Source organism: Chlorocebus sabaeus, chromosome 20, assembly GCF_047675955.1.
Source record: "Chlorocebus sabaeus isolate Y175 chromosome 20, mChlSab1.0.hap1, whole genome shotgun sequence".
Taxonomy (NCBI): domain Eukaryota; kingdom Metazoa; phylum Chordata; class Mammalia; order Primates; family Cercopithecidae; genus Chlorocebus; species Chlorocebus sabaeus.
Genome location: NC_132923.1, coordinates 115,553,329 through 115,769,510, shown reverse-complemented (window position 1 = coordinate 115,769,510; position 216,182 = coordinate 115,553,329). Strand labels below are relative to the sequence as shown.

The window sequence follows — 216,182 nt, the reverse complement described above, 5'->3', positions numbered from 1 at the left end:
TGAGTTTCCTGATACTGACTGGGAGGTTAGGAAGGGCTTCCTAGAGGAAGAGATGCTGAGCTGGGGTTTCAAGGATGGGTAGTTTATCAGGCAAGAACATTCCAGGCAGAGTGAAGAACATATGCAAACCCCAGGAGGTACAGTGACCATCAGAGACTCTTCCTTGAACTTTTCTTTCCTTTTTTTTTTTGAGACAGAGTCTTGCTCTGTTGCCCAGGCTGGAGTGTAGTGGCACGATCTTGGCTCATTGCAACCTCTGCCTTCCAGGTTCAAGTGATTCTCCTGCCTCAGCCTCCTGAGTAGCTGGGACTACAGGCGTGCACCGCTGTGCCCAGCTAATTTTTGTATTTTTAGTAGAGACGGGGTTTCCCCATGGTCACCAGGCTGGTCTCGAACTCCTGACCTCAAGTGATCCACCCGTCTCAGCCTCCCAAAGTGCTGGGATTACAGGCGTGAGCCACTGTGCCTGGATTTTTCTTTTTTTTTTTTTTTGAGATGGAGTCTCGCTCTGCTGCCCAGGCTGGAGTACAGTGGTGTGATCTCAGCTCACTGTAACCTCTGCCTCCCAGGTTCAAGTGATTATCTCACTTCAGCCTCCCGAGTAGCTACGATTACAGGTGTGCACCATCACACCTGATTAATTTTTGTATTTTTAGTAGAGCTGGGGTTTCACCACATTGGTCAGTCTGGTCTCAAACTCCTGACCTCAAGTGATCCACCTGCCTCGGCCTCCCAAAGTGCTGGGATTGCAGGCATGAGTCACCGCACCCGGCCCTCCTTGAACCTTTCTTTGATTTTCCCTACTGCCTGCCCTGCCCCAGCATCTGAGACCTGGAAACTCCCTTGCTCGAAGATAACAGAAAAATTATTTTTACCAGGAGACCTCTTGGATCCAGGTGGTGATGTGCATCATTCTCACCAGCAGGGGGTGATCACACAATTGTAGGTGAAGGAAGGGCAGCTGGGGGCACAGGTACTGACCAACCTTCTGGCATTTGTCAGGGTCCAAGGTCCCTGCTCTCAGGGGCAAGTGCGCCCAGCCCTGGAGAAGCTAGGGTGGCCAGCCCTGTGCCGGCCTCAGGACACACAGCACCCTGGGAGGACAGACACCCAGACACATGGCCCTCCTTACAAGTACTTTATTTCCATTACAATAGTGCCACACCAAAACTACAGTAGCACAAAACATAATACAAAAAATAGATTCCCAGCTCCCAACTCCATGTCCACACACCCACAGAGAAGCCAGCCGTATGGCTCCCCAGGCCTAAGGGGAGGGGTCTCACTTCATCTTCCTTAAAGCTTTGGAGGGGGTAGTAGCAGTGGCAGGGGCTTCCACCCCTGTTGGGCCTGAGCCCTCTTCTTCCCCAACCCACCGCCGGCCCCGGCAGACCTGAGCCAGGAGTGTGGTCTCCATTCCCTCGGGCTGCACCCCCAGCCCTAGGACACCTGCCTCAGTCCAGGGGGTCCAGGCCCATGGTGCTGGTGCTGACACTGCAGGACCATCTCCACGTGGAAGGCAGGAGGGTCAGGGGAGGGGAGGCAGAGGGGACACCGTGGCTGGGAGAAGCCCACCTCTATGTGGTAAGGGGACTACGGCCGCCTCCTACCCTAGTTCCTTCTCGGGTTCCTGTCTCCTCTGCAGAGCTACCAGGATTGCTGCGTGCTGGGACCAGGGCCTCCCTCTGGAATCCACTCTCGACACCCTGCACCAGCTCGGAGGCTGACCCCGAGGTGGCAGGCGTGTCCCTGTGCTGTCTGCTTCCTCTCAGGCAGGAGGATTCCGGCTTCCCGGGTGAGGGGAGCCCACTGTCCGGGCAGGGCTGGGTCAGGAGGCCTGGGCTGCTGAGGTGGAAAAGCGGTGGCTGTGGAGGGCACGTGCTGCCCCCGCCTCTGTCTTGGGGCCTGGCTTCCTCACTGGACGGCAGAGACCGCTCCAGGTGCTTCCACTTGGTGGAGCCTGTCAATCTGCTATTGGAGAAGCTGTGGTCTCAGGCAAGGGACAGACACCACCGGTCAGACTGGGTTGAGGAACCTTCCTCTCAGTGTCCCCTGGCTAAAAGCATCCCTCAAAGGGGAGTCCATCCATCTAGCTACAAGTACTATTTGATTCAACCCAGGGGCCAACAATGGACAGCCACCCAGGGTAAATCCAGCAGTTCTGCAGTCTTCCGATGCCCCCTGCCGCGGGCCTGCAGGCCAGAGCTCCTGGGCTGCCGTGGGGGTTAGCCCTGCAGGCACCGGGGAAATGGGGCTACAGCCTGTGCTTCCGTCAGGACACCTGGGGGCTGCACTGAGGAGGCCAAGGAGCATCTAGGGGCAGGGGCTGTCTCCTTGGGGTGGAGACTGGTGGCTGCAGCCTCAGATAAGGCACTAGAGGACTGGACTGGTCCTGGGAGCCAGGCCCAGCCATGTGGTGGATGTCGGTGCTTAGAGAGAGAGAGGATTTGGGTCCTGCGGGAGGTGAGAGCTGTTTTCTCTTTTCTTTTTTTTTTTTTGAGACAGAGTCTCCCTCTGTCACCCAGGCTGGAGTGCAGTGGCGCAATCTCAGCTCACTGCAACTTCTGCCTCCTTGAGTTCAAGCGATTCTCTTGCCTCAGCCTCCCGAGTAACTGAGATTACAGGTGCCCGTCACCACACCCGGCTTATTTTTGTATTTTTTTTTAGTAGAGGCGGGGTTTCACCACATTGGCCAGGCTGGTCTCGAACTCCTGACCTCCAGTGATCCACCCACCTCGACCTCCCAAAGTGCTGGGATTACAGGAGTGAGCCACTGTACCCGGCCTATTTTCTCTTTTCTCCTTTCCCTGGGGAAGAGGTTGGCCAGACAGACCCTGGTGTGGCTGGGATGGGGGACTGCTGCAGAGAGGTAATGGGCCCCTGAGATAGACATGGGACAGCCTGAAAAGGTGGGACCGAGAGGGGACACCTGTGGCCAGCAGTGTATCTCTGATAGAGTCTCACCCTGCAGGGCTCCTGCAGTCTGGCTTCAGGGTGCTTGGTATGCCCAGATGATGTTTGAGGGTCCTGACCTGGCCTCATTCTGCCATAGCCATCAGTCCCCTGCTGTGGCTTTGGGGATCAGAACTTCCCTGCTAGGGCTCCCACTGTTGGACTCAGGGGACAGAGGCAGGCTAGCTGAAGGGGCAGTGCCCATGAGCTGGGACCTCCCAGAGCCGGCTCCTCCCTCTGCCTGGCCTCCACACCTCTACTGGTCTCCACGCCTCTGCACGAGGTGACAGGAGCTGAAATCACACATCCCAAGAGCGGAGGCAGCTGTCTGATTTGGAGACTTGCTCTGTGGCCCAGGGATCCCTGCCTCAGCCCAGCTCCACAGGGAGTGGGGAAGAAAGGGGGTAAATCAGTGGGGCTTCCCTTGTCCACAGGTTATTTAGAAAAACAGAACATAATAAATATACCAATTCTTTCCTTAAAAAAAAAAAGTGTTTAAATGCGTTTTTCCCTGAAGATTTCCAGTGTATTCCACAATGTTTAAAAAATAGTTTCCCCAAAAATATATCTTGAAAGCATTTGACACAGTGGTATTTGTGGCATATGTGGTGCTTGTCAGCATGGGGCCCAGGCCTGAGGAGCCACCCGCCCGACACCCGAATGCCCGCTGAAGGTGGCGCACGCGTGTGCCCGGATGTCCGGCTCTTCACAAGGGTCAGATGGTGGGTTCTGTTGAGAGCCGACACCATGGGCTCGGTTCCAGCCGAAAACCCTTCAGTGCGGGGAAGTAGGGCCCCAGGGGGCCAGGCGGGCTGAGCAATGCCCTGGAGGCTGGACGGGGGGCTCGTCCTCAGCCCCTTCCCCTCCTCCGTCTTGGCTCTCTCCGCTTCGTCCTTACCAGACTTCGCATTTGTGAGGCGGGTTCATGGGTGAGCCAGGTGAGCAGTGGAAGTGTTCTGAGAACTCCTTGGAATTGGAGAGGGAGCCGATGACCCGGAAGCGAGAGGGGCTGTGGGGGTCGGTGATGAGGCCTTCGTGGGAGCTCTCAGGTGTGCGGACGGAGCACCAGACCTTTGAAGGGACAACAGAGAGAGGTCAGGGTCACTGCGGGGCCCTGGGGCTGCCAGACTGTCCCCATTACAACAGTAGGGGAGGCCAGGTGCAGTGGCTCACACCTGTAATCCCAGCACTCTGGGTGCCAAGGTGGGAGGGCTGCTTGAGCCCAGGAGTTCATGACCAGCTTGAGTAACATGGCAAGACCCCATCTCTACAAAAAATTAAAAAAAAAAAAATTAACCAGGCATGGTGGTGTGCACTACAGTCCCAGCTCCTGGGAGGCTAAGGCAGGAGGATCACTGGAGCTGGGGAAGTCAAGGCCGCAGTGAGCTGAGATTGTGCCACTGCATTCCAGCCTGGGTGACAGAGTGAGATCCTGTCTCAAAAAACAAAATAAGGCTGGGTGTGGTGGCTCATGCCTATAATCCCAGCACTCTGAGAGGCCAAGGGGGGGTGAATCGTTTGAGGCCAGGAATTTGAGACCAGCCTGGCAAACATGGTGAAACCCTGGCTGTGCTAGAAATACAAAAATTAGCTGGGTGTGGTGATGCATCCTATAATCCCAGCTACACGGGAGGATGAGGCAGGAGAATCACTTGAACCCGGGAGGTTGACGTTACAGTGAGCTGAGATCATGCCATCGCACTCCAGGCTGGGCGACCGAGGGAGACTCCGGCTCCAAAAACACAAAATTCAGAAAAACACCACCAGGGGGATGAGCCCCCGAACTGATCCTGAGATCCCGGTGAGTCAGGAGGACCCCCTGAGTGGGTCAGGAAGAGAAAGTGGGCTGGTGTAGGGCTGGTGTGTGCCACTCCCCAGGCCAGCAGCCTCTAACGCAGTTGTCTCCAAACTGTTCACCTTCAGCCAGCGCGGCATCTCTGTCTGAGGCACGCGCATTCGATTCCATCTGAACACAGGACTGCGTCCAAACACCAGTTGGAAAAGCTTGGATTTAGTCCAGATCTCTCGTTTCCTGGGCAGAACAAATTGTCTAATGGCCTGGTAGCTCTGAGTGCCAGCAGAAGGCTACCAGATGAATGCTGAGTGAAGGCATGATCTGGGGCATTTTTTTTTTTTTTTTTTGGAGACAGAATCTTGCTATGTTGCCCAGGCTGGAGTGCAGTGGCATAAACTTAGTTCACTGCAACCTCTGCCTCCCAGGTTCAAGTGATTCTCATGCCTCAGACTCCTGAGTAGCTGGAACTATAGGCAGCCACCGCCACGTCTGGCTATTTTTTTGGTATTTTTTCATAGAGACAGGGTTTCACTATGTTGACCAGGCTGGTCTCAAACTCCTGACCTCAGGTGATCCGCTTGCCTCAGCTGCCCAAAGTGCTGCGATTACAGGCGTGGGCTGCCATGCCTGGCTGGGCATCTTATGTTTAAGAAATCTCTAGAACCCTAGAACCAGAAGGGTCCTGAGTGATCAGCTCGTCCTCTCATTGACCAGATCCAGGAATCCCTTCACTGGTACTTTTGGCTCTTCTGTGCATCTCTCTAATGACAGGGCACATGTGCTGTGCATGGTCCAGTGACTTGGGAAGTCCTCAATCTGTGGGGAACTTGCCTTTCGGCTCTCTGGGCTCTTCAAACATCAAGATGGCAGAATGTACCATGTGTGGCATGTTTTCCTAATGGACTCACCTGTGCAAAGCCCAGGAAGAAGAGCTGGTTATTGGTGAGGCCCAGGGTGGGCAGCGTCTGCTCAGCCCCGTTCTTCTTCACCCAGTTCTGGTAAGCCTGGGAGGAGAGAAAACCAAAGCTCAGGGGTTCCCATGGCAGGTGGTGAAGGAGGGGACTGGTATGGAGGTCTCAGGGAGCTCCCCCATGTCAGGGCAGGTACTAGTTTCCGGGGATCTGGGCCTGAGCTCAGCCTAGGGGAGCCCTCTTCTTGATGTGCACTCATTTAGCCCTATGGCTTAAAATACCTTCTACGCACTGATGGCTCTCACATTTACGCCTTCTGCTCCAGCCTCTTCCCTGATGTGTATATTTAACTATGCCAGCTGGACAGTCAAGATGCATCTCAAACTTAACATGGTACAAACAGAATGGCAGCACGTGTGCACACACACACACACTTTCCCCATCATGGTCAAAGGTACCACCATCCATCATCTCAGGCCCCAAACCCAGAACGCTTCTTCAATTCTTCTCTTTCTCTCAGATCAAACACTGACCACTGCTCTGCTCCCGCTTCTCAGTGCTCTACTCTGTCTCCTGGCTGGACAACCTCACAACAGCTTTCTCATCAGTCTTCTGACTCAGGCTGATCCAATTCCATTCCCTTCCTGACAAAGTAACTTCAGTGAACCTTAGGAAGCAGGTGCTGGCAACCCTTCTCTGTGGACTGCCAGAGAGTGAGTACGTTGGGATTTGTGGGCTAAGGGTCGCCGTTGCAATGACTCAATTCTGCTACTACAGCAGTAAGGTCAGCCACATGGCTGGGCGCGGTGGCTCACGCCTGTAATCCCAGCACTTTGGGAGGCCGAGGCGGGTGGATCACTTGAGGTCTGGAGTTTGAGACCAGCCTGGGCAACATGGTGAAATCCCATCTCTACTAAAAATACAAAAATTAGCCGAGGCGCGGTGGCGTGTGCCTGTAATCCCAGCTACTCGGAAGGCTGAGGCAGGTGAATCACTTGAACCCAGAAGGCGGAGGTTGCAGTGAGCTGAGATCATGCCCCTGCACTCCAGCCTGGGTGACAGACTGAGACTCTGTCTCCAAAAAAAAAAAAAAAAAAAAAAAAAGCTACAGACATGGAAACAAATGGAGCCAGCTGTGACCCCCAAGAAGCTTCATCTACAAAAACAGCCTCATAGCTAGATTTGGCCCATGGGCTGCAGTTATACTGACTTGTTTTTGTTTTTAGTTTTTTTTTTTTTTGGAGACAGGGTATCACTGTCGCCCAGGCTGGAGTGCGTTGGCATAATCTTGGTTCTCTGCAACCTCCACCCCTCAGGCTCAAGCGATCCTCCCACCTCAGCCTCCTGAATAACTGGAATCACAGATGCACACCACCATGCTCAGCCAATTTTTTTGTATTTTTGGTAGAGACGGGGTTTCACCATGTTGCCCAGGCTGGTCTTGAAGTCGAGTTTGTGATCCACCTACCTCGGCCTCCCAAAGTGCTGGGATTACAGGTGTGAGCCATGGTGCCCAGCTGACTCTTGCTTAATTTTTATTTATTAATTTTTTTGAGACAGAGTCTCCCTTTGTCACCCAGGCTGGAGTGCAGTGGTACAATCTCGGCTCATTGCAACCTCCACCTCCCAGGCTCAAGCAATCCTCCTACCTCAGCCTCCTGAGTAACTGGAACCACAGATGCACACCACCATGCCACGCTAATTTTTTTGGATTTTTGGTAGAGACGGGGTTTGACCATGTTGCCCAGGCTGGTCTTGAAGTTGAGCTTGCGATCCACCTACCTCGGCCTCCCAAAGTGCTGGGATTACAGGTGTGAGCCACGGCGCCCAGCTGACTCTTGTTTTATTTTTATTTATTTATTTTTTTGAGATGGAGTCTTGGTCTCTCGCTCTGTTACCCAGGCTGGAGTGCAGTAGCACAATCTTGGCTCACTGCACCCTCTGCCTCCCGTGATTAAGTGATTCTCATGCCTCAGCCTCTCAAGTAGTTGGGATTACAGGCATGCGCCACCACACTTGGCTAATTTTTTTATATAAATATATACATATTTTTGAGATGGAGTCTTGCTCTGTCACCCAGGCTGGAGTGCAGTGGCGCGATCTTGGCTCACTGCAACCTCCGCCTCCAGGGTTCAAGCAATTGCCTGCTTTGGCCTCCTGAGTAGCTGGGATTACAGGCGCCCGCCACCACGGCTGGCTAATTTTTGTACTTTTAGTAGAGACGGGGTTTCACTACCTTGGGCAGGCTGGTCTTGAACTCCTGACATTGTAATCCACCCACCAAGGCCTCCCAAAGTGCTGGGATTACAGGCATGAGCCACCGTGCCCAGCCATTTTTATATTTTTAGTAGAGACAAGGTTTCACCATGTTGGCCAGGCCGGACTTGAACTCCTGGCCTCAAGTGATCCGCCCACCTCGGCCTCCCAAAGTGCTGGTATTACAGGCATGAGCCACTGCACCCAGCCGACCCCTGTTTTAAAGGATAAGTTGAGTCATGTCATTCCTCTATTTTAAAACCCTATTGTGTCTCTCTATCATAACTAGGACAAAACCCAAGCTCCTTCCTCAGCCACAGCCAACAAGCCCAGAGTGGTCTGGTCCCTGCATTCCCTGCGCTCTGCCCCGCCCATCTTCCCATCCTTGGACGTGCCAGGCTTGTGTCTAGTTCGTGGCCTCTGCACTTGCTCTTCCTTTTGCTGAGACCATTTTCCCCAGCTTCTCCCAGGCTCTTCCTCATCATGTAGGTCTCAATGCAAATGTCATAACCCCAGAGAAGGCCTGCCGTGGCCAGCGTCCCCCCGTTATTTCTCTTACCCCGTTATTGCTTATTACTTCGCTCCAGTTTATATTCATCGCCTTATCAATAGCTGACACTATCTTACAGATTTATTATGTATTTATTTGCCTTTCTTCCCCTTCCAGCCTCCACTAAGGGTACAAGCTTTTTGAGAGCAGGATGAGCTTCAGACACAGCCCCTGCTGGGTAGATTCTCAATACCTTTCATTGACTCATGGACTTTAAGCAACCTAATATCCAGTATTTCTGGGCTCAGTTTGCTTATCTGCAAAATGGGGATTATAATACGTAACAGCAAAGCTGCTAGGAATACTCCAAGGCTGGCACTTAAGAAGGCTCAATAAATGACAGCTCTACGGATTTCTGCTCTTCCTGCTGCAGTTGGGAGGAAGCCCTGTCTTACTCTCTCTGACAGACACCTACTGTTTTTCTCTCGTGGCCTCTGTTACCTCTCCCATCTGACTCGGGGAGCATCTCTGAGTATCTCTCTGGGGTCAGCCTGTGTCTAAATCATCTTGCTTTATCTTCCCAACAACCCAATAATGCAGGTAGTAGCTAATCAGAGCCAAGTCAAGTGAGGCTCAAGGAGGTTCAGCAACTTACTCCAGAACCAGGACTTGAACTCAGAACTGGCTCCATGACCAGTGTCCCTTGCCTTGGCTGCTTAGTCCCCAGGGGCCTCCCAGACCCACAGGGGGCTGACTTGGTGGTGGCCTCCCCTGCAAAGGTGAGAACAGGCAGGCTCTTCAGGTGGATCCAGCCCGAGCCCCTTCCTGTGTCTCTGTCAGGCCAGACTCAGAAGGCACAAAGCCGTCTGGTGCCAAGCCCTTTGGCGGGGGCCTCCACAGTCAGCCTCATGATTGGTCCTCACCACCCCCCATTTCGCAGAAGAGGAAAGAGAAGCTTGCATGGCTGCTGCGCCTGCCCCGGTTGTCCGTGATGATCCTCTATGGACAGGCATCTGGATGGAGCCAGCACTGGGCCCAGGCGTGTGTGGGGAGCGGGGCTCTCACCCGATAGGCCGCCTTGAGGCCCCCGTTATCAGCGATGTTCTCCCCCAGGGTGTGCCGCCCGTTCACTGGCTCCCCGTTCACGCTGTAGTTGCTGTACTGTTCAACCATGCACTCGGTCTGACGCTTGAAGGCCTCCACGGATGAGTTCTTCCACCACGGTCGGAGGTTCCCATCCTTGTCATACTCCCGTCCTGTGGGTCAGAGGGAGGCATCATGTCAAGGGAGAGAGTGGCAGAGCGGGGACCTGCTACTCCTCCCTGCTCCTGGTGAGAAGTGGTTCATCCGTCCACCCCCATCCTCCAGCCAGCATGGGGAGACGAGGTCCCTGTGAGTGCCGAGGCACATGGATGGGGGGGGCCGGTCAGAGGCAGGAGAGGATGGAGGAGAGAGATCCAGGGAAAGCCCCAGCGTGGCCCGAGGCTCAGTGGGGCTTGCTTTGTTTTCTTTTTCTTTTTTTTTTTTTTTGAGACAGAGTCTCACTCTGCCACCCAGGCTGGAGTGCAATGGCGCAATCTCAGCTCACTGCAACCTCTGCCTCCTGGGTTCAAGTGATTCTCGTGCCTCAGCCTCTGGAGTAGCTAGGATTACAGGCATATGCCACCATGTCTAGCTGATTTCTGTATTTTTTTTTAGTAGAGACGGGGGGGTCTCACCATGTTGGCCAGGCTGGTCTCAAACTCCTGACCTCAGGTGATCTGCCTGCCTTGGCCTCCCACAGCTCTGGGATTACAGGCATGAGCCACCATGCCCAGCCTAATTTTTTTTTTAGTAGAGATGGAGGTCCTGCTATGTTGCCCAGGCTGGTCTCAAACTCCTACCCTCAAGCAATTCTCCTCTTAAAGCACTGAGATTACAGGCATGAGCCATCGTGCCCAGCTGGAAGTGGTACCTTGATCATCAAAAGCATGAGTCAGTTCATGGCCCACGACGACACCGATGCCACCAAAGTTTAAGGCCCTGGAGGGAAGGAGACAAAGGTGGAGGTGATGCTTTGACAGGAGGGCCTCTCCCTCTTGCCCAGGTATGGGAACCTCACTTCCTGGGCTTGGAGACATAACAAAATTCCACAGGGCTCTGTGTGGATAAGGGTGTGGTCATGGCCTGAGTCTCCAGTGAGGCCCGTGAAGCCAGACAGAGGCTGGGCACAGTCTGTGTGGTCGGCTGTGCCCACTGGGCACCATGCACTGTGCTAGATGCTCTACAGACCGAACTGTCCTCTTCAGTCATTGCAAAAGAGTTAGCCATGGTCACCACTGACCAGCTCTATTCATGAGTAGACCAAGGCTGGGAATGGGTCAATTGCTTTGCCCAAGGGCCACACAGTCAACAAAGAGCAGACATGGGATTCAAACGGAGACAGCAGCCTTAACCCTCCCCACTCCCCAGCTCTGACTGTGCTATAACATTGTCAGGGGGGCGCTTCCCTTAGGTACAGCTCTTGATTCCATGAGATGCTCCCAATACCCACTGTGCAGGGCTTCCAGATCTCACTGGAGGGAAGGAAAGTGGGTGAGGATGTTGCTTCCTCTGCAACATCTCTGACCGCCCAAGCCACCTGGACCACTGGGGCAGAGATCACACGGTGAGACTGGCTTGGTCATATGGGCCATGGGACTGGGCTGCGGGTTCACTGAGGGCTGGGGAAAAGAATTGGGGTAGGGGCCCCAGAGGCAGCCTACTTGGGCGAGGAACGCGTGTAGAATGGTGCCTGCAGGATCCCGGCTGGAAACACAATCTCATTCTTGGTGGGCGAGTAGTAGGCGTTCACCATGGGCGGGGTCATGCTCCACCTACAAGCAACACACACGCGGGAGGCCTCAGCACAGGGTGGGAGGCAGGCGGGGACAGCCTGCCTGGAGCGCTGCTTAGGGATGGGGATCGAGGGCGTTAAAAATGCAGACTATCCTTGACCCCAGGCCCAAGTGCACACAAGTACAAGGACATCTAGAGAAGGACTGTTTGTTTTGAGACAGGGTCTAGTTCTGTCACCTAGGCTGGAGTGCAGTTGTGTGATCATGGCTGACTGCAGCCTCAACTTCTGAGCCTCAAGTCATCCTCCTGCCTCGGACTCCCAAAGTGCTGGGATTACAGGCGTGAGCCATTGTGCCCGGGTGCAGGACTGTTTTTTAGGAGAAAACTAGAAAACACCTGACTGTCTCTGACTGTCTATAAATAAGGGACCAGTTAATCAATGATGTCACATCACACGGTGGAATACTGAGGTTCTTACAAAGAGCAGGAAGGACCATTAGATTTTGAAATGTCAGTGCACGGTGGCTCATGCTTGTAATCCCAGGACTTTGGGAGGCTGAGGTGGGTGGATCACTTGAGGCCAGGAGTTCAGGACCAGCCTGGCCAACATGGCAAAACCCCGTCTCTACTAAAAATACAAAAAAATTAACAAGGTGTGATGGCGCACACTTGTAATCCCAGCTACGTGGGTGGCTGAGGCATGAGAATCGCTTAAACCTGGGAGGTGGAGGTTGCAGTCAGTTGCGATTGCGCCACTGCACTCCAACCTGGATGACAGAGCGAGACTGTCTCAAGAAAAAAAAGAAAAAAAGAAAAGAAAAGAAAAAGATTTTGAAAAGTCACCATTGTCTAGGCTTGAAGAGTATCTATTAGCAGTTTTCAAAGTGTGGTCTGTAGACACCTGGCGGGGAGGGTCCTCAAGACCCTTTTAGGGGATCTATGAAATCAAAACTATCTTATTTATTTATTTTTTGAGACAGAGTTTTGCTCTTGTCACCCAGGCTGGTGTGCAGTGGCACGATCTTGGCTCACTGCAACCTCCGCCTCCTGGGTTCAAGCGATTCTCCTGCCTCAGCCTCCCAAGTAGCTGAGATTACAGGCCCCCACCACCACGTCTGACTAATTTTTGTATTTTTAGTAGAGATGGGGTTTCACTGCATTGGCAAACTCAGGTGATCCGCCCGCCTTGGCCTCCCAAAGTGCTGGGATTACAGGCGTGAGCCACTGCACCCGGCTGAAATCAAAACTATTTTCATAATATTAAGATGTGATTTCCCTTTTCCATTGTGTCACTTGCATGGATGGTACAAAAGCAACAGTAGGTAAAACTGCTGGAGCCTGACATGAATCAAGGAAGTTCTGGTGGTCACTGAGCCCCGAGTTCCTCATTAGCATGGGCTCACAGCCAAAATAAAAAGCCAATTAGCCATTTTCACTTAGAACATCCTTGATGAAGTAGTTTGCTTGCTTTCCCTCTCTCCCTCCCTTCCTTCTTTTCTTTCCTTTCTATTTATTTATTTTGAGGCAGAATCTCACTCTGTCACCCACGCTGGAGTGCAGTGGTGTGACCTCAGCTCATTGCAACCTACACCTCCCAGGTTCAAGTGATTCTCCTGCCTTAGCTGGGATTACAGGTGTTCACCACCACCCATGGTTAATTTTTTTGTATTTTTAGCAGAGACAGGTTTTCGTCATGTTGTTCAGGCTGAACTCCTGGCCTCAAGTAACCCGCCCACCTTGGCCTCCCAAAGTGTTGGGATTACAGGCGTGAGCCACTGTACCCGGTCATGATGATTAATTTCATTACATCTCAACCCCTGAATACAAGACTTCTTTTTTTTTTTTCAAAGCTACAAGATCTTGTTGTGACACCCAGGTTAGAGTGCAGTGGCATGATCATGGCTCATTATAGCCTCGAACTCCTGGGCTCAAGCTGTCCTCCCACCTCAGCCTCTCAGGTAGCTGGGACTACAGGCACTCGTGACTATGCCTGACGATTTTTTTTTTTAATGTTATAGAGGCGGAGTCTTGCTGTGTTGCCCAGGCTGGTTTTGAACTCCTCAAGCAATCCTCCTGCCTCAGCCTCCTGAAGTGCTGGGATTGCAGGTGTGAGCCACTGCACCTGGCAGAAGACGTTTTCATATTCCATGTGACCAGTGGGAAATCCACATATAAAGCATTCTGCTTTTTTCATGGAACTCTGTTGGTACTTTTAGGGTGACTGGTAAACTATGGAATTTCAGACTTGGATATCTGGCATTTTCTTTAAAATGAATAAAGTGAGCTTATCACCTCAAGGAAAACAACTCAAGCCATCTGTTGCCAATGATAAAAATATGAGATTTAAAAAAAATGTTGAAGTTTCAGGCAAAAATTAAAATTTTGAAAAACTTATATTGGCCACCACAAGTTTGACACCTTACCAATAATAATTAAAGGCTTTGCTCACGAAGTCAGCAGTGATATTAACAAATGTGGATTTGTTTTGCTATTGTATAGTGAAAGTATCACCATTTGGAAGATCTGTAAAACTTAGTGAACCATTGTTTTCCAAATGACTAATGCATGTTACAAAATCACACCTGGGTAAAAGATCTATTCAAAGTACAGGACAGACCAATGGAATTTAGTGTAACGGAGTATGAAAAGTTCATGAAGGTTGGGCGCGGTGGCTCATGCCTGTAATCCTAGCACTTTGGGAGGCTGAGGTGGGAAGATTGCTTGAGCCCAGGAGTTTGAGACCAGCCTGGGCAACATGGTGAAACTCTATCTCTACAAAAAATTACAAAAATTCCAGCCTGGGTGACATGGTGAAACCTGTCTCTACAAAAAATACAAAAATTAGCCAGATGTGGTGGTGTGCACCTGTAATCCCAGCTACTCAGGGGGCTGAGGCAGGAGGATCACCTGAGCCTGGGAAGGTTGAGGCTGTCGTGAGCTGAGATTACACACTCCAGCCTGCGTGATACAGTGAAAATAAGAAAAAAGAAAAAAAAAGTTCATGGATGTGGTTTCAGATTCCATATTGCAATTAACCTTTAAAAAATTATCACTTTTCAAGTGTTGGTGTAGTATCAGTAGAATGTACACAAGTACCAGAAAAGACTATTAAAATATCCCTCATCCCTCCCTTTCCCTTGCCTCACACTAAATTCCTATGTGAGGCAAGAATTCTTTTTTTTTTTTTTTTTTTTTTTTTTTTTGAAACAAAGTCTTGTTCTGTCACCCAGGCTGGAGTGCAGCTAGAGTGCAGTGGCACGATCTTGGCTCACTGCAACCTCTGCCTCCCGGGTTCAAGCAATTCTCTGCTTCAGCCTCCTGAGTAGCTGGGACTATAGGTGCCTGCCACCACGCCCGGCTAATTTTTTGTATTTTTAGTAGAGGTGGGGTTTCACCATCTTGGTCATGCTGGTCTTCAACTCCTGACCTCGTGATCCACCCACCTCGGCCTCCCAAAGTGTTGGGATTACAGGCGTGAGTCACTGCGCCTGGCCAAGAATTCTTTCTATATATCAAAACAACATATGGTAACAGATTGACTGTGGAATCAGACATGAGAATCTAGTTGTCTTTGATTAAGCCAGACATAAAGAAATTTGCAAAAAGTAAAATGATACCTCTCTTCTCATTAATTTTTTGAAAATAGTTATTTTCCATAAAATTTTAATAACAATCAGGGCCGGGCATGGTGGCAATGGTGCAATCTTCGCTCACCACAACCTCTGCCTCCCGGGTTCAAGTGATTCTCCTGCTTCAGCCTCCTGAGTAACTGGGATTACAGGAATGTGCTACCACACCTGGGTAATTTTGTATTTTTTGTAGAGACGAGGTTTCTCCATGTTGGTCAGGCTGGTCTTGAACTCCCGACCTCAGGTGATCCACGTGCCTTGGCCTCCCAAAGTGCTGGGATTACAGACATGAGCCACCACACCCCGCAATAATTTTTTTAAGAGTGTAGAAAGATCCTGAGACCAAAAAAGATTTTGAAAGTAATGGGATATAGTCACGAGGTATTTGGCATTTCAATGACTTCTCTGGTGCAGAGGGGAAGGGTGAGTAAGGAGTGCAGTGAGATGGATACCACATTTCCCCTAAGAGCCTAGACAGTCACTCTGCTTCCTCCAGGTGAGCCCCACAGCCATGGAAAGATACTGAGAACTTTATTTATTTTGAAATGGGGTCTCACTCTGTTGCTCAGGCTGGAGTGCAGTGGTGTAATCTCTGTTCACTACAACCTCTGCCTCCCAGGTTCAAATGATTCTCTTGCTTCAGGCTCCCAAGTAGGTAGGATTACAGGTGTGTGCCACGACGCCTGGCTAATTTTTGTATTTTTATTAGAGATAGGATTTCACCATGTTGGCCAGATTGGTCTTGAACTCCTGACCTCAGGTGATCCACCCGCCTTGGCCTACCAAAGTACTGGGATTACTGGTGTAAGCCACCGTGCCTGGCCGAGAACTTTATTTATGTATTTATTTATTTTAGAGACAGGGTCTTGCTCTGTAGCCCAGGCTGGAGTGCAGTGGTACAACCGTAGCTCACTGTAACCTCAGCCTCCTGGGCTCAAGCGCACACTACCACGTCCAGCTAATGTTTTAAATTTTTTGTAGAGGTGGGGTTTTGCCATGTTGCCCAGGCTGGTCTCAAACTCCTGGGGTCAAGAGATCTTCCCACCTTGGTCTCTCAAGGCATTCGAATTACAGGCGTGAACCGCATATCTGGCCAAATGGAGGAATTTAAAATATCGTATTTACATTCAAATAACCACAAATACTTCAATGGGTAGGCAAGGAAATTTAAATACAAAAATTCAAGCTAAGTTAAAATACTTCAGATAAATAGGCAACAGAGCCTATGTCATGTTCTGAAGGTAAAAGCCCACCTTCTTGTACATTGGGGGTGCCCTGGTTGGAGGCTGGAAATGAATGAAATAGAGATGTTTGAACCCCTAGAGTCCACCAGGGGGCACCAGAGGCAAAGAGAAGTTGATAGCACCCTTCCCTAAGATTTATCCCAAATGTTTGCACTGAGGAATGGAAGGAACTTGGACTGAAGACTAGAACTGGGCTGACTACATTTAATTTTTTTGAGGAGACAGTATTTTTTTTTTTTCCAGGCAGGGTCTCGCTCTGTTGCCCAGGCTGGAGTACAGTGGCATGATCTTGGCTCACTGCAGCCTCGACCTCCTGGGCTCAAGTGATCCTCCCACCTCTGCCTCCCCAGTAGCTGGGACTACAGGTTCGTGCCACCACGCGCAGCTAATTTTTAAAATTTTTTGTAGAGACCACGTCTCCCTCTGTCACCCAACCTGGTCTTGAAGTCTTAGGCTCAAGCGATCTGCCCACCTTGGCCTCCCAAAGTGCTGGGATTGCAGGCGTGAGCTACTGTGCTTGGCCTGAGGAGACAGTAATAAAAAGGACAAAGACCAGGTCTCATTCTAGGTTATCCTGATTTAACGTCAGGAAGCTGTGTTTTTTTGAGATGGAGTCACTCTGTCACCCAGACTGGAATGCAGTGGCATGATCTTGGCTCACTGCAACCTCTGCCTCCCGGGTTCAAGTGATTCTCATGCCTCAGCTACTCACTCCTGAGTAGCTGGGACTACAGCTGTGCGCCACACACCCGGTTAATTTTTGTATTTGTAGTAGAGACAGGGTTTTGCCTTGTTGACCATGGCTGGTCTCAAACTCCTGGGTTCGGGTGATCCACCTGCCTTGGCCTCCCAAAGTGTTGGGATTATAGGCGTGAGCCACCACGGCTGGCCAGGAAGCTGTATCTTTGAAAAAGTTCCCCAGAGGACTCTGATGTGCAGTGAGCTTTGGGAAGCACAGCTGTCAGGCCCATCCAGAACCTTCCCCAGGCCTCTGTGGGCACCCTGTCCTGAGACTCCACCACTCGTGCTAGTGAGGAACTATGGGAAAGCTGCTCTTGCTGGGGTCTCCTTGGGGTCTGGCGCTCCCCAGAGTTCTTCACATTTGACTGCTATGAGGACCCAAGAGCCAGCTCCTCCCATCCTATTCTGCAGATAATGAAAGGCAGGCTCCAAATCCCAAAGCAGTGGAGCGGGGACACGGCGCCAGATCAGCTCCACTCCAGAGGCCGGGCTCACCCTGCCTACAGGCTGGGCAGACTCAAGCCCACCCCAGCTCCTAGCTGGGCCGCACTTCTTTTGTCCTTGGTTTCTTCCTCTGAAAAGTGGGATAACAAGGGCATCCACTCTTCAGACGGCTCTCATGATAGCTGATCGGGTACACAGTAAGGGTGCAATGAAAGCCAGTTCGTCCCAAGGCTTGCCCACAGGTGGGCAGCTGGCACCTTCCCGGCAGGGCCTGGGGGAACTCACTGATCTCTGTTGGGGGCTTTCCTGAGCTGGTCGGCAGTGACCCTCCACGAGAAGTTGAAAAACCGCATGGCATTCTCGAAGTAGAGGTCTGGAACTGCGGTGTACTGGAAAAGAGGAAGCGGAGTCACAATCACAGTGTGCCCTCGGTGAGAGGCATCTTCCAAGACAGGAAGCCAAGGGCTGCCATGGTTAGGGGATTAATCTGCAGGCTGGAGACTGGAATGCAGGGTTTGGGGCTGTAGGGTCAGTTCTTCTCTTGGCCTTCACCCTGGGACACCAGATGGAATGACACTGTTGCAGGATGTCCCTACAGCAGCACCTGGGCCCAGGTAAGAAATATCTCCCATGTTGTCCAATAGAACCTCCTGCGATGATGGATGTCCTATGCTCTACGCCTGCACTGTCCAGTATGGCAGATGACTAAGGCTTTTTTTTTTTTTTTTTTTTTTGAGACAGAGTCTTGCTGTATCGTCCAGGCTGGAGTGCAATGGCATGATCTTGGCTCACTGCAACCTCCACCTCCTGGTTTAAGTGATTCTTGTGCCCCAGCCTCCCTGAGTAGCTGGGATTACAGGCGCATGCCACCACGTTTGGCTAATTTTTGTATTTTTGGTAAAGATGGAGTTTTATCATGTTGGCCAGGCTGGTTTCAAACTCCTGACCTCAGGTGATCTGCCCACCTTGGCCTCCCAAAGTGCTGGGATTACAGGCGTGAGCCACCGTGCCTGGCTGCTACTAAGCATTTCAAATGTGGCGAGTGTGGCTTTTAAATTTAATGGAAACTAATTTAAGTTTTAATTATTTAAATAGCTACCTGTAGCTACTAGCTACCATACTAGATCTCATAAGTCAAGTAGAAATCTATCTGAAATGTCAAGGGCATGACTGTACCCCCTTTTCACTACTCGGCCCAGCCTTCCAGCTGTTTTTCTGTTTTTTGAGACAGGGTCTTACTCTGTCGCCCACACAGGAGTGCAGTGGTGCAATCACAGCTTGCTGCAGCCTTGACTTCTTGAGCATAAGTGATCTTCCCATCTCAGCCTCCTGTGTAGCTGGGACTTTAGGCACATGCCAACATGCCCGGCTAATTTTTTATTTTTTGTAGAGATGAGGTCTCACTATGTTGCCCAGGCTGGTCTTAAACTCCTGAGCTCAAGCGATCCCCCCTCCTCGGCCACCCAAAGTGTTGGTATTACAAGCATGAGTCACTGTGCCTGGCTCAGCTCTTGCCAGGTGCAAAATTCTCCCTGGCTCTGGTAAAACGCTGGAGCCTCAGGGACAGGACATGGATCCTGGGCTCTGCCCAGGATGCCTCCAGAGGCCCAAGGATTCTGCATCATGACACCCTGGAGCACCTTAAATGATTCTCAAGGAAAAGACTGCAGAATGAGTCTCATGATCTCAGCAGGAGTTTTTTAGTCTTAGGTTCTAAATATAACCATGATGAGAGATTATTAGATTTTTAAACGCCTGGATTCAGGCTGGGCATGGTGGCTCATGCCTGTAATCCCAGCACTTTGGGAGGCCGAGGCGGGCGGATCATTTGAGGTCAGGAGTTCAAGACCAGCCTGGCCAGCAAGGTGAAACCCTCTGTCTCTACTAAAATTACAAAAATCAGCTGGATGGTGGTGGCACGCGCCTGTAATCCCAGCTACTCGGGAGCCTGAGGCAGGAGAATCACTTGAGCCTGGGAGGCTGAGGTTGCAGTGAGCTGAGATAGCACCACCACACTCTAGTCTGGGCGACAGAATGAGACCCTGTCTCAAAAAAAAAAGATTTTTTTAAAGCCTGAATTCAAGTATTTCAATCACAAGAAAATATAAAACTTTATAATTTGAGGCAGAAGCACAATCCACCTAACGGAGTGATTTGTCAAAAGTTCTAACAAGCAGGGATGTATCCACCACTTCTGCTGCCCAAACCAAGCTGGAAAATGCACCTGGGTTTATGATGCTTCCTTCCCATTAGCATTTCAAAGTCAAAATCAGAGGCCTGGCTTTCTGGGGAGGTGGGGGAGGACCATGGGGACAGGAGGCAACTGGAAGCACGACCAGGGAGGGAGGAGATGGTGTGAGGGTTTTTCCACTTCATACCCCACCCCTGATGTCCGAGGGCCACCAATTCTCCCTGCACCTTCTGGGGTCTGTTTCCTCCATTATTTCCTATACATTAAATGGAGCTGACCACTTCCAGGGGGCACACAGCATGGGTTCCGTACTGACCGGTGGGCACTGCCTGATTGATGGTGGCTACGGGGAGGCAGGGCCTCCAGCTGACCTGGGAGCCAAATTAAGAAGAAGAAGAGGCTTCCTCATGCCTGACCCATCCCCAAACCCCACACCACATCATCCCTCTGTGCTCTGACAAGCATGCTGCCTCCAGCACCCCGTCTGCACCCAGCCCTGCCTCGGCCCTTTTCCGAGGGGGCATTTGGGAACGCGAGGGGGCAGGACAGCAGTTACTCACGTCATTAAACACTTTGTCCAGCTCCTTGGGGTCCATGATGAAGTTGGGGTATCCTATCATGTTATAGATGGCATCGGCCTGGACAGGACAGATAGAGGAAGTGAGTGCCTGGTAACACCGACCAGGCCAGCCTGAGCTCCTTGGGTGCTGGGCTCACAGTCTGGTGGGCCAAGGGGAACCAGAGCCAGGCCCTGCCTGCCTTGGGCTTTCACAACTTTTTCTGGTTCTGGTTTTCTGGTTTCACAACTTTGGCAAGGTTTCCCCCTTGCCAAACTTCTACTTATCCCTTAGGTCTCTGTTTAAATGTCACTTTCCCAAGGGAAGTGTTTGCTGATTCCCACCCCACTGAGGGTGCCAGAGCCTTCCCGCCCCACGGGACGTGCTGCATCTTCCTGCACCTTTTCCCCGTACACTCAGCGAGGTTTGTCTTCTACAGACCTCCATGCAATCATGTGCTTGAGGCCTACCCCGAATCCTGCTAGGCCTAGACCGCTCACCCCCTGAAGGCAAGACAGCATCCAGGCTGTGCTCCCGGATAGAACTGGCCTCTCTGGGCGCGGTGGCTCACGCATGTAATGCCAGCACTTTGGGAGGCCAAGGCGGGTGGATCACCTGAGGTCAGGAGTTCGAGACCAACCTGACCAACATGGAGAAACCCCATCTCTACTAAAAATACAAAATTAGCCGGGTGTAGTGGTGCATGCCTGCAATCCCAGCTACTTGGGAGGCTGAGGCAGAAGAATCGCTTGAACCCGGCAGGCAGAGGTTGCGGTGAGCCAAGATCACGTCATAGCACTCCAGCCTGGGCAACAAGAACGAAACTCTGCCTCAAAAAAAAAAAAAAAAAAAAGAGAGAACTGGCCTCTCCTTCCCCCACCCGCCTCCATCTGTGCTGGACGCCACAGCACTCCCTCTCCACGCGCCTGGCCAGCCTCACCTTTTCCTTGGCTGATTTTCGGGTTTCCTCGTCCATCCACTTCAGGGTGCTCAGACTTTCCTCAAACGCCTTCTTGATCTCCAGGATTATCTCAGTGGCCTGAGGAGATACACATCACAGCAGTAAGGTCTGGGCACTGGTCTCAAGTAAATGCAACGGGCAACCTGTGCAGAAGAATGATGCAGGGGCCAGAGATTAAACTCAATTTTCCAAGCGTCAGGCTGGGTGAGAAGGGGAGCCACAGCTGTGCTTCCAAACCACGCTCCTAATGTGAACGCCCTGCAAGGCAGGACTGGCCTTCCACACACAGGGCTCCATGCTCCAGTAAGCTTAGGCCAAGCTTCAGGAATGTTGGAAAAGTCTCTGCTACGGGCGTTTTCAGAGCCTTTAATGTGGTAATAGGCACTGCAATTCTTCCAGAGAGGGGAGAACACACAGCCTCTCCCAGCCTTATTGGACCACAGCATTCCTTTTTGATGGATCAGGCTTTAAGATCTAGAGTACTCATGTTCCGAGGAGCAGCTTCAGAAATGCCATGTCACGCTGGAGATGGACAGGTGCTCTCGAGGGTGACAATGTCATGAGCAGACGAGCTTGAAGATGGAAGGTTGAAGGTTCTAGAGAAGGGGAAGGCAGAGCTGTGCAGCAACAAGAGCAGACGGGCCAGCAGACCCCAACTCAGACCCTGCCAGCTGCTCACAGGCCAGTCACTGTAATGGATGTGAACCGTGGTTGGCTCACCTCCAGCTGCAGATGACATCGACATAATGAATGCTATTTGTCATCAAGATTGTAACAATAAAATGACCGCTCCCATTGCTTGAACCCTTATTTTGTGGTGGTGCTCAGTGTGTGACATCTCATTTAATCTCTCTCTGTGGGAGGAATGCCCCCGTCTCCATATTGCAAATGATGTAAGAACTGTCCCAGGCTACCCAGCCAGTGGTGAGGCCAGGATCTGAGCTTAGGCCGGGCTGTGTCCACAGCGCTCTGCCATGGCACTCCTCTGCCTGTCTAGAACAAACCTATCACCCACAGAATAAGAAAAATATCACCCTCTGGGCCAGAGCTGCTCTGCCAACATTCTCTCTGGGTCCTTTACAGCCCTTGGAAGTCGGGATGGCTGTCACAGCCTTGCAGGCTCCCGGGAGGCTCACGTGAGCTTGTGTAGATGAAGGGCCTGGCACTGAAGAGCTGCCGTTATGAGACTCCCATCACCCAGGGCTCAAGGAAGTGGGGCCTCTGCATTGAGGCTGTGGCCCCAGGGCCCTTTGCCCGGGAACAGGAAAGGCCCAGGCTGGGCTGGAGTGTGAACTGACAGGTCTGCGCAGGGCCATAACAACTATGACCTCACAGCCAATGTCCACGGGGGAGGCACTTACTATGCTCTTGCTGTCCTCGGCGAAGGTTGCTTTGACGAACATGGGGCCCAACGCAAAGCCCAAGTTGTTTTCTGTGTCACTCACGCAAAACTTCCAGCGAGGAAGACAGGTCTGGAAAACACAAGTCGGGGAGCTCATTGGGCCCCAGCCCTTCGTTTCCCGTTCTTTCCGGGAGGTGGTACCATGTGGGGCCCATGTTTCGTTCTGGAAGTTCAGGGAGAGCTTTCTGGCCCAGTAAAGCTATTTTAGTTACCAGACCAAGAAGCCACTGATACCCGTCACTGCCACCCCCTGCCATTTCTTGAATGCCAGGCTCTGTGCTGGGACTTCACAAGCGATGTCCCATTGAGCCAATCAGTGACCCTCGGGTCTTACAAACCGTTTGAAAGATGGGGAAACACACTCAGCACGGAGCAGCTGCTGGCCCAGGGTGCCCCACGAGTGACAAGTGTCACTGCAACAAGATGCGCCCGACCCCACATCCCATGCTCCTACCTACACCCAGCTCGTCCTGCCTCCTGGGGAGACCAGGAGTCCTGGAGGCAAAGAGTCGTGGGGAGTGACTGGTCTATCTGAGCCACAGAAAAAACTTTACCAGGGCCAGGGCTCCAGTGCCATTGAAGATCTCCTCAAATGAGAACACTACAGCAATGCCGCAGGACTTTTTTTTTTGGCAGGGTCTCGCTCTGTCACCTAGGCTGGAGTGCAGTGGTGTGATCACAGCTCACTGCAGCCTCGACCTCCCAGGCTCAAGTGATCTTCCCACCTTAGCCTCCTGCGTAGCTGGGACGACAGGTACTTGCCACCATGCCTGGCTCATTTTTTCTATTAAAAAGTTTTTTTTTTTTTGTAAAGACATGGTCTCACTATGTTGCCTAGGCTGGTCTAGAACTCTTGGGCTCAAGTGATCCTCCTGCCTTGACCTCCCAGAGTGCTGAGATTACAGGCGTGCGTGAGCACCACGCCCGGCTCACCGTGGGACTGCAATGCCTTGATTGTTTCTTGGTCTCGCCTACAAGCCCCACAGTCCATACGACACCTCTGTGCAAACTGGAAATAGGCGTCTGTGGGCTGCAACCTCCTGGGCATGGCCCAGGGACGTGTGCCCGGCTAATGTCAGCCCCAGTCATTCCCCAGCCAGGCATCCCTCTGTGGGCAGTATATATGACCACATGTGGTGGCCCTGCTCCCATAAATCCCTCATGCGACAGAGGAAGTGATGTCCTCTTAACCCCAAAGAACAGGTGGTGAACAACCACCCACGCTCAGAGAAGCCTGATTCATAATGGCCCTAAACTGACAACAGCCCAAATGCCCATCAGCAGGCAGATGGATCAACAAAATGTGGTATTTTTATACAGCAACATACTACTTGGCAACAGAAAGGAATGAACTAGCTACCGATACATACGACAGCATGGATGAATTCCACAGACTTAAGCAGAGCAAAAGCAGCCAGGCACATCGTGTATAATTCCACCCGCACCCAGCTGCACCAGCCTTGGGGGCTGGGGGCTGACGGGAAAGAGGCATGAGGGCACCTGCTGCTCAGAAGGTGCTGAACTAATGGGTGATGGGAATGTTCTCTATCTTTCTAAAATTTTTATACTTTTTTTTTCTTTTTTCTCTCTCTCTTTTTTTTTTTTTTAGCATGCTATGCCCAAGGCAGAAGGGGATATTCTCTATCTTGATTGTGGTGATGATGGTTACATGGGTGACTTCATTGGTCAAACTCATTGAGGCCAGGTGCAGTGGCTCGTGCCTGTAATCCCAGCACTTTGGGAGGTCAAGGTGAATGGATCACTTGAGGTCAGGAGTTTGAGACCAGTCTGGCCAATATGGTAAAACCTCGTCTCTACTAAAGATACAAAACTTAGCCAGGCGTGGTGGCATGCACCTGTAATCCCAGCACACAGAAGGCTGAGGCAGTAGAACTGCTTGAACCCAGGAGGTGGAGGTTGCAGTGAGCCAAGATCAGGTCACTGTACTCCAGCCTGGCTGACAGAGGGAGGCTCTGGCTCAATTAAAAACAAAAACAAACGAACAAACAAACAAAAAAGGCTGGGATAGAGGCTCACACCTGCAATCCCAGCGCTTTGGGTGGCTGAGGTGGGTGGATCCCCTGAGGTCAGGAGTTCAAGACCAGCCTGGTCAACATGGTGCAACTCCGTCTCTACTAAAAATACAAAAATTAGCCGGGTGTGGTGGTGGGCACCTATAACCCCAGCTACTCGGGAGGCTGAGGCACGAGAATCGCTTCAACCCTGGGAGTGGAGGCTGCAGTGAGCTGAGATCGCGTCACTGCACTCCAGCCTGGGTGACAGAGTGAGACTCCGTCTCAAAACCAAACCAAACCAAAAACTCACTGAACTGTATACTTAATGTACACTGCATTTTTCATTGTATGTAAATTATGCCTTAGCTACAAAAATTTCTTTTAGGCAAGAAAGAAGGAAGGAAGGGCCCCTCTTCTCATCTCACCCACGTTGTTTTTAGTTTTCCCAACTACATGTCCATTTGGATGCCTTGCCCTCAGCCTCTCCCTCCCTCCCCGCACTGCCCTCCTTCGGCTGAGAAGCCCAAAGCTAGACACGTGGTCTGTGTCTGGCTGAGGCCGATCACACAGGAGGTCAGGACTAGGGGGACTCTAATTTGAGGCTCCGTGGAGGCTCCAGGCTGTGAGGGCTGAATCACAGACAGACTTTCTTATGCGTCGTCTTCTCTGGAGATTCTCTGGATAAACCCATTCGTTCACACGAGCTTTCATTCATTTACGCATCCAGTGTTCTACAAGCAGTTCCCCTGCAACCTGACTGTGCTGGGTCTTTGGAAGCTAGAGATCAATCAACAGTGAGCCTGCACTCCCGGGTCTCAACTGAAATGCCCAGAACACCCAGTGAGAGAAACAGACATGTAATAGCACCATCCAAGCAGTAATCGCAGTAAAGTGAAGCAGTGGAGTGAGTGCTTACTGTGTGCCGGGCCCTACCGCATATACTGCTTACAGTAAGATTCTCCTGCCTCAGCCTCCCGAGTAGCTGGGATTACAGGTGCCCACCGCTACGCCTGGCTAATTTTTGTATGTTTAGTAGACACAGGGTTTCACCATGTTGGCCAGTCTGGTCTCAAACTCCTGACATCAGGTGATCTGCCCGCCTCAGCCTCCCAAAGTGCTAGGATTATAGGTGTGAACCACCACGGCCAGTCTCTTTGTTTCTTTTTGCAGATAAAAAACTGTGGCACAGAGAAGTTAAATCACTTGGCCAAAGAGATCACCCAAGGAGTAAGTGGTTGAGGTGGATTTTTTTTTTTTTTGAGATGGAGTCTTGCTCTGTCTTCCAGGTTGGAGTGCAGTGGTGTGATATCGGCTCACTGCAACCTCTGCTTCCTAGGTTCAAGCAATTCTCCTGCCACAGGCTCCCGTGTAGCTAGGATCACAGACGTGTGCCACTACACCCGGCGATTTTTTGTAGTTTTAGTAGAGGTGGGCTTTCACCATGTTGGCCATGAACTCCTGGCCTCAGGTGATCCACCAGCCTTGGCCTCCCAAAAGTGCTGGGATTACAGGCATGAGCCACTGTACCCAGCCTGAGGTAGAATTTGAACTCAGAAAGTCCAGCTCCAATGTCTTCCTTCAGAGCCACGCTCTCTGCCTACAGGTCACGAAGTCCTGGAAGTCCTACAGGATGGTGAGAAAAATCTCCAAAAGGAGCAAGGGTCAGATCGATCTGACTGGTCAGGAAGCCTGCATCTTGGAGGTGATCTATGAGTCAAGTCTGGGAAGATAAGGAGCAGCCAGGCAGCCTCCTCCACTCTGACCTGGCTGCATTTTTTTAAAAACCTTTTCCTCACTGTAATACAAGGAGCCCTCAGCAAGGGGTTCCTTCCTCCCTGCTGGAAGTCTCAATTCACAAATGGGTGGCAGCTGATGGGAAACAGCTGCGTGCAGTGCTTCAGCAGTCAGAACATACTTCACAGGGATCCCCCGTGTAATCTTAGGCGGCCCTTGGCTATGCAAGGCAGGGATCTGTTACCCCTTTTTATAGATGGGAGACTGAGCCCCTGCCCCAACGAAGCAATCTGCCTAAGGTGTGGTTAGAAGAACCAATTCAAACATGGATCTTCTGACTCCAAATTCCATGCTGTTTCCTCACGGCAGGCTCCCTCCCTGCCAGGATGAACAAACGCACACACCACGCTGCTTTCCACGTTCTACACTTTTTCCCAAATGGAGGCCATTCACAAAGGTCCTGTGAGGTGAGGTCAGGAATGATCTCCAATTGCAGATTAAAAAAACTGAGGCTCAGAGATGTGTAAGGACTACCCAAGGTCACACAGCTAGGAGGTGGCTTTGAGTTGGGCTGAACACAAGCAGGAGGGACCTGGCCTGGGCCCAGACACTGTCACAGCTGGGGAGTAGGGAGGGTTGGAGATTAAGAAACAGGCAAGCAGTAGCCTTCACCCATCAGCTCTGGGGTATCCAGAGATCCCTGCTCAGAGCCTCCCACTTCAGGGTTCCCACTTGCCCGTGCCTCTCCTGAGGTCTCCCTGTGTCCCACCTGCTCCAAGTGCCACATTTGAGCAGCACCCTGTGCTTTGAAGGTAGCCCAGGGAAGCTCACTCCATAACTGACTAATTAATTATTTTTAAAAAAGTGATGGGGTCTCACTCTGTTGCCTAGGCTGGAGTGCAGTGGTGTAGTCAGTGATAGCTCGCTGCAGCCTTAAACTCGTGGGATCAAACAGTCCTCCTGCCTCAGCCTCCAGAGTAGCTGGGACTACAGGCATGCACCATGTGCCTGGCTCAGAACTTTTTTATCTTGCAAATCTGAAACTCTATATTCATTAAATAATAATTCCTCATCCCTCTTCCTCCATATCAGCCCTTGGCAACCACAGGGAAGCTTGACCTTAACTTTTGTTTCCTGCAGAGCAGAGGCGGAGTGGTACAGAGCTCAGGGCTATGGAATCAGATATGTTGGGTTTGATAGCCTCCTCTCCACTTATAAGTGACTTTGAACAAGTCCCTTTCCCTCACTGAGCCTTGGTTTCCTCATCTGTAAAATGGAAGAGGATAATAGCTGTTGTAGGAATTTATAATGCCTATAAAAGGGAGATATCCAATAATGCTATCTTTGGTTATTATTATCATATGGTAAGTGAGTAGCTGAAAGTGTCTCAAAGTTGTAAACATCAGATCTGGGATTTTCATTCAAGCTTGCTGCTTTCTTTTCTTTAAAAAACAGAGACAGGGTCTTGCTATGTTTTCCAGGCTGGGCTCACATGATCCACCTGTCTTGGCCTCTCAAAGTGTTGGCATTACAAACGTGAGCCACCATACCAGGCCCCTGCTGCTTTCTTGCTGGGTGACTAAGAAAGTCCCTTCACCTCCCTGAGCCTGTTTCATCATCTGTAACCTGGGAAGGTGAGAGATGATGTGGGTGTATGTTCCACAGACAGAACAATCTCTGGAACCATCATCCTGGGTCCTGATCAAACCTCTCTGTAGAAAGTTCCCTGGGAGGCCAAGTTCTGCAGGGAACAGAATCCCGGCTTTGGCCACATCTCTAACCCAGGGCCAGTCCAAGGTAGACGCACGATGAGCAGGAAGGCGAGATGGTCGGGCAGGGCAGCAAACCCATGTTCCTACTTTGCCCTCCGCAGGACAGCATGGCTCTTGTGGCCAAGGTCTGGTGATGCCCTCGGAAGCGCCTCTGGTTAAAATGGGGCTTGTTCCCAGCTACCCTCTCCCTCAGTCCCCTTGCTGCCAGAGGTAGGTTTGCATGGGGATGGGAGAGAGGACGTGTGGGATGCAATCCAGGGCTCAAAGCAGGAGCCCACATCCTGCCATTCTCTGCCAATCCTCACCTGGATTGGACTCTGGGAAGGGTTGCAGGGGTGGGGTCCAGCTGGAGTCAGCTCTGCCTGCTCTCTGGGGAGGATTGCTAGGGTCTTGCTAGCTGCTATCTGGGTTGGGGAAGGTGTGCCAGGTGAGCTGGGCATACCAGCCTCTACTGCTCTGCAGCTGGGGCCTCTTCCAGTCACTCTCTGGGGCCCAGGCTTGATGTACCCCATCAGCACATATGAGAACTGGTCAGTTCCTATCACCTCCCTCAGATGGTGTGGGCTCTTGGGGTACAGACCCCAGCTCACCTGTCTCAGTATTCCTATACTGGGCTCAGAGCCTGGCATATGGCGGCAGAAGTTCAATGAGTAACTATTAGTTGGCTGCATGAGAGGGTGACAGATACTTCCTTGGGGAGAAGGTAGAAGTGACTGTGAAACTTTCCACTGGGGCTAGGTTCCCCTGTGAGAGGGCAGGGAAGGTCCCTGAAGCCTCTGGAAGAATGGACCCTCAGGGGTCCTGGTGGGGGGGCATTTGACGGCAGGTAGAGCCCACCTGGCCTGGGGTTTCCCAGACTACAAACTGGAAGGAAAACAGAAACACTGAACAGTCGCGTGGTGCTTCCAAGAACCAGGCACTGTTCTGTGTTTTACGTTTCTGGGGAAAAAGTAATACTATTGGGGGTCCCCTGTGCAAAGTGGGGATAATAATAGTACCCACCGCACAGGCATTGTGAGGATCACAAGTTGTTCAAGGAGAGCATCTATCATCACTACTGGCAACTACTTTTGGCTGTAAATTGGCTAAGTGGCTAGGACTCCTCTTTACCCTTTACTTGGCATAATCACTCCTTCTGGAAGCTTCTGCCCACGCCCAGCTGGCTAAGGTCCCTTCCCGTGCTCCCACAAACGCCTTGGCATCAGGTAGGCGCTCAGCCCATATTCAGGCATACACAGTAGCAGGCTCACCTTCTTGGTCCCGTACATGACTTCCATGAACTTCTCATCGGCGTCCTGAAATCGCTGGTCGAGGAAGGAGCTTGTTTTCCGCACTAGGTTCCAAATCATGTAGTTGTTGAGCAGGCTGCGGGGAGAGGAGGCCAGAGAGACTCAGGGACGCCTAGGCAGGGAGCATCGTGGCCCTTCCCCCGCTGGCCCCTAGGGGGCTCTCAAACTCGGCCTGTGACCCCAGGCCCCTTCCAGCCTGCCCAGGCTTGGTGGGTTACTGCTCCCTAACACGTGCAACGTAAGCTCTTCAAGGGAAAGGCCTGGGTCTTCTACCATAGGAAACGCCTCAGTGTTTAGTGCAATCACTTATATACCACAGGTACTCAATAAATGCTTGCTGCCTAGCTGCTCTGTCTGGAAGCTATGAAGCCCCCGCATGGAGACCCACCCCAATGGTGTATGCTACAGGGCTGGGATGGAGAGGTGACGACTACTTCTACAGCTTGGAGGTGCCCCAGCCAGAAGGCCAGACAGGCTAAGGATAGGAGGGGTAGGAAAAGAAACACAGCCCAGCCAGGCCAAGGTTCCCATGATGACAGCTCCCACTGCCCCACCCCCAGCGCACAGGGAACCTATCTGTGGCTGCTGCCACCATTGCCAAGAAGTCACCTTGGGACTGTAGTGAATATCTAACCTCTAATCAGAATCAAACAAAATGCCCGACAATGAGAAGGAGGAAGTAAAGAACTGTATTTGTACATGACAGAATACTATGCAACCATGAACAATGATGGTTGCAGAGGTTTTGAGATGACAAAGGGGAAAATGTTCAGGATACAGGTCGAGGGAAAAGGGGACTAGACATTTAGTGATGATAATGGGAAAAAAAGACCACATATTAGAAAATCCATCTCTCTTTCCCTCCTCTCTCCTGCCCTCCCCCATGCTTTCTCTCTACACATACACACACACACCCCACAAGATCAACAGCAGTCATTTAAAATTTTTTCAGAGCCTGGTGAGGTGGCTCACGCCTGTAATCTTAGCACTTTGAGAGGCCAAGGTGGGAGGATTGCCTGAGCCCAGGAGTTTGAGACCAGCCTAGGGAACATGATGAGAACCCCATCTCATTAAAAAAATTTTAACAAGTTTGAGGAGTTAGGAAAAAAAAAGTTAAATAAAATAATTTTTTCCCCTATTTTTTTGGTAGTTTTCAAAAAATTTTTTAAAAATTCTAAGTACTGCTGGGTGGTGGTGGCTTATGCCTGCAATCCCAGCACTTTGGGAGGCTGAGGCAGACAGATTACTTGAGGTCAGGAGTTAGGGACCACCCTGGCCAATATGGTGAAACCCCATCTCTACTAAAAATACAAACATTAGCTGGCGTGGTGGCAGGCACCTCTAATTCCAGCTGTTTGGGAGGCCGAGGCAGGAGAATCATTTACACCTGGGAGGCGGAGGTTGCAGTGAGCAGAGATTGCGCCACTGCACTCCAGCCTGGCTGACAGAGTGAGACCCCATCTCAAAAAAAAAAAAAAAAGAAAAAAGAAAAAAAGAAAATCATAAGTATTAACTAAAAATAATAGCCAACATTTACTGAGTCCCATTACATGCTAGGGACTGTATTAAATCACCTCATATGGATTGTTTCACTTGATTCTCACATCACCCCTAAATTGTAGGTGCTAGGTTTCTCTGTTTGAGACAGGGTTTTACTCTGTCTCACATGCGGGAGTGCAACAGTGCAATCACAGCTACTACAACCTCTGCCTCCTGAGCTCAAGTGATCCTTCCCCTTCAGCCTCCCTCTCGAGTAGCTGGGATGACAGGCACGCGACACCATGTCTGGCTAATTTTTTATTTTTTATAGAGACACCGTCTCGCCATGTTGCTCACGCTGGTCTTGAACTCCGGGACTCAAGTGATCCTCCTGCCTTGGTCTCCCAAAGTCCCGCAATTACGGGTGTTCGTGCCTGGCCACAGGTGCTATTTGTATCCCCATTTTATGGAGGAGGAGAATGAATTTAAGAAAGAAAAAGAAATTTGCCCAAAGCTACAAAGCTGGTAGTTGGAAAGAGGCTGGGATTTAAACCTGCACCCGTAACCAGGATGTCCTGCTGCCTCTCATAAAAGCCCGCCCAGGTCCCACTCTCCTGAGTCAGACTGTCATCCCTACCCCTGCCCAGCCTGCCCAAGAAGAGGGCTGCCTGTGAGAGGCATGCCCCAGGCCACTGGGGGTTCCCTTACCATTTGTCGGTGTTGTTGATGAGAGTGGAGACCTGCTCAAGGTATTCCTTGTCATAGACCACAATAGGCTCGGATTCGTTGATCTCCACGGGGTAGAAGATGGTGTTGAGAAAAGGTAACCAGTTGATGGCGGGTGCCAAGGTCTGCAAGGGAAAAGGACAATGTGACCCTGTGGGGCTGCTTCTCCTCATAGCCCAGGTCTCCAGAACGGGCTTCTACAGGAAGCAAAGGGAACAGCTTGGGCTTGGCGCCATCTGACAGTGCACTGGGCAGAGAGTCAAGCAGAGCCTGGCGGACTTTTATCAGAGATGCTGTAGGTAGAATTCTAAGGAGTCCAACACCAAAATTTAACTCGAAATGGAACGAGGATGGAATGAGAAGATGCAGCAGCTACCGCTACCATTCAGCAAGTGTCTCCTGTGTGCCATGGATGAAGAGACTGAGCTTCAGACAGGCCTGAAACAGTTGAGCATGTAGAATCTGCAGCCAAACTGCCTGGGCTCATCTTCTAGCTCTCTTCCTTGCTAGCTGTGTAACCCTGGGTAAGTTAATGAACCTTTCTGGGCCTCAGTATCTTGTCTGAAAAGTGGGGATCACCATAATAACAGAACCCACTTCACTGGGTCATTTGTGAGGACCGAACAAGCTTATGCTGTCTGTTCTATTCAACATGGGCTTCTGTAACATCAGTGAGCTTCCACATGATTGGTAAATTCAGGATGACGGCAGGATAACGTGTGAGCTGCATTGGTCTGAAGGTGATGTTTCTCAGGCATGGGATTGGGAAGGGTTGAACGCCAACCTTCAGTAAGAAAGGAAAAGCCCTCAGCTCAGCTGATGCACACAGCAGGCTGGTCAGCTCTACCTTTTCTTTTCTTTTTTTTTGAGACAGAGTCTCACTCTGTCGCCCAGGCTGGAGTGCAGTGGCACGATCTCGGCTCACTGCAAGCTCCACCTCCCGGGTTCACGCCATTCTCCTGCCTCAGCCTCCTGAGTAGCTGAGACTACAGGTGCCCACCACCATGCCCGGCTAATTTTTTAATATTTTTAGTAGAGATGGGGTTTCACCATGTTAGCCAGGACAGTCTCAATCTCCTGACCTCGTGATCTGCCCGTCTCAGCCTCCCAAAGTGCTGGGAGCTGGGATTACAGGTGTGAGTCACTGCGCCCAGCCTACCTTTTTTTTTTTTTCTTTGAGACAGAGTCTGTCTCTTTCGTCAGGCTGGAGTGCTGTGGTGTCATCTCAGCTCACTGTAACCTCTGCCTCCAGGGTTCAAATGATTCTCCTGTTTCAGCTTCCTAAGTAGCTGGAATTACAATAGGCACCCACCACCATGCCTGCTTAATTTTTGTATTGTTAGTAGAGACAGGGATTTGCCATGTTGGCCAGGCTGGTCTTGAACTACTGACCTCAAGTGACCTGCCTGCCTTAGCCTCCCAAAGTGCTGGGATTACAGGCATGAGCCACCGCGCCCAGCCTGGTCCGCTCTTTTAAGATGACTGAAAATAAGCCCTTGCGCCTGGGGCTGCTTCTCCTCACAGAAGCTCCTTCCAGCCCTGTAACTCTCAGCCTCCAGCAGGTTGCACTTTCTCTGTGACCCTAAAGGCGCTTGCTCAGAGCTCCCTGTCTTTTTTTTTTGAGACGGAGTCTCACTCTGACACCCAGGCTGGAGCGCAGTGGCACAATCTCAGCTCACCGCAACCTCTGCCTCCTGGGTTCAAGAGATTCTCCTGCCTCAGCCTCCTGAGTAGCTGGGATTACAGGCACGTGCCACCATGCCTGGCTAATTTTTGTATTTTTAGTAGAGACGGGGTTTCATCATGTTGGTCAAGCTGGTCTCAAACTCCTGACTTCATGTTCCACCTGCCTTGGCCTTCCAAAGTGCTGGGATTACCAGCACTTTGAGCCACTGTGCTAGGCCAGAGCTCCCTGTCTTATCTGCAGGGTCTTGGTGTCCACAGCTAGCACTTCCCAGCTGGCACTTTCCCCAAGGCAGCCTCCAGCCACGCTGAGGTACTCCTTAAGGTTCCAATTATTGTTTTGTTAGGATTCTGGTTACAAAGTTGCACAACTTAAAAAAAAAAAAATTGTGGTACACTTTGGAAGGCGGAGGCCAGTGGATCACCTGTGTGAATGGACTCAATGCCCCTGAACTGTGTTTGTTTTTTTTTTCTGAGGCAGGGTTTCACTCTGTCAACCAGGCTGAAGTGTAGTGGTGTAATTTCAGCTCACTGCAGCCTTGACCTCCCAGGCTCAAGCAATTCTCCCACCTGGGACTGCAGGCACAGGCCCCCATGCCTAGCTGATTTTTAATTTTTTTTTTGTAAAGATGGAGTCTTGCCATGTTGTCCATGCTGGTCTTGAACTCCTGGGCTCAAGCGATCTGCCCACCTCAGTCTCCCAAAGTGCTGAGGTTATAGGCATGAACCAATGCATCTGGCCTTGAACTGTGCTCTTAAACATGGTGAAGATGGTGAATTTTATGTTATATGTGTTTTAACACAATTTTTTTTTTTTTGAGATGGAATCTCACTCTGTTGCCCAGCTGGAGTGCAGTGGCGTGATCTGGGCTCACTGCAACCTCCTCCTCCTGGGTTCAAGCGATTCTCCTGTCCCAGCCTCCCAAGTAGCTGGGACTACAGGCACACGCCACCACCCTTGGCTAATTTTTTTCTTTAATTTTATTTTTAGTAGAGATGGGGTTTCACCATATTGTTCTCAGGCTGGTCTCAAACTCCTGAACTCTGGTGATCCACCTGTCTGGGCCTCCCAAAGTGAGGGGATTACAGGCGTGAGCCACCATGTCTGGCCCCACAGATTTCATCTTGCAAATGTGAGACTCTACCCATTAGGCAATAACTTCCCACTGGCTCCAACCCCCACCCCTGGAAAGTACCATTCTACTTTCTGTCTCTGTGAACTTGCCTACTCTAGGTACCTCACAGAAGTAGAATCAGGTAGCATTTGTCCTTTTGTGATTGGCTTATTTCGCTTAGCACAATATCCTCAAGTAAAGTTGCCTAACTTTTGTTCTGCTCTTGTTCTATTTTCTCCACCTGTACTGCTATTTCTAGTGTATGATTTTACAGAACACAAGGAACTACACATACTGCTATAGCAAAAATGCCTGTACATGTCAATCACTTAGAAGGGTATGTCTGGCATTTGGCAAGCAATCCATCAATGTTGGCCATTACTCTTTGCTCAGGGTCTCCCATGTATGTTCCTTGGCCTGTCCAATTCCAAATTCTCTTTTATTTTCTTGAAAAAGGACAAAATGCAAGACAAAGGAGGTGAGAGAGGCTCCACATATGGCCTTCATGCAGAAAAATCAATCAATAAAGTAAAACTGATCTGCAACTTAAGGCCAGTCTATAGCCCGTTGGTAAATACCGATGACACCCCCTGTGAGAGAGGTAGCCATAAACCCCCACTTAACAGATGCTGAATTTGTAGATGGGGTAAGGTGACTGTCCTGAGGTCACACAGTTAATTAGCCACTGTGGAGGTCTAAAACCCAGGCTCACTCATCTCTTTGGGTTTAAAAGGGTAACTCAGCTCCTGGGGAACAAGGACCTCAAAGGACAGGTGAATTTGTGAGGAAGGCAGGTCCTGAAGGCAGTGGTGTGCTGGTAACGCGGTTAATAACTGCACCGGGCACGGTGGCTCTTGCCTGTAATCCCAGCACTTTGGGTGGCTGAGGCAGGAGAATCACCTGAGGCCAGGAGTTCAAGACCAGCCTGGCCAGCATGGCAAAACCCAGTCTCTACTAAAAATATAAAAAAATTAGCCACCAGGTGTTGGGGTGCACACCTGTAATCCCAGCTATTTGGGAGGCTGAGGCATGAGAATTACTTGAGCCTGGGAGGCAGAGGTTGCAGTGAGCCAACATTACTCCACTGTACTCCAGCCTGGGCAACAGGGCGAAGCTGTCTCAAAACAAAAACAAAAACAAAAACAAAACAGTTAACAACTGGCTCTCAAGTTTCTGGGTAACTCTTCCCCCCATGGCTGATGGTAAAATACCTGCGGAGCTGGGAAGAAAATACCTGCGGTGCAGCGGACTTGGGGTTCAGGAGGTCCCGGTGCATCCCTGCCTGCCTGGCAGCTAGGTGAGCTGGGAAGAGCCCTGGGCTAAGAATGAACAGTCCTGGATCAGCGTCCCCAGGAGGCACCAACTCTGGGACCTCCAGTCTTTTTCCATTCTTTCTCTAAAATGCAGACAACAGCCTCCCCTCCCAGAGCTGATGGATCTGTGCCTCTTGTACCTGCTTGCCCAATAACCCTGAGTTTCTTTTCTTTTTACCTTGTGCTGTCTGCCGTCCTCCTGTCAGGAGGCCCTTAGGCAGGTAACCTCTGAGGCTAATCTTTTACATTTCTATGACTACAAAAATTGGAGCTGTGCTTGTGAGATCTTCAAACAGGGCTCCACCATTAGAGCCACCTGACTGCATGACCTGCTGGCAAAGTCCTTGGGAAAATCGACAAGTTTACAAACTGTCAGTGTTTACACAGTGAACAAGAGCTTCATAAACTGCAGACAACTGGAACTCTCTGACCAAGGTACAGATATAAGATGGTGAGAAATCCCTGTGTACTCCTCAACACAACCCTGGCCCTTTAGGGAATGCAGGTGTTCTGTGCAGGGAAGTTCCCATGACTGTGAGATAAGATGTGTTGACGACCAGGATTTTCACATTTTCCATCCTGACTGCTTTAGCGAACTCCTATCTTAAACACATGTGCCTAGCTCCATCTCCATGGAGATGGCTTTTTTAACCGACTAGGACATTCCACTTGTGACTCACACCCTCTGGGGCACACCAATGAGCTCCATTTTCCACACCTGCAGCCAAGGAGTACTGTGGGTCACAAACCAACCAAATCAAATAGGTTTGAAACTGGGAGAGAAGAACGCTTCTCAGCTTCATCTCAGCGGGAGAAACAGGTAGAAAATGCGGCTCAGGCCCAAACAGCCTTTGGCGTGAGGGTCCTAGAAAGGAAGGGGAAGGTCCTCAGGCCCCCAGAAGTAATGGAAGTGTCTGATTCACAGCTCTGAGTTCAGATTCTGCTGGGGACTAGCCTGGAACCGTCCTGTACCCCAGTAGGGCTAGCCTAGAACCTCAATGTGAAGCCTGGCATGCTTTACCCTAAGCTACCTGGAGTATGGGAAGAAAACCACATTTCCAGACACCAGGGAACAAGACATTCTCTGTCCCAGAGTAGAATGAATCAAATTTAGTGCTGGGGACCTGAGTGACATTGCTAATAACAAAGGAATAATAACAATAATAATGAATATAACATGTTATGCTTGTGCTGGGCTGTGCAAACAAGTTTACTGAATGAAATCTCATCCTTTGCCTCAACTTATTCTCCCACAACCCTGTGGCAGGCCAGGAAGAGATCCTTACTTAGAACACAGGCTTCGGGGGCCAGGACTTCTTTATTTTTTATTTTCTTTTTTTGAGACAGAGTCTCACTCTGTCACTCAGGCTAGAGTGCAGTGGTGTGATCCTGGCTCAATGCAACCTCCACCTTCCGGGTTCAAGTGATTCTCCTGCCTCAACCTCCGAGTAGCTGGGACTACTGGCGCACACCGCCACCCCTGGCTAATTTTTGTATTTTTAGTAGAGATGAAGTTTTACTATATTAGTCAGGCTGGTCTTGAACTCCTGACCTCAGGTGATCCACCTGCCTCGGACTCCCAAAGTGCTGGGATTACAGGCCTGAGCCACCATGCCCGGCCAGGGCGTCTTTAAATGTCAGACATAATTTTAAACACATGAACATATGCCCATTTTTTCTGGGAGACAGTCCATGGTTTTTTTATCTGTTCTCAAAGGACTCCGTGACTTAAAGTTAAGAACCACAGGCCGAGTGCAGTGGCTCATGCCTGTAATCCCCGTACTTTGGGAGGCCAAGGCGGGAGGATCATGAGGTCAGGAGTTCGAGACCAGTCTGACCAACATGGTGAAACCCTGTCTCTACTAAAAATACAAAAATTAGCCGGGCACGGTGGTGCCTGCCTATAATTCCAGCTACTCGGGAGGCTGAGACAGGAGAATGGCGTGAGCCCGGGAGGCAGGGGTTGCAGTGAGCTGAGATCATGCCACTGCACTCCATCCTGGGCGACAGAGCGAGACTTTGTCTCAAAAAAAAAAAAAAGAACCACAGTCCCTTGTGAGGACAAGGGCTATGTCTCATTTGTGTTCTGGCACACAGCAGGGGTGAATGGATGAGCCAAGCCCATTTTACAAGGAAGGCAGCCAAATTCACATTAGAATTTAATCAGAAATATCTGTAAAAACATAAGAAGAGAAACCATATATTTCCTAAAAATCTTAATTGAACTTTAGGTACTTAGAACACAGAGGCTGTTTGGCCAGGCGTGGTGGTTCATGCCTATACTCCCAGCACTTACAGCTCCAAGGGGCTTACAGTCCTCTGAATCTAAGCCCAGGGCTTGTGTACTGCAAGCTGCTGCGTCTGCTAAACTCCCCCAACTTGGCAGCTGTGCAGCTGGGAGGGAAGAAAGGCCTTTCTTCCTTTGCTTGGAAGAAGGGAGCAGAAGCAATGGTGAGAGGAAGCCTGGGGGGAACCTGGTGGTCATGCTGGGCTGATGTGTTCAGGGCTCCTGTGCCTTCTCCACTATTCCTGGCACAGACAGCTGGCATCATGGCCACAGTAGGGGGCTGAGGCACTGGGGGGCCCCTCAGGCTGAGAACCGGGCTGGAACAAACCAAATTATAATGCACAAACAACATCACCTGCAGCCTCCTGGCCTCAGAGCAGGAAAATAATGCCAGATGGTATCTAACAGCAGCTGCTGATCTCCATCCGGGCCCATGCAGCACCACTCAGCCTCAGGCCAGTTTCTCTGGGAGCTGAAGGGCAGTCAGCACCAGCAGGCCAGGCTCCCCTGACCCTCACTGCAGGCCCTAGCATGGCTTGCATCTCTGCCTGGGACACCCAGTGGCCTGGAAATGCTCACCCATCATTAGACTCGCCTTCCCTGACTTCCCACCCCTGGCTCCCACGGCCCGCTGCTTTTGCCCAAAGCACTCAGCAATGAGACGGGGTTGTTTCTAGCTGGTGTCCCCCACTAGCCTGGAAGCACATGAAGTGCAAGGTCCCAAGGCGGCCCCATATACACCTGTCAGATGGAGGAGGGAAAAGGGCAGGGACCTAGTGTTCTTCCTGAAAGTAGAAGGAATGGACAGGTCGGATTTGGCTGGTCAGAAGGTAAGGAAGGAGGGAGAAGACACTCTGGGGGAGCCCCCCCGCCAGCAGGGAAGCAAGACCTAGCCACGCATTCCTGGGTGATGTCAAGAAACGGGAAGATCAGTGGTGGCCACTCTGCTGATCCCTCTGCAATGCCAGCTGATGCTCTGGAAAGAAGGAACCAGCAGCCTATTCCCTCCAGACCCTCAAGGACCAAGCAGCTGCCAGAGGGCAGCCTTTGGCAGAGGCTGAGCCCCTGGACGTCGGGCTTCTCCAGTGGACGTCCGGCTTCTCCAATGGGTGACAGAGAGCATCGCAGATCTAATGCCCTGTTGTACAGTGAGCCAATCTGAGTCATTTGGCTGGCTCTTCTGCCACTTAGGAGCCTCTGGACCTTGATCTGGCTCAGGAAAGGGAAGAGTAATGACGGAATTCACACCACACATTTAGTAAGTGCTCACTGTAACCAGGTTCGAGGCTTTTGGTGCTGGAGAGACTGGAAAGGCGCTGTCGATGTAAGCTGGTGTGGTCATGACCCCGAGTCTCCCAGTAAACACTATTAATTACAGAGAAGCAGCCTGGTGTCGGCCAGGCACCTATTTTGGAGTCACTTACTACCTGTGTGCCCTTCAGCAGGTAACTTGACCTCTCTGAGCATCAGTTTTCCCATCTGTGGACTGGGCATAACCACCATCCTTCCTTTGTCACGTAGTTTCAAGGACTAGATGAAATGAGTATAAAAGCCGCCAGCCCAGGGCCCTGACTGAAGCCTGGTGGCCATCCCAGCCTCCCTAGCAGCCACTGCTCAAGTTACCTGCAGCTCGGCCGCCGTCACTTTGTGGTAGATGAGCTCCTCGTCGCGGCGCTTCTCCTGTGGGATGGTGATGTTGGCCAGTGCCGTCTCAAAGTCCAAGATCTGCTGCATCTGGGGCCGGATGGCCTCCTCGTCCCCGCCGCCCAGCAGCTTCCCCAGCTGGACCATGTAGTTCAGATATCCGGTCAGCACCTGCAGGGCCCATACCCCAAACTGTCAGTGGCTGCCCCCCACTATCCACTGGACAAGGGTTGGGGGGGCTTGGCCAACTGAGTCTGGCACAGGGAGCCAGGGGACTGCATAGTGCCCCCAAGACACCCGTGGGGCCAGGTGTGGTGGCTCACACCTGTAATCCCAGCACTTTGGGAGGCTGAGGTGGGTGGATCACCTGAGGTCAGGAGTTTGAGACCAACCTGGCCAACATGGCGAAACCCCATCTCTACTAAAAATACAAAAATTAGCTGGGCATAGTGGTGGGCGCCTATAATCCCAGCTACTCAGGAGGCTGAGGCAGGAGAATCAATCGCTTGAACCCAGGAGGAGGAGGTTGCAGTGAGCCCAGATCATGCCACGGCACTCCAGCCTGGGCGGCAGAAACTTCGTCTCAAAAAAAAAAAAAAAAAAGGAATAAAGACACCGTGGGAGACACAGCGTTCAGAATGATCTTGGGACCGTGTCTCTCCGCTGCTTCCCTACAGCCTCCAGGAGAAAGCCCAAAGTCTTGGCTAATCTCACAGGTCCCCACCTGGGCTGGTCCCTGCCTTAAAGGGCTTGTCCTGGGGCTGTCATTCCATTCTTAGAATGTACCTTTTCTGACCACCCTCCACCCGTGTTCCAGGATCTGAATTAGGTCCCCACGGTAGACTTTCTCAGCTCCCCTTTCCCTTAGTTAAATAATACCTGCCTCCCCGACCAAACCACAGGCCCCACGGGACGAAGGCTATGGTGGTCTTGTCTGCCACCATCTCCCCAGCATCAGGCACTCTGTGGGTGCTTGATCAAGTACATGCAGGCAGAAGAATGAAAGGACAGATGAGTGAGTTCCAGGCGAGATCGCCCCAAGAGCACCACAAGAGGCAGGCCAGGGCAGGGAGAGCCGTGGGCTTCGGAGCACGTGGATCCGGATGTGAATCTCAAGCTCGTCATTTACTGGCTATGTGACCTTGAGCAGATCACTTAGCGTCTCTGAGCCTGATTCCCTCTTCTGTAAAAGGCCAGACAAAACTAATTCCTGTTGGACAGATGAGGCAAATGAAGCTCAGGATCCGCAGGATTAGTGGGAGGGTCACAGGTGATGTACAAAGGACCAGGCGCCCACAATGCGGGCAGCTGTTATTGCTGCCTCTGCCTCTCTCTAGAACCAGGACAAATGATACCTGTCTCTTGCCCCTTGTGTCCACAATGCCTGAGTGACAGCCAGCCTAGGGGTGTTCCTCCCCTGCCAGGGTCTGCCTGTTTCACCCATCACATCACTGACACCCCGGGCTCCCCTAGACACTGAGCAGGAAGGACCATCCTGGGAGGCGGGCTGGGGAGGGGAGAGGTACGCTTACCTTCTCATTTTCAGTTTTGTTCAGGTAATAGTCTCTCGAGGGCAAGCCCAGGCCAGACTGGTCCACCTGATGGGAGAAGCAAGCATGAGAGGGAATTCGTGTTGCAATGCGTGTCTCCACTGCATGGCCTCCTGCCCTGAGAATGGCTGGTACATGGCAGCAGAGACCCAGCTCAGGCCCCTGCAGAAGCAGGACTGCTGGCTACAGTCACTGAGAAGCCCACTCAGGGATGGGATGACACATTCCTCCCTGTACACGCGGCCCCCCACAGGGCTCCTGGGCTCCTCAGAAGGGCTGGACAGAGCCACCCTCCCTTTTTAAACACCTCCTCGCCTCAGCAAAGTGCCTCTACCTCCCCAACACTTTCCAAGTGGTTAAGGGTCACTTAAAAGCTGTGTGATCTTGGCCAAGTTACTGAACCCTTCTGATTCTCAGGTTCCTTATCAGGAAAATAGGGAAAATAAAACCTAACCTTCAGAGCTGGAATGGGGATTCAAGAAGACAGTGCTCGTCAAGTGCCTGCCAAGCAGGACGGGAGGGTCGATTTCTGCTTGCTACTATTGGCGCCCATGGCCACATCTTGGCATACCTAGGATGGGTGTTTCTGCAATCCATTTGATTTATAGGGTAACTGTAGCTGTGAGAGGTTAAGGCACTTGCCCATGGTCACCCAGTGAGTGAATGGTAGAGATGGGCTGGGAACTCAGTCTTTAGGATCCCCAGCCTGGGTTTCTCACTTCTGCATCGGAGGTTGGGGCAGACCAGTGTTGGAGCTCCCCTGGGCAAGCTAACCCTCTGTCTGGGGCATGCTCTGACAGGGAGAGATGGATTCAAAACCATTCCAAGAAGAGTCACAAACAGCAGACGCTAAGGAGGGGGAAACCAGGATGTGTGTTCAGCTGTGTCCAGGAGTTGACAATCGCCCTTGGGGTCCACGGAAACTCATCAGCACCCGAAGGTTCACCTCTATGCAGTGCCCATCTACGCAAAGCCAGCAGCCTGCAAAGATCTCACCAATGAGGCTGGGCGTGGTGGCTCACGCCTGTAATCCCAGCACTTTGGGAGGCCGAGGCACGTGGATCATGAGGTCAGGAGATCGAGACCATCCTTGCTAACACAGTGAAACCCCGTCTCTACTAAAAAATACAAAAAAAATTAGCCGGGTGTGGTGGCGGGTACCTGTAGTCCCAGCTACCCAGCTACTCAGAGGCTGAGGCAGGAGAATAGCATGAACCCAGGAGGCAGACCTTGCAGTGAGCAGAGATCGTGCCACTGTACTCCAGCCTGGACGACAGAGCGAGACTCTGTCTCAAAAAAAAAAAAAAAGAGATCTCACCAATGGGGCCTCTGGAAATAACCCAGGCTCAGAAACTAGAAGACTGCCCTCCCACCCAGTGCAAGTCTCTCTCCTACGCCAGGGCCCACTAAACTCAAAACAGGAAGAGGTCGTGCTCACACCCCCAACCGCCGTTTCAAGCTAGCTCACCTGGATCACGTTGCTGTTGGAGTTCTTGGAATCGGCACTGACGTAGACAGAGAAGAAGGGTGAGGTGCGGTAGTGGGCAGTGACCACCTGCAGGGTGTCCTGGAAGTTGTCCTTGGCCCAGGGACCTGTGATGTTCCAGCCCCCAAGCTGTGGGGAGGGAGAGCAGGCAGGGAGGTGATGAGGTGGCGGGGACACCCAGACGTGAATTCTGGTTCTGCAGCTGACTTGCTCTGTGGCCCTGCAGCAGTCACCTGACCTCTCTGAGCCTCAAGAGCAAAGGAAAGGATTGGTCTTCACTGGGGGTTTCCGACCCATGGGCTGGAGACCCACGGATGGAGCAAAGGCTTATCCTAGACAAGCCAGGCATGAATCCAGCCGCTCCCTAGGTGGCTGGGAAGAGAATGGGAAAGAGACTTTTCCTGGTTCACAGTTTATATTTTGGATAATGAATTGTGTGAATGTGATGATATCAAAACATAAATTCAACCGTGCCTCTGGGGGAAAAAAAAGGCTCCACATGTTTAAGAAGGTTGGTAAACTATGGTCTACTTTAGTCTCAAAGTTGGGATTTAAAAAAATTTTTTTTTGAGATGGAGTCTCACTGTTTCCCAGGCTGGAGTGCAGTGGGGCCATCACAGCTCACTGCAGCCTCCACCTCCTGGGCTCAGGCCATCCTCTCACCTCAGCCTCCCAAGTAGCTATGACTACAGGTGTGTATCACCACACCTGGCTAATTTTTAACTTTTTTTGGAGAGATGGGGTCTTGCTATGTTGCCCAACTGGTCTTAAACTCCTGGCTTCAAGTGATCCTCCCACCTCAGCCTCCCGAGAAAGTTGGGATTTTAAAAAAATCTCCCTGGTCTTCCCTGGTTTGGCCCATGGGACCTGTCCAGAAAGGAGGGGACTAGTACAGTCCCCAGCGTGTGCAGCCACCAACCCTGCTGCAATGCTTTCCTGGAGCCAAGCTAAGAGGCGAGGTCCAGGGAACACGAGGCAGGCAGAAAACATCCACGGACACCTTCTGTCTGCACCGGGGAGTCTCGGAGTCCGGGAGGTGCCCAAGAAAGCAGGAAAGATGTCTTCGCCTGCTCAGGAGTAAGCAGGTATAGGAGAGTGGCCTGGGTCCCTGCTCACAGCGAGGGCTCTGGTTCTGGGCCAAGACTCTCTGTGGGTCTTTCTGGAACAGGCACACACCCCTCCACACACACACACATAACCCCTGAGGAAAAAGCAGCAGCAACGTGGAGGAATATTTTCCCTCTAAACATGGCCCCTGTCCCACACACAGATGCACAGAGAGACACAAAGACAGATGACAGACATCCACAACAGATGCTGACACACACCCTCACACAGACACATGCACAGACATCCCACCCACGCACCTACGCAATGTGCTCACACTCACACGCGCTCTCTCTGTCTTTCTCTCGGTGCTACCGGCTGGAGGTATGAGGTGGGCCAGTGGTACCAGAGGACTGGAGTGGAAGCCAGGGGGCGGGTAGGTGGCATGGGCCAGGGCTGGGGAGGGAGAGCCCGAGGGACTCACCCTCTCAATCAACTCCATTAGAGGTTTGGCCCTGAGCTCCTCGATCCTGGTCTCGTTCATGCACGCACGGTAGTACACTTGCGCCTTTCTCTCTGCCTCGCTCACGCTGGCCGTGGAGTTTTCTGGAACAACACACAGTGGAGTTTACAATGTGGCCCCACTTGCCCACTGGGTGGCTTCAGGGCAGTCCCTCTTTTCAGAGCCTTGGTGTTCTCAGCTGCAAAGGAGCTCTGACATCCTCCTGTCGGGGTGGTGGTGAGGAATGCCGTCACCACGGGTACATGAGGGCCCCTGGGCACAGCCTGGCAAGCTGGAGGTGCTCCCGAAATTTTGCTGACTGTAAAGAAAAAGAGTCTACCGTGTTTCTCTCCCTCTGCCGGTCGGGTTCACAGATGTGTCCCCGCGTTGACCGCACGTGCCCACCAGCAGGACAGTGTGCTTCCCCTGCGGATAATGTGTGGTACAAACACCCCTGCCCGGTGCATGGGACAGAGGCCAATCCTGGTTTTCTGATACCAGATGACCTTTCTTGTGATAAAGACTGAAGTTGGATGGAAACTCAAAAGGCTCATTCATTTTGAATTTACTTTTCGCTTCCTCCTTGGAGGGGCTGGGCACGTTCACCAGGCTTACAGCCAAGTCCTGGGGCCGTTTTCCACCACCCTTGCCAACTCCAGCAAGCAGCATCTCCCTTCTGCAGTGGCTTCTCAGACCTTACCCCAGACACCCCGGAGATTCCGTTCCCTTCTCCCTCACCTCAGTGTCCTGGTCCAGATGCCACCTGCTGAAGGCAACGCTCTGGTGGGTGCACCTGGTGAAGATGACCACTTCCTGCTGCTCAAGTCCACCAGAGACACACTAAACACTGGGGCTCTGTGCCCGAGCCTTCTTCTCAGAGCCCTGCTCCAGACCATGCTGGATTCTCCAACCCCCTCAATTCCATCTGTCCCTCTTGCCTCCTCTGGGACACTCTTCACTGCTCCCTCATTTCATGTTCATTTCTCTCTGACCCTGAAGCCCCTTCCTTTGCCTCCTTCAAGGATCCCTCAAAGCCCAGCTCCTTCACAAAGACTTTCCTGGCAGAACTGTCTCCATCCACCCGCTGCCCAGATACTAGATGTTTACTCTATGTTAGACCCTGTGCAAGCTGTGAGACACAAGAGAAACCATCTCTGTCCCCAAAGAGCTTCTGTATGGCACCCTGTTAAATTCCTACTCAACCTCAAGGCCTCCATGGGGACATCTTTTCAATGAGGCCTCTCCTAAGATGTTCATTCCCAGAGGCCCTCACCGCTCTGCGTACCTGTGTCCACCATTAGACTGTGAGCTCCCTGGGGCAGAAAGTAGGTCTTATTTATGCCTGTAAAATTGAGAGCCCAGCCCTGTGCCTGGCACCCAGCAGAAACTCAAAGAAATGACCACAAGACACAACAGTGCTGTGAACAACGCACATGGCTATGGAACACAGAGGAAAGTCACTCCCTTCGGAGGGGTGGGGAGAAGGGGGTCTCCAGAGGGCGTTCCATTTGAGCTGGCTCTGAAAGTTGAAGTGGTTCACCAGGTGGAAGGCAGGGGAGAGGGCACTGGGTTGCGCAGAGCAGGACAGGACAGTGTGGGGACAAGTAGGGATGCCTAAAAGGGCAGGCGGGCTGCTTGGAGAAAAGAAATCTGTCTGGCGCAGCCACTTGGAGCAAAGGACATGAGTCACTTCCTGGCCAGTCTTTCATCAGCTTTCCCAGCCTCACCCCGAGAGCTCCCTGCCCCCCGATTCCCACCATGAATAGTACCACGGCTTTCACTGGTCAGAGCATCAAGCCCCGGTCTTGCTGACCGGAGTGATGGCTCTGAAAGGGGGACGGGACCAGTTTGGGGCCAGTCTGAAGGAAGACACAGAGACAAGAGAGCCCCTTGAGAGACAGGGTCAGGGGCCTGAAAGAGGGGCTATGGAGGGTTCACACGGCCCTGGAGACCACAGGCTACTGTGTTGCCAAGTGCTGGAAACATCTGCATGTCCCCCAGGCTCAGCTCGGAGAAGAGGACTCTGTGAGGGGAGGGCGGAAATGGGGAAGCTGGGATACAGAGGATCAGGGAGAGCAAAAGGGGAGTGCCTCGCCCCTCCCAGGGCCTCGTTCCTATGGCAACGCTCCCAGTGACGCTGTTGGAAGAAAAAGCAGGAGAATTGTCATTGCTCACCAGGCCTCAGATGCAGCGTCTCACCCTCTACATCTGGCTCCGGCCACAGCCCTGAAATGCCAGGGTCAGCGCTGGGGAAGGCACGCTGTGTGCTCTGGCCCATGAGCGAGCCTGGCATCTCCCTCCCCCAAGGCCACCAAGATAAGAGGCCTAAAGAAAGGCTCCCAGGAGCAGCCTGGCTGTGCTAATCACAGCGAGTTCCGAGGCTCTCTTCCTAACACCTGTCCTCAAGCCACGAATCATCACCGGGAGGGAGAAGGAGTGCCTCCCTCAGTCACAGCCTCCCTTGCTCCTTTGCTGAGAGGCTGCCCCAGGCCAGGTTCAAACTCCATTCCTTTGGCTCCCCACCACCTGGGTGCCAAGCTCACTTGCTTTCCCCCATTGTTTACAAAGTTTCTTTTGCCTGGCAGCCGCCAGGCTAGGTGTGGGGGACAGTGGCCAACGTAACTGGAGGCCGGTCCACGTGAGGCACGCAGCGTGGGGAGTGAGGCAGATGGCAGCCGAGGACTCACAGCAGCATCTGATTATGCACGGGGCGAATGCTGTGAGAATATCCCAGAGGCCTTGAGCGGGAGGAGACCAGGACCGCCAAGCAAGGCCCCGAGGAAGCTTCGCTTGAGCTTCGGGCTGAAGGATGAACTCAATGTGGAGTAGAAGGAGGGGCTGTGTGTGGGCTGCCCCTCTGCCATTCCATGTCCCTGCAGCCCCAGAACAAGCCCTGGACAGGCCCCTAGCAGGCCCCTAGCAACAGGTGGTGGCTGCAAGAACAGAGCCCAGTGTCCCTTTCTGGAGAGGAAGGACACCATACCTGGAGGACGAGATGGTAATGAGGCCGGGTGCCCACCTAAGATTTCCTTTCTTTTTTCTTTCTTTCTTTTCTTTTTTTTTTTGAGACACAGTCTCCCTCTGTCACTAGGCTGGAGTGCAGGGGCGCAATCTCGGCTCACTGCAACCTCCGCCTCCTGGGTTCAAGCGATTCTCCTGCCTCAGCCTCCCGAGTAGCTGGAACTACAGGTGCGTGCCACCATGGCTGGCTAACTTTTGTATTTTTAGTAGAGACATGGTTTCACCATGTTGGCCAGGATGGTCTTGATCTCTTGACCTCGTGATCCGCCCACCTCAGCCTCCCAAAATGTTGGGATTACAAGTGTGAGCCACCACGCCCGGCCAAGATTTCCTTTTTTTAAAAGGATATCAGGCCGGTGGGGCAGGAGTGGACGGGATGAGGGGGCCCCGCCAGGAGTTGGCGTTCACACCCGCTCTGTGTGTGTCATCAGTATCCCCACTGCCGATGCTGGCTAGGGCATGGGCCCTGGTAGAAGGTACGGTTCCTCTTCCTCCTCCTGGTTCCAGGAACCCACGGGGACAACCCACAGCACACTCTCCTACCTCTTCTTTTTCCTCCTCACTCAGGGGGCACCCACTATCCTGCAGGCTCCAGGGGACAAGGCCCCAAGGGAGGCTGCCAGGCAGGAGGCTGCTGCAGGGGACCAGGTGAACGAAGGTGGGTGCTTGGCCAGGATGGTGGCAGAGAAGGGGGTGAGAAGTGTTTGGAGCATGAGAGAAAGGAGAGCCAAGAATGGAGCCAAGTTTCCTTGGCCTGAGTGAGAAGCTGCTGACACTGGGGAACTGCAGCCTGAGAATGAGGGGTAGGCTTAGGAAGGAGCTTCAGTGCACACAGCTACTGCCTAAAGCTCAGCTCCAGACACTCGAAGTTTGAGGCCTCTATGAGACACCTAAGGGGAGCCCTGGTCTGCGGAGTCTGTAGAGTGAGTTGTCTTGAACTCCTTTTAGTCCAAATTAGTCACTGGAATATACCAATTCCTTTCTTTTTTTTTTTGACACGGAGTCTCGCTCTGTCACCCAGGCTGGAGTGCAATGGCACGATCTCGGCTCACCGCAACCTCTGCCTCCTGGGTTCCAGTGATTCTCCTGCCTCAGCCTCCCGAGTAGCTGGGATGACAGGCAACCTCCACCATGCCTGGCTAATTTTTGTATTTTTAGTAGAGACAGGGTTTCACTGTGTTGACCAGGCTGGTCTCAAACTCCCAACCTCAGGTGATCCGCCTGTCTCGGCCTCCCAAAGTGCTGGGATTACAGGTGTGAGCTGTCACACCTAGACCCAATTCCTCAAATTGGTCAGAGGGCTCTATATCATGCATCCCCAACGGGGGCAATATTGCCCCCAGGAATTTATTCTTGCAGAACAAAGCATCTTACTCTTTTTACTCTGTGTATATAGACCAAGAGCAGCAACAGACATTCAGAGTGCCTGTGGCATTAACATTTCATGGAGGGATAAAATGATAACTGCAGGTTGAGAAATGAATGCCACCCTGGGTGACAGGATCTGTGCTCCCACCTGTCTGCAGCTCCTGCCCCACACTCTTCTCCCCATGGCTGGATGGCCTCTTCTCTCCTTAACTCAAGTGTCTCCTGAGAAAACCCAACCCTTCCTGATTGCTGCAGCTACAATGGCCTCTTCCCTCTCTGGCTCCCCGCCCTACTTGATGTTTTTGAGTCCTTCTCTTTACAATCCTATCATGTATTTAGTCATTCATTTGTTTACTGTCTGTCTTCCCTGTTGGAATGTAACTTCCACAAGAAAAGCCTGTCTTATTCCTACATAATCCCCAGCCCCGAGCAATGCCTGGCACACAGAAAGTGTCTGACGCATATAATCGGTGAGTGAGTAAAGGAACGAATGACACAGAAAGATAGCACTACAGCCTGCAGGAGTGGCTGGGTTTCAAAGTGAAATGAGTGGCTCATGCCTGTAATCCTAGTACTTTGGGAGGCCAAGGTGGGCAGATCACTTGAGGTCAGGAGTTTGAGACCAACCTGGCCAACATGGTGAAACCCTGTCTCTACTGAAAGTACAAAAATTATCCGGGCGTGGTGGCGGGTGCTTGTAATTCCAGCTACTTGGCAGGCTGAGGCACAAGAATCGCTTGAACCCAGATGGCAGAGGTTGCAGCGAGCTGAGATCGTGCCACTGTACTCCAACCTGGGCGACAGATCGAGACTTGGCCTCGAAACAAACAAAACAAAACAAAACAAAAAACACAAAAAACAAAGTGAAATCAGGCACAGACCTTTTTCTGAATAAGACAAAGGTCTCCAGGACTGTGCCAACCCTCCATAGCCCCTCGTTCAGGTCCCCAACCCTGCCTCTCACAGGGTGCTCTTGTCTCGGTATCTTTTTTCAGACTAGCCCCAGGCTGGCCCCGTCCCCTTTCGGGGCTGTCACTCTGAGTTCAACAAGACTGGGGCTTGATGCTCTCTGGTCTCCTTTAAGACACCCCTTGCTCATGTTTACTTCCCAGAAGATTTCATGGAGGCAGAGAAGCAGCCAACCCCCAACAGTGTGGCTCCCGGCACGTGCTGGGAACACATTTTGGAGATGGTGGCACTTCCGCAGCCCCAGTGGTATGAAGACCTTTTGGCAGCCTAGGGCCAGACAACAGAGCTCCACAATGCCTAGGTACTTCCTTCCAGGGACCCTGAGTTCCAGAAGCTTCCTCAGTTCCTACCCCAAAGTCCCAGAGAGGAAGACAGAGCACCATTTCATCGGCTGCCTCTTCCTCTGGGAGTTTTCATTGGAACGCCCTCTCCACATCACTCCTCAGGGAGGAAACGAATGCCCAGGCAGGCAGAGCCGTGGGCTATGATAGGGGTGTCTGGGAATCCCCCACATGCTGCGGGAATAGGGGTGTCTGGGATTCGTGTGGCCTCCCTTGATGCAGTGGGACCATCTGGCCAGGAGCCTGTGGGGCCCTGACTCCACACCAGGGCAGGACCTGTGTTTGTTTTAGATAAAACCAGAACCCGTTCAGTCACAGGCCTCAGGAGCCCCATCCTGTGCTGGGGGGAAGGGGTGCTGATAAATGAGACGCCTTGCTCTGCAAAACAAAAAGAATTCCACCACCACCACCGCTCACAGCGTCTACAGCAGACCCTGTGCTGCTGTCACAACCTCACCCTGGTCCCCTGAGGGAGATATCACCATCCCATTTCAGAGACAAGGAAAATGAGGCCCAGGTGGGTGAAAAAACTGGCCTATCAAGGCAGAGCTTGATGCTGGACTTCTAAGCCTTCCTGAGAAAGTGAACTGCTTCCTCTGTAGATGGGCATAGGCATGGCTGTGTGTGCATCTTGTCCTGACGATTTCCACAGTGGCTGTTATCACACTCCATTTACAAGTAAGAGGTTGAGTAACTCGTCCAAGGTCGCAAAAGTGGCTGCAGTCAGGACTGGAGCCTAAGCCTTTTCTGCTTCCCTGTCCTTTCCTGCAGGTTGGCTCAGAAAACCAGAGGTGAACCTGAAGCAGCCCAGCTGCCCCTAAGAAGCCCTGGACACTGCCTCCCATCCTCACATTGTTGAGTCGATGCTATAATTTGAATGTGTCCCCTCCAAAATTCAAGTTGAAACTTAATCCTTAAGGAGCAGTTTTAAGAGGTGAGGCCTTTAGGAAGTGATAAGGCCCTGAGGGCTCTGCCCTATGAATGGATTAGTGTCTTATAAAGGGGCTTGAGGGGGCCAGTTCCCCCCTCTTTGGTCCCTTATGCCATGTGAAGACACAGTTCATGGTGCCATCTTGGAAACAGAGAGCAACCCTTAACAGAGACACTGAACGAGCCTGTGCCTTGATCTTGGACTTCACAGCATCCAGAACAGTGAGAAATAAGTTTCTGTTGTTTATATATTATCCAGTGTATTAGTCTGTTTTCACGCTGCTGATACAGACATACCCAAGACTGGGCAATTTACAAAATAAAGAGGTTTAATGGACTTACACTTCCACGTGGCTGGGGAGGCCTCACCATCATGGTGGAAGGCAAGGAGGAGCAAGTCACGTCTTACATGGATGGCAACAGGCAGAGACAGAGGCTGTGCAGGGGAACTCCGTTTTTAAAACCATCAGATCTTGTGAGACTTATTCACTATCACAAGAACAGCATGGGAAAAAGCCTCCCCCATGAGTCAATGACCTCCCACTGGGTTCTTGCCATAAAATGTGGGAATTGAAGGAGCTACAATTCAAGATGAGATTTGGGTGGGGACAAAACCAAACCATATCATCCAGTCTGTGGTATTTTGTTACAATAGCACAAACAGACTAAGAATCAATCAATTCACATAACCATTCCCCAAACAGGAAGGCAGCACCCACTCCTGTAGACACCATACGGGATAGAAAGCACTCATGATGCAGATCCTGTCCATAGATGGCTTCCTTCCAATATGCACAGGAAGATCAAACTCAATTAGACAGCAGGTATTGGGAAAACATGTCAAAATAAAAATACAAGAGATGTCACAGGGTGACATCATTAACTGCCATATCACCGACATGGACACATGTAATGCTATTGGAATACTGTGTGTGTATCTCCCAGGGAGACCAGAAGGCAGACTGCTAGTTTTTTCTTTATGGAATCTGTGTTGCTTGAATTGTCACAATGAGCATCCATTGATTTTTTTTTTGTATGCATTCATCTTACAGTATAAAATACAGTAAAGCAAACACGACAGGTGCACACAGTGTAATTGTAGCTCAAGCCTAGAAAGGCCGTTTGGTAGCCACAGAAGACAATGGGGGCAGCCGGTTTGAGAAAAGTCTTGGAGGCTTTGGAGGGGGTGGTGTAGGCACTCTAGCTGGTGGAATAATCCGAGCTACAAGCACAGTTGGAAAGCCCAAGGCAGGGCCAAGTCTAAGGGCTGAAGGGGCTGGCTGTTTCCTTCCTCTGATGAGGTGAGGCCACCACTCTCATTTCCCCAAAACCTAGGAGGATAGCCCATGCTGGCCACTTTGGGGAGTGGCAGAGTGAAGTGCGAGGCATCTGTGTGTCCTGCAGCTGAGGTCACCATCCCCAGCTGGCAGACTACCAGGTCATGCCAAGGTGGCACCTGGCCTAGTTCAGCCCACCTGCTACAGATCTGCCTGGATTGCCTTTGAGGAGGCTAGCATGAATTCACCTGGCAGAGAAATGCATGGCTTGCCCAGGGTCACACAAGCAGATGGTAACAGCTATCCTGCCGGACCGGCTGACACAATCCACACTGGCAATCTAAATGTCCCTTCTCCCCTCTCTGCCTAGAGGGAAGCCCTCCCCTCAGCAGGTCGGAGTGGCCTGGGCACCTCCGGCTTGTTCCCATGCCCATCAGCTCTGGCTCCTTTCCGAGGCCTGCTGGCTGACCCCTTTGTCTTGGAGAGGCTGAACCCAGCCTGGCCTTAAGCCCAAGAATGCACTGGCCCACACTCCTGCATTTTTTTGCCACCCACTCACCTGCCATCTGCCTTTTCAGGAGTTTCCATGTATCAAAATCCCCAGGTATCAAGCCCAAAGTTGAGGGGCCGTTTCCAGACTAGTTCCGAGAAGTGAGCCTTTGGGGAGCGGACCCCAGGATATGCCTTCTGGGGAAGCCCCTAGTCAATATGACATGGGGGTGACCCCAGCTCCTGTGTTCATTGGACCTGGGCTGGGGCTTGGCTGGCCTGGGCTGAGAGCTCAGTGAAGCAGCCGCTGGGGAAAGGAGGCAGGCAAACCACACTTCTTGGCTGCTCTCCCCGCCAGCAGTGCCGACCCGGGGCTCTCCCTACTGAATCTGACAGTGGAGTGAGTAGAGAAAGAATACAAGCTTTGAGGCCCCACAAGTCTGGGTCTAATCCCAGCCTCACCATTTCCTAGGAAATACATTTCCTTCATATTTATGAGTCTCATCTGTAAAATGGGCAAATATAGCCTACTCCATGAGTTTACTATGAGAGTTCAATGAAACAATACAAGTGAGATACTCAGTGTGTCACAGCTTCCTGATAACACAGCTTCCTGCACCTCCTTCCTGATAACTGGGTCTACACACCAGTGCTTCTCTAATAAATAAGCAATAATGACTCTGTTCTTTGCCCATCCCATTAACCCTTAGAGCATCCCTACTAATGATCTGTGTTTCAGTTAGTTACCACTTTATAGGTGATGAGCCGAGGACCTAAAAATCTGGGTGACCTCTCTGCAGTCATACAGCTTGTTTGTAAGAAGTCTTGGTTGGAACTCATCTAACACCACCAAGGAGGGCAGCTGTGATTTGCTGAGCACCTACTAGGTGCCAGGCTAGTATTCCGGTGTATTCCGGGGCTGAGCACTTTGAATCATCCCAGGCAAGTCAACACTCACAGTAAATGCACGTGTGAGGAAGCAACATTATCCCGATCGCACAGATAATCAAACCAAGTGGGAGAGAAGCCAGGTCACTTGTCCAAGGCCACACGGGTGATAAGCAGCTAGCACACCAGGGCTGCTTGACTTCAAAACTCTGCAGTCTGGCCTCCTGGTATCACTGGACCCTGGACTCGGGGTCAGGGTTGAAAGCATGATTCTGGGTTGTTCCATGGCCCATTTGATGCAGCTCCCCACCCACGGCTTAATCCTCAGGAACGGTGGGGATGGACTCAATCTTGGCCCAGACCTAAGGTTCTCCCAATGAGAACCAGCCCCAGAACCAGTCAGATCAGAACCCCTAAGATGCACAAGAGCCCGTTCTGGGCCTCACTGGCCTAGCCGCTGTCCTGCCCCATCCCCTCTAAACGCTAACTGCTCCCCAGAGAGTGAGCCCCTCACCATTTTGGACTGGTGGTATGTCCTTGACAAAGTCACTTAACTTCTGGGAGCCTCAGTTTCTGCATCTACAAAATGGGAACAACAATTCTGAAGTCTGGGGTTGTGAGGATTAAGGAGGCAGTGGCTGTAAAGAGCCTGGAACAGTGCACAGCACACAGTGGACATCCATGTCTTTCCTTCCTTCAGGCCCTCAGGCTCTGCGCTCCCTGCAAGTTCTTGCAGGCACTGCCGAAAGGGAGCTATGTCTGTCCTTTGTACCTGAAGGAAGTGGTGTGGGACAGGGGAAAGGGCACACCAGGCATCAGACAAGTCTCAGCTCTGCCACTCACTAGCCTATCATGAGGACCTCTCCAGATCTCGCTTTCCTCATCTACCAATGGAGCGAACACCACCTTCCCAGATCCCACCCTGCAGGATCAAATGGGATGGCATCTCTCTGTAACCAGTCAAATGCTGTGCAAAGGTCAAGGATGAATAATAACAGTTACATCAATACAAACAGCAGCCACCACGACATGCCAGGCCTAGGCATGGTTTAAATACATTTAAATGTATTTCCCATTTAATTTTCAAAATTCAGAGGCGGCATGGTTCCCACTGTACTAATGAGAAAACAAGCCAGGGAGGTGATGTAATTGACCCAAGACCTCATAGTAAGTGGCAGAGTCCGGATTTGAACCCAGGTCCTGGTGACTCTGAAGCAGAGGAACCGACCCACCTTGTTATACTACCTGGACTAGGGGCCCTGCCAAGCCCCTGGCTGTGATGTTAGGCACTGGACAAGGGACGTCCTTGAGTTCCAGTCTTGCAATGACAGACATATTTGCCTTTTAAGCATCTGGTTCTAAAATGAAAAGTTACACCCTCTTTCGAAGGCACTTTGGTGGCATAAAGCAGGCAGGGGGACATCTCAGGCTGGGGCTTTGCTGCTTCAGACACACTGAGCTTCAACCCCAGATCCATACGCACCACCCTGCTCATCCTCGGGGAGTTAGGCGGAAGGTGGCTGCTGCTGCTGCCTGGGGAGCTGCGGGAGGCCAGGAGAAAGGGTGCGTGTGTTTTACCTAGCTGCAGCTCTGCCCTGTGGGGCTAGGGCAGGAAAGAAAGAAAAGGTCTCCTTCACCCGGTTTGCCTACTTTCCCTGTAATATAAAAGACTCAGTTGCCTTAAATTGATAAATATCCATTTAGAATTATTTCCCGTCTCTTAAGATTTCTGTCCCTTTAAGAAGATCTGTCCCCTTTTGGGTATCTTCTATTGTACCTATCTACCTTTGAATAGCTTAAAGATTTTTAAAACAGTAAGTATTTGTGTGATTCAGGTTCTCTTGTTGATGGCTAAATTGACTGGCTTTTCAGAATCCAGCCTCTCCTAGCATTTAGGGTCCCAGGATGGAGCAGGGGACAGCAGGAGAGGGAGACAGCCATGGTCCCAGCTGTGCAGGGGTTCAGGTGAGTAGCTTTGTGATACAGCACAGGTGTCATGATTTCACACCAGAGGAGGAGCCCAGTGGGCAGCGGGAATTCAACAAACATTAACTAAGGATACAGCTGCAAACAGGACAACGTGGAGCTCTAATCTGAGGATAAAACCATCAACACGGGGGTGAACTAGAGGTGCCCAAGGCCTAGTGAAGTGCAAAGAGAACTCTGACCAGATGGCTTACCATGCAAGCCCGATCACCATGAGGCTAAGGATGATTCCCGCCTACACTGAATAACTAACTCTCTGATAAGCTGTTGTTAGAACTTTCATTGGATCACAACCTTAGAATCTGATCTAGTGTGTTCAGTCCCGATCCCTTTTACTCACAACTTTCAAAACTCGCAGTCAATACTGGTCAAAAGCTATGACAAGCTTGAAGCCACAAAAGTAACGATCACAGCCACCAGTTCTTATGTACACCCTACACGCCACACACACCATGCTAATGCTTTACACATGAGAGCTCTAGTTCTCAAACCTCTGTGGCTTGGATCTTATTAGTCTCATTTTACAGATGAAGAAACTGAGGTTCAGAGATACATGACTTACTCAGGATCATACAATGAGTGAGGGCAGATATTCTAACCCAGATTCACCTACTCCCAAGTCTATGGTCTTCCATTCTGCCAGGCGCCTCTTTTCTTATTTTTTTAGACAGAATCTCACTCTGTTGCCCAGGCTGGAGTACAGTGGTGTGGTCTCGGCTCACTGCAACCTCTGCCTCCCAGTTTCAAGCACTTCTTCTGCCTCAGCCTCCCAAGTACTATAGGCACACGCCACCATACCTAGCTAATTTTTGTATTTTTAGTAGAGACAGGGTTTTGCCATGTTGGCCAGGCTGGTCTGGAACTCCAGGTCTCAAGTGATCCACCCACCTCTGCCCCTCAAAGCGCTGGGATTATAGGTGTGAGCCACCACACACGGCCCATCCTGCCAAGCTCCTCCTTTAAGCAGGTGTGGTTGGGAAGCCGGCTGGACCAGCTGACAGCTCCCTGCTGTGGACCATTCATTGGTCTCCATGCTAGATGCTTACCGAGGAGGTGCTTGATGATCGCCTGGTTGTGTTCCCAGAGGTTGCTGAAGGTCCCCCAGCGTGAGTGGCCATCAGGGACCGGGTTGGCTTTGATCCAGCCCCCACAGGCATAGCTGAAGAAGTCATGGCAGGGGTCCACGGTGGGGTCCATGGAGCTCAAGATGGAGCTGGTCACTGAGACACAAGCTTCGCTCAGGCACACAGAAGGGGATCCTGCAAGGGGTCAAGGACAAGAGGCCAGTGAAGGGCAAGCAGAGAAGAAGCAGGGAGGGCAGAGAAGGCGGCTTGGGGCCCAGGGTCACACGTCCCACCCCAGCCCTGACCACACAGATTTGGAACTGAACGGTCACTAGAGCCCTACAGAGAAATGATTTCCGCCCATTTAAAATTTGCTGGCTTATAACACAAGACTTCTATTCAGCTGTCTAAAATCCTTCTTACGGCTAACAGGTACCCAGAACCCAGGTGTTTCTCTTAATCAACCTTTTCCTCCATAAATATTCATTGACTCTTTATTTTTTTATTTTTTTATTTTTTTTTGAGACGGAGTCTCGCTCTGTCGCCCAAGCTGGAGTGCAGTGGCACGATCCCGCCTCCCGGGTTCACGCCATTCTCCTGCCTCAGCCTCCCGAGTAGCTGGGACTACAGGCGCCCGCCACCGCGCCCGGCTCATTTTTTGTATTTTTTAGTAGAGACGGGGTTTCACCTCATTGACTCTTTATTATTCCTTGATGCTCAACAAATTTATTCATTTATGCATGCATTCATTTATTCAGCAAGCTAATGACTATCTTCCAGGTTCTCTGCTGTGTCTAGAGTGCATGTGTGTGCGTGTGTGCGTTCTCCTGCATGAAAGTGTGCGCCCATGCCCGTGTGTGCGTGTGTAGGGTACTGGGGTACTAGGCATAAAAAGGCAGAGTCCTTTAATCCAGGAGCTAACAATTCAGTTGGGGATATACACATAAATCAAAAGGGAACAGTAGGAGAAATGTCTGTCCTTTCTGCAAAAATAAACTGAACATTTACTATGTGCCAAAAGGGTGATGTAGACAGTATGGATGACAGGACATAGGCAGGAGGAAAGCCTATTAGGAATAGAAGGAGGAAACAGGAAAAATCACTCCTGCGTACAAGCAGGAGAGTGCATACAAGTAGGGAAGTGCGTGACTTCAAGGAATCCTCAAAAACCCAAAGGCTAAACAACCCTGAGAGACTGGTTTGCCAGAGGCAAGAGGAAAAAGCCAGAGCCCAACCTCAATGTTGGCGGCTGAGCTCTCCCAAAGGACCCAAAGCCTGGGTGGCCTGCGCAGAGGCGTGGCCTGAGGCAGCAACACGAAACTGACTGTGCAGGACCGAGAATCACAGGCCCAGTCCCATCATCCATCCACCCAGGCTGTGCTGATGACCAAAGGGACTTTACTGAACGTGGTCATGTACTGGGCACTTTGCACACACTCAGGATCTCATTTAACTCATTACAAGCCATCAGCTGCAGGCATCATGTCCCCGGTTAAGATGAGGAAACTCAGGGAGTGAATGAAACACGGTCGCCCAGCTATGCGGGAGGTAGGAGAGCTGAGAGCTGGGCCCAGGCCTGTCTCAGTCCAGCCATGCCAAGGCTGTGTTTTTCTGCTTTCCTTCCCCACCTCTTTGCCAGTCACACCAGGGGCTGGTGCAGCCTGACTGCTGAGATCTGTTTCCCCACCACACAGGGAGGCAGTGAGGCAGGGTAGGCTTTGGAGGCCACCAGACCTGGGTTCAAATCCAGCTTTCTACTTTTGCCAGTGAGGCTTTGGGCAAGTGACCTCATCTCTCCATGCCTCAGTTTCTCTATCTAAAAGTTAGGAAGAAATGTAGGACCAATTTCACAGATTTCACAGTGATGACGGCCATGGCTGGGCATGGGGTTTCAGCTTCCTCAAGTCTCAGGGTCTGAAGTTTCAGGCCAGTCTTTAGAGAGCAGCAAAGAACGCACGGGCTAGTAGGGCAGTGTTCACTTCACTCAGGAACATAAGGCCAGTGGGCAGAGGTTCACTTGTGGGCTTATTAACATCTGATGACAAACACAAAGTCCTTCAGATGGGTGGCTGACGAAGGGCTCAGAGCAGCCACACAACAGCAGGAAAATCAGGGTGATTTGACTTTGAGATAATCACACAACAATTAAAAATTATTGTTCACAGTTCAGAGGTGTGTCATAAAAAATTATGGAGCCATTACGCACGAAAACAGAGAAAGGAAATGGTGGGGGTGATAGTGCCATTTTAAGTATCTTTAAATCAAATCATCTTAATCACAGTTGAATGCTCCACTTTAAACTCCAGGGAAGCACCAAAATCTTCATGGGGCAGGGAGAGAATTTCTATGTAGGTTGAAAGAGCCTGTTGAGTATTACGATGTAACTCCATACTTAGAGAAGGAAAAGAATACCTATTGTTTTCATACATCAAACCACAGGAAGGAAAATTTTACAATATCTTGGCTGGTGGAGATGCCCAGGAGACAGGCTGAGAGTGAGCCTAACGCGGGAAGACGCATCAGCATCTGTGTGAATGTGTCTGTGTGTGTGAGAGAGGCAGACCGATTAATTAACTGATTAAGGTTTTTGCTGTTATCATATGGGGACTTGGGTTTAAAAACAAAACCAGAAACTAGTCCCAGAAGTCAGTCTCAGAGGCTGGGCTCGGTGGCTCATGCCTGTAATCCTAGCACTTTGGGAGGCTGAGGCGGGCAGATCACCTGAGGTCAGGAGTTCGAGACCAGCCTGGCCAACATGGTGAAACCCCATCACCACTAAAAATACAAAAATTAGTCAGGCATGATGGTGGGCACCTGTAATCCCAGCTACTTGGGAGGCTGAGGCAGGAGAATCTTTTGAACCCGGGAGGCGGAGGTTGCAGTGAGTCGAGACTGTGCCACTGCACTCCAGCCTGGGTGACAAGAAAAAGACTCTGTCTCAAAAAAAAAAGCAGTCTTAGAGGTTTGAGTTCTTCACTAAGTGTCTATTTTGTTGGACACTGGGCTAGGGACCAAGGAGGTGCTTAAGGAGCAATGGCTTGATTATTCAACTATTCAATGGTTTGCAGAAACTTCATGAAATATTCCTGGCCCAGGAGGTGCTTCATGCATTTTGATGACTTTATGGTTTCCAGGACCCCTCATCTAAGGCCGCATCTTCCTAGGGAAACCTTCCCAGACCCCCTTCCCTCTCTGGGTCCCTCAGCGGCCTGGGTGCCTGCTGTGCTACCGTGCTATGTCATGGCCATCTCCTTGTCCACCTGTCCTACTAGAATGTGAACTTCAGGGCAGGCCAGTATCCTATGTGTTTTTATATTTCCATTGCCTAGCATTGTATTTGGCAACTAGCAGTTGTTTAATACGTGCTTTTTTTTTTTTTCTTTTGAGACAGTTTTTGCTCTGTCGCCCAGGCTGGAATGCAGTGGCACAATCTCGACTCACTGCAACCTCTGCCTCCTGAGCTCAAGCAATTCTCTTGCCTCAGCCTCCTGAGTAGCTGGGATTACAAGCGTCCACCACCACGCCTGGCTAATTTTTTGTATTTTTAGTAGACACAAGGTTTCACCACACTGGCCAGGCTGGTCTTGAACTCTTGACGTCAGTTGATCCACCCGCCTTGGCCTCCCAAAGGGCTAGGATTATAGGAGTGAGCCACTGTGCCCAGCCTCAATATGTGTTTTTGAATGAACAACCAAATGAATGAAAGGCCTTATTCAGCACTTGTTCACCACCTGCAGAGGCAGCAAACGTCTTTCCTTTGGGACACGCATGATCAACTGAGAAGGCAGAAACAGATCTTAGATTTAATTTACAGACATTCATCTCCACAGAGCCTGGCCTCAAAACTGTGTAGAATGCTTTCTTAAAAATATGTTCTTGGAGCCGGGCGCAGTGGCTCACGCCTGTAATCCCAGCACTTTGGGAGCCCAAGGCGGGCGGATCATGAGGTCAGGAGATCGAGACCATTCTGGCCAACACGGTGAAACCCCGTCTCTACCAAAAATACAAAAAACTAGCTGGGCGTGGCGGCGGGCACCTGTAGTCCCAGCTACTCGGGAGGCTGAGGCAGAAGAATGGCATGAACCCAGGAGGCAAAGATTGCAGTGAGCCGACATCGCGCCACTGCACTCCAGCCTGGGTGACAGAGCAAGACTCCATCTCAAAAAAAAAAAAAAAAAGAAAAAATATATATATATATGTTCTTGGAGAATGTATTGTTTGTTTTGCTGCCTCTGTTTGCAAAGCACCAATGTTTCTGGAAAGGAAGCATAGCAGGAAGGTAAGTAAAAAATGTAAATATGTGCCCAGACATTCCCAGAGGCTGGTCTTCAGAATCATCAGAAGATTTGCCTTTTTTTTTTTTTTTTTTTTTTTGAGACAGACTTTTGCTCTGTCCCCCAGGCTGGAGTGCAGTGGTGCCATCCTGGCTCACTGCAACCTCCGCCTCCCAAGTTCAAGCGACTCTCCTGCCTCAGCCTCTCAAGTAGCTGGGACTACAGGTGTGCACCACGACAGCCACCAGAGTAGCTGGACTACAGGTGTGTGCCGACATGCCTGGCTAATTTTTGTACTTTTTAATAGAGGCGGGATTTCACCATGTTGGTCATGCTTGGCGAACATCTTGACCCCAGGTGATCCGTCCACCTTGGCCTCCCAAAGTGCTGGGATTACAGGTGTGAGAGCCACTGTGCCTGGCCAGATTTGCTTTGACTGGCCTGGTGTTTGCTCAGATGTGGCCAGCACCAGCACCTGGGTAATGAGGTTACTGTTAATATCTGGGGTGGCCACTGCTTTCCCAGGTGGCTCAGGGGTCACCTGATCCTCTGCCCAGCTCCATTCCAGGGGAAGAATGTTCCTCTCCCAGGTCCAGGCTGGAGAAAACCCTTCTGAGACCCAGAAAGGGACACAACAGAGGCAGAAGCAGGATTCCTCCCAAGGGACCCCACTGGGCAATAACAACAGAAATGTTTTGGGTCTGATCATTAGGAGCTGGCCCGTGGGGACTCCCTCCTGGTTTCTGGCAAAGACATATCTTGGGAGCTCCGAGGGGCGGTCTCAGGGCAACACTGGCTGCCGGAGTCTGGCCAGCTCCCGCTGCTCCAAGCCAAGAGCTGTGCAGACGCGCTGGCCAGGGTCCACACTGACCAGCAGGGGGTTCTGAACTAGAGTGGATTCAGGATGAAACGACATGGCAGTGGCAGGAGACGATGACGAGCTTGTGTCCTGTGAGTAGAGGAGGCACGCACACACACAAACACGCACCAGGACAGAATCACACAATATACACACACTCAGCAGAGAAAGGCTGTTCTCAGCTTGATCTTCCTTCTTACCCCTTTGTTCATTCAAACATTAATTTATTCATTTTACTATCTGCATACCTGTGGCATAGGCACTCTGCTAAACACATCGGGCTAAAGGCCTGAAAGCTAGTCATTAGTTAGTCACACATGCATTAAGCACCTGCTGAGCCAGGCACATTTCGTAAAACACCATAAACCATTAGACAGTCAGTTAACTAATCAAGCAATTATTTCTTAAGTACAACCTATGTTTGTGGAGTGAATGGATACCTTTGTGCCTAATCCAGGAGGGATGGAAGAACGCTCAGATGAAGTCCCTGCTCTTTTCTAGGCCCCGAGTCCCCTCCCCACCCCGGTGCAGCGTGGCCACCCTCGCAGGCCAGCAACTTCACAGAGGGAAGGCTCCACACAGCCTGGAGTGGACGTTCCCAGATCCCGAGAAAGCTCATAGTTTCTCTCATGGGGTGAGAGACTGAGTCAGTGGGTGGGATGCTGAGCAGAGCCCCCAGAGGCTACTCAACCAGGTGAACCATGTGCCATCAGAAGAATAAATGTTGGGGCAACAGGGGACTAAGAGGTCCTGGCATTGGCTAATTCCCCATCCTTATTTCTAACTTGGATCCACCCTTTCCCACTTCGTAAGTGTTTACTGAGCATTAACTCTGTGTGAGGCACCTGGCTAGATCCACTCAGTCGGAAACAGAGAACCAGTCTCAGACCCCTACAGCAGGATCAGAGGGGCCCAATTGTATCACCATTCAAAATGGGACAGACAAAAGCACCGACCAAGGAACACGACAGGCAGCTGGATCCCGGAAGGGCAGCTCTCCTGGGGGTGCTAATGTGCTCTGGAGCATACTTGGATTACAAAGGGAGGTGGAGCCTGGGCTTGAGCCCAGTAGCCTGTGGGTGAATTCCAACCTCCGCATTCAAGCGCCCCACTCGATCCCCCATTAGCCACGTAACCTTGGGCAAGTCACTCCATCTGAGTGCCTCAGTTTCCTAATATGGAAAAGGGGCCAAAAGTAACCACACCTCACAGGGCTGCCCCAGGAGGAAATGAGATTGCATCTGAAGCGGGTGCGGTATTTGGGGTATTTGGTCGGAGGAAAGAATTTAGTAAACAGAGGGCATTATTGTTATTTTATTGGAACTAGAGATAGCAGACAATGTCAGCCTATGTGTGTAATTACCCCACATCCTAGCAACAACACAAGGCACCAGCTATGTGACATATGTTATCTCTAGTCCGCAGAGCCACCCCCCAACTGGGCACTGTTTTCCCATTTAAATTAGGGTTGAGAGACACAGGCTGAGAGAGTAAGAGGTTTGTCCAAGGTCACACAGCCAGTAAGTTGCTGGGACAGGATGTGGACTCAAGTGCGAGATCTTTATACCACCCACGCTGCCCACTTCCCAGGTCTTGGTCCATCTCAGCACCCAGATCCCCCTGGGCCTGGCTCCCTCCTTGGCCTTAGAGGCCTGCCCCGGCTTAAGCAGGGAAGCCTCCCTTGCCCAAGCCGACAGAGCCAGGGACAGGAGTGAGTCGAGCCCACCATGCAACACGGAGGCACCTACTTGTCTGGTACTGGATGCCCAGCGCTGCCAAGCAGGCCACCAGTCCTGCCACCAGAAGTGCCACCAGTACCACCAGCCGCTTCTCCACCTGGGTCCGCGCAGCCCAGCACCTCTGGCCACTCCGGGGGCTGTGGAAGTTCACCTGTAGGGAAGGAGGCAGGAGGGGCGGGGAAGACGTGAGCCCCAGGTCCCGCTTCCCTCGGAGGAAGGGGCTCTGCTGCAGGCCCAGGCCCTGGGGAGGCATCAGGGCTGCCTCCTGTCTCAGGGGTGGTCTGCTTCCCACAGATTCAACCCTAATCCAAGAAAGGAACAGCCACCCTGCTCAGCTGCTCAGATCTGCTCGCAAACATCAGAGAGTCAAGCAGCTCGGCCCCGACAGGCTTGTTTTTTTATGTCACTTGATATGAGTGGAAGGAAAAAACTACAGCTTTTCCCTGTTTCTCCAGTGAGGAGTTCAAAAAGAACAGGATGTTTGGACTTGCAGGCATCCAGTGAGTACCCAGCTGGGCTCTCCGCAGAACTCCCACATCAGCGGGTCAGGGACAAGGGTGACACGGCCACGGCTCACACTTCCCAGAAGCACAGACCTCCTCAGCTCATTAAACCCTCATAATCCCACGCGAAAACACATGAGCCACCTCGTTACTTTTCTTTTTACGAGGAAACTGAGGTCCACAGAGGTCAGACCCTGGCTTCTCACTACCCAGCTAAATGGGGACAGCTGGGATTGGAACCCAAAGCTGGTGATGCCTGAGCCCACCAGTGGATCAGAGGTGGGTCCCAGGAGATGTTGGCAGAGATGCAAGGAGAAATAGCTCCATTCAGGTCCTGAAAGGGAGGAAAAATCCCTCCAGCCTAACAGTCTAGCTAAACAGGAAGGGAGGCACAATGAGAGGAAGTGCAGGGTGTGGCAGGGCCCTCCCTGCCCAAGGAGGGACACACCAGCCAGCAGCAATGGGAGCCGTCAGCCCAGACCTCTCACACCCAAGGCAGCTTGGGGCTCCCCTCTGTTCCAAGAGGTGCTTCCTGCAAAACCCACGGCCACAGGACAGGAAGGGTCTCCTGAAGGTGGGGTGACATGTGTTCAGTGACACTGTGTCAAGTGCTAACAGCTGAGCACCAACTCAGGGCCATGTTGGAAATACACAGCCCAGCAGGGAGGCAGATAAAGAAACAGACTGGGGCTGGCAGGGGTTCAATCAGGGAGGGCTTCCTGGAAGGGAGATGTCTGGCCTGGGTCGGTGAGAATAAGTAGGAACTGGCCAGATAAGAGGGAATGGGAGTGGAGAGGAGAGGAGGGCCTAGATGCTAAGGGGCACAGAAAGCCAAGTTAAGAGCCTGGACTTCCTCTTGAGGACTGAAGTGACATGATTAGACTTGCCCTTTGGGAAGGGCAGGGTGGAGGGAGCAAGGCTTTCCAGGAAGAGGGAGAGCTGTCAGGGAAGATGAAGAGACTGAGACTCTGACCTGCAAGTGCCCCACCAATAGCCTGAGGGGTGCCCCTGGTGCCCAGTCACAGTCCTGAGGGAGTCCCACCCTGGCACTCGGGGATCTGAAGTGGGTCACTTGAGGGAAGGGTACTGAGAAGCCACGTGGCCATGGTTAGGTATTTACTGGGCAGGAAACGACTGGGATTTGCTGCACCAGAGACGGAGGAACACAAGCACTTTCTGTGGAAAAAAAAATTGGGTTCCAAAACTAAGAAAAGGGACCAGGCGTGGGGGCTCACACCTGTAGTCCCAACACTTTGGGAGGCTGAGGTGGGAGGATCACCTGAGGTCAGGAGTTCAAGACCAGCCTGGCCAACATAATGAAACCCCATCTCTACTAAAAAACACAAAAATTAGCTGGGTGTGGTGGCGGGCGCCTGTAGTCCCAGCTACTCGGGAGGCTGAGGCAGGAGAATCGCTTGAACCCGGGAGGCAGAGGTTGCAGTAAGCTGAGATTGTGCCACTGCATTCCAGCCTGGGCGACAGAGCCAGACTCCATCTTGGAAACAAAACATAACAAAACTGAGCAAAGGATCTTGGGGCTTAGAGACACTTCTGTGCAGGCCCAGGAGGCTGAGACACTGAAGCAGCTGGGTCAGTTAGTGGGAGGGATGCCGCCTGCTCAAATCCTTCAAGAATCTCTTCTAAAACAGTGAGCAACGGAAGTTTCAGACCATGCTATGTTCATGAACGAAAACTTCAGGCTGTGAGGGCCTGGCGCAGAGACAGACAGCCTGGTATGATGCTAACATGTACACTGTACTCACAAGTTTATCAAGTGCTTTTTCAGAGTAATCACACACACTTTACCTTGGTCACTGGTATTCAGAAGGGCCCCAAGGACTTGAAGCAGGCACTGCCTTGTCTAAGGACACTGACGTATGTGTCCTGCCGCCCCTGAGTTTGTTTCATCCTTCCTCCTTTAGGCCTCTCATGCCCTCATTATCATGGCTCAGCTCACAGGGCACAAGGAGGCCGTGAGATCGTTTTTTTTGTTTTGTTTTGTTTTTTGAGACGGAATCTCCCTCTGTCACCCAGGCTGGAGTGCAATGGCACAATCTCGGCTCACTGCAACCTCTGCTTCAAGCGATTCTCCTGCCTCAGCCTCCTGAGTAGCTAAGATTACAGGCATGTGCTACTACACCTGGCTAATTTTTGTATTTTTAATAGAGATGGGGTTTCACCATGTTGGTCAGGCTGATTTCGAACTTCTGACCTCGTGATCCGCCTGCCTCAGCCTCCCAGAGTGGTGGGATTACAGGTGTGAGCCACCACGCCTGGATGAGACCTTGGTTTAAGAGGTACCCATCAGCCAGGCTTAGTGGTTCATGCCTATAATCCCAACACTTTGGGAGGCTGAGGCAGGAGGATGGCTTAAGCCCAGGAGTTCAAGACCAGCCTGGACAACATAGTCAGACCCCATCTCTAAGAAATAAAAAAAATTAAATTAAATTAGTAGGCATGGTGGCACACACCTGTAGTCCCAGCTACTTGGGAAGCTGAGGCAGGAGGATTGCTTGAGCCTGGAAGGTCGAGGCTGCAGTGAGCCATGATTGTGTCTCTGCACTCCAGCCCGGGCAACAGAGCAAGACCCTATCTCAAAAAAGAAGAAAAAAAAAGAGGACAGGCGCAGTGGCTCACGACTGTAATCCCAGCACCTTGGGAGGGTGAGGTGGGTGGATCACCTGAGGTTGGGAGTTTGAGATCAGCCTGGCCAACATGGTGAAATCGCGTCTCTACTAAAAATATTAAAATTAGCTGGGCATGGTGGCACACACCTGTAATCCCAGCTACTGGGGAGGCTGAGGTGGGAGAATTGCTTGAAACTGGGACCTGGAAGCTGCAGTGAGCAGAGATCACGCCACTGCACTCTAACCTGCATGACAGAGCGAGACCCTGTCTTGAAAACAAAAAAAACAGAAAGAAAAGAAAAGCCAGCACCCTATGCCTGGTGCTGGCTCCAGGGAGCCAAAGGACACAGCCACTAGGCTTGGGATGCAGGGAAACCTCACCTTATCTGGACAGGAGATAGCTAGGAGCAAGGAGCAAAGTCATCTGTGGAGAGAAGGGAGAGAAGAAAGCAACAGAACGGGGAAGATGAAAGAAACAGAGGGAGAGGAAAGGAAAAAAAGAATAATGGCAGCAAATAAACACTTGAGGGCTAAGTGCCTGGGATCATATTAATTCGATTTTGATGGTGCAATTCTATCTTCATAACATTCTTTTTTTTTATTTTGAGACAGAGTCTTGCTCTGTCGCCCAGGCTGGAGTGTAGTGGTGCCATCTCGGCTCACCACAACCTTGGCCTCCCGGGTTCAAGAGATTCTCCTGCCTCAGCCTCCCGAGTAACTGGGACTACAGGGACGTGCCACCATGCCTGGCTAATTTTTTGTATTTTTAGTGGAGATGGGTTTTCACCGTGTTAGCCAGGATGGTCTCAATCAATCTCCTGACCTCGTGATCTGCCCGCCACAGCCTCCCAAAATGCTGGGATTACAGGCGTGAGCCACAGTGCCTGGACCATAACATTCCTTTTTTAATTTTTTTTTTTTTTTTGAGACGGAGTCTCACTGTATCACCCAGGCTGGAGTGCAGTGGGGAGGTCTCTGTTCATTGGAACCTCTGTCTCCCAGGTTCAAACAATTCTCCTGCCTCAGCCTCCCAAGTAGCTGGGATTACAGGTGTGCGCCACCACGCCCAGCTAATTTCTGTCTTTTTAGTAGAGACAGTTTCACCATGTTGGCCAGGCTGGTCTCAAACTCCTGACCTCAGGTGATCTGCCCACCTCAGTTTCCCAAAGTGCTGGGATTACAGGCATGAGCCACTGCGCGGGGCCTATCTTCACAACATTTCTAAGAATAGGTATTAGCGTTAGCACCAGAAGAAACACAGGAAGTTGGGGCATGAAGGCAAAGAGAGAGGAGAGAGAACAGGGAGGCAACTCACGTCTCCAGGACTGGCAGCTGCAGGCCTACCAGGATGTGCTACCCTCCTGCAGGGGCAGGAGGTGGAGCTGGCCTTCACTGTTTGATGAAAAGTGCTAAATCAAAACAGATGGTGTTCACTGCAAAATTAAATTAAAATTAAGCCAGAATTGAATTAAAAATTCACAGTTTCAGGCAAGAATAGCAAGCGGAGTTTGAAAATGGGGTTTTTAACCTTTGTCTTGTTCTTCGCTTGACTTGTACTATAGGCTATGGGCCTCATGGTTTCTGGATGAGCCTTGTCTCTGAAGGCAGAAGGAATCCAGATGCCTCTTCCTGGGGCGGGAGAAGTCACCTAGAGGTACTAGACCAGGATCAGGAAGCCTCTCCAGGGCAGGTTGGCCAATTCCTAGGTGCAATGGAAAGGGCTGGGCCGTGAGTCAGGGCATCGATCTGCTTCCAATGGCTGCTGGCCTCAGCTGAGTCTCTTTCCTTTGCATCCCTGTTACACCTGCCCAGCCTCCTTCATGGGACTGTGGAGGGGATCCGTGAGATGAGGTCACAGCATGGGGAGATGTGAGTGGTTTCTCAGTTTTCTTTTGGAAATGAGGTCCTGTCAATCATGGTAGAACTGGCCTGAGCAGCTTGGAGGGTAGGAGGATTGGTGGCGGGCAGCCCGGTCCCTCTCAGGAGAGGGTACTGTGAAGTGGCCATCAGCTAAGAGGCAGCGCTGACGCCTGGAAGACGCAGAACTGCTGTAGATGCTCAGCTGACTGGTGGGCTTAATTTCCTATTTATTGTCATGGGAACAGAAAGAGAATGAGAGGGAGGTGGTGCCCTCAAAACAGAGAGGTGGAGAACAAGACAAAGAAATGAGAGAGCCAGAGAAACAGAGAGAGTGAGAGAGCTAGAGTAAGGGAAATAGAGCAGCGCTATCCAGCCAGGAGTTCCCAGGGTTTCCACAGCGAAGGGAACAAAGCCCTAATCCGGGACACATATTTGGTTACAGAAGTGAGTGCTTGGCTCACCTAGGCTTACAGCAAGAACAAGTTCTGCAGGTGAGGACGGGGCCCACTGCCTGGGGCCCAGGAGACAAGCCAGGAGCAGAAAGGGTGGGGAGCCAGGCAAAGCCAGGTTTTCAGAGTCAGGTCGGGAGGGAAGGCAGAACCCAGCAACCTGGGCTGCAGGAAGCAGCAATGGGAGTGGGCTGCAGGAAGCAGCAATGGGAGTGGGCTGCAGGAAGCAGCAATCGGAATGGTTTGCCAAAGGGTCTAGCAGGGATCCCATCCATCTGCAGCCCAGAAGCAGCCACCCAGGAGCGCTGGCAGTGGCACCAGGCTCCGCTCCCTGGAGTAAATAAGCCTTTGAGAGCAAGTTGACTGTGACAGCCCAGCCTGCAAGGAACCCTGCCTCCGGAAGTGCCACAAAGTCAGTTTGGGGAAGTTTCTTCCAGTAAAGTTTCCATGAGGTGGCCTTCTGGCTGAGACACTGGGGTCAGTCCAGAGCAAAACTCATGTCCTGTGTCCTCTTGTCTCCGCCTGAGCCCTGTCTGCCACCCCACCCAGATGCCTGACTTTAAATGACTGGTAACAGCTTAAAGTATGACCTGCTGTAGGTAGGGGAGGGCTCCTCACATCTTAGCAAGAATCAAAGGCTGATCAAGTACTTTCTAGCTTTCCTTGCCTCCCAGAAGGAACACCCAGCTCCCCACAGCATGGGAGAAAGACGGTAACCCTGAGAAGTCAAATATCCCACTGCATGTTGCTGGGCAGTCTCTGGGCCTCAGTCTCCCATCTCTAAAATGAGGAGGGTGGATGAGGTTCCAGGTATGACTTCTCAGACTCTAGAACCTCAAGGCTCTAACAGGCAAACAGAGTTGATAACTCCAGGTAAACAGACATGTCTTTTTAAAGCATTGAGTGGGCCTGTCCCTGAAATCACCCTCGAAAGACAGCTTTGGCCAGGCATGATGGCTCACATCTGTAATCCCAGCACTTTGGGAGGCCAAGGTGAGAGGATCGCTTGAGCCCAGGAATTCAAGCCTGCAGTAAGCCATGATCATGCCAATGCACTCAAGCCCGGACAAGAGAGCAAACAAAGAAACTGGCTCTATAAAATACATATAAAAATTAGGGGCTGGGGGCCAGGCAAAGTGGCTCATGCCTGTAATCCCAGCACTTTGGGAGGCCAAGGCAGGTGGATCACCTGAGGTTGGGAGTTTGAGGCCAGGCTGGCTAAGATGGTAAAACTCTGCCTCTACTAAAAACACAAAAATTAGCCAGGCATGGTGGTGTGCGCCTGTAATCCCAGCTACTGGGGAGGCTGAGGTGGGAGAATTGCTTGAACCCAGGAGGTGGAGGTTGCGGTGAGCTGAGATTGTGCCACTGCACTCTGGTCTGGGCAACAATGCAAGACTCTGTCTCAAAAAGAAAAAAAAAAGAAAGAAAGAAGAGGGAAGAAGAAGAAAGAAGGGGAAAGAAGGCAAAGGGGAGGGGAGGGGAGCCCTGTGCAAGGTGGGAAAAAAATGAGAAAACCATAACTAAGAATTTAATATCTCACCTTTCCTTTTTTCTTAACAAAAACAAAAAAAGATCATTAGAAGTAACTGAATGAATTTCAAAGGTTTTGGTAGACATGGCCATCTGCTCCTCAGTTCAGGCTGCAGGTGTAACTTCAGCTATTTCCCTTCCTGCCACCGAAATGGTGTATGTTCAGGTGTGGGAAGATCAGGCAGCTGGCTTTGGCAGAGCAGAGGCTTCAGAGAGAAAGCTAACATATTTAGATGTGTATTATTATATCATGTCACCCATAGTGAGTTTCTATAATAATCCTCATAATAACCAAATCCTTTTTCTAAGCATTATCGAAAATGCTTTCCCTCATACTGTCCCATTTGAGCCTTTACAACAGCTCCCAGAGGTGGGTAATAACATTAACCCCATTTTACAAAGGAAGATGTGGAAGTGAATTGCTTCCAGGTCTCACAGCTCAGAAGAGCCAGAGCTGGGCTCCAAGTTAGAGCTAACTGCCTCTGAATTCTGTGCTTGGTCCAGAGTAACTCACTTTAGTAGACTGCAAGTAATTTGTGCCTAAAATATGGGATAAAGAAAAAGAAAAGGTTAGGCACGGTGGCTGTAATCCCAGTCCTTTGGGAGGCTGAGGCAGGAGGATCACTTGAGGCCAGGAGTTCGAGACCAGCCTGGGCAACATGGCAAAACCCTATCTCTACCAAAAATACAAAAATTAGCCAGGCATGGCGGCATGTGCCTGTAGTTCCAGCTATTTGGGAGGCTGAGGTGAGAGAATCACAAGTCAAGGCTGCAGTAAGCCCAGATTGCGCCACTGCACTCTAGCCTGGGCAGCAGAGTGAGACCTTGTCTCAAAAAAAAAAAAAAAAAAAAGAAAAAGAAAAATGCTTTCATGTGAGGTACAGGTAGAATTTTGCTCTGGTTAAATTCAACACTGGCCAGTAGGTCCAATAATAATAAATAAATGTGGCAAGTAATAAAGTAACGAATGTGGCAAGTTTGGCTGAAACACGGAAGTTTCCATTTATTAGTTTTTGGTGTTGATCACCTGGGACTTCCTAAGACTAATGGACTTCAAAATCTTGAAAAATCAAATAGCTTATTTTTTAGCTGTCCATCAAGAGAAGGATTTGGGGTGAAGGATCTATTTTTAAAAGTCTAAAATTGAGAGCACAGGCTAGACGTGGTGGTTCATGCCTATAATCCCAGCACTTTGGAAGGCCGAGGCAGGCAGATCACCTGAGGGCAGGAGTTCGAGACCAGCCTGGCCAACATGGCAAAGCCTCATCTCTACTGAAAATACAAATATTAGCCGAGTGTGGTGGTGTGCGCCTGTAATCCCAGCTACTCCAGAGGCTGAGGCAGGAGAATCGCTTGAACCTGGGAGGCAGAGGTTGCAGTGAGCTGAGATCGCGCCACTGCACTCCAGCCTCTACAACAGAGAGAGATTCTGTCTCAAAATAAACAAATAAATATAAATAAAGTTGAGGAAGAAGTTGTGTTGCTAGCAACCGGCCCAAAGGAAATAATCTGAAAAGCTAAAAAACGGGTCACCCATAGAGTGACAGCAATTGAGCCTAAGGGTCCAACTACAGTGGAGTAAATAAATATAGTTTTATATGTTGGTACCATGAGGTGTTACGATTTTTAATGGCAGCATGTTTCGGGAGTTTCTGACAATGTAGAAGATGCTTATGAAGTGGCACTGAATGAAAAATGAGGGACATAACACTGTATATTTAGAGTGAGTTCAATTATGTTTAAAAATATATACATACAAGTGTGAAAAACTAGAAACCGTTATCTCCAAGTGGCAGGATTACTGCTCCGTTTTTAATTCCTTTTTATACTTGACTATCTTTTTTTCTCCCCCCAGTGAGCATATAAAGCTTTTACACTGCGGGCAAAACAAAAACAATGATTGAAAACATTAAATTAATAGAATACTCTGCCTCATAAATGGAGATGAATGAGTTCTTGACTCAGAAAAGCAAGCACTAGCTAATTTATGTTCACTTTGGGGAAGTTGTGGCGGTGCCACGCAAGCCAAGCTGGGTACCCACAAAAATGCCCCAAATCCTTGGGTAACCTCTTTGCCTTTTCCTACAAGGAAAGTGGAAAATGTATCCATTTGGGGATACCGACACTAACTCCAACCATAGACAACAGCGATGTGACCCCAGGAACGTCTCTAACCTCTCTCTGTACCTCACCTTTATCATCAATAACGTGGCCATAAAACAATAATCCTAGCAGGCCCTGTATAATATGCATGACATCCACTTTCCCTAACACCCATTTCACAGTAAGGCATCACCACTGAAAGAGATTAAGCCGCTTGCCCAAGGTCATGAGTGGAGTACGAATTCAAACCTGGGTCATTGGCTTCAGAGACGGGGCTCCCCCTGCTTGGCCGGGGACCCTCCCCAGACAAATGTGCTATTTCATCTTAAAAAGGCTATACCCCAAACAGGTTGCTGTGAGCGTAACAGCAACACGACATATTACTTTGCTGAATTCCGAAATGCTTTCATGTTGATATATTTAGACCCTTCTGTGGAAGATGAGACTGAAAAACATTGCTGATTAGATTCTGTTTTGATTTGTGAAGGGAAAAGCACCTGCCCCAGAAATCTAATTTCCTGCTAGCTTCAGCCTTTTATGAAGAGTCCAGTGGGAAGGGGTTTGAGACAGACGGGGTTTGACGTGTCGCTCCCGGATTTTTAGCTCTGTGACCGAAGGCCAGTGGTTGCCCCTCTCAGAGCCTCAGTTTCCACATCTGTAAGTGGGGACAGTAATCCCTACAGCTCTCAGGGGTGTTCCTGAGGGTTAAGCATGGGTGCCACATCCCAGTGGGTAGAGCACTTGGGACCGTGAGTTTGGGTCCCCTGGGCCTGACTCCTGGATGAGGAACTCCATCAATGGTGTCTCCCTGCACTGGGAGGATTATTCACTTCTAAGAGGCGTGTCTGAGTGGAGAGGGCCTGGCAACCTAAGTGTCCACTCATCCTAAGCTCGCCTTTGGGAAGAGTTGTGTGCCAGTTCACCAAGCGCCCCCAAGATTCTCCCGAATACCTCCCTTGGTCTACCTGGCAGAAGTCCTCTGGGAACTGGGGTGCCCCAGCTCCTCTTTCTACACTGGTTTCTGAAGAGCCAGATCACTGGGTCTCCTAGGATGTCTGCATGGTTTCCAACACCTTCCCATGCACCTGGCTGGCTCCAAACCCCTCCAGCACTGAGGTCTTGGCCACAACTGTCCCAGTGCAGCCCCCCAGGGAGGGGAGGGCAGAAAGCAGCCTTGCTCAGTGTCCTGTCACAAGGCAGGGACAGGGGTGGGGCCCTCCCCTGGAGTGGGCAGATGAGATGCCCACAGGTGCAGACCCTGGGGAGGAGAGGAATTGGACTTCCTCAGTAGGATGAAAAGTGGCAGGGAGAGGGGGCAGAGGACAGGTTCCTGGCCCCAGGAAACTCAGGTATTGGGAGGGAAAGAGGAAGAGGGTGGTACTGCCTCCTGGATAAGGTGACCAACTTTCCCAGTTTGCCCACAACTGGGGGAGTGGGTTCCAGGGATGCAGGGCTTTCCACGCTAAAACAGAAAAGCTGTAGACTGCCGGTAATGAGCCTGGGCAAGTCCCGGGACATTCACAAACTGTGCCTTCTGTGGAAAGGGAACTGGGCCAGTTCGGGTCTCAGGGGAGCTTTTAACTCTGCCACCTGGGCTGTGGCCCCAGAAGCAGGTGGCCGGGAGGATCTGGGGGTGGCGGGGGCAGGTGAGGGGAAACTGGTGGGCTCTGGAAGGCTTCTCCGCGCGGAGCTCCAGCTGCGGGGAGGCGCGGCCCCTCCCGGACGGCGGGACGGGGGAGGGGAAGAGGCGGGGTAGGTAGGGACTGGGGGCGCGGCAGCAGCAGCGCGCATGCCCGGACCCCGGACCCCGGGCGCCGGGGCACCGGTTGGGAGCGGAGGGCGCCTACCTGCAGGCCGTTGGGATACGCGTCGCCCTCGGAGAGTGAGTCCACCAGGTCCTCCTCGTCCAACGTGGCCCGCTTGTAGGTCGACATCTGCAAGGCCAAATGCAGCACGGACTCCCTCAGCGCCTCCATGGCTCTCGCGCCCGAATGGGGAAGCGGCCCCGACCCCCGCGCCGCCGCCGCCGCCGCCGCGCCCCGCCCCAGCTAGGACACCCGAGACCGAGACCGGCCCACGGAGCGGCCCGCACGGGGAGGGGTCCCGCCCGCCTCCCGCCCCCGCCCTCCGGGCCGCACCCGCCTCACCCCCAGCGCCGACAGCAGGGCGGACACCGGGGGCGGCGGCCACAAGCCCCGCATGCTGCGCCCCAGACGCCTGGTCCCGCTGCCCGGGTGGCCGGGATGGGATGGGCCGGACCAGGAGTTGCACCACCTTCGTGGGCGGGGCCTGATCAGTGCGTCGGCGCCCGGTTCCCAACCTCCGGCCTCCCGGGGAGACCCCAAGTCCCGAGAGGCCTGGGGGAGATGGGGACCCCTCCCTTCCCCGGAGGTCGGGAGAGGAGGCCCCCAAACTGAAGCCCCTAGCAGGCAGGAAAGGCCCTCACAGTGAGTTCTCCTTCGAGAAAATCTTAAGTCCCCCTTCAACAATGGGGTCCCCAGTGGCAGATAACAAAAGTCTCAGGAAGGTGCCCTCGATTTGGCCCAGAGCAATCAAGACAGGTTCCCCTCAGCATCAGCACTTAGGTGTGTCTAGGGGGTTAATGCTAGAAAGACCAGACAAAAAAGGTGGAGTAAAAAGGTAGGTGTCCCCTTTCAGTTCCCCTTTCTAGCTCAGAGGCCTTTAAGCCAGAGTTTGTGAATGAGTTTCAGAAAATTTCATGTAACTCCTTGACACGGGATGAAAGAGCTGTGTGTGCGCATTTGGATGGCTGCAGGGTGGTCCGGTGGTCACCCCCGTGCTCAAAGGTATCGCCCTCCCTGCAACACAAGAGAACCACTGCTCCAGGGACGTCAGAAGCCAGGAAGGGGACCCTTCTTTCCCATCTTCCCCATCAAGAGTCTGAGCCTCAGCCAGGTGCCCCCTCCCCCCAGCCCCTGAGCCCTCTCCTATAACCCTAAGCAGGGAAAGGGGGCTCTCTCAGATATGAGGTGTTCAGTTAGGGACTCAGCCCCAGCATTGTCCCAACCAAGAACCCCAGAGAGGTCTAACCCAGCAGATTTCCAAAGGACTCTCCACTTCTAGCAAGATGGGAATCCCTGCATTAATGAGTACCTTTCAACTTTGCAAAGTACATTTCTGTTCATTCCAAATGTGATTCTCACAGTCACACATATGTGTGAATAAACAGGTTTAGAGGAGTGAGGGGCCTGACATCACAGGGACAGTGAGGGCAGTGGCTCCTAATGGTCTCCTGGCTTCCACTCCTGCCCTCTGACAGCCCCCTCGGCAGCCAGGGTGAGTCTTTAAAATGAAATCTGGCTGAAACCAGGCGCTGTGGCTCGCTCACGCATATAATCCCAACACTTTGGGAGGCCAGGGTAGGTGCATCACTTGAAGTCAGGAGTTCAAGACCAGCCTGGCCAACATGGTGAAACTCTGTCTCTACTAAAAATACAAAAAATCAGCTGGGCCTGGTGGCATGCGCCTGTAATCCCAGCTACTCAGGAGGCTGAGGCAGGAGAATTGCTTGAACCTAGGAGGTAGAGGTTGCAGTGAGCTGAGATTGTGCCACTGTACTCCAGCCTGGGTGACAGAGTGAGACTCGATCTCAAACCAACAAACAAAAAAACCCCACAGAAATCTAGCTGGGTGCAGTGGCTCACATCTGTAATCCCAGCACTTTGGGAGGCTGAGGCAGGAGGATCACTTGAGTCTAATTCTAGGTCAGCCTAGGCAACACAGACCCCATTTTTTTTTTTTTTAACAGGCGTGGTGGTACGTGCCTGTAGTCCCAGCTACTTGGGAGGCTGAGGTGGGAGAATCGCTTGAAGCCAGGAGGTGGCAGCTACAGTGAGCTATGATTGCATCACTGCACTCCAGCCTGGACGACACAACAAGATCTTGTCTGAGTAAATAAATAAAATAAAAATAAAATTCTGATATTACCACTCCCTTGCTTAAAACCCCTCCACTGTCCCTGGAATCAAATCCAAACCCTTCATTGGGCCCCATGGCCCCTGCCCACTCTGGGCCCTCATCTTGTGCTACCTGCCCCCCCACCTCCTCATGCAGTTCCTCAGTTTCTACAGTTTTCCCCCTTCCCATAAGACCTTTGTAGCTAGGCCGGGCGCGGTGGCTCAAGCCTGTAATCCCAGCACTTTGGGAGGCCGAGACGGGCGGATCACGAGGTCAGGAGATCGAGACCATCCTGGCTAACACGGTGAAACCCCGTCTCTACTAAAAATACAAAAAACTAGCCGGGCGAGGCGGCGGGCGCCTGTAGTCCCAGCTACTCGGGAGGCTGAGACAGGAGAATGGCGGGAACCCGGGAGGCGGTGCTTGCAGTGAGCTGAGATCCGGCCACTGTACTCCAGCCTGGGCGGCAGACCGAGACTCCGTCTCAAAAAAAAAAAAAAAAAAAAAAAAAAAAAGACCTTTGTAGCTGCTGTTGTCTCTGTCTGGAACATTTTTTCCTCCTCTCTACTCCTCCCATGGTCAGCTCCAACTTCACATCTCAGCCTAGTACCTCCTCAAATGTCCCAGGAACCCTAAGCAGTCCCCCAAATTCTCCATTATAGCATCCTGTTCGTTTTCCTTTATAGTACTTGTTGCAGGCTGTTTTGTTTTGTTTTCATGTCTTTATCATCACTCTCTCTGCCCGTCCCCGGAATCCACAGCTTTACTGGGGCTGGGACCTTGTCTGGCCTGTCCAAAACAGACTTTCCATCACCCGGCACAGAGTAGGTGCTCAACAAACAGTTGTTAAAATCAAAGGGGGCACAAGTAGAGGGGAAGTGCCTTTAAGTTCTCAAGAATTCTCCTGCATCTAACTTCATAATACCTACAGAAATAGGGAACACATGTAAAGGTCACAGGCCCTGGGGAGGCAGGGTGCAAGAGTTTCCATTACCCATCCCAGAGAGAGGGGGGACTCTGAGGCTGCTTCACTTACTGCTGGGTTGCAGATGGGCTTTTTCTAGAATAGGACACTTGGTTATACTACATACCAGGTGTCGATCGCCAGAGGAAAAGACTTGAAAAGGAAGTTCAGTTCACCGAACATCTCCCCTGGGCACTTGGGTGGTGTAAGGGATTCACCCGGGTGGTGTAAGGGATTTGTCAGTTCTTTTACACCCACCATCTCTTTTAAGCTTCTCACCCTTCCCTGGGAAGCAGGTATCACTGGTTCCTTTTACAGAGAATGAAACTGAGGTTCAGGGAAGTAACTTGCCCAGGTGCGGTTAAGCGATGGCTCCTCCTCCTTCTGTCTCATTTCAGAGATTTCCCCTTCTGGCAAGCTCTCCTGACCACCCTCCAGGGACCCCAGACAGCATTTGGTCCCTGGCTCTGTGTCCCCATACAGCCACCCTACCCCATGCTGCCTTTTACTGCACACAGCATTTTAGACAGAATCCTGATGGCAGAGGCTCGGTCTCGTGGGACCCTGTCTCCTTAAGGGCTTAGTCTGGGACTGGAACCTCTACAGATGTTTGAGCGAAGGCGGGAGGCAAGGGAGGGAGGCCGGAAGCCACCCCAGGGACTCTGATGTCTACCCTGCAGCAGCCTGTCTGTGGACAGATGATGCAGGAAGCTCACGGAACTCCCAAGCAGAAATCAGCAGAGATGGAGCACTGGTTATTTTTCAGCACACAAAAGCCAAGGGCCCCTTCCTGAGATGCCTGCCTCAGCACGGTAATGAAACTGAACCCACCTCAGATGGGAAAGGCTTGGCAGGCTCTGCTTGGTGGGAAGTCTACAGTGGGTAAGTAACATTTCAATAGCTGCCTGGGGCCCTTCACCCAGGGCCTTCCATTCACTACCTCAATGGCTCCCCACACCCACCTAGAGCCTCAGGCTCACAGGTATCACTTCCAGCTTACAGAACGGGGGAGGGGCCTGGACAGACCAAAAACCGACCATGCCACTTGACAAATTCTCTCCTAACCCCACAGTGCCTCGTCCGTGAGATGGGAATCATCACCTCTGCTTTACAAATGAGATGACCAAGGGTTGGGGAGGAGAAAGGACTTACCCCTCAGCCCCGAGTCACCTGCCTGGAGACTGAGGGAGCAAGGATGTGAATCTTCCCCCTGCCAAAGCCACTGACTCCATTATGCTGCCTCCAGAGAACCTGAGCCCTGCGGTGAGAAAGCGGCAGAGCTGGGCCTCGAACCTGGGTCCTGGACTCTTGGTCCCGTGTTCCTTGTGGAAGGTGGAACTGCTTCTTCAGGTGGGAACCTCACAGAGTCTGGGTGCCCTGGGCAGACAGGCTCTGGGCTGGCAGGGCAGCCACCACTTATTCTCCCTAATTGTCTCATTTGCGGTTGTGGGTGCCACACCTGGCCCCGAGAGCGTCGGGGAAGGAAAAGAACCTCTGCTTTGGTCTTCTCAGTTCCCTTCCTGGCACTGTGCAGTCATGGAGGAGAAATCTGGGTTGAACCTGGGTCTGTGTTGATGAGAAGGGCCTGGCAGAAACCAAGAGTGGAGGGGTGGAACCACAGCTCCCTGTGGACTGCCCCGTCCTCAGTCCCCAGTGCCCCAGCCGCACAAAGGAAGTGACGACAGCCAGATGAAGGTGCGACGGTCCCCAGCTCTGGAAACTCCACCCTGGGAAATCAAAGGCCTGGGGTGAGCAGAAACGAGAAATATAAACACGCACAGGTTTCTGGTAACAAAAGCCTCCTGGTCTGGTGGCACCTGGGCATGACCCCCTTTGCCCAGACGACATTAGTCACTCATTTGGCTCTTGTGTTTGGATGGCCAAAGGCAGGTGATCGTTAAGGCATCTTGGGGTGTGAGGTGGAAAACGGAAGCCCCACAAGTGAAATTCTGAGGCCTGGGACTGAGCCACACCCTCCACAGCTGTTTTCACATTGTCTCTAAGCCTCAGCTCCTTAGAGACTCTGCCCTTTGTGGCCAAAGTGCCCATCAGTTACTACTTTTGGTGCTGGTAATTGGCTGGGATCTGTGAAATCTTCACATGTCATCTAAAACACACTCATATTATCTGGTAGCTAAACACTTATATTTGAGAGATGCTATAATATAGCGGGTAAAAGCTCTGGATCTAAACCTTATTTCAGATCCCCAATCTGAACTTCCCAGCTGTGTGACTCTTAGCAAGTGACTCAGCCTCTCTGTGCCTCAGTACTCATCTGTCAAATGAGGATGATGATGATAATAATAGTACTTCCCTCATAGGACTGTGGTGACACTTAAATGAGGTAATACAGATAAAGGGCTTGGCTGGGCATGGTGACTCATGCCTGCAATCCCAGCACTTTGGGAGACCGAGGCGGGAGGATTGCCTGAGGCTAAGAGTTCAAGACCAGCCTGGGAAACACAGCGAAACCCTGTCTCAAAAAAAAAAAAAAACTCCAAGTAAGACAACTTTGGGCAAGGGGTAAGATATAAAAATATGGCTATCACTTCTAAAGATATGCCACTTGACATTTATTATTATTACATTATCCATTATATTTCCCAGTATTTTTCACCAGAGAAATTTCCATGTGATTAACTCATTTTTAAATTTACTATGAAGTTCCTGAAAGTGTAAACTGCTTCTTTACTTTTTGATAACAGGAATCGGCTTGTATCTCTCTTTTCTTTGGCTGCCAGGAAACTCATAGCCAAATCAGAAACTCGCCTATGGGCACTTTCTTGGCCTTTATGTTCAGCTTTTTCCTTGTCCACATTTTCCACTCTGTTTTCCGTGATTCTGATTTTCCATTTGGTATTGCATGTTGTTTTACTGAATGTATTTTATTTATAACCTATCAAGAATCCTTTGTGGAACAGAGTTAGAAACAACATTTATCAGGCAGTTAAGACAGACCTGAGCCCAATCACAGGTTTCCTGGCTCATGTGACTTTGGACATGTTGTTTTCACCCTCAGGTCTCAGTTTCCTCATCCATAAAAGGGCCATTGTGAATACCGAGTAAGCCAGAACGTGAACTGCCTGGCATCCAGCAGTCTGGCCCTGCGGGAACCACACCAGAGGGACACGCTGCGCAGGCCACCTCTTTCTGCTTGCTTCTCCTTGTCTTCCTCACCACCCCTCCCATTTGCTTCTGCCCTCATCCAGATTTTCCAGTCTTGACCTTATTCAGCCAACATTTGTTGTTACTCTAGCCCTGCTGTAAACTCAGTGAAAATAACAGACTGCCCAGGTGATGGAGGTTAATATCAACAGCAAGAAGTCAAATATGAGTTATTAATAGAAATCATGTACCCTTCGGCCGGGCGCTCATGCTTGTAATCCCAGCACTTTGGGAGGCAAGGCGAGCAGACTGCTTGAGCCCAGGAGTTTGTGACTAGCCTGGGTAACATAGTGAGACTTTGTCTCTACAAAAAATTAAAAAAAAAAAAAAATTAGCTAGGTGTGGTGATATCCACCTGTGGCCCCACTACTTGGGAGGCTGAGGTGGAAGGATTCCTTGAGCCTAGAAGGTTGAGGCTACAGTGAGCTGAGATCACGCCACTGCACTCTAGCTTGGGTGACAGAGCAAGACCCTGTCTCAACTACAAAAAAAAAAAAAAAAAACAGAAATAAAACAAAACAAAATAGTCATTGACCTTGACATTGCTCAGTTCTCAAGGCTCTTTGTGTCTTACAATCACCTTGTGTCCTTTTTTTTTTTTTTTTTTTTTTTTTTTGAGACGGAGTCTCGCTCTGTCGCCCAGGCTGGAGTGCAGTGGCCAGATCTCAGCTCACTGCAAGCTCCGCCTCCCGGGTTTACGCCATTCTCCTGCCTCAGCCTCCCGAGAGCTGGGACTACAGGTGCCTGCCACCTCACTGGCTAGTTTTTTTTATATTTTTTAGTAGAGACGGGGTTTCACCGTGTTAGCCAGGATGGTCTCGATCTCCTGACCTCGTGATCTGTCCGTCTTGGCCTCCCAAAGTGCTGGGATTACAGCACCTTGTGTCTTACAATCACCTTGTGGGATAAGTCCTGGGATCCCCATTTTACAGATGCAGAGACTGAGACTCAGAGAAAGGAAGCAGCTTAGCTTGCCAGAGCTGGAGCCCAAACCCAGATCTTCCTGGTCATCTCGGGGCCTCACTCCCTTTTTTTGTGCCTCCTACCCGGAGCCTGGCTCTCTAGGCTAACTTCCTTCAGAGGCTACAGGCCACCCATCTGGGATGTGGGAGAGAGAGACAGATATAACTGCTGGGGGCTGGAGAGGGAGACTCCCCTTTGTACCATCAAAGGCTTAGATGGAACTGAGGGCCTGTGCATGGGAAGGCAGCAGGTGGGCAGGGGCTGGGGAGGCCTCAAGGTGAGACTCAGGGAGACACTCCAAGGCCAAGGGCACAGGGCAGAGGTAGGAGGTCAAGGTTGCTAACTGCCCCTTGGAGAAGGCAGCAGCCCTGCCAGCCTGTGAGTCAACCACTCTGGCGTGGCCCGGAGTCCCAGGGCTGGGCTCCCGTGAATGTGCTGGCAGCAGGAGACTTGCCTCCACACACACAGCGCTGGGAAGCACTCATCCACGTGGCCCGGTGTTAACTCAACTGCCAGAGGCCCTGGGGGCATGGTAACTCTTACCTAGTGTTACTGGCCCATTCCTCAGTGCCTGCTGTGGAGGCCACCCCAGGCCCAAGCCCCAAACCTGGTCAGCAGCCTCTTGCTCCTACCTGATACAGGCCACTGACCTGCCCACCCTGTCTACCTGCCTGACAGCCTCCATCAGTCATCTCCCGTCCCCTGTCCAGGGGGCTCTGTCCCCTCGGGATGCCTTCCCTGATGATCCCCTGACCCCCTTGATCTCCTACTGTAGCTCCCTTTAGTCCTTCAGCTCCTGGCTAACTCCTGGCAGAACTTTCTTTTTTTTCTTTTTCTTTTTTTTTTTTTTTTTTTTTTGAGACGGAGTCTCGCTCTGTCACCCAGGCTGGAGTGCAGTGGCACAATCTTGGCTCACTGTAACCTCTGCCTCTCGGGTTCAAGCGATTCAATTCTGCCTCAGCCTCCTGAGTAGTAGGGACTACAGGAACCCACCACTATGCCTGGCTAATTTTTGTATTTTGTTTGTTTGTTTGTTTTGAGACGGAGTCACTCTATCGCCCAGGCTGGAGTGTGGTGGAGCACCTCGGCTCACTGCAAGCTCCGCCTCCTGGGTTCACAGCATTCTCCTGCCTCAGCCTCCCGAGTACCTGGGACTACAGGCGCCCGCCACCACACCCGGCTAATTTTTTGTATTTTTAGTAGAGACAGGGTTTCACCGTGTTAGCCAGGATGGTCTCAATCTGCTGACCTTGTGATCCGCCAGCCTCAGCCTCCCAAAGTGCTGGGATTACAGGTGTGAGCCACCGCGCCTGACCTAATTTTTGTATTTTTAGTAGAGATGGGATTTTACCACATTGGCCAGGCTGGTCTCGAACTCCTGACTTCAGATGATCCGCCCACCTCGGCCTCCCAAAGTGCTGGGATTACAAGCGTGAGCCATGGCTCTTGTTGTTGTTGTTTTTTTAAGAGACTAGGTGTCACTCTGTCACCCAGGCTGGAGTGGAGTGGTATGATCATGGCTCACTGCAGCCTCCAAACTCATGGGATCAAGTGATGCTCTTGCCTCAGCTTCCTAAGTAGCTGGGACCACAGGTGGGTAGCACCATGCCTAGCTAATTTTAAACATTTTTTGTGTAGAGACAAGGTCTCATTATATTGCCCAGGCTGGTCTCTCGAACTCCTGGGCTCAAGCGATCCTCCAGCCTCAGTCTCTTAAAGTGATGGGATCACAGGCATGAGTCACCACGCTCGGCCTGGGCAGGACTTTCTAAAGAGGGACTGCATCACACACCGACTCCCTGGAGCCGGCAGGATGAAGCCCACGAACCTTGGCCTGGCTTGCTAAATCCTCCCTCCCAGCTCGCTCAGGAGTCTGAGTCTGCCTTCTTTCTCCGGCTGGCTCCTCAGCTTACGCGCTTTCCTCCAGGCAGCTCTCTCGGGCTTCGCAGTGACCCTTCCTCGGTGTTCCTCAGCAGCATGCTTCTAGCATCTCATCCCAACAGACTGACCAGCAGCCGTGTGCGGCTGTGTAGCCCTGACCAAGTCATTTCACTTCGTTTTTATGCTTTGGCTTTCACATCTTTCCACGGATGTGAACGGAGATGACCATGGTGCCGACCCCAAAGGACCCTTACACGTCTTAAAAAAGTGAGCCACGGAAAGGCCTCAGCCCAGTGCCTAGCAGAGAAGCAGCACATGGGAGGGAAGGAACGACTAGAGAAGACCCGTGGTGTGCCAGGCACTAGACCTGGGGCTCGGCGGCACGTGTCAGCTCCTTGCAAGTGTGAAACGACTGGAGTGCAGCGAGGGTCAGTAACTCGCCTTAAGTCACACATTTGGTAAACAGCAAAGCCTGGATTTTAACCCAGGTTTTCCCATTACATCGGACAGGATGGCAGTCACTACCTCCTTCTAACCCACCCTGCCTCACCTGCTCCATCCTTACGACTTCAGGTGTCACCTCCCAGCTGGATTTAAGGGGCTGAGTTGTCCACTCTGATCTTTTCCAGGCACAAACTGCAAAGCAGACCAGAAAGCAGCTGGCCCTGACTCCAGGGCTACCCACAGATGCCCATGTACCTCCTCATGCTCCTGTGCTCCTGTGTGATGTCCTGGGCTGTGCAGGATGACAAGGTTGAGGAAGTCAAAAGCTGAAGAGACCAAGTGATCCCTGACAATTTGCCGATCTAATCACGTACAACTTAAGACAAAGTTAACCCATCTCACTGAATGATATGGTATAATGGTGATCACTGAGCTGCCCGCTAATTGTGCTCAACCAAGAAGCAGCTCATGGAGTTGGTTGTAATTAGTATTTGTGTTACACAGGTGGGTGTGTGGGTGGGTGAGGGCTGGGCAGAGGCAGGAGGAGGAAGTAGGTGTGGCAGGAAGCTGTGGGGACTCCTTGGGTCCATGAACCCCATGCCAGCCAACTCATGTGGTTGATCCTGTCTAACCTTCATGATGACCTCATGATGTACTGTTATCTCTCTTCTAAGGTGAGAAAACAGGCTCAGAGAAGTCCATTCACTTGTCCAAGGTCAGAGAGCTAGAAAATGACAGAGCCAGGGTTCCCTCTTCAGCCCAGGAGATGTCTTGGACAGCAGAAGGAACAGGAATAGGGCTGGGAGGCTGGAGGTCCACATTTGGGCCCCAGTTCTGACACTGCCTTACCGTGGGCCTCGGCAAGTAGCATTGCTCTTTAGGATACAAAGAGATAGTATGTCTGTCAGGTTACGGGCGGCTGAGGGTGTGGACTTGGGAGCTAAGCTCCTTGGATTCTAATCCTTGGGCAAACTACTTCACCATCTGAGCCTCAGTGTCCTCATCTGTAAAATGGAGATGACAACAGTGTCTCCCTCATAGGCTTGTGAAGATAAAATGAGTATCAAGACTTAGAACAATGCCTGAATATTATTGTCATTTATGGGAAGAAATGAGTTTTGCTGTCCATTTTTCATCTGTAAAATGGGGAAGTAGTTGCTGGATCCGAACAGTGGTTTGCAAACAGATTTTCTTTCATCCCATAGCGCCCTTTATTTAAAAAACTAAACACGGCAACCCAAAATACAAAAGAGATGTAAGTGGAGCTGAGCTGCCACTTAGGCACTCAATGAGCTCATATCCTGACCCTGAACCCAGCTCCCTCAGGAGTTCTAAGGAATGGAGTTTGAAAAATCACTCAACTGTCTCTGAGAACTGGTGGCTCTAAGCTCTGAGATCAGGGGTGGGGCGGAAGCAGAAAACCATGGCATGGGCCAGGCTGGTGCTCACCCACTGGAGGCAGCACATGGGGGCTGTGGGACACGCAGAGTTCCCTGCTGCTGGCCTGCTGGCTGCCTCTACGGCAGCTGGACAACTGTCTCCCCAAGAGGCCGCTGAGAAGCAGGGAGAAGAACACCAGGCTTGGAGTCAGGTGGGTGGCTCTGGGCAGGTCGTGTCCCTCTCTGGGGCCCATTTTCCTCACCTGTAAGACGGGGATGGTAACACCACACTCATCAGGTGTCCTAATGACAAAAATTGCATCACATGCGTGAAAAGGCTTTGCAATGGAAAGACTGCCCCAAATGACCCTTTTTTTTTTTTTTTTTTTGAGGCAGAGTCTTGCTCTGTTGCCCTGGCTGGAGTGCCGCAGTAGTGCAAACTCAGCTCACTCCAACTTCCGCCTCCTGGGCTCAAGTAATTCCCCTACCTCAGCCTCCCGAGTAGCTGGGACCCGAGTTGCTGTACCACCACGTGCAGCTAATTTTTTATATCTTTAGTAGAGACAGGGTTTTGCCATGTCGGCCAGGCTGGTCTCAAACTCCTGACCTCAACTGATCTGCCTGCCTTGGCCTCCCAAAGTGCTGGGATTACAGACCTAAGCCACCGTACCCAGCCCTGAATTACTATCTTTGCTCCTTTCTGGTAGATTTTTTCTTCTTCTTCTTAAGAGCGTAGACTCTGAAGCCAGACTAAATAGGTCCAAGTCTCCACTCCAGCACCACTAGCTGATTGCTCAACATCCAGCTACTGAGCCTGTTTCCTTGGAGTAAAATGAAAACATAAGGCCGGGCGTGGTGGCTCAAGCCTGTAATCCCAGCACTTTGGGAGGCCGAGACGGGCAGATCACGAGGTCAAGAGATCGAGACCATCTGGCTAACACGGTGAAACCCTGTCTCTACTAAAAAAAAAAATACAAAAACTAGCCGGGCGAGGTGGCGGGCACCTGTAGTCCCAGCTACTCGGGAGGCTGAGGCAGGAGAATGGCGTAAACCCGGGAGGCGGAGCTTGCAGTGAGCTGAGATCCGGCCACTGCACTCCAGCCCGGGCGACAGAGCGAGACCATCTCAAAAAAAAAAAAAAATGAAAACATAAGGCACTTTGTTAATGCTCGGTACACAGCAAGTGCTCCATTAGTGTTTGCTGCTCTTGGGTTTGGTGGACAATAATGGCAAACTTGCTCCCTAGCACTCATGTCCAGTGTAGACGAAGCTGAAGAGGGCATGTCTCCTGACCCTCTCAAAGTAAACAAGTGAAAAGCAGGAGTGAGAATGTTTGGGTTCTGAGTTCACAAAAAGCAGGAGTGAGAATGTTTGGGTTCTGAGCTCACATATGGACCGAGCTTCCCTAGGCTGGCTTGGGGCTGTGTCTGACTTCTGTTCTTAAAAAGCCAATTCATGCTGGGTGCAGGGGCTCACGCCTATAATCCCAGCACTTTGGGAGGCTGAGGTAGGGGGATTGCTTTGAGCTCAGGAGAGAGCAGCCTGGGCAACAGGACAAAACTCCATCTCTACAAAAAAAAAAAAAAATTAGCCAGGCATGGTGGCGTGGTCGCTCATATCTGTGATTCCAACTACAACTACTCGAGAGGCTGAGGCAGGATAATTACTTGAACCTGGGAGGTGGAGGTTGCAGTGAGCTGAGATCACACCACTGTACTCCAGCCTCAGTGACAGAGTGAGACCCTGTCTCCAAAAAAAAGGGCCAACTCAACAGCCATCTCCTGCAAGTTCTGTGATGCCAGGCCCTCACCACAACCCTGTGTGGTAGGTAGCACTGTTCCCATTTGACAGATGAGGAGACTGAGGCTCAGAGAGGTGACATGGCCACCTTGAGGTCAGATTGCCCCTTCCAGGCCAGGCTCAGTGGGCTCCCCTGATGTAGAGCTGCAGGAAAGCACGTGAGGCCCAAGCACCAGCCCAAACTGCATGGCATTCTAGCAGGCAGTGCATTCTCAGAGTGGGAAGACCCAGCGGGCATTAGGTCTTAGTCAGGAACCAACCTTGGCCCCAAGGGAACCAGCAGTTTAACAGGCTAAGTTCCCCATGTCCAGCCCCATGCCATCTCCTCCAGGAGGCCCTCTCTGACCAGTCCTGCCACCTCCCCCTCTTCTGGCCCACGCCCCACACCAAGCCCTTGCTGTGCACCAGGCTGGTGCTAAGCACCCTACACACATCACTCTTTTTAATCCTGCCAACAACTTTCTGGCTCTGTGACCCGGGCAGTCTGAGCCTCGACTTTCTCATTGGCGAAACAGTGATGATAATAGCACGTATCTCAGAACTGGGTGTGAGGATCAAATTAGGAAAATCCAGTAATAATGACAAATACTTATTTGGCACTTACTGCATATCAGGCCCTGGCTTAGTGACTTACAGGTAAGATAAGGGCCAGAGAGAAGAATCTGATGTGTCTACTGGCCCGTTCCCACCATGCCCCTTCTCAGGCTCCAGAAATGACCACAGACCATTTTCCCAAACCCCTGCCTTGAGGAATGCACAGAATGCCAGAGTGGGAGCCAGGAGTCCTGGCGTGAGTTCAAGCCGAGTGCTCCCTGGGCCTCAGTTTCCTCCCCTGGCCCGCCCTGCCCCCTTTGGAGGTGGAAGGTGATGACGGAAATGTGGCAGTGTTTTGCCCGGTGATGCTTATATTCTCCTCCCCTACCTTCCCCAAATGACAGGCTTGTCCAGATGAATCACCAGGGGGCAGGAATGCCCCAGCTGTTGGCTCCTGGGCAGCAGCAGCCTGCCCTGGCCCTGGGCTGGCTGATTTCTCTATCCTCATCTCCTCTACCCGACCAGGCTCCTGCTATTTCTGCCCCCACTTGCCTGGTGCTTTCTGTGCCTCTCATGGCTCCTCATCCACCAGGCTTCCATCTACCCAGGCCCGTGGCTCCTTTCCCAGAACTCCCTAAAACTGGGCTCCACCAACTGATAGCCAAGGTGTCCAGACATGCAAAGTGCCCAAGCCAGGGCAGTCCCAGCAGGGTGGGGCTGAGGTATTCTCTCCTCACCTGTTCAGGGAGGTGGCACCGTGGTGGCTATCAAAGCTCCACCCAAGTGGCATAACTATCCCCAGAGGCCTCACCCTCCACTCTTGCCCTCGAGGGGAGCATCTGTAGTGGTGGGGAACACAGATTATGGAGAAACAGTCAGAATTCAAATCCCAGCTCTGCCAAGCACTCACTCCGTAACCTTGGACAAATCACTTAATCCCTGTCTATGGCTCAGCTTACTCATCTGTAAAATGGATCTATTCATAAACTGTTACAAGGATTACATGACTTAATAATAGAGAGCACTTACAACAGGACCTGAAACAAAGGAAACACTCAGGAAATGCAGCTGTCATTATTACTAACATTCCAGCTGGCCCAAGGCAGAACTCATAAACTGGCCATCCACAAGTCAAACCTGGCCCACAGATGTGAATTATTTGGTCTACGGCGCTAGAAATTCCGTTGTTGTTGTTTTTTGAGACAGGGTCTCACTCTGTCACTCAGGCTGGAGTACAGTGGCACCATCTCAGCTCGCTGTAACCTCCGACTCCCAGGCTCAAGCAATGCTCCTACCTTAACCTTTCAAGTAGCTGGGACTAGGAGGCATGCGCCATCATACCTGACTAATTTTTTGTAGTTTTAATAGAGATAGGGTTTTGCCATGTTGGCCAGGCTGGTCTTGAACTCCTGATCTCAGGTGATCTGCCTGTCTTGACCTCCCAAAGTGCTGGGATTACAGGCGTGAGCCACTGTGCCCCCAGCTTAGAAAAGTTTTTGAAATGTAACATTTTGGAGATATTATAAAACAAAGGAATAGTTTCAATTTTCCTTTAAAAAAAAAAAAAAGATACGGCAATGCTGGGACCACATTCTCCACGTGGTGGCTGGGGCTGAGGAGTGGCCACCTCCTCTGGACAGGTCATGAGTCCCTGGGGTTCCACAGCCCACCCCAACCCCTCATGTCCTCCTCACTGTGGCCCCAGGGTGAGCTGTCAATTTTCATCATGTCAATGTTGTTTCTTATTTTTAAAAAAGAGAGAAATATTTATCATATCCTTGTCTTGGTCAAAGTGAAATGATTTACACGTAGTTTCAAAACAAGAAAACTAAGCCATATGGCGACAGACATCAGAACAGCGGCCACCTCCGAGGATGACACTTACTGGAAGGGTGCATGAGGGAATGTTCTGGGGAATGGGAATGTCCTGGAAATACCCTCTATCTTGAATCTGTGGTTACACGGGTGTCTACATTTGTCAAAACTCCTCAACCCTCACTTGTGCATTTCACTCTAATGGAAATTACACCTGATTAAGAAAAAAAAAAGGAAAACTGAAAGATAGGTCTGGAGGGGCTCACGTTTCAAGGAAAACAGAAAACAAATGTGTCTACATTTGTCAAAACTCCTCAACCCTCATCTGTGCATTTCGCTCTAATGGGAATTACACCTGATTAAGAAAAAAAAATGGAAAACTGAAAGATAGATCTGCAGGGGCTCATGTTTCAACGAAAACAGAAAGTGATTCCTTTATAGTGTTGAACATACTGACGATTGGGAAAGAAGACACAACTGAAGATGCCTCCGGAAAATCAGCCCAGTCCCGTGCTTGGTCCCTGCTTACATTTGAGTTTGAGACCCACAGGTTAAGGCCTTGAATGACATATCTTCAAAAACCTATGCAGAACTCCAACATACAACATAGAATCGTCATGAGCCACATGTGGCTATTTCAATCAAATTAGTTAAAAATAAAGTGAAAAATTCAACCCTCCTTTGCACTGGCCACATGTGAAGTGCTTCATAGCCACACCCAGGCTCGACAGCATAGACACAGGCCATTTCCATCATCCCAGAAAGTTCCATTGGACAACACTGGTATACACACTGTCTACAAAGCCAGGCTGACTTCTGTTCTGATTAACATCTGGATCCCTGGGCAGGGCAGGCACCATGAACACTGCTGTGCAGTGCTTGACAGAGAGCAGGTGCTCAGGAAATACGAGTTGAATGAATGAATGAAGGCAAAAGAAATAAACAGACTTGAATGAATCCCAACTCGGGCCTCCGACAACTGTAAACATTCCAGCAAACCTCCCCTCTGAGTTTTCATTTCCTCTGTATAGAGAACAGCATAACAATCTGTCCCTCACTCTCAACACTGGGCACATACACCGACGTCCTCAGGGTCGCTCAGACCACCAGGGGCCAAGAAGAACTCATGGGAGAACCGCTGTGTCAGCAGTCCCATCTGGAAATTCTAGAACAGGAGGGAGGCAAGGGAGCTGTGTAAGGGACAGTGGGAGCATTTCAGTTTGTGAGAGTGGCCTTTGGAAAGGGCGGGTACGGGTGGTAAAGAGACAGCAGGCTGGGCTCCACTCTGCGGGTTTGGGAGGGAGGGCTGCTGAGCACAGGGGAAAATCTACGTTTGCCTCCATGCCTGGTGGCTGCAATCTGAGCTGGGAAACAGCATCAGACACCCATAAATACTGCTGTGGTCATAGTGGCAGGACAGGGAGCCACTTCAATCCCCAGAGAGAACCCTCTGTTCTGAGTGGCATGGACCCCCAGCAGGGCAGACTGAGACAGGGCCTGCCACGAGGGCTGCTAGGAACAAAGAGGGCTGGCTGGGCCCTGAGCAAGGAGCTGGTCTGCGTTTGTCTTCCCAGCATCCATCCCTCTCCATATCCAGCCATATGGGGCCTCCTGGATGCTGGGGATGTCAGTGTCATCATCTGCGTATTCATTTGCTCATTCATTCATCCATTCATTCATTCAACAAATATTTATTATGTACCTACTATGTGCCAAGAAATGAGCTTCCTACCAGGAATACATTAAACAAGACAAAGCCTTTGCTGTCAGGAACTTGAATTGTAATACAAGGAGAGACAATAAACAATGTTACTAAGAGTCGCAGTAATAACAATAGCATCTTACATTTATTGAGTGCTTACTCTGAACCACATACTAGACGTTGTTTTTTGTTTTTTTTTTCAGATGGAGTTTGAAGTTTCGCTGTTGTTGCCCAGGCTGGAGTGCAATGGCACGATCTCGGCTCACTGCAACCTCGGCCTCCTGGGTTCAAGCGATTCTCCTGCCTCGGCCTCTCGAGTAGCTGGGATTACAGGTGCCTGCCACCACGCCTGGCTAATTTTTGTATTTTTAGTAGAGACAGCGTTTCACCATGTTGGCCAGGCTGGTCTCAAACTCCTGACCTCAGGTGGTCTGCTCACCTCAGCCTCCCAAAAGTGCTGGGATTACAGGCGTGAGCCACCGCATCTGGCCGTATTACTGACCCTATTTTGTAGGTGAGAAAGCTGAAGCACAGAAAGGTTACTGTCAAGGTCATCCAGCTCTAAGGCATTTGGGATTTGAACCCAGGCAATGTGACTCCAATTTGACCCTAACCAGTACAGTGATGGCCTCACTGCAGAGAGCGATGAGTGTTTCAAAGAAAGGGCAGCAGCGAGGTGTGCTCAAGCCTCTGGGAGGAGTCAAGGAAGGTCTCCATGAGCCCTGTCTGGCCAACCCCCTCAATCTACAGATGAACTAACTGAGGCCCCCCGGACATGCTGAGTCAGGGGCACAGTCAGAACTAGAAGCCAGGCTTCTGCACTCCTGGCCCAGTGCTCCTTCCAAAGCCCTGCACCTGCGCCATGAATGCTAAGGGCTCGGCAGCGAGGACTGGGCCAACCTTTGGACTTCGGATGACTGAGGTCCACCGAGGACTCCCTTGCCTCCCTGCACTCAAGACTCTCCCTTCCTCTGGGCCCAACATGGGTTTCAGCTGCCAGAGTGCTCCCTGCTTAGAACTCCGGTCCACATTACCCCAGCCCGGGCCGTGTAATGCTGGCTTTAACATTTCCAAAGCAGGCTCGTTCGCTTGAATTCACTTTTGCTCTTCAGAGCGCGGAGCTAGCATCTCCACGTCATGGGTGGAACACACATCTCAAGGTCAGACCCACTTGGCTGCTTAGCAGCTGTGTGATGTTGAGGGAGTCACGTCACCTCTCAGAGCCTCAGTTTCCTCCCTCTGCACGGTGAGGGTGGCAGTGGCTTCCTTGCAGGAGGGTTATGAGCATCCAGTAAGACACCACTAGAGTCTGTGTGAAGTGCCAAGCACAGTGGCTGACACATATTAAGTATTTCATAGAAAGCAAGTTTTAAACATGATCACTACAGTCATTGATGTGAGGATGTCAGCAGCAGAGGGGCCCCCAGAGGACATTTTCTTGCACCCCAGGAGGCATTCTTGTCACTTGTCCCTACTGGATCTGGGGCTGGGGCTTCTTTGTACCTCTGAGGTATGAAGTGGAAGCTCTGCCTGGCCGGCAAGACCAGACCTGCTGCGGTGGCCAGGCTGCACCCACGCAGGGCCGCTGCTCCCAGGGCACTGGGCTCCAGACAGGAAATGGGAAGGGACAGATAAGCCTCTGTGAAAGGTGGCCAGGCAGAGGGGAGAGGCCCTGCCCCCTTGAGAGGCTGGCCCCGCCTTGAGCATCCTTGTTGGGCAGAGATTTGGGCAGGACAGAAGAGAGGAGGAGCCTGGCTCAGTTTTGCTGTGATCCCAATGGGTCACATGCCTTCTGCATCCCCCCAGAAGGTTCTAGAATGGGGTCACCCCTCAAAACCTCCCTGGCTCGCTCTTAGCTTGGAACCATGAACGAGATTGTTCCCACCCACGTGGGAAGCAGCTGCCCTTCCCCTGGAGACATTTTCCACTTCTCTACCTCCAGACCTCTGCTCATGCTGTTTCCTCCATCTGGTAAACCTCACTCTCTGCTGTGCTGTCAGAAAATGGCCAACCTTTGGAGACTCAGCCAAAATGGCATTCCCTTTGCCCCAGCTTTAATTTAACAACCATTTGTGGATGCTCTGTAGATGGGCTGTCCTGCCCTCATACACCCTGCCAGGGCCTGGCCACTGGGGGACAACCGGAAGTCCTACTCTCCAGCCCCCACCCCGGAGGCCACCTGTGTAGGACCCCTAGGGGTTGCTGGGATCCTCCCCACAAATGGCAAAGCACTCTCTATTTGGGGGAACAGCCCTTCTCTGGAACTGGGGGTAAGAAGAGGAAGGGGGTCTTGTGGGGCCGGGGGGGGCCAGGAGGCCTGAGGGAGCTCTGGCGTGTGTTCCAGAAACCCTTTGGGATCAGAGACAAGGTCAAAGAGGCAGCCCTCATGAGGCTGTCCAGAGCCCTGGACATGGACCCAGGAAAATTGGCTGGGTGACCGCAGGCAAGTCACTTGCCCTTGCTGAGCCTCAACCTCCTCATTTGTGAAACAGGGCTAGTATCCCCAACCTCTGAATGTGACGGTGAAAAGCCTTGGCGCATGGGAGGGGCTTGAGTCTGGGTACTGAGGGGTGAGCCGGGGCCTGAGCCGATGCTAAAGGTCCCCCAGGGCTCCTTCTCTGATGCCATGTCTCAGAGCCTCCTCCCCTTCCTGCCTGCCCAGGGCTTCCCTCGGTAGCAGTTTTAAAACTCCCCAGTACCTGGGCTATGAGCCACAGCTTCTTAAAGTTCCCCATCTCCTGCAGCGGGCTTAGTTGGACCCAGCCAGAGTCCATCATTCACTGTTTCTGGAGATTATCACAGTTTGCAGAAACAGCAGGGCACCTAGCAGGAATCTGGCGCTGGCTCCTCGCTAGTTGAGGCTGGAACTGGGCCAGGACAGCACCTCGTGTCCTCTAAAAGGATCCAAAGGGCCTTTCCTCTCTCCTTTCCCCTCACTGAGGCACACTGGGGCTCCAGAGTTCTGGGGCTACATCCCAGGCACAGGCACTGCAGTCTTGTCCCCACTGGGATATGAGACACACAAAGAACTCTGGGCTGGAGTCAGGGGAGGATGGTCACTCCACCTCTGTGGTTAAGGACAGAAACTCTGGAGCCAGACTGCGGGTGTTCAAACCCTGGCTCCGTCATTCACTAACTGTGACCCTGAGTGAGTTACTTAACCTCTCTGTGCCTATGTCTTCTCACCTGTAAAGTGGTAAATCATAGTACCCGTCCCAGCAGGTTGTTGGGAAGATGCAGTCAGTTACCCAGAAAGCGTTTGCAGTAGTGCCTGGTATGCAGTGAGCGCTGGCTTGGCTGGGTGAATGAATGGGTGCATGAAGGAATAAGTCAACACGTTTGGAGCTCTGCTCTGTGGCACATGAGGTCCTTCAGGATCTGCCCAGACATCAGCACCCACCATTCTCCCAAGCGGATCATGATCACATCCTTCCCATCAGCTTCCTTGGCTTGACATAACCTCATCATTGCTGTTAGTCCCAAGAACTCCTTCAACACATGCTTCAAATGCCACCTCCTCTCTGAAGCCTCCTCAATCAGGACCCTCAGGTCTGTTAGTGATAAAACTCAAACCCAGCTGGATTTTTTTTTTTTTTTTTTTTTTTGAGATGGAGTCTTGCTCTGTTGCCCAGGATGGAGTGCAGTGGTGCTATCTCAGCTCACTGCAAGCTCCGCCTCCCAGGTTCACACCATTCTCCTGCCTCAGCCTCCTGAATAGCTGTGACTACAGGCGCCCGCCACCACATCCGGCTATTTTTTGTATTTTTAGTAGAGATGGGGTTTCACCGTGTTAGCCAGGATGGTCTCAATCTCCTGACCTCGTGATCCGCCCACCTCAGCCTCCCGAAGTGCTGGGATTACAAGCGTGAGCCACTGCGCCTGGCCCCCAGATGGATTTTCTAACAAAACAAACATCTTGGCTCACGTTGACTCAGAGGGAGGGAGGGAGGGAGGATCATCAGGCAGGAGACGATCCAGGAGTTCAGACGCTGCTGCTAGATTTCTCTCCCCTGCCCCGATTCCATGCCTCATCTTCCCCTTGTGTGTTACCTTCACTCTTATCTCCTGAGATTAGACATCCTTCACACCCAGATAACTCGGTCAGTCTTACCTTGTGGTAGCTGAGAGCCCTAGAGAAAAAAAACCTTCTCTCTCCCTGGGCTGAATTAGAAAGTCCCAGGGAAGAACTCTGATTGGCCAGGACTGTTTCCTGTGCCCTCCGCTGTGACTTCGTAGAGGCGGGGCCTGATGCTGTGATTGACAGCCTGGTTAATATCACAATGAGTCGAGGAGGAACAATTCCCAAAGGGGGCTGCTGTTAGCAGAAGAAAGGCAAAACAACCTGTGTCCACATCATCCCTCCTGCCACTTCTGGCCCTGTGCTTTCACTGCACTCTGCACACACCTCCAGCAGACCCCGCCGAGCTCCCAGGGATGATTTGGGTACTTGAGTATGGGTGACTGTCCCTGTCACTGGACCATGAAGTCTTAAAGGGCCAAGGCCCTGGTCATCTTGGCTCTCCCCGCCCTCTGCTCTGCCCCCGATCATAAACTACTTTTGACAAACGAAGAAAATGAAGGATCATGGAATAGAAGGGGTTGCGTAAGGGGCCAACCAGGATGAAACTCTTCATCTAGGCTCTTCCAACCCTACCCTGCAGCCTCCTCCCTCAACCCCACAATTAGCAACATACCCTACAAAAACACGTTGACAAGGAAACCATCACCCCCCCTCAGGAGGCAAGAGATGGCCCTAGTCCAGTCCCCCTGCAAGGAAAGCTGGACCTACGTTCAAAACCAGGTTCTGTCAAAGACACATTCTGCCATCGTGGGCAACCAGGCTGGCAGTGAGGATGAAATGAGAGAATTTAGACAAAGTGTGTGGCACTTGATGAATGGGACTTGATGAATGGGGGCTGTTGTTTTCAGAGCAGGGCTCCCCGGCGAGCTCAGGGCCATGGCTGGGTCTGGCTGGCTGCCCACACCACAGGGCCTGCAGGGTCACACCCCCAGTGCCTCCCTTTTGTTGCCCAACATGCAGGAATGTTCATAGCGTCTGTGCCCTCCTCTGTCCACCCATTTATAAACTCAGTAGGCGTGTCCCATGCACCACCAACAGCACAGGCTTCTAGGGCAAGTGAGAAAAGAGCATGCAGGCTGGGCACGGGGGTTCATGCTTGTGATCCCAGCACTTTGGGAGGCTGAGGCAGGAGGATCGCTTGAGATCAGGAGTTTGAGACCAGCCTGGGGAACATAGTGAGACCCTGTCTCCACAAAAAATAAAAAATTTTTTTAAAAAATTAGCCTGGTGTAGTGGCTCATGCTTGTAACCCCAATACTTTCAGAGGTTGAGGTGGGTGGATCCCTTGAGCTCAGGAGTTCAAGGTCAGCCTGGACAACATTGCAAAACTCCATCTCTACAAAAAAATATAAAAATTAGCAAGCGTGGTGATGCACATCTGTAGTCCCAGCTACTCAGAAGGCTGAAGTGGGAGGATTGCTTGAGCCCTAGGAGGTTGAAGTTGCAGTCAGCAGTGATTGTGCCACTATACTCCAGTCTGAAAGAGTGAAACCCTGTCTCAAAAAAAAAAATTTTTAAATTTTAAAAATTGGCCGGATACAGTGGCTCACACCTGTAATCCCAGCACTTTGGGAGGCAGAGGCAGGTGGATCACTTGAGGTCAGAAGTTTGAGACCAGCCTGGCCAAACAGTGAAACCCCATCTCTATTAAAAATATACAAATTAGCTGGGCGTGGTGGCTCAGGCCTGAAATCCCAGCACTTTGGGAGGCCGAGGCGGGCGGATCACGAGGTCAGGAGATTGAGACCATCCTGGCTAACACGGTGAAACCCCGTCTCTATTAAAAATACAAAAAATTAGCTGAGCATGGTGGCAGGTGCCTGTAGTCCCAGCTACTTGGGAAGCTGAGGCAGAAGAATGGCATGAACCTGGGAGGCGGAGCTTGCAGTGAGCTGAGATCATGCCACTGCACTCCAGCCTGGGCGACAAAGCAAGACTCCATCTCAAAACAATATATATAAATATTAGCCGGGCATGGCAATGCATGCCTCTAATTCCATCTACTGGGGAGGCTGAGGCACAAGAATTGCTTGAACCCAGGAGGTAGAGGTTGCAGTGAACCGAGATCATGCCACTGCACTCTGGCCCAAGCGACAGAGTGAGATTCTGTCTTAAAAAAAAAAAAAAAAAAATTAAAAAATTAGTCTCGTGTGGTGGCACATACCTATCATCCTAGCTACTGAGGAGGCTGAGGCGGGAAGATCACTTGAGCCCAGGAGTTCAACACCAGCCTGGAAAACATTGCAAAACCCTGTCTCTTCAAAAATATATATATAAAAATTAGCTGGGCATGGTGGTGGGCACCTGTAGTCCCAGCTACTCAGGAGGCTGAGGTGGGAGGATTGCTTGAGCCCCAGGAGGTTGAGGCTGCAGTGAACTGTGATTGCGTCCCTGCACTCTAGCCTGAAAGACAGAGTAAAATCCTGTCTCAAAAAAAAAATCTGAAAAATTTAAAAAATTAGCCTGGAGTGGTGGCACACACCTATCATCCTAGCCACTCATGAGGTTGAGGCAGGAGGATCGCTTGAGCTCAGCAGGTCAAGGTTACTGTGAGCTATGATTGTGCCACTTCTCTCTGGCCTTAGTGACAAAGCAAGACCTTGTCTCTCAAATAAATAAATAAAAAGAGCAAGCAGCATCTCCAGCTGATACAGCACATGTCCCACCATGTGCTGTCCCGTCACTGAGAGTAGGAGGATGGAGCAGGCTGGAGTGTGGTGGACACGGGTCTATACTGCCTGTATTCAAATCTCAGCTCTGCCTCCTACTACCTGTTTGACTTGGGCAAGTGATGTGACCTCCCTGTACCTCGGTTTATCAGTAAAAAAACAGAGCTAATAATAGCCCCACTCTCACAGGTAGCTATGAGAATTAAAATAGTTCAAAGATATAAGTATTGTGAACACCGGCGCTGCTATTTGATCCTCTCATGCAGATGTAAGGTAAATATTATCATTGTCTCTCATTTTGCAGATGTTAAAACTGCAACTCAGAGAGGGGTAGTGACTTGCTTGGATCACACAGCCAGAAAGTGACAAGGCAGGACTGGACACCAGGTCTGTCTGACTCTACGCTACCTGTTGTTTACACTCTGCCCTCTGCAACCCACTGTTCTCTCCTGGATTCTGAAGCCTCTGTGCTTGTCCCCCCACCTGCCCACAATGCCAAGGCCAACTTCCCTTGTCTAGCCCCAGCCAATCAGGGTGGACCTGCAGCCAAACCAGATGCTGCTGAGCTGGCGTTGCCTCGGTGACCAGGAATAGCTGCTGAACAAGCCCACCCCAGGCTCAGCTTCCCATCTGGTCCCCATTACACCCCATCCCCCTCAGGACACATGTGTCATGCTTGCCTGGAGGGATGGAGGGACCCTGGGAGGAAACGCCTGGCTGGGGAAAGGAGGGCTGATTCTGGCTGACGGTGGGGGGGAAATGACTGCATTGGCTCAGGAGGACATGAGCTACCCTGGCTGCAGTCTTGGTCCAGAGTGGTCCCAGGCCCAGAGCAGAGCTGGGGGGTACGAGAACTAGGGAGAGGAAGACATGGATGCAGGTGGGAGTTGGGGAACAGGGAGCTGAGCACCAAGCTCAGATCCAATGGGAACAAACTGCTCCGCTCCCTCAACCTTGGAGTGGAAAGAGCAAAGGTTCTGGAACAGACGGACTTCAGCTGGATTCTCTGTAATTTGCTGCTGTGTGACCCTGGGAGAGTTGCCTTACCTCTCTGAGCATGTGTTCTCATCTATAAAATGGGGACATGTGAACTTACTTCACTAGGTTATGGTGGGAATTAAGGCAATAATCCATGAAAAGGCACATGGGGAATTCAAGAGCTGCCTCCTAAAGAGAGGCACTGCCAAGGTAGTGCCTGTGGCACAGGAATATCCCGGCTCACGGAGAATGGGCATGAGCAGCTGGAATGACCCTGGAGTTCAACCTGAGCAATAGTGTGGCCTGGGTTACAGATGTAGGGGCAATGATGACAGTGCTGAGGCTACAGCTGTTGATAAACGGTAACACCAATGACAGAGCAGCAGCAAAAGCCACGTCTTCAGCAATGACTTCATTCTAGGTTCTATCCCAAGCACTTTACATGTGTTTTCTAATTAATCATAACAGCAACCCCATGTGAAAGATGTGGAAGAAGACACAGAGAGGTTAAGTAACCAGTCCAAGGTTGCACAGCTGGTAAGAAGATGGGATCAAATTTGAACCCAATTTCTACACTATACTCAGGCATTATGGGACCCTGCAGAATGGAGTGGGAGTTCTGGGCAGGGGGCCCTGGCTAGGCCAGAGGAGTGGCCCTTCCTGGAACACTCACACAGCAATATTCCCAACCCCCCTTCTGGGCCCCCAAACTCCTGGCTCGGTAGAGATCCAGCCTGAGCTCCTCCTCTCCCTCCAGGGCTTGGCTCAGTTCAGCCTGGTTTGGGAGCCAATCTGCCGTTGCACAATGAACAATTAGAAACAACTTTTCTTTTCTTCCAAGAGAGGGATCGGCCCAAGCCCTGGTGACAGGGACACAGTGGGGCTTCTGACAGAACATAGTAGGTATGTCCCCAGCCCCTTGCTGGGCTGGGTGACCCCTTTCCTGACCCAGCCAAGTCAGGAAATCAAGGGTCAGACAGCCCCTCTCCATCTTCCTTTGTCATCTAAATCCAACCTCCCCTCTAGGGAACTTCCTGACTGTCCTGACTCACAGCTTTCACGTGTTCCTAAGACCCCAACGCCACTGATTCTTTGTCTATTCAGCCAGCACCTGGCCTGCGCCATCTCCATGGGATCATGTATCTTTATCTACTGCAAGCAACTTGAGTTTGTTTGTTGTTGTTTTTGTAAACAACACTGTGTTTATCCTTCTCAATACCAAATCTAGTCCAGGACACACAGAAACTGTTTGACCCACAGTCTGCTTCTTGGCTTAGAGAACTCCTATTCACCCTTCAGAACCCAGATGAAATGTCACCTCCTCTATGAAGTCTTCCTCTGTGTCCCATGCTGCCCCATCTGTATGTATCTGTAGTGATTTGTATGTATCCCTAGTAGAAAACCCTCCCCTGTACTGTAACTAATAACTACTATCCAGGCACTGTGTTAAGACTGTCACACTCATTAATTTCAAATCTACCTCTCTGCAAGACAGAGTCAATACCTATTTAACAGATAGGGGTGATAAGGCTCAGAGAGGTTAAGAGGCTTGTCTAAAAACACAGCTAGTAAGTGGCAGACCTGTGATTTGAGCTCAGGTCTGCTCATGTCCCAAGCAAATAATTCTTTGGTTGGTTCAGGCTGCCACCTCCATCAATTGCATCTGAATCCTATGCCTACTGGGGTCTCAACCTTTGCCGTTCCCCCATGGATCAACCTCAGAGATGAGCTGTCACTCAGCCCCAGCGTCTGGGGCATTCCAGGCCAAAGATGATCTACTGGCTGGTGCCACCTCACCCTCATGGCCTCTAGGACAACCTGGGAAGTCCTAGGGGCTTGTGTATAGGCAACTAGGCATTAAAAGCTGCTCCCGGCCAGGCATGCGAGCTCACGCCTGTAGTCCCAGCACTTTGGGAGGCTGAGGCAGGCAGATTACTTGAGGTCAAGAGTTTAAGACCAGCCTGGCCAACATGGTGAAACTCCATCTCTACTAAAAATACAAAAATTAGCCAGGCGTGGTAGCACATGCCTGTAATCCCAGCAACTCGGGAGGCTGAGGCATGAGAATCACTTGAACCCAGGAGGCGGAGGTTGCAGTGAGCTGAGATCACGCCACTGTACTCCAGCCTGGGTGACAGAGCAAGACTCTGTCTCAAAAGAAAAAAAAAAGCTGCCCCGCTTTTCCCCATATTCTAGCGTTCTGTGAATCCACTCCCTCTGTCTACACAGGCAGCTTCAGGAAAGAGTGCAGGTTCTGGAGTCAGCCAACCTGGGTACCGGCTGTAGGACGTTAAGAATGGGACTTAATTTCTCTGGTGCCACAGTCAGCTTACCTGTGATTTGGGAGAACCCCTCCTCAGTGGACTGAGTGCGACTGTGCAAGTTGAGTACCTGCCACAGTGGCTGACACACATCCCCTTGTCTAGGGAACAGATTGACTCCACGCACACAATGCACCAGACACTGTTCTGGGTGCTGTTTACAGCGGCGAATCAGAGGAACATTCCTGTCCTTAAGGGGTTTTTCACCCTCATAACAGCAACCCCAATATCGTTGGCCTGTTCTCTCAGTGAGGAATCCCATGATGCCATGGGTTTCCCTGATTCTAGGTTTTTTGTTTGTTTGTTTTTTGAGATGGAGTCTTGCTTTGTTCCCCAGGCTGGAGTGCAGTGGCATGATCTTGGCTTGCTACAACCTCTGCCTCCTGGGTTCAAGCAATGCTCCTGCCTCAGACTCCTGAGTAGCTGGGGTTACAGGCGTGCACCACCAAGCCCAGCTAATTTTTGTATTTTTTTATTAGAGACACGGCTTCACCATGTCGGCCAAGCTGATCTCGAACACCTGACCTCAGGTGATTCGCCTGCCTTGGCCTCCCAAAGTGCTGGGATTACAGTGTGAGCCACCATGCCCGGCCTGATTCCAGTTTTTAACACATATAACACATATACTTCTTAGAAACTCTCCTGTGGTTGCCAGGAGACATGAATAAGGAACTCCCACACAGCACGCGCTGTGGTTGTGAACGAGAAACAGCCTAAATGCCCATCTATAGGAGCCTGGCTAAACCGTAGGAGAGTCACATCATGGGATGGAATACTACACAGGCCTGAAAACCAAGTGGCTGCAACTCAAACACAATGGGAAGAGAGGAAAGCTGAAGAAGTCAACATGGAGCCTCCCACCAATTATTTAAAGTTCAAAAACAGTGAGCAACATGTATCATTTAGGGAGGCAAAAAGCAGGCTGGGTGTGGTGGCTCACACCTGTAATCCCAGCACTTTGGGAGGCCAAGGTGGGGAGGTGGTAGGATCACCTGAGGTCAGGAGTAACAGTATCAAGACAGTCACTGAAGAAAGTAGTTTCCCCTGGGAGAGAGAGTGGTAAGAAATGGACTGGGCGTGTGGGGGTATGGGGGATTCAACTGCATTTGGGAAGTTTTATTTCTTAAGCTGAAGGCTTATACACCAGTGTTTGGTTTTACTGAGCCTGATGCTTTTAATATGTCTGATATATTTTGCTGCCCACCAGAATAGGTCAGACAGACTTGGGCTTCGAGCCAGCCCTGTGCTTTGCTGCCATGTGATCCCAGTCTTCTCTGTGAAGTGGAATCCTATTGCCCAGTGTTAGGTACCAGGACTCTCCTGAGAATCAAACAAGGTTGTGTCTACAAAGGGCCTGGCATCTGGTGGCTGCCATTGTTCCTGCTGCTGTTGGGAGGGTCTCCCAAAATGAACAGGCAGAGTTGAAGGCCAGCTCGCAGGCCTCAGATGGGGGAAAATGTGTGCTCGTCACAAGGCCAGGCCAGCCTGCGGCGACGCTGAGCTGGTGACGCATCTGCGGCTCTGGGGATTGAGCAATCTTGGTCCCTTGACCGGGATGGAGTCATGGGCCTAGGCTGGCTGGAGCCTCTCTACTGCTCCCAACCCGCTTCTCAGACTTTGTGTTCCTGGCCTTCTTGGGACCCCTCCAGGCTGGCAGCCACGCCCTCCTGGCTCCATTGCTGCCCAGTTCTCCTCGGCCTCTCCCGAGCCCCTGCTCCCCATCTCAAGGTGGGGTCCTAACTGCCTTGCATCCACACAGATCCTCTGGAGATGCGCTAGTGGGTCAGGGCAGTCAAGAGCTCTGCGGGCTCAGACAGGTCATCTGACTTCTGCAGGTCCCTGGCTTTAGCAGGTGTGGTCGAGGGTGTGGGGTACCGGTGTCTGTCTCCTGGTTCAAATCCAGGCTCAGGGTGTGACCCCAATGTTCTTGAACTTAAACCAGAGCTACCGTGATCTCTTTCTCAAAGTGGGGACAAAACACACGCAAAGCAGGGTCTGCCCCTCAAAGGTGCACCTTGAAGGTATCAGATGGCAGAGATGAGGTCCCCTCACTGGCTGCTGTTACGGTTAAACGATTCTTCCCAGCTCTGCACAACCCAAGTGATAGCTGTTGGACTCAGAGATGAGTATGAGTGAGGGAAACAGTGGGGGAGAGCCGTGGGCAAGACCTGGTGTGGCAAGTGGGCAGCAGGAGGCCCTCGTGTGGATTCGCAGGGACCCAAACCCAATGAAACAAGTACCCTGCTGGCGCATGCGCAGGGACTCATCAGGGTTCCTGAGGGCCCAAGGGCATTTCTAGGGCACAGTTTGGGGAGGGCAGCAGGGTGGGAGCAGCTGTGAAATTGGGTTTCAGGTCATGATCCAGTTGAGGAACTTATTTCCTTCATCCCTGCCCTTTCCTGACCCTGTCCCACCCCCTTAACAAAGGTCAGCCTGGCCTGGGGGTGTCCTCCCTGGAGACCTCGACTCGGTTCTGCCTTGGTCTCTCACTGAGTCTTTGGGGCAGACCTTCCCCCTCTCTGGGCTTCAGTTTCTCCATCTGTAAAATGGGTGGGGTCATATTTCAGGTCTTAGCAACTTCTAAAATCCCATTTTTTTGAAGACTTAGAACCAGTAAGCCTGTCTGACGCCCACTTCACAAGCCTATCCAAGCAGAGCTGGCAAAATCCTCCTCCCTGGGTGACAGACAGGCGAAACCCCTGAGCTGGTCACACCAGCCCTCCAAGGAGCTAACGCAACCTGACAGTCACTTCAGCCTGGTCAGGCCCCACGCAGTGATGTGCCAAAAAGCGGACCAGGGAGGGGATTTGCAGCAAGAGCTTCAGCTCCCCAGAGGCTGCACTTCCATCGAGGGAGACGCCAAGCCAGGGTCAGAAGAAAGTTAGCATGGGAAATGTGACGTCAGCAGAGGCAGATGCAAAGGAATACTACCCAAAAATGCTTTCGTAAACTCCCCCTCCCAGGAAGCCAAATTCTGTGGGTTTTCAGTGGAGCTGGGTCTGTACAATCTCCTGGGCTCCATTTTCTCATTAGCTAAGTCAAAATAATAAAGCTAGGCCAGGCACGGTGGCTCACGCTCGTAATCCAAGCATTTTGGGAAGCCGAGGTGGGTGGACTGCCTGAGCTTAGGAGTTCGAGACCAGCCTGGGCAACATGGTGAAACCTGTCTCTATTAAAACTCAAAAAATTAGCTGGGCGTGGTGGTATGCACCTGTAATCCTAGCTACAGCTACTTGGGAGGCTGAGGTGGGACAATCACTTGAACCTGGGAGGTGGAGGTTGCAGTGAGCCAAGATTGCACCGCTGCTCTCCAGCCTGGGTGACAGAATGAGACTCTGTCTCAAAATAATAATAATAATAATAATAATAATAATAATAAAGTGGACTACGCAGGGCTTTTCTAGACACGTGATAAGACCTCGTGTCTAAATGACCTGGTACATACTAGGGGCTCCATAAATGCTGGCTCCATGCCACCCCCACCTCTATCCACCAGGGTACCCCTAGCACCAAGGGCCAGACTCCCTCTGCTGTCCCCCATCTGCTTCTCAGACTTTCTGCTCCTGGCCTTCTTGGGAGCCCTCCAAGCCAGCAGCTGTGCCCTCCCCTCTGTGAACTGGGCAGGAAAGCCAGGCTCCATCCCTGTCCAACTCTCCTCAGCCTCTCCTGAGACCCAGCTCCTCATTCTCGCCACTCCCTACCAGGCACCGGGAGGCACTGCTTACTGTTCCCTAGTTTGTCTTGGTCCCCCAGTGGGCCAACAAGCAGTCTGGATGTTTACATTAGTGCGTCAGGGCCCGCTGCCTGCCGAGACAGGCTGAACAAACACATGCGGTCCCACGGCTTCTGGAGCCAGCCCCCACACACCACTCGCCACCCAGGCTGTCTTGAGTCCACAGATGTCCCCACCCCACTCCAGATCTTCCATTTACACTTGGCAGGAGTGTCCCATCTTTTGGCTTCCCTGGACCACAGTGGAAGAAATATTGTCTTGGGCCACACATAAAATACACCAACGATAGCTGATCGGCTAAAAAACAAAGGTTCATGCATAAATCTCATAATGTTTTAAGAAAGTTTACGAATTTGTGGTAAGCCGCATTCAAAGCCATCCCGGGCCACAGGTTGGACAAGCTCATTCACAGATTCTCCCCACGGATTCGGTTTGAGGTTTGCTGCGTCCAGCTGATACCTGGTGAGATACTAACCCTGCCCACAACTATCTCCAGGCTCCAGCTGTCAACAGCTGTGTGGGCTCAGACAGGTCACCCGACTTCTCACTTATAAAATGGGGATGGTGACAGGGCCAACCCCACAGAGGACTGCTACAATCAAATGGGATAATGAGAGGTAGGCACTAAGCACGTTGCCTGCAGGGCTCATGGAAGGTGCTGGAGAAATAAGCTTTTAAAAAATTTTTATTACTGTTTTATGAGTAACTGAAGGGTTTGGCCAGAAGTCAGTGGGTCCTGAGAATATGACCTAAAAATAAATAGAAAATTCTTGGCCAGACTGTGCCAAGCACTTTCCATGTATTATCAACGCCTTACAGCAACCCCAGAAGATATGGTGTATCATCATCCTTCATTTGCACAGACAGGGAACTAAGGCTCAGAGAGGTTGAGTCACTCACAGGGGGTCACACAGCTCCCTGATGGACACATGTGTCTGTTCCAGAGCCTGTGCTCTTATCTTCCACACTCACCCACGCTCCTATAGGGGCCACAGCCTCATCTCTGTGTCTTTCCTTCCCATACTTCCTTCATTCTGGGGAGGGTTCCTGAGGTCCCCAGCCTCCTCTAGGTCATGGAGTCCTGGGAGCTGCCAGCAGCGTGGATCGGCTGTGCAGCCTCCCCTGCCTACTGCTCAGGTGGCGTCTTGAGGACCTGTGATGCTCTTCCCCTGCCCTGGGTCTGAGCCTCTAGGACCCTGCTGCTGCGGAACCTCCTGGTTGAAGAGGGGAAAGGAGCTGTCTGTAACTCATCATCTAACCCATGCCGGGAACCGCACAGATATTTTCCCACATAATCTTCATGGTCACCCTGTGCTGGAGGTACTACCATCCCCACTTTACAGAGGAGGAAACTGAGGTTCCAAGAGGTGGAGTCACTTGCCGAGGGTCCCATAGCTAGTGCGTGGCGGAACTGGGGACTCAAAACCAGGTTGCTCTGACTCAAAGCCCACAGTCCTGCTGCTCCTCAGGCTGGCCCCTGCTCCTGGGAGATAAGACCCCATATAAACAACCCTAACATAAACCAGAAAGCCAGGCAGGCCTTCAGGAGGTCCAGATAACAGCTGGGAAGATATACAAAGGGGGGCTCAGGCTTCCTGGGGAAATCTCTGTGTGAATAACATAAGAGGAATTCCCCACTGGGAGGAGCAGCCCTGGGGCCCCCCAGCAGCCATGCCCTGGAAGAGGGTCTGTTGGGGACCCAGGCCTGACCACAGGAAAGACAATTTCCAGTGCAGTGGCCCACGGGTGCCTTCACAGGTAATCAACATGGAATGAGCACCTGCAGTGTGTTGGGCCAGGCACCAGGCTTGTCATGCACTTATTATCTTACTCTATTCTTTCTGCAGTCCTGTCACACAGGATTGATTGATTGATTGATTGATTGATTGAGACGGAGTCTCGCGCTGTCACCCAGGCTGGAGTGCAATGGCACAATCTCGGCTCACTGCAACCTCTGCCTCTCGGGTTCAAGTGATTCTCCTGCCTCAGCCTCTGAAGTAGCTGGAATTACAGGCACACGCCACCACACCCGGCTAATTTTCATATTTTTAGTAGAGACAGGGTTTCACCATGTTGGCCAGGCTGATCTTGAACTCCTGACCTCAAGTGATCCGCCTACCTCAGTGTCCCAAAGTGCTGGGATTACAGGCATGAGCCACCGTGCCCAGACTATTTTCATTTTAGAGAAGGGGAAACTGAGGCTGAGAGAGGGGAGAGTGCTTCCTCAGGATCTAAGACCCTTTGGAAGGGGCAGGTTGGTCTGATTCCCAGGTCCGAATGGAACAGAGCTGCATCCCTGGCCACCCTTTGGTCTGGTCTTGTCTCCCTCCTCCTCTACCTGAGGCTCCCTCACCGCTGCCCCACCTGGCTCATGTCGGGAGCCGGAACAACTTCTGAAGTCAGCATTACATGCCCCTCTTACAGAGGAAGAAACAGGGGCTCAGAAAGAAGTGGCAGGGTGGCTCCCCAGTGAGATGGACTGGGGATGGGGGTGTGGATAAAACCAGGAGACCCCACACCCCACCTGAGCCCAAAGTACAGCTCCCTCCCTAACAGCTGGGGACAGGTCAGTGCCACTCACCTCTAGCTAATGCTTCCATTCCCACAACCATGGGTACCTTGGGGAGGACTTGGTGGCCCTTAGCCCAGCAGACGCCCAGGCAGCCTGGCTGCACAGTTGCCATGGAAACACCAGCGGGTTCTTGGAGGGCAGGAGAGCAATCAGCCCTTCTCACCTGGCCAGTGCAAGGCGCAGGCTGAGGCACAGGTTGGGGCTGTGCCAGGGCCCCCCCCCATGTGTCACACTCCAGGGCCCCAGGGCTGTGACCAAAATGGTAGTGCCACTGCCAGCACAGGGGATGGGGATGCCAGTGTGGTGGCACTGCTTGGCCCTGAGGGGTTGGAAGTTGACCTAACCACCTAACTGGGGAAAAGAACAAGAAAACCCAGCGACGGAGAGGAGAGGCACAGGAAAGGCGGCAGACAGAGAAGGGCCTCTTGTCGGGAAGGACAAGAGGTTCCGATCTAGCACTCTGCTGAGAGAAAGAAACGGGGACGCCCGCCGGGAAGGGAAGTGGGCACGGCCCCCGGATGAGGACGCACGTGGATCCGCCCTCTGCTGGCATTTGTGCGTGTTTGGTGAAAACCCCTCACTGGGGCTTTGGAGGGAGGGCAGGCCCCGGGGCTCGGGGGTTGGGGTCATTTCCAAAACCAAGGCTGCTTACACTTTCCCAAAGCACCCACGTGGCAGAGGAGAGCCAACCCGTGCCCTGGCAGGTTTGAGGACAACAGCTAAAAGCTCTGAAAAAAGCTTAAGCCTCATTTTCTTTTGAATCTCAAAAATTCATGCCAATTCTGCATTCTACTCCAAAATAGCACCTTTTTATTTTATGATACAAGTACCCTACTCAGGGCACTTGTTTCCCAGGGCAATCTCACACACTGGTATGAGAAGCTCAAATATAGAAATTAAGCATGAAACCTCAAGAGTGGATAAGCTGACCTTGAGGGCGTGGGTGGAGAAAGACCCTAGCCTCCTAGAACACCACAGCTGGAGTGGGGGGAGGGAGGAGGGTTATGGATCAAAATACACAGAGTCCCGACTGCTCACATTCATTTACTCATTCATTTTCCTCTCATCCTCTTTAAAATCGTGTGCCTACTATGTGTTAGCACCGTTCTCGACGGATATAGCAGGAAACAAAACAGACAAAATCCTTGCCTTTGGGCCAAGCGCAATGGTTCAGGCCTGTGACCCCAGCACTTTGGAAGGCTGAGACGGGAGGATCACCTGAGCCTGGGAGTTCGAGACTGCAAAGAGCTGTGATGGCGCCACCCATCACAGCTTGGGTGACACCCCGTCCCAAAAAACTAAAAATAAAATAAAATAAACCTTGCCTTCGTGAAACTTATATGCTAGTAGGAGACAGAATAAATAAGACAAATCAAATATGCACCATGTTAGACTGTGGGGGGCTAAGGGGAGCAATGAGGTAGTGAGGGGAAACAGAAAATGGGAGATGGGGGCAATTTCCTTTTTTTTTTTTTTTTTTTGAGATATAGTCTCACTCTATTGCCCAGGCTGGAGTGCAACGGCACAATCTCGGCTCACTGCAACCTCCACCTCCCCGGTTTCAAGCTATTCTCCTGCCTCAGTCTCCTTGAGTAGCTGGGATTACAGGCATGAGCTACCATGGCCGGCTAATTTTTTTGTATTTTTAGTAGAGATGGGTTTTTGCCTTGTTGGTCAGGCTGATCTCAAACTCCTGACCTCAAGTGATCCACCCGCCTCGGCCTCCCAAAGTGCTGGGATTGCAAGCATGAGCCACTTCGACCGGCCTGTTTTGTTTTTAAAGAGACAAGGTCTCGCTCTGCTGCCCAAGCTGGAGCGCAGCCTTGACCACAGCCCATGCAGCCTCCACCATACCTCATGCAGCCTCAACCTCCTGGGCTCAAGCGATCCTCTTGCCTCAGCCTCCCAAGTAGCTGGGACTACAGATGTGCACCGCCACACCCAGGCTCATATAGCTTCTTAACTGGATGGGCAGAGGAAGCAGGGGGCAGAGGCCCATCCCCAAGGAGAAACCATGCATCAGTGGGGGACTGACAGGGACACTCCACCCACTCAGCCCAGTGTGCTTCTGTCCAGGGTGACTCCAATGGCTGCCACAGCTGTGGTTTACTGACTTCAGATCTGACTGCCCTCTCCAGAGTTGCCCTAGAATCCCTTTGCCTGCAGCTGGAGTGCCCCTCAGAGCTGAGGAACAAGTTTGGAGAGGACCAGGAGGGGCTCTCCCCACCCCCACCCATTTCCCACATGAAGATAAATATTTCAGGGTTGAAAAAATGACTCATTCTCCCCAGAGAGGGCTGGAGCTGAGCTGAGTCAGGCAGAAGGAGCCCGCGGGTCACTTAATTGGCCTCCCTGCTCCGGCGGAGATGGCTCTGGGCCCCAGGAAGCCAGGGACAAATGGAGGCGGAGGTGGCACAGATAAGCAGCTAGGAGTGTGCCAGCCTCTCCTTCCCCAACCAAGTGTGTCATTGGGTGTCACCCAGCACTGCTCAAGTTGAACCTGATGCAGAAAAAAAATTCCTCTGGACTTTCCTGAACGAGTTTTATGGCTGACTCACCGCCACCTGGAGACTGCAAGAAAAGTCACAAATCACGAAAGGAGAAAAACAGTTCTCGTTAAGCCATGTCTTCAATAGAGTTATCAGAGGTCGCCAGGAGAAAAGCATACATGTTTTGTTCTGGGTTTCCTTATCTAAAGAAACACATTACACAATAGAGGGGGGTTGAAACTGGTTGCAAAACTGCAAAATCCAATTTTGTGTACTGGATTCGATTTCTTCAATAGCTGACACTAAACACTGAGAGATGTGGCCCTCGTGACCAGATGAGCCATAAACTGGCTCCAGGACCACCAACCTGGCACCTGATGGCTTGTTTCTGCTCCCCATTCTTTCCCTCCATGCATCTTTCTCTGAGCTTCTGCTCAAGGCAGGTGCCAGGACAAGCCACAGTCTCTGCCCTCAAGGGGTTCCCCTTCAGCGGTGAGAAGTAATGTCACAATTAAAGGGCAAGAGGGACCAGAGGACAGAAGAGTGCCAGTTCCTCATCCAGATCGAAATTTGCTTCCAACTGCCTGTCACCACCCCAGAAAAGGCACTGCCTGCTCCCCTGCAGGCTTCTCATCCTCTTTTACTAGCCTCCCCTCTCCTCGCTGTGCCTGGCCCTCCTCCCTCCTCACTGTGCCCAGTCTTTTTCGGCCACAAGCAAAACACCCTCAGCCTTGAAGTCAGATGCTCTACAGAAGCCTGCAAAAACAGACTCAGGAGTTGTGTGGCCTTGACCGAGTCACCTCACCTACCTCACCAAGCCTCAGTCTCCTCATCTGTTAAATGGGGACACAATAGGACCCACTTCCCTGGAGTTGACTGAGGTATGAATTGAGTCAATGCATTCATTGCCCAGCACACGGCTTAGCTCAAAGTTAATGCTCAATAAACTGTGGTTCCCACCTCCTGCGCCACAGAGCAGACATGAAACAGGTACGAGAAGCAACCAGGACGAGAGGCAGCAGAGCATCACCATACAAGGGGTCCTGCCTACTGTCCCGATGCCACCCAGAGGCTCAAGGGGTGCCCCGGCTGCTCTCTGAAACTGCCGGTGGCACTTTCACCAGCCACCTCGTTTCCAAACTTGCTGCCAGCTTCCCCTAGTGCAGTGATTTTCACAACGGAGCTCCCGGCTGTGGGAAGGGGGCTTTCTTTGACTTGTCCTAAAATGGCCTCACCTGGACCCAGTGGGGTGTGGGGACCAGGGGGCTGGGCCTGGACCTATAAGTATGTTTCCTGCCTCCTCTCAGCCCCCATCCTTCTGCCGCCCCACGTTCTCAGCCAACAATAGCTGCTTCCCAGGCTCAGCTGCCACACAGCACGAGCTCCTTGAGCAAAAATACCCACGCGGGGGAGGGTAGGGAGGTACAGGAGGGGCCACAAACGGGGAGGGCTGGGAGAAGGGATGGCAGGATCAAGCTTGTCTCTTGAGTGCCTACTGTGTGTCAAGCTGAGAAGGGTGAAGCCCCTGGGGGTTAGAGAAACCTGGGAGACCGTGGGATGTGTGTGTCAGGGGTACTGGTCTCTAACACAGCAGAGCCTCCAGTCTCCAGAGAGGGATCAGACCCAGGTCCAGGGTCTAGGGGTAAAGAAGGGGTCCAGGGAGAAGAAGGTGCCTAAGCAGGGAGCAGGTCTTAGAACCTAGTGAGAAAAAAGGGGGGCCTGAACCCCAAATAGAGAGATCCAAATCTTAAGGAAAATAGGGGCTCAGGTACGGGGAGATGAGGTTCATAATAGGGGGGTTATGACTATTTCAGGTTTCAGGAGGGGGATGGTTTGGAGCAGGGCAGGGAGGTGGAGCGAGGCCTGCAGAGCTGAGAATCCCTTTAACTGAGTAGCATCTCAGAGGTCTTAGGTGCCAACTGGGGTGACAATGGGGAAGAAAACAGAAATCCTAAGATAGCAGCCAACGGCCTGCAGTTACGGAGCCTGGATGGGGGAGCAGCTCCCCACTGCTGGGGGGACCCCACCGGGCACAGAGAGGGTCTCCCCAGGCTTTGGCCCCTGCATCTCCTTTCTCTTCATGGCAGGAGCATCAGCTCGGGTCCCTGGAAACACCCCCGCTCCCCAGCAAGGGGCTGTGCCTGCACAGTGGCTCTGGTCCCAAACCCCACCTCTGTGGACTCCATCAAAGCCTGGGGAGGGCAGGGTCCTGAGGGGCCCTGGTCTCGCTGGGGTCGCATAGGTCACACGGAAAGAATTTGGAGGTCACAGCACTGCCCTCCCTGTAGACGCTTCAAAGCACCCCATTCCCTTGAAGCTGCCAGACTCTGCAGGGAGTGGGGGCATGGGGAGGGACGCAGCCACCAGGAGTCTGGGAAGAGGGACTCTGCCAGAGCAGCTGCCAGGAATCTGGGGCCCGGAGTCCAAGTTTGGCTGGAAGGCCCTGGGACAGGAGGTTCCAGCTTAGCGTCTGGCTCTAACGCTTGGACTGTGTGACTCTGGTGGCTCATGCAACCTTTCTGGGCTCTATGTTCTCATTGGTCAAAGCAATGGGCTGATCCCCTGCCCCACTCCAACCAATCACCAGGCCCTGCCCACTCTACTCAGTTTCTCTGTCTGCCTCTCCCTCACCACTACCACCGGCCTGGGCAAAGCCACCATCACCTTCTGATGCCACTCTTGCTGTCCCCACTCAAGTCAAATCGGATCCTCTTAGCTCCCTGCTGACACCCCTTCGAGAGCCGGGAGACCCCCACCCTGCTCGTTATACATTTTTGCCTTTTCTTACTTTGAGGGCACAAATGGAATCCTTTGGTGGAGAGGAAAGTAAAGCCTCACCTGGTCTGCACGGCCCTGCGGGACCCGCCCTGACCACCCTTCAGCCTCACCCTTCCTCTCTACTCCAGCTACACAGCTGGGGTCCCCAACCCTCCACGCCTCAGACCAGTACCAGTCCATGGCCTGTTAGGAACCGGGCCGCACAGCAGGAGGTGAGCTGTGGGTGAACATGACCGCCTGAGCTCCGCCTTCAGTCAGATCAGCGGCAGCGTTAGATTCTCACAGGAGTGCAAACCCTATTGTGAGCTGCACACGCGAGGGATCTAGGCTGTGCACTCCTAGGAGAATCTATGAGAATGTAACTAAGGTGATGAATCTAACAAACATGAACTGAAGTGGAAGCTTCATGTACCTCAGATCATCAGGCTTAGTTAGATTCTCATAAGGGAAACCATCCTTCCTACCCTGTCCATGGAAAAATTGTCTTCCATGAAGTCCAGTGCCAAAAAGATTGGGGATTGCTGCTATATATCACTCACCCCAGGGCCTTTGCACATGCTGTTCTCACAGCCTAGAATCTTTTACTCTCCATTTCTTTGCCCGGTTAACACTTAACACATCTTTCAGATCTCTTCTCAAATCCTTCTTCCTCGGGGACATCTTCCCTGCTCCTGCTCTCTGCCGGGAATGGCTCCTCTGACATAAACTCCCATAGCAACCTGCTTATAATTAGAGATCTGTGCAATTGTCCAAGACCATGCCTGCTTGCTGACCATTCTAGACCTTGTGCTTGGCACACAATGGGTGCTCAGTAAATGGCAGATATTGCCACCACTGATTATCCCACATTTACCTATGGTGGTGTTTGGTAGATGCCCCCAAGAATCTGTGGGCCAGGTACGGTGGCTCAAGCCTGTAATCCCAGCACTTTGGGAGGCCGAGGTGGGTGGATCACCTGAGGTCAGGAGTTCGAGACCAGCCTGGCCAATATGGTGAAACCCTGTCTCTACTAAGAATACAAAAAATTAGCCGGGCGTGGTGGTGGGCGCCTGTGATCCCAGCTACTTAGGAGGCTGAGGCAGAAGAATGGCGTGAACCTGGGAGGCAGAGGTTGCAGTGAGCAGAGGTCACTCCACTGCACTCCAGCCTGGGCAACAAGAGTGAAATTCCATCTCAAACAAACAAACAAAAAAGAGTATCTGTGTGGGAGTGTGCAAAAGCAACCACGTGGGGTATCAGGAGGAACACAGGTCTCGGCAGCTGAAGGGTCTGCTTTCTAATCCCAGCTCTGCCACCACAAGCTTTGGGCAAGGTGCCTCATCTCCGAGCCTCAGTTTCCTTATCCAATTGATCTAAAGGTGGAATGGACATGCTGGCTGTTCATCGAGACTGCTATGAATCTCTCTCTAGACTCCCACCCCCCTTTGCATCCACTCCCCCTACCAGGCGATGTTCTGATGGCTGAAGTGACCAAATAAAATGCCCAGGATAGCGTTGGACCCAGAGAAGACATGTAATAAATTAGGATTTCTAGCATATTCTATGGTCCACCAGCATCAGAATCAGGCATTCTGCTGGAAATGTAGGTTCCCGGACCCTCTCCCCTATACTTACTGAGTTAGAATCTCTAGGATGAAGGCAATGAATCTTGTATTTGTAACCAACATTCCTGGTGATTCTCATGCACATTCCTGTTGAGAAGAACTGAAATCAATGCAACCTTATGCTTGCTACCGTTAACTTGCAATTCCTAGGTGTCCTGATTACCAGCACAGAGGTGAGACTCATCAGAAAGGGGCGTGGCCTTCATAACCTGGTATTCTTCCTGATGGCTTAAAAACACGAGTACAGGCCTCACAGTTAGATTGAGGTGCAAATTCCAGTCCCTCTATTTACTGGCTTAGCTGTGTGACCTTGGACACATGGCTCAACCTCTGTGAGTCACCTTTCTCATGCTTAAAACGGCAGTAAATTACCTCTACCTGCCAGGGTTGTTGCAATGATCTGAGGAGGTGCTTTATGCAAAGCAGTTCATGTGCTCAGGGCAAACAGTGGAAAAACAAAACAGGAAATGCTTCTGTGTCTGTCTGTGCCTCCTACCTGCCACAGGAGAACTGCGGGTAGAATCTGTGTACCCTTCTCAGGACACCACAAATCCCAGTCACTTAGAGAGACAGAGACTGCCTACAAGGCTAGTCAACTCCCAACCACCCTTGCAGAAGTGGGAGAGAGTGGGAGTTTGTGAAGAGCAAACGCAGGAATTGGATGGGAAAATGGCTGGGTGGTTGTCTAGGGCTCGTGTGGAGTGACTCAGGACCCAGAAAGTCTCATCTCCCGAGGCTAGGCCTTGGAGGGCAGCAGGGCCAAGCATGCCACAGGCAAGAACATAGACTCTGGAGCCAGACTGTTCAGGTTTAAACTTTGGCTCTGCTACTATTAGCTCTGCCTGGCTGGCAAACTCCTACTCATCCTTCAAGACCCAACTTAAACATCACCTCCCTGGGTCAAGCTGGTGATCTATTCCTCTGGGCCTTCAAAGGCTCCCGCCCATATACTCACCAAATACTTTTTTTTTTTTTTTTTTTTGAGACAGACTCTCTCTCTGTCGCCCAGGCTGGCGTGCAGTGGCATGATCCGCTCACTGCAACCTCTGCCTCCCGGGTTCGAGTGATTCTCAGCCTCCTGAGTAGCTGGGACCACAGGCACATGCCACCATGCCCAGCTAACTGTTTCATATTTTTAGTAGAGATGGAGTTTTGTCATGTTGGCCAGACTGGTCTCGAACTCCTGGCCTCAAGTGATCCACCCACCACGGCCTCCCAAAGTTCTGGGATTACAGGTGTGAGCTACCACCCCCGGCCAACCTCACCAAATACTATTCGGCAATTTACCTGCTGATTTGTCTATCTCTCCCACAGGCCTGGGAGCTCCTGGAAGGCACAGACGCTGCCATGCCTGGCACCGAAAATGTACTCAGCAAATGTTGCTTCAGTTTGAATTCCAACTTTTCCAGCCTTCTGAGTTTCCTTTCTCTCTCCATTAAATGCTTCCTATGCTAATCCTTCTTCCTCCTCCTGACTCAGGTCCTTTCTTTTCTGGGCCTTAAACTTCCACACCCCCTTCCTTGAAGGTCCCTATCCCCTCACCCCTGAGCTGATGCTGAACGCAGGCTGTACAGGAAGGCCTAAGATTAATTTCTTCACTTTTGCTGGCTGCAAAGGACTCTCGTGGAAGGTGAGGCGCTCAGAGTCCATAAGATTGGCCGGTCACAAGGGCTACAACCAGTTGAGTAAAAGTTAGTTATGAAGGAAGCACAAGTTGGATTCAGCCAGGCGTGGGGGTTCACACCTGTTATCCCAAACTTTGGGGGTCAGAGGCAGGATGATTGCTTGAGCCCGAAGTTTGAGACCAGCCTAGGCAACATAGTGAGACCCTGTCTCTACAAAAAAATTAGGCCAGGCACGGTGGCTCACGCCTGTAATCCCAGCACTTTGGGAGGCCGAAGTGGGTGGATCGCCTGAAGTCAGGAGATCGAGACCATTCTGGCCAACATGGTGAAACCCCATCTCTAGTAAAAATCCAAAAATTAGTTGAGCGTGGTGGTGCAGCACCTGTAGTCCCAGCTACTCGGGAGGCTGAGGCAGAGGAATCGCTAGAACCCAGGAGGTGAAGATTGCGGTGAGTTGAGATAGCGCCACTGCACTCCAGCCTGGCAACAGAGCAAGACTTTGTCTCAAAAAAAAAAAAAAAATTAAAAACTTAGCCGGGTATGGTGGTGCACACTTGTAGTCTCAGTTACTCAAGAGGCTGAGGTGGGAAGATCGCTTCAGTCTGCGAGGTTGAGGTTGCAATGAGCCATGCGCAACAGTGCCATTGCATTCCAGCCTGGGTGACAGGCAGAATGAGACTTCGCTAAAAAAAAAGAAAAAAAAAAATGCGTGGACTCTGTAGCCAAAACTGCCCAGGTTCCACTCTAGCTCTGCCAATTACTGACTGAGAGTGAGAGGAGAGATACATTACCTCTCTGTGCCTCAGTTTTCCCACCTACAAAACGGGAATAACGATAATAAGTACCTCACAGGGTTGATGTGAAGATTAAGTAAACTTATAAAATATTTAGCACTATACCTGGCACATAGCAAACACTCAAGAAAATCTATTATTATTACTGCTAAGACCGGTAAACACTGCAGATAGGAAAGAATGGAGGATTACTGAATAAAGCCCTAATGTAGCCAGAAGTTACTATTATGTCACTCCCACAAGGAAACATCAAACATCACCAGTCCCAGGAGCCTCCTCAGAAACAATGTGACAGCCCCGGGCTCATCATTCTCTGATAGTATCAGGGCCATTTTGTCCCACTTTCCTCCACGGACTTGAGCTCACTAAGGGCAGCCTTACTGCACCCTCCCCCACCCCATCCTCAGCACCCAGTGGTGTCCAGCAGGGTTGTAGGAAATATCTGCCAGACAGACAAGCTTACAACATGGTCCAAGTCCCCTCCCCTTTCTGGAGAGGCCTGCTGCACTGGGAAAGCAACTCTCCAATGCCATAGTGCAAACCCCTAGAAAGCCCACATCCCTTTCAATCCCAACCCCGCCAGACCCTGGGAACGCAGAGATGAAAAGGCAGGGGCTCTGCTCCAGCAGAACCCTGTCTAGTCATAAATCAGGTGACATTTATTAGGCACTTACTGTATTGCAGGCACTGATCCTGGCACTTTACAAGAATCTCGTCGCTTATTTAAACAACTCTCTAAGCTCGGCACTATCCTTATTTCCATTTTACTTATGCAGAAATAGAGGCTAAGAATTAAGTACTTTGCCTGAGGCTGCTCCAGTAAATGGCAGAGCTGGGATTCAAACCCAGGCAGGCTGGGCCAGAGCTTGAACTCTGGATCTGTGTTAGTCCAGGGGGAGGGGGGAAGAGGCAGGGAGAGAGACAGGGGAGAGAGGGAAGGGAAGGGGAGGGGAGGGGAGGGAAGGGGAGGGAAGGGAGGGGAGGGAAGGAGAAGGGAGGGGAGGGAAGGGGAGGGGAGGGGAGGGGAGGGGAGGGAAGGGGAGGGGAGGGGAGGGAAGGGGAGGGGGAGAAAGATTTCAGTCCAAGGTGACCCTGAGAGAAGGCAGTCAGGCAAGGAGTCAGAGGGAAGGGGGCTGTGGGAACACAGGATGGGGGTGGGGTGGGCGGATGGTGAAGTTTCTAAGAACAGCTATGGAAAGAGAAACAGAATCGGGACGTGTGTCAACACTGTTAAAATGTTAGTGCCATCCAATTCTTGGAGTCTAGCACCAGATACGCACTATGCATGCTCTGAGTGCTGCTCCTCTCACTGAATATTTGCAATTGTCCTGGGAGGGACTGTTATATCCTCACTTCACAGACAGAAAATCCAAGGCTCAGAGAGGAAGACAATGCCTGCTAAAAGTCCTTTGCGACAATTCAGTTGCAGATCCAGGGTTCAAGCTTAAGTTGATCCCATGGCTCTTGGTCTTAACCACTAGGTCACACTGAACAAACAGGTATTGGTGGTGCGTGGTAGGCATCTGATGCGGAAGGTGGGGAGCTGCCCAGTTTTTCACCTGGGACCTGCACTTAGTGCCTGTCTGTGCCTCCACCTACCCCACCCCAATTTGGGCTGAAGGCAGACAGCACAGCTCTAGCCCACCAGAGCCGTGTGTGTGTGTGTGTGTGTGTGTGTGTGTGTGTGTGTGTATGTCACTCGTGGCCTGGCTAAGGAGTCTCTCAAATATAATGGGGAAATAAAGCAAGTAGCAGAGAGATGGGCCAACCATGGCCCATTCTCATCTTCCATCCCTAACTGCGTTCATCAGAAAACAGCATATGTGAGGGCCAACACGCAGCCATTCTTTCTGGTGCTTGAGGAGGTTAGGATGACAGAGCCACAGGCCGGGCGCGGTGGCTCACGCCCGTAATCCCAACTTCTTTGGGAGGCCCAGGCAGGCAAATTACTTGATGTCAGGAGTTTGAGACCAGCCTGGCCAACACGGTGAAACCCCATCTCTACTAAAAAATAAAAAAATTAGCCAGACATGGTGGCACCTGCCTGTAATCCCAACTACTTGGGAGGCTGAGGCAGAAGAACTGCTTGAACCCAGGAGGTGGAGGTTGTGTGAGCCAAGATTGTGCCACTGCACTCCAACCTGGGCAATAGAGCGAGACTCTGTCTCAAAAAAAAAAAAAAAAATGACAGAGCCACAAAGGTAATAACAGCTCCCACCTCCCAGGAGTCAACTCTGTGCACCGTCCTATGAGCTTTACAACCTGTCATAAATTATCAACCACTTTTCACAACACCACTGTGAGAATGGTGATACCATCATCCCATTTCATAGAGGAGAAAACCGAGGCTCAGAGATGGTCACTCACTAAAGGTCACCCAGCTGGGACTAAGTGACAGAGCTGGGACTACAATCCACATCTGTCTGGCTCCAAAACCTCCATACCTCCATGTCACCTAGAAAGAGTGCTGGATGAGGAGGTGGGAATCAGGGCCTAAGTCCTGCCTCTAACCTGCTGTACGGCCTCAGGTAAGTCTCTTTCCCTTTCTGAGCCTTAGTCTGCCCTGTGAGGAAGTCGGCCTAGATGACCTCCAAGTCCCACGTCCTGTGACTGTGAACTCTCATGCCCTCCTCTCTCTGGCTCACACCTACCACACCGGAAGCCCAACAGGATGCCGAGTAACCACCCACTGAACGCTCGGGGTGAAGCAAGATGAAATGCCGCTTTCTCATGGTCATCTTCCACCCCAGACCAGCCCAGGAAACAAGGAACCACAAAGCCACAGGATTCCCTCCAGCGTGGCCTTGTGAATAGCAGCCCTGGGGCAGAGGGGCTGGGCATCCCTTTGCGGCCATCTCTTCCTATGCCCTCACTTCTCGGCAAGGTGTGCGGAAGCGAGGGAGACAGGCTCCAGCTCAATGCCCTCTGGCTCTGTTTCTCCGGGTCCCCAGGGCCTGGGACGGTGGGAACTGGTCACTCTGGGAGAATCCCAAGCCCAGCCCGGAAGGCTGAGTTCAAGTGGAGGTTCAGACAGGTCTGTCCGGCTCCACGGGTAACTTCTGCCCACTGTGCTCTGCTGCCAGCGAGGTCTCCAAGCATCTGGGATCCCTGGCTACCTCTCTCCCATCCCTGAGGTAGCTGCCAAAATCCCAGATCCTGCAGAAACCTAAGCCTCCTCACCCTCAGGCTGGGCCCGCGCTCCTGCCTCCCTCCTGCCCCCTACAGTCCATGCTCTACACAGCAGCCAGCATCTCTCCAAACAGAAACCAAACCCAGTGGCTCCTCAGCGTGGGGTCCTCCAGTGGCTTCCCACCACTCTTAGAATGGAATGCTGACCCCTGCCCCACAGACAAGGCTATCCATGGCCTGCCCCTCCAGGCCCACCTCTTCCTAGCCTTCCCTCTGCTCTCCACTGCCTCTGCCCGGCCACACCAGTGTTCACCCCCTACATGTGCCAAACTTGCTGGTCCGGCTGCTGGGAACTCTCAACTCCCCCGTCTTTGCCCGGCTGCCCCCTCCTCAACCTTCAGGTCCCAGCTCAGATGTCACCCCCTTTCCTGGTCACTCCTCTAGAGCAGCCCCCTCCCCTCACAGCCGCTCTCCACCACATCGCCTTGTTTTCTCTCCTTTCTTCTCTCAGAGTGATCCTTCTGGTGGGCGGCTTTCCCTGTCTGGTCTCCAGCTTCCTCCCCTGGAGTGCAGCTCCTTAGGGGCAGGCATGTGACTGCTCCATTCTCTTCTGTCCCAACGAGGCAGGGCCTCCTTTGGTCCTCAAAACCCTGAAGATGAGGACGCTGCAGCTCTGAGAGGCGGAGTGAGCTGCCCAAAGTCCCAGAGCCAGGGAGTAGCAGGATTCAGACCAGGGCGACCTGATGCCAAGCCTCAGTGGGCCGGGCTCTCATGGCTGGGGGCCTACTCTGGAGGGCTCTCATCCGGGGGGACAGAGTCGCAGTGAGGCTCTTAGGGTGGGTACCAAGAATGAAGGGCCCACCAGCTTTCCCAAACGGTCTTTCTGCAAGCTACAGGCCAGTGGGGGCTCCTGCCTGGGGTGGGTGAGACCCTGGGGGTGAAGAGGCACCAAACACCAGGAGCAAAGGCCCCCAAATGAGGGAGACCACAGACACGGGGAGCAGGGGAAGCTTCGACCCACCCAGTGCTTGACGGAAGGGGAAAGTGAGGACTAGGGAGGGGAAAGGACTAGACTGAGGTCACATAGCCAATCAGTGGGTCTCCAGGGCGGGGGGGACCCTGAGGTACAGCAGGTGAAGCCCAAAGCCCAGGGTCTGGGCAGAGTGCCAGCCCAGAGCTGCCAGGCCCTGGGGGCAGGGGCAGGGCCACAGAGTGAATCTGGGGCATTAAGACAAAGAAAGGACTCAAATTTCTTCCTTCTTTCAAAAAACAATTACTGGGACAGGCAGTGGCTCATACCTGTAATCCCAGCACCACGGAAGGCTAAGGCGGGTGAATCACCCGAGCCCAGGAACTCAGTACCAGCCTTGGCAACATAGTGAGACCTTGTCTCTACAAAAAAAAAAATCAAAACATTAGCTGGGTGTGGCGGTGCGCACCTGTGGTCCCAGCTACTCAGGAGGCTGAGGTGGAAAGATCACTTGAGCCCAGAAGCTCAAGGCTGCAGTGAGCTGTGTTCATGCCACTGTACTCTAGCCTGGGTGACAGAGTGAGAGACCCTGTCTCAAAAACAAAACAACAAAAAACATTCACTGAGGCCGGGCGTGGTGGCTCACACCTGTAATCCCAGCACTTTGGGAGGACCAGGTAGGCAGATTACCTGAGGTCAGGAGTTCGAGACCACCCTGGCCCACATGGTGAAACACCATCTCTACTAAAAATACAAAAGATTAGCCAGCTGTGGCCGGGCACAGTGGCTCACGCCTGTAGTAATCCCGGTACTTTGGGAGGCTGAGGTGGGCGGGTCACGAGGTCAGGGGATAGAGACCATCCTGGCTAACACGGTGAAACCCTGTATCAACTAAAAATACAAAAAATTAGCCAGGTGTGGTGGTGGGCGCCTGTAGTCCCAGCTACTCTGGAGGCTGAGGCAGGAGAATGGTGTGAACCCAGGAGGCGGAGCTTGCAGTGAGCCAAGATCGCTCCACCGCACTCCAGCCTGGATGACAGAATGAGACTCTGTCTCAAAGAAAAAAAAAAAAATTGCCCGGTGGTGTGGCTGGCGCCTGTAATCCCGGCTACTTGGGAGGCTGAGGCAGGGGCAGAAGAATCGCTTGAACCCGGGAGGCGGAGGTTGCAGTGAGCCGAGATTGCGCCATTTCACTCCAGCCTGGGCAACAAGAGTGAAACTCCGTCTCAAAAAAACAACAACAAAAAAAGAAAGTTAAACACGTATTGCCCCTCTGACCCAGAAGTTGCACTCCTAAGTATGTGCCCCAAAGAAATGAGTGCTCAGGTCTGCAAAGAGATACATACGAGAATATCACAGCAGCCTCAGGCTGGAATCAATCCAAATGTCAGTCACGGACATTTACACGTACATCTACCCAATGTGGCACGACTCAGCCTAAAAAGTAGCAGATACTGCTACAGGCAACAGGCACAAACCTCGAACATTCCGTGCTGTCCAAAGCTGAAGAAAACCAGGCACAGAAGAGCACACATGAATGAATCCACACAGAGAAAGCTCAAAACCAGGCCAAACTAGAGGGCAGTGGCCACCTGCTGCAGGGGACTGATGGAGGAGGCACATGGGAACTGTGGGAATGGTTCATGCTTTGGTCCAGGTAGTGTGCAGGTGTGCGTATTTGTAAAACGTGAGCTGTACAAGATGTGCATACGTTACTGAAGTAAATTATACTATACCACAATTTTTAGAAACACAATCTCTGCCCTCACGAGGTCCAGTCTGGCATCCAGTGTCATCATAACAGTCATGACAATAACAGCAGGTGACACCGACTGAGTCCCCTGTATGTGCCAGCCCTCATCTGGGCTACTCTGAAACAGGATCTGATTGAGCGCTTCTAACTACTGTGTAAAATACTGCCCCAGAAGCCCATATTAGAGACAGGAAAATAAAGCTTGGAGAGGTGACACACACTGTCCAAGGTGACAATGCAAAAAGTGAGGATGCCATGTTTGAACCTGGGCCCATCAGTCTCCAAGGCCCACTCCTGCTGCACGGGCAGACCCCGCCTCCCTGCCCTCTCCTCCCCACACTACCTGCTCAGATACGGCACCTGAAGGTGGCCAGTCCTCACCCTTCGCCCCTCGCCCCCTCCTCTCCAGTGCTGGGAGGAACAGCTCATGTGTGTAATGGACTCAGAGCTTCTGTGAAAGAACTGCTGAGGAAATGGGTCCTTCCTTCCCCTTCCGCCCCCTCTGCCCTCCCTCATCCCTTTCACGGTCACGTATCTCTGAGGACATTTCAGCCCTGGACCTCTGCCCAATAAGAAGGAACTCCAATGGCCAGGCAGCTGGGAGTGTGTGTGGTGTTGACCAAGGAGCTTTCTCAGCCCCTGGACACCCTAGCCCAGCCTGCGGCCTCTCAGAGGACCAGGAGGACATGAGGTTAGAGTCAACACCCTTGGTTCCAGTTTCCAAGTGACGCAACCCAGTGTCTGGATTCAGAGAATTATAAAATGTTTATCTGGAATCACAACCAACACCATGACCATTTAATCAAACCTTATCCTGTGCCAAGTGCTGCAAACATAGCTCATGAATGCTCACCAACAAACAAAATGGGTACCAACCGCTAGGCTCTCATTTTACAGAGGAAAACTGGAGCTCAAAGGGGTTAGGCACCTTGCCCCAAGTCTCATGGTGAGGAAGTGGTGGGGCTGGGATTCAAACCCAGATTTGCACAACTTTAAGTCTATCCTCTGAACGAGAGTATTATACTTGCCATCCTGCATGTCATTACTGAAGACGGCCCTGGAGTCAGTCTGCTCCAGCCATGTCATTTCACAGATGGGAAGACTGAGGCCCAGGAAGGGAGACTGCAGTTTGGGAACACAAGAAGGATTAGTGGCAGAGCCTGGGCTGGAAGCCACCCTGGCCTTGCTTTCAATGACCAGATCAGAGCCTGGGAGCAGGCCACGTGCAGTTGGATGGGCAGCTAGAGGGAGTAAGGCAAGGAGGTGGGAAGCTCTGGTTCCAGGCAGAGGTAAATATTGACATGACTGTGTTTACACTGTAACCTAACTCCGCCTGGCTGCTACCCCAGGCCCACCCTCCTGCCTTCCCAGCCAAGGAGGGAAGGGAGTTTGTGGGAGGAGGATGGGGAGAGAAGGTTTCTGGGCCAGGGGCTGCTCCAACTGCTTAAAGGGCTGTGTGGTCAGAAAGGCTGGGACACCAGGTGTTGCGGGTGGGGGGTACCGGAGACCCAGGCCAGGAGACCAGGTGTTGCCAGAGAGGGAAGGGTTGTTATCTGAGCTGGGGAGCTGGGGAGCTGGGTGTGGGGGGGGCGGGGAGCTGGGCTGGGAGTCACAAGGCCTGAGTTCAAGTTCTAGTTCTGCCACTAATTGGCAGTGGGAATCCAAGAACAGTCAGGGAATGGGGAAGAAAAGGTCTAACTGTCAAGTGCCGTGCAAAGGTGAACAATAAATAACCAGCATTTTAGCCTGGCCAGTGTCCAGCCCCAATTAGCTCTCAATGCCTTTGGCTACTGGCTCAACCGTCCTATCCCTGTCCCAGCGGGCTTTCCCAGGAAGGCCAAGTTTCTGCCAAATTGAGTGGTAGCTTGGGACTGCAGCCATAATCTAGAGGAATCGGGGAGCTACTGTCTTGCTCCCATCCCTAATTCCCTAAGTGACCTTTGAGCCTCAGCTTTTACAACTCTGAAATAAGGCTTGCTCTCCTCCCTGGGGTTGGTGTGAAGAGCAGAGATTCCATTTAAGTGCCAGGCACATAGTAAATGCTCATTTTGTCTCAGTCTTCCCACGTGTAAAACAGGGGCCTTGAAGTAGGTGGTTCCTAATCCCCTTTTCATACAAGTGCTCTATGGTCTTTAGAAGGCCCAGAAGCCAGGCCCCCTCTCCGAAGGGGCCGTGTTGGGAGGAGGGAGCCATTCCTAGGCTTGTCAGCCTACCAAGACAGGCCTGGGGCATCCCGGCCACCCTGCCCTCAGGGGCCCAAGGAAAGGGCAGGCCCCCAGCCCTGGACTCCCAGTGCCACCCTGACAGTGGGGTTCCGCCAGCACTGGTTGTTCATTAAACTGTGCCCCTCAGACTATTAACTCTTCAAGGACAGGTAAACCGCCCCTCCTCATTTTTATGCGTCCAAAGCTCGGCGTCTAAGAAACATTCCACCAAGTTTTGCAATCTCTTCTGGGAAGGCTTCCCTGATACACACCTATGGCCAGGATGACTCGGGAGCTGCATCCCCAGGTTGGCATGTAGCATTTTCTACCTCATTTCACAGCAATTTGGGAACTTGTTCTTTCTCCTCTATTAAAGGGTCTGGAGACCAGGGCCCTTGGCTGATTATCTGCCTGGAAGGATGAAGGGAAAGGTCAATGAGTGTAGGAGAAGGGACTGTGTGGGACCTCTGGGGCCACAGCCTCCTTCTGTCTTCGCTGCCTGCTCTGGGCAGCATGCCGGGAGTGTGGTTTGGGCTAGAGGAGGACTGGACGGTGCCCACAGCACCACCTTTCCCCCAGGGTCACTCCAGTTGCCTCCTCACTGGTTTCCCAGCCTTCAGCCTCACCCCTTCTACTCACCTGCCACAAAGCAGCCTGTGACCACCTCAGAATGCAAATCCGACCATGTCACTCCCCTGACTCTAAACTCCTCAGTAGGCCAGGTGTGGTAGCTCACACCTGTAATCCCAGCACTGTGGGAGGCTGAGGCGGCTGGATCACTTGAGGTCAGGAGTTCAAGACCAGCCTGGGCAACATGGCGAAACTCGGTGTCTACTAAAAAAATACCAAAGGTAGTCGGGCATGGTGGCGCACCTATAATCCCAGCTACTTGGGAGACTGAGGAGAATCACGTGAACCGGGGAGGCCGAGGTTACAGTGAGCTGAGATAGCGCCACTGCACTCCAGCCTGGGTGACAGAGCGAGACTGTGTCTCAATAAATAAATAAATAAATAAGTAAATAAATAAAATTTAAAAAATAAACTCCTGAGTGGCTCCCCACTGCCCTGAGGATTGAGTGCCAGGTCCTTCATATTACCATCCCTGAGTGTACCCTCCAGGGCCACCTCCTAAGCATGGTCCTCTGCGCTCCAGATGAACCATCCCTGAAGGCACAGCGGTCTGTACTCTGGCGCATTCTGCTCCCTCCACCCCCCACCCCCCAACACTCTTCCCAGTCCCACTCACTCTACATTATGGCTTTAATGCCATGTGTTCAGGGAGCCTTTTCTGATCCTCAGGTCAGGTTCCTGGTCCACTCCCACAGACCCCCGCGTGTCTCCTTGGCAACAGTAATTGCGCTTGTAATTTCCTGCTCTGCATCTGTCTGCCTGCCTGTCCATCAGACTGTGGGAGAGAAAGACCTACAGTCTCACTCACACTGACCACAGCCCCCATGCTTCGCGTTGTGCCGAGCAGACTTGTTTGGTGAGTGAATGAATGAAGGAATGAATGAAGCCCTTTGACTATGGCCGGGGGCTTACCCAGTCAATTGGAGAGAAAAAAATTGAGCAGAAGCACAAAAAATTGTGAACATTTGCTCATGGTTCCTCTCTCACCGTAGATGTGAAAGTGTGGACTTGGCCAAGCTGGCTTTTTGGGCTAATGCCCAGAACATTCTGCCAAGCCCACCCTGTAGCCCTCTCATGCCTCAAATCCTGTTCTTCCCTTGGCCTCCCCAACTCTGCAGGAAAAACAATGTATTTATTCTTTAACCAAAGGTAATAACATCCTTGCTTACCAAAAGAGTGTAGCAATGCAAAGAGGCCTCAGTAGCCCAGTTACCAGCAGGGGCACAGGCTGCCCAGGGTAAAGTACGCACGGTGCCCTGGGAGCCGCATCTGGAGTGGCTGAGAGGCACCAGAGTGATGTGGGGGCATGTGGTTAGTCTCCTAGCCTCAAACAGTAACACTTCTCCCTACCTTTTTTTTTTTTTTTAAAGATAGGGTCTCACTATGTTGCCCTGGTTGATCTTGAACTCCCGGCCTCAAGTGATCCTCCCGCCTCGCCCCCAAAAAATGCTGGGATTACAAGCGTGAGCCACCGCCCCCAGACTCCCGCACATTCTTAATAGTTCCCACAGTGTTTCCACATCCATTGGATCCTCATGACATCTTGAGAAGTGGAGCAAATCTGCCCCACTTTGTAGGAAAGGGGGCACAGAGTGGGGGAATGGCTGACCCAAAAGTACATCAGGATTCAAACCTGAACCCTGGGTCCTCAACTGCTGTATAGTAAAGAGCATTCTCAACCCGTAGCGGTAGCCTCAACTCAGCCCCAGCTTGGAATGTGAAGGAACATTCTCAAGGTGCCACAACTGCAGATGGGGGATGATGGGTTGGGCTTCCTTCTCCAAACTGTTTGCCAGGTTAACCCTCCAAAAGTCAAGGAGGTTTGTGCCTGCTCTGGAACTCTCTTGCTCTGTGACCCTGGGCAACCTCCTTCACCTCTCTGTGCCTGCTGCAGGGCGGTGTGAGTACAACCGGAGGCAGGAGATATAAAAAGCCTCCTCGGAACCCTCGGCCCACGGCCTGCACTGGGAGTAAGCAGGGGAGAGGGTCCATCCGAGGCCTTGGAGAACAGACGCCTTTAAGAACAGCACTGACTCCCTGCCAAGGGGTCAGAGACGTGGGTGGGGAGCTGGGGACCATCGGGGAGATTCAGCCAGGACAACAGGAAACACATCACACAGACACAGACACACACACACAGATACACACACAGACACACATACACACCCTGCAAACACGCCCCATTAGGAACCCAGGGGCCAGGGACAATTTGGCCACACTGCAAAGAAAGGAGTGCTGGATTTGTTTAAAAGCTGCGGAGCAGGAGATCCAGGGAATAAACACTTGATCAGTCCCGTATCACCCCGGCCTCAGGAATGACAGCACGGGAACCAATGTTTAGAGGAAATTAAAACGACAGGAGCCAGGGAGGCCTGACATCAGCCTCCACCCCATGCACGCACAGCCGGTTAACAATCCACCGTGGACTTCCTCAGCCTCGCACTCTCTGGCCCCAGCAACCTTTTCGCCCTCTTTCTCTTCTCTTTCCTGGTCCTTCCATAGCCAGGTGCCAGACCAGCCCCATTCTGGGCTTTCCAGGAGCCTGTCCTGTGCACTCACACCTCTGCTCCTCTGTCACACAGGTCCCCCTCCCGGGATATCCCTTCCAGTTCAGATGTCACCTGCTCCATGAAGCTTTCTCTCATCTCTCCAGCATGGAGAGAGCCCCTGCTTGGCATACTTCTACCTCTCCAAGGGTGTGCCAAAAAGCCTGAGGACCAGTGCAGACATTTATGGCCTGGTGGATGCCCCCTTAACACTGTTGATTCGGTCAATTCTTTCCTCCCTCACACGGGGTTTGGCTTAGAGTAAGGTTCAACACATCCTGGCTGAATGACAGACAAAAGCATCACGGTCTCCTCCTTACAACATGATAAACTTTCATCCTTCTTTCACACCAGCAAATAGGTGGCCTCTGTCCCTGTGCTGGAAAAGCCAGCACCTAGCCCTGGACAGATGGATGACGGGCCTTTGTTCTTGGATTCCAGAGACATCCCCCAGGCAAATAGGTTAGATGTTAGGTAGAACTTCCCAGTGTGGGTTCAAGGTTGGAAAAGAAGGGAAAACTAAGCAGTACTGAAGCAAAGCACTCTCACTTGGGTTATCTCACCCTTCGGAAATAAGCGTTATCATCTCGTCTTGCAGATGAGGAAACTGAAACTCAAGGGTGATGCTTCAACTAGACCAAAGTCCCTGTGGGGAAGGGGAGGGGATGGGGCTCAAACACAAACTGGTTTGATGCCAAAGCCTGGGCTCTTAACAATGGGCTGGCGGGCTTCTTGGGTTGTAAGGATCTATAAAGTGTCACCAAAGCAGAGTGAGGGGACCTCTTTCTTTTTTTGGTGGTTTTTAAGGAAGAAAAAATTTTCTTTATGAGTAACTAAGGGTAGGCTTAGAGGCAGAGGGGATCGATCATACAACCTCAAAGTCTCACGGCCTTTTAGTGCCCATACACTGAGACTTTAAATCCAGTGCTGGTCCACAGATAGTGCACTCCCTGTCACGGAAACTGTCTAGGCGGGGCATTACAGCGGAGATTCCTAATGGAGGAGGTAGGTTGAGTCCCAGGTGGTCTCTAAGCACCTTCAGGTATAGAACTAAGCCATAATTCCATTGCTTCTGACTCTTAGTGAGGCAACTGGTGGTGCCTAAGCAAGGAAGACCCTAGCTGGGTGAGAAGAGAGAGGCCTTGGAAGGGAGAGATGCGGGGGTTGTAAGGGGACTCCAGCTCTGGGCAGAGCAGGGGTTGGGAACCACTGTGGGACTCTTCAGCTTTACAGGGGGTCCCGTCCTGCTCCCTTCCAGGCACCCTCGGGCTTGGCAGCAACATCACAGAGAAGTGGAGGTGGCTGGATCACAGGTACTGGCAGCCACCGTCCCAGGCACATGCCCTCCTCAGCCCCACATGGTGACTTGGACCCACTTCACAGGGCACAGAACAGAACTAGGAGAGGGAATCAGAGTGGCTGGTCTATGGGGAAAGAAGCCAAAGAGAAGTAGATGGCTCCCTCCCCGTGACGAAGAGGCCAGCACCCTGCTCTCGACAAGTGGACAAAGGGCCTTTGCTCTTGGGGTCCAGGGACAATGCCCCTTCCAACAGCCCCCCAGGGAGCCCAGCCTGGATCAAATGAATTTCTCTTCTGGGACTTCAGAGAGCCCCATGAAACGCCCCTCCCCAGTTCCCCTTCTCCCCTGTACCCCTGCCTATCGCAGTCAGCACTTGGCCTCAGCAAGCCCCTCCTCTGAGGACCCATCCACCGGGAGATGCTAGGGAGACTGGATCGCTGGGTGCTGGGCCCCCGAGTGTCCCCTGGTCTCTGACAGCACCGACCTAGCTGTCCCGCCACCACCTACACCCCTTAGGCCACAGCTGGATCAGCAGTCCCAGAGGGCCGCAACGTAGCCCTCCGAATAAGCCGGGCGTGGCCACCCACGGTGCCCCAAGGCAAGCCCCAGACCGACCTCAGTGTCCCAGGACGCTCAGGTCCAGCTGCATCCAGGCACCTCGGAATCGCCGCCACCCGCAAGCCCGACCCAGCCCGGCTGCCCTGGGTCTCCAAGCCAAGCCGAGTCCAGGGACTTCAGCACAACCCAAACCAGACCGCAGCAACCGTCCCCAAAGCAAGTCGGGGACCCCGAGCCCCCCACATCTGGCCGGAACCAGAACCAAGCTCGGCGCGGCCGCCCCCGACGGGACCGAGCGCAGCGCCGCCCGGAGAGCCGCGCTCTGCCCAGGCGCCCCCCGACTGCACGCCTTCCGAGAGCCAGGCGGGGGCTGCCGCTGCAGCCGGCGCCCAGCCCCCCGCGAGTCAGGGCGGCCCCCGGTGCCACCCGCGGCGCCGCTGCCCGGGACCGTCGAGGCTGGGTTCGACCGGACCGGACCTCCGGGCGCGGCACTCACCATAGCTTGCGTGCTCCTCCCCGGCTCCGCGCCGCTCCCTGCGCCCGGCCCCCGATTCCCAGCTCCGGACTCCCGGCTCCCAGCCCCGCTGCTCGGACAGCTCGGCTGCCTGGCCCCCGCGGCGCGCTCGGCTCCAGCGGGCGAGCTCGCGGCTTCGGCGCCGAGTGCCGGAGGGGCGGGGCCGCCAAGGGGCCAATGGCAGGGCGCGGGGGCCGGGGCCTGGGTGGCGCAGCCAATCACAGCTGGAGGTCGCACTCCCCGCGCCCGCGCGGGCCCTTAACCCTTGGCGCGCTGGGAGCCGGCTGCCCGGGCTGCGCCGGGACCCTGGAGGGCAGGCGCAGGCGGGAGCTGTGGCTTCGGGGTGCGGGGTCCGGACCTTGCAGAGACCGGCGTTGGGAGCAGGCAGAACAGGCAAGAGGCTCGATTGTGTCCGGTGCGGGGCGCCGGGAGCCTCGGCGACCTTTGTCTCCTGCCTGGCTCCTGCACTGGAGTGTGACCCAGGGCACTGCAGCTGCGTGTGCGTGTGTGTGTGTGTGTGTGTTTGTGTGTGTGTAAGAGGGAGGAGAAGAGGAGACAGAAACGGGGGGAGGGGTGGATTCCGCGTGCCTGTGTGTTTATGTGTTAAGGAAAGCCCTGACTATATTTGGGATTTGTTGCTCTGTGTGTGTGTGTGTGTGTGTCCGCTATAGTTGGTGTTTGTTGCTGTGTGTGTGTGTGTGTGTGTGTGTGCTGTATTTGAGGTTTGTTGCTGTGTGTGTCTGGTATATTTGGGGTTTGTTGCTGTGTGTGTGTATGTTTGTGTGTGTAAGAGAGGAAGAGGGAGAAGAGACAAAGTGGGGGAGGGGTGGGTTCTGCGTGCCCGTGTGTTTATATGTGAAGGAAAGCCCTGACTATATTTGGGATTTGTTGCTCTGTGTGTGTGTGTGTGTGTGTGTGTTTCTGCTTTATTTGGGGTTCATTGCTGTGTGTGCGTGTCCGCTCTATTTGAGGTTTGTTGCTGTGTGTCTGTGTGTCGCTATATTTGGGGTTCATTGCTGTGTGTGTGTGTCCACTATATTTGAGGATTGTTGCTGTGTGTGTGTGTCTGCCATATTTGAGGATTGTTGCTGTGTGTGTGTGTCCGCTGTATTTGGGGTTCATTGCTGTGTGTGTGTGTCTGCTATATTTGGGGTTTGTTGCTGTGTGTGTTTGTGTGTCCCCGTGATAGAGAGGTGAGAGAGGAAATGGTGGGAAAGCAGAGAGAAGGAGCCGTGGCTCTCCAGGCATGTGAATTTGCAGGTCCAGGAGAGACACTGTCTCCATGTGTAGGTTTTGTGAGGGCAAGGGAAGGAGGAAGGAACAGAAGACAGCCTGCCTGTGTGTGTGTGTTATGTGGTCTGCATGTTTGGGTCCTGTTGTGCATGCCTGTTAATGTGGTAGAAGGAAACGTGGTGTCCCTGTTGTAAACAAGCTGAGAAAAAACCCTGGGGTTTTGTGGTGTAGTTTGTGTGTGTTGTGTGTGCCCACACAAAAGAGGGACGTGGCTGTGATTTGGTACAACTTTGTGTGTAACCCAGTTTGCAAGAGACATCGAGATAAAAACATTGCGTGTGTGGTGACACTGTGGTCTTTGTGTGTGACCATTGTGTAACTTTTGTGATCATCTATATTTGGGTTGGGCTGAGAAATAAACTACTGTGTATAATGCATAATGAGTGCATGTTCGGGACAAAGACCTCCTGGTGGCATTGGGATTTGGGCTTTGAAGGATGTCTGAGAGTTCGTTAGGCCATACAGAATGTTCATGAGGTCAGAGGGAAAGACCCGGGGAATCCTGTCTATCAGCCAGCGGGGTGAGGAGGCTGTAGTGGTGGGTAAGGGGGTGAATTTGGAAACAGATAACTTATTGCCAGCAGGGAAGAGGAGGAGCAGCTTCCTGCAACCCCTGCCCAGGTGCTGACCCAGAGTGGCCCTGGATGTGTCTAGGCACACAGAGTCAGTTTCAAAGCAGACCATCTGCTCCTGGGCAGCTTGTGTGGGAACCTGGAGGGCGGGGGAGGGGGGAGGGGGGAGGGGGAAATAACTTTCTATGTTGCTCCCTCCTTCCAGCAGCATTCCGAATTCTTCAGTGTGGAGGACTCAGGGAGGTCGAAAAGCTCCTTGAGTGCAGCAGTTGGGAGCATGGTGAAGAGGGGAGGGTCTGGCCATGTGCGAAAGGTGACCAGACCTGAAGGTCCAGAGCCTCCTCCATCATGGGGAACTTAAACCATCAGCTTCTCTGGCCTGGTGTCCGATTCCTGACCATTCCTCGGGTGTCTTCCTGAGAATCATAGCCTGATGCCTGCAGAGACATTGAAGATCCAGGGACACACACAAATGAAACCCAGCTATCCTGGCACTCCACTTGCCAGCAATGTGATTATGGGGGATACTCTTCTCTCTGAACTCCCGTTTTTGCCTCTATAAAATGGGGTTCATAGTTCTTGCCCACCTCACTGTACTGATGTGAAAATTTAAGGAGTTAATGTACCTTGTGGGCCTTTTGTAACTTACAAACTGCTAGAAAGCCTTTAAGCATTGCTCCATTTACATAAAGTTCAAAAGTAAGCAAAATTAAACCTGTGCTGTCGGAAGTTAGGTTTGTGTTATCTTTGGGGAGGGAATGACTGGAAAGGGGTGCCAGGGAAGCTTCTGGGTGCTAGTAAGGGTTAGGTATGGAGGAGGGGGTAGTTCAGTTGTGAAAAATTGAGCAGTCCCCTTAGGATCTATGTGCTTTTCTGTCTCTGTTATTCTCCAACAAGAAGTTTCCAAAAGAAAAAAGGGCCAGGTGCAGTGGCTCATGCCTGTAATCCCAGCACTTTGAGAGGACAAGGCAGGCAGATCACCTGAGGTTAGAAGTTCAAGACCAGTGTGGCCAAGATGGCAAAACTCGTCTCTACTAAAAATACAAATAAATTAACCGGGCAAGGTGGCGGGCACCTGTAATCCCAGCTACTCGGGAGGCTGAGGCAGGAGAATCACTTGGATTGAGGAGGCGGAGGTTGCAGTGAACCGGGATCACGCTGCTGCCCTCCAGCCTGGGCGACAGAGTGAAACTCCATTTCAAAAAAAAAAAAAAAAGGCCGGGCTCAGTGGTGGATCACTTGAGATCAGGAGTTCGAGACCAGCCTGGCCAACATAGCAAAACTCCATCTCTACTAAAAATACAAAAATTAGCTGGGCGGGGTGACGGCTGAGGCAGGAGAATCACTTGGACCCGGGAGGCGGAGGTTGCAGTGAGCTGAGATCGAGCCACTGCACTCCAGCCTGGGCAACAGAGTGAGACTCTGTCTAAAAAAACAAAAAAAAAAAAACAAAAAATCAGAAGGTCAGGTATAGGTATTATAACCACATTTTAATCACTCATGAAATAGACATTCTGGAATGTTCTATCAGCCCAGGGCAGAGTACTGAAGACACTAGATTAAGTAAGGTGTGGTCCTGGCTCTATGAAAAAAGCAGAGGAGAGGCCGGGCGCGGTGGCTCAAGCCTGTAATCCCAGCACTTTGGGAGGCCGAGACGGGCGGATCACGAGGTCAGGAGATCGAGACCATCCTGGCTAACATGGTGAAACCCCGTCTCTACTAAAAAATACAAAAAACTAGCCGGGCGAGGTGGCGGGCGCCTGTAGTCCCAGCTACTCGGGAGGCTGAGGCAGGAGAATGGCGTAAACCTGGGAGGCGGAGCTTGCAGTGAGCTGAGATCCGGCCACTGCACTCCAGCCTGGGCGACTGAGCAAGACTCCGTCTCAAAAAAAAAAAAAAAAAAAGAAAGGAAAAAAGCAGAGGGGAGAGGTGGTGGCTTTCTTGCTTCCAAAAGGGGCACATTAAGGAATGGGGCGGGGCCGGCAGGGAGTGAGGGGTAGCATGCCCAAACCCACTCCAAAGCCACTCACCTGGCTTGACAGCAGAATCAGGACTAGAACCAAGGCCTCCCAAGGTGATGGCTGACTCTTTTCCATTCTACCAGGCTGCTCCAGAAAACGCAGCCCCTGGTCTTACGCTGCTCAAAGGGAAGCAAGTGAGGTTTGCTGCCAACTCTGATCCTTACCCCCAGCTCCTCCGGGATCCTCAGAGATCACCTCATCCAAACAGCTTTCTGGGAACGGCCAGCCATAACACGTGCTAAGCATTTATTATTATGCGCCAGACACTGTGGCAGGTGCTTTGCAGCATTATGTGAGTGATTCTGACAATATGGTAGATGTTATGATTCCCACATCACCTCCATATTGCAGGTGAGAAAATCAATGTTCAGAGAGGGAAAGTGATTTGCCCGAGGAGACGCAGCGGTTTGAGGGGCTTTGCTCCTTTGCTGGCATGCAACTGCTTCTGTGCGCATTCGTGGGCTCGCCATGCCCTCTGACCGACACGGGTGGTTGTATGACAGGAGAAGGTGTCGTCTGTTAGACTGCTGGAGACTGAATGAGATGTGGGGAGTTGCCTCTTCCAAATACTCAAGCCTTTGGGCACAGAGTCTGCCCCATCGGATCATCAGGGCTCAAATGCAGAAAACCAACCTGAACTGGCCAGAGCCAAAAAGAAGGAGCTTCTTTGCCTGTGTAACTACAAAGTACAGGAGCAGAGCTAGCTTTAGGCATGGCTCCAAGAGGAGCTCAGATGATGTCATTAGGATTCAGTCTCATTTACTCTGTCTCTAAAGACCGCTTCCCTCCCTGCTGGCCTCATCTGTTGGCCTCATGATGACAAGATGGCTGCCCGCAGCAGTGGCTCACATCCTACTCTCTTATCAACTCCCAACAGAAGCAGGGACTCACTTTTTCCTACAGTTCTAATAACCGTAGGAAAACTGAGTCTCGTCAACTGCCACTGAGACAAGTGTCAATTCTTCTGCCAATCACTGTGGCCAAGGGTTCTTATTAGCCAGGAAGTGAGACCCTGGAGATACCTGGCATTGTAGTTTAGGTGTGGGTTTCCAGCCATGCAGCCTCAGGACTCACCAGGATCCAAAAGGAATCTCCCAGAATGTGTGGAGAGACGAGTCACAGACGTTCAATATATGGCCACAGCTATCACTGGCGTTATTCTTCCTCCGCTTTGCCTCTGTCATCATCTTGTACAGAATAGGTGTTTGGTAATGACTAATACACAGTAGGTGTCTAGAGAATCCCTTTTGTTTGGCTGACTTTTTGCTTTTAGAGTAATGCCATGTGCCAGGTCCGATAGAGGCTGGACACACTGAGCGACCCGCAGGCACGCAGATAGAATGAGACTCACTGCAAGAGCTTTTGAATTTTTAATGTTGTTTTGTCTTCCATAACTGAGCTGAAATACTGTCTAGGGCACCCGGGGAAATCACCAGACTCTCCAAGGAACAGTAACCAGCCTGTCTAAGAGGATACAGTCACGAAAACAGCAGAAGCAGCTCTGAAGAGGCTGGCAGGGGAGGGGACTCCGTGCTCAGAGGCAGGGTGCAGGCAGGCAGAGCTGGTCAGGCTCAATGAGGCTCTTCCTGACTCATCTAACCCTCCAGTGAGGTAGCCAGGACCCCTCCCCCTGCCCTGGGCCCCTGGTGAAAGACTGGAGATCAGGCTATCCACCCTGACCCCCCCTCTCATGTCTCCCTGGGCCACCAATTACTCTGATTCAACTGGGCAGTTGAGTTTCTGTGAAGGACAGAGACCCACGAAATCCAGCAATCACTGCTATTTATCGAGTCTGTGCCAGGCGCCATACTGCCAACTTCACATGATTTAAATACAAGAGCAATGGAATATACTTAGGATACTTAACTTTATCGCCGCTTTTACCTTACTTTTTCTTCTCTCTGCTCTGATTTCCTTAATTTTGGAAAAAAAAAAACCTATTTTTTCCAAATTTCGAATGTAATACATGGTCACTCTAAAACAGACAATACGGTCCAGGCACCATGGCTCAGGCCTGTAATCCCAACACTTTGGGAGGCCAAAGCAGGAGAATTGCTTGAGGCCAGGTGTTCACCAGCCTGGGCAACGTAGTGAGACCTTGTCTCTACTAAATATAAATATATATATATACGTACACATATATATATTTTGTTTTTTTGTTTTTGTTTTGAGATGGAGTTTCGCCTTGTTGCCCAGGCTGGAGTGCAATGGTGTGATCTCAGCTCACTGCAACCTCCGCCTCCTAGATTCAAGTGATTCTCGTGCCTCAGCCTCCCAAGTAGCTGGGATTACAGGTGCCCACCACCATGCCCAGCTAATTTTTGTATTTTTAGTAGAGACAGGGTTTCACCATGTTGGTCAGGCTGGTCTCGAACTCTTGACCTCAAGTGATCCACCCGCCTCGGCCTCCCAAAGAGCTGGGATTACAGGCATGAGCTACTGCAACTGGCCTCTACTAAATATATTTTTAAAAAATTAGTCGGGGCTGGGTTTGGTGGCTCACGCCTGTAATCCCAGCACTTTGGAAGGCCAAGGCAGGTGGATCACAAGATCAGGAGATCAAGACTATCCTGGCCAACAAGGTGAAACCCCGTCTCTACCAAAATACAAAAAATTAGCTGGGCGTGGTGGCATACACCTGTAGTCCCAGCTACTCCGGAGACTGACGCAGGGGAATCACTTGAACCCGGTAAGTGGAGGTTGCAGTGAGCCGAGATTGCACCACTGCACTCTAGCCTGGAGACAGAGCAAGATTCTGTCTCAAAAAAAAAAAAAAAAATTAGTCAGGCGTGGTGGCACAAGCCTGTATCCCAGCTACTGGGGAGGCTGATATGGGAGGATCACTTGAGCCCAGGAATTCAAGACTTCTGCATGACACCCTGTCTCAAAAAGAAAAAGAAAAAAGAGAAAAAAGTAAAATAGATAATGCAGAAATGAATACAATGGGAAGAATCAGTCCCTATAATCTCACTCCTCAGATATTAACCATTAGAAACTCCTTGATGTGATTCTGCATTTAGCTGAATTGACAAATGTATGCCCATTTTGGGAGAGGGAAAACGTGATTAACGTTTTCAGAGCCTCCATCCTCCCTGTCCTCTCTGAGGAAGGAAACTTGGTGTGTTAGGCAGCTGCATCCTGGGCTTTATCTTGCGGATCTGGGTAATGGGTGGAGGTGGGGGAGAAAGAAGCTACAAGAGAAAGGGCAGAGGTTGTGGGGTGGGAAAAATGGGGAGAGGCTGAAGTTTTGAGGGAGTGTTTGCGGGATCCAGACGCAGATTTGGGGGCTGCTGTGCTGTGAGATACTGAAAAAGAGTGAGGGGTCAGACAGCGAGAGAGAGAGAGAGAGAAAGCAGCAGGGAGGAAATTGGAGGAGGTTTTACTGAGATTATGGATGATATCTGCTTTAACATTCTCAAAAGAATTGGATAAATATTTAAATTGCTTTGCAGTTGTTTTTTTGTTTGTTTGTTTGTTTCAGAGGAGGAAATAGTGTTTCTAATTCAACAGGGGGCTGAGACTGGCTTTGGGTGGATTAGCTTTACCCAGATTACTTTTTTATAAACAGAAAGCTCAATTACCTTATCATCATAAAAAGAAAAACTGCTAAAATATCTTGTCTAGGTAATGTATGCCAGTCACTGTGCTAAGTACTCCTCTGTATTCGTTTATTTAATTCTACAATAGCCCAATGGGGGTGGGTACTACTATTATCCCATTTTACAGACAAGGAAACTGAGGCTTAGAGAGATGAAGCAACTTGCCCAAGATCACACAGCCTCCAAGTAGGAGAGCTGGGATGAGACAATTTGTCTATTATCTTAACTTTCTGGTAAACGCAGTTGTTTTGTTTAAATTGATTAACTCATTAATTTTGCTGTAAGAAACTTAAGGAAGATTCTTATTGATTGAGACAGAGTCTCACTCCATCACCCAGGCTGGAGTGCAGTGATGTGATCTTGGCTCACTGCAACCTCCACCTCCCAGGTTCAAGCAATTCTCCTGCCTCAGCCTCCCAAGTAGCTGTGATTATAGGTGTGTGCCACCACGCCCAGCTAATTTTTTTGTATTTTTAGTAGAGACAGGGTTTCACCGTGTTGGCCAGGCTGGTCTCGAACTCCTGACCTCAAGTGATCTGCCCGGCTCAGCTTCCCGAAGTGATGGGATTACAGGTGCGAGCCACCACACCCAGCCAGAAGATATATATATTTTTTTAGTAATGGGGGTCTCACTCTGTTGCCCAGGCTGATCTTAAACTCTGGGGCTCAAGGGATCCTCCTGCCTCAGCCTCCTGGATAGCTGGGGCTCCAGGCATGCGCCACCACTGCGTCTGGCTCTGTTTTATTTGTTTTTTTTTTTTTTGTGAGTTGCTGCAAATGCCTTTCTGTTCATGATAGAGTAAGGATATACATAAAAAATAGTTAGGCGTGTACCGTCACGAAGCCACCCACAACTCCTTGCCGTTATCTGTGTTAAGAAGCTGAAGCCGGCCAGGCGCAATGGCTCACACCTGTAATCCCAGCACTTTGGGAGGCTGAGGCGGGCGGATCACAAGGTCAGGAGATCGAAACCATCCTGGCTAACACAGTGAAACCCTGTCTGTACTAAAAATACAAAAAAATAGCCGGGCGTGGTGGCGGGCACCTGTAGTCCCAGTTACTTGGGAGGCTGAGGCAGGAGAATGGCGTGAACCCAGGAGGCAGAGCTTGCAGTGAGCCGAGATCGCGCCACTGCACTCCAGCCTGGGTGACAGAGTGAGACTCCGTCTCAAAAATAAAAAGAAGAAGCTGAAGCCGAGTGGGACATGGACACTAATCTAGAGAAGGCAGCTTTTAAGTTGTGGGATTTGAACTCAGCTGTTTTTTTGTTTTTGTTTTTGTTTTTGTTTTTGTTTTTCTGAAGAATCATACATTAGTTGGAATTACTACGGTGAGGAGAAGGGTTGCATCTCAGTTACCCTGGTACAGATTCACAGACCCTGAAGGCTGGACCTGGACGAGATGTCCAGAGTTATCCGTTCCAGTCCCTGCTTTAGTTTATGACACTCTACTGCAGTTTCTTCCAGAGGTGTCACCTGGCCCAAGTGTGAACACCTCTGCTGATGGGAGACTTGGTTTTGCAGAGAGCACAGAGGCAGGGGAACGTGGCTGAGAAAGCAGGCCAGGGTGGAGCAGTGAAGGGGAAGGAATTCCTGAGACTTAGCTGGGATGAGCACAGGGGGACTGCCAGAGGGGACACGAATGCAGGCAGAGTGGAAAAACATTTCCTCAAATGCCTTCACTACAATATCAGTTCTTTTATGTACAGCCTTTCCAAGTTGAGGGAGTAAAAGTATGTTATTTCAAAGAAACAAGTTCCCCCGGAGCCAAACTACTATAACAAAGTATATTTCCCTTTTTGCCTTGGCTGCTAGGAAGCCCTTAGATAGGTTATATATTCAACCTTGGTAACAAACTCAGTCCAGGCACCTGATAGATTTATCTCTATATTTTTCTAATGGCTTTCCATCTCTTTTTATTTGTTTATGTATTTGAAATGGAGTCACACTCCGTGGCTCAGGACAGAGTGCAGTAGTGTGATCTTGGCCCACTGTAACCTCTGCCTCCTGGGTTCAAGCGATTCTCCTGCCTCAGCCTCCTCAGTAACTGGGATTACAGTCATAATTAGCTAAGCACCATCATGCTAATTTTTGTATTTTTAGTAGAGATGGGGTTTTGCCACGTTGGCCAGGCTGGTCTTGAACTCCTGACCTCAGGTTATCCGCCCGTCTCAGCCTCCCTAAGTGCTAGAATTACAGGTGTGAACCACCACCCCCGGCCTCAATCTGTCTTTTTAGATTAATGTTTAATAATGTTTGCTTTAACACTGAACAACTATCTGAATGTAAGACTATCACCTCCTCTAAGAAGCCTTCCCTGTCTGTGCCCCTACAGCCCCCTGCATTACTGCTAATGTAGCATCTCCCACTGTCTTGTTCAGTCTGTTTACTTGTTTACTCTCTTTGTTTCCCCTACCTAGGCCCAATTCTGCAACTCCAGCTACAGAAACAGGGACCAGCACATAGCTGATGCTCCATAAATTATCAAACCCTACAGAAAGGCTCTTGTAGGAAATGAGGCCTGATTAATAAGCACCTCTTCTCTGCATACACTATCTCATGTGGCACTCACATGACCAGTATTTTAACAGATGAAGATCCTGAGGGTCAGAGGGTGAAGTGATTTGCTCCTGGTCACACAGCCTGTGTCAATGAAGGATGTGAACCCAACTCTGTCTGATTTTAAAGTTCCTGCCCTCCACCATGGCTTTGTACGTCATCACTGTGGTTCTTTCATGTGGAGGTGAGAACCTGAGGACTCCAGCTGCAGCTGCCTATGGAGGGGGGCGGGGCCTGGGAAAAGTCACTCAGGGTCCCTGGGCCTCAGACTTCTCCTTTTTTTTTCTTTTTTAAGACAGAGTCTCACTGTGTCGCCCAGGCTGGAGTGCGAGATCATGGCTCACTGCAGCCTCAACCTCTTGAGCTCAAGTGATCCTCCCACCTCAGCCTCCCAAGTAGCTAGGACTACAGGTGCACACCACCACACCTGGCTAATTTTTTTTGTATTTTGTTGTTGTTGAGATGGGTTTTTGCCACGTTGCCCAGGCTGGTATCGAACGCCTAGGCTTAAGCTGTCCAGCCACCTTGGCCTCCCAAAGTGCTGGGATTACAGGTGTGAGCCACCACACCTCAGCAGTCTCCTCCTTTGTAAAATGAAGGGGTTGGATCAGCAATTGTCAGCCCCAGGGGTCCATTTGCATCACCTGGGGAGCTCTTAAAAGAGACTGATTCCTGGATCCCACCTCAGGTCAATTAAGCCAAAATAGCTGAAGGCAGGTCCCAAAGTTCATGAAACTCTCAGGTGATCTGGATGCTGGAGAGAGCTGAGGACACTAAACTCGCCCCTCAGTGAGGCCCATTGCAGGAAGCCCCTCGACCTGGCATGATGGAAAGACCAGGGCTGTGGAGCCAAGTGGGCATGGGATCTGATCCCACATCTGTTCTTTCGTATACATCAACATCCTCGTTCAGCACAGGAGAGCAAGGCTGGTGAAGTCTGAGGTCTTGTAGCGAAGAAGTGACATTGTAGAGGTTTCAATCCTGGTCTGTGCTCTGGAACTGCAGGATATTGAGGAAGGTCTTAGACAAGGAAAGGAGGTGTGGGTGGGCAGGTTCACTTGGAGCCTGTGTCTGTCCTGGCAGACCTGAGGCCTGGGTGGGGCCCGTCTCGGGGATCCCAAAGCCATCCCTGCCCGTGACTCACACTGTTTTCATAGCAGGTGTTGGGGCAGCATGAAGTCACCCACACCTCCCACACCTCTCACACCTCTGTTGCCTCCTAGCCTAGCACGTGCCCAGACACCTCCACCACCCATGGTGCCCCAAGCCCTGGGCAGTGACAGGCCAGTGTGGACAAGCCAGCCAGCCTGTGTGTGATTGGGGTGTTGGCACTGGCTGCAAGAACACACTGACAGGAAGGCTGATGCCAACTCAAGGCACAAGCAGAACTTTTTCCAAACACCCACCCCATTGCTCCTGTGCCTGGTGGTCTTGGGCAAGTCCCTACACCACTTTTTTTTTTTTTTTTTTTTTTTTGGGGATGGAGTCTCTGTCGCCCAGGCTGGATTGCAGTGGCTGGATCTCAGCTCACTGCAAGCTCCGCCTCCCGGGTTTACGCCATTCTCCTGCCTCAGCCTCCCGAGTAGCTGGGACTACAGGCGCCGCCACCTCACCCGGCTAGTTTTTTTTGTATTTTTTTAGTAGAGATGGGGTTTCACCGTGTTAGCCAGGATGGTCTCAATCTCCTGACCTCGTGATCCGCCCATCTCGGCCTCCCAAAGTGCTGGGATTATAGGCTTGAGCCACCGCGCCCGGCCCCTACACCACTTTGACAGTCTACAACATGTGTATAAAAGCATGGCTCATGGGGTTCCCATGAGCTCCAGAACACCGAGCTCTTAACCCCCCCAGAGTCAGACCAGGCTGCCCCTCACCTGGACTGACTCCCCCATCTTTCTTCCTTTTAGGTCTCAGTCCAAATGTCACTCTCCAGAAAAGCATTTCTTGTCGACCCTCTCTAAGGGAACTCTCCTTTTCTTCTCCCTCACTGCACCCACCTCATTTCCTTCATTGTACTTATCAGAATTTCTTTTTTCTTTCTTTCTTTTCTTTCTTTTTTTTTTTTTTTTTTTGAGACAGAGTCTTGCTCTTGTCACCCAGGCTAGGGTGCAATGGTATGATCTCAGCTCACTGCAGCCTCTACCTCCTGGGTTCAAGTGATTCTCCTGCCTCAGCCTCCCAAGTAGCTGGGATTACAGACACGTGCCACCACACCCGGCTAATTTTTTATTTTTTATTTTTAGTAGAGACGGGGTTTCACCATGTTGGCCAGGCTGCTCTCGAACACCTGACTTCAGGTGATTCACCCACCTTGGCCTCCCAAAGTGCTGGGATTACAGGCGTGAGCCACTACACCCAGCCACTTATCAGAATTTCTAATTCTAACCATGGTTTCTTGGTGACTTATCTATTGTCTAGCTCTCCAATCAGATTACAAATCAAATGTAGGTACTGTCCTTTTGTCATGTTGTCATGTCTCTCTCTCTCTGAGAGACAAGGTCTCGCTCTGTCACCCAGGCTAGAGTGCAGTGGTGCAATCACAGCTCACCACAGCCTCGAACTTCTGGGCTCAAGCAATCCTCCTACCTCAGCCTCCTAACTGGTATCACCACGCCTGGCTATTTTTTTCCTTTCCTTTTCTTTTTTTTTAGACAAGGTCTTGCTCTGTCATCTAGGATGGAATGCAGTGGCATAATTGTAACTCAGCCTCAAGCTCCCAGGTTGACCTCACTGCAACCTCAACCTCCCAGGCTCAAGTGATCCTCCCACTTCAGCCTTTCACACAGCTGGAACTACAGGCACGTGCCACCATGCCCAGCAATTTTTTTTTTTTTTTCTATTTTTTGTAGAGATGGAGTCTTCTTATATTGCCTAATCTGGTCTCAAACTCCTAGGCTCAAGTGATCCACCTGCCTTGGCCTCCAAAAGTGCTGGGATTACAGGCGTGAGCCACTGCACACAGACCTGGCTAATTTTTTAATTTTTAGTAGGGATGAGGGCTCACTGTGCTGTTCAGACTTGTCTCTGTCTCCTGGCCTCAAGTGATCCTCCCTCCTTGGCCTCCCAAAGTGCTGGGATTATAGGCATGAGCCACTGCACCCGACTCGTTGTGTCTCTTTATTGAGGTATAACCTACACGCCATACCATTCATCCATTTTAAGTGTATAGTTCAATGATTTTTAGTAAATTCAGAGTTGTGCCATAATCACCACAAGTCAGTTTTAGAACACTTGCATCACCCCCTAAAGATCCTACCCTAGCCACTTGCAGTTAATCCCTGCTTTTGTCTTCATCCCCAGGCAAACGCTGATCTGCTTTCTGTCTCTCTAGTTTTTCCTTTTCTAGAAATTTCACATAAATGGAGCCAGGCGCTGTGGCTCATTCCTGTAATCCCAGCACTTTGGGAGGCCAAGGCAGACGGATCACCCAAGGTCAGGAGTTTGAGACCAGCCCAGCAACATAGTGGGATCCTGACTCTATAAAAAATTAGCCGGGGCAGTGGTGCACGCCTGCAGTTTCAGCTACCTAGGAGGCTGAGGTGAGAGGATTGCTTGAGCCCAGGAGGCCGAGGCTGCAGTGAGCCATGTTTGTACCACTGCACTCCAGCCTGGGCAACAGAGCAAGACTCTGTCTCAAAAAATAAAATAAAATAAAATGAAGAGTTAGTAAAGGCTGCAGGAGTCCACAGCTCAGAATCTGCTGAGAACAGGAGAAGGGAAAGGAGAGGGGAGAGTGCAAGGACAGGCAAGATTTCCAAAGGCAAATGCTTGTCAGGAGGTAAGTGGGCCACATTTGGGGGAAACAGGCCCTCCTACCCTACAGGTGGAAGGAAGAGTTGGTTCAAGAATTCTCAGGACAGTTGGTCTTAAAAACATATCCCTTTTCACCCAGAAGTTCTACTTACGAATTCCTTTAATTATGGAAATAATTAAAAGTATGCATAAAAGTGTAACTACAGAAATTTTCCCTCGCAGAGTAGATTATGGTAGAAAAAAATAGAAACTCATTATGTCTATCATAACGTTGAGGAGATTTTGGCAGAATCTCTACAAGCCATTAAAATATATTGATGTAGAATATTTATTTAAGTGGAAAAATGTGCTGGGCTAGGTGGCACACACCTGTAATCCTAGCACTTTGGGAGGCCAAGGTGGGCGAATCACCAGAGGTCAGGAGTTCGAGACCAGCCTGGCCAACATGGAGAAACCCCGGCTCTACTAAAAATAGAAAAAAAAAAAAATAGCTGCACATTGCAGTGGGTGCCTGTAATCCCAGCTACTTGGGAGGCTGAGGCAGGAGGATCGCTTGAGTCCGAGAGGTGGAGGTTGCAGTGAGCCGAGATTGCACCACCGCGCTCCAGCCCAGCAACAGAGTGGGACTCCGTCTCAAAACAAAAGAAATGGAAAAATGCTCATGATTTGTGGTTGAATTAAGCAAAAGGATAATTTTTATATTGCATGTGCCGTACAACTTAGCAATTCTATCTTAGGTCTTTATCTCAGAAACATTTGTGTTCTTGTGTTTAATACATATGAAGACTTGTAATCAGGTGCAGTGGGTGAGTTTGAGAGCAGCCTGGGCAACACAGTGAGATCCCTATCTGTACCAAAAGTAAATTAGTCAGATGTGATGGTGTGCACTCATAGTCCCAGCTACTCAGGAGGCTGAGACAGGAGGACCAGAGGTTGAAGCTGCAGTGGAGCCATATTCGCACCAGTGCACTCCAGCTTGGGTGACAGAGGAAGACCCTGTCTCACACACAAATAAAGACTTCTACCAAAATGTTGTGTAGCACAGTTTGCAAAAGCAAAAGGAATGAACTAGGATGAATGAATGAACACAGATCAATGTGAACACACCTCTACAACATAATGTCAAACCCAAACATCAACTAGCAAAAGGATATGTGCAGAATAATGCCATGTATTTGAAGCGTAACCATATCAAGTGCATGAATAAGAATGATAAACCCCAAATTTTTGAAAGATTTACTCTGGGGAGGAGAACAGCAGAAGGATTGCAAAGGGGTACCCAGGGGCTTCAACTGTATCTGAGTTTTTATTTAAAAAAAAAAAAAGCCAAAGCAAATATGCTAAAAATGTTAGGATTTGTCAAAACTTGGTTATGGGTATCAGTATATGTTATAGTAGTCTCTGGATTTTTGTTTGCTTACAATACTTCACCTGAAAAACAGCTTTCATTGTATCTTGTTAATATAAATGAATGTATGGAAAAACTGTAATTTAAAGAGTGTATAGCAAGGCCAGGTGCGGTGGCTCACACCTGTAATCCCAGCACTTTGGGATGGCGAGGCGAGTGGATCACCTGAGGTCAGGAGTTTGAGATCAGCCTGGCCAACATGGTGAAACCCCATCTCTAGTAAAAATACAAAAATTAGCTGGGCATGGTGGTTGCACCTGTAGTCCCAGGTACTCAAGAGGCTGATACAGGAGAATCGATTGAACCCAGGAGGCAGAGATTGCAGTGAGCTGAGATTGTACCGCTGCACTCCAGCTTGGGTGACAAGAGCAAAATTCTGTCTCAAAAAAATAAATAAATAAAAATAAAGAATATGTAGCAAATAATCATGATCATTTCCATGTGATGAGATGACTGGTTATTTTTTTTCTATTTACTTTTGCATATCTATATTTTCTGATTTTCCTATGATGAACATGTCTTACCTGTGCAATTTATAACCTAAAACAAAAAAGCATATAGAAAAGCTGTAGAGGGGGTATTGCAGGCAAAGATGGCAACAGAGGTCAAGGCCTGGCTGTGGAGAAGCTGCCAGAACATTGGATATCAGACAGGGGAAGGATGGGAAGAAAAACTGCTGGGAAGGGGAACTGGTGGCACAATGGCAGGCCTTGAGTGCCAGGCCAAGGAGCTGCCACTTGACCTTGAAGGCCATGGGGCCTCAAACTGGAGTCCATGGCCACTGGGGAGCCTCAAGCATACTCCCGGGAATCTGGCTCCACCAAGATTTTCATAATTTGAGGCCTTCGTTTTAGTGATCATCTCTAAACAGTGAGTACAGGCCTATCCTGACTTGTCTGAATGATCCAGCCATAATCCAGAGCCACCAATGTAATTTCAGGGTCCGGATTGGTTTGTGCCTGGGGTCAGGTTGGTGCCAGCTGCCCCACTTTGATTGTCTTGGGCAGATGAGGAAAGAAAGAAGCAGGTCTCAGCTTGGCCGGTTTATTCTGCAGCCCCATGAGCTCAGCGCTTGGGCCTGGGAGAATTCCAAGGGCCTGAAAGATATTCCAGTCTTGAAAAAAGAATTGTAATGACTCTAAAGCAACAAAAGCAACCACCAAAATAACACATGGATGCACACACACACATGCACACCCTGCATGTGAAATCATTTCAACTGTGAAAGTATAAAATTGAATCAAAATCATTTCAATTGCGAAAGCATAAAAATGAATATTTTCGTGGCAAAAAATATTAGATGTGGAATGTGGGTGTGTTTTAATATGTTTGGTAAGGGGAGAAGTGGAGTCTCCAAAAGTAGGGATGCTGGAGGACCATGAAGTTCCTTAAAGCATAGAGGGATGGATAGGATCCCAGCAAAGAAGGCCAAATGGAGAACTGCTGTGCTCACCCCCTTAATGGTTCCCCTTCGTGCAAACTGGAAAAGAACTGGGCAAATTGAATCAGCATACACAGCAGTGCAGGAGTGCCAAGGGAAAAACAAAGGCCAGGCAGCAAACAGCACGCTGGCACAGGCTGCAAAACACTCATCATTCAAAGGGTGTGATTTCGATTCTGCAAAATGATGTCATCCAGCACATTCAATGGATGTTGTTTATCTAAATTTGTGGTCGTATTTGTATTTAATCTGGTTTTATGGCAGTATACGGTCCTGAAGAGTTTGTACCTAGTTTTATGTTTTAAGGAACGGTATAATCAAAATAATTAGAATCAGCACTGTCTGGCCAGAAGAACAGAAGAACCTTCTTCCTTTTGGAGAGCCTGTTTGTAAATCATTCATTTGGGAAACACTGCTAGGGGCTCAGGTACTGCTGAGGGTCTGTGGGTGGGGTTGCGGGGATGGGATATGAACTTAACAGCATGTTCTGGATGACCAGTAGCCAGAGCAAGACTGGTGTGAGGCTTGAACTCCTGAGGACAGGGATGGGCGTCTTATTTGGGGCCCCATAGTGCCAAGGGTAAGACCTCAGATGCCATAAGAACGTAACAAAGACTGGCCACCACAGTGGAATTTCCCATCAGAGCGTCCTGCTTCTCCAGGCTGCAGGCAGAGATGTATCTGTCCTGGTCCGGGTGAATCCAGTGGGTCGACTTGGCACATGGAGGCCTTGATGCATTTTTTTTTTTTTTTTTTTTTTTTTTTTTGGAGATGGAGTCTCACTCTGTCACCCAGGGTGGAGCGCAGTGGTGCTGTCTCGGCTTACTGCAACCTCCACCTCCCGGGTTCAGGTGATTCTTGTGCCTCAGCCTCCTGAGTAGCTGGGACTAAAAGTGTGCACCGCCACGCCTGGCTAATATTTTTATTTTTTATTTTAGTAAAGATGGGGTTTCACCATGTTGTCCAGGCTGGTCTCCAACTGCAGAGCTCAGGCAATCCACCCAACTCAGCCTCCCAAAATGTTGGGATTACAGGCGTGAGCCACTGCACCCAGCCCTTCAATGTATATTTGCAAATAAGAGAGGCCAGGAGGAGGAAGATGCCTCTCTTTCCTTCATTTCTCTCATCCAATCCACCAGCATGTCTTTTTGCTCGATCCCCAAAGTGCACCCAGCCCCAGCCCCTCCACTATGGCCTCCAGCATTCTCTCCTGGACTGTGTGAATGGCCTTACCAGTCTCCTGGCTCTGCCTCCTCCACACACAGCAAGAAGGAGATATTTTCTTTTTCTTCTTTTTTTTTTTTTTGAGACGGAGTCTTTCTCTGTCGCCCAGGCTGGAGTGCAGTGGCACGATCTCCACTCACTGCAAGCTCCGCCTCCCGGGTTCACGCCATTCTCCTGCCTCAGCCTCCCGTGTAGCTGGGACTACAGGCGCCCACTACCACGCCCCACTAATTTTTGTATTTTTAGTAGAGACGGGGTTTCACCGTGTTAGCCAGGATGGTCTCGATCTCCTGACCTCGTGATCCGCCCGTCTCGGCCTCCCAAAATGCTGGGATTAGAGGCATGAGCCACCGCGCTCGGCGATGTTTACTTTTAAGGCATAATTTTTTTAGAGCAGTTTTAGGTTCACAGAAAAACAGAGGAAGATGCAGGGATCTCCCCTATACCTCCAGGTTCCACACATGCACAGCCTCCCCTATTATCAACATCCCCCAACAGAGTGGTGCGTTTATTACAATTGATGAACCTGACACATCATTGTCACCCAGAGCCCATTGTTTAACTTAGGGTTCACTCTTGGTATTGTACATTCTGCATTCTATGGGGCTGGACAAACGTCTAATGCCATGTATCCATCATTAAACCATCAAATGGAGTATTTTCACTGCCCCTCACATCTGCTGTGCTCTGCCTATTCATCGCTCCCTCTCCCCAAACCCCTAGAAGCCACTGGTCTCTTTATTATCTCCATAGTTTTGCCTTTTCCAGAATGTCATATAGTCAGAATCATACAGCCTTTTCAGATTCTTTCTTTCTCCTTCTTACATTTAGTAATATATAAATTTCCTCCATGTCTTTTTTTTTTTTTTTTTTTTTTTTAATAGAGATGGGATCTCACTATGTTTCCTAGGCTGGTCTTGAACTCCTGGGTTCAAGCGGTCCTCCCACCTTGACCTCCCAAAGTACTGGGATTCAAGGTGTGAGCCACTGCGCCTGGCCTCCATGTCTTTTCATAGTTTGATAGCTTTTTTTTTTTTAGCACTGGAAAACATTCCCTTGTCATTGTCTGGATGTACCACAGTTTCTTTACCATTTATCTGCTGGAAGACATCTTGGTTGCTTCCAACTGTTGGCAATTGTGAACAAAGCTGCTAGAAACACCTGTGTGCAGGTTTTTGTGTGGACATAAGTTTTCAGTTCTTTTAGGTAAATAGCAGGAACTGCGATTGTTGGATCATATGTTAAGAGTATGTTTCGTTTTGTAAGAAACTGCCATACTGTATTCCAAAGGGGCCGTACCATTTTGCATTCCTGTTGGCAACGAATGAACGAATGAGCGTTCCTGTTGCTCTACATCCTCCCCAGTGTTTGGTGCTGTCAGTGTTCTTGATTTTGGCTGTTCTAATAGGTATATCAGGAGGGAGATTTTTAAAGGGTGAATATCCTGCCCTCATAATTTTGGTGGCTACCTGCCAAGCTTAAAATTAAATTCAAATTCTTTTTTTTTTTTTGAGGCAGAGCCTTGCTCAGTTGCCCAGGCTGGAGTGCAGTGGCATGATCTCGTCTCACTGCAAGCTCCGCCTCCTGGGTTCACGCCATTCTCCTGCCTCAGCCTACTGAGTAGCTGGGACTACAGGTGCCCGCCACCACGCCCAGCTAATTTTTTTTTTGTATTTTTAGTAGAGATGGAGTTTCACCATGTTAGCCAGGATGGTCTCGATCTCCTAACCTCATGATCCACCCTCCTCGGCCTCCCAAAGCGCTGGGATTATAGGTGTGAGCCACCGTGCCCGGCCTAATTTTTGTATTTTTAGTAGAGACGGGGTTTCACCATGTTGGCCAGCCTGGTCTCAAACTCCTGACCTCAAGTGATCCACCAGCCTCGGCCTCCCAGAGTGCTGGGATTACAGGCATGAGCCACCATGCCTGGCCTAAATTCAAATTATTTATGGTAGCTTTCAAAGGCCCATGAGATCTACCTCTACCTGCCTCTGCCTGTTCCTCTCCCCAACTCTGCTGTGTGTTCACTAAGCTCTAGCTGCCTGGATGTTCCTGGAACACACGAGTCATTGGGTTTCAGGGCCTTTGCCCTTGCCGCTCCTCCTGCCTGGGATGCTCTTCCTCCATGGCTCAGCAGATGGCTCTTCCTGACCTGTGAGGTTTCATCGCAGATGTCACCTCCCCAGAGGGACCCTTTTGCCTGACCCCCTGCGTGATACAGTCACCCCCACCCCCAATGCATTACACTGTTTCAAGTCTTCCTAGCTCTTACCACTTCCTGAACTTGTCATTGTATTTGTTACTCCTTTAATGTTTCAATCCATAGTAGATCTTGAGTCCCCAGGAAGGCATAGGTCATCTCTGTCCTGGTCACAGCTAAATCTCCAGCACTAGAATGGAGCCTGGCACATAGTAGGTGCTCAGTAAAAGCTTGCTGAGTCAACAATGGTCTACCACTTCACACCCACTAGAATGGCTATAATCAAAAAGGTAAAGAGATGGAGCAATTAAAATGCTGGTGGTGATGGAAAATGAGGCAGACACTTTGAGTTTGTCAGTTCCTCAAAAAGTTAAACAGAGTTACCATGTGACCTAGCAATTCCACTCCTAGGTACACAGCCAAGAGAAATGAAACCATGTCCACACAAAACATGTTCATGAATGATCAAGCAGCACTATTCATAATAGCCAAAAAATAGAAATAACCCAAATATCTATCAGCTGACAAATATGTAAATGAAATGTTATATATGGCATGCACAGTGGCTCATGCCTGTAATCCCAGCCACTCTGGGAGGCAGAAGCATGAGGATTGCTTGAATTCAGGATTTCAAGACCAACCTGGGCAACACGATGAAATCCTGTCTCTACAAAATGTACAAAAATTAGCTGGGCATGATGGTGCACGCCTGTAGTCCCAACTACTCGGGAGGCTAAGGCACGAGAATTGCTTGAACCTGGGAGATGGAGGTTGCAATAAGCTTTGTTTGTGCCATTGCACTCTAGCCTGGGCAACAGAGCAAGACCCTGTCTCTAAATAAATAAATAAATATTGACTTGGGATGGTGGTTTGCAGCTGTAATCCCAGCACTTTAGGAGGTCTGAGGTGGGATGATCACTTGCGTTCAGGAGTTTGAGACCAGCCTGTGCAACATAGAGAGACCCCATCTCTACTTTTTTGTTTCGTTTTGTTTTGTTTTTGAGATGGAGTCTCGCTCTGTCACCCAGGCTGGAGTGCGGTGGTGTGATCTTGGCTCACTGCAAGCTCCGCCTCCCGGGTTCATGCCATTCTCCTGCCTCAGCCTCCCAAGTAGCTGGGACTACAGGCGCCCGCCACAACACCCAGCTAATTTTTTGTATTTTTAGTAGAGATTGAGATGGTCTTGATCTCCTGACCTTGTGATCCACCCGCCTCAGCTTCCCAAAGTGCTGGGATTACAGGTGTGAGCCACTGCACCCGGCCCCCCATCTCTACTTTTAAAGAATTAGCTGGGCACATGGTGGATGCCTGTGGTCCCAGTTACTTGGGAAGCTGAGATGGGAGGACTGCTTGAGCCCAGGAATTAGAGGCTGCAGTGAGCCGTGATGACTCCACTGCATGCCAGCCTGATTAATAAAGTGAGACTCTGTCTCAAATTATAAAAAATAAGAAAGTTGTACATCATTATAATGCAATATTATTCAGCAACAAAAAGGAATGAGGCACTGACATGCTATGACGTACAAGCTTAAAAATCATTATACCAGATAAAAGACGCCAGACACAAAGGTCGCGTATTGTATGATTTCATGTGTGTGAAATGTCACAATAGGCAAATACATAGAGACAGAAAGTACATTCGTGGTTGCCAGGTGCTGGAGGGAGGGCGGATGGGGAATGACTGCTAATGAGCCTACGTTTCAGGGAGATCATGAAATGTTCCGGAATTAGATAGTAGTGATGGCTGCACAACTTTGTGAATACACTAAGAACGACTAACTCGGTTCACTAAGTTTTATTGTATGTGAATTGTATCTGCATTTTTTTTTTTTTTGAGATGGGGTTTTGCTCTTGTCACCCAGGCTAGAGTGCAGTGGCGCAATCTCAGCTCACCGCAACTTCTGCCTCCCAGGTTCAAGCAATTCTCCTTCCTCAGCTTCCCAAGTAGCTGGGATTATAGGCACCCGCCACCACGCCCAGCTGATTTTTGTATTTTTAGTAGAGACGGGGTTTCTGCATGTTGGCCAGGCTGGTCTCGAACTCCTGGTCTCAGGTGATCCACCCGCCTTGGCCTCCCAAAGTGCTGGGATGACAGGTGTAAGCCACCGTGCCCGGCCTATATCTGTATTTTTAAAAAACCTTTTTATGTCTCTAATCTCAGCACTTTGGAGAACCAAGGTGGGAGGATCACTTGATCCCAGGAGTTTGAGACCAGCCTGGGCAACATAGCAAGACCCCATCTCTATAAAAACAAAGTTAGCTGGATATCATGGTGAATGCCTGTCATCCTAGCTACACAGGAGGCTGAGGTGGGAGCATAGCTTGAGCCCAGGAGGTTGAGGCTGCAGTGAGCTATGACTGTGTCACTGCAATCTAGCCTGGGTGACAGACTGAGACCCTGTTTCCAAAAAAAAACCCAAAACAAAACATCTTGTACACAAATGTTTACAGCAGCATTATTCATAGTAGCCTAATGTGGAAACAACCCAAAGGTCCATCCACTGATTAATGGAGAAACAAGATGTGGTCTATCCACACATTAGAATATTATTCAGCCATAAAAATGAGTGAAATACATATACATGCTACAACATGGATGAACCTGGAAAACATACTAAGTGAAAGAAACCAGTCACAAAAGTTTACATTTTGCATTATCCTATTTATACAAAATGTCCAGAATAGGCAAATCTATAGAGACAGGAAGTAGAGGAGTACCCGCCTAGGCCTGGGAGTGACTGCCAATGGGTAAGAGGTTTCTTTTGGGGGTAAAAATGTCCTGAAATTGGGTTACCGTAATGGTTGTATAAATCTCTCTATATACTAGAAATCATTGTATTGTACTTTCTAAATGAGTGAACTTTTTTTTTTTTTTGAGACGGAGTCTTGCTCTGTCGCCCAGGCTGGAGTGCTGGGGTGCAGTGGCACGATCTGGGCTCACTGCAAGCTCCGCCTCCTGGGTTCCCGCCATTCTCCTGCCTCAGCCTCCCGAGCAGCTGGGACTACAGGCACCCGCCACTACGCCCGGCTAATTTTTTGTATTTTTTAGTAGAGACGGGGTTTCACTGTGTTAGCCAGGATGGTCTCGATCTCCTGACCTCGTGATCCGCCCGCCTCGGCCTCCCAGAGTGCTGGGATTACAGGCGTAAGCCACCGCGCCCGGCCATGAGTGAACTTTTATGACATATAAATTATATCTCAACAAAGCCTTTTAAAAGTTTACTGAATGGGCTGGGCGCGGTGGCTCACACCTGTGATCCTAGCACTTTGGGAGGACAAGAGCTGGGCAGATCACCTGAGGTCAGTAATTTGAAACCAGCCTGGCCAATATGGCGAAACCCCAGCTCTACTAAAAATACAAAACTTAGCCGGGTGTGGTGGTGCACACCTGTAATCCTAGCTACTTGGGAGGCTGAAGCAGGAGAATTGCATAACCCCTGGAGATGGAGATGGCAGTAAGCTGAGGTTGCATCACTGCACTCCAGCCAGGGCAACAGAGCAAGACTCTGTCTCAAAAAAAAAAAAAACCAACAAAACAGTGTATTAAATGAAGGAGGAGAAGATAAAGTGGAAGGAAGGGAAAACAGTTGAGAAACTGCCCTAGGTCTGGACAGAACTGATTCCCTAAGACACCCCCACTGGGGAGCCTGGGTCACCCTTTAGTTCCCTCCCTTCCTTCCTTCCTTTCTTCCTCTATCCTCCCCTCTCCCCTCCCAGGGTCTGTGATTCGGGTGGAAAGTCTGGTCCAAGCTGAGCTGGCAGGAGGAGCCACCTGCCATGGTGCATGGCTGTCCCCTGGTGGCGATCTAAAGCGAAGACTTGGGAACGTGGTTGAGGCCAGAGGCCTGGGAATGGTAATTATTAGAGAGCTAGGCAAATCCTGGTGAATGAAGGGTGAGGGGGCAGAAGAAAGTTCCAGAAGCTAGGAGACAGAAGAATGGCAGGGATGGAGCCCTGCAACACTTTGCTAAGCTTCTGAGGTTGATACTGGGATTCTGATTATTACTGTGCTGGTCTCTGTGTCTGTTTCCTGTTTCCTCCTGCAGTGCTGTGGGCACCAGGGGGAAGGGGTGTGTCTGCTGATGCACGCTGCCCCCCCAGCACCCAGCACAATGCTTGACACTTAGTAGGTGCTCACTAAAAATGTGTGGCCTGCAGTTGGTTATAGTAGGAAGAACGAAGAGAAGCCTGGGCTTGAATCCAGTGTTCGTCCTGTCAATCCAGTGACTTAGGTAAGTTCTGTGACCTCAGTGAGCCTGAATTGGCTCACTTACCTGTGTTGTGGGGAGAATATCCCTTCCCTCTCAGAGTCGTGTACATTTAAATGATCATATCTGCATATAGCTTCAGGCTTATCCTAGGAGCTCCTGGCAGCCAGGAATGGTGAAGAGGCACCACATCCTACATCTGGGTCTGCAGGCCCACAGAGGGGACCCAGCAGCTTCACTGACTTGCTGGGGGATGTCAGCCAAGTCCCTTTACATTCTAGGACTCTGTTATCTCCCTTTTAAAACAAGGAGAATAAGGCCAGGCATGGTGGCTCATGCCTGTAATCCCAGCACTTTGGGAGGCCGAGGCAGGCGGATCACCGGAGGTCAGGAGTCCTGTCTGGCCCACATAGTGAAGCTGTGCCTCTACTAAAAATTCAAAAATTAGCCGGGTATGGTGGCGTGTGTGCCTGTAGTCCCAGCTACTTGGGAGCCTGAGGCAGGAGAATCACTTGAACCCGGGAGGTAGAGGTTGCAGTGAGCAGAGATCACACCACTGCACTCCAGCCTGGGTGACAGAGCAAGACTCCATCTCCAAAAAAATACAAAATAGAAAAGAAACATGCATAAGAGTTTTGCATACTTTGCTGGCACTGTGAGGTCTCCTCTGAGAGTGGGGGAGGCCATACAGGCTGTATTTGCGGGAGGAGCGTTGAGGGTGTGGAGTGAATGGCAAATGTTTCATCCCAGGTTGTGGAAAGTGGGAGAGAAGGTTTAAGGAGGTGATGCATTTAAAGAGCCCAGTGCAGCTCTGACTCCTGAGGGAGAGCTGGGTTAATGTTGGCTGTTCTCATTCTTGTTACTAATTATATTGGGGCACTTTCGAAGGCCAAGGTGGGAGGATCGCTTGAACCCAGGAGCTCAAGACCAGCCTGGGCAACATAGTGAGACCCCCATTTCTACAGAAAATAAAAACAATTAGCCAGGCATGGTAGTGCATGCCTGAGGCTGAGGCGGGAGGGTCATTTGAGCCCTGGAGATCAAGGCTGCAGCGAGCTATGATTGCACCACTGTACTCCAGCCTGGGAGAGAGAGCAAGACCCTGTCCCTAAGGGGGGTTTAAAAAAAATATTGGGTTCAAACCCAGCTCTATCCCTTAAATGACTTATCTCAGGGTCTTAGTTTCCAATCTGTAAAATAGGGACAATAACAGAACCTACCTCAGAAGGTTGCTGTGAAGATTCCCTTAGAAAAAGCATGTCATGGCTGGGCAAGGTGGCTCACGCCTGTAATCCCAGCACTTTAGGAGTCCAAGGCGGGCAGATCACTTGAGGTCAGGAGTTCGAGATCAGCCTGGTGAACATGGTGAAACCCCTGTCTCTACCAAAAATACAAAAATTAGCTGGCCATCGTGGTGGGCGTCTGTAGTCCCAGCTACTTGGGAGGCTGAGGCAGGAGAATTGCTTGAACCCGGGGGGCAGAGGTTGCAGTCGAGATTGCCATTGCACTCCAGCTTGGGGGACAAGAGTGACAGCTTGTGATAAAAAGGGTAGCTCAGGCTCCATCCCTGCGCCTGGACAACTGTCGAGGTCTTCTAAGAAACTGACCAGCAGGGGACAGCAGGTGTCCATCCAGGGAAAGACTCGATGCAAGCCTTCAGGCTGTGATACCCAAGGAGTAGTGATGGGGGCTGGAGGAGAGCCCAGAGCACCATGGAAGCCCTGTGGGGTGGGGAATGGGGCTAGGAGTGGGGCGGAGTGCCCCAAGCTCAAGTGGGTGAGGAGCAACCAGGTCAAGCTCAGGGGGCCTCTGGGAATAGGTGGGAACAGCTTTAGGGGCAGAGAGTAGCAGCAGCCTCAGATGAACCAAGAAGGAAATGAACAGACGGAAAGATGCAGGCTATTTCCCCAGGCTCAGAGCAGACCCACCTAGGGTGAGCAGGGACATTCTGAGTAGAAGAGGATGAGGGACCAGGTCCAGGACAAGTGGGATGGCTCACACCTATAATCCCAGCACCTTGGGGGTTGGGGGCAGGAGGATTGCTGGAGCCCAGGAGGTCTAGGCTATAGTGAGCTATGATTACACCACATTCCAGCCTGAGTGACAGTGAGACCCTGTCTCTAAAAACAAAAAAGTCTAATGTAAGAATGAGCCTTGCTTGGGTAAGCGGATCTGGGGCGGAGAGGGACTTTGTGCTGGGATGGAAAGGGCAGAGTTCAGGCTGGGATTTGGGATTGGGAGTTGGGGAGTAGGGGAGTGAAAGAGTTGGGCATGGCTTTGTGGGCTGGGATTTGGAAAGCAGGCTTGGCAGCAGGGAGCTGGGGCAGAGAACTGGGCTGGGGGCCTGGGGGAGGAGGGGAGGGGAGGACCAATCCGGCCTCTAGGAGAGGCAGCTCCCCAGAAGCAATCCTGGAGCCAGGCTTAGCCTCGCCAGGCCTCACCAGGCCTCGACCTTCCAGTGTCCAGTACCAGGCCTCTGAAGGACCAGGGATGACGTGGGGTGAGCCCGTGACACACCAGGCTTGACTCCCCTGCCAGTGGGGAGTAAGGAAGCTTCTTCTTCCTCCTTCTCCCAGGCCCCTGCCTGAAGCTCATAATGGGCTCAGAGAGCTCAAAACCCAGAGCCCATTCTTAGACATGGAGATCCACACAAGGTTATAAGCACAGAAGGGTCTGGGGCTGCAGACTCATGGCTCTGGCTGCCTGAGTAGATGGCGCTCACACCAAGTGGTGTTTCCCTTCTTCACTAGCTTTTTTTTTTTTTTTTGAGACAGGGTCTCACTGTGTCGCTCAAGCTGGAGTGCAGTGATCACAGCTTACTACAGCCTCAACCTCCCAGGCTTGAGCAATCCTCCTGCCTCAGCCTCCCCAGTAGCTGGGACCACAGACACACGCCACCATGCTCGACTAATTTTTCAACTTTTTGTAGAGATGGGGTCTCACCATGTCACCCAGGCTGATCCAGCTTCTGTCTGTGTCTCTAAAACTTGCCCTGAACCCCCTGGAGAGTGTCTGGGAATCACAAGGGCCTCTACTGTCCAGGCTAGAACAGAGTTCTAGCTCAGGGTTGCCTGAGCCCATGTCCCCATTTTATGGAAGAGGAAATCAACGCACAAGGCCATAGAGGCCGAGTTGTATGGAAAAACAGGACTGGAGCTCTCGACCCAGGGTTCTTCCTTCTGATCTGCAGCGTTAAGCAGATAATCATGCAGTGGCTGCGCCAATCCTGCCTGACAAAGGCCCAGGGGAGTGACGTCCCCAAGAGGGGTCTAAAATGCCACTGACTCTGTGATCTTTGTCAAGCCCATCCCTCTCTCTGGGTATAAATGTATTTAAACTCTAAGACAAGAGGATCAGAAAAAAATGGGGAATCGTTTAACCTATTTTATGAGGCGATATTGAGAAGTGACAACATGCTAGCAGCCCTCGCTGTCGGCGCCGCCTCAGCCTTGGCGTCCACTCTGGCAGCGCTTGAGGAGCCCTTCAGCCCACCATGGCACTGTAGGAACCCCTCTCTGGGCTGGCCGAGGCCGAAGCCAGCTCTCTCTGCTTGCAGGGAGGTGTGGAGGGAGAGGTGCGGGCGGGAACCGGGGCTGCTCCTGGCGAGTGCCGGGTGGGCATGGGCTCAGCCGGCCCTGCACTCGGAGCGGTCTGCTGGTGCCGCCGGACCCGGGCAGTGAGGAGCTTAGCACCCAGGCCAGCGGCTGCAGAGGGTGCGCCAGGTCCCCCAGCAGTGCCGGCCTGCCAGCGCTGCACTCAAATTCTCGCAGGGCCTCAGCTGCCTCCCCGCAGGGCAGGGCTCCGGACCTGTAGTCCTCCATGCCCGAAACCCTCCCTCCGCCCCTCCCCCTGCCTCTACCCGTACCCCTACCCCTACCCCTACCCTCTGCAGTGGGCTCCTGCACGGTGGCTCCCAGACCAGCTGCTGTGCTGCTCTGCCGCAGGCAGTCCCATCAACCACCCAGGGGCTGAGGAGTATGGGCGCATGGCGCGGGACTGGCAAGCAGCTCTGCCCAGGCCCCGTCCGGGATCCACTAGGTGTAGCCAGCTGGGCTCCTGAGTCTAGTGGGGACTTGGAGAACTTTTATGTCTAGCTAAGGGATTATAAATACACCAATCAGCACTCTGTGTCTAGCTCAAGGTTTGTAAATACACCAATCAGTACTCTGTATCTAGCTAACCTAGTGGCCACTTGGAGAACTTTTATGTCTAGCTAGGGGATTGTAAATGCACCAATCAGCACTCTGTGTCTAGCTCAGGGATTGTAAACGCACCAATCAGCACTCTGTCAAAATGGACCAATCAGCTCTCTGTAAAATGGACCAATCAGCAGGATGTGAGAAGGGTCAGATAAGGGAATAAAAGCAGGCTGCCTGAGCCATCAGTGGCAACCCACTGGGGTCCTCTTCCACACCATGGAAGGTTTGTTCCTTTGCTGTTTACAGTAAGTCTTCCTGCTGCTCACTCTTTGGATCTACCCTGCCTTTATGAGCTGTAACACTCATTACAAAGGACAGCAGCTTCACTCCTGAAGCCAGCGAGACCAGGAAGCCACCGAGAAAAACAAACAACTCCAGACGTGGTCCCTTTTAAGAGCTGTAACACTCATCGTGAAGGTCTGCAGCTTCACTCCTGAAGTCAGGGAGACCACAAACCCACCAGAAGGAAGAAACTGTGGACACATCTGAAGGAACAAACTCCGGACTACCATCTTTAAGAACTGTAACACTCACCGCGAGGGTCCGTGGCTTCATTCTTGAAGTCAGCGAGACCAAGAACCCACCAATTCTGGACACAATATCATCTTACTTTCAAAACTGGAAAAACAAAACATGAAAAGAAAATTAGGCTGGGCAAGGTGGCTCATGCCTGTAATCTTGGGATTTTGGGAGGCCTAGGTGGGTTGCTGGAGTCAAGGAGTTCGAGACCAGCCTGAGCAACATGAAGAAACCCCTTCTCTACAAAAAATACAAAAATTAGCCGGGCATGGTGACGAGTGCCTGTAGTCCTAGCTACTCAGGATGCTGAGGTGGGAGAATCACCTGAGCCCGGGAGGTCAAGGCTGCAGTGAGCCGTGATTGTGCCACTGCACTCCATCCAGTCTGGGTGACAGAGTGAGAACCCTGTCTCAATTGAAAAGCAAAGAAAAGAAAATTACAGGTTTTTCCACCTATAAATACAAAAAGAAAATAAAATTACAGGTTATTTTCACCTATAAACACAAGATGAAAATCTTAAAAAATTGGCTAACTGAATTCTGTGTTTATTTCTTTATGTATTTTTTATTTTATTTTTTGAGACAGGGTCTCACTGTCACCCAGGCTGAAGTGCAGTGGTATGATTGCAACTCACTGCAGCCTCCACCTCCCTGGGCTCAGGTGATCCACCCACCTCAGCCTCCCAAGCAGCTGGGACTACAGGGGTGCACCCTCACACTCAGTTAATTTTTGTAATTTTTGTAGAGCTGGGGCTTTGCTATGTTCCCCACGCTGGTCTCAAGCTCCTGGACTCAAGCAATCCGTCCCCTACTTAGGCCTTGAAAGTTCTGGGTGGCATGAGCCACCTTACGCAGTCTTATGTTTATTTTTTTTGGAATCACAACCAAAATAGGGTTTATTCCACATAAGAAAGGAGAATTAACCATCACAAAATATATACATTGTATACCTTAAGTTTTCCTTGTTAATTAATAGATTAGAGAAGAAAAACCATGTGATTATTTCATTGGAGGCACACAGGTACATAAAAGACTTCTGATAAATTCAGCAATAATTTTGATTTTTAAAAATTATTAGCAAACAAGGAATATAAAAGAACTTATAAAAGCATATAAAAATTACATGCCAAAATTTAGCATATATATATATATATATATATATTTTTTTTTTTTTAAACAGGATCTTACTCTGTCGCCCAGGTTGGAGCGCAGTGGCATGAACACAGCTCACTGCAGCCTCCAACTCCTGGGCTCAAGCTGTATTCCCACCTCAGCCTCCTAAGTAGCTGGGACTACAGGTGTGCACCACCACACCCAGCTGTTTTTAAAATTATTTTATGTAGAAAAGGGGTCTCACTATGTTGCCCAGGCTGGTCTCAAACTCCTGGCCTCAAGCAATCCTCCCCACTTGGCCTCCTGAAGTATGAGCCACCACACCCAGCCCAAATACATACATACATACATATATATATATATATATATATATATATTTTTTTTTTTTTTTTTTGAGACGAAGTCTCACTCTGTCAATTAGGCTAGAGTGCAGTGATGTGATCTTGGCTCATTGCAACCTCCACCTCCTGCCTCCCAGGTTCAAGTAATTCTCCTGTCTCAGCCTCCCAAGTAGCTGGGACTACAGGCAACCGCCACCACGCCTGGCTAATTTTTGTATTTTTTTTAGTAGAGACGGGATTTTACCATATTGGTCAGGCTGGTCTCAAACTTCTGACCTCAGGTGATCCACCTGCCTCAGCCTCTCAAATATATTCTTACAGGAGAAGCTTTAGGTACCTCCAATATCAGAAACCACTCAAGGATGCCTTAAATCAAGGATACTACCTAAGTTAGCCCTAGAGTTCTTTTTTTTTTTTTTCTTTTTTTTTTTGAGATAGAGTCTTGCTCTGTCTCCCAGTCTAGAGTGCAGTGGCATGATCTTGGCTCACTGCAACCTCCTCCTCCCAGGTTCAAGTGATTCTCCTGCCTCAGCCTCCTGAGTAGCCGGGATTACAGGTGTCTGCCACTGCATCCACCTAATTTTTGTATTTTTAGTAGAGACGGGGTTTCATCATGTTGGCCAGGCTGGTCTTGAACTCCTGACCTCAAGTGATCCATCCACCTCGGCCTCCCAAAGTGCTGGGATTACAGGTGTGAGCCACAGCTCCCAGCAGCCCTAGAGTTCTTGCTGACATTTCAGAGAAAAGGAAAAGTGTGAGGATTGAACGATAAGAGGGAAAACTGTGATTACTTGTAGATTATATAGTCACCTACAAAGAAAAACCAATAGAATAATTACCAGATAAAAGGCCAACCTATTAATATAAAAATTAGGCTGGGCACAGTGGCTCACGCCTGTAATCCTAGCACTTTGGGAGGCCAAGGTGGGCGGATCACCTGAGGTCAGGAGTTCAAGATCAGCCTGGCCAACATGGTGAAACCCCGTCTCCACTAAAAATACAAAAATTAGCTGGGTGTGGTGGCATGCACCTGTAATTTCAGCCAGTCGGGAGGCTGAGGCAGGAGAATCACTTGAACCCAGGAGGCGGAGGTTGCAGTGAGCTGAGATTACGCCGCTATACTCCAGCCTGGGCAACAGGGCCAGACCCATATCAAAAAAAAAAAAAAAAGAAAGAAAGAGCATTATTGGGACAATTATTGATGAAATTTGAATGAAGTCTGAGGATGACATGGTAGTTGTATATCAGCATCAATGTCCCAACTTTGATGGTTATATTGTGACTATGTAGGAGTCTGTCCTTGTTTTTGTTGTTGTTTGAGACAGGGTTTTGTGCTGTCATCCAGGTTGGAGGGCACAGTGGCACAATCACAGCTCACTGCAGCCTCAACTTCCCAGTTTCAAGCAATCCTCCCACCTCCACATTCCAAGCAGCTGGGACCATAGGCACACCACCATACCCAGCTAATTTTTGTATTTTTTTGTAGAGATGGTGATACGGTTTGGCTCTGTGTACCCACCCAAATCTCATCTTGAATTGTACTCCCATAATTCCCATGTGTTGTGGGAGGGACCAGGTGGGAGATACTTTGAATCATGGGGGTGGTTTCTCCCATACTATTCTAATGACAGTGAATAAGCCTTGTGAGATCTGATGGTTTTATCAGGGGTTTCCGCTTTTGCATCCATCTCATTTTCTCTTGCCGCCGCCATGTCGGAAGTGCCTTTCACCTCCTGCCATGATTCTGAGGCCTCCCCAGCCATATGAACTATATGTCCAATTAAACCTCTTTTTCTTCCCAGTCTTGGATATGTCTTTATCAGCAGCATAAAAATGGACAAATACAGTAAATTGGTAATAGTATAGTGGGTCATTGCTGAAAGATACCCAAAAATGTGGAAGTGACTTTGGAACTGGGTAACAGGCAGAGGCTGGAACAGTTTGGAGGGCTCAGAAGAAGACACGAAAATGTAGAAAAGTTTAGAACCTCCTAGAGACTTGTTGAATGGCTTTAACAAAAATGCTGATGGAAATATGAGCAATAAGGTTCAGGATGAGATGGTCTCAGACGGAGATGAGGAACTTGTTGGGAACTGGAGCAAAGGTGACTCTTGCTATGTTTTAGCAAAGAGATTGGTGGCATTTTGCCCCTGCCCCAGAGATTTGTGAAACTTTGAACTTGAGAAAGATGATTTAGGGTATCTGGTGGAAGAAATTTCTAAACAGCAAAGCATTCAAGCGGTGACTTCGGTGCTGTTAAAAGCATTCCATTTTAAAAGAGAAACCATAAAAGTTTGGAAAACTTACAGCCTGACAATGTGGTAGAAAAGAAAAATCAATTTTTTGAGGAGAAATTCAAGCTGGCTGCAGAAATTTGCATAAGTAACAAGGAGACGAATGTTAATCACCAAGACAATGGGGAAAATGTCTCCAAGGTATGTCATAGGTCTTCATGGCAGTCCCTCCCATCACAGACCTGGAAGCATAGGAGGAAAAATGGTTTCATAGGCTGGGTCCAGGGTCCCCATGCTGTGTGCAGCCTAGGGACTTGGTGCCTTGTGACCCAGCCACTCTAGCTGTTGCTGAAGGGGCTTGGCCCATGGTTTCTGAGGGTGCGAGACCCAAACCTTGGTAGCTTCCGTGTGATGTTGAGCCTGAGGATCCACAGAAGTCAAGAATTGGGGTTTAGGAACCTCTGCCTAGGTTTCAGGAGGTGTATGGAAACACCTGGATGTCCAGGCAAAAGTTTGCTGCAGGGATGGGGCCCTCATGGAGAACCCTTTGCTAGGGCAGTGCAGAGGGAAATGTGGGATCATAACTCCCATACAGAGTCCCTACTGGGGCACCACCTAATGGAGCTGTGAGAAGAGGACCATTATCCTTCAGACCCCAGAATGGTAGATCCACCAACAGCTTGCACCGTTTGCCTGGAAAAGCCACAGACACAGCTGAGCGCGGTGGCTCAAGCCTGTAATCCCAGCACTTTGGGAGGCCGAGACGGGCAGATGACGAGGTCAGGAGATCGAGACCATCCTGGCTAACACGGTGAAACCCCGTCTTTACTAAAGAATACAAAAAATGAGCCGGGTGAGGTGGCGGGCGCCTGTAGTCCCAGCTACTCAGGAGGCTGAGGCAGGAGAATGGCGTGAACCCGGGAGGCGGAGCTTGCAGTGAGCTGAGATCGCGCCACCGCACTCCAGCCTGGGCGACAGAGTGAGACTCTGTCTCAAAAAAAAAAAAAAAAAAAAAAAAAGCCACAGACACTCAATGTCAACCCATGAAAGCAGCCAGGAGGGGGACTATACCCTGCAAAGCTGCGGGGGCAGAGCTGCTGCTCCCCAAGACTATGGGAACCTACCTCTTGCATCATTGTGAACAGGATGTGAGACATGCAGTCAAAGGAGATCATTTTGGATCTTTAAAATTTGACTGCCCTGCTGGATTTTAGACTTGCATGGGCACTGTAACCCCTTTGTTTTGGCCAATTTCTCCCCTTTGGAACAGCTGTATTTACCCAATACCTGTACCCACATTGTATCTTAGGAAGTAACTAGTTTGCTTTTGATTTTTCAGGCTCATAGACAGATCTGCCTTGTCTCAGATGAGACTTTGGACTGTGGACTTTTGGGTTAATGCTGAAATGAGTTAAGACTTTGGGGGACTGTTGGGAGGGGATGATTGGTTTTGAAATGTGAAGACATGAGATTTAGAAGGGCCAGGGGCAGAATGATATTGTTTGGCTCTGTGTCCCCACCTAAATCTAATCCTGAATTGCACTCCCATAATTCCCACATGTTGTGGGACCCGGTGGGAGATCATTTGAATCATGGGGGCAGTTTCCCCCATACCGTTCCTGTGGTAGTGAATAAGTCTCATGAGATCTGATGGGTTTATCAAGGGTTTCTGCTTTTGCATCCTTCTCATTTTCTCTTGCTACCACCATTTAAGAAGTACCTTTAACCTCCTGCCATGATTCTGAGGCCTCCCCAGCCACGTGGAACTGTAAGTCCAGTTAAACCTCTTTTTCTTCCCAGTCTCGGGTATGTCTTTATCAGCAGTGTGAAAATGGACTAATAAAGATGGAGTTTCATCATGTTGCTTAGGTTGGTCTCGAGTTCCTGGGCTCAAATGATCCTCCCACCTCTGCTTCCCAAAGTGCTAAAATTATAGGAGTAAGCCACCTTGCCCAGCTCTTTTTTTTTTTTTTTTTTTAAATATTGTACAAAGTATCTAGAGGTGATGGGGCATCAGGTTGGCAAATAGTTCAGCGAATAATTCAGGGAAAAAACTCAAATAGTTCAGGGAAAAAAAAATTCTTTGAACTATTATTACAACTCTCCTGTGTGTTAAGATTGTTTCAAAATTGAAAGAAAAGAAACCTCTAAGCTTTATATTGAAAGTATGTGGAAATTAAGAAATGCCAAACATCCCTAAGGTGAAAGTTTAAAATTTTTATTAAAGACATAAAAAAAGATATAAGTACATATCAATTCCATACTCATGGTTATGGCAATTTAATGACATAAAGTTGCTGGTTCTCCTTAATTTAATTTACAAACTCACTGCAATCTCAAGCAAAAATTTAAATGGATTTTGTTTTGGAGAAACTCAACAAGCTTGTTCTAAATTAGAATAAAGGTCCACAAAGGGCAGAGTCTGCCAGGTGCAGTGGCTCACACCTGTAATCCCAGCACTTTGGGAGGCCAAGGCTGGAGGATCGTTTGAGACCAGCCTGCACAATGTAATGAGACACTGTCTCTATAAGAAAAAAAAAAAAAAAAAAAGAGTAGCGTCAAAAGGGACAGATAGCCTTTTTTTGTTTTTTTTTTTTTTTTTTTCCATGACACAGCCTCAGGAGGTCCTGATGACATGTGCCCCATGGAAGAGATTATCTTGTCAAATATACAAATATATAGAAATAGAAAAATAGATATAAATATAGATAGGTAGATTTGATATATAACAAAGGTGGCACCATAAATCAAGGAAGAAAAGAGCAAACTTTTTAGTAGATGGCATTGGGAAAACTGGCTTTGCACTGTATACGATAACAAACAAACAAACTGGCTCCCTACCCTTGACCATTACAAAGGTGGATTCCAGAGGAGGATTTAGTTATGAAAGAACTAAATCTGAAAGGTGAAAGCGTACCGTAGCCTTGTGATCTAGAGATGGAGAAAATGTCTCTTAAACTAGACCCAAAAAGCACAAACTGTGAGGCAAGAAATGCTGGATTCAATTATATCACATTTTCCTGTTCAGTGAAATGCCCTGTAGACAAAATTAACTGATGGAAAACTGATTTGTAAAAGATGGTTGCAGTATCTAAAGCTGGCAAGGGGATCAATATCCAGAATATACACGGACCTCCGGCAAATCAATGAGAAAAGGAACAAAAAAAAAAAAAAGGGAGAAATGAGCTGAGAATATGAACAGGCGATTCACAGACAAGGAAATCCAAATGTTTAACAAGATGAGAAGAGGCTCAGTTGCCTGTGCAATCAGAGACACACAAAGTAGTACAACGGCTGACATTATCCTATGCTCAGCATTTTCCATCTCTCACATTTTTGACAGCCATTTCACATCCATCAGTCTGGCAAAAATGAGAGAGATGATAATGCTGAGCATTGGTGAGGATTTAGGGAAGCACCCACCATTGTGAATTGCTCTTGGGAAATGTAGACAGTGTAGCCATTCTGGAGAACAATCTGGCTGTATTTAAGTGAACTTAAGCATGCATGTACCCTATGACTCAGAAAGCCCAACATTTAGTTAATGTCTGTATATTAAACAATGGTCTCAAATTTTCACTCCATTGCCTTGTCACAGCCTCATGATAGAATTTTCCCACTCCTAGACTTTGAGCTTAATCACGTGACTTGCTTTGGCCAGTACTATGTTAGCAAGTGAGACATGCAGAAGTCTGAAATGTGCTTAGGCAGTTGCGCTTCCACCAGCACCATGACAACACACCCGGAGTAGCCCACAGCCTCTCCAGCCTAGGTAGGAGGGCCCGCCTGAGAAGTGAGTAAAGACAGAAAGAAGAGGAGAAAAACCATGAAGAGTCATTCCTGCAGCACCATTTGAATGCCTAGGACCAACAGAATAATGCCAGAATTCCTCCAGGACTTTTCATCCATGTGAACAAATACAGTCCTTCATATGCTTAAGCCAGTTTGAGTTGGGCTTCTGTCACTTACAACAGAGTCTTACTAATTCATCCTCCTTACAGTAACTTTCAACTTCAACCTAATGGAATTATCCATCGATCCTTAAACATTTGGTGTCTCTGTGTCCTTGATCAAATCCAGTTTAACTAGTACTTGTATGAGTGCATACCATATAAAAGATGAAGTGTTCTAATTACAGGAACTATGTGGCACATGTGCTATTCTTTTCCACCTATCTTGCTGATGACCAATATGGCTTACTCAGTTTGATTAGTCCTTTCAAAGAATAAACTTTAAAAACATGGCCGATTTTCATATCTGTTCTTATTTTTGTTATATTCTACTTTCTTTTTTCCCCTTTAGGTTTGATTTCCTATTCTTTTTCAGCTACTTGAGATAGAAGCTTTAATTATTCATTTTCAAATCTTTCTAATATTTGCATTTTTAAGGCCATGAATTTTCCTCGCTGCACTGCTTTAGCTGCACCCTACAAGTTTGTTTGTTTTAGAGATGGGGTCTCACTCTCTTGCCCACAGTGGAGTGCAGTTGCTATTCACAGGCAAAATCATAGCTCACAACAGCCTTGAACTCCTGGCCTCAAGTGATATTCCTACCTCAGCCTACCAAACAACTGGGTCTACAGGTGTGTGCCACCATAATTTAGCTCAGAATGTTTTCTGATTTCAACTTCAATTTCTTATTTGAATAGTATAATGTTTAAGTATCAGGCAGTTGGGGATTTTCTTTTTATCTTTTGGTTATTGATTTCTAGTTTAGTTCCTTTGTGGTCAAATAACATAATCTAAATAATTTCAATCTTTTGAAATGTCTTGGGTCTTTTAAAATGACCCAATATATAATTGGTTTTGATAAGTATTGCATGTTCACTTGACAAGATGTGAATTTTGAGTTCTCAGGCCAAATTTATTAAGAGGATGTCTAACTGATCACAGACCTTCTAACATTATATACCAGAAACAACCTTAGAAACCTTCTCAACACAGGGCTCCAGGAAGCCACCATCAATTGATAGAAGTAGGCACTCAATATAGAACCTATTTTCTGTCTAGTGTAGAGGTTACAGGCCAGATGTCAGAATGCCCAGTGTCAGATATCCAGCTCTGCCACCTTCTAGCAATATGTCCATGGACAAATTTATCTACCTCTTTTTTTTTTTTTTTTTTTTTTTTTTGGAGATAGAGCCTCCCTCTGTCACCTAGGCTGGAGTACAGTGGCACAATCTTAGCTTACCGCAACCTCCCCCTCCCGGGTTCAAGCAATTCTCCCACCTCAACCTCCTGAGTAGCTGGGACCAAAGGTGCCTGCCACTAGGCCTGGCTAATTTTTGTATTTTTAGTAGAGCTGGGGTTTCACCATATTGGCCAGGCTGTTCTCGAACTCCTGACCTCAAATGATCTGCCCATCTTGACCTCCCAAAGTGCTGAGATTATAAGCATGAGCCATGACACCCGGCCAGCCATTAATCTTTATTATGGGGCTGTAATCCCTTATCTGCGATCTGAAAGTCACTCTTTTTCATGATTTCACTAGATGCCATCATGAAATTCATAACTCTCTGAAAACTGAAAGTATTTCCATAAATTTGCCACCAAAACTCATTTGATGCAAAACCTTCCCTGAACGAATCCCATGTATAGCCTTAAGAAAACCCACTGTTTGTGAACATGTAGCCAATACTAGCTAGCATTTACTGAGCACTTACTGTATGCTAGGAACTGTGCCAAGTGTTAATCCTCACCTCCATGCTAAGGTAGATATGATTTTTAAAATTTATTTATTTTTAGACAGAGTCCTGCTCCGTTGCCCAGGCTGAAGTGCAGTGGCGTTATCTTGGCTCACTGCAATCTCTGCCTCCCGGGTTCAAGCAATTCTCCTGCCTCAGCCTCCTGAGTAACTGGGATTACAGGCACCCGCCACCATGCCCAGCTAATTTTTGTATTTTTCATAGAGACGGGGTTTCACCATGTTGGCCAGGCTGGTCTCGAATTCCTGACCTCGTGATCTGCCCGCCTCAGCCTCCCAAAGTGCTGGGATTACAGGCATAAGCCACCGTGCCTGGCTGGTAGATATGACTTTTATGCCCATTTTATAATTGAGGAAATTGAGCATAGGGCAGAAACTTGAACTAAACTTTAAGCTTGAACATAGGGCAGAAACTATCCGACACTCGGAAGAGTTTATTATTTTAACAGATGGGAAAATGGAGGCTCAGAGAGGTGAAGTCACTTTCCCTCTTCACGAAACAAGAAAGCAGCAGGTTATGATTCCGAGCCATCACGCAATCTCCCTTTGAAGGAGGGCAACAAGGCGCCCCTGGGCGTCCAGCCCAGCCCACTCCTCTCTACCCCGACTCTGCCTCTCTTTTGCTATCTAGAGCTTCACCTCACCACCCAACCCTTGTCTGTCACAAGTCTGGGTTGCAATGAGCAGGCAAGCAAGGAAGAAAATGCCAGCCCAGAGAAACGTTTGCTCCAGCAAGTGAGCAAAGGAGAATGCAAATTCCTTTTCAGGAACTTGCTTCCACAGGCAAATAACTACACCTGCACTGACTGGTTATAAACATGCTAAACCCCCAGGTGATTTCAATTCATTGAATTCTGGGCTTGGCTCTCTCTGCCTGCTTAGTCCTCAAGTGTCTCTAGAGTCGGTGGTTCCCCCAAACTTGGAGTTTCACAAATCTGCAGTTTTAAAAAGAAAAGACACAGCGAGTGATATAGAAATGCCACGTAAGGGCATTAAGTAACCACAACTCCCAGAGACCTATCTCCATCCTTTCTAGATATTAAGGGCATTTTAACGCCAGCATAGGAGTACACTTAGCTGTATTAAATCATCATGACACTTGTTCTTTTTTTGTGGCTGACAAATTAAGCCCTCAATTAGCAGCATAGCTATCCTGGTACCCAGCAGATGGCTGACCTCCATTTAAAAGGGAAATTCCTCATGGTAAGAAGCAGTCTCACCCAATCCATCTCTCCTACCCTAGAACAATTTTAGCTGCCTGTCATAAACACTTTCCAGAGCTAAGTGCCTTCCATAACCTAAGAGGCAGTCACCTTTTCTCAGCCTCATTTTACAAGTGAGAAATCTGTGGCTCAGAGAGGTTACGTAACATGACGAAGGGCACACAGTTAATGAAGTGATAGAGCAAAAATTTAAGCTTGAGTCTGTTTAGCTGCAAAATCACCATTCTGTAATACCTTTCCAAGAAACAGAGATGCAAAGAACATAATCTGATAAGCACATACCTTGCTTTAGTGAGAGGACCCTAGGAACAATAGTCGAACAAGCAGAACAAACTGTCAGAACCAGCATCTTGAAGTTTCCAAAGAACTCGGATTCATACGGTGCTTGGGCCTTTGAAACACATATTAGGAATTCTGTGCCATGCTCTTACCATCCCTCCGTTGAAAGAAAAGTGCAATGCCTCACCAAGATCTACTGTTTCTGGCTGCGAATTAATATGGATCTGCAGCAACTTCAATTCTTGCCTCCTCAGAAGAAAAAATTGACTGGGGGCATAAGGCAGAAGGAAAGACTGAGGCAAGTTTCAGAGCAGAAGTGAAAAGTTATTTATTTATTTATTTATTTTTTTGAGACGGAGTCTCGCTGTCTCCCAGGCTGGACTGCAAGTGGCCGGATCTCAGCTCACTGCAAGCTCCGCCTCCTGGGTTTACGCCATTCTCCTGCCTCAGCCTCCCGAGTAGCTGGGACTACAGGCGCCGCCACCACGCCCAGCTAGTTTTTTGTATTTTTAGTAGAGACGGCGTTTCACCTTGTTAGCCAGGATGGTCTCCATCTCCTGACCTCGTGATCCGCCCGTCTCGGCCTCCCAAAGTGCTGCGAATACAGGCTTGAGCCACCCCGCCCGGCCGTGAAACCTTATTAAAAAGCTTCAGAGTAGGAGGGAAAGGAAGTAAAGTACACTTGGAAGAGGGCCAAGTGGGCAACTTGAGTCAAGTGCTCTGATTCTTCCCTTGGGGTGGGCTGTCCGCATGCTCAGTGACCTGCCAGCACTTGGGAAGGAGCATGCGCAGTGTGTTTACTGGCGTTGTACGCATGCGCCTTTGAGGCGTTCTTCCCTTACCAGGTGAATGTACCTGGCAGGTCATATATCAGTTAAACTCTGGCATTTTGGCTCTTAGTAGGCATGTGTGAGCCCACCTGTCCAACTCTTGAGATCTTATCGAGGAGCTGCTGATCACCAGCTTCAGCTGTTCCTGTTTATTGGAAGACTGCCTTTCCCTGGTGCTGGATGCTGCCAATTATTATTTTAGAGAGACGGTTAACAACTGCCTGCCCATCACCTGATGGTCACCCGACATTCCTGGTGTGTGGGGGGGTGGAGGTGAGGGGAGCCCTCCCCTGCTCTGTTCATGTCTGACTATACCTAACACTACCTACCATAACACTACATTTGCTGTCTGACTATACCTACTACCATCTACCATAACACTACCATTTCTAACATTTCACGACTTTTGCTTTCTCTGTATATATATATATCAGGACTGGCCAATGTAAATTTCTGTGATGATGAAAATGTTTTGTACCTTCACTGTCCAATACTGTAGCCACTGGCCACATGTAGCTGTTGTACACTTAAAATGTGGCCACTGTAACTGAGGAAGAGAATTTTTTTTTTCTTTTTTGAGACGGAGTCTCGCTCTGTTGCCCAGGCTGGAGTGCAGTGGCGCAATCTCGGCTCACTACAAGCTCCGCCTCCCAGGTTCACGCCATTCTCCTGCCTCAGCCTCCCAAGTAGCTGGGACTACAGGTGCCTGCCACCACACCCAGCTAATTTTTTTATATATATTTTTTAGTATAGACAGGGTTTCACCCTGTTAGCCAGGATGGTCTCGATCTCCTGGCCTCATGATCCATCCGCCTCGGCCTCCCAAAGTGCTGGGATTACAGGCATGAGACACCACGCCTGGCCAGGAACAGAATTTTAAATTGTATTTATTTTTAATTAATTTAAAATTAAGCATAAAAAACATGTGGCTAGTGGTGCTGTATTGGATGACACAGCCCACGGAAATATATTCTTGCATTTTGCTGAACCACTTGAAAATAAGTTTCAGACATCATGACACTTCACCCTTAAATTTTTATTTCTTCAGAATAAGGACATTTTTCCTATGTAACCAGGGTACTCTTGTCAGAGGCATTTGAACCAGAGCAACTCTGTCTTGAATAGGGGCTAGGGAAAAGAAGGCTGAGACTGACTGGGCTGCATTCCCAGGAGGTTAGGCATTCTTAGTCACAGGATGAAATTGGAAGTCAGCACAAGATACAGATCATTAAAGACCTTGCTGATAAAACAGGATGCAGTAGGCTGGGCGCAGTGGCCTATGCTGTAATCCCAGCACTTTAGGGAGGCTGAGGTGGATGGATCACTTGCGGTCAGGAGTTCTAGACCATCCTGACCAACATGGTGAAGCTCCATCTCTACTAAAAATACAAAAATTAGCCAAGTGTGGTGGTGAACAGCTGTAATCCCAGCTACTCAGGTGGCTGAGGCAGGAGAATCACTTGAATGCAGGAGGCGGAGTTTGCAGTGAGCTGAGATTGCCCCACTGCACACCAGCCTGGGTGACAGGTGAGACTCTGTCTCAAAAAAAAAAAAAAAAAAAAAAAAAGAACCAAACAAAAAAAAGAAACAAAACATGACTGGGCATGGTGGCTCACACCTGTAATCCCAGCACTTTGGAAGGCTAAGGTGGGTGGATCACCTGAGGTCAGGAGTTTGAGAGCAGCCTGGGCAACATGGTGAAACCCCATCTCTACTAAAAATACAAAAATTAGCTGGGCACGATGACAAGCGCCTGTAATCCCAGCTACTTGGGAGGCTGAGGTGGGAAAATCACTTGAACCTGGGAGGCGGAGGTTGCAGTGAGCTGAAATCGTGCCACTCTACTCCAGCCTGGGCGAAAGACGGAGACTTTGTCTCAAAAACAAAACATGATGCAGTAAAGAAGCTGACCAAAACCAAGATGGCCATGAAAGTGACCTCTGGTCATCCTCACTGTTCATTATAAGCTAATTATAATGTATTAGCATGCTAAAAGACACTCCCACAAGCGTCATGACAGTTTACAAATGCCATGGCAATGTCTGGAAATTACTCTATATGGTCTAAAAAGGGGAGGAACCCTCAGTTCCCGGAATTGCCCACCCCTTTCGTGAGAAACTCATGAATCATCCACCCCTCATTTAGCATATAATCAAGAAATTACTATAAGTATGATCAGTTGACTAGCCCATGCCACTGCTCTGTCTATGGAGTAGCCATTCTTTATTCCTTTACTTTCTTAATAAACTTGCTTTCTCTTTATGAACTTGTCCCAAATTATTTATTTACTTATTTTTTTTTTGAGAGACAGAGTCTCACTCTGTCACCCAGGCTGGAGTGCAGTGGTGCGATCTCGGCTCACTGCAACCTCCGCCTCCCAGGTTCAAGTGATTCTCCTGCCTCAGCTTCCCAAGTAGCTGGGACTACAGGTGCGTGCCACCACGTCTAGCTCGTTTTTGTATTTTTCAGTAGAGACGGGGTCTCACTATATGTTGGCCAGGCTGGTCTCAAACTCCTGACCTCAAGTGATCCGCCTGTCTCGGCCTCCCAAAGTGCTGGGGATTATAGGCGTGAGCCACCGCGCCTGGCCCTGAATTCTTTCTTGGACAAGGTCCAACAATCCTCTTTTGGGGTCTGGATCCGGACGCCTTTCTGGTAACATCTTCTTCACTACCACAAAGGGAGTATACTGAGGAGACCCCCAACTCAAAGGAAAGAGACTGAAGCACTGATTGCCCAACTTTGGGTAAGTGGTGGGGTACATTTTACCAGGGTAAAGGATGGAATTGAGTTAGAGGCCCAATTTAGGAGAGTTAGTTTTTCCTGAGACAGACAGGGTTAAAGGCCCCTCTTAATAAAAGGTAAGGATGCTTGACCGAACTTGGGTTCAAGGCCCAACTTAGGAAGGTAAGAGTCCTTCCTAATATTTAGGTTAGAGTCTTCCCTCAGTAAAGTCCCTCTTGGTTAAAAACTGGGTTTGGGCTGGGCGCGGTGGCTCATGCTGTAATCCTAGCTCTTAGGGAGGGACAGGCGGGGAGACAGCTGGAGCCCAGGAGTTTAAGACCTGCATGGACAATATATTGAGACCCCGTTCTCCACAAAAAGGAAAAAGAAGGATTTGGCATTATGGGATGTTAACCTATCTTTGAATTAATCTGCCTTGCGCTGCTTGCTGATGGCTATGGGTGACAGGATTAGACATGTACAGGACCATGGGACATAGGAGCTTTTTCCTCCCCCAAAAGAGGGCAACTTAAGAGCTAATGGGTCTGCTGGATAAGATCCCTTCATGACTGACAAGCAGCTGCCTGAACTTTTGAGTCAGTGTCACTGCAATGGGTGGGTCTTTCTGCCACCTGCCTGAGCTCCTTGCCTTCCCCACCTCATCGCAGGCAATGCTTTTCTCTCTCTCGTTTTCTCCTTTCCCTTTCCTATCTTTTCTGTTATACAGGGCGACCATCTTGCCCAGAGACCAAATGTTGAAACTGCTGGTCAGAGGTCATTCCACCCCACTTTGAATAAAGATAATATGGCCCAAACAGGGGCAAGTTTGAGCCTTACCAGTTCAATACTGGGTGCTAAGCAGAGTAGTTAATATGTATGTTTTGTCTCACGTATTTTGTTCTGGCTGGATGGAAAATGTTAATTTGGTTATCCCATGCAATCCCTTGAACGGCATCTTACAAAATTGAGAGGCTTTTGCCTGTGGTTCCATGGAAAGGAAAAAGATGATTTTCCTTGGTGTTGCAGCTTGGCCCCCAGGGCTATGGTGCGGCAAGCAGGGTCACTAAGATCACTCAGGGAAAGGGAACCCAGAAACCTGGCATGCAGGCAAAAGGGTAAGAATTTCTTACTGGTCAGGCTTGTGTGCTCTCTCTATGTAAACTGGTTGTAGGAATCGTAAAAATCACTGTCTCCTCTGCAGAGTTTTGATTAATGAGAAAAAGGATTTGTGAGGCTAGTCTTAAACCGTAGTGAATCAGGTGTACTTTGTGCTATGAATTTGTCTTTCTATATCGTTCTGTCATAAAAGGGGTACCTTATGATGGAACATGGGCTTAGAACCCCATAAGCCTGCTGTTCAAACCAGCCTGGCAAACTGGTCAGTTACAAACTTTGCTGCAGGTCCCTGAAGCAAACCAAAAAAAAAAACTGGATGAGGTTTGTATTAGTCCATTTTCACACTGCCATAAAGAAATACCTGAGACCGGATAAATTATAAAGGAAAGAGGTTTAATTGACTTACAGTTCCACATGACTGGGGAGGGCTCAGGAAACTTACAATCAGGGTGGAAGGCAAAGGAAAAGCAAGGCACCTTCTTCATAAGGCAGCAGGAGAGAGAGAAGAGCGAAGGAGAAACTTCCAAATACTAATAAAACCATCAGATCTCGTGAGAACTCACTCACTATCACGAGAAAAGCATGGGGGAAACAGCCCCCATGATCCAATCACCTCCCTCCCTCAACACATGAGGATTATAGGTCCCTCCCTTGACATGTGGGGATTACAATTTGAGATGAGATTTTGGTAGGGACATGGAGTCAAACCGTATCAAGGTTTCCCTCTGGTCTTGTTTGATGTCTTTGGGAGCTTGACCTTATACCACATGGCGGTACTTTCTCTTGGTTTCCACCATCCAGGGAACAGGAGTTTTGGGATTCATGTCATAGTTAGCCTTAAAAATTATCTTGAGGCTGGGTGTGGTGGCTCACGCCTGTAATCCCAGCACTTTGGGAGCCCGAGGTGGGTTTATCACCTGAGGTCAGGAGTTCACAACTAGCCTGGCCAACATGACGAAACCCCATCTCTACTAAAAATACAAAAATTAGCTGGGCATGGTGGCACGTGCCTGTAATCTCAGCTATTTGGGAGGCTGAGGCAGGAGAATCTCTTGAACTCCAGAGGCAGAGGTTGCAGTGAGCCAAGATTGAGCCACTGCGCTCCAGCCTGGGCGACAGAGTGAGACTTCATCTCAAAAAAAAAAAAAAAAAAAATTATCTTGAGCAGTTAAAAGCCATTGCAAGCTCAAAATTGACTGCTCTAGGCTCCTTCTAGGAACAGCAATGGACACTGCCCATTGGTGTAGCTCAGTAGCTAAGGCTTTGTCTTTTCACCATGGTGGCCCAGGTTCAATTTTTGGCCTAGGAAATGAGTTATTTCTGTCATGTGGCCTTTGCCATTCATTGAGTCTCTTTCCCTCTATGAACAACTTCCAACTTCCCTTCTTGAATCTTCCTTTCTCTGAGCACCTGAGGTGCTATGAGGTTACCTTTAGTAAAGTTCAAAAGCCAGAAATATTGGCCATTTGGCCAGGCTACAGTCGGGTAATAAGAGATTTAAAAAGATTTCTTTTTTAAAGAGTGCTATGGTTAAAATCAGCTTAGTTAAAAGCAGATATTCAAGTTATAAGTATATTTAAAAGATCTTTATTTTTTTTCTCTTTTGGATCTTATTTTTCTAAAGAAAAAAATTGTTTTCTCCTTAGTTGACTGAATTGTTTTTCTCCATTTTGTCTTCTTGCCTGTGCACACGAGAGGACCTAAGATAATTTCTTTCTTTCTTTTTTTTTTTTTTGAAGACAGAGTCTTGCTCTGTCACCCAGGCTGAAGTGCAATGGTGCAATCTTGGCTCACTGCAACCTCCGCCTCCTGAGGTTCAAGAGATTCTCCCATCTCAGCCTCCCGAGTAGCTGGGATTACAGGCGCCGCCACCACGCCCAGCTAATTTTTGTATTTTTTAAAATAGAGACAGAGTTTCACCATGTTGGCCAGGTTGGTCTCAAACTCCTGACCTTGTGATCCGCCTGCCTCGGCCTCCCAAAGTGCTGAGATTACAGGTGTGAGCCTCCGCGCCCGGCCAAAAGGACCTGAGATAATTTCTAACAGCCTGTGACTCCTTGGGAAGAACGGAGGAGATGCCACAGATACTGTTTTGGGAAAAACCTCTATTTTCCTCCTGAAACCCCAGGAATTAGAACTGAATAGATTGATCCCTCTGGAAATCTAAGGCTCTGTTCTGTTTTGCATTGTATTATCTGACGTTTCTTACTTTGGGTGGTATCAGAAATTACTTCACATTATGAGAGAGCTTTGGTGTGTAATAACTAGGTGGAGGATATACTTTTGGGCATTGCTAATGGCAATTAAGGGAGGATTCTCAGCTCTTTACATGTTTGGATCAGAGAAGCATGCTCTTGGCCGCCTAGAAGGTATGGATATGTCCCCACTGCCACTGAGAGATAAGACTCCGTTGGGAGATGGGCTGATTCCCTCCTTTTTGGGGATCCAGGATCTGGTATAAAAATGAGACCCTTAATTTGGGGGGAATCTGTTTTGCCTTCCAGCTGTATGGGCTTATTAGGTCCTAGAAATTAGCTAGGTGTGGTGGCTCACGCCTGTAATCCCAGCACTTTAGGAGGCCGAGGTGGGTTGATCACATGAGACCAGGAGTTCGAGACCAACCTGGCCAACATGACGAAACCCCGTCTCTACTAAAAATGCAAAAATTAGCTAGATGTGGTGGTGCATGCCTGTAATCCCAACTACTTGGGAAACTGAGACATGACAATCACTTGAACCTGGGAGGCAGAGGTTGCAGTGAACTGATATTGCACCACTGTACTCTAGCCTGAGTGACAGAGTGAGACCCTGTCTCAAAAATATGTAAATAATTTTTTTAAAAGAAAGAAACTACATGCTCTAAAAAGAAACTTAAAAACTGGCAAATGAAAAATCTTACAACTACTCGATCTTCTGTGTATTTTTATGTGTTGTGTGTGTGATGTTTATATAAGAAAGAGCTCTGATTAATTGGTTTAAAAACAATAAGCCCTTAAATATTTTGTCAGAAAAATAAAAACTGCAATGCTTTTCAGTTCATGTGACTTTAGTAAGCTTTGGGAAATAAAGACAGTTTTAAAGATTATTGGTAAAATAAAAATGTCTTCAAAATTTAGATATTTGGTCTAAGTTAGGCAGGCCAGCTATTAGGGTTTGCTAAATGCTTTAACGTCATAAACTGCTTCTTTGACTTTCGAAAATCTTTCCACTGACCTGCTTTTAAGTCATTAAAGTCTGGGGACAGGTGGAGTTAGTCATGACCTGCAGCTGGAAAGAGTTAGACCTCATCTGCGTTTCTGTCTGGTGTCTTAGGTTCTACTCCTGGTACATAATTAGAATCACCAGATTTTTCAGCAAAAATAAAAGTTGCTAAGAGTTAACATTATTGTAACATGTAATTGAGACTACTGAAGAAACACTTCTACTTGCAAGGTGTGTAAGAAAAGTGAAATGTAAGGCCAGGCCTGGTGCCTCACGCCTGTCATCCCAGCACTTTGGGAGGCGGAGGCGAGTGGATCACCTGAGGTCAGGAGTTCGAGACCAGCCTGGCCAACATGGCAAAACCACGTCTCTACTAAAAATACAAAATTTAGTCGGCTGTGGTGGTGTGCTGCTTAGTCCCAGCTACTGGGGAGGCTGAGGCAGGAGAATCGCTTGAACCCGGGAGGCAGAAGTTGCAGTGAACCAAGATCGCGCCATTACACTCCAGCCTTGGCAACAGAGTGAGACTCTGTTTCAAAAAAAAAAAAAAAAAGAAAAGTGAAATATGTTTTTGGTAAAAGATTATAAGAAGGCCTAGGAATGTGAGTGCTTTCTTTTTGGCCTAGTTTATAGGGTTAAAGGATTGTTTTAAGTTAGATAGGATAAAGCTGAAGGTTTGAGCAAGTTGCATAAGATTTGTGAAAAATTAATCTTGTAAAAGAAATTCTGCGTAGAAAGTAAAAAGTTTCCTCTTCAAAGTTTCTCTTCTTGTTAAAAAATAAATCATAAGTGTTAGAAAGAATATTTCTTTTAAAAACTAACTTCTTTCAAGCCTCCTTGCTTTGTGTTAATAACTCTTTGTTAAGCCCTATTCTATGTAGCTGTTAAATATTTTTTAAAAAGTACATTCGATGTACTTGTACTTTAACCAAACCATTTATGCTAAACGTGCTCACAGGCATGTTCCAACTTGCAGCTTATGCCTCTTCCTTATTTAAAAATATTATTACTTTTCTAAGTCCTTTTGCAAACAACTTCCTCTTTTCCTTTGTTCTCTATTGCCTTTACCTATTTTAAAAAGTTTTAAATTATTAACCAGTCAGGTTTTAGTTTAAATTGTAAGGTCTAGCTCCAGTCAATGAAGACAAAACACAGTAGCAAAAACAAGCTGCTTAAAAAATAAAGAGTGCTGGCCGAGCTCCCCGTGGCTCATGCCTGTAATCCCAGCACTTTGGGAGGCCGGGGTGGGCAGATCACCTGAGGTCGGGAGTTCGAGACCAGCCTGACCAATATGGAGAAACCCTGTCTCTATTTAAAAAATTAGCCAGGCGTGGTGGCACGTACCTGTAATCCCAGCTACTAGGGAGGCTGAGGCAGGAAAATCGCTTGAATCCAGGAGGCGGAGGTTGCGGTGAGCCGAGATTGCACCATTGCACTCCAGCCTGGGCAAGAAGAGCGAAACTCCATCTCAAAAAAATAAAAAATAAAACATTGCTTCACTCCTTTGTTCAGATGTGCTCTCATCATTCTTCCATCTGCCAAAAGCACCCTTTCTGCAAAAAGTAAAATTACCTTGCTAAAAAAACTTTTTGTCTAAATGCTAATTTTTCCTTATAGTACCAAAAAACAAGCATTTTACATACATTTTACATATAACATTCTGTGTGTAAACATATTGGCTGAAATTAAAGTTTTTCCATAAATTGAACATTGGAATAAAAGCACAACAAGGTTTTCTATTTTTTTCTTTTTTCTTTTTTTTGAGCCAGAGTCTCTGTCGCCCAGGCTGTAGTGTAGTGGTGTGATCTCAACTCACTGCAACCTCCACCTCCTGGTTTAAGCGATTCTCTTGCCTCCGCCTTCTGAGTAGCTGGGACTATAGGTGCGCACCACTCCGCCCAGCTATTCTTTTTTTTTTTTTTTTTTTTTGTATTTTTAGTAGAGATGGGGTTTCACCATGTTGGTCAGGCTGGTCTCAAACTCCTGACCTCTAATGATCCACCCACCTTAGCCTCCCAAAGTGCTGGGATTACAAGTATGAGCCACCACGCTTGGCCATGAACAAGATGTGTATGTAATATTAAAGGATAATGAAGATTTTTGTTTGCCTTTTGAATAAACCACAGGAAAAAGAAAGACGAGATAGATCGTTTGGAAAGCTAAGTCTTCCCTCTATCAATAAGTAAAGTTTTATGCCTTTTAAAAATTTTTGAGTTATTTTTGGCTAAATGAATAACTTAGGGTGACCTAGAATTCTATTTTATAATAGCAAGTATTTTAAACCTTTGATATTTGACCAACTTTCCAAAATCAAATTATAAATTATATCTTTTTCTGACTTAATTAATGTTTTAGATATTAGGTCCCCTAAAGTCCAAAAATGACATATTTGACTTATTTGTATAAAAATATCACCCAGAAGCAGAGTCGGAAGTGGAGTTGGTCAGGTTATCCCCAGGGGTGGAGAAGAGGAGGCCCAGGAGGAGGGGGTAAAAAGGTGGAGGATCCTGGCTACCACTGAATCCAATACTGCTTCTCCTAGACCTGAGGCATAAAAAGAGAAGGGTGTCTCATCCCCCTTCCTCCTCTCCTCCCTCTCCTGAGCCTTAGCCATGGCCGAGGCAGGGGCTGGGCTGAGCGAGACCGTCACTGAGACAACGGTTACCGTGACAACCGAGCCCGAGAACCGCAGCTTTACCATCAAACTTCGGAAACGGAAACCAGAGAAAAAGGTCGAACGGACAAGTGACACTGTGGACAATGAGCGCATGCGCCGCCGCTCATCAAAATGCTGCTGTATTTATGAAAAATCCCGGGCTTTTGGCGACAGCTCCACGGAAAGTGATGAGGAAGAAGAAGAGGGCTGTGGTCATACACACTGTGTACGTGGCCACCGCAAAGGATGGCGTCGTGCAACCCTGGGACCGACCCCCACCACGCCTTCCCGGCCTCCTGACCCTTCCCAGCCCCCAGCAGGGCCAATGCAGCGCTAAATTCCTCTTTCCCCCACCCTTCCTGAATGTATCCATGTGGCTTCTTCTCCAGTACCCTCCTTCTCTCTCTTCTGCCTGATAGAGGGAAGAGGAAGAGGAGGGTAGACAGAGATCCTGGAATTCTGACTTGCTGCTATTTCAGAACCCAGACTCCTGAGTTCCCCCAGTTCTCATTTTTCCTCCCAATACCCACCCTTCTCTCTCCAGGGATCTAGGCACCTTGGTCCCAGCCTCTTCCTTTTGTTCTCGCTGTCAAACTGCCTGTCCTGGGATCTGGTTATCTTGGCCGTGCACTCTCAACTTGAGTAGCAAACACCGAAATTGGGTTTTCAACAGTCCCAGCTTTCACTGCCAGGGTCCCAGTCAGATTCCAGGAATTCTCACCCTGACTGTGCTTGCTAATACTGGTTTAGAGCTATCCCACTAAAATATTTAATCCTAATTCTTAGTCCTTGCCTGTGGGATACGAGGTCCTACAGGAGACCTTAGGGCTCCCAGCCCTTCTCCTGCTAACTCTCCTCACGTCCTCAAGAGGAGTTAGAAGGGAGTTCCTTGTCATTCTCACCTCTAATGGAAGATGGAACAAGAAATAATCATATCCTTTCTTCCCACCCTTCTCCTGTGATCTAGGATTTCTGACAAAGCTGGCTTGAAACTGATCACTTAGAGCCAACTATCTCCTCAGCCTTTTGTTTTTCAGCTTCAGAGACAGATTCAGTATAGTCCCAAGGACCTGGGTCCCTGGGAGAGGAAGGAAAAGGGAAGGAGCAAAGAGATGGGGGTATATCCCCTACACTACACTCTTACCTCTTAATTCCTAGGCTTTGATTTCTCTGCCAGCCCAGATGTTCAGTTCTCTTGGCCCTCCCTACCCCTTTGCTGGGATCTGGTTGTCATTTTCTTTTGCCAGTTCTTTTGCCATACACAGTTGTAGAGACCAGTCAAATCCACACCACCACTGAGATCTCATTCATTGCCACAGATGCACAAAATAAATAACCCAAAATCACACGCACAAAAAGTCATACAGGAAACATTGTCAAATATGAAATGGTGTTTGGCTTTCTTTGGGTTATATTTGTATAAATATGTTATTGGTATGTGTTCCAAAATTATGGGAAGCGCCTATGTTATTAATAGTCATAATTGTTATGTAAAATCATTGAAAGCCATAGAAGTAACCACAATTCCTAGTCAAATGTGACTTTAACAATGGCTGTCCTAAGACTTTTTGTCATCCACAGACAATTGTTGTCTTGTTTTAATCCTCTTCGAAAGGTGGTTTATAATCAGCTATAGGTCTTTGATGGGTGTTCTTTTTTTTTTTTTTTTTTTTGAGACGGAGTCTCACTCTGTCGCCCAGGCTGGAGTGCAGTGGCGAGATCTCCACTCACTGCAAGCTCTGCCTCCCGGGTTCACGCCATTCTCCTGCCTCAGCCTCCCGAGTAGCTGGGACTACAGGTGCCCGCCACCGCGCCTGGCTAATTTTTGTATTTTTAGTAGAGACGGGGTTTCACCGTGTTAGCCAGGATGGTCTTGATCTCCTGACCTCGTGATCCGCCCATATTGGCCTCCCAAAGTGCTGGAATTACAGGCGTGAGCCACCGCGCCCAGCCTTGATGGGTGCTCTTAAAGGCAGGTTTCTGATAACTTTGGAGATTGTGACATTAGAATAGAGGAAAAACTTTCAGGACTGTCATAGCTGAAATGTTTATGAATATCAAGCAGAACAGGTGTTAATTGCATGGACTGAACTAATAACAGAAGACTGAAATAATCCTTTTATGACTTTTTGCTTAAAATGTAGCTGATCTTTTGTTTTGTTTTTCAGAGGCAAGATAACTTTTAAGCTATGTTCATTTTTTTTTTTTTTTTTTTTTTTTTTTGAGACAGAGTCTCGCTCGGTTGCCCAGGCTGGAGTGCAGTGGCGCAATTTCAGCTCACGACCTCCACCTCCTGGGTTCAAGCAATTCTTGTGCATCAGACTCCTAAGTAGCTGGGACTACAGGTGCACACCACCACACCCAGATAATTTTTTATATTGTTAGTAGAGACGGGTTTTTGCCATGTTGACCAGGCTGATCTCAAACTCCTGACCTCACGTGATCTCTCCACCTCAGCTTCCCAAAGTGTTGGGATTACAGGCATGAGCCACCGCGCCCGGCCTATTTACAGTCTTTGATAATTAAGTGAAGTATACTCCTATAAACAAAAGTTGGGGCATATTCGTTTCTCTCTACCTTATTTATCCAGAATTTGGAAACCCTTTGTGAGTATTTTTAACTTATGGCAATATAGTTATTTGCATAAGTGCAGTAAGCATCTGTCTTCATTTGTGACAGGACACAATTGGAGAAACTGGTAATTTTACCAAGGCTTTGACTGGAATGGCATGTTTTTCTTTAAGGAATCAAAATTGACATATAGAGCCAATAAAAGCCCCTTGGGAAAACTGGCTTTATACCTTGTCTACACAGTCCCTGTACAGGGTTCCTGACCTGTGGTAAGTAAAGAATGTCACTTTCTGACAGGCCTAGGAGCCCCAAGTTATATTTGGACCTCAAGAGGAGAGAAATTTACCCAACTCATACAGGTATTTGACAGGAATAACCCATGGCTTGGCTTGACTTAAAAAAAAAAGTCTTATCCAAGATTCCTTATGGAGCAAAGTTCCATCAAAGTCAATTTAAAAAGGAGTCTACATGGCAAATAATTATTCTTGTTGCACTTTATACAAATAATCAGGCCAAGTATAATAAGACTAATGCTTATTTTGCAAACAAATCAGTCTTACAATGATTTATCTTTAGTAAAAACGAGAGCTGGAGAGAGAAAAATTGTTTCAAGAACTGTGGTACACTTGTTATTAAGTTCTAGTCCCGTCAGTTGTTTTTGAGTTTTTTTCTACAATTTAGACTGACCCTGCTTATTCCTGTGAACCAACCAATGATCTCTGGCTACAGCTAAGAAGAAACAAGAGGGATGGCTAATGTAAAAATCTAGACCAATATTCTATTTCTGGGCACGTATTGGAATCAGCTAGCAACCTTATGTCAGCTTGGTTCCAACAGTTGCCTGGTTCATGGGAAACCTTCTTAATTTACTTTACCTGGGATAATTTAACTTATTTTGCTTTACTGTTGTGGAATACATTGCCATTGTACTCTTTGTGTAGGAATGCAGGATAAGCTTACTCAATGGTTTCTTAAATTGAACACTTATTAATCTTCCAGATACTACCTTTTGTCAGAACTCAGAGTTATGAGTAGCCCTCACCATACAGATGATTTCTGACGGAACTCCTCTCTACCCTAAATAAAAGAGACCCTAATAGTTAGGCGGGAATATCATCTCCCCTATCCAGCCTGAAGAAGTCACAGAAGATTGATCTTTGTCCCTCTATAACCCTTAGGATTAAGGGGACCCTTGTAAAAGGGAGGGGGAAAATATGTCAGAGGCATTTGAACCAGAGCAATTCCATCTTGAACAAGGGGTAGGTAAAATAAGGCTGAGACCAGGCTGGGCGCGGTGGCTCAGGCCTGTAATCTCAACACTTTGGGAAACTGAGGCAGGTGGATCGTGAGGTCAGGAGTTCGAGACCAGCCTGACTAACATGGTGAAACCCTGTCTCTACTAAAAATACAAAAATTAACCAGGCATGGTGTTACACACCTGTAATCCCAGCTACTCAGGAGGCCGAGGCAGGAGAATCGCTTGAACCCGGGAGGTGGAGGTTGCAGTGAGATGAGATCGTGCCATTGCACTCCAGCCTGTCCTGGGATCAAACTGCCTGGGGTGACAGAGCAAGACTCTGTCTCTAAATAAATACATTAATTAATTAATTAAGCTGAGATCTACTGGGCTGCATTCCAAGGAGGTTAGGCATTCTTAGTCACAGGATGACATAGCAGGTCAGCACAAGATACAAGTCACAAAGACCCTGTTGATAAAACAGGATGCAGTAAAGAAGCCAGCCAAAACCCACCAAAACCAAGATGGCGATGAAAGCGACCTCTGGTCATCCTCGCTGCTCATTATACGTGAATATAATACATTAGCATGCTAAAAGACATGGCAACAGTGCCATGACAGTTTACAAATGCCATGGCAACATCTGGAAGTTACCCTATGGTCCTAAAAGGGGAGGAATCCTCATTTCTGGGAATTGCCTGCCTCTTTCGTGGAAAACTCATGAATAATTTATCCCTCGTTTAGCATAGAATCAAGAAATAACTATAAGTATAATCAGTTGAGCAGCCCATTCCGCTGCTCTACCTATGGAATAGACATTCTTTTATTCCTTTACTTTCTTAATAAACTTGCTTTCACTTTATGAACTCACCCTGAATTCTTTCTTGGGTGAGGTCCAAGAACCCTCTCTTGGGGTTTAGATTGGGACCTCTTTCTGGTAACATTGTTATCACACTCAAGAATTTTTTATAACAAATATATTTAAATAGAATTCACATCTCATACAATTCACCCATTTAAAGAATATAATTCTATGCTTTTAGCATACCCAGCGTTATGAAATGATCAGCACAATCAATTTCAGAATATTTTTATCACCCTAAAAAGAAGCCTGTACCCGTTAACAGTCACTAGGGAGTGACTGTTTTCCTTCAAACCTCTTCTCCTGCTCCTTACCCCCAACCCCAGCACTAGGCAGCTACCAATCGATGTTCTGTCTCCGTGGATTTGCCTATTCTGGACTTTTCACAAAAATGGAATTATACAATATGTGGTCCTTTGTAGCGGCTTCTTTCAGTTTGGATAATGTTTTCAAGATCTGCCCATTTTGTAGCACGTATCAATACTTCTTTTCTTTTTTGAATTGAGGTAAAAGTCACATAACGTTCACCATTTCAATAATTTTAAAGTGTACAGTTCAGTGGCTTCCAGTACATTCACAATGCTGGGCAACTGTCTTCTCCTGTTCCTGCTGTTGCAACAAAATATCTTAAACCGGGTAATTTATAAACAACAGAAATTTATTTCTCACAGTTCTGGAGGCTGGGAAATCCAAGTTCAAGGCGTCAGAAGATTTGGTGTCTGATGAGGGCCTACTAATCGTAGATGGTGCCTTCTCTGTGCCTTCACATGGCAGAAGGGTGCTAACCACCTCCTTCTGACCTCTTTTATTTTTTAATTAATTAATTATTTTTTTTTTGAGTCAGGTCTCATTCTGTCACCCAGACTGAAGTGCAGTGGCAAGATCAAGGCTCACTACAGGCTCAACATCCCGGGGCTCAGGTGATCCTCCCATCGCAGCCTCCCAAGTAGCTGGGACTACAGGCACGCACAACTATGCCTGGGCAGTTTTTGTATTCTTTATAGAGACAGGTTTCCACCATGTTGCCCAGCCTGGTTTTGAACTCCTAGGCTCAAGTAACGTACCTGCCTTGGTCTTCCAAAATGCTAGGATTATAGGCATGAGCTACTGCACCCAGCCTTCTGACCTCTTTTATAATGGCACTAACCCCATCTTATGACCTTGTCACCTGCTAAAGGCCCCACCTCTTAATACTATCCTATTGGGTATTAGGTTCCAACATATAAATTTGGGGGGCACACCAACATTCAGACCACAGGATTTTCCCCTGGCTCCCCAAATTCATGGTCTTCTCCATGCAAAATTCCATCTCAATAGCTCCCAAGATCTTGTTCTAGCAACGACTCAAAAGTCTTCAGTCCAGAATCTCATCTAAATCAGATACAAGTGACTCAAAAGTGTGATTAAGGCCAGGTGCAGTGGCTTACGCCTATAATCCCAGCACTTTGGAAGGCTGAGGTGGGGGGATCAGTTGAGGCCAGGCATTTGAGACCAGCCTGGCCAACATGACAAAACCCCATCTCTACTAAAAATACAAAAGTTAGCCAGGCATGGTGGTGCATGCCTGTATTCCCAGCTACTCTGAGGCAAAAGAATCGCTTGAACCCAGAAGACGAAAGTTGCAGTGAGCTGAGATCACGCCGCTGCACTCCAGCCTGGGCAACAGAGCAAGACTCTGTCTCAAAAAAAAAAAAAAAAAAAATGGCCAGGCGCGGTGGCTAACGCCTCTAATCCCAGCACTTTGAGAGCCTGAGATGGGTGGATCACAAGGTCAGGAGTTCAAGATCAGCCTGGCCAAGATGGTGAAACTCTCTGTCTACTAAAAATACAAAAATTAGCCCAGCGTGGTGGCGGGTGCCTGTAATCTCAGCTATTTGGGAGGATGAGGCAGAAAATTGCTTGAACCTGGGAGGTGGAGGTTGCAGTGAGCCAAGATTGCGCCACTGCACTCCAGCCTGGGCGACAGAACGAGACTCCGTCTCAAAAAAAAAAAAAAAATTGTGATCTATCCTGAGGCAAATGGCAAATTGTTTTTCAGCAGTGAGCCTGTGAAATCAAACAAGGTATGTGCTTTCTAAATACAATGGTGGGACAGGCAAGAACAGACATTTTTACTCCAAACAGGAGTAGGAAAGAAGAAAGAAGAGATCTCAACCAAATAAAAAACCCAACAAGGCAAACATTAAATCTTAAGGCTCCAGAATATTCTTCCTTGACTCGATATTCTGCAATCTGGACACACCGGGTTGGGGACTGGACTCCCAAGCCTCCAGACAACCTTGTTCCCATGGCTTTGCTAGGCCCAGCCCATACCACACCTGCCATAGGTTAGAGTCCGGTGCCTATAGCTGTCCCAAGCTGGAATTGCATGCCCATGGCTCCACCTTTCTAGGGTCTTGGGAACAGCCCCACTCCCACATCTCTGCTAAGGATTTCCCTGTTGGAGGCTCTCTGAGGTGGTCTCACCCTTGTGATAGCTTCTGCCTGGGTCATGATGCCAAGGCTCCGGGTGGCTCCATCCTTTAAAATGTAGGTGGAGACAGGCATGTCCCACATCTCATGCACTCTTTGGACCAGTGGAGATGGCACCATGCAGATTTCGCAAAGGTCTACTGTCTGTGCCTTCTGGAGGAGCAGCCTGAGCTACACAGCTGGGGTGGCCGAGGAGCACTGAAATCATTTTGTTCCCAAGGCCTTAGCATTCTGGGCCTGTGCTGGGATAAGCAGCCCCAACAGTCTCCAAAATGCCTTTGGGGTCATCCTTCCATTCCAGATGAACAGCGTCTGGCTCTCTTCTATTTGCATGAATCTCCTTACCAAATGGTTGCTTGGCCACACCCTTGGTGTTCCCTCCCAACCATGATTTTTCTTTTCCTTTGTTTTGAGACGGTGTGTTTCTCTGTCACTCAGGCTAGAGTGCAGTGGTGCAATCTCAGCTCATTGCAGCTGCAACCTCCCAGGCTCAAGCAATCCTCCCAGCTCAGCCTCCGGAGTAGCTGGGACTACAGGTGCTTGCCACCGTGCCCGGCTGCTTTTTTTTTTTTTTGAGACAGAGTCTCGCTCTGTCGCCCAGGCTGGAGTGCAGTGGCGCGATCTCAGCTCAGTGTAAGCTCCGCCTCCCGGGTTCACGCCATCACGCCATTCTCCTGCCTCAGCCTCCCAAGTAGCTGGGACTACAGGCAGCCACCACCACGCCCAGCTAATTTTTTGTATTTTTAGTATAGATGGGGTTTCACCTTGTTAGCCAGGATGGTATTGGTCTCCTCACCTTGTGATCCGCCAGCCTCAGCCTCCCAAAGTGCTGGGAATACAGGCGTGAGCCACCACGCCTGGCCCCAGCTGCTTTTTTATAACATGGCCAGGCTGAGAATTTCCTAAATTTTTAACTTCTGCTTCCCTTTTGATTAAACGTTGTCTTCTCATGTTTTACTATAAGCATCAAGAGAAGCCATGCTGCACTCTCATACTTTGCATAGAGATTTCTTCTGTCAATTATCCTATTTCATTGCTTGTAAATTCCTGCTTCCACAAAAAACTAAGACATGAACACAATTCAGCCACGCTCTTTAAAGACCACTTTATAACAAGGATGGCCTTTCTTTCAGTTTCCAACAACATGTTTGTCATTTCCGTCTGTGACCTTTATCGTCCATATTTCTACCAACATTTTAATCATGTTATACCCAGACCGTTTGTTCCCCGAAGAAGACCACCAGAGTCCAGAGTCAAAGCCAAGCGGCAAGGATCTTTACTACAAGTTCGAACTTGGTCCCTCCATTCTACAGCATACAAGAGGGCCTCGAACAATGCGAGTGCTTGCTTTTTATAGCCCGATGTAAACAGGATATGTAAAGTTACAGGGAACAAAGTAATTCTCTCGGTTACAGCATTACAATTGGTTAACATTGTACATTTAGCATTCCTTATCGGAGATTTCCCAGGTGATGTTTTTCTGAAGTTTGAAAGAAATATGGAGGAATGTGTTTGTGCTGGGCTCAGGAAGTTGGGAGATATATGGGGGATGTGCCTCATTCCTTTCAATCACAAGCACTTAGAAAACCTCCAAGAAGATGGAGGCTTTCTCTACAGCTGTCCTCTTCCGAGTCCTCACCAGAATCACTCTTAATGTTCTGTTCACAGCAATAAAGGTTTTTTCTAGTATTCACTTCCAAACTCTTCCAAGTCCCTGCCTATTGCCTAGTTCCAAAGCTACTTACACATTTTTAGGTAATTGTTACAGGAGCACCTCACTTCTTTTTAAAATAAAAATTTTTTTTGAGACAAGATCTTGCTCTGTCACCCATGCTGGAGTACAATAGTGCCCTTATGGCTCACCGCAGCCTCTACCTCCCTGATGTCAGGCATCTGAGCCCAAGCCAAGCCATCATATCCCCTATGACCTGCACATATACATCCAGTTGGCCTGAAGCAAGTGAAGAATAATAAAAGAAGTGAAAATGGCCAGTTCCTGCCTTAACTGATGACATTCCACCTTTGTAATTTGTTCCTGTCCCACCTTAACTGAGCGATTAACCTTGTGAAATTCCTTCTCCTGGCTCAGAAGCTCCTCACTGAGCATCCTGTGACCCCTGCCCCTGCCTGCCAGAGAACAACCCTCTTTGACTGAAATTTTCCATTACCTTCGCAAATTCTATAAAACGGCCCCACCCCTATCTCCCTTCACTGACTCTTTTCGGACCCAGCCTGCCTGCACCCAGGTGAAATAAATAGCCTTGTTGCTCACACAAAGCCTGTTTGGTGGTCTCTTCACATGGCCATGCGTGACACGTGGCTCAAGCAATCCTCTGGCCTCAGCCTCCCAAGTAGGTGGGATCACAGGTGCACACCTGGCTAATTAAAAAACTTTTTTTTGGTAGAGATGAGGTCTCATTATGCTGCCCAGGCTGTTCTTGAACTCCTGGGCTCAATCAATCCTCCTGCCTTGGCCTCCCAAAGTGCTGGGATTACAGGCATGAGCCATTGCACCCAGCTGTCAGCACCTCACTTCTTGGTACCAATTTTTGTCTTAGTTCATTTCTGCTGCTATAACAAAATAACTTAGACTGGGTAATTTATTAACAATACAGATTTATTACTTACAATTCTGGAGGCTGGGAAGTCCGAGATCAAGGCACCAGCAGATTTGGTGTCTAATGAGGTTCCCTCTCTGCTTCCAAGATGGCACCTTCTTGCTGCATCCTCACATGGCGGAAGGGAACTCACTAACTCCTTCAGGCCCCCTTTTTTTTTTTTTTTGAAATGGAGTCTCACTCTGTTGTAGCAGGATGAGCTGCAGACAAAACTCCTCAGACACCGAGTTAAAGAAGGAAGGGGTTTATTCAGCCGGGGGCGTCGGCAAGACTCCTGTCTCAAGAGCCGAGCCCCTCCCCCAAGTGAGCAATTCCTGTCCCTTTTAAGGGCTCACAACTCTAAGGGGGTGCATGTGAGAGGGTCGTGATTGATTGAGCAAGCAGGGTACCGTATGTGACTGGTGGCTGCATGCACCAGTAATTAGATCAGAACAAAACGAGATAGGGATTTTCACAGTGCATTTCTGTACAACGTCTGTAATCTATAGATAACATAACCGATTAGGTCAGGGGTCGATCTTTAACTACCAGGCCCAGGGTGTGGCGCTGGCCTGTCTGCTTGTGGATTTCATTTCTGCCTTTTAGTTCTTACTTTTTCTTTCTTTGGAGGCAGAAATTGGGCATAAGACAATATGAGGGGTGGTCTCCTCCCTTACTGTTACCCAGGCTGGAGTGCAGTGGCACGATCTTGGCTCACTGCAACCTCTGCCTCTCAGGTTCAAGCAATTCTCCTGCCTCAACCTCCCAAGTGGCTGGAATCACAGGCACCCGCCACCATGCCTGGCTATTTTTTGTATTTTTAGTAGAGACAGGGTTTCACCATGTTAGCCAGGCTGGTCTCGAATTCTTGACCTAAAGTGATCCACCCGACTTGGCCTCCCAAAGTGCTGGAATTACAGGCATGAGCCACCATGCCCAGCCCCAGGCCTCTTTCATAAGGGAACTAATTACCTCTTAAAGTCTCCACCTCTTAATAGTATTACATTGGGTATTAGGTTCTAACATATGAATTCTGGGGAGAAATGAACATTGAGACCATAGCAGAAACCATCATCACGAGAACATTGTCATCACCCTAAAAAGACTCCTTGTAGCTCTTAAACAATCACTCCCCATTCCCCACCCCCTCAGCCCTAGGCAACCACTAATCTGCTTTCCATCTCTATAGATTTGCCTGTTCTAGACATTTCATACAAATGGAATCGTACAATATGTGACTTTTTATATTTGGCTTATTTCATTTGGTATAATGTTTTCAATATTTTTTCCAGGTTGTACTGCATATTAGTACATCATTCTGAATGGCATTCCATTTTATGGATATACCACATTTTGTTTATCCATTTATGAGTTGATGGACATTTGGCTTGTGTCTGCCTTTTGACTATTATAAATAATGCTGCTCTGAACATTGGTGTGCAGGTTTTTGCTTGAACACTTGTGTTCAATTCTCTTGGATATATATCTAGGAGTAGAAGTGCTGGGTCATATGGTAATTCCATGTTTAACTTTTTGAAGAATTGCTAAACTGTTTTTCACAGAGACGACACCATTTTACATGTCCAGAAGCAATGTATGAGGGTTCCAATTTCTACATATTTTTACACTTCTTCGAGTCTGTCTTTTTTTATTACAGTGGGTGTGAAGTGGTTTTGTTGGCATTGACTAATTTGGTTAACTTGAATCTTAAACTCAGCTGATAAAAAAAGAAAAAGATAATTTCCGTTGACCCTACCAACTAATGATGTTGGGCATCATTTCTTGGCTTATCGGTCATTCTTTATCTTCTTTGGAGAAATGTCTATTCAAGTCCTTTGCCCTTTTTTTTTTTTTTTTTTTTTTTGAGAGAGAGAGAGAGTCTGGAGTGCAGTGGTGCAATCATGGCTCACTGGAGTGCAGTGGTGCAATCATGGCTCACTGCAGCCTCAACCTCCCAGGTTCAAGCAATCCTCCCACCTCAGCCTCCTGAGTAGCTAGGACTACAGGTGTATGCCATCATGACCAGCTAATTTTTGTATTTTTTTTGTAGACAGGGTTTCATCATGTTGCCCAGGCTGATCTCAAACTCCTGGGTTCAAGCAGTCCTCCCACCTTGGCTTCCCAAAGTGTTGGGATTACAAGTGTGAGCCACTGCACCCAGCCTTTTGTCCATTTTTAAAATCGGACTGTCTATTTGTTGTTGTGTCGTGGAAGTTCTTTACATATTCTGGATACTAGATCCTTATCAGATATATGATTTGCAAATATTTTCTCTATTTCTGTAGGATGTCTTTTTACTTTCTTTATTGTGTCCTTTGATGCACAAACATTTTTAATGTTGATGAAGTTCAATTCATTTTTTTCTCTTGTAGTTTGGGTGTCATACATAAGAACCCATTGCCAAATCCAAGGTTATGAAGATTTACCCCTATGTTTTCTTCTAGGAATTTTTTAGTTTTAACTCTTACATTTAGGCATTCAATCCGTTTTCAGTTAATCTTTCTTTGAGAGAGAGGGTTTCATTCTGTCACTCAGGCTGGAGTGCAATGATACCACCATGGCTCACTGCAGCCTCAACCTCCTGGGCTCAAGTGATCTTCCTGCCTCAGCCTCCTAAAGTGCTGGGTTTACAGGTATGAGCCACTGTGCTTGGCTCAGTTAATTTTTGTATATGGCATGAGGTAAGGGTGCCCAAACTCAGTCTTGCATGTGGATATCCAGTTGTCCCAGCACTATTTGTTGAAAAGACTATCCTTTCCCCCATTGAATGTTTTTGGCACTCTTGTAGAAAATTATTTTATCATACATTTATGGGTTGATTTCTGGACTTTCATTTGTATTCCATTGATTTCTATGTCTGTCCTCCTGCCTAGCACTACACTGCCTTGAATAATGTAGCTTTCTAGTATGCTGTGAAAACAAGAATTGTAAGTCCTCGGCTGGGCGCAGTGGCCCACGCCTGTAATCCCAGCACTCTGGGAGGCTGAGGTGGGCGGATCACGAGGTCAGGAGATCAAGACCATCCTGGCCAACATGGTGAAACCCTGTCTCTACTCAAAATACAAAAATTAGCTGAGCATGGTGGCAGGCACCTGTAGTCCCAGCTACTTGGGAGGCTGAGGCAGGAGAATCGCATGAACAAGGGAAGTGGAGGTTGCAGTGAGCGGAGATGGAGCCACTGCATTCCAGCCTGGGCAACACAACGAGACTCTGTCTCAAAAAAAAAAAAAAAAAAAAAAGAATTGTGAGTCCTCCAATTTTGTTCTTTTTCAAGATCGTTTTGGCTATTATAAGTCTCTTGGGTTTCCATATGCTTGTTCATTTCTGAAAAAATTTTTGATAGGCAATGAATTGAATCTATAGATCCATTTGGGGAATAATACCATCTTATAAAATAATACCATCTTATAAATATTAAGTTTCCCAATCTACGAACATGGTTTATATTTCTATTTTTTTAGGTCTTCTTTAAGAAGATTTGGGCAGGGCACAGTGGCTCACACCTATAATCCCAACACTTTGGAAGGCTGAGGCAGGTGGGTTGCTTGAGCCTAGGAGTTTAAGACCAGTTTGGATGACATAGTGAAACCTCTGTTTCTACAAAAAATAAACAAAATTAGCCGAGTGTGGTGGCACACGCACCTGTAGTCCCAGCTACTGGGGAGGCTGAGGTGGGAGGATCACTTAAGCCTGGGAGGTCGAGGTTGCCTGGGATCCACTGCACCTGCACTCCAGCCTGGGCAACAGAGTGAGGGTCTTTCTGTCTCCCTCTCTCTCTCACATGCACACATAAAGATTTGCAATGGTATGCAGTTTCAGTGTATAAGATTGCATTTCTTTGGTAGAAATTATTTCTATTTTATTCTTTTTAATCCTAATCTAAATAAAATTGTTTAATCAATTTTACTTCAAGATTGTCTACTGCTAGTGTATAAAAATACCATTTATTGGCCAGGCGCTGTGGCTCATGCCTGTAATCCCAGCACGTTGGGAGGCCAGGGCGGACAGATCACCTGAGGTCGGGAGTTGGAGACCAGCCTGACCAACATGGAGAAACCCCATCTCTACTAAAAATACAGAATTAGCCAGGCGTGGTGGTGCATGCCTGTAATCCCAGCTACTCGGGAGTGAGGCAGGAGAATCACTTTAACCCAGGAGGCAGAGGTTGTGGTAAACCAAGATCATGCCATTGTACTCCAGCCTGGGCAATGAGAGCAAAACTCTGTCTCAAAACAAAAAGCAAACAAACAAACAGAAAGCCATTTCTTTTTATATATTAATTTTGTATCCTGCAACCTCGGTGAGTTTATTTATTGGTTCTAATAGTTTTTAAAGTGGATTCCTTAGGATTTTCTATATACAAAATGATGTCACCTGAGAATTGATATTGTTTAATTATTCCTTTCCAATCTGTATGTCTTTTATTATTATTTTTTTCTTGCCTGATTGCTTTGGCTAGCCTCTCCAGTACAATGTTCAATAGAAGCGGTGAGAGCAAATATTCCTGTGTTCTTGATCTCAGGGGAAACATCAGTAAGTGTGATATTAGCTGTGGGTTTTTTATAAACATACATGGTATGGTTTGGCTGTGTCCCCACCCAAATCTCATCTTGAACTCCCACGTGTTGTGGCAGGGACCCAGTGGGAAGTAGTTAAATTATGGGGGCATGTCTTGCCCATGCTGTTCTTGTGATAGTGAATAAGTCTCACGAGATCTGATGGTTTTAAAAAATGGGAGTTTCCAATTGCACAAGCTCTTCTCTTGTCTGCCATCATGTGAGATGTGCCTTTCACCTTCCATCATGATTGTGAAGCCTCCCCAGCCACGTGGAACTGTAAGTTCATTAATCTTCTTTCTTTTGTAAATTGCCCAGTCTTTATGTCTTTATCAGCAGCATGGACTAATATCATCCATTATCAGGTTGAAGAAAGTTTCTCTTTCTCGTTTGTCAAGTCTTTTTAACACAAGATGTTAGATCTTTCTAAATATTTTTTTCTGCATCAACTGAAATGATCATATAGTTTTATTCCTTTATTGCATATTAATATGGTATATTATATTGATTGATTTTTGTATGGTGAACCAATCTTGCATTCCTGGGATAAATCCCAGTTGGCCACGGCATATAATCCTTTTAAGATGCTGCTGGATTCTGTTTGCTGATATTTGCTTGAGAATTTTTGCATGTTTATTCACAAGAGATATTGGTCTATAGCTTCCTTTTCTTGTGATGCTTCTGTCTGGCATTGGTATCAGGGTAATACAAGTGTCATAAAATGAGCTGGGAAGTGTTCCCTCCTCCTTAATTTTTGGGGAAGGGTTTTAGAAGGACTGGTGCTAATTCTTCCATAAATGGTTGATATAATTCACCAGTAACACCATGTAGTCCTGGGGCTTTTCTTTGTTGGAAGTTTTTCGAGTACTGATTGAATCTCTTTACTTGTCATAGGTCTATTTCGATTTTTTTTTTTCTCTTTTTGATTCAGTTTTGGCAGTTTGTCTTTTGAGAAATTTATCCATTTCATCTATGTTATCTACTTTGTTAGTATACAATTGTTCATAGTATTCTCCTATATCCTTTTTATTTCTGTAAGGTTGGTGGTAATGTTCCCATTTTCATTTCTGATTTTTATAATTTGAGTTTTCTCCCTTTTTTGATTGGCCAGCCTAGCTAAAAGTTTGTCAATTCTGTCAATCTCTTCAAAGAAACAACTTTGGTTTCGTTGATTTTATCTATTGTTCCTCCTTGTCTACTTAGTTTATCTCCCTCTAATCTTTATTATTTTCTTCCTTATGCTCGCTTGGCTTCCATTTGCTCTTCTTTTTTCTAGTTAAAGTGGAAGATTAGGCTATTCACTTGAGATTATAGGACATGCTCAGACTCTAGAGTTGACATAAAGATTTTTTTTCTTTTTTGAGACAGAGTCTCACTCTGTCGTCTAGGTTGGAGTGCAGTGGCACAATCTCGGATAACTGCAACCCCCGCCTCCCAGGCTCAAGTGATTCTCATGCCTCAGCCTCCCAAGTAGCTGGGATTACAGGCGTGCACCACCACACCTGGCTAATTTTTATATTTTTGGTTGAGATGGAGTTTTGCCATGTTGCCCAGGCTGGTCTTGAACTCCTGAGCTCAAGTGATCCGCCTGCCTCGGCCTCCCAAAGTGTTGGGATTACAGACATGAGCCACTGCGCCTGGCAACACGATTGTTTTTAAATGAAAACATTTGAGCCAAAGAAGATGCAGAAATAAATTATATCTGAAATTCCCTTATTTGGCTAGAACAGAACATTATGAGAGTCAGTTGCCAGAAATCCTCCTCTGGGAAGGTCTCCAGTCAGGGAGGCACTAATCTAAACAAATTTCATCAGAACCTTCCATCTATGGAAACCTGAAAACTCCCTGCTTTGTTAAGTTTGATATGTAAATCCTTTATCTCTGAATATTCCATGAGTTCCTTGTCACTGAGTGGATCCTGTGCATGCATAAATAAGACTCATCTCTTGTTCATCTGCCTATTGTTACCTAATTTGCAGGCCCCCAACCATCAGATCTAAGTTGGAAGAGTAAAAGTTTTTCTCCTAACAAGATTCTTCTCCTTCTTCTACTCCTCCTTCTTCTACAGGAGGCTACAGGAGTGTACTCGGCTAATTTTAAAACTTTTTTATCGATACAGGATCTCACTGTTTTGCCCACGCTGGTCTCGAACTCCTAGCCTCCTTTTTTTTTTTTTTTTTTTTGAGACGGAGTTTTGCTCTTGTTGCCCAGGCTGGAGTGCAGGAGCAGCTCGGCTCACTGCAACCTCCATCTCCCAGGTTCAAGCGATTCTCCCTCCTTAGCCTCCCGAGTAGCTGGGATTACAGGTGCCTGCCACCATGCCTGGCTAATTGTTTTGTACTTTTAGTAGAGACAGGGTTTCACCATGTTGGCCAGACTGGTCTCCATCTCCTCCATCTCCTGACCTCAGGTGATCCACCCGCCTCAGCCTCCCAAAGTGCTGGGATTACAGGCATTGGCCACTGCGCCAGGCCCTTTTATTTTTTTTAAGATAGGGCCTTGCTCTGTCACCTAGGCTGGAGTGCAGTGGTGTAATCATAGTTCACCGCAGCCCCGAACTCCCAGGCTCAAGAGGTCCTCCCACCTCAGCCTCCCAAGTAACTGGTACCATAGGCACGTGCCACCTCACCCAGCTAATTTTATTTTTTGTGGAGATGAGGCCTCACTATGCTGCCCAGTCTGGCTCTTTTTTTTTTTTTCAGTGTAGAGGTTTACAGCTATAAATTTCCATCTGAGCAACGCTTTTCTTTTTTTTTTTTTGAGACGGGGTCTCGCTCTGTCCCCCTGGCTGGAGGGCAGTGGTTCCCGCCATTCTCCTGCCTCACCTCCCGACTACAGGTGCCTGCAACCGCACCCGGCTAATTTTTTGTATTTTTAGTAGAGACGGGGTTTCACCATGGTCTCGATCTCCTGACCTTGTGATCCGCCTGCCTCGGCCTCCCAAAGTGCTGGGATTACAGGCATGAGCCACCGCGCCCGTTCTGAGCAACACTTTTCACTGCATCTCTTTGTTTATTTTTTATTGCCAAATAATATTCTCTTGTATGGCTATACTACATTTTATTTTCAGATTGAGATTTTCTTTTTATTTGTCTTTGAAGATAATTTATTCACCTTCTTTCTATTTGTTTTATTTTTAGAGCAGTTTTAGTCTCACAGCAAAAGTGAGCAGAAGGTACACAGCAGCTATCCCAGATACCCTCTACCCCCTCAGATATAATACAAAGCCTCCTCCATTATCAACATTCCTCACCAAAGTATTAATACCTTGGTTATAATTAATGAACCTGCATTGACATATAATCACCCCAAGTCCACAGTTCACATTAGGGTTTACTGTTGGTGGCGTACACCCTATGGGTTTGGACAAATACATACCGACAGGTATGCACCATTGTGGTATTACACAGAGTAGTTTCACTGCCCTGAAGAGCCTCCGTGCTCCACCTGTCCATCCCTCCTTCCCTCCAAACCCTGGCAGACACTGATCTTTTTACTGTCTCCATAGTTTTGCTTTTTTCAAAATGCTGTGTAGTTGGAGTCATAGTCTTTTCATATTGTTTTCGTTCACTAATATACATTTAAGTTTCCCTTGCGTCTTTTCATGGTTTTATAGCTCATTTCTTTTCTTCTTTTTTTTTTTTTTGAGACAGGGTCTCTGTAGCCTCAACCTCCTGGGCTGAAGCAATCCTCCCACCTCTGCCTCCTGAGCAGCTGGGACCACAGGCACAAGCCATCACGCCCAACTAATTTTTGTATTTTGTAGAGATGGAGTCCTACTATGTTGCCCCGGTCCCACTATGTTGCCTCAGCCTCCCAAAGTCCTGGGGGTATGGGTGTGAACCGCCGTGCCTGGCTGCTCATGACTTTTTAGCACTGGATAATATTATGCTCTCTGGATATGCCAGTTTATTTATCCATTTACCTGCTCATGGACATCTTGTTTGCTTCTAAGTTTGTTTTGTTTTGTTTTGTTTTGTTTTTGAGATGGAGTCTTGCTCTGTAGCCCGGGCTGGACTGCAGTGGCCGGATCTCAGCTCACTGCAAGCTCCGCCTCCCGGGTTTACGCCATTCTCCTGCCTCAGCCTCCGGAGTAGCTGGGACTACAGGCGCCCGCCACCTCGCCCGGCTAGTTTTTTGTATTTTTAGTAGAGACGGGGTTTCACCGTGTTAGCCAGGATGGTCTCGATCTCCTGACCTCGTGATCCGGCCGTCTCAGCCTCCCAAAGTGCTGGGATTACAGGCTTGAGCCACCGCGCCCGGCCGTTTGCTTCTAAGTTTTAACAATTATGCATAAAACTTCTGCAAACATCTGTGTGTAGTTTTTGTGTGGACATACATTTTCAACTCATTTGGTAAATACCAAGGAATTAGATTGCTGGATTATATGATATAACAGTATATTTAATTTTGTCAGAAACTGCCACTATCTTCCAAAGACATTTTGCATTCCCATCAGCAAAGAAAGAGAATTCCTGTTGCTCCACATCCTCGCCAGCATTTGGTGTTGTCAGGGTTTTGGATTTTGGCCATTGTAATAGGTGAGTAGTGGTATCTCATTGTTGTTTTAATTTGTGTTGCCCTCATGACATACGATGTGGAGCATCTTTTCATATGCTTATTCGGCATCTGTATATCTTCTTTTTTTTTTTTTGGAGACAGGGTCTCACTCTCTCGCCCAGGCTGGAGTGCAGTGACACAATCATGACTCACTGCAGCCTCAACTTCCTGGGTTCAAGTGATCCTCCCACCTTAACCTCCTGAGTAGCTGGGACTACAGGTACGAACCACCATGTCCGGCTATTCTTTTGATTTTTTGTAGAGGTGAGGTCTTGCTATGTTGCCCAGACTGGTCTTGAACTCCTGCGCTCAGGCATTTCTCCTGCCTTGGCCTCCCAAAGTGCAAGGATAGGTCGGGCGTGGTGGCTCATGCCTGTAATCCCAGCACTTTGGGAGGGCAAGCTGGGCAGATTACTTGAGGTTAAGAGTTCCAGACCAGCCTGGCCAACATGGGGAAACTACATCTCTACTAAAAAATTCAAAAATTAGCCGGGTATGGTGGCATGTGCCTGTAATCCCAGCTACTCGAGTGGAGGCTGAAGCAGGAGAATCACTTGAATCTGGGAGGCGGAGTTTGCAGTGAGCCAAGATGGTGCCACTGGACTCCAGCCTGGGAGACAGAGCGAGACTCCATCTCAAAAAAAACATAAAACAAAAAACCCCAAATGCTAGGATTACAGGCGCAAGCCACCACACCCAGCTGCCATCTGTATATCTTCTCTGGTGAGGTGTCTGTTAAGGTTTAGCCCCTTTTTAATCTTTGTTGTTGTTTGTTTTGTTTTCCTATTGTAGAGTTTTAAGAAGTCTTTGTAGATGTTGGATAGCAGTCTTTTCTCAGATATGTCTTCTGCAAACCTTTCCTCCCAGTCTGTGGCTTGTCTTTTCATTCTCTCGGCATTGGTTTTTGCAGCACAAACATGTTATGTTTTTCTGAAGGCCAGCTTATCTTTTTTTTGCTTTCATGGATCATAGCTTTGGAGTTGTATCTAAAAGTCATCACCAAACCCACTATCACCTAGATTTTCTTCTATTTATTTTCTATGGTGTCTTCCAGGGGTTTTATTGCTTTGCATGTTACATTCAGGTCTGTAACCCATGTAAGTTAAGTTTTGTGAAGGGTGTAAGGTCTGTGTCTAGATTCATTTCTCTTCATGAATGTCCAGTTGTGCCAGCACATTTGTTAAAAGCCTATTCTTTAAAACATTGTTGGCCAGGCGCAGTGGCTCAAGCCTGTAATCCCAGCACTTTGGGAGGCCGAGGCAGGTGGATCATGAGGTCAGGAGATTGAGACCATCCTGGCTAACACAGTGAAACCCCGTCTCTACTAAAAATACAATAAACTAACCGGGCGCGGTGGCGGGTGCCTGTAGTCCGAGCTACTCCAGAGGCTGAGGTAGGAGAATGGCGTGAACCCGGGAGGCGAAGCTTGCAGTGAGCCGAGATCGCGCCACTCCACTCCAACTTGGGTGACAGAGCGAGACTCCGCCTCAAAAAAAAAAAAAAAAAAAACCTTGTTAGCATATTTTATTCATTCATTCATCAGCTCATGGACATTTGTGTTGTTTCTACTCTCTGGCTATTCTGAATAATGCTGTTATGATATGAACATTCAGGTACAAGTTTTTGTGTGGCTGTGTTTTGAATTATCTTGGGTATACCTAGGAGTGAATTGCTGGATCACACAGAAACATTTGACATCCAAGAATTTAGCATTAATACAATAATATTATCCAATGTAGATATATTCAAATTTCCCCAATTGTACCAATAATGCCTTGTATAGCTGCTTTCAAAAGGGAACATTATCAAAGGAGAAACTTTGCATACAGTGAAATTCACAGATCTTAGGTGTACATTTCAATAACTTACACTAAATATATACTCTTCTACCATCATCCCTATATGTTGATATAGGACGTTTCCACTGCCCCAAAACTTTCTCCTTCCAGTCCCTCCCCTTTCCCCTCAACATCTTTTAATTGTGGTAAGTAGTTCTGAGGATGATCGATTCATCTACAGCTTTAGAATTTGCAAAATATATCCTCTTCACCTTTTTAAATAGAGGTAGACTGGAGAAAGGGGGAGATGGTGAGTGCTGGAGCTAAACAGACCCTGCCTTTCCCCCGCTCCCGCCGAGACGGAGTCTCGCTCTGTCGCCAGGCCGGAGTGCAATGGCATGATCTCGGTTCACTGCAACCTCCGCCTCCCAGGTCCAAGCGATTCTCCAGCCTCAGCCTCCCAGTAGCTGGGATTACAGGCATGCGCTACCGTGTCTGGGTACTTTTTTTTGTATTTTTAGTAGAGATGGGGTTTCACCATGTTGGCCAGGCTGGTCTCAAACTCCTGACCTCAGGTGATCCGCCTGCCTCGGCCTCTCAACATGTTGGGATTATAGGTGTGAGCCACTGGGCCCAGCCCAGACTCTGCTCTTACCCTAATTTTACCTTATTAGCTGTGTACTATGGACAGGTTACCTAACATCTCTGAATTTCAGGTTTTTTCCACATGTAAAATGGGTCATTTGTAAAAATTAGGACAACATATCTCAAGCACCTGGTACTACGGTGAGAACTCACCAAACATTGATTCCCTCCCCATTTCCCTCTTTCTCTTTATGTGATACTCAAAATAATCTTCATTCAATCTTTATTCAACAAATTCTTTTTTTTTTTTTTTTTTTTGAGGTAGAGTCTCACTCTGTCGCTCAGGCTGGAGTGCAGTGGCACGATCGTGGCTCACTGCAGCCTTGACCTCCCAGGCTCAAGTGATCTTCCCTCAGCCTTCTGAGTTGCTGGGACCACAGGCACGTGCCACCACACCCAACTAATTTTTTTTCTTTTTTTTTTTGTAGAGACAGGGTCTCCCTATGTTGCCCAGGCTGGTCTCAAACTCCTGGGTTCAAGTGATCCTCCCACCTGAGCCTCCCAAAGTGCTGGGATTATAGGCATGAGCCACTCACACCTGGCCTGTGGCTATTTTTACTCATATTGTTTCCAGTGAGCTCAGCATCTGACATACAGTAGATATTCAATAAGAATTTGTTGGGCAGGCCCTGTGGCTCATGCCTGTAATCCCAGCACTTTGGGAGGCCAAGGTGGGAGGACCACTTAAACCCAGGGGTTTGAGATCAGCCTGGGCAACATAGGGAGACCCTGTCTCTACAAAAATTAAAAAGTTATCCAGGCATGGTGGCACGTGCCTGTGGTCCCAGCTACTCAGGAAGCTGAGGTGGGAGGATTTCTTGAGCCCAAGAGGTTGAAGCCGCTGTGAGCACACCACTACACTCCAGCCTGGGCAACAGAGCAAGACCCTATCTCAAAAAATAATAATAAAATATAAAAAATGAAAAAAAAGAAAAACCCAGAAGTACACCCCAGTGTGCTAAGAGGGTATAATGGGGGCTCTAACTCTCTCAGGGCTGCTGATCAGGAAAGGTATGGCATCCAGGAGGAGGTGAACCTTTATCGGAGAACAAAGGAAACAGGACAGAATGAGGCAAGCCTTTTAGAGGGTAGAGCAGGGCTTTCCGGGAAGAAGAGACAGTGTGTGCAGATGTCCTGTGGCAGGAGACAGTATGGTGCATTCAAAGAACGAAAAGGCTCAGGTAGCTACAGCAAGGAGCAAGATGTGGCTGAAGCTGGTAAGGGCCAAGCTTTGCAGGGCCCAGCCAACCCTAGTTGGAAATCAGGTCATATAACAGCAAGGAGGCGCTGTGGGTGGCTTTTCAGCAGGGCTGTGGTTAGGGGTATGACATGATCAGACCTGCCCTGGGAAGAAAGAGCAGTGTCACTTCCTGAGACCATGGGGACACCTTGCAGCCATCCTGGGGAGGAACGAGTTGACTGGACCAGGATGGTGGTGATGGAGATGAGGAGATGGTCAGATTTTGGAAATAGTTAGGGATTATTGGTAAAACTCATAGGACTTGGAGATGGTCTGGACACAGGGAGGAAGGGAAAAGGAGGAGGACCAAGTCTCAGGTGTGAGGAGTTACAGTCGGACAAAGACTGAAGGCTGGAGAGGAGCTGGGTACCATTATCCTACTTTTGAGTTGAAAAAGGCAAGGTTCTGTGAGGTAAAAAGACTGAACATGGCCAGAGAGTTCGAGGGGGCCGGGGGTGGTGGCAATGATGCTGTTCTGAACACCTGCTGCTCCGGGACTTCCAGCCGGGGAACGGGGGTGGTGGTAAGAAATGCTCTGTTGCTGAAGGTCTGGGATCATCCACGTCTGGGCAATCTGGAAAAAAACTTCGCACCTCATATGGAAGACAGAGCTAGCAAGAATGGAGCCAAGAAACCGTTTCCTGGGAGCACAAAAATATCCTGGGCAGCAGCTGCCCCACTAACAGCACACGATATGTGGCACACAGTAAGCACTCAATGGCCCATGACGCTCTGCTGAGGCTGGCCCAGCACCTGAAGCCTGGGGATCGTTGGGGCGACTGCTCTGCCCACTCCCTCTCACCCACCTCTTGGCTACCTCAGATTTTGGGGTCAATCAAGAATAGTAACCTCTTCCCCTACCTGGAAAGCCCAGGTGCTAGGGCCGAAAAAGAGAGGGTGAATGTTTTTGAAAACCTATGGCTGGGCAGTGGCTCATACCTGTAATCCCAATACTTTGGGAGGCTGAGGTGGGCAGATCACTTGAGTTCAGGAGCTTGAGACCAGCCTGGTCAAAATGATGAAACCCCGTCTCTACTAAAAATACAAAAAAATTAGCTGGGCAAGGTGACACACGCCTACAATTCCAGCTACTTGGGAGGCTGAGGCACAAGAATCACTTGACTCTCAGAGGTAGAGGTTTCACTGAGCCAAGATCAGGACACTGCACTCTAGCCTGGGTGACAGAGTGAGACTCTATCTCAAAAAAAAAAGAAGAAAAAGAAAAACTTACTACGTGACAGGGACAATGTTAGGTCTTTACAACTATTCTGAGGATTTAATTACTAAATTGATTTAAGAGTAAATGAATTCCCATTTACTTTTTATTTTTTATTTATTTTATTTTTTTATTTTTTATTTATTTTTATTATTTTTTTTTTTGAGACAGAGTCTCGCTCTGTCGCCCAGGCTGGAGTGCTGTGGCCGGATCTCACTGCAAGCTCCGCCTCCCTGGTTCCCGCCATTCTCCTGCCTCAGCCTCCCGAGTAGCTGGGACTACAGGCGCCCGCCACCTCGCCCGGCTAGTTTTTTGTATTTTTTAGTGGAGACGGGGTTTCACCGTGTTAGCCAGGATGGTCTCGATCTCCTGACCTCGTGATCCGCCCGTCTCAGCCTCCCAAAGTGCTGGGATTACAGGCTTGAGCCACCGCGCCCGGCCTTATTTTTATTTTTTTAGAGACAGAGTCTTGTTCTGTCACCCAGGCTGGAGTGCAGTGGTGCGATCATAGTGATAACAGCAGGAGGCAGACAAATGCTTAGGTAGATAGGGGTGGGTCTCTGGTAAAACCCCAGCTTCAAGCCAAAACAGCCTAGACTGCTGGTTCCAAATGAGTGAGAACTTCTGTTCCTGTTTGCCTACCCTTTACTGACTGGTTCTTTCTGAATAATGCTCTTTAAACAATCAAATGTTGCCTTTTTCAATACTACTTACAGCCTGCCCCTCCCCCATTCCATGCCTGTAAAAATCCCAGACTCAGCCACTCTGAGGGAGATGACCTGACTTTGGGTGAGGGACCATCTACCTATCCCCTTTCCTCCGAGAGCTGTTTTGTAGCTCAATACAATTCTCAGCCCTCATCACCCTTCAATTGTCAGCATGACTTCATTTTTCTTGGACGAGGGACAAGAGCTAGGGACTTACGGAATGTGGGTACCCAGAAGGCTGTGGCACTGTGGCCCTCTGCCCTCTGCTGGTGGAGGGCAGCCACTCCATCTGACAGAAGCAGTGAGGCTGAGCCAGTCCTGGAGCCCTGGGCCAGAGCAGGGCAAGGAGCTGACTGAGCTGCTAACACACTGCTGTCCATCAGGCTGCAGATGGTGGAACTGAGAGCTAATTAGCACACTGTAACACCCCCTCTGGGGCTTTGGGGTTGAAAACACCCCTGCCTGGGCACCAGTGTGTTCCCTTTTGGGCAATATGTCTGGTCCAGCCACCAGCCTTGCACGGAGCCTGCTCCTATGTTGGTGCTTAGCGCTCAGAACAGCCAGCCATAACCCACAATCACTTACTCACACACCCCCTCCCTCCTGGGACTGAGTGCACAGTCGCAGGGGCCACAGGATCCACGCTGGAAGCTTGCCTTCAGACACAGCCCAGCGGGCCAAGTTGACAGGGCATCTCCTGCTATGAGCCTGACAAAGGGATCAAGAAAAATCCTGCGTCAATAGCTCACTGCAGACTTGACCTCCAGGGCTCCAGCAATCCTCCTCCCACATGAGCCTCCTGAGTAACTGGGACTACAAGTGCGCACCAGCATGCCCAGCTAAGTTTTGTGACTTTTTGTAGAGATGGGAGTCTCACTATGTTGCCTGGGCTGCTCTTGAACTCCTGACCTCAAGCAACCCTCCTATCTTGGCCTCCCAGCATGCTGGGATTATAGGCGTGAGTCACATTCCCACTTTTATAGATAAGGAAACTGAGGTTCAGAGGGGAATACTTTTGGTTGAATGGACACAGGCAGCAAGTGACAGGGGTGAGGTTCCAACTCCTGTCTGTCCAACTCCTCAGCTTGAGCCCTTTCTGCTGCAGGCAGGACAAGAACTAAGTATTGGGTCAAAGAGATCAAGATTGGTTCTGAAGCTCCCCAGGGTTCAGAAATTTGGAAAAGTAAAATTGATGCTGATGTAATCGGCAGAGTTCAATTTCAATTTCCTTAGCACCTCCCTGCTGCACCCCTTGAGAATGGGGAGGAGACAAAATTCCCAAGCAGGGGGAAGTGATTACATTTCGTTCAAATACTTGGCAACCTGCCCCAAATGGTAATTAGCATTGAGTGCTGAAAATAGGGAGAGAGCAAAGGCTGGGTGGGGCCCCTGGGAGAAGTGGCAACAGATTATTGTTTAGAACTGCGAGTTTCAACAGCAGTGGTTTTCTTCCAGAGAAGAGGTCTGCCTTGCCTTCCTCTCCAGAGCCCTCTAGGTTAGAGAAGAGTGGCCCCCATCCCTGTCGTTAGGACCCTAGGACCCAGTAGCAGTTCACATCAGTGAGGCTCTGCCTGCGACACTTTTATCCACAGGCTCCCTAAACCTCACTGGTTAGTGCCCAAGAGAGCCTGTTGGGCCCTGGGTTGCTGTGTCCCACGGCAGGCTGCTGTTGTGTGTAGGACACCCGACTGCAGGAAATGTTTACTGGGCACTTAATATGTGAACGACATTCTGCTATTGCTTTGCGGGGAACAGAGGTTAGATCCATCTCTCGTCCCCAGGGAGCTCACAGCCTCACAGAAGCTCTACTCCTTGCTCAGAGTAGAAAACTCTCTGGGGTGGTATTCTGACGTGGTCTTAAATAACCCCAACCACAGATTAGGAAGGTTTTCCTTTTTCAGTTTTGTTTCCATTTATCAGAGCCATTACATCTTCAACACTTCCCTACCACTGGCTAGAAGTCTGTGGCAGGCAAGTGAGATTGGTTTTCCATTTATAATGGCGATTTAATTAAAAAATAAATCTATTGCAGTTAAAAAAAGAAAAGGTGACTGGATGCTGCAGCTCACTTCTGTAATCCCAGCCCTTTGGGAGGCTGAGGCAGGAGGATTACTTGAGTCCAGGAGTTCGAGACTAGCCTGGGCAATATAGTGACACCCTATCTCTACAAGAAAAGAAAAAAATTATCTGGAGGAGGTGGTGCACGCCTGTAGTCTGAGCTACTTAGGAGGCTGAGGCAGGAGATTGGCTTGAACCTGGGAGGTCAAGGCTGCAGTGAGCTGTGATTGTGCCACTGCACTCCAGCCTGGGCCACAGAACAAGACTGTCTCAAAAAGAGAAAAGAAGGGAACAGAAGGGGAAGGGAAAGGGAAGGGAAGGGGAAAGGAAGGGGAAGGGGAGAAAAGGTGCACCCAATTGAAGAAGTATATCCACTAAGTAATAGTACAAGTGGTGACCTTTGGATGTGCCAACAACTAAGAAAGAGGTAAGCAGCTATCTAGAATTTGAGAGAACTCTCTAGAAGGGAAACACACTGCCCCCACCCAGCACCACCAACTCACAAGTATCCCGTGGAATCCCTGTCCCACGTATTTCCAAAATATGCTAAAGATTCGAGGACTTTTCTTTTGGCCCAGGATCAACTGGTAAAGGACCTACTTGGGCTGGGAGAGCCATGAACAAGTTTGGTATTGTTTTCTGTGAGGATGCTTCCCTCCCTCCACCAACTCCACTCCCTGGGAAAAAAAAATTAACATAAACAAAAGCACTTGGACTCAATTAACACTGGGTGAGCTCAACATTGTTTCGAAACTAAAGGTTTTTTTGTTTGGTTTTGTTTTTTTGAGACAGAGTCTCGCTCTGTCGCCCAGGCTGGAGTGCCATGGTTGGATCTTGGCTCACTGCAACATCCAGCTCCCAGGTTCAAGTGATTCTCCTGCCTCAGCCTCTCGAATTTCTGACCTCATGATCCACCTGCCCCAGTCTCCCAAAGTGCTGAGATTACAGGTGTGAGCCACTGCGCCTGGCCGAAACTAAAGTTTTAAGTTAATTCAAGGGGGCAGTGGTAAAACAGAAAAGGTCGGGGCCGGGCGCGGTGGCTCAAGCCTGTAATCCCAGCACTTTCGGAGGCTGAAACGGGTGGATCACGAGGTCAGGAGATCGAGGCCATCCTGGCTAACACGGTGAAAACCCCGTCTCTACTAAAAAATACAAAAAAAAAAAAAAACTAGCCGGGCGAGGTGGCGGGCGTCTGTAGTCCCAGCTACTCGGGAGGCTGAGGCAGGAGAATGGCGTGAACCTGGGAGGCGGAGCTTGCAGTGAGCTGAGATCCGGCCACTGCACTCCAGCCTGGGCGACAGAGGGAGACTCCGTCTCAAACAAAACAAAACAAAACAAAACAAAAAACAGAAAAGGTCTTCTACCCAGAGAGAGAGAGAGAGAGAGAGAGAGAGAGAGAGGTGACGACTTGGGGCCACCAGTTCCATTGTTGAAGACTCAACTCCCAGCACTAAGGTCCACTTTAGACCTTAGACTCCCAGAGCATGGTGAGACCCCCTCACCCACCTCTTCTGTGTAATTAGAAATGTCAGTGACACTCACCCACAAACCCCTAATGTGAATGCCAACGTTGAAAGTAGTTTATACTTTGGGATTGCTAACTTGTTGAATGGACTTTTGTTCTTGGGTTTTGTATAGATTTGGGGGGATTCTCCCAGTTTCCTAACCTCGATTTTTATAGTAAACACTGGTTCCTAAGGGAGGATGGGGTTGTGACCTGGCCCCGCTCAGGGGCTGCCACTGTGCCCAGGCTCAGAGTGTGAACATGTCAACTGCAGGGTCACTCTGCTGTCAGTTCCCTGCTGGTCTGCTAGCCAGTCAGTCAGGAGCCTGTCCCCTCTCCTCGGCACCAGCTGGATTCCCAGGCAGGCAATAATCATCAGAGTTTTCTCCACACAAACCCCCTGCACTGGGGATACTGGGAGATCAGGAAACAGTGTCTGCCTTCACAGGTGCAGACGATGGCCCAATAATAGGGAACAAAGTAGTCTCTCATTGGCTCGGCGTGCTGGCTCACATCTGTAATCCCAGCACTTTGGGAGGCCAAGACGGACGGATCACCTGAGGTCAGGAGTTCGAGACTGGCCTGGCCAATATGGTGAAACCCTGTCTCTACTAAAAATACAAAAATTAGACAGGCATGGTGGCGCGTGCCTGTAGTCCCAGCTACTCAGGAGGCTGAGGCAGGAGAATTGCTTGAACACAGGAGGTGGAGGTTGCAGTGAGCCAAGATTGCGCCACTGCACCCAGCCTGGGCAACAGAGCAAGACTCCATCTCAAAAAAAAAAAAAAAAAAAGTTTCTCATCCATTGTCATGACACACAGTAGCAATGAAAGATACGTTCCTAGACCGGCAGAGCAGGGCTGGGCCCCAGACCATGCCTCGTCCAACCTTGTCATTTTACAAATAAGGAAGTAAGAGTTCAGTGTTACTAGTGGCTTACGTAAAGGAGGGCCAGAGTGTGTGTGCATGTGTCATTTAATTACGGATGAAAAATCTTCATTGAATCACAATAGAACTGTGTTGTAAGCTTGCTGGAGGAGAGAAGAGGTTGGAACCAGGTCTAGTCAAGCTACTTAGGCATGGTGGGGAGACCCTGGGGTGGAAGGAGCTGGGGAAGGTGTACCTGTGGTGGATTCTGACCCACCTCTGTCCATGCGAGTGGCTGCTTGCTCTATGAGCAGCCTCTGTATCTAAGCAAGTACAGAAACACTAAGATTGGTACTCCTTTGGTGGAAATAGTTTGACGTGCCATAACCAGCCCAGCCCTGAGGCCTGGAGAGGGCTCCCTTCTGCCTGCCCACTTCTGGGGAATGTCCCCTTCTGCCCTCAGGGATGCGGTGCCCACACTCTGGAGCTGGTGGCCATAATGATTGTCTCTACAGACCATTTTGGGCAAGTTGCTTTCTGTCCCCTCTCTCCTGGGGGGAGCTCAGGTGATACTGGGACACAGAGAATCTTCGAGTGTGAACCATCCTTAAATGGAGATGATTCTGTACACGCTCCAGGCGCATACATGGGCACATGCCCGCCCACATGCCCACAGGGCTTGAAGCAGGAGAGGTACAGGGGCGGGTGGGTCGTGTCTTCTCTCCTTGGAGAAATAAAAAAGTTGGATGATTTGTGGCTCATTTTTGAGAGAAATAAGGAAGTGAATTTTTTGAGTAGAACATTTTTTTAGTAACATGAAACTAACATTGGGGTGGGGGAAATTGTGAGACTATGACTGGAAATTCCGGGGATCTCCATTGGCTTAGGAAAGCTCCGTTTGGTCAGGCTTCTCCCGTACTGGAAGTGGGAACTGGAAAGTCAGAGACTGAAGCTATTTGCCCGGTGTCTTGGGCTGTAGGTGTCTCTTACCTCAATCTCTGTCTCGGTAACTGCTCTCTTCTCCTCTCTCAGCTCCTCAGATTCCATCAGCTAACCTTGACCCTCAAGAGCCAGGAGATGACCAGGTGCAGTGGCTCACGCCTGTAATCCCAGCACTTTGGGAGGCCGAGGTGGGTGGATCACAAGGTCAGGAGATCAAGACCATCCTGGCTAACACGGTGAAACCCCGTCTCTACTAAAAATACAAAAATTAGCCGGGCGCAGTGGCGGGCACCTATAGTCCCAGCTACTCGGGAGGCTGAGGCAGGAGAATGGCCTGAACCCAGGAGGCGGAACTTGCAGTGAGCTGAGATCACGCCACTGCACTCCAGCCTGGGCAACAGAGCGAGACTCTGTCTCAAAAAAAAAAAAAAAAAGACCCAGGAGAATCTGATCTTTCATCCTTCATGGCCAATTTCCCTTCCCTGAGTTTCTTAGTTCAGATTCTGATTGTGAATCTGATTGGCTCAGCTCCTCCTTTTGAGTCAGTAGACAAGACCAGGGATTGGCTGAACCCCATCTAGTCAGCTGTGGCTAGAGGAGTGTGTGTGTGTGTGTGTGTGTGTGTGTGTGTGTGTGTGTGTGGTGTCCTGGGATGGCTGCTTAGTGCAATAGGTACTGTGGTAGCTTCCCCAGCATCGGGGAAGCTGCAAGCAGGCCCTCTAGGTGTGTCTTAGTTTGTTTTTTGTTGCTTATAATAGAATACCTGAAGCTGAGTAATTTATAAGGAAAAATAATTTATACCTTACAGTTATGGAGGCTGAGAAGTGCAAGGTCAAGGGGTTGCATCTGGTAAGGGCCTTCTTGCTGGTGGAGTCCTGAGGCAGTTCAGGGTATCACATGGTGAGGGGGCTGAGCATGCTAGTACAGGTCTATCTTTCCTCTTCTTTTCTTTAAGAGACGGAGTCTCGCTCTGTCACCCAAGCTGTAGTGTAGTGGTGTGATTATAGATCAGTGTAGCCTCAAACTCCTGGGCTCTAGAGATCCTTCTGCCTCAGCCTCCCAAGTAGCTGAGACTACAGGAGCTCACAACCACACCTGAATAATAACAATAATAATAATAATAATAATAATAATAATTCTTCTTCTTCTTCTTCTTCTTCTTCTTCTTACTCCTCCTCCTCCTCCTCCTCCTTCTTCTTCTTCTTCTGTCATCAGTCCCACTCCTATGATAACTCATTAATCCATAAATGGATTATCTATTCAGGAGAGCAGATCCCCTTATGAGCACTTCTTAAAGGTTCCACCCCTCAATACTGCCACATGCAGGATTATCAACCTTACTCTTGGAGGGGACATTCAAACCGGAGCAGTGTGTGTCCTCTTAGTTATAGAACCAAGGAGCAAAAGTAGTTTGTGGCAGAGGCAAGTAGGATAACTGAATTTCATCATCTGGGGGCGGGGGTTTGAGGGTGTCTCATCCCATTCACAGGCCAGTCCCCTCTTCTTTGGGAGCTGCCGTGTTGGCATGATCCTGCCCCTATCCATGGTTGATTGAACCAGGAGTGGACCTAGCTGGGCCAATCCAATTGTCTCTCCTGGGCACAGGAATTGCAATGCACTTGCTTGGGGAGCCCTGGGGAGGCAAGGTCCTGCTGCAACAACCAGGAGGAGGAGAAAATGGGTCTACAAGTAGAGAAGAACAAGGCAGGCATAGAGAGAAGAAACTCAGATACAGGAAATTGGTTAGACTGGTAACTGATCAAATCTCTGCTTCCAGTCTCTTCTGGAGTACTGACGGCCTTCCTGCCCTTGGCTGTCATGGATGAACCCCCCTTTTAATAAAGTGTTCTCTTTGGTTATGCCAGTGGAGAGGTTTTCCATTACCTGCAACTAAATTCTCATTAATCTAGATATGCAATAAAATAATGCTCCTAATAGCAGATATATCTCTTCCAAGGGACTTACAGGTATTATTTTACATAAACTTCTCAACAACCCTATGTGGAAGTTGTTATCATTCCCATTTCACAGATGAAGAACTGAGGCACGGAGAGGCTCACTTGCTCAAGGTCACGCAGCTAGTGGAGCCAGATTTGAGCCTAGGTAGTCTGACTTCAGAGCCTGGGCCAGAGTCCATCACTATAAACTTTTTCATTTGCAACTGCTAGGAGATGAGGGCTCAGGCCTTCTGAGCCCAACCCATCACGCGCTCACTCTAGCCCTGCACACACACAGAAAACTGGAGGAGTTGAAATCGGAGGAGGGACGTTTGCTCTCTGCCCCCGCTGCCCTAACCACTCCCGCCCCCTGGAGGTAGGTGAAGAGTCCAGAGTCCCTGGGATTCCTGACACTGCACTTTGAGGTGACAAACATTAAACCCGCTGGTCTTCCTTACTCTGAGTGCCCAGAGACATCTGGGACCACGTAGAAGGAGGCTGGCAAGGAGAAAGGACTGTCCTGGAGGTGCGCCACACAGTCACTCTCACCTTCCAAAAGGGCTTGTGGGCACACCCTCTCTCTCGCCTGACAGCAACTATGAGGCCCGGTGGTTAGGGGACTAGGCTGGGAGCCACATGCTAGGTGCCTGATCTTGATTTAGCCTCCAAGCCTCTGTTTTCATTCTCTGTTGAATGGGGATCATAATAACCCCTACTCAGAGGAGTAAATGAGATAATGCATCCAAAGGACTTAAAAACCTGGACAGGATTAGGAAAATGTTGGCGTATGACGGGAGAAAAGCAGGGACTCTCAATATGTATCATCCTACGCACCTATCCTTTTAAGGTTTTTTTTAAAAAATTAGATTTGGAAAGATAAAAACCAAGGTGTTAAATGGGATATCTCTGTGTGATAAGATTACCAGGTTTTTTAGTTTACTTGACTTTTTGCATTTACACTTCTAGCATGAACCTAGATGATTTATATATTTTAAAATATACTGGACTTTATACACATACAATATTTTTATTATTATTTACTTCAAGGTGCTTTGGCAAAGTGATTGCCTAAATCCTAAAGTCATTGTGTATGGGACATTTGCGAGCTGCCTCTCCAGCATCCACTCCCCTCTTCTCTTTTCAGGGCACAATGGGTGGGTTAGACTCCACTCCATCTCCAAGGAGGGGCCTGGATTGGCTTAAATCAATCACTGTGGTGATAAGCTTAGGGAGTTCATCATGGAGGCTGGGTCCAGGAGATGCAATTCCTAGACTTGTGTTTGTTTGGGGAAATAGGTTTTCTTTCTTTCTTTTCTTCTTCTTTTTTTTTTTTTTTGATATATTAACAGTGACTTCCATATGTCACCTGGGAACCTCTGCTTGGGTAAGAATGGGGCCAAGAGGGAGGAAGAAGAGCTGAGAATGGAAAGACAGAAAACCGAGGTCCTGATTGTATCACTGAACCACTGGGAAGATGCTCTGGATGTAGACTTTTTTTTTTTTTTTTGAGACAGGGTCTCACTCTGTCACCCAGGCTGGAACGCAGTGGCGTGATCACTACCCACTGCAGCCTCGACCACCCCATACCCCCTCCCCCACCAGCTCAAGCCATCCTCCCACCTCAGCCTCCAAAGTAGCTGGGACTACAGGCATGTGCTGCAATGATCAACTACTTTTTGTGTTTTTTTTTTTTTTTTTTTTTTTTTGAGACGGAGTCTTGCTCTGCCGCCCAGGCTGGAGTGCAGTGGCCGGATCTCAGCTCACTGCAAGCTCCGCCTCCCGGGTTCCCACCATTCTCCTGTCTCAGCCTCCCGAGTAGCTGGGACTACAGGCGCCGCCACCTCGCCCGGCTGGTGTTTTGTATTTTTTAGTAGAGACGGGGTTTCACTGTGTTAGCCAGGATGGTCTCGATCTCCTGACCTCGTGATCCGCCCGTCTCGGCCTCCCAAAGTGCTGGGATTACAGGCTTGAGCCACCGCGCCCGGCCCTACTTTTTGTGTTTTTGTTGTTGTTGTTGTTATTGTTGTTGCTGTTTTTGTACAGATGGGATTTTGCCACATTGCCCAGGCTGGTCTCCAAGTCCTGGGCTCAAGTCATCCTCCTGCCTAGCCTCCCAAAGTGCTAGGATTACAGGCAGGAGCCATCGTGCCCTGCCTCTGGTTATAGACTTTTCAGTTTAGTGAGCCAATACATTCCATTATTTTCTTTTTTTTTTTTTTTTTTTTTTTTTTTTTTTTTTTTTTGAGACAGAGTCTGGCTCTGTCGCCCAGGCTGGAGTGCAGTGGCCGGATCTCAGCTCACTGCAAGCTCCGCCTCCCGGGTTTACGCCATTCTCCTGCCTCAGCCTCCGGAGTAGCTGGGACTACAGGCGCCCGCCACCTCGCCCGGCTAGTTTTTTGTATTTTTAGTAGAGACGGGGTTTCACCGTGTTCGCCAGGATGGTCTCGATCTCCTGACCTCGTGATCCGCCCGTCTCGGCCTCCCAAAGTGCTGGGATTACAGGCTTGAGCCACCGCGCCCGGCCAATTCCATTATTTTCAAAACCAGTTTGAGAAGTTGGATTTTCTGTTACTTGGAACTTTCTAACTGGTGATGAAACTGGTACCAGAAGCGGGATGTTGCAAGCAACAGGCCCCGCACTGTGGGACTTGTAGAGCTGACCAGGTAGGTGCAGGAGACCTGGACCCGAGGCTCTTAGCTGGGAAGGTGGCAATTCTCAAATAGTTGGTAGTTAAAGAATTGGTTACTCCACAACCTGCTGAATCTTGGAATTTAAACCATGTGCCTACATAAGGCTACTTCTTTAGGAGACTTGTGGGAAAATTTTAGCATTTTGAAATGTTTGGCAGGCCACTTCTTGTGGTCATTAGTAAATTCCTACAAGAAAGAAACATACTTCTTTTGAAACAAGCCTGCTTGAAAGGAGAGAGGGAAGAACTATAGTTCTGCTAAGAGAGGCCCTTTGGACTTGAGTCCTGCAATCCAAGCTGATGGAGAGTCCAGGAGTCCAGCCAAAAGCTGAATTCTCTACTCCAAGCCATATTTAGTGTAAGGGGAGGCCAGGAGGTAGGAGAGAGCAGGAGATAAAACTGAAGAATCTTCAGGCCCCTCTTAAACACATCCTGTTAAGTATACTTTGTTTGATAAGCAGACGCAGCTCCTCTTCTCATGTCCTTGCTGGGATGTAGACAGTAGATAAGAGGCTAATTACCTCTCTGCTCCTATCCATGGCTTTAACCTGCCAAGATAGAGGCCATCCATTAAAACAAGGCCTGGAGGAACACATAGAGCTCAAGGTCAGTTGTCAGGAGATACATACTCCCCGGTTGTGTTCTGGACACAAAGGTGTCGAAGGTCGCTGGGTTGGGCTACTGGTCCATGCATTTCAGTGGAAGCAAACAGGCAGGACACCGAGTAAGCCTTGAAAAATATTGCTAGTTGGCTGGGCACGGTGGCTCAAGCCTGTAATCCCAGCACTTCGGGAGGCCGAGACAGGCAGATCACGAGGTCAGGAGATCGAGACCATCCTGGCTAACACGTTGAAACCCCGTCTCTACTAAAAAATACAAAAATCTAGCCGGGCGAGGTGGCAGGTGCCCGTAGTCCCAGCTATTCAGGAGGCTGAGCCAGGAGAATGGTGTAAACCCGGGAGGCGGAACTTGCAGTGAGCTGAGATCGTGCCACTGCACTCCAGCCTGGGTGACAGAGTGAGACTCTGTCTCAAAATAAATAAATAAATAAATAAATAAAAATTGCTGGCTTGGGGTGGTGGGTCACACCTGCAATCCCAGCACTTTGGGAGGCCGAGGCGGGCAGATCACTTGAGGTCACGAGTTTGAGACTAGCCTGGCCAACATGGTGACACACCATCTCTACTAAAAATACAAAAAAAAA

The 216,182-nt window shown here is 49.6% G+C and overlaps 1 protein-coding gene, 2 long non-coding RNA genes and 1 pseudogene across 5 annotated transcripts; 3 read left to right on the top strand and 1 right to left on the bottom strand.

Moving 5' to 3' along the window:
- Positions 1-1,123: 1,123 nt before the first annotated feature.
- ECE1 (endothelin converting enzyme 1) lies at positions 1,124-130,249 on the bottom strand. Of its 3 annotated transcripts, none has more exons than XM_007980154.3 (19): positions 130,108-130,249; positions 74,160-74,246; positions 63,247-63,388; positions 56,348-56,560; positions 44,015-44,136; positions 42,466-42,612; positions 40,980-41,045; positions 39,427-39,618; positions 31,388-31,530; positions 29,162-29,276; positions 22,350-22,460; positions 20,968-21,066; positions 20,031-20,108; positions 17,565-17,668; positions 11,149-11,259; positions 10,359-10,426; positions 9,470-9,660; positions 5,656-5,751; positions 1,124-4,023 (listed from the first exon to the last, which is right to left on the bottom strand). In XM_007980154.3, the coding sequence occupies exons 1-19, from the start codon at positions 130,108-130,110 to the stop codon at positions 3,847-3,849; spliced, it is 2,265 nt and encodes a 754-aa protein (XP_007978345.2). In that variant the 5' UTR covers positions 130,111-130,249; the 3' UTR covers positions 1,124-3,846. The 3 variants fall into 3 exon arrangements, with proteins under 3 accessions (XP_007978345.2, XP_007978342.2, XP_007978340.2); XM_007980151.3 differs by lacking the exon at positions 130,108-130,249 and adding an exon at positions 74,460-74,584; XM_007980149.3 differs by lacking the exon at positions 130,108-130,249 and adding an exon at positions 74,451-74,563.
- On the top strand, positions 77,444-89,414 carry LOC140709276 (uncharacterized). Its single transcript, XR_012089763.1, has 2 exons — positions 77,444-78,942; positions 83,833-89,414. It is a non-coding gene; the product is annotated as an uncharacterized lncRNA (long non-coding RNA).
- A 4-nt stretch (positions 130,250-130,253) lies between the features above and the next one.
- Positions 130,254-132,719, top strand: LOC103225441 (uncharacterized). Its single transcript, XR_012089762.1, has 2 exons — positions 130,254-130,518; positions 132,196-132,719. It is a non-coding gene; the product is annotated as an uncharacterized lncRNA (long non-coding RNA).
- Positions 132,720-180,457: 47,738 nt separating this feature from the next.
- On the top strand, positions 180,458-181,243 carry LOC103225438 (E3 ubiquitin-protein ligase PPP1R11 pseudogene; annotated as a pseudogene).
- Positions 181,244-216,182: the final 34,939 nt, after the last annotated feature.

Coding starts and splice junctions, on each gene's coding strand:
- ECE1 (XM_007980149.3), bottom strand. CDS start 74,513: ATGCGGGGCTTGTGGCCGCCGCCCCCGGTGTCCGCCCTGCTGTCGGCG. Junction 9,661..10,358: donor TCATGCTTTTGATGATCAAG/GTACCACTTCCA, acceptor TCTGACCCACAG/GACGGGAGTATGACAAGGAT. Junction 5,752..9,469: donor GCCTCAAGGCGGCCTATCGG/GTGAGAGCCCCG, acceptor CTCTCCTCCCAG/GCTTACCAGAACTGGGTGAA.